This window comes from Bactrocera dorsalis, chromosome 2, assembly GCF_023373825.1.
Source record: "Bactrocera dorsalis isolate Fly_Bdor chromosome 2, ASM2337382v1, whole genome shotgun sequence".
Classification (NCBI taxonomy): domain Eukaryota; kingdom Metazoa; phylum Arthropoda; class Insecta; order Diptera; family Tephritidae; genus Bactrocera; species Bactrocera dorsalis.
The window spans coordinates 59449346-59737703 of record NC_064304.1 but is presented as its reverse complement, the minus strand read 5'-3'; the positions used below and the strand labels follow the sequence as shown (position 1 = coordinate 59737703).

Below are 288358 nucleotides of genomic sequence, written 5' to 3'. Positions count from 1 at the left end.
TCAAAATCGTGCTTGGCGACTTCAACGCCAGGGTGGGCAAAGAAGGTATCTTTGGCACTACGGTCGGTAAATTCAGCCTCCACGAGGAAACATCCCCAAATGGGTTGAGGCTGATCGACTTCGCCGGGGCCCGAAATATGGTTATCTGTAGTACTAGATTCCAACATAAGAAGATACATCAAGCTACCTGGCTGTCTCCGGATCGAAAAAACACCAACCAGATCGATCATGTTGTGATAGACGGAAGACACGTCTCCAGTGTTTTAGATGTGCGTGCGCTCCGAGGTCCTAACATCGACTCGGACCACTATATTGTTACAGCCAAAATTCGCACCCGCCTCTGTGCAGCAAAAAACGCACGCCAACAAACACAAGGAAGGTTCGACGTCGAGGAACTGCAATCACAACAGACAGCCGAAAGATTTGATACTCGGCTTGCACTCCTGCTCTCTGAGAGCACTCGTCAACAACTCGGTATAAGGGATCTGTGGGACGGCATTTCAAACTCCTTACGTACAGCTGCAACCAAAACCATTGGTTTTCGGAAAGTGCAAAAGAACAGCTGGTACGACGAGTAGTGCCGTGTCGCAGCGGAGAGAAAACAGGCTGCCTACCTCGCAACGTTACGATCGACCACAACACGTGCGGGATGGGATAGATGCCGAGAGTTGTAGAGGGAAGCGAGGCGCATTTGTAGACAGAAAAAGAAAGAGGCCGAAATGCGTGAGTACGAAGAGCTTGATAAGCTGGCCGACAGGGGTAATGCTCGAAAATTCTACGAAAAGATGCGGCGACTTACAGAAGGTTTCAAGGTCGGAGCATACTCTTGTAGAACCCCCAAAGGTGATCTAGCCACTGATGCCCAAGCATACACTTCTCCAGCCTGCTGAATGGCAGTGAACACATAATACCAGGAGAAGGCGAACCCGATTCCCCAATCGATGGCGATGGAGCAGACGTTCCATTACCCGGCCATGAAGAAGTTCGAATAGCAGTTGCTCGCCTGAAGAACAACAAAGCGGCAGGGGCCGACGGATTGCCGGCGGAGCTATTCAAACACGGCGGCGAAGAACTGATAAGGAGCATGCATCAGCTTCTATGGTCGGACGAAAGCATGCCCAACGATTGGAATCTAAGTGTGCTCTGCCCAATCCATAAAAAAGGAGACCCCACAATCTGCGCCAACTACCGTGGGATAAGCCTCCTCAACGTCGCGTACAAGGTTCTATCGAGCGTATTGTGTGAAAGATTAAAGCCCACCGTCAACAAACTGATTGGACCTTATCAGTGTGCCTTTAGACCTGGTAAATCAACAACCGACCAGATATTCACCATGCGCCAAATCTTGGAAAAGACCCGTGAAAGGAAAATCGACACACACCACCTATTCGTCGATTTCAAAGCTGCTTTCGACAGCACGGAAAGGAGCTGCCTTTATGCCGCGATGTCTGAATTTGGTATCCCCGCAAAACTAATACGGCTGTGTAAACTGACGTTGAGCAACACGAAAAGCTCCGTCAGGATCGGGAAGGACCTCTCCGAGCCGTTCGATACCAAACGAGGTTTCAGACAAAGCGACTCCCTATCGTGCGGCTTTTTCAATCTGCTGCTGGAGAAAATAGTTTGAGCTGCAGAACTCAACAGAGAAGGTACTATCTTCTATAAGAGTGTACAACTGCTGGCGTATGCCGATGATATTGATATCATCGGTCTCAACACCCACGCCGTTAGTTCTGCTTTCTCCAGACTGAATAAGGAAGCAAAACAAATGGGTCTGGCAGTGAACGAGGGCAAGACGAAATATCTCCTGTCATCAAACAAACAGTCGTCGCCCTCGCGACTTGGCACACACGTCACTACTGACAGTCATAACTTTGAAGTTGTAGATAATTTTGTATACTTAGGAACCAGCATTAACACCACCAACAATGTCAGCCTGGAAATCCAACGCAGGATTGCTGTTGGCAACAGGTGCTACTTCGGGCTGAGTAGGCAATTGAATAGTGAAGTCCTCTCTCGACGAACAAAAGCCAAACTCTATAAGTCGCTCATAATTCCCGTCCTGCTATATGGTGCAGAGGCTTGGACGATGACAACAACCGATGAGTCGACGTTGCGAGTTTTTGAGAGAAAAGTTCTGCGAAAGATTTATGGTCCTTTGCACGTTGGCCACGGCGAATATCGCATTCGATGGAACGATGAGCTGTACGAGACATTGACATAGTTCAACGAATTAAAAGACAGCGGCTACGCTGGCTAGGTCATGTTGTCCGGATGGATGAAAACACTCCAGCTCTGAAAGTATTCGACGCAGTACCCGCCGCGGGAAGCAGAGGAAGAGGAAGACCTCCACTCCGGTGGAAGGACCAAGTGGAGAAGGACCTGGCCTCGCTTGGAATATCCGATTGGCGCCACGTAGCGAAGAGAAGAAACGACTGGCGCGCTGTTGTTGACTCGGCTATAATCGCGTAAGCGGTGTCTACGCCAGTAAAGAAGAAGAAGTGATGACACATAAAAACTAATATGTGATCAGTGCTCTATCCAAGGAAGTCCAGATGAAAGCAGTAAAAACCTTTATCGCAGGACTAAGGAGCTCAACCACAAAAAATGCGCTGTACAAACCTGATGGAAGCCTACGGCATAGCCAGAACTATGCAACACGATTTACACTACCGTCAACTAGAATACATACCCAGGGTGCCACAACTTAGTCAACAGCAGTGGCAAAACCCACAAAACCAACAAAGATTCCAGCCAAACTACATGCAACCTCAACAAGTAATGCAATCAGTAGAATTTATGGAGATAGACCCTTCATCTACAAGATTCAGAAGACAACCTTATAATCCTGCACCGCAACATACATACAACAGGAACCAAGGCAGACACCAAACCCATTCAGAACAGCAATACAGAGAATTGGTAATCAGTTTAAACGGGATAGAAACGAAACCTCTAATGCACACCAAAGGAAGACATTACGCGTGAACCAGATAAACGACGCACAGGAAAATGATGCAGAATCATTCTATAACGAAATAAACTATACGATAGGAGACAAAACTTATGAAAAAGAAATTAAGGAGTTAATGGAGAATAACTATAATAATGAAATGTTACCCTTTACGACCACAATACAAGCAGAGATCAGGACTGAAACCAGAGAACCTGTTTGGGTACGACAATATCCCTATCCATATGCAGATCAAGAGTTTGTCGTGAAGGAAATACAAAAACTTTTAAAGAATTAAATAATTAGGGAAAGTGAAAGCCCATATAATTCACCAATATGGACAGTGTCAAAAAAGGGCCATATTATAAATAATGGTAGAATAACAGTAGACCCAGGGAAAATAGATGCAATTGATAGATATAAAACCCCAGAGACTCTGAAAGATTTAAGGTCATTTTTAGGATTAGCCTCCTACTACAGGAAATTCGTGAAGAACTTCGCACATATATGCAAGCCATTAACGATTTACTTAAGGGGAGAAAACGGTAGTATATCGAAAAATAAAAGCACAAATGTGAAAATTAACTTAGACAAAGAAGCACTAGGAGCAATTGAAGAAATAAAAAATAAATTAAAGGAAAAATAGAACTTTATCAACGAGACTTTGAGAAAGGATTTGATTTAACTACAGATGTCAGTAACTATGCAATAGGAGCAGTACCAAGCCAGGGAAAAAAACCAGTATCTTTTATATCTAGAACATTAACGACAACCAAGCAAAATTACTCCACTAACGAAAAGGAGATATTAGCCATAATTTGGGCATTACAAAAATTAAGGAACTATTTATACGGTATAGCAGACTTAACCATCTATACAGATCACCAATCTCTAATATTTTCAATATCGGAAAAAAATCCGAATACTAAACTAAAGAGATGGAAAAATCTAATAGAGGAATACGGCGCGAAACTAAAGTATAAACCAGGACACGGGAACGTAGTAGCTGACGCATTATCACGCCAAGTAAATACAATGTCCGACACGTCAATTCACTCAGCCGAATCCTCAGCATTAAGAAACATAAAAATGGTAGCGAAACCATTAAATTTTTTTAGAACACAAATAATTTTAACACCAGCACAGATAAATGAAAAAACCGTGACAACCATATTTTCGCGACAGGAATGCTTTAAAATAAATTATAATACTGAAGAATATATGATACAAACGTTAAAACAAATAATGAAACCAAAAATAGTGACAGCGTTTCACACAAACCTAGAAACGTGGCATAATATAAAAGAAAAAATAGCTAACATATTTTCCACCTACTTCAAAGTATTCACACAAACTAAACTGCATGACATCACTGAACAAATAGATAGAGAGAACATTTTAGACTTTATGCACAAAAGGGCACATAAAAACGCGCTCCATAGCTATAAAGAGATATTAGAAACATGCTATTGGCCAACACTCAAGAAAGGTACAGAAAACGTAGTAAAGAATTGCACTAACTGTACAGAGAATAAATACGAAAGACATCCAGTAAAACAATTGTTAGGTAAAACACCAACACCGCAGGCACCAGGTATATCTAACGCGCAAGTTGAACGGTTACACTCTACCATTCGGAAGAACAAATCTTTCCCGCCATCAAGGAATATAACCAAACCATACACTCAGTGACACAAAGGCAGCCAGTCGATCTTCTTTTCAACAAGGACACTAGTGAAACAGTGAAAAGTAATATTGAACAAAAACAGCAACAAATGCTAGAATACGATAACAAGAAAAGAACTCTAAAAGAATTTAAACCGAGACAAACAATCTACGAAAAAACTAGTAGACGTGGAAAATATAATAAAAGATACATTAAACACATCGTTAAAGAAGACAAAGAAAATACAGTGTTAACTACAAAGAATAAAATAATACACAAAAACAACATTAGAAATGTATCGCACGATTGTAATAATGATCCTCCTAAAGGAAGCAACAGCGCTACAAGTGACCAATGTGGAAAATAAAAAATACTTGCTAACAGAAACGTATCTCAGTTACATCTACGAAAAATCAGATTACCTATTTCACATGATTAATTTAACCAAAATCTTATCATACTACGACTCACTTTATGACTCAATGCAAAGCACTGCAGGATTAGCAAAGGAAACTGCATTAATTAATAGACTTGATATACTAAAAAACCAACTCTTAATCAGGAGAAAGCCTAGAAGTTTAAATATTTTAGGATCAGCATTTAGTTTTGTTACAGGAGTACCAGACCATTACGACATGGTAGACATTAAAAAAAAATTAACGACATTATAGAAAATAATAACAAACAAAGATTGATCAACACCAATTTTGAGAAACTGTTAGAAACATTCAACTATAAAACAAGTACCCAACACACAATGTTGCAGGAAATTCACAAAGAATTAGAGGACTTAGCTCTAACAATTAATTTCGCAAAAAATAAAAACTTGTATTCACCATCAATAAATATTAATGATATTGAAAGAATAATTAAATCAGAAAATACAGAAATTCCGGTAATCAATATTATGGAATATTTTGATATACATGTATGTAGAACTAGCTGACCCCGCAGCCGTTTTCCTGCGTAAAATTACATATGTGTTTTGAAATGAAAAGAAAGTTAAATTTATCATTTCTTTTTTTCAATGTAACGCAGCTTGATAAACAACATTTTTTGGCTTCTGTTTCGGTGCGTAAATGTACAGAAAAGATAGTTTTCCAACTCGCCGCCACGTATTTTTGGCCATGTAAAAAATATAGCGGCTCGAAATTTATACCATACATTTCTTGACGATTGTCATCTCAAATGCAATTTTTACTGGAAACGGAATCCATTTGAACTGAAATGGCAAATAGATAGAACTCAAAGGAATTCGTAGAATCAAGCATTCTACACCCTTGTATCCGATAGGTGCGTCACAATCAGTCGGGTTCCATTACACAGTTTCGGCGCTTGTAAATTGCGAAACATAATAACGACAGATCAAACTTTGAGGCGCAAATGATGCGGTGGCATACCAAACCTCTACAAAGTATTTAGAAATTCCACTGGATCGATCGATTTGTATGAGCGCAAGTCTCCCGGAATTTGACTTTGAATCTTCCAGTTTAAGTCATCAACATCGGTATTTTTGGCAGCTATCATTGCACGTGCACTCAAGGAATTGTAGTTACGATAATTTGACCAATGTTCGGATAAACATTCGTGTTGAGTTCATCTTTTGTGAATCGATAACCGGCAGATGGAATTGATATCAAACCAGCGAAAGTATCAACTGGAATTGATCCCTTTCCAATTTTTAGCGAAAACAATGTAAAATGTCTTCGACAATGTCATTTTTGTTCGTATTCCATAATAGACGCGGATTTGAAGGCTGATATGTCAAAATGATTATCGCGAAAAATATGTGAACTTCACTTGCATTCCAGTGATTATCACTTTCCCGAATTTGTCATTGCTGGCTTACTTCTCAAAAACATGCACACACCTTATCATTCACAGTACGCAATGACTCAAATGAAGTTGAACCGCGTACATTTATCAATAGCAACCGAAGGTAGAAACAATCGTCGTTCAGTCGTCGGGTGGATTGTGTAAATTCGTGCTAATAAATTAGTTAAGAACACTCCTGGATGTGCTGGATCTACTGGTTGGCCTTGCTTTCTGCGTAACCATTTCTTCGACGATGCATTCCAAGTCTAAAATCAAAGCATTTCCGGATAGAGCAACGTTCTCGCAAATGGATCATGAATTGCAAAATTAAATATCCTACAAAGCGCTTTATTGCAGTTCACGTATCGACCGTATCGTTCAAGATCAATAACTGCCATGTTGCTTCCTTTGGTGACTTATTTACAAACGTATTTTATCGATTACACCAAACTACAATACTCAACATTGATATGAGTTTTGAATGTGAATTAGACAATAATGGTGAATATAGTACGATCCACGTGTTGTCAACTTCGATATTCACTCTTCCAAATTTAATGCTGAATGTTCTGCCATTGTCGTCTGGTGAGCAACGAATATAGAGTGGATATCCATCATTTCTAGTTTGTGTTTCCGAAAGAAAAGCACGTGGATACTGTTTCGTGCATTTATTGTGAGACATACAAACCGAAGTGGGATTGTGATGTCCGCAAGGTCCATTAACCTTATTGGTTTTTATAATACTGGTTCTTTCTTTGCATCAGGAATTTCCGCATGATTAAATGATTTCATCAACTTGATCTGGTGTAACCACCATCCACAATCCAAAGAAGAATGTATGCGTGCGATAAACCTTTCTTTTGTCACTAAAGAGAGTACATATAGTATCTAACAGCACCATATATATGTACGTTACTTCTAGATAAAGTCCATTGAAACTGTTGCTTGAAAAGTCTTGCTGTGACATCGTGACGATCGCTTGCTGATTGACCGCGATCCATAATACCAAACGTATGTCATCGCATCCTGGGAGTACTCGGTCATGTATGTTGATGCCAAAAAGAATGCCGACGGATATTAGCGCGACCTCTTCATGGCATCGTAACAAATTTCAATCTGTAATTGATCACTTTGTGTGCAACACACAACATTTTCACTGAACAATTTTCAAAAATTTTTTAAGCAAACGACAAATTTGAACGATTCAAATAATTGAAAAGCAAAACAAAAAAATTTAAAAGAAAAATTGAATTGAAAAAATTTACTTTTTGGAATTATCCAATTATCCGACTTTTCCTCACGAAAAGCTTACAGTGTTTTTTTATTTCTACCCCTTCCCGATTCACACAGAACATTCTGTGAAAATTTCATTAAGATTGGTTCAGTCGTTCCCTTAGCGTTACTAATAAACAAACATTCATTCGTTTGTATGGGAAAAAGAAAAAGGCTGTTTTTAGGTGTTTTCCGGCAATTATTCGAATTTGTCTTCCCGTAAAAACCATCCTTGAGCCTCAACAAACATCTTAAAAAAAGAATTGGCAAAATTTGTCCAGGCGTTTTTGAGTTATGCGTTTACCAACACATTTTGCAATTCATTTTTATATATAAGATTAATGAAACATTTATTGTAGTATATAAACACCCAATTATAAAAGAAAAATGCGAGACATTCGATGTAACACCTATATCATATAAACATGGAAAATTAGTTCCAGACAATAAAATATCTAGATGTGCAAGTGGAATCAAAAGAATCGACAAATGTAAAAATATTTTATCCGAATATATATGTAAAAAAACAAAATTGATAAGTGTACAATCCCTATATTTTTAAGTTTACAAGCTCAATGTAAAACGGTAGAAGAAAATAACGAAGAAATTAAAGAAATCAGTGAAGGTAATGTACTAATTAGTGGAATAAATCGAGTAAATAACGAAACTTACGAGGGAACATACTTGATACAATTTACAAATGAAACAAAAATTAATAATGAAATATTTTATAATCAAAATGAAGAAATAAAACAATATATCCCAGCACAAGGACAAGAAAATATTGAAATCTTAGAAACTTTAGCAACAGATACTAAATATAAATTTAATAATATGCAGAAACTTCATAAGTTATTAATTCCTTATGAAGAACACCCAATAAGAAACACTCTAATAACAATAGCAGTAATTATTTTATTAGGAATAATTTTATATCTAGGATTTAAGTTATATTATGCAATTATGTAATGTAAAACACTCAAACTATGTACAAGAAAGACACCAGAAACAATACGAGAAAATATTAAAACAACAAGGTATGGAACATCTCATCAAAACGGACGCCACAACTAGCGTATGAAAAGATCAGGAGATCAGGGGGGAGTTAACACCTGGCCATACATACATATATGACCGACAACAACAAGCCAATACCACATCACGCATGTGCAACGTGATCAACACACAGACACATGGAGGGGCATCATCATACAAGAATGTACAGCCACCACGGGACCAACAACAACAAGCATGACATTATCCAAGATGCCACGCCACCGAAATTAGCCAATCGGAAGCCGACACGAGTTGACTGCACTGCTATAAAAGAGTGACGCGCATACAACTCTTGTCTTCAGTTTGAATAGAGATTTAGACACAATCAGTTATAATATTTTGTATATACAAATATTAAAGGAACCTTCGAGGAATCGAAGGAAAATATATTTTTTTAAAGAATAACTAAAGACCATTCTTAATTAGTTCCCATATGCATTACCGCACGTACTTACCTTCTTTATTTACGGAGTGGCTTTGATTGAAACTACACTTATCGTTACCCCTCACAAAGTTTTCAGGTAATGCAACGAATTATTACAGTTATACAAACGCTTGCAGAACGTGGTTTGGCCTTTAGGGGACATGATGAGTCTTTTGGATCTATACATAATGGGAATTTTTTGGGTTTACTTGAACTTGTGGCTCAATTTGATCCATTTTTAGCAAGCCATATTGCAAGGTATGGAAGTAAAGGGAAAGGCAACCCACCATATCTATCGAAAGCAGTATGCGACGAACTTATCGATTTAATGAATGTTAAAGTTCACAAAGTGATTGTCGTGAACTCCACGCCTGACCTATCACATACGGAGCAACTAAGTATTATTTTGAGATACGTATCGCCGTCTGAAGGTATGCCCGTGGAATGATTTCTGACGTTTTTAAATTTAAAAAGTCATACCGGAGAAGAGATGGCATATATAGTACTCAGTTATCTAGAGGGTTGCAAAATAGATATTGGAAAGTGCAGAGGACAATCATTTGACAATGCTGTTAATATGTCAGGACGATACAAAGGGATGCAGCAAAAAATTTAGAGCATAATAAATATGCTGTATTTATATCATGCGCTGCACATACTCTAAACTTGATTGGTCGTAGTGTTGTTGATTGTTGTGCGATCGAAGTGAATTTTTTTTCAATTGTGCAATTGTTATAAAGGGTGATTTTTTAAGAGCTTGATAACTTTTTTAAAAAAAAAACGCATAAAATTTGCAAAATCTCATCGGTTCTTTATTTGAAACGTTAGATTGGTTCATGACATTTACTTTTTGAAGATAATTTCATTTAAATGTTGACCGCGGCTGCGTCTTAGGTGGTCCATTCGGAAAGTCCAATTTTGGGCAACTTTTTCGAGCATTTCGGCCGGAATAGCCCGAATTTCTTCGGAAATGTTGTCTTCCAAAGCTGGAATAGTTGCTGGCTTATTTCTGTAGACTTTAGACTTGACGTAGCCCCACAAAAAATAGTCTAAAGGCGTTAAATCGCATGATCTTGGTGGCCAACTTACGGGTCCATTTCTTGAGATGAATTGTTGTCCGAAGTTTTCCCTCAAAATGGCCATAGAATCGCGAGCTGTGTGGCATGTAGCGCCATCTTGTTGAAACCACATGTCAACCAAGTTCAGTTCTTCCATTTTTGGCAACAAAAAGTTTGTTAGCATCGAACGAAAGCGATCGCCATTCACCGTAACGTTGCGTCCAACAGCATCTTTGAAAAAATACGGTCCAATGATTCCACCAGCGTACAAACCACACCAAACAGTGCATTTTTCGGGATGCATGGGCAGTTCTTGAACGGCTTCTGGTTGCTCTTCACCCCAAATGCGGCAATTTTAATTTTACTCATCGTTGGGCAGTTTTAAAAGAATTAGTAGGCAACGATAGCGTTCTGAAGTTGCTGTCGGAGACACGTTGGGAAGCTCACGCTCTAACTACGAGTGCAATATTACAATCCTATCCGAAAATTTTCGATGCTTTAGATGACATTGTTGAGGACACAAACCAAAAAGGTGAGAACAGGTTGGAATCACAAAACATTTCAAAGAAAATGCAAGATTTGGAGTTTATATTTATGCTCACTTTGTGGAATGACATTCTACAAGTTTTTCATCGCACCAGTAAAGGACTCCAGGAAGAAGGATTAGATATTAAAACGTGTTCAAATTTGTATCATGATATTGATATCATCGGCCTCAACACCTGCGCCGTTAGTTCTGATTTCTCCAGACTGCACAAGGAAGCAAAAAAAATGGGTCTGGCAGCGAAGGAGGGCAAGACGAAATATCTCCTGTCATCAAACAAGCAGTCGTCGCACTCTCGACATGGCACTCACTGTGCAGAGGCTTGGACGATGTCAACAACGGATGAGTCGACGTTGTGAGTTTTCGAGAGAAAAGTTCTGCGAAAGATTCATGGTCCTGAGCGCGTTGGCCACGGCGAATATCGCATTCTATGGAACGATGAGCTGTACGAGATATACGACGACATTCAAATAGTTTAGCGAATTAAAAGACAGCGGCTACGCTAGGTCATGTTGTCCGGATGGACGAAAACACTCCAGCTCTGAAAGTATCCGACGCAGTACGCACCGGGGGAAGCAGAGGAAGAGGAAGACCTCCACTCCGTTGGAAGGACCAAGGAGAAGGACCTGGCTTCGCTTGAATTAACCAATTGGCGCCACGTAGCGAAAAGAAGAAACGACTGGCGCGATGTTGTTAACTCGGCTATAATACAGGGTAGGCCATTTAAAGTTGACCCATTTGTTTCTAAAAAAAAAGAACAAAAGAAAACAATGTTTTTTGTTCATTTCAAAAATAATTTATTTTGGTCCAAGGGGATTTGTTTCAGCTAATATTTAAAAATTAGATCGCGTAAATGGGCACCTTTAGCTTTGACAGCTAAATGCACTCTTTTTTCGACATTTTCCATGACTTTGGCCAATGTTTCGGATGATATGGCGGCTGTTTCACGTCGAATGTTGGCTTTCAGTTGAGCTAAGGTCTTTGGCTTATTAGCGTATACCTTGGATTTCAAATAACCCCACAAATAAAAGTCTGGTGGCGTCAAATCTGGTGATCTCGGTGGCCAGTCAACATCACCATTTTTCGTTTTCAGCCATTTCGATGGCCCATTTGCCAAAATTAAGGCGTCGCGGATAATCAGCTGGGTTTAGTTTTTGTGCCATTTGAATTTTATATGGAAACATCTTCAAATCTTTATGAATTATGCGTCGGAGAGTGGTGCGAGAGATGTCTAATTCCTGAGAGCGGCGATAACTCGATGTCGATGGAGTCTCCTCAATACTGGCTCGTACAGCTTCGATATTTTCATCAGAACGTCTTGTGCGTTGTCTGGATGCATGACTGGCATTACTGAGATTACCGGTGTTCACAAATTTTGCGTATAAAGACTTAATTGTGTTCTTAACTGGAGCACTTTTCACTTTATTTTTTTGCGAAACGCACGTTGAGTTAACACAATTGAAAAGTTATTTTGAATATAAAGCTGAACAATTTCAGCGCGTTCTTTTGGAGTGTACTGTTCCATGGTATAAATTGTCTTCGAATGACGCTTCTAACGCGGTACGACATTAGCCGATTTGTCAGCGCTGTTAAAAGTTACAGCGTTGCCAGATGGGTCAACTTTAAATGGCCTACCCTGTAGTGTAAGCGGTGTCTACGCCAATTAAGAAGAAGAAGCTAACTAGAAACAGTTGTTTCTTCTTCTTCTTTGTTGGCGTAGGAACCAGAGGCAATTCGTTACACACAATTCGCAAATCACTTTTCGAGTCTATACTGGGTCGCGTCACACTACCTTTTGCTTCGACTTACAGCGATCCAACACATTGGACATTAATTTGATACTCTGGTTTTTTCATTTTAAACACTCGCGCGAGTGTGTTTGCAAATTGAAACATCTACCTTTATGCGTAGTAACTTTCTAAGTGTAGCACGTATATCAATTGTTCTTGGGCGGTCCAAATTCTCTGATATTTTTATATTTTTTTTCTGTACTGTTCAAAAGTTTCTTTACTTCCTTGTTTACTAGCATTCATCGCATCTTCGATGTCAGTATCAACCGTATTTTCTTCGAAACTCATGCTTAAGGCCTGACACAGAGAGCGCCACAAAACGCGATGAACGGATCTACGACCAATATTTTAGAACCGTTAAATTTGTTACCCCAACTGGAAATTAGCTGTGAGTCTTTTCTTGCCTGTGCTAGAGTACATAAACGTGTCGCTTAACTTGAAATTGTTATCTCTAGGTTTTATGGTCGCATAATTGGGAAACTCCTCCGTATTCCATGTTGTATTGTCGCCAATCCCAATAAGGATTATATAAGGAAATATTTATTCGACATAGAGCTCCATATAATTAATTTTCAAGTTTATTCTCCATTATCGTGTTATCCTAGCTTCTAAATCTTACCCGACAGCAGTATGTCTGTCAAAAATTAATTGCTACCAATTGTGCCTTCATTAAAATTAAATGCATTTTCTTCAGCTGGACGTACGAATATAGTTTAAGCTTCTGGGCCTGAAGCCGTGGATTATGTTCTTGTTATTGTCGAGCGCTACTATTTTCACTAGACTTTGCTAAAGCCTCTTTGTTTATACTCTCGCTTTGCATCATGGTTTGTGATCTTGTTCTAATTCTGTTTAGTTTGATGTTAAAAAATAAACCAGAACTAACTTTAATATCACATGACGGAGTGACAGATTTTGTGTCAACCAATTAAGTAAACAATGACGGTGAAATAATTGACTGCAAGCTGTTCATAATATTTTCTGATTTGTTTTTTTCCTATCGTAAACTTCACATTAAAAAAATCTACCATATTCGTAAATTTTCCCAATCGTAAATGTTTTTTTTACGAGAATCAATAAAATTTGTTCACGAAGATGTTAATTGGGAACAACTGTCAATTAAATATTAGCATTTGTTAAAAACTGTTTACTTGGTCTTAAAAAACATTTTTATATGAACAAAGGCCTATTAACAAAATAGAGTTGACATTTTTGGTCAGCAGTAAAGCCGAAAATACTGATAAAGGAAAAGGTTTAAAAAAATAAAACAACGAGAAAGTCTATAATTAGCTTTATAAGTTAGCAAAGTTTTTTCAATGCCACTAAAGCAAAGCAAAACCATACTTATGTGCAGCTTGCCAAACGTTTCACACGAGATTCATGATAGGAATTTTTCGTTGACATCGTGACATATCCAAATGTTGCATTGGAGACTTTTGCCTTTATTCAGCAAAATCATCGAAACATCATTGCCAACGTGTTCAATTCAGCATTTTCGCCATTGAAAGCGGTCCCGTATAATAAGCGACACCGTTTGTTCAATCGCTTTTGTCACCGGACATTCATATTTCATCATCCTTCTAGAAAAGCTGTGGTTCATTGTCGCGCTTGGTCGACTTCACCTTTTTTGCTTGACGCGTATCGATTAATTAAATAAATATAGTATTCATTTTTAATGTATGAATAGCATTGAAATATTACTGTAGGATGAACACAAATTTTACTCACATATATACATATAAATTTGTAAGGTCTGGTTTCTTTGTTTTGTTTCTTTTCTTTTGTGTAATAGCTCCTGACTATTTTCGTGCACATATTATAGTTTTCATACCGCTTTACCAAGGTACTGATGCTTTCGAAAAACTCACTTTCTGTTGTTGCATATCTTCCTCGATAACTGGTTCTTTAACTTCAACGTCAGAAACTTCGAAATGTTCATCATCTTCCATATTTTCGATGTCTTCACTGCTGACGTCAGCACCACCCACCTTGGACAATGACGAAACGTGTTATCGTGAGAACTATTTGATCTAATCAATGTTAGCACTGGAATTTCATCTTCGCTGTCGCATTGATCATTGTCCCGCTGATTTATGAAACCAGCGGAAGAATGGCTCCGAATTCATCCAAGACTATTGCGAGTTAGTGTATACCACTTGAGTAACGGGGGTTTGAGGATTTACCAATTATCAATGGATTCAACTTATGCGAACCATCTGCGTTCGCACACAACATAAATGTGATTCTATTCTTAGCTATTTTTAGGCCAGGTGCCGCCTTTTCGTTGGCAGCAACAAATGTTTTATCGGGCAGAAAACGATAAAATAAACAAGATATTTGCATATCATAATCCAACTTAAGTATATTGGGTTGTCAAAAAAGCCTTGCGGTATTTTTATTGAATCAATTCGTGTGGCACCCATACATCGAGCTTCTTAGTGACTCCAAGCTTCTTCAAATGGTTTATAACGGTTTGATGACTACTATGCAGGTCTCTTTCGACCAATTCAGCGATTTTATCGCAATTTTCGACGACAGGCCTTCCGGAGCGTGGCGCATTTTCGACCACCTCTACACCAGAACGAAAACGTTGAAACCATAGTTGTGCGGTGGAAATGGAAACTGTATCGGGTCCATAAACTGCACAAATTTTATTGGCGGCTTGAGATGCATTTTTACCTTTATCGTAGTAGTACTGTAAAATATGCCTTATTTTCTCTTTATTTTGCTCCATGTTTGCGAAGCTATAACTCACAAACGACTTAAAAGAAACGACAATCAATTAGCGTGTTAGCGCGTGAAATGAGCTTTCCAAAAAGGTATATTATGACCCGATGCGACGAATAAAACTAGAACTACGCGCGTAATTATGGCCCTATGCCATAAAAATAAAAATAAAATAAAAATAAAAACTCAAAATTATTTAAGATTTGAGTGCGTCTTTATTTGTTAGATGGTGACTTAAGACTGAATTTACATTTTATCATCCGCAAGAATGAACTTAAATTCTTTCTGTTGAAATATAAACCAAAACTGCAAACAAAGCAGTTTTGCCATAGTTATCTAAATTATTTCTGTTGAAATGTTATTGTGAGTGTTGTTTTACCATAGCCGCACTCAGAGCACTTGAACATTAAGATCAAAATGCTGTAAACAAATTTTTTTACCAAAACTGCACACAAAGCAGTTTTGGTATAGCCACACTCAGGGCACTTAAAGCATTAAGATCGAAATACTGTAAACAACTTTTATAAATAGGGTGTGTATGGCAGAATATGTCACTGCCCTTCCCTTAAAGAGAAGCCTATACTTGGGCTGGGAAAGATGGGTACAATGTGGGCAATGGTGCCTCTTCTAATTCAATTTCGTGCGGCATATTCTGATTTTGTTTTCTTAATTTTGCATATAGCTTTATAAATGGATTTTGAGTAACATATTTTGAGTATAAGAATAATAAAATAACAGCAGTGGTTATAATAATTATTAATATATAAATAAAGTGTAGTGTTGTTTTGTGAAATGAGTTCGACAATATCGTTGTGTTGTACAGTTTTGATTTTAGTTATGTTTATCGGCGTATATAATGGGGTTAAGTCTATTTCTGGACTTAAAAGGTTTTCACTTAGGATTATGTTATTAATTTCTATTTTGCATTGCGTCACCCTTATCATTTTGTTTCCTTCTATTTCTGTATTATTGTTTGAATTTTGACAGTTTTGTTTGAGACTGGTTTTGGTCAAATTCCAAGTAATGATTATATTAGGCTCTATGTAACGGGTGATTTTTTTGAGGTTAGGATTTTCATGCATTAGTATTTGACAGATCACGTGGGATTTCAGACATGGTGTCAAAGAGAAAGATGCTCAGTATGCTTTGACATTTCATCATGAATAGACTTACTAACGAGCAACGCTTGCAAATCATTGAATTTTATTACCAAAATCAGTGTTCGGTTCGAAATGTGTTTATCGACAATTTTTGTTCAGCGATGAGGCTCATTTCTGGTTGAATGGCTACGTAAATAAGCAAAATTGCCGCATTTGGGGTGAAGAGCAACCAGAAGCCGTTCAAGAACTGCCCATGCATCCCGAAAAATGCACTGTTTGGTGTGGTTTGTACGCTGGTGGAATCATTGGACCGTATTTTTTCGAAGATGCTGTTGGACGCAACGTTACGGTGAATGGCGATCGCTATCGTTCGATGCTAACAAACTTTTTGTTGCCAAAAATGGAAGAACTGAACTTGGTTGACATGTGGTTTCAACAAGATGGCGCTACATGCCACACAGCTCGCGATTCTATGGCCATTTTGAGGGAAAACTTCGGACAACAATTCATCTCAAGAAATGGACCCGTAAGTTGGCCACCAAGATCATGCGATTTAACGCCTTTAGACTATTTTTTGTGGGGCTACGTCAAGTCTAAAGTCTACAGAAATAAGCCAGCAACTATTCCAGCTTTGGAAGACAACATTTCCGAAGAAATTCGGGCTATTCCGGCCGAAATGCTCGAAAAAGTTGCCCAAAATTGGACTTTCCGAATGGACCACCTAAGACGCAGCCGCGGTCAACATTTAAATGAAATTATCTTCAAAAAGTAAATGTCATGAACCAATCTAACGTTTCAAATAAAGAACCGATGAGATTTTGCAAATTTTATGCGTTTTTTTTTTTAAAAAAAGTTATCAAGCTCTTAAAAAATCACCCTTTATTTTATTATATCTCTTGTGTTTACTGGCTTGAAGTTACAAATTGGATTTAAACGTTTGATAATATTGGTGACGTATTCATTGTTTATTTCTTTGTTTTCATTATTATAGACTTTATTCATTCTTTCCAAATAGGATTGTGTCTGTATATTCTAGCTGATGGCCATTGCGGTCTGGGTAAGGGATTATTTTAAGTGTGTTTGTTAGTAAATAGTTAGTAAGTATGTGCGATATAATTAATAATTGATTATCATTGTAATATATCCAAGTGGATGTTTTAATACTTAAAATATTTTGGCTATCAACGTTTTCGAGTTTGTCGTAATTCAATAGTTTGGGGTTAAACAGTCCTAGTCTAGAGAGTTGCATTCCCATTTCTATGTCTTCTATGTATTCCAAAAATTGCATTAGTTCGTATAAAAGAGCGTTAATTCGGTTCTGAATGTTTATAGCAGTGTTTCCCAAAGTGGGCGATAACGCCCCCTTGTGTGCGCTGCAGGTGTCAAGGGGGGCGGTAAGAGACCCAGAAAGAAAATGGGGGCGTTGTGTAGAGGCCTGGGGGGTTATTTGTAATTTTATTTAGCTAGGAGGCCTCTTAGACAACGACTAGCTCTCGACTCTCAACAACAACTTGTGAACATCAACTAATATGAATTAAAAGATTGCTCAAACTCGGTTCTATATTTCTCGCCGCGTGGTTCATATATCTGTCCTATTTTATTGAATATAGAAAAAATGGAAATCATGTCAATCGGTAGCTCCGTTTCATAACGGGGCATCTCGACAGGATAGAATTTATAGAATACTAACTGTCAAACGTATTGTTATTGCTATTGCCAAGTCTGTATGTGGGCATTTGCTATCATAATATAATCATTTGCGCAAAGGTGTAGGGTAGGTAGGTTCGAGCTGATGTAGCGCATGCTTTGAGCTCATGAAAAATTTATTTTATCACTTGCGAAATGACGTCGGGTACGTAGCTGATGTAGCGAAGGTTTGAGCTTTTGAACTAAATATCCGAAAAATTCCTTTGAGTAATAATTCAGTGCAAAGACGAATTGATTAAATGGCTGAAAACATTGAAGAATCATTGTGGGATCACCTGGGGACAAGCCAATTCTCAATTCAACTCGATGAGTCCACTTTAGCAACTAATGAAGCATTGTTGTTGTTTTATGTGAGGTTTATTAAAGATGAGAAAATATGTGAAGAACTATTATTTGCTAGAAATTTAGAGACCGATACGAAAGGCGAAACCATATTCAATATATTGGAAAAGTTTTACAATGAGAAAGAGATTCCTTTGAAAAATATTATTTCAATTGCTACGGATTGCGCTCCGGCTATGATAGGGTGCCATAAAGGCTTAATAGCGCACTTAAAAAATAAAATTCCTGATGTCCTTGTTGTACATTGCGTTATTCATAGACAACATTTAGTTGCTAGAAACTTAAGTGAAAAACTATTTCAATCACTGCAATATGTCATCAAAGCAGTCAATAAAATCCGCAACAGCTCTTTGAATGATAGATTATTTCATTAGCTTTGTGTTACTAATGACGAGGATTTCAATCGTTTGTAGTTTCATACTGAAGTTCGTTGGCTATCAAGAGGCAATTGTCTGACTCTATTCTACAACCTGTTTGACTCTGTTATAGGGTTCTCGGAAGCTAAATATACAGAATTTCAAGACAAGCTCATAATATCAAAGAATGATATAGCTTACATGACAGACCTGTATAAATTGTTCAACGACATGAATCTTCAACTGCAAGGCGATAAACTAAATTTAATTAAAACAAAAAACGTCGTTGCTGCTTTCGCAGCCAAACTGCTTCTACACCAAAAAAATCTGGGCAGACATGAATTTCACAATTTTCCGAATTTATCAGTATCATGCAGTAACGACGAATTGTTTGCCTACTGCCAACATTTGGAAAACCTCCACATTGACTTCACCGAACGATACCAGGACATTTTGAACTTGGAAATACTAGACTGGGTGTTGGATCCATTTTCAAATGTCAACACAGCAATGTCACCTCAGCTGGAAGAAGAACTTATAGAATTGACAACAAACGAGGAAATAAAAATCAAGTTCAGAAGTGGTTTCCACGAATTTTGGCTACAAAAACCGATCTCGGAATTGTACCCTGGATTGTGGTCAATCGTTCAACGATTCTTGATAGCATTCCCATCGTCATATTTGTGTAAACGTGGATTTAGTGCTGTGACAAGACTGCTTTCTAAAAATAGAAATCGTTTGCTTGTTACCGAACGTGGCGACTTCCGACTGTTTTTGAGTAAATTGGAACCTGATATTAACAAACTTATTAAACAGCATCAGATTCATCCTTCACATTACTTTTTATATATGGATCGATTATTTTAATTTTATTTTTAATAAAAGATTCTCTGTTTTAATACTATAAAGTTGTGTTTCAATAATCATTCTTATTGGCAGGTGGAGCCCGTAAGAGTTAACTTGAGACCTAAGCGCCGTTGTATGTTACCTACTGCGCTCAGGTTTCAAGTTGCTGGTTATAGTAAAAGTTTCGTTTAGAATTCTCCGTTAATATACATATATAGGTCACAATAATTAATTTGAAGTTACAGTGGTTTTTAAATAGGTGAAAAAATGGGGGCGCTAAAAAAATATTTATTCTCAAAGTGGGCGGTAGACAAAATAAGTTTGGGAACCACTGGTTTATAGTGTTTTCCATGTTTATTAGTTGTATGGCGTCGTTTAGTTCGTGTACCCTCACCGAGTCGTGTGTCCTTGCCTCTAATTTTTTTTGGATTTCTGAGCGATCGTTATCGTCAAGTGTTCCAAAAAGGTATCTCAAGGACGAGCCCACAATGTTAAAAAGTCCACGTTTCTACCTGCTCCTGTGGTGTAAGGTTATCCCATTCAACTCTCTTCTTAGTTTATTGTATAAAAATTTGATTTGTGGTGCGTGGTAACCACCACGCAGCTTTTCTTCAAAGTAATTTGTTACCTGGTTTATTTTTGTAAAGTTGATTATTAAGCAATGATGTTCAAAGGATGATGGTATCTGGATTGGTTTATCCGAAAACAGAAGATATCCGTAGTCTGTGGTAATGTCATTTATTTAGATTTGTTGTGTGTGGCCTGTGCCAGTCAAAATGAGCAGTAATGCTACTGTGCACCAAGTACCTGTGGAGTTGGGATTTGATTAATTTTCTTACGTTTTTTAAATTGTGTTTTGTAATAATGGGTAACTCTGTTTCTGTTAGTGATCTTGTAATGATCAGCGTCTGTTTGTTCTACAATTTTGTTTGGTTTAAATGGATTTTCTAATTTGCCTTTCTGTAGGGGGCCCTTTCTGTATCTGGTGTCATCTTCATATTCTTGTCTGTCAATGTTAATTTTGTTTATCTTATTTTCTTTGTTTTCCTGGGTGTCAAGTATTGGGTGTCCAGCGTAGAGAAATATCTGTGCCGGAGTTCGTCCAGTGGTGTCATGTTTGGTTTTGTGATTGTATATTTAAAGAATTGTTTCCATCTTGCTCAACTTGGCCTCGTCATAGTCAGATGTATTAATGTCTGCTATCCCTGTCTTTGTGGTGTTGAGCTGTAAATCAACCTCCTCACTCTCAAGCCAACGCTTAAGTGCCAGGCTGTAGAATGCCCTGTCTCTGTCTGCCTTCAAAAGTCCAGGCTTGCCCAGTTGGTTAAATATGCGCATAAGTGCACTTTCCATCCAGTCATTCGTCCTTATCTGCTCCAACGTAGCGAACTTCGAATAAATGTCCATGCAGCTCAAATAATGTTTGCCTTCGGATGAATACATATCTATCATGAATTTATCGCGAAAATGTTCTGGTTTAGGTGTAGTTTTCATTGGCATGTTTGTGTTACGGTGTTCTGTTTTTGCCAAATTGCAAATGTGGCATTCATTTATAATGTTTTGGATAAGTAATTGGTTGTTAGGGAAATAGAAGGTTTCACCGAAAAGTTTAGTGGTTTTCGGTAGAAGTTTTTCATGAGTAGTCAGGACCAGCTCCTTGAATTCTGCGTAAGTAGGTACGTTTTTCAACAAAATCAGGCTGCGAAGAATTTTTGTATAGTTCTTGTTTATGATCTCCTTGTGTGCGGTTTGAATGATTTCGAAATTTGCGTCGCTTTCAATATACAACGCGCTATTTTTGCCACAAAAATGGTTGACCAAATACTCTTTAGCTTTTTCTTCGGTCATAGTGTCATAAAAGATTTGAGTTATGTGTTTTTTGAAATATTTTGTAGTTTTAATGTTTGGTGAGCCTTTAGAAAATATTACTTGTCTGTTGAAGGTTTTTCTGTTATAAAAATCAAGTCACCGTTGTCTTCTTCTGCACTGTGCTGCGTCTGTTCACTAAAATATGTCTCCTCCAATTTTACTCGAGACAAAGCGTCCGTGGTTTTCTTTTCCTTTTATGTACTTGATGTCAAAATCGTACTCGGACAGTTTGACCCTCCATCGAGTTAGCTTTGAATTTGGCTCTTTCATGCGGTATAATCAGCTTAGAGGCTGGTGATCACTAGATATTTCAAAATGTCTACCCAGTAGGTAGTGACGAAAAATTTTTGTGGCCCATACAATTGCCAATAGTTCTTTTTCAATTGTGCTGTAATTGATTTCATGTTGGTTAAGGGTTCGACTAATGTAGCTGATTGGATGACCGTCTTGTGAGAGCACTGCTCCCAAAGCAAGATTACTTGCGTCTGCGGTTAAAATGATTTTTTTTGAAAAATCGGGTACCTTAAGGAGGGGATCCTCTGAAATTAGGCATTTTAAGTTTTTAGATGCAGAAACATATTCCGGGTTGGAAATGTCGAGCTTTGTGTCTTTTTTTCAAACACCTAGTTATGGATTTGGCTATGTCTGCAAAATTTGGAATGAATTTGCGGTAATACCCTGTAAGTCCTAGGAAAGCTTTTATTTCCTTTGGTTTAGTGGGGATTTGGTATCTTTGTATGGCTTTAATTTTCTCGGGGTTAGGTTTTATGCCGTTTGGTGTCAGAATGTGTCCCAAAAATTTTGTTTCTTGTTTTAAAAACTCACATTTGTCGAGTTGTAGCTTCAAGTTAGCTTTGGCCAGTTTTTCAAAAACCAACTCGAGTGACCTCAAGTGTTCGACGAGTGATGCTAAAAACACTATCATGTCGTCTAGGTATACGAGACAGTGTTTATTTAAAAGTGGGCGTAAAATATCATTCATGCAACGTTGAAAGGTGGATGGCGCATTTTTAAGTCCGAATGGCATACGCAAAACCTCGTAATGACCGTGTTTAGTTGAAAAGACTGTTTTTGAAATAGATTCCGGGTTCATCTAAATTTGGTGGAAACCCTTGGCCAAATCGATAGTGGTGAAATAATTGCATCTTCCCAACTTTCCCAAGATTTCATCCATGTTTGATATTGGATGTCTGTCACTAACTGTTATTTCGTTTAATTTTCGGTAGTGTATTACAATTCTATATTTTTGTTTGCCTGACGCGTCTTGTTTTTTGGGACTACCCAGATGGGGCTACTATAGGACGAGTTACTTGTGCGTATTATTCCCTGATTCAACATGTCCTTTACCTGACTCTCAACCTCTTGTTCGAAGGCTTGAGGATAACTGTATGATTTAGAATAAATGGGTAAATTGTGTTTGGTATTGACAGTATGCTTGGTTTGATTGGTAAATGTCAACTTGTCGCCTTCATGATATTGTATATGATGGTACCTCTGCAAAAGAGAGCACAGTTTTTGTTTTTCCTCGAAATTAAGATGTTCCAGTCTGAATGGGCTTGGTTTTGCGAATTGTGCATCATGCCCTAAGAAATTTAAAGTTGGCGTATTATTGTCCCGTTGGTTTAGTATATTGTCACTTGTGTGCTGAAAGTGGTTTTGTTCCGGTATTGTGTTGTGGTTTATCAATGGATATTTGTTATTGTAAAGAGTCACCTGTTGCTTAAGATAATTTATCACGGCCTCTGCCCGTGCTAGCAACTTTCTTCACAGCAAAAGATCTCAGAAAAAGGGTGCAGTAAAAATTCCTCTGGGGTTGAGAACAAAAATTTTGATGGTATGGTTATGCTTTTATTTAAGATAAGTGGTCCGTTGCTGGTGTGAATCAGACATGTTGTATTCTGAACTGGTAAATTGAATATGTTGTGGGATATCATGTTGATCGTGGAACCGGTGTCAATAAGGCACTTTAAAGTTGTGTCTTTGTATTGTATTATTATATATTGGGGGCTTCCGGGGCTGGTAGCCGAAAATTTTCTGCTCCTAGGTAACTGGTTCTTGTGTGTCCTCATTTGTCCCTTTTATATCGGTCTGTTGGAATTGTGGTAAGTTCTGATTGCTGTTGTCTGTTTGGTCATGGTGTTCCGGATAATAACTCGAATAGTCATAAGTCGGATAGTAAAGTGATATTTGTTGCTGATAAGCAGCTTCCTCCTGATGTCTTAACTCTTCAATACACATCCTACTCTGATCGCTATTGGATGGTCTCACTCGCTTAGTAGGTTGATTGGGTACAACAGAATTTGAATATGATGGATGTTGATTTTGGTATTGGAACTGTTGTCCAAAACGCTTCTGGTCAAATGTAGCTTGTCGATTGTTGATTAGGTTAGTTAGGTTGTTGGCTTATTTGAGGATTATAATTTGGATAAGGTTGGGAATTTGGATTAGGGTAGTTGGGTATTGGGTGTTGATATGATTGTTGATAAAATTGTGGCATTCGCCAAGTAGGGTATGATATTGGTGAATGATAAATTGGTTGGAAAGGTGTTGGATATTTTTGGGTGTTATAATTGGTCTGATTAGCGTTATGGTTTTGAAATTTTTTCGGCTTAGCAGGAGAGTTTTGTTTCTGAAAATTTGTATTTGAATAATTAGACTGTTCATAAATGCCTTTTTCCTGTAAGAGATTTATAAGTGTTCGCACATCTGGTATGTTATGATTGCTGATTTTTAAATAAATGTGCGGAATAGCAATTTATTTTCAAGATGTAACGGCGATTTATATACGAGTAGCCAATACAGTTCTTTGGTTTTTATTTTTAATTGCTTATTTTTAGCTTGTATGGGCTGTTTCCATGTTAACCGTTTGTCCAAGTGTATGCCGCGGTATTTAACGCCATCACTTTTATGTATAGCATTGCCATTTAAAAGCAAGGGAGGGCTATCGCTTCGCCTTAATGTAAAAAAAGGTGCGTGGAGTCCCTACGCGTGGAAGAAGTTATACTTCTTAGTGATATGCAGAAGCAAAATGCGAATCAACCATACATACATATATTATGTCGTTTGCACATTTGTCTGTATGTTTGCGAAAGCAAATGTTCTACAAAAGCATATTTCTATACTTAAACAAAATTATTAGAACCATCGTATGTTTCTTACATGCATAACCAAACCATACTTAAGTCAGCGCAACCTAAGTGTCAATGGTGGTGTTGGTGGTAAGCGCTTGGAAAGTCAAGATGCTGGCTAACACAGGTTCGAATCTCGACAGAATAAATTTTTAATTTTTTGCTTTTAACATCGTATACTATACAAATAAATATTTTTCTTACTAATAAAAATTAAATTTATCACAGCAATATTATTTATATTGTTACAAAAGTAGTATTAAGTTGTACTTGTATTGCTATATGCATCCCTTATTATGAACAACAGCTGTAGGTATATAGGATAGCATTTGTCTTGTTGTAGACATCTGGCGCCGCGTCTGTCTGCTTGTCGAAGCAATAGACAACTGGCGCCGCAGATGTCTGCTTAAACAATTGCTGAGTCTGGCGCCGCGGTTGTCTGCTTAGCTGCATTTGGCGCCGTATAGAATTATGTTCTTGTATTCTAGAAGGACACGTCGGCATCAGCGTGGAGTGCATGGCTATATAAGCCGTGGCAGCGCCAACGTAATCAATCAGTGCTAAGAGTAAACCGTTATACTCGTAGTGTAGACGAGTTGTAAAATAAAGAGTTGTTGAATTGAATTAAACAGTTTTTGGTTTTATTCGTCAATCCAGAGATACGAACCTAGCAAGGTAAACTTCTTCTTCTTCTTTACTGGCGTAGACACCGCTTACGGGATTATAGCCGAGTCAACAACAGCGCGCCAGTCGTTTCTTCTCTTCGCTACGTAGCGCCAATTGGATATTCCAAGCGAAGCCAGGTCCTTCTCCACTTGGTCCTTCCAACAGAGTGGAGGTCTTCCTCTTCCTCTGCTTCCCCCGGCGGGTACAGCGTCGAATACTTTCAGAGCTGGAGTATTTTCATCCATTCGGACAACATGACCTAGCCAGCGTAACCGCTGTCTTTTAACTCGCTGAACTAAGTCAATGTCGTCGTATATCTCGTACAGGTCATCGTTCCATCGAATGCGATATTCGCCGTGGCCAACGCGCAAAGGACCATAAATCTTTCGCAGAACTTTTCTCTCGAAAACTCGCAACGTCGACTCATCAGATGTTGTCATCGTCCAAGCCTCTGCACCATATAGCAGGACGGGTATTATGAGTGACTTATAGAGTTTGGTTTTTGTTCGTCAAGAGAGGACTTTGCTTCTCAATTGCCTACTCAGTCCGAAGTAGCACCTGTTGGCAAGAGTTATCCTGCGTTGGATTTCTAGGCTGATATTGTTGGTGGAATTTACGCTGGTTCCAAGATAGGCGAAATTATCTACAACTTCAAAGTTATGACTGTCAACAGTGACGTGAGTGCCAAGTCGCGAGTGCGACGACTGTTTGTTTGATGACAGGAGATATTTCGTCTTGCCCTCGTTCACTGCCAGACCCATTTGTTTTGCTTCCTTATTCAGTCTGGAGAAAGCAGAACTAACGGCGCGGGTGTTGAGACCGATGATATCAATATCATCGGCATACGCCAGCAGCTGTACACTCTTATAAAAGATTGTACCTGCTCGATTAAGTTCTGCAGCTCGAACTATTTTCTCCAGAAGCAGATTGAAGAAATCGCACGATAGGGCGTCGCCTTGTCTGAAACCTCGTTTGGTATCGAACGGCTCGGAGAGGTCCTTCCCGATCCTGCCGGAGCTTTTCGTGTTGCTTAACGTCAGTTTACACAGCCGAATTAGTTTTGCGGGGATACCAAATTTAGACATTGCGGCATAAAGGCAGCTCCTTTTGGTACTGTCGAAAGCAGCTTTGAAATCGACGAATAGGTGATGTGTGTCGATTTTCCTTTCACGGGTCTTTTCCAATATTTGGCGCATGGTGAATATCTGGTCAGTTGTTGATTTACCAGGTCTAAAGCCACACTGATAAGGTCCAATCAGTTTGTTGACGGTGGGCTTTAATCTTTCACACAATACGCTCGATAGAACCTTATACGCGATATTAAGGAGGCTAATCGCACGGTAGTTGGCGCAGATTGTGGGGTCTCCTTTTTTATGGATTGGGCATAGCACACTTAAATTCCAATCGTTGGGCTTTCGTCCGACCATATTTTACAAAGAAGCTGATGCATGCTCCTTATCAGTTCTTCGCCGCAGTGTTTGAATAGCTCGGCTGGCAATCCATCCGCCCCCGCCGCTTTGTTGTTGTTCAGGCGGGTAATTGCTATTCGAACTTCTTCTTGGTCGGGCAATGGAACGTCTTCTCCATCGTCATCGATTGGGGAATCGGGTTCGTCTTCTCCTAGCGTTGTGTGTTCACTGCCATTCAGCAGGCTGGAGAAGTGTTCCCTCCATAATTTAAGTATGCTGTGGGCATCGGTGACTAGATCACCTTGGGGGGTTCTACATGAGTATGCTCCGGTCTTGAAACCTTCTGTAAGCCGGCGCATCTTTTCGTAGAATTTTCGAGCATTACCCCTGTCGGCCAGCTTATCAAGCTCTTCGTACTCACGCATTTCGGCCTCTTTCTCTTTTTGTCTAAAAATGCGTCTCGCTTCCCTCTTCAACTCTCGGTATCTATCCCATCTCGCACGTGTTGTGGTCGATCGTAACGTTGCGAGGTAGGCAGTCTGTTTTCTCTCCGCTGCGACACGGCACTCCTCGTCGTACCAGCTGTTCTTTTGCACTTTTCGAAAACCAATGGTTTCGGTTGCAGCTGTACGTAAGGAGTTTGAAATGCCGTCCCACAGTTCCCTTATACCGAGTTGTTGACGAGTGCTCTCAGAGAGCAGGAGTGCAAGCCGAATAGTAAATCGTTCGGCTGTCTGTTGTAATTGCAGCTTCTCGATCGTGAACCTTCCTTGCACATCTAAAACACTGGAGACGTGTCTTCTGTCTATCACAACATGATCGATCTGATTAGTGGTTTTTCGATCCGGAGACAGCCAGGTAGCTTGATAAATCTTCTTATGCTGGAATCTAGTACTACAAATAACCATATTTCGGGCCCCGGCGAAGTCGATCAGCCTCAACCCATTTGGGGATGTTTCGTCGTGGAGGCTGAATTTACCGACCGTAGTGCCAAAGATACCTTCTTTGCCCACCCTGGCGTTGAAGTCGCCAAGCACGATTTTGACATCGTGGCTGTGGCACCTCTCATAAAAGTCATCTTTGGTCACATCGTCCTTCTCTTCCGTCGGGGCGTGGGCGCAAATCAGCGATATGTTGAAGAACCTCGCTTTGATGCGGATTGTGGCTAGACGTTCATTCACCGGAGTGAATGATAGTACTCGGCGACGGAGTCTCTCTCCCACCACGAATCCCACACCAAACTTGCGCTCCTTTATAAGGCCACTCTAGTAAATTCCACAAGGACCTACTCGTTTTTGTCCTTGTCCCGTCCATCGCATTTCATGGACGGGGATGATGTCAGCCTTTATTTTCACGAGGACATCAACCAGCTGGGCAGCGGCACCTTCCCAATTAAGGGACCGGACATTCCAGGTGCATGCCCTCAATTCGTAGTCCTTATTTCGTTTTCCATGGTCTTCATCAAAAGGGGGGTGTCTCATCCGATGCTGGTTGTTGCTATTCGCTGGGGTTGTTTTTTTACGTGGCGGGTCCCAAACCCAGCGCACAATCCTATGTAGGGGATATTTCGCCTTCTCACTTTAGCTCGCCTTCAAACGGATGTTCTTAGGCTACCCAGAGGATACTTGGTCAAAGACCGGAAGTCGTGGGCTGCTTGAGTCATATGTAAAAGAATCGTTTCTGGCCACTCTCAAGTGAATGGCGATCAGAGTCTACTCATCTACTCCATCCTCCGCAAGGTAAACTAGCAAGCAGTAAAATCGTAACAATTGGTGTCAGAAGTGGGATTGTCAAATAATCCAAATTCAAGATGGTTAAATTCGGAGAATTGAGAATTCAGCAATTAAAAAAGGAACTGGAGGAGCGTAATTTGCCGATAAGCGGGCAAAAGGCGGATCTGCAGGCACGATTACGTGAAGCAATGGAAGCGGATGGAATTATTGTGGACGAGTTCGAATTTGTTGAGCCAGAAACTTCTACAAAGGTAGAAGAAAAAGTAGAAGAACAACGAACATCATCAAGTGTAGACATGAACTTGCTGTTAGTGGCTATTAAGCAAATAGAAAATCGTCTGGCACAGCAAATAGCTGAAAATACAGAAAATGCCGTGCAAACAGAAAATCGTCTGGCACAGCAAATAGCAGAAAATACATCACAGTTAAAGTCTTGCCTTACACAACAAATTACTAAAAATAATACGCAGTTAGAAAAGCGTTTGGTACAATAGATTACAGAAAATAATACACAAGTGCAAGAGAAATTTTCAAAATTTGAAGACGAATTAAGCACTTTAAAAAATGACGAAGAGAATTTAAATTCAATTAAGTAATCGTGTGCGAGAACTGCAACTACATGGCCCTGCACCATCAACAAATAATCAAAGATTGAAGGCACCCACATTCGATGGAAGTATTCCATTTCAAATTTTCAAACTTCAGTTTGAAAAGACAGCAATGGCCAATAACTGGAACGCAGCGGACAACGTGGCGTCCTTGTTTGTATCATTGAAAGAACCTGCGGCAGAAATCCTTCAGACTATTCCAGACTGTGAACGGGACAACTATGAGGCATTGATGAGTGCGATAGAAAGACGATATGGTAGTGAGTACCGGAAACAAATATACCAGATCGAACTGCAAAATAGGGGTCAGAAGATGAATGAGTCATTGCAAGAGTTCGCAACTGAATTAGAACGACTGGCTCATTTGGCAAATGCAGATGCACCTGTGGATTACATTGAGAGGGTAAAAATTAAAAGTTTCATAAATGGAATTCGTGATGTGGACACCAAACGCGCCACATATGCATTGCCAAAAAGAACGTTTGCTGAAACGATTTCGCACGCCCTCACACAGGAAACAGCTTCCCTCCTAAGTAAACCAGCACACAAAGTACAAAGGGTTGAAATGGAACAACCGGCGCTGATGGAAGAAATATTGAAGACTCTGAAGACAATTGCTGCACCGCGCGCAAATACAACAGGAAGATGTTTCAACTGTGGAAAAGCGGGTCACTTTGCCCGAAATTGCAATATAAAAGTAAACCCATCAAAACGGAAACAACCAACAGATAACGAGGACGGAGCATTCACATCTCACAAGTCGTTAAACTAAAACAAAACAGTTCAAAGGGGCGTGAGCTGGTTCCCACAACTATTTGCCCCGCCATCTCGATATCACAAATAGGTCGCCATGACAACAATCTTACTATCAACGGCATCGTAAATGGACGACTGTCAACGCTTACTTTGGATACTGGTGCCACACATTCAATTATCCGACCGGATGTGGTAAGAGGAACGGTTGAACCATTAGTCGGTTGCAAGCTTCGAACGGCCACCGGGGAGGAAGCAGCTGTCGCGGGAAAAGTGTTTTGCGAAGTGATGATTGGTACCCTGGAAGTTAATCACACCTTCATCGTAGCAGAAATCACGGATGAAATTATAATGGGAGTAGATTTCATGATTGATCACGGGGTTACTTTGGATTTAAACAAGCAAATGTTGTTTTGCCAGAACATGGAGATGCGTATCAACACTGGATATGTGACCAACGCTGAAAGTAAGAGGGTGATTGTTGATGATAATCAGAGTATTCCACCAAATTCTGAGGCGATTGTTTGGGCTAAAGTGAATAGAGGAGGTGGGACTGAAGAATTGTGGATTGTGGAACCAACAAAAATAGATACACCCATATTGGTAGGAAGAACGCTTGTGAAAACTAGAGAAGACGCCACCATTCCGGTCAGAGTTGTGAATGAATTCAACACGCCTATAAGTCTGAAGAAAGGAGCAGTAATTGGACAGTGCCAGAATATATGTAAGTGCAATAGCACGGTGCGAACGGTCACAACCGAAACCTACTATTGAGCCACAGCAGATAAGTCCTACACTCCTAACCAATTTGCTGAACGAACTGCATGGAAATGAAAAATTAAAAGCAGAAAAACTATTAGAAAAATACGCATCCATATTTGCAAACGAAGGAAACAACACAGGAAGAACCGGCATTGTCAAACATCGCATAAATACCGGAGACGCTAAACCAATCCGACAAGCTTCGCGTAGCAAAACGTGAGGATGCTAACAAAATTATTGAAGACATGCACAAAAACGGTGTAATCGAACCTTCAATAAGTCCATGGAGCTCACCTATCGTCTTAGTTAAAAAGAAAGATGGTAGCACCCGTTTCTGCGTAGATTATAGGAAGTTGAATGATGTCACAAAGAAAGACAGTTATCCTCTACCGAGAATCGACGATACATTAGACACCTTGTCTGGAGCGAAATGGTTTTCTACATTAGATCTACAAAGTGGATATTGGCAAGTCGAGATTGATGAACGCGACCGTGAAAAGACCGCTTTCCGTATGGGCGACCGGCTATGGGAATTCTCTGTGATGCCATTTGGGTTATGTAATGCGCCTGCAACGTTCGAGAGACTGATGGAACATGTGTTAAAAGGACTCAACTGGAGGACATGTTTGGTGTATCTTGATGACATTATCATCATGGGAAAAAGTTTCGATGATCATCTGAAAAATCTAGAGGAAGTCTTTCAGCGAATAGCATCAGCCGGATTACGCTTTAATCCCAAAAGGTTTTCATTATGGAAGAAGCAGGTCACATATCTCGGACATAAAGTGTCAACTGAGGGGATTCACACCGAGGAAAGAAAAATAACAGCAGTCAAAGATTGGCCTCGACCCACCAACATACATGAACTCCGCAGCTTCCTTGGCTTATGCACGTATTACCGCCGTTTTGTACCTGGATTTGCGAACGTGGCTAGAAGTTTACATGATTTAACAAAGAAGAATCGCCCGTTTGTATGGCAGTTGGAACAAGAAAAAGCGTTTGAGCAGCTTAAAGAACTACTTTGTACGGCGCCGATGTTAGCTTATCCAATACCTGGAAAGAAATTCATCCTGGATACAGATGCGAGCGCTTATGGAATTGGAGGTGTCCTGTCTCAGCTCATCGACGGACAAGAATGAGTAATTGGGTATTACAGCAGAGTGCTCGGGAAACCAGAGAAAAACTACTGTGTGACGCGAAAAGAACTACTAGCTGTGGTGGAATGTGTAAAACATTTCCACAAGTATTTGTATGGACAACGATTCTTGCTGAGGACTGATCATGCAGCATTAAAATGGTTACAGTTTAAGAATCCGTAGGGCCAAATTGCACGATGGATCGAAAGATTACAGAATTACGACTTCGAAACGGAACATCGAAAGGGGGTTCACCACAAAAATGCGGATGCATTATCACGTCGCCCTTGTCCACTGGAATGTAAACATTGCTCCAAATCAGAAGGAAAAGAAGGTATAATCGACGTGCGATTACTGAATATAGAACCTGAAGATGATTGGACTCCTCACCGCATCAGAATCAATCAGCTGGAGGACCCTGATCTTGCAAAGCTGGTAATGGCCAAAGAAAATGGGGTACGACCACCAAAGGAACAAACAAGTAGCGAGAGTCCAACTGCAAAAGCATATTGGGCCCAATGGAACAGCATAAACCTCGTTAATGGATACCTTCATCGTACCTGGGAAAGCGAAGATGGCAAACATTCTCGTCTGCTGATCATAGTACCGAAGTCCATGATCCCGAAAGTATTGAAAGAATATCACAATGGACCTAGTGGAGGGCACCTTGAGATTACAAAAACTATAGAGAAGATTAAACAACGGTTCTACTGGATCGGTTGTCGAGATTCCATAGCAGAATGGGTAAGTAATTGCGTAGAGTGCATGGCAGCTAAAGGCCCTAAAGCCAAAAGTCGCGGAAGGCTACAACAGTACAACGTGGGATCACCATTTGAACGAGTCGCAATGGATGTTGCAGTTCCGTTCCCAACCAGTACGGCCGGAAACAAATATCTACTGGTTGTCATGGACTATTTCAGTAAATGGCCAGAAGTATATGCCTTACCAAGCCAAGAAGCGAAGACAATAGCCGAAGCGTTTGTAGAAAATTGGATAACAAGGTTCGGAGTGCCCGTCGAATTACACTCAGATCAAGGGAGGAATTTCGAATCTTCCATTTTTCAAGAAGTCTGTACATTATTGGGCATCCACAAGACACGGACAACAGCGTTACATCCACAATCAGATGGAATGGTGGAGAGATTCAACCGAACGCTCGAAGAACATCTGCGGAAAATCGTTGATAAAGATCAACGGAATTGGGACAAGTGCATCCAGATGTTCCTGCTGGCGTATCGTTCAGCGAAGCACGAGACAACTGGTTACACGCCAGCAAAGATTATTTTCGGATCTGATCTGCGACTCCCTGCTGATCTTAAGTTTGGAACGAATCCTACAGCTGTAAGAAATGATGGAGATTATTGTTCTACCTTAAAGGAAGAAATGAATGAATTGCATCTAATGGTAAGACAGCATACGCATCTGATGAGCAATAAGATGAAGGACCGGTTCGATCAAGCGGCAAATTCAAAAGGTTTTGAAGAAAGTGATCTGGTCCTATTGTACAATCCACTTCGAAAGAAAGGCTTGTCCCCGAAACTGCAGACAGCCTGGGAAGGACCCTATATGGTGATGAAACGACTTAATGACGTGGTATACCGCATACAAAGAAATGGGAAAGCACGATGTAAAATGAAAGTAGTACATTTGGAGAGGCTCGCCCCATTTGGTTCAAGAGGATTTGTGCCTAATCGGGACGATTAGGCTTTAGTGGAGGGCAGTGTTACAAAAGTAGTATTAAGTTGTATTTGTATTGCTATATGCATCCCTTATTATGAACAACAGCTGTAGGTATATGGGATAGCATTTGTCTTGTTGTAGACATTTGGCGCCGCGGCTGTCTGCTTGTCGAAGCAATAGACATCTGGCGCCGCAGTGTCTGCTTGTCTACTTAAACAATTGCTGGGTCTGGCGCCGCGGTTGTCTGCTTAGCTGCATTTGGCGCCGTATAGCATTATGTTCTTGTAATTTCCAGACGCAATATTCTAGAAGGACACGTCGGCATCAGCGTGGAGTGCATGGCTATATAAGCCGTGGCAGCGCCAACGTAATCAATCAGTGCTAAGAGTAAATCGTTATACTCGTAGTGTAGACGAGTTGTAAAATAAAGAGTTGTTGAATTGAATTAAACAGTTTTTGGTTTTATTCGTCAATCCAGAGATACGAACCTAGCAAAGTAAACTAGCAAGCAGTAAAATCGTAACAATATGTATATTATATATATTGCTGTGACCAATTTAATTTCTATTAGTAAGAAAAATATTTATTTGTATAGTATGCGATGTTAAAAGGCATACATCTTCTATCCTATCTTGTGTATGAGTGTATGTATACGCATGTGCGCGCATTGACTTGCATGTTCATACATTCATATATACTTACTTATATGTTACATATATTTGCAGAATCGAGTTTTCTTGTAAAATAATCGATTTCTCGAGTAGAATCGGAATCGAGTTTACCATCCCTACTGGCCGCCGTCGCGTGCACATTAAAACCTCCGCACAATAACCACCACAAAAAAAAATGATTTTTTTTCCATGTAATTTATATGGAAAACAGAAAATTTTAAATAGCCACCTCTTAATATTAATGCTAAGAGCTCATCTTTTGAGTGACTTTTTTTTACACATTTTCTAAAGTTTTGAGCCTGTTTTTCAGTTGAAAAAAAAAGGTTGCCCCAGCACACCTTAGTATACATATTTACGCATTGTGAGAACTAAATATCTATACAGAATTTAGTCCACACAACCCATAAAGGCACACCCTATTGTTCACAAGCATGCATACGCAGCGGTAAAACCACGCCACTTATACGAACACAAGAAGATGGAGAAACCAGACATGCAGATAAAATGACAAAAAGAATGCATACGCAGCGGTAAAAACACGCCACGCAAACAATTCAACAATAACAAGCATGCATACGCAGCGGTAAAACCACGCCACCGCCAGCAACATACGCAGTCCCAGCAACACACGCCATCCCAACGCAACATGTTGCGAATGTGCTAGCACGCAGCACAGGCTTGGTGGGGAGTTAGATGGGGGATGATCAGTGAGTCAGCACGGGACTGTGACAGCGTACGCACGTGTGGCATCAGACTACGCAGCGAGTTTATCCTCTGGCTAGTCTTGGTACCCTGACTTGTGAACACCGTCTGTTAAGGGTGAGCTCGGTAGTGAGTTTATCCTCTGACCAACTCAACCTTTAACATCGCGGTCGCTAACGCAGTCTTCCGTTATCCGGGATCTTTACGCGGCAAAAGTGATTAAAAGGACCTCTCTAGCGTAGCAGAGGAACGTAAACATGTACACCAGTACAGCGTTATTTAGGCCTACACGAGCGTCGGCAGAAGTAGCCGAGCGTAGTCGTCGTAGCACGCGAGCGTCAACGTTTACGCCAGGACATCGTCATCGAAGTTTACAGGAGCGCTGGCAGAAATAGCCGGGCGCAGTCGTCGTAACAGAGGAGTGTAAACGTGTACGCCAGGACACCCTTATTGAAGGCTACACGAGCGCCGGCAGAAATAGTCGAGCATGGTCGTCGTAGCACGGGAGCGTCAACGTACGCCAAAGGATAGTGTCAGCGAAGCCAACGCAAGCGCCGGCAGAAGTAGCCGAGAGTGATCATCGTGGTACAGAGCAGCAAGTCGTCTAGCACCCAGGAGCGCAACAGGGCGGGAAACGGTATTGCCCTAACGGGCCACACAGAGCCGTTACCCTGACAGCGTCGTCCTCGGGCGAAGACAGTACAACGCAGGGGTCAATTTTGTAACATAAATTAATATATACATATTATATATTACATATTTATATAAGTTGAATGAAATAAAGTACGATTCGCAGAAGAGCCCCAATATTTACAAATTTATTGTAACGAACCCTGGACACGGCGAGTATACCTCAGCAATTTATACTTGTAAGAAGCAGGTTACAGCATGTTTGTAGGCGAAGCTGCTACAGCGGCAAGGGGTAACAATCGGCGGCCATTACTTTACTTATGCCATAGAAATTCTATTGCTACGAATATGGAAATGACAACGAAATAATGCAAATATGCATATTTCTAAAGGTCATTATTTTTTTTGAAGAAATGAAAGGAATGAATGATCCTGAGAAGTATAGTCTTAACTTTTCAACGGCCAACGCAGAGCATTTCAACCAAAAGGAATTTATTCATTAAAATCACCACTCAGAAGTCGTTTTATCCGTTGTAAGCGAACGATTTTCGAAGAAACATCATTTCTAATATGCCACAAGTCAGAATTAGAAATCAACTTCTTAAACCTTACGCTGTCAGATAAAATGATATACCTCGTCATCGCGGATCGATTTCCAAAAAATGTAAATGAAGACTAACTACAGAAATGATCCTGTAAAGTATAGCCTTAATTTTTCAACGGCCAACGCAGAGTATTTCAACCAAAAGATACGCAAAATAGTTGAGAAATGAAAGACAAACGAAAGAAAAAGAAGTATAACTTCAATAATGCACAAGCATACAAACATACATATGCGCACACATGTGAATATGTCACCAACCAAAAATTGAAACATTGTTCTACAAAAACAACAACAGCATAAGCAAGGCAACATTGTGTTGTTGGTAGAAAAGCCGAGCTTTTTTTTTTTGTTTGTTTCCGAAGGGGGAATCTTCTAAAGATACTACCAGGGTGGGACTGGTAGCATGCACGATTCATATTTTCCGCTAGGGTGCACCTCCTTCGGGACCAAGCCCAGACAGTAATAATTACCTATTCTGGACTTGCGAGACAATATGCCTACGTACTAAACCCTTAACTCCGGCTGCTGTAGCTTGTAGTCGGACCTGCGGGACCGCCGTTAGGCACTACTTCGCAGGACCAAGCTGGGCGATAACTGCCCCTTCACGACCTACCGCTCGGGTTATTCATGTGGTCTTACGCTTCTTCGCTGCCTCTCTTTTGTTCTAAGTTCTAGGAGCGCTATTGCGGTCCACTCTTTCATTTTAGCCCACACTAGCTGTGATCGCAGCATGTGACTCACTATGTTATCGGGCGTTATGCTTTCATATGTCAGCTTTTCTATGGTCTCTCTCTCTGCTACATACCTGGAGCAGGTGAAAAAGACGTGCTCTGCGTTTTCTGCGGCATTTCCGCAGAAGGAACATTGTGTTTCGTCATCGTGGCCAAATTTGTGTAGGTATTCCCTGAAACAGCCATGGCCCGATAAGAACTGCGTTAAGTAGAAATCTGTCTCCCCGTGTTGTCTGTCAATCCAGGCTGATACATTTTTAATTAATCTATGGGTCCATCTTCCTTTATCTGCCGCATCCCATTGCTTTTGCCACTCATCGAGACTTGCCTTCCTCTCCTTTTTACGCTCGTCGACCGTTAGGCGCCTATTCATTTCTTTTGTTTTGCGGTAGACTCTGCTTAACTCAGAGGCCATTATATCCGGTGGCATAAGACCAGATATGATAGCACTCGCCTCGTGCGACACCATTCTAAACGCACAGGCAACTCTCAGGGCACATAACCTGGACGCAGTTTTTGCCATATTTACACAGGTTTTTTGACGCAGGGCTGTCCCCCATATGGGAGCTGCGTACATAAGCATTGACTGACTAACTTTGGCCAACAGAGTTCTCCTTCTTTGGCTTGGGCCACCAATGTTTGCCATGATCCTCGACAGAGCCGCAGTCACTTTAGCCGCCTTACCAAAGGCCTTTTCAATATGCGCCTTGAAATTGAGCCTCGTATCGATCATAACGCCAAGGTACCTCAAAGAATTTTGCGTTACAACGTTATACCCATCAATGTTCAATGTGACCGTTTCTAGCCTTTTTCTGCTCGTGATGAGCACTGCCTCTGTTTTTTCGCCCGCAAGCTGCAGCTTGTTACTCGTAAGCCAGTCTTTGATTTTCGACACGGTCTCATTGCATATGTTCTGTATTTGCAAGAGTTCTTTAGCTACGATCGTTACAGCAATATCGTCTGCATAGCCAATTATCTGTGCTTCTTTTGGCAGCGGTAATCGTAACACCCCGTCGTACAGCACATTCCAAAGTAATGGACCTAGTACGGAGCCTTGTGGTACTCCACCTGTCACCGTGTAGGTTTTTGCACCTGCATCGGTATCGTACAACAGTAGCCTGTCAGACAGATAGCTGCTAATTGTCCTCAGAAGATACCCCGAGGTGTTTCTTGCCTCTAATGCTCTCAGTATATGTGGCCAGTATGCCGAGATAAAAGCGTTTTTCACGTCCAGCGTAACAACTGCGCAGTATCTTTTATTACCAAACATCCATCTGGTGCCCTCTATGGCTTTGGCCGCAATGTCCGTCACTTTTCCAACTGCGTCTAAAGTGGACCGATGCCTTCTGAATCCAAATTGGTTTTCAGATAACCCAGGAGACTCTTCTTCTAGGTGGCGTTCTAGTCGTGTTCAGATCAATCTTTCTGGTATTTTTGCCATCGTGTCGATCATGCAGAGTGGGCGATACGCACTCAGCTCTCCAGCCGGTTTGTTCGGCTTTTGTAGCAGAACCAGCCGCTGTTTCTTCCATACCTTCGGGAAAATTCCTTCATTCAGACTTCGTGTGTAAAGTTCGGCGAATGCCCTCTTTTTATGGCTGATGGCAATTTTCAGTGCCTTGTTCGGGATGCCATCAAGTCCTGGAGCCTTTGCGTTGCCAAATTCTCTGTCACTTCCATTACCTCCTTCTCGCTTACAATTGCAGATTCCATCATGGTCGTTATCGTTCTACTCGATTGTGGTTCTTGCGTTGGGAAAAGTGTTTTCACCACTTTTTCTAGGAGGATCGGACAGGTTGGTGCTTGACTTTTTCCCCCTCTGATTTTCGCCATCACTATTTTATAAGCATCACCCCACGGATTCTCGTCCACCTTTTCACATAGCTCTTTAAAACTCGAAGACTTACTTCTTTTGATCGCCTTCTTGAGCTCTTTGCGTTTTCTTTTAAAGCTTTCTCTCAATCTTGAATGGTGTGGCGTACCTTGGCTCCTTTGGCAGAGGCGTCTCGCTTTATGGCATTCGCTTCTCAATGTGCTGATCTCCTCGTTCCACCAGTATGCGGGCCGTTGGGTTATGTTGTGCCTTTTCCTACACATAGCAGCATCACAGGCTTTGCTTATGTGCTTCACCAGTTTTTCAGCCTGTCGGTCAACGTTGATCGCACCATCTATGTTCCCATCCAACATAAGTTTGAAGATTTCCTCATCGAACGTTTCCACCTTCCATCCTTTTTTCCGCAATTTTTTTCCGCTGGATCGAATTTGTGTTTGTTCGCGGATTTCCAGCAAGATGGCCAGGTGATCGCTATGCGTGTAGAAGTCGCACACCTTCCAATTTGCAGATCGAACCAGCGTGCTGCTGGCGAAAATGATGTCTATTATCGATCCCCGTCCATTCTTTTCGAAAGTATTTCTACTGCCGGTATTGAGCAGCACGGCGTCTAACACAGAAAATGCTTTGAGTAGAGCATTACCCCGTCTGTTTGTGGAGCTACTACCCCATTCAATTGCCCATGCGTTGAAATCGCCTGCTATCACGTTTGGCGTGGTAGTGAGGGCGTCTCGTACTAGCTCATCGAGAATTCTTTCATAGTCTCCTTGCTGCACACTCGGGGGAATATAGCAGCTGTAGAAATAGATGCCACCTATTTTCGCTCGTACATAGTAAGATCTTCCCAGAAGTGGCTTATCTTGGAAGGCGTTGCCCCCACAGGCCCATATGGCAACTTTCTTTTCCTTGTCGGAGATCCACGTGCCAGCGTTTATGTTTTTATACTGCTCACACACTATCGCCACGTCTATCTTTTTTTCGAATATTGTTTTTTTCAGCAGCTCTTGAGCCGCTTCGCAGTGGTTTAGGTTGATTTGGACAAATCTCATTTTGTCTTTTTACAGGCCGCTTGATATAGTGGACACTTCCAGCTTCCGATCCGGTGTCCGGTCTCTTTTTCCCCGCTGCTTTTGCATGCTGCACACGATGGGCTTTTGTCACATTCCTTTGCGAAATGTCCCTTTTCACCACATTTGGCACAACATGTGCTTCGATCTTCCTCACTCTTGCATGCCCTCGCCAGATGACCGTATTCCAGGCACCTGAAACACTTTCTGAGGTTCGGCTTTTCCCTTATTCTACAGACCACCCATCCAATCTTGAGCTTATGAGCGTCAAGCAGCCGTTTTGAGTCCGCTGCGGGAAGGCTGATGACTGCCGTCTGCGTGCCCGCGTATGCCTGTCTGATGGTTTTGATGGCATTTACATCAATGGAACTCAGCTCTTTAATTTGTGAGCGTATTGCCACCGCTATGTCCTCTTTGGTGGTGATTTCGTCCAGGTCTCTGATCTCCACTGATACCTCGTGGGTTAGGGTTCTTATTTTCGCCTGGTCGCCTAGGACTTTGCCTATCTCCCTTTCATATGCTCCCCTGTTTTCCATCTGGGCTTTCTTCATTTCAAGCAATATTTCGCCTTTTGCCGTTTTCCGAATCCGCGACACGTTCTCGCCAAGCTCTTTCAGAGCATCTTCCTTTTTGACGGCTCTAAGCATATCGCTGTATGACGTGTTTCCCGTGCGCGCAATGATAATTGCATCGGGCCTCGGACGTGGAGCAAAAACGGCCTTTTTAATCGGGTTTTGTGTTTTTCGTTTCACCTGCTTCCATTCATCTGCCTTTTCCTCTTCCTTCCGTTCTTTTATAGGAATGATTTCTTCATTCCTCTTACACGCGGTGCTCCTCTTTTGGACTTCCTCTTGGCTGGCTATTTTTTTATGCGGGGTCTTTCGCGTCAGCTGCTCATCCTCGCGGGGTCTTTTCGGCGTTGAGTCTGTTCCTGTAAGCCTTAGGGGGGCATTTCGTCTGCTTTCCTTGACTCTGTTGTACTCGCTTTGGGCGCGTGCGTGGAGTCTTGTGACCGAAGTAAGTAGATCACGGATCTGGTTATTAATCGTTCTTTGAGGCGGTTTCATTGCTTCTGTTAGCCTTTTGATCATTTCTCCTAGTTCCGACATAGTGTCACCCTTCGGTTGCGTTGGTTCCAGTTGAGGCGTGCTGTCTTGCAGCGCAGGTGGTGACGACCTCGCTCTTACAGGTTTTTCAACAACTAGTGCCTGTTTTGGTGAACGCATCAATCTTGGTGCACGTTTGAATGGATCCGCTTCGCTAGATCCGCTAATCGTCGACGTTTCCCTGGATAAATCAGTTTCTAAAAACATGCTGCCAAGGCTCTGAGTGCCGTTGCTCATCGTGCAGTCAAGTACACTGCTGCTATTGGTTTTGGTGTATTTTCTCAAATTATTCTCCATTGGTTTGTTTTTTACAGCGCATCGTGTGTAGGGGGGCGGGCCGAAATAGACAGGAACGGGTGTACCCTCGGAGACTATGCTCCTACCCCAGTTCCCTGAGGCCTGTCCTTCGCTTTACCAGTCCCGGAAAACACGGACGGACCGGCGCTCGCCCGGGGCAACGCATGCTACTACTCCTGCGCCCAATGCACACTCCCTGACCAGGGACCGAAGTGGCTGTTTACTGATACACCACGCGGCTAACACCTCGGCAGAGCAAGCTCACATCACCCTTTTTATCCTAACAGCGGAGACATCGCTGCTAAGTTATCCAGGGACTCCCAGTGCGCCGCGCTGTGTACCGGTCACGTTGTAATATCAGCCGCACCTAACATGGTGAACAGACGCTGACCAGGAAGCCGCCCATTATGGGTCCGTCGCGCCTGGATTTTTTTTTTATTACACAACATGCCCTTGCATGTTGTGGGGGACACATACTTCAAGGGGCGGTGTCGATTCGCCCACTGTCGCAGGAGTTTCAACGGTCTTGCTGGCTTTTATACCGCAACCTGCACTCCCGCCGCTTCTCGTCGGGGATTGCTTATTCGTTTAAACTTATTTCGCAACTAACCTGCTACTACAGGCGGTCCGGCTATCCGCGACCTGCCGACCCCCCCGGTCGCTTAAAGCTCAGCGACGGTGACTATTCCCATTGGAAATTGAAGCCCCCAGCCGAGCTGTGCCGAAAGAAACCAACAAACGAACGCCGATTGTCACCGCTTCGCTTGCTGCTCGAACATCCTCGCACACAAGGTTGCGTTAGATTCATATTGAGCAAGGTTGCGCAACCTGAATCTATCGCAACCTTTTGCGAACTCGTATAAGAAGTATAACTTCAATAAAACATGCATTGATTTATTCACGTTTACTTTCATTCTGTAGCAATCTAACCAAGATTGTATCTTATTCAATTCTTCTTGCACCAAATTAGTTGCTTCAACAGGAGACTGATTTGACGACAATAGAGTAGTGTCGTCAGCATAAGTAGCAATTAATACATTTTCAGTTTCAGGTATGTCAGAGGTAAAAATGGTGTAAAATACAGGACCAAGCACACTACCCTTTGGTACTACACGTTATAACCGTCTTTGATAGGTACATTTCTCTTTTTAGGCCTTTTTAGATATTTTGTAGCATTCCAGATCTTATGATCTTCATTATTTCTATAATTTAAACTCTCAATATAATCAGAAATCGATTTATTTTTGAAATCTTTTAATCTTTCTTTTAGCTCTTTTGTGGTTTTATTTAGAGTAGTTTTGTCAATTGGATTTCTACTGATTTGCCACTTTTTTCGTAAACGTCTTTTACTCTGAATTAATGATCTAATCTCTGCAGATACATGAATCAGCTTATTATAAATTAATTCCTTTTTTGCCGAGTGGCAGCAAAAGCTGCGTCGTGAATTAGGTTTGTAAAACCTTCGACTGCATCCTCCAGTTCAACTTGAGATTTAATATAAGTGTTAAGTATTATATTTTCCGATATCTAATCTTGAAAAACTCCAATTTCACTTTTATTGCTTAAGGCAAAATATTTCTTTGCTTAACATTAACTGAAGGGTTGTAACTGACTATGATAGGCGAGTGGTCAGAGCTTAGTTCATCAGAGGAACAGCATCTATGTTAACAGTTGAGTTGGTATGCCTTTGTATACAGCAAAATCTAGAAGATTAGGAATTTTTAATGGATCACTCGGCCAGTAGGTAGGCTCACCGCTTGACAAAGTTCGTAAATTATTCTTTACAATGCAGTTTGTAGTACGTGAGCCCCACCAGGGATGCTTAGCGTTCTTCTTTGACCGAGAGAGCTGAAGAAACTGTGATATTACGTGGTTATTATACTATGTCTTGGTGGTGAGTACAAAGCATAAATGTGTAAATCATTATTGTTAGACTTTATTTTTATTCCGGCTGCTTGTATAGATGGCATTTGAAGTGATTCAAGTGCGTCATATTTGATACAAGACTTAATTAAGATTGCACAGCCAGCACGAGCCCTGTTACTTGGATGATTAGAGGCGACTATATCATAATTCTTTATTTGTAAGAATGTTTTATTTGTGAAGCGGTGTATTTAAACAACTCAATTCAGTACTTGCTCACAAAAAGATGAATAATTATTAGAATGAACATTACTTTTGATTTGTACTTCAAAGACAAAAATATTGAGCGCTAAGCTGAAGTTATGCTCATAAGAAAAAGGCAGCCAGTAGTTGTATGTAGTTAGAATAATTTTAACTTTGGGCTGGCGCAGAGTGCGATATCTATGGTTGTTAAGAAGATTTCACATATTATGAACACCAGTTTTGTGCGTAGTGAGTAAAACAAAAATAACTGAAGATGAAGCAATTGTTTTTAATTTTTTGCTTCCAAACTGAAGCTTCTGCGGTCTAGTTTAGGGATTTTATTCCACAAGTTCAACAAATGTTTGACCTTTCTATGTATTTATACAAAATAACTGATTAAAAGAGTTTAAAAATTGAAATAAAATATTGTATACTCATTTTCTGTTTTCTATTAATATTTTGACTAAATAAAGACAATAATGTTCAACTACAGCTACTTGGTAGTGTTAAAATGAAGTTGGGTTGAAAACCGTAATGGGGCCATAATTATTAAAAAAATAGTATAATTAACAGTACAAGAAAAAATATAGTTATTTAAATATTATGTGCCCATTATTTGGAAAAAGCAGACACAACTGCTTTATTGCTAAACGCAATCGATAATGTTGCCAACCCGGTCGGTATTGCCGGAAATAAATTTTGAACGATATATATCATATCATTTGAAGATATATAATTCAAAACGCAGAGAAATATCCCGTGAATCCACTGTGACTTAATAATGAACTCTGTTTTCTCAAGCAAACTGGTGCCATTTCTGATCGAAAGTATATACTATACTATACTATACTATACTATTTTGTGTGCAAATCAATTAAATACCAAAAAGAAATCAATAGGTGCTAACATGAAAGAATAATAATATTTCTGTTGTTTTTCTTATAATTTGCGAAAATATAAATCCCCTGCATAGGGTTGTGCGCTGGGTTTGGGACCCGCCACGTAAAAAAACACCCCCAATGAAAAGGAACAACGAGCCTCGGATGAGTGACCCCCTTTTGATGACGACCATGGCAAACGAAATAAGGACTACGAATTGAGGGCACGCACCTGGAATGTCCGGTCCCTTAATTGGGAAGGTGCCGCTGCCCAGCAGGATGATGTCCTCGTGAAAATAAAGGCTGATATCACCGCCGTCCAAGAAATGCGATGGACGGGACAAGGACAGAGACAAGTAGGTCCTTGTGACATTTACTACAGTGGCCATATAAAGGAGCGCAAGTTTGGTGTTGGATTCGTGGTGGGAGAGAGACTCCGTCGCCGAGTACTATAATTCACTGCGGTGAATGAACGTCTAGCCACAATTCGCATTAAAGCGAGGTTCTATAACATATCGCTGATTTGCGCCCACGCCCCGACGGAAGAGAAGGACGATGTGACCAAAGATGCTTTTATGAGTGCTTGGACCGCACTTATGAGAGATGCCCCCGCCACGATGTCAAAATCGTGCTTGGCGACTTTAACGCCAGGGTGGGCAAAGAAGGTATCTTTGGCACTACGGTCGGTAAATTCAGCCTCCACGACGAAACATCCCCAAATGGGTTGAGGCTGATCGACTTCGCCGGGACCCGAAATATGGATATCTGTAGTACTAGATTCCAGCATAAGAAGATACGTCAAGCTACCTGGCTGTCTCCGGATCGAAAAACCACCAACCAGATCGAACATGTTGTGATAGGCGGAAGACACGTCTCCAGTGTTTTAGATGTGCGTGCGCTCCGAGGTCCTAACATCGACTCGGACCACTATATTGTTGCAGCCAAAATTCGCACCCGCCTCTGTGCAGCAAAAAACGCACGCCAACAAACACAAGGAAGGTTCGACGTCGAGAAGCTGCATTCACAACAGACAGCCGAACGTTTTTCTACTCGGCTTGCACTCCTGCTCTCTGAGAGCACTCATCAACAATTCGGTATAAGGGAACTGTGGGACGGCATTTCAAACTCCTTACGTACAGCTGCAACCGAAACCATTGGTTTTCGGAAAGTGCAAAAGAACAGCTGGTACGACGAGGAGTGCCGTGTCGCAGCGGAGAGAAAACAGGCTGCCTACCTCGCAACGTTACGATCGACCACAACACGTGCAGGATGGGATAGATACCGAGAGTTGAAGAGGGAAGCGAGACGCATTTGTAGACAGAAGAAGAAAGAGGCCAAATGCGTGAGTACGAACAGCTCGATAAGCTGGCCGACAGGGGTAATGCTCGAAAATTCTACGAAAAGATGCGGCGGCTTACAGAAGGTTTCAAGACCGGAGCATACTCTTGTAGAACCCCCAAAGGTGATCTAGTTACTGATGCCCAGAGCATAGTTAAATTATGGAGGGAACACTTCTCCAGCCTGCTGAATGGCAGTGAACGCACAACACCGGGAGAAGGCAAACCCGATTCCCCAATCGATGACGATGGAGCAGACGTTCCATTACCCGACCATGAAGAAATTCGAATAGCAATCACCCGCCTGAAGAACAACAAAGCGGCAGGGGCCGATGGATTGCCGGCCGAGCTATTCAAACACTGCGGCGAAGAACTGATAAGGAGCATGCATCAGCTTCTTTGTAAAATATGGTCGGACGAAAGCATGCCCAACGATTGGAATTTAAGTGTGCTATGCCCAATCCATAAAAAAGGAGACCCCACAATCTGCGCCAACTACCGTGGGATTAGCCTCCTCAACATCGCATATAAGGTTCTATCGAGCGTATTGTGTGAAAGATTAAAGCCCACCGTCAACAAGCTGATTGGACCTTATCAGTGTGGCTTCAGACCTGGTAAATCAACAACCGACCAGATATTCACCATGCGCCAAATCTTGGAAAAGACCCGTGAAAGGAGAATCGACACACACCACCTCTTCGTCGATTTCAAAGCTGCTTTCGACAGCACGAAAAGGAGCTGCCTTTATGCCGCGATGTCTGAATTTGGTATCCCCGCAAAACTGATACGGCTGTGTAAACTGACGTTGAGCGGCACCAAAAGCTCCGTCAGGATCGGGAAGGACCTCTCCGAGCCGTTCGATACCAAACGAGGTTTCAGACAAGGCGACTCCCTATCGTGCGACTTTTTCAATCTGCTGCTGGAGAAAATAGTCCGAGCTGCAGAACTTAATCGAGCAGGTACAATCTTCTATAAGAGTGTACAGCTGCTGGCGTATGCCGATGATATTGATATCATCGGCCTCAACACCCGCGCCGTTAGTTCTGCTTTCTCCAGGCTGGACAAGGAAGCAAAACGAATGGGTCTGCCAGTGAACGAGGGCAAGACGAAATATCTCCTGTCATCAAACAAACAGTCGTCGCACTCGCGACTTGGCTCACTGCTGACAGTCATAACTTTGAAGTTGTAGATAATTTCGTCTATCTTGGAACCAGCGTAAACACCACCAACAATGTCAGCCTAGAAATCCAACGCAGCATAACTCTTGCCAACAGGTGCTACTTCGGACTGAGTAGGCAATTGAGAAGCAAAGTCCTCTCTCGACAGACAAAAACCAAACTCTATAAGTCTCTCATAATTCCCGTCCTGCTATAGGGTGCAAAGGCTTGGACGATGTCAACAACCGATGAGTCGACGTTGCGAGTTTTCGAGAGAAAAGTTCTGCGAAAGATTTATGGTCCTTTGCGCGTTGGCCACGGCGAATATCGCATTCGATGGAACGATGAGCTGTACGAGATATACGACGACATTGACATAGTTCAGCGAATTAAAAGACAGCGGCTACGCTGGCTAGGTCATGTTGTCCGGATGGATGAAAACACTCCAGCTCTGAAAGTATTCGACGCAGTACCCGCCGGGGGAAGCAGAGGAAGAGGAAGACCTCCACTCCGTTGGAAGGACCAAGTGGAGAAGGACCTGGCTTCGCTTGGAATATCCAATTGGCGCCACGTAGCGAAAAGAAGAAACGACTGGCGCGCGGTTGTTAACTCGGCTATAATCGCGTAAGCGGTGTCTACGCCAATTAAGAAGAAGAAAATATAAAGCTATGACTCTTATATTCATATACATAAATATTTCATTATATAAACTCAGAACATTCGAACCACAGCACGGGAATCCGTGAAAATTTGCAATAACGATCTATTTTATTTTATTCGATGAAATAAAAATACTATACATGTCAAAATTGAAATTTTTTTTTGTCGACAACCAACGAAATTATATCGTCACCTGAAATGCAATATAACGTATCATCAAAAAATTCAAAATTAAGTTTTTTACTGATTACGATTCACCACATCATTTTACATATGTGTCACAAATTTTAAACTTCTGAGATCAAAAATACCCAAGCTATATTAAAAATTCAAAAAAACGTATCATCATGTGCTTGATTTTGTTAAACAAAATAACGTATCATCACTCTTGTATGTAAATATAACACAGTGTTTGTTTTTTTTATCGAAGTTAGCCTTCATTTATTGTTTATGTTTATTTTCAGTGATTAAGTTCAATGTGCTTTGGTTAGTTTAGGCTACATGGTTGATCGGAAGTGGACTACTATATACATATATGTATGTAGCTCTTTGTGAGGCCATAGAAAAGAAGAACCCCTGTGTTCGAACTTATAAATGATCAAAACGCTTCCCGCCAGTTCGGTGGGATATCTGAAGGTATGCGCCTCCAAGTGATTAAGTCTTGACCTCCCTAACGCAAGACAGCCAAGAAGGAAGTGTTGAGTTGTTTCCACCTAATCTTCTTCCATACAGCTTCTGCAGATGACGTCTGGTAGGACAGCGTGTGTAAAAATTGTGGCCCAGCGCTGACCAAGCTTTCGCGACGCCCAGCTATTCAGTAATAGAATAAGATACGGGAGCACAGATCCGCTCCCATTCTACCGATAGCGGTTCTAGGGTGCCTCTTCTAGCTAGCTCATATTTCCTGCGATTCCACTGTGTTCTGGCGCTCATATCATTCATATCACAAAGACACTCGATGCTATTGATAGCGAGATTAGATCTTCGATCAGCTCTGAATTCTCTCATTGTTAATGAGTTCAAGGCTGGAATCACCGCCCTGCTATCTGAATCCATGGTCACTTTTCTGAAGGAGGCTGCACTCCGGGGTAGTAAATCTACTGGACTTGATAGAGAGCTCCTGACAGCAGACCCCTCCACCTGGGGTAGAGAAGGAGCCGCCAGAGGTCGGTTTAGCGACTCCATGATCCAAGTGATCAGACCCGTGCTTTTTTAGGAATTCAGCAGCCTAGAAGCTTTAATTCCAGCAGACTGTTGTTACTTTTATGATAATATACCTTTTGAATAATTAGTTATTTAATAAATAATAATTACGTTATTTTGTTTCAGAAATAAAAATTCAAAATAACGTAAGACACCTACTATAAAATTTGCTTAATTTTTTCTTTATTTTTTTTCTAAAATATACTTATAGTTTCATGTTAATTCAGATTTGAAAACTTTGTTTCAATATTCTTTATTTTTTTTCTAAAGTATACTTATAGTTTCATGGTAATTCAGATTAGAAAATTTTGCTTCAATATCTCAAGTGGTTTTCTTTTTATACGGTTTTTTGCTTCTCCTGTAAACCTACGAAAAGTGATGTTACGTTATTTTGCATTTCAGGTGACGATATGTATATTGTGAGCTCACAATACATTTGTAGTATGTATTTTTTTCTTACACTTGAGTGGATATATGAACATACATATATGTATATCAATACATATAGGGGTATCACATAGTCTTATAAAGTTATAAGTTGTAACGATCTGAAAACATAGCGGTCAGAGTTGTATTTGCGTAAACTTATTTTAGTATGCAATCCAACAATTTTTTTAAAATAGTATAAAAATTTATGATTTATTGATTTTGCGATGCTTTATGACACGTTGGGAGTACCCCAATAGCAAGAATGATAGAAACAAAGATTGCGCAATGGCGAGTTCAAATTTTGTTCGTTCTGCGCATCTACGTCACGGTTGACATACGTACAACCAGCTGATTTTCAGTTGTTTGTTTTTCTTTGCAATACATAGCAATTTTGTGTTGCAGGCATACAAAAACATGAATACATATCATCAAAAGTTAACATCAATATAAGTGAATATTAATAAAAGATATCAATATAAGTGAATATTTTATAGTGAACATTTACCTACATATTCATTTAATTAAATTTTCATTGTATTATTTAATTTTGTCTCTTTGCTGTGTTTGTTTCAACCATATACATTTATGTAAACAAAAAGATTGAATATTTTGTAACCAAGTATCAATTTATTATCTTATTTAATTTTCTTTTTTTTTGCTATACATATGTTCAATTAAATTTTTATTTAAGGAACGAATCCTAAAATATATTCTAGCTCTGAAAAACAATTATTTTACGTTCTACTTTTACTTAGCTCAGGCACGTAGCCAGGGGGGGGGCTAGAGGGCTGAAGCCCCCCCCGAAATAAGGAAATTTTTTAAATAAATCGCAAATAAAAAAGATTTATCACTGACTGAATCTTTTGAAACTCTTATACACAACTCAGCTCAAACCTATAACAGTCGTACGCAACTACACTAGACGGTGACTGAAAACTTATCAAAAGTCATACTTAAGCGTTGTACAGATCTCCATCTTGATATGGCGAAGTTGGTTGGACAGGGATATGACGGAGCAGCAAACATGTCAGGGCATTTAAGTGGAGTGCAAACCAGGATAAGACAACTGTATCCAAAAGCACGATATGTTCATTGCGCTAGTCACCGATTGAACCTTGCGCTTTCTAATACTATGTCATTACCTTCAATACGGAACTGCCTTGGTATTGTCAATGAAATAGGAAATTTATTTAAAAACCATTCAAATGCAAACACAACTTTCCAGGACGTTATACAGAAGCACGCACCAGAAAGCAAAAAAAGACGACTTGTTCGCCTTTGTGAAACAAGGTTTATAGAAAGGCATGAAAGCATTATAAGCTTTGTGGAGATTTTCAAATTCATTGTACTAAGTTTGGAAATAATTTCGAGTAAGACATGGTCCATTTCGTCTAAAGCATCAGCCTTCTTAGCAGCGGTAGAGAAAAGCGATTTTTTGCTTAGTCTATTCGTCTGTGAGCAATTGTTCAGCTTAACGCTACCACTGTCTGTGCAACTCCAAGAAAAATCTATGGATTTTGTATCAGCAATGAACCGAGCCAAAGAATTAATAAGAACTCTGCACCAGATAAGAGAAACAGCGGATGGTTTTTTCAACGATATTTTCCAAACAGCATCACAAATGTCTAAAGATCTTTTTGACATAGATCTTGTAGTGCCTAGAGTGACTTCGCGTCAAACTACTCGTGCTAATCCACCTTACACAACCCCCGAAAGCCACTTCAGAGTTACAATATTTATTCCATGCGTTGATGCTCTGATTCAAAACATGACAGAACGTTTATTAGTGAATGAGGATATACTCTCGTCATTTCAAATTCTACTCCCATGTTTTGCTGCAATTGATAATGCCGAAGAATTAAAAAATTTAACTATTTACTTCGAGGAGCAAATATCAATGACAGCATTAAAATCAGAGTATCGATTGAGGTGTGCCAGCTTATCAACAATAGATCCAACCATAGAAGTGTTGAAATTACTGCAACATTGCGATGCAACGTATTTTAAAAATATTCACTACCTGCTTACAATTTTACCAACTCTTCCAGTGACGACCGCTTCCTTCGAAAGAACTTCTTCAACCTTAAAAAGAATAAAAACTTTACCACGCAGTGTGATGGGCAATGAGCGGCTGAGTGCACTTGCTGTTATTGCAGTGCACTGGGATATTAAAATAGATCCAGATGAAGTAATTAATGATATGGCAAGCAAGAAGAAAAGAAAAATATTACTTATTTAAGTTACAACTACCAAATAATTTAAGTAATATGTATATGAATTTATATTGTTTTTTTTTAATAAACAGAAAATTTAAAATTTATATATGTTTTTACTTCAGCCCCCCCCCCGAAATGAAAAGCTGGCTACGGGCCTGACTTAGCTACGTCAATTTTCTTTGAACACCATTGCAGAGTGCGCACACCTGGCAGAGGAAAGTTGTTTCTCCTTAAAAGTTTGTACGCTTTCGGGCTCGTTGAATATTGAATCGACTTAGCTATGTCTTCTTCTTTGCAGCTAAGTTTTTGCTCAAAATTATTTCTGTGGAATTCCGCGGTTTTAATGGAAATCCTAAGGCGATTAATTTCTGCTAACTGCTCGTTTTTGCACTTTTTCAAAGTTCTAACAACACTATTCAGCCTTTGTCTAAAAATAATAAGAAAACACATACTTATGTAAGAAAAAGATACTTCATCAATATCAATTAGGACTAACATTTATGTTTCCAAATGCAGTATTTTCTCGTCTTTCTCATCGATGATCTCCTCTCCTGCAGTTTGAGGTGCCTCTCCAACCTCGTCTTTTTACTATACTTCAACAGGGGCGGTATTCTTCAACATTCTTATTAACATCTCTTTTTTGGAACGAGACTGCATCTTTTTCTGCCGTTCATTAGCATCTGCAGCAGGAATGGTTAACGTGGGAAAAGCGCTAGGTAGCAACTTAGTTAAATTCGACGAAATTAAACCTGCAAGAGTGTTTGGTTATAAAAGTAAAATTATTGTAATCAAAATGCTATAATTACCCATTTCAAACTGCAAGTTTCTTTAAAAGGCTTCTGGTGCGAAGTGCACATCACAAATGCATGCATTTTTTAACATTAATTTTGTCCGTACAACGACAAATATGAATCCATTGATTTAGTACTGTTTTATCTTTAGGGAAATGGAAAAATCTCCATTTCGTAGCACAATTTTTACCATTATTACTATTGAATCCGAACACTGCGCAATGCATTTTAAAAAATATGAAATTTCACGATTAATACAATACTTGAAAACACAATTCGAATTCACTATCAAAAGCGCGGGCGAATAATAAGTCAACCGTGACGTCAGCAAGAACAGCTGACAGAAAGCAAACATTCGCATTGCATAATCTCTTTTTCTATCATTCTTGCCCCAATAGTATGAAAGTTATGAAAGTAGATTTTTAAAGAGGAAGGTTTATATGTATAAAAACATCCATTAAATAGTGAAGAAATACTGTTTTTAATGTGATGTCGTAAACAATTAAATTTTTTCCGCTTACGTTGCAAACGCAGGCTGAACCCTACGAGATTTATCAAAATAATGTATTAAGTATTATACACATTGAAATGGTCCACAGAAAACTTCGCGATGTATATGTCTATCTCTTATGGATATCCCACAATAACATTTTTTTTATCATTTACGTTTAATGATAAATAATGGCTAAGCGATTTTATTAATACAATATGAATATTTTTAAGGTGCTACAGATTTAAAAATTGCGAAAGTACCCGCCGGCCAGTGCGGCGGGAGCATGCCTATAAATAGCGCGTCAGAGGACGCGGTTCTCCTTATAGCACTTTGAATTTAGTAGCGATCGGACGTGTTTATTATATTTTTAGCGAGGAATATTTAAATGGAAACGTTGAAGTATATGCGCACTATTTCAAACTGATCCTTTCTCTAAAACAAGTAAGGAAGGGCTAAGTTCGGGTGTCACCGAACATTTTATACTCTCGCATGATAAAGTGATAATCGAGATTTCATTATCCGTCATTTACATATTTTTCTATTTTTCTGTAAAATTATTTAGATTAGTAATTCCTGCGATATGGTTTTTGGTCCATAAGTGGGCGACGCCATGCCCATTTTCAATTAAAAAAAAAAACCTGGGTGCAGCTTCCTTCTGCCATTTCTTCCATAAAATTTAGTGTTTCTGACGTTTTTGTTAGTCGGTTAACGCACTTTTAGTGATTTTCAACATAACCTTTGTATGGAAGGTGGGCGTGGTTATTATCCGATTTCTTCCATTTTTGAACTGTATATGGAAATGTCTGAAGGAAACGACTCTATAGAGTTTGGTTGACATGGCTGTAGTAGTTTCCGAGATATCTGCAAAAAACTTAGTAGGGGGCGGGGCCAAATTCGACTTTAATATTTTTATTTATGGCTTAGTTATGACACTTTATAGGTTTTCGGTTTTCGCCATTTTGTGGGCGTGGCAGTGGGCCGATTTTGCCCATCTTCCAACTTAACCTTCTTATGAAGCCAAGAAATACGTGTACCAAGTTTCATCATGATGTCTCAATTTTTACTCAAGTTACAGCTTGCACGGACGGACGGACAGACAGACATCCGGATTTCAACTCTACTCGTCACCCTGATCACTTTGGTATATATAACCCTATATCCGACTCTTTTAGTTTTAGGACTTACAAACAACCGTTATGTGAACAAAACTATAATACTCTCCTTAGCAACTTTGTTGCGAGAGTATAATAATACAATTGCTAAATATTTGGAATAGTAGATAGACCAAATGCACAGTGAAATGGGTTATATCTGGCTCAGTAATTTGTAGAATATTATACCACGTGCATCCCAAAAGACTGATGTCATAACCTTACCAGACAAGTTTTTCGTCTTTCCACGCTTGAAGAGCGGTTCCTCATGTGCAGTCCACGTAATGTCGTTCGATTGGACTCCAGTGTGAAATGATGGAACCGTCTTTCTTGTCACACGTCGACGCAAAAATTCGGTTTTATTACGATTAAAGAGGACTCAAACACTCCTCAGAATCAGCAATTCTTTGTTGTTGCTAGATAGAGTATGAACTTGCGAGGCACCCACTTTGGACAGAGTCTCGCCTCTTTAGGGCGTCCACTACCTTCATTATTATCGGTGGTCATTTCGCCTCTTTCCAAATTAGTAAATCTCTTTTTAATGGTTGATTTCCCATGCCCAAATTCAACAGTATTTTCCCCCAAAAAACAATGCTTTATTAGCATACTAAATACTTTTATTATCCATTTTTTGTAAACTGTAGTAATAGTTATAATCTAACTGCGTGACAGAAATCATATAAAAGGTAGTAGTAGTATTATCTATGGGTCACCCACAGTAATCGCCAAAATAAAATCGCTATTAAAATTCCCATGATGAAAGCCATCTAAGTCCATACATTGTGGAGTTGTGTTCATTTGACAAGGGCCCGCTCATACCGTAGGCAAGGGGTGAGAATAATTTAAAACTATAGGCTAGTCCCGATATCATTCCACCGAGTAGTGTATGTTGCACCCATTTCGGCAAGTAGCTTGATACATACTTAAACATAACACCTGTAAGTAGTGAGAAAAGTGTTAATAAATATCAGTGTGTATATATGAACGTTACTATAGTCGTAATTAAAGCAAATATATATTAAATCAACATATTAAAAAACACAAAACAACGCATTATAAAAAAATTCGGTATTAATTTTTTTCACAATATAATACTTATAGTAGGGGAGCCCGGAATGCTAAATTTGCAGTTACTGGAGCGTCATGGAGACTTACTAGATTGTCAAGATAACGTTTAAAAAAAAGAAAGTCTAGGTGAAGTTTTCCATTTTAGTGGGGAGAAGAGCGGGTAATTGGTTTCAAAAATGTAAAAAAAAAACAGTCACATGAAAATACTCAAGCGCGTCAGTCATTTATGGTATATAAATTTTTTGTTATTATTGCTTTATTGATCAGACCATCCTGTCTGATGAGTTCTCTGTTTAAAACTAAACTTACATTATAAATGTCTTAAACCTGCACCTTGTCTCAGTTTTTGTTATTGCAGCGGATACGACGCCGACGCTTGCGTTGGCAGTTTGCCGCTACCGCTGTGCCTTACCTGTCAGCGTGGGAATGTGAATTCGCTGACTCAGGCCACGCGCGGACTTTGTTGTTGACAAAGTGCTGCTTATGTTGACTGCTAGCTGCCAGCGTGAGAATGTAGATTCGCTGACTCAGGCCACGCGCGGACTTTATCGTTGACAAAGGGCAGCTTATGTTAACTCCTCCCCTTCTAAATGAAGGCCGTCCACGGACTTCTTAAGATTGTTTATGACGTTCTGAAGATTCTGGTATTTGAGTCTTCTTTTTCGCTCTCGGTATAGTTTGATTAGACCGTAACAGGTAATTAGTATGACAATGCTAGTGAGACCTGATATCGTTGGTCCCATCATAGTCCTCCCTTCGATTTTCCCGATAAAACGCAGGTTTTCCATACTTATCTTGTGAAGGTATGGAAGACTCAAAATCTTTTGATGACTGGTGATATTAAGGAGCGCCGTCGTTGCTGATCCTGGTAATTTTTTAAACATGCCGTTTAGGTTTTGGAAGTAGGATCCATTAATTTTAATCTCATTTTCGAAGGAAAGTAAATAAGTTCCCTTTATGGTCTTCTCGGTGTCTGCGGTAGTCTTGACTAAAGCGGTATTATCGTTAATGATGATTATGCCATCATCGACCACCATAATTGGTTCAAGGTGGCTAGGGCGAGTGCTGCATTGGGCAACATTACCAGAATGAAGCTGCTGCGCGCACGTTGGATGTTGTAATTTTTTGCAAAACGTTGATGTGAGCGTTGCGCTGCAATTTCCAATCGCCAAAATTTGATTATGACAATCGGCAACATTGTTGTCATTCCCAAGGTGCAGGATTGTTCCATTGTGTTGGACAGGAAAAATAATAATTCTCTTACAGACTAGTACTGGCTTGGGATATTTGATAATAAAATGTAGAAGATTACCGTCTAATAGAACCTTAATATATGATACCTCCATTAAATCAGTGATAGTTGTGTTTGTAGAGGGCATTTCAATAATGTTTTTTATATCATTTGAGTTTAACAACATGGGATTTATTATCCCTATCTTTGCAAGGGTAGTAGTTGAAATTAAAGTTTCAATTTCATTTATAATGATCCTATTTCTTGCAAGCAACATTTCATACAAGTGACCAGTGTCGATCTGTCCAGCTTTTGAGTTTTTAATGATGTGGTTAACCGTTTCCGTCAGTTCATTTATCTTTTCTTGTATCCTTGTGTTTACTTCTACCTGATGTCGCTCTGAGTCTACGAGTTCCTGTTGTCGGAACTTTAAGTTTTCGAAATCGCCAAAGTCAGGCGTACCTGCGATAACCTTTAGGGCAGTACCCAAAACGTTAATGCTCCTAGCCTGCCTGTGATGGATGTCCAGTGTTGTCAGAAGCACCTTTATATGTGCAATGCCTGCGTCCAGTAACATTCTCATATGGGATAGAGGGAATTGCGTTGTTAAGCCTTTGGTTTCCTCAACTATTCCCTTGTATACTGTAAGATTAGTTGTATGCCTTAGATAGCCAAATTCCTCCCAAATCGTCGCGTCACCATCCTGAATCGGTATGTAGTCGGAAGTCGAATAGTCGGTCAATTTTGCCGTCGTCGTTTGAATAAGAAGTATCGCAATCAGTATCCTGAAAGATAGTGTGAAAGAAGCTTAAATAATTTACCCCATGCTATTTAAAGAATTCTAAAATATGCTAAGAATTTTCCCTTACTTTAGGTTGTCCTTGTGGACCACCCTCCCTTTTATGAGAACCGTGGTTCCCAAGTCTGCTTCAACTTCCTCATCAACATATAAAGGGGTTAATTTATTTCCGAGTCGTATGTTAGTCTTTACCAATACTCTTTCCCCCACGTCGAATACTCTATTCCGTCAGAAGGGGTTATTCCTATCCATTTGTACTTGTTGAGCTTTCATTATTTTCATGGTTATCTCATTCCTCAGTTCGGGTGGGTTGGCGTGAAGTATTTCGATTGGTTTCATATTGGTCACCGAGTGAATCGTTCGATTGTATTTAGTTGTTGCCATTAATATGAGGTCTGTCGTCTCGTTAATTTTTCTGTCCAGTTTCAAACATCTGGCTATCTCCAAAAGTGTACTATGGAGGCGTTTAACCTGCCCGTTCGAGGTGCTATGAAGGGGTGGTGCGTTTACGATGTCCACACCAAAACTATTCCTCAACAATGTGGTTATCGTTTCAGAATTTAGAGAAGCTTCATTATCACAATAAATTGTTTTTGTGTTTGGAAATATATTCATTAACTGAATGATTGGGACCTTTACATCCACAATTGTTCGAGAAGGTGTAGGCTGCACCACCGCAAATTTTGAGAATTTGTCCAGACAGGTAAGAAAGTACTTTTTATCTGTCGAAAAGATATCAATGTGCAACATTTCCCCGGTATAGGAGGGGATTGGAGTTACACCATGTTCCTGCTTACGTGGGTGTCTGTCGTATTTGGCCTTACCACAGATCCTACAATTCGCGACAACTTCATTCGCCAAATTTGTCATCTTTGGGAAATAGTAATCGCAGAGGATTTGTTTAATATTCTCCTGGGCTGCTCTGTGAGCTCGATTGTGCTCAGCAACAACAATCTCCCTCTGCTCGTTTTTGTTGACAATATCAGACACCATGTTTTTGCAGTGCCAAAACTTTGTTGACGGAAAACTCCTTACCAATTCATGTGGTATGCTGCCCAATATTGGTAGATCGCAATGTACGGCATTTACCACATTTGGGTTTATAGCTATTTTTATCTCCTCAATAAGGTGCTTCCTATTTGTAAATTGAATTATATGACGAGTTTTATTGCCAAAGTATATGAAATTCCGTCTTAAAATAATGTCTGCTTCTTCTAAAACGATTTGGTTTCGGAAGCAATTTAATGGTTTTTCAGTTCCTTCTATCGTACAGACATTTCGCTGTGGACTGTAGCCAAATCTGATTGGGCATCCTCCTCTAGAGCGTGGATGTTCTGTCGTGATAGCGCGTCAGCAACATGATTTTCCTTGCCCGGTTTGTAAAAAATTTTAGTGTTGTGCTCGTCGATAAACGCTTTCCAGTGTTTAATTTTAGCATTTGGGTTTCGGTCTGAAACCGCAAACGTAAGTGGCTGATGGTCTATAAAAATGTTTAAATTTTTAACGCCATAGAGATAGATTCTAAGGCTTTTTAGGGCCCAGACTATGGCAAGTAACTCGCGTTCGTTAGTTGCAAAGTTTTTCTCACGATCTTTCAAAGTCCTTGAAATAAAGGTGATTGGCCTATTGTCTTGTGACAGTACTGCCCCTATACCCAAATATGAAGCGTCTGTCGTTAGATCAAATGGCTTCCTGAAGTCTGGGTAGAGTAACATAACATCCTCCGATGTAAGGACTTCCTTCAATTTGTTAAAAGCAAGTGATTGTTTTTCGTCTAATTCCACTTTAATCTTTTTCGATTGTGTGGCGCTAACCTTGCCGTTTTCTCCTTTCAAAATATCTGTTAAAGGCTTTGCTATTGCCGCAAAGTCCTTAATAAAGCAACGATAGTAGCTTGCTAAACCTAGAAAGGATCTGACATTGAAAAGAGTAGCGGGCTTCTCGTAGTTATGTATAGCATCTACTTTGCTGCGGCTCGTTTTAATGCCTCCCCTAGACACAACAAAGCCTAAGTATTCAACGCTTTCCTTAAAAAATTGTGATTTCTCGCGCGAAATTCTCATATTAGCTTCATGTAACCTCTTTAACACCCACTCGATATGCTCGACATGTTTTTCTTCGGTTTCTGAAAAGATAATAACGTCATCGACGTAAACGTAACAGGACTTTCCTATTTGTTTTCTCAGTACGGCGTCGATAGCCCTTTGAAAAATGCTGGGCGCATTCTTCAATCCAAAAGGAAGCCTGCAGAATTCGTATTTTCCGTTGCCTACCGAGAAAGCGGTCTTTTCCCTATCGGATTCTGCGAGAGTTATTTGGTGGAAGCCCGATTTCAGGTCGAGTGTTGTGAAATACTTGGCCTTTCCTAGATTTGATAGTATTACGGTTACATTGGGGATGGGATATTTGTCATCGATGGTTTTTTCGTTTAATTTTCTGAAGTCTATTACAAGACGTTTCTTCACATTGCCTTGTGCGTCCATTCCTTTTTTATCTACAACCCATATTGGGTTGTTGTATGGTGACCTAGACGGTCGGATAATACCATTTCTTAGTAAATCGCGAATTTCAGTAATCACGAATTCCGCTACACCCATTGGATAAGGGTATAGCTTAGAATACACCGGGTCGTCACTTTCGGTGCGAATAATGGCGACAATATTTGTGTTAAATGGTAGGGCCTCACTAGGATCAGAAAAAACGCGTAATAAATTTTTCACCACTTTCTGAAATTTGCCCTTTACAACCTCGGGGACATCTATGTCCTCTACTCGTGTGAAATTCACATTTGCACACTTTAAAAACTTTATTTCTTCTGAGCCATTATTAGTTATTATTCTTTTTGATTTTAGATCTATTGTTGCGTTTGTTTGCGTTAGCAAATCCAGACCTACTATTCCGTCTAACGTTGAAAGAGACGGGAGAATAAAAAAGGTACTGTTTGTGTCCAAAAGGTTTACCGTGCATTTTTCTTGAATGTGAGTAAAGCCATGGATTGACTTTACCAAGAAAGAATTTTCGGCAGGTGCTATGTGCTTAAGCACTTTTAGAGGCTTTATATAGTTCTTTAATGCCCCCGTATCAATCAATAATTTTAGTTTTCTCCCTGCAACTGTTCTTTCAATGAACGGTAGCAAGGAGTCCTATCTAAACAATTTAACTGGTTAGGTTCAGTAAGGTCGTCTTCGATTGATGAGGCCTCTGAGTTTGCTACCTCATGATACGTCGTATCTTCTTGATTAGAAGTAGAATTTACATTTGGCAGGTAGTTAACCCGTTGTTGTTTTGGTCCTGTGAATTTTGCAGAATCATTACTTGGTCTCTTCACTGTCTGTCCGTATTTTTGATTTTGATTATTAGGATATCGAGATGAGTATCCACTATTTTTCTGTTGTGCTGAAGGTTCTCTGAAGCGTTGCGAGGTATCAACATCCATTGGCTGTACTGGCTCTAGTTTCGGCGGAGTCCTGCTGTTGAAGTCCCGCGTTCTGTTAAAATGGGTATTTTTCGCAAGATACGTGTCATTCGTCTGATATCTACTACTTGTACCTTTTTGCCTAGATTGCTCTAGATTGGATTTGTCTTCCAGGCTCCTGGCATATGTGCTTGCGAACTGGTATCGCTCATGGTTAGATTCCACCTCCTGTGCTAACGCTAGAGCCGAAGGTAGATCTTTAGGCCGGGCTGAGAATAACACATCACTAAGGGGTTTCTTAGTCCCTGAAATAAATACGCGTAATGCATCCATTCTGTATTTTTCGTTCAGTGATGCAGCAATTGATTTTTCGTAAGTCATTATCGTTTTGTTAGTTAAAAGGGTTAACTTTTTCTCTACCTCGTCGTAATATTGTAGTAGTGACAAACTTCCTTGGCGGAGAGTTGACATCTCCTGTTCGATCAAGTAAATTGGTCGTTTGTCGGAATAACTAAAATCGAGTCGATTAATTATGGCCTTAAAATTTAGAACGGTATTAAATGAGGCCAGAACCATGTCGGCCGGGCCTTTAACTTTATTCCTAATGATGGCAACAGCCTGATAATGTTTGCTGCTACCCTCATAATCCTCAAAAACTTTGTAGGCGGTGTGTGCCGCCTGCCGCCACGATACATAATTCTCCTGCTTACCGTCGAAGTCCGGTAAGGACTTTACAATATCGAGTGGCTCCTCACATCTAATCCCGGGCACAATTTCTGTTTCCCTATATGTTTCTATGTTCGGTGTGTCGATTTTAACGTCATTTAGTCGTTGATTAATAATTGCAAGCTTTTGTTCGAAATTTTCTCTTTGAATGGCAAGTGCACTACAAACTGCACTTTCCACTAATGCCCTTAATTGGTCTGGTTCCAGCGCCATTTCTTGTCTTTTGTCTGCCACTCTATATTTTGTCCACCAATTTTCAGTATTATCCCTATTGTTGCACTGTTTTTTACTAACTTCTATTCCGTTAAGTCTCTCAAATATTTTGTCCAGGTCCTGATCACTCATGAGCTTGAAGTAAAACCGATACCAATAAGCTGGCCTGCACAAAATGTATTTCTCAAAAACTCGTGCAAAGATTTACAGTTATATTTAACACAAGTTTTCTTTTTTATCTACTTTTTTTTATTAGAGCAATTCAACATACTATATTTTTTGCACTCTACTTACATATTTTTAAATCTTAATTCTATTGTTTAATTTTTGTAGAAATTTTCTATCCACTTTGGTCCGTGATTCATTTTTTTTTTACGTATACTACTTGATTGTCCGTACAATTATTCCCGAATAGTTTTTTTCCTATTTTTTATCGAGCTTTTTATTTCCGAATAGTTTTTTACTATTTTTATCGAACTTTAATTTTTGTTCCCGAATAGTTTTTACTATTTTTTATTGAACTTTAATTTTCGTTCCGGAATAGTTTTTACTATTTTTTAACGAACTTTAATTACTTTTATTCCCATATAGTTGGGCGCCAATTACAAATAACCGTCTTGTTTTTTGTTATTATTGCTTTATTGATCAGACCATCCTGTCTGATGAGTTCTCTGTTTAAAACTAAACTTACATTCTAAATGTCTTAAACCTGCACCTTGTCTCAGTTGTTGTGGAGTTATTGCAGCGGATACGACGCCGACGCTTGCGTTGGCAGTTTGCCGCTACCGCTGTGCCTTACCTGTCAACGTGGGAATGTGAATTCGCTGACTCAGGCCACGCGCGGACTTTGTTGTTGACAAAGTGCTGCTTATGTTGACTGCTAGCTGCCAGCGTGAGAATGTGGATTCGCTGACTCAGGCCACGCGCGGACTTTATCGTTGACAAAGGGCAGCTTATGTTAACTCCTCCCCTTCTAAATGAAGGCCGTCCACGGACTTCTTAAGATTGTTTATGACGTTCTGAAGATTCTGGTATTTGAGTCTTCTTTTTCGCTCTCGGTATAGTTTGATTAGACCGTAACAGGTAATTAGTATGACAATGCTAGTGAGACCTGATATCGTTGGTCCCATCATAGTCCTCCCTTCGATTTTCCCGATAAAACGCAGGTTTTCCATACTTATCTTGTGAAGGTATGGAAGACTCAAAATCTTTTGATGACTGGTGATATTGAGGAGCGCCGTCGTTGCTGATCCTGGTAATTTTTTAAACATGCCGTTTATGTTTTTGAAGTAGGATCCATTAATTTTAATCTCATTTTCGAAGGAAAGTAAATAAGTTCCCTTTATGGTCTTCTCGGTGTCTGCGGTAGTCTTGACTAAAGCGGTATTATCGTTAATGATGATTATGCCATCATCGACCACCATAATTGGTTCAAGGTGGCTAGGGCGAGTGCTGCATTGGGCAACATTACCAGAATGAAGCTGCTGCGCGCACGTTGGATGTTGTAATTTTTTGCAAAACGTTGATGTGAGCCTTGCGCTGCAATTTCCAATCGCCAAAATTTGATTATGACAATCGGCAACATTGTTGTCATTCCCAAGGTGCAGGATTGTTCCATTGTGTTGGACAGGAAAAATAATAATTCTCTTACAGACTAGTACTGGCTTGGGATATTTGATAATAAAATGTAGAAGATTACCGTCTAATAGAACCTTAATATATGATACCTCCATTAAATCAGTGATAGTTGTGTTTGTAGAGGGCATTTCAATAATGTTTTTTATATCATTTGAGTTTAACAACATGGGATTTATTATCCCTATCTTTGCAAGGGTAGTAGTTGAAATTAAAGTTTCAATTTCATTTATAATGATCCTATTTCTTGCAAGCAACATTTCATACAAGTGACCAGTGTCGATCTGTCCAGCTTTTGAGTTTTTAATGATGTGGTTAACCGTTTCCGTCAGTTCATTTATCTTTTCTTGTATCCTTGTGTTTACTTCTACCTGATGTCGCTCTGAGTCTACGAGTTCCTGTTGTCGGAACTTTAAGTTTTCGAAATCGCCAAAGTCAGGCGTACCTGCGATAACCTTTAGGGCAGTACCCAAAACGTTAATGCTCCTAGCCTGCCTGTGATGGATGTCCAGTGTTGTCAGAAGCACCTTTATATGTGCAATGCCTGCGTCCAGTAACATTCTCATATGGGATAGAGGGAATTGCGTTGTTAAGCCTTTGGTTTCCTCAACTATTCCCTTGTATACTGTAAGATTAGTTGTATGCCTTAGATAGCCAAATTCCTCCCAAATCGTCGCGTCACCATCCTGAATCGGTATGTAGTCGGAAGTCGAATAGTCGGTCAATTTTGCCGTCGTCGTTTGAATAAGAAGTATCGCAATCAGTATCCTGAAAGATAGTGTGAAAGAAGCTTAAATAATTTACCCCATGCTATTTAAAGAATTCTAAAATATGCTAAGAATTTTCCCTTACTTTAGGTTGTCCTTGTGGACCACCCTCCCTTTTATGAGAACCGTGGTTCCCAAGTCTGCTTCAACTTCCTCATCAACATATAAAGGGGTTCATTTATTTCCGAGTCGTATGTTAGTCTTTACCAATACTCTTTCCCCCACGTCGAATACTCTATTCCGTCTGAAGGGGTTATTCCTATCCATTTGTACTTGTTGAGCCTTCATTATTTTCATGGTTATCTCATTCCTCAGTTCGGGTGGGTTGGCGTGAAGTATTTCGATTGGTTTCATATTGGTCACCGAGTGAATCGTTCGATTGTATTTAGTTGTTGCCATTAATATGAGGTCTGTCGTCTCGTTAATTTTTCTGTCCAGTTTCAAACATCTGGCTATCTCCAAAAGTGTACTATGGAGGCGTTCAACCTGCCCGTTCGAGGTGCTATGAAGGGGTGGTGCGTTTACGATGTCGACACCAAAACTATTCCTCAACAATGTGGTTATCGTTTCAGAATTTAGAGAAGCTTCATTATCACAATAAATTGTTTTTGTGTTTGGAAATATATTCATTAACTGAATGATTGGGACCTTTACATCCACAATTGTTCGAGAAGGTATAGGCTGCACCGCCGCAAATTTTGAGAATTTGTCCAGACAGGTAAGAAAGTACTTTTTATCTGTCGAAAAGATATCAATGTGCAACATTTCCCCGGTATAGGAGGGGATTGGAGTTACACCATGTTCCTGCTTACGTGGGTGTCTGTCGTATTTGGCCTTACCACAGATCCTACAATTCGCGACAACTTCATTCGCCAAATTTGTCATCTTTGGGAAATAGTAATCGCAGAGGATTTGTTTAATATTCTCCTGGGCTGCTCTGTGAGCTCGATTGTGCTCAGCAACAACAATCTCCCTCTGCTCGTTTTTGTTGACAATATCAGACACCATGTTTTTGCAGTGCCAAAACTTTGTTGACGGAAAACTCCTTACCAATTCATGTTGTATGCTGCCCAATGTTGGTAGATCGCAATGTACGGCATTTACCACATTTGGGTTTATAGCTATTTTTATCTCCTCAATAAGGTGCTTCCTATTTGTAAATTGAATTATATGACGAGTTTTATTGCCAAAGTATATGAAATTCCGTCTTAAAATAATGTCTGCTTCTTCTAAAACGATTTGGTTTCGGAAGCAATTTAATGGTTTTTCAGTTCCTTCTATCGTACAGACATTTCGCTGTGGACTGTAGCCAAATCTGATTGGGCATCCTCTTCTAGAGCGTGGATGTTCTGTCGTGATAGCGCGTCAGCAACATGATTTTCCTTGCCCGGTTTGTAAAAAATTTTAGTGTTGTGCTCGTCGATAAACGCTTTCCAGTGTTTAATTTTAGCATTTGGGTTTCGGTCTGAAACCGCAAACGTAAGTGGCTGATGGTCTGTAAAAATGTTTAAATTTTTAACGCCATAGAGATAGACTCTAAGGCTTTTTAGGGCCCAGACTATGGCAAGTAACTCGCGTTCGTTAGTTGCAAAGTTTTTCTCACGATCTTTCAAAGTCCTTGAAATAAAGGTGATTGGCCTATTGTCTTGTGACAGTACTGCCCCTATACCCAAATATGAAGCGTCTGTCGTTAGATCAAATGGCTTCCTGAAGTCTGGGTAGAGTAACATAACATCCTCCGATGTAAGGACTTCCTTCAATTTGTTAAAAGCAAGTGATTGTTTTTCGTCTAATTCCACTTTAATCTTTTTCGATTGTGTGGCGCTAACCTTGCCGTTTTCTCCTTTCAAAATATCTGTTAAAGGCTTTGCTATTGCCGCAAAGTCCTTAATAAAGCAACGATAGTAGCTTGCTAAACCTAGAAAGGATCTGACATTGAAAAGAGTAGCGGGCTTCTCGTAGTTATGTATAGCATCTACTTTGCTGCGGCTCGTTTTAATGCCTCCCCTAGACACAACAAAGTCTAAGTATTCAACGCTTTCCTTAAAAAATTGTGATTTCTCGCGCGAAATTCTCATATTAGCTTCATGTAACCTCTTTAACACCCACTCGATATGCTCGACATGTTTTTCTTCGGTTTCTGAAAAGATAATAACGTCATCGACGTAAACGTAACAGGACTTTCCTATTTGTTTTCTCAGTACGGCGTCGATAGCCCTTTGAAAAATGCTGGGCGCATTCTTCAATCCAAAAGGAAGCCTGCAGAATTCGTATTTTCCGTTGCCTACCGAGAAAGCGGTCTTTTCCCTATCGGATTCTGCGAGAGTTATTTGGTGGAAGCCCGATTTCAGGTCGAGTGTTGTGAAATACTTGGCCTTTCCTAGATTTGATAGTATTACGGTTACATTGGGGATGGGATATTTGTCATCGATGGTTTTTTCGTTTAATTTTCTGAAGTCTATTACAAGACGTTTCTTCACATTGCCTTGTGCGTCCATTCCTTTTTTATCTACAACCCATATTGGGTTGTTGTATGGTGACCTAGACGGTCGGATAATACCATTTCTTAGTAAATCGCGAATTTCAGTAATCACGAATTCCGCTACACCCATTGGATAAGGGTATAGCTTAGAATACACCGGGTCGTCACTTTCGGTGCGAATAATGGCGACAATATTTGTGTTAAATGGTAGGGCCTCATTAGGATCAGAAAAAACGCGTAATAAATTTTTCACCACTTTCTGAAATTTGCCCTTTACAACCTCGGGGACATCTATGTCCTCTACTCGTGTGAAATTCACATTTGCACACTTTAAAAACTTTATTTCTTCTGAGCCATTATTAGTTATTATTCTTTTCGATTTTAGATCTATTGTTGCGTTTGTTTGCGTTAGCAAATCCAGACCTACTATTCCGTCTAACGTTGAAAAAGACGGGAGAATAAAAAAGGTACTGTTTGTGTCCAAAAGGTTTACCGTGCATTTTTCTTGAATGTGAGTAAAGCCATGGATTGACTTTACCAAGAAAGAATTTTCGGCAGGTGCTATGTGCTTAAGCACTTTTAGAGGCTTTATATAGTTCTTTAATGCCCCCGTATCAATCAATAATTTTAGTTTTCTCCCTGCAACTGTTCTTTCAATGAACGGTAGCAAGGAGTCCTATCTAAACAATTTAACTGGTTAGGTTCAGTAAGGTCGTCTTCGATTGATGAGGCCTCTGAGTTTGCTACCTCATGATACGTCGTATCTTCTTGATTAGAAGTAGAATTTACATTTGGCAGGTAGTTAACCCGTTGTTGTTTTGGTCCTGTGAATTTTGCAGAATCATTACTTGGTCTCTTCACTGTCTGTCCGTATTTTTGATTTTGATTATTAGGATATCGAGATGAGTATCCACTATTTTTCTGTTGTGCTGAAGGTTCTCTGAAGCGTTGCGAGGTATCAACATCCATTGGCTGTACTGGCTCTAGTTTCGGCGGAGTCCTGCTGTTGAAGTCCCGCGTTCTGTTAAAATGGGTATTTTTCGCAAGATACGTGTCATTCGTCTGATATCTACTACTTGTACCTTTTTGTCTAGATTGCTCTAGATTGGATTTGTCTTCCAGGCTCCTGGCATATGTGCTTGCGAACTGGTATCGCTCATGGTTAGATTCCACCTCCTGTGCTAACGCTAGAGCCGAAGGTAGATCTTTAGGCCGGGCTGAGAATAACACATCACTAAGGGGTTTCTTAGTCCCTGAAATAAATACGCGTAATGCATCCATTCTGTATTTTTCGTTCAGTGATGCAGCAATTGATTTTTCGTAAGTCATTATCGTTTTGTTAGTTAAAAGGGTTAACTTTTTCTCTACCTCGTCGTAATATTGTAGTAGTGACAAACTTCCTTGGCGGAGAGTTGACATCTCCTGTTCGATCAAGTAAATTGGTCGTTTGTCGGAATAACTAAAATCGAGTCGATTAATTATGGCCTTAAAATTTAGAACGGTATTAAATGAGGCCAGAACCATGTCGGCCGGGCCTTTAACTTTATTCCTAATGATGGCAACAGCCTGATAATGTTTGCTGCTACCCTCATAATCCTCAAAAACTTTGTAGGCGGTGTGTGCCGCCTGCCGCCACGATACATAATTCTCCTGCTTACCGTCGAAGTCCGGTAAGGACTTTACAATATCGAGTGGCTCCTCACATCTAATCCCGGGCACAATTTCTGTTTCCCTATATGTTTCTATGTTCGGTGTGTCGATTTTAACGTCATTTAGTCGTTGATTAATAATTGCAAGCTTTTGTTCGAAATTTTCTCTTTGAATGGCAAGTGCACTACAAACTGCACTTTCCACTAATGCCCTTAATTGGTCTGGTTCCAGCGCCATTTCTTGTCTTTTGTCTGCCACTCTATATTTTGTCCACCAATTTTCAGTATTATCCCTATTGTTGCACTGTTTTTTACTAACTTCTATTCCGTTAAGTCTCTCAAATATTTTGTCCAGGTCCTGATCACTCATGAGCTTGAAGTAAAACCGATACCAATAAGCTGGCCTGCACAAAATGTATTTCTCAAAAACTCGTGCAAAGATTTACAGTTATATTTAACACAAGTTTTCTTTTTTATCTACTTTTTTTTATTAGAGCAATTCAACATACTATATTTTTTGCACTCTACTTACATATTTTTAAATCTTAATTCTATTGTTTAATTTTTGTAGAAATTTTCTATCCCCTTTGGTCCGTGATTCCTTTTTTTTGTGACGTCTCCTCCTTGATGGTCCGTACAATTATTCCCGAATAGTTTTTTTCCTATTTTTTATCGAGCTTTTTATTTCCGAATAGTTTTTTTACTATTTTTATCGAACTTTAATTTTTGTTCCCGAATAGTTTTTACTATTTTTTATTGAACTTTAATTTTCGTTCCGGAATAGTTTTTACTATTTTTTAACGAACTTTAATTACTTTTATTCCCATATAGTTGGGCGCCAATTACAAATAACCGTCTTGTTTTTTGTTATTATTGCTTTATTGATCAGACCATCCTGTCTGATGAGTTCTCTGTTTAAAACTAAACTTACATTCTAAATGTCTTAAACCTGCACCTTGTCTCAGTTGTTGTGGAGTTATTGCAGCGGATACGACGCCGACGCTTGCGTTGGCAGTTTGCCGCTACCGCTGTGCCTTACCTGTCAACGTGGGAATGTGAATTCGCTGACTCAGGCCACGCGCGGACTTTGTTGTTGACAAAGTGCTGCTTATGTTGACTGCTAGCTGCCAGCGTGAGAATGTGGATTCGCTGACTCAGGCCACGCGCGGACTTTATCGTTGACTAAGGGCAGCTTATGTTAACTCTTCCCCTTCTAAATGAAGGCCGTCCACGGACTTCTTAAGATTGTTTATGACGTTCTGAAGATTCTGGTATTTGAGTCTTCTTTTTCGCTCTCGGTATAGTTTGATTAGACCGTAACAGGTAATTAGTATGACAATGCTAGTGAGACCTGATATCGTTGGTCCCATCATAGTCCTCCCTTCGATTTTCCCGATAAAACGCAGGTTTTCCATACTTATCTTGTGAAGGTATGGAAGACTCAAAATCTTTTGATGACTGGTGATATTGAGGAGCGCCGTCGTTGCTGATCCTGGTAATTTTTTAAACATGCCGTTTATGTTTTTGAAGTAGGATCCATTAATTTTAATCTCATTTTCGAAGGAAAGTAAATAAGTTCCCTTTATGGTCTTCTCGGTGTCTGCGGTAGTCTTGACTAAAGCGGTATTATCGTTAATGATGATTATGCCATCATCGACCACCATAATTGGTTCAAGGTGGCTAGGGCGAGTGCTGCATTGGGCAACATTACCAGAATGAAGCTGCTGCGCGCACGTTGGATGTTGTAATTTTTTGCAAAACGTTGATGTGAGCCTTGCGCTGCAATTTCCAATCGCCAAAATTTGATTATGACAATCGGCAACATTGTTGTCATTCCCAAGGTGCAGGATTGTTCCATTGTGTTGGACAGGAAAAATAATAATTCTCTTACAGACTAGTACTGGCTTGGGATATTTGATAATAAAATGTAGAAGATTACCGTCTAATAGAACCTTAATATATGATACCTCCATTAAATCAGTGATAGTTGTGTTTGTAGAGGGCATTTCAATAATGTTTTTTATATCATTTGAGTTTAACAACATGGGATTTATTATCCCTATCTTTGCAAGGGTAGTAGTTGAAATTAAAGTTTCAATTTCATTTATAATGATCCTATTTCTTGCAAGCAACATTTCATACAAGTGACCAGTGTCGATCTGTCCAGCTTTTGAGTTTTTAATGATGTGGTTAACCGTTTCCGTCAGTTCATTTATCTTTTCTTGTATCCTTGTGTTTACTTCTACCTGATGTCGCTCTGAGTCTACGAGTTCCTGTTGTCGGAACTTTAAGTTTTCGAAATCGCCAAAGTCAGGCGTACCTGCGATAACCTTTAGGGCAGTACCCAAAACGTTAATGCTCCTAGCCTGCCTGTGATGGATGTCCAGTGTTGTCAGAAGCACCTTTATATGTGCAATGCCTGCGTCCAGTAACATTCTCATATGGGATAGAGGGAATTGCGTTGTTAAGCCTTTGGTTTCCTCAACTATTCCCTTGTATACTGTAAGATTAGTTGTATGCCTTAGATAGCCAAATTCCTCCCAAATCGTCGCGTCACCATCCTGAATCGGTATGTAGTCGGAAGTCGAATAGTCGGTCAATTTTGCCGTCGTCGTTTGAATAAGAAGTATCGCAATCAGTATCCTGAAAGATAGTGTGAAAGAAGCTTAAATAATTTACCCCATGCTATTTAAAGAATTCTAAAATATGCTAAGAATTTTCCCTTACTTTAGGTTGTCCTTGTGGACCACCCTCCCTTTTATGAGAACCGTGGTTCCCAAGTCTGCTTCAACTTCCTCATCAACATATAAAGGGGTTCATTTATTTCCGAGTCGTATGTTAGTCTTTACCAATACTCTTTCCCCCACGTCGAATACTCTATTCCGTCTGAAGGGGTTATTCCTATCCATTTGTACTTGTTGAGCCTTCATTATTTTCATGGTTATCTCATTCCTCAGTTCGGGTGGGTTGGCGTGAAGTATTTCGATTGGTTTCATATTGGTCACCGAGTGAATCGTTCGATTGTATTTAGTTGTTGCCATTAATATGAGGTCTGTCGTCTCGTTAATTTTTCTGTCCAGTTTCAAACATCTGGCTATCTCCAAAAGTGTACTATGGAGGCGTTCAACCTGCCCGTTCGAGGTGCTATGAAGGGGTGGTGCGTTTACGATGTCGACACCAAAACTATTCCTCAACAATGTGGTTATCGTTTCAGAATTTAGAGAAGCTTCATTATCACAATAAATTGTTTTTGTGTTTGGAAATATATTCATTAACTGAATGATTGGGACCTTTACATCCACAATTGTTCGAGAAGGTATAGGCTGCACCGCCGCAAATTTTGAGAATTTGTCCAGACAGGTAAGAAAGTACTTTTTATCTGTCGAAAAGATATCAATGTGCAACATTTCCCCGGTATAGGAGGGGATTGGAGTTACACCATGTTCCTGCTTACGTGGGTGTCTGTCGTATTTGGCCTTACCACAGATCCTACAATTCGCGACAACTTCATTCGCCAAATTTGTCATCTTTGGGAAATAGTAATCGCAGAGGATTTGTTTAATATTCTCCTGGGCTGCTCTGTGAGCTCGATTGTGCTCAGCAACAACAATCTCCCTCTGCTCGTTTTTGTTGACAATATCAGACACCATGTTTTTGCAGTGCCAAAACTTTGTTGACGGAAAACTCCTTACCAATTCATGTTGTATGCTGCCCAATGTTGGTAGATCGCAATGTACGGCATTTACCACATTTGGGTTTATAGCTATTTTTATCTCCTCAATAAGGTGCTTCCTATTTGTAAATTGAATTATATGACGAGTTTTATTGCCAAAGTATATGAAATTCCGTCTTAAAATAATGTCTGCTTCTTCTAAAACGATTTGGTTTCGGAAGCAATTTAATGGTTTTTCAGTTCCTTCTATCGTACAGACATTTCGCTGTGGACTGTAGCCAAATCTGATTGGGCATCCTCTTCTAGAGCGTGGATGTTCTGTCGTGATAGCGCGTCAGCAACATGATTTTCCTTGCCCGGTTTGTAAAAAATTTTAGTGTTGTGCTCGTCGATAAACGCTTTCCAGTGTTTAATTTTAGCATTTGGGTTTCGGTCTGAAACCGCAAACGTAAGTGGCTGATGGTCTGTAAAAATGTTTAAATTTTTAACGCCATAGAGATAGACTCTAAGGCTTTTTAGGGCCCAGACTATGGCAAGTAACTCGCGTTCGTTAGTTGCAAAGTTTTTCTCACGATCTTTCAAAGTCCTTGAAATAAAGGTGATTGGCCTATTGTCTTGTGACAGTACTGCCCCTATACCCAAATATGAAGCGTCTGTCGTTAGATCAAATGGCTTCCTGAAGTCTGGGTAGAGTAACATAACATCCTCCGATGTAAGGACTTCCTTCAATTTGTTAAAAGCAAGTGATTGTTTTTCGTCTAATTCCACTTTAATCTTTTTCGATTGTGTGGCGCTAACCTTGCCGTTTTCTCCTTTCAAAATATCTGTTAAAGGCTTTGCTATTGCCGCAAAGTCCTTAATAAAGCAACGATAGTAGCTTGCTAAACCTAGAAAGGATCTGACATTGAAAAGAGTAGCGGGCTTCTCGTAGTTATGTATAGCATCTACTTTGCTGCGGCTCGTTTTAATGCCTCCCCTAGACACAACAAAGTCTAAATATTCAACGCTTTCCTTAAAAAATTGTGATTTCTCGCGCGAAATTCTCATATTAGCTTCATGTAACCTCTTTAACACCCACTCGATATGCTCGACATGTTTTTCTTCGGTTTCTGAAAAGATAATAACGTCATCGACGTAAACGTAACAGGACTTTCCTATTTGTTTTCTCAGTACGGCGTCGATAGCCCTTTGAAAAATGCTGGGCGCATTCTTCAATCCAAAAGGAAGCCTGCAGAATTCGTATTTTCCGTTGCCTACCGAGAAAGCGGTCTTTTCCCTATCGGATTCTGCGAGAGTTATTTGGTGGAAGCCCGATTTCAGGTCGAGTGTTGTGAAATACTTGGCCTTTCCTAGATTTGATAGTATTACGGTTACATTGGGGATGGGATATTTGTCATCGATGGTTTTTTTCGTTTAATTTTCTGAAGTCTATTACAAGACGTTTCTTCACATTGCCTTGTGCGTCCATTCCTTTTTTATCTACAACCCATATTGGGTTGTTGTATGGTGACCTAGACGGTCGGATAATACCATTTCTTAGTAAATCGCGAATTTCAGTAATCACGAATTCCGCTACACCCATTGGATAAGGGTATAGCTTAGAATACACCGGGTCGTCACTTTCGGTGCGAATAATGGCGACAATATTTGTGTTAAATGGTAGGGCCTCATTAGGATCAGAAAAAACGCGTAATAAATTTTTCACCACTTTCTGAAATTTGCCCTTTACAACCTCGGGGACATCTATGTCCTCTACTCGTGTGAAATTCACATTTGCACACTTTAAAAACTTTATTTCTTCTGAGCCATTATTAGTTATTATTCTTTTTGATTTTAGATCTATTGTTGCGTTTGTTTGCGTTAGCAAATCCAGACCTACTATTCCGTCTAACGTTGAAAAAGACGGGAGAATAAAAAAGGTACTGTTTGTGTCCAAAAGGTTTACCGTGCATTTTTCTTGAATGTGAGTAAAGCCATGGATTGACTTTACCAAGAAAGAATTTTCGGCAGGTGCTATGTGCTTAAGCACTTTTAGAGGCTTTATATAGTTCTTTAATGCCCCCGTATCAATCAATAATTTTAGTTTTCTCCCTGCAACTGTTCTTTCAATGAACGGTAGCAAGGAGTCCTATCTAAACAATTTAACTGGTTAGGTTCAGTAAGGTCGTCTTCGATTGATGAGGCCTCTGAGTTTGCTACCTCATGATACGTCGTATCTTCTTGATTAGAAGTAGAATTTACATTTGGCAGGTAGTTAACCCGTTGTTGTTTTGGTCCTGTGAATTTTGCAGAATCATTACTTGGTCTCTTCACTGTCTGTCCGTATTTTTGATTTTGATTATTAGGATATCGAGATGAGTATCCACTATTTTTCTGTTGTGCTGAAGGTTCTCTGAAGCGTTGCGAGGTATCAACATCCATTGGCTGTACTGGCTCTAGTTTCGGCGGAGTCCTGCTGTTGAAGTCCCGCGTTCTGTTAAAATGGGTATTTTTCGCAAGATACGTGTCATTCGTCTGATATCTACTACTTGTACCTTTTTGCCTAGATTGCTCTAGATTGGATTTGTCTTCCAGGCTCCTGGCATATGTGCTTGCGAACTGGTATCGCTCATGGTTAGATTCCACCTCCTGTGCTAACGCTAGAGCCGAAGGTAGATCTTTAGGGTTTCTTAGTCCCTGAAATAAATACGCGTAATGCATCCATTCTGTATTTTTCGTTCAGTGATGCAGCAATTGATTTTTCGTAAGTCATTATCGTTTTGTTAGTTAAAAGGGTTAACTTTTTCTCTACCTCGTCGTAATATTGTAGTAGTGACAAACTTCCTTGGCGGAGAGTTGACATCTCCTGTTCGATCAAGTAAATTGGTCGTTTGTCGGAATAACTAAAATCGAGTCGATTAATTATGGCCTTAAAATTTAGAACGGTATTAAATGAGGCCAGAACCATGTCGGCCGGGCCTTTAACTTTATTCCTAATGATGGCAACAGCCTGATAATGTTTGCTGCTACCCTCATAATCCTCAAAAACTTTGTAGGCGGTGTGTGCCGCCTGCCGCCACGATACATAATTCTCCTGCTTACCGTCGAAGTCCGGTAAGGACTTTACAATATCGAGTGGCTCCTCACATCTAATCCCGGGCACAATTTCTGTTTCCCTATATGTTTCTATGTTCGGTGTGTCGATTTTAACGTCATTTAGTCGTTGATTAATAATTGCAAGCTTTTGTTCGAAATTTTCTCTTTGAGTGGCAAGTGCACTACAAACTGCACTTTCCACTAATGCCCTTAATTGGTCTGGTTCCAGCGCCATTTCTTGTCTTTTGTCTGCCACTCTATATTTTGTCCACCAATTTTCAGTATTATCCCTATTGTTGCACTGTTTTTTACTAACTTCTATTCCGTTAAGTCTCTCAAATATTTTGTCCAGGTCCTGATCACTCATGAGCTTGAAGTGAAACCGATACCAATAAGCTGGCCTGCACAAAATGTATTTCTCAAAAACTCGTGCAAAGATTTACAGTTATATTTAACACAAGTTTTCTTTTTTATCTACTTTTTTTTATTAGAGCAATTCAACATACTATATTTTTTGCACTCTACTTACATATTTTTAAATCTTAATTCTATTGTTTAATTTTTGTAGAAATTTTCTATCCCCTTTGGTCCGTGATTCCTTTTTTTTGTGACGTCTCCTCCTTGATGGTCCGTACAATTATTCCCGAATAGTTTTTTTCCTATTTTTTATCGAGCTTTTTATTTCCGAATAGTTTTTTACTATTTTTATCGAACTTTAATTTTTGTTCCCGAATAGTTTTTACTATTTTTTATTGAACTTTAATTTTCGTTCCGGAATAGTTTTTACTATTTTTTAACGAACTTTAATTACTTTTATTCCCATATAGTTGGGCGCCAATTACAAATAACCGTCTTGTTTTTTGTTATTATTGCTTTATTGATCAGACCATCCTGTCTGATGAGTTCTCTGTTTAAAACTAAACTTACATTCTAAATGTCTTAAACCTGCACCTTGTCTCAGTTGTTGTGGAGTTATTGCAGCGGATACGACGCCGACGCTTGCGTTGGCAGTTTGCCGCTACCGCTGTGCCTTACCTGTCAACGTGGGAATGTGAATTCGCTGACTCAGGCCATGCGCGGACTTTATCGTTGACAAAGGGCAGCTTATGTTAACTTATACGCGCATTGTATTTCTGATAGTCGATATATATTAATCTGACAATCAAGTCAGGGTTGAAGGCCGTAATAACAGGTTAAAAAAAAAAAAATAAGTTATTCGAGCGTGTCAGATTTTCTAAGCGAATGTTAATGAACCTCTAAAAAGTGTACCGTTCCAATTTCTGACAATTTCGACGTGGACAAAAGTCATTTATTGATTTTAAAACTTGTAAAAAAAAGGTGACCTTGAGATACTTGAGCGCGTCAGATTTTTATACAGGGGGATGAACTTGATGTCAGAGTCTTCCCAAAAGATAATCTAACAATTATATAGAGGCATGTCGTTAATCTGACGATTTAAAAGTGGAAGAATTCTGTTTGGTTCTTGTTTTTGATACAGGATGTAATATGTAAATAAATATATAAATATAGTATAATTTATATATATACTAGCTGACCCGGCGAACTTCGCCCCGCCCAATTTTTATTTTTTTTATGAAGTCATAGACTCGTATAACTTTACCACAAATAATATAAACTTCAAACAACGCATTTTCATTTAATGTTTTTAATGTTTGTAGCGCCATCTACTGTAACATACCGCACTCAATACCGCTGTTAGCGCCACCAACTGGTGGATAGCTCTTTGCTAATAATAAACAAATAATTTGCAATAAATAAATAATGCGACTATAAGGAGAGTTATAAACTATCCTATCTTTCAAGTTGGACCAAACTGCACACAGTGTTAAAAATTTCATTAAAATCGGTTCAGTTGTTTAGGAGTCCATCGCAAACAAACAACGTGACATGTGATTTTTATATATTAAGATATATATATACGTATATATATTTATTTATTTATTTATAATATAATATTTATATATTCTCATATATTTTTTAAATAGAATTATTCAAACGTTAATATAATCAGAACATTTTTTTTATTATAAGAATTGAAAGGAATAATTTTTTTTCAACATCACAATTTAATACAATATAATAAATAATCTATTACATTAACACTTACTCGTCTATTGTATCAACAGCCCCTATTATGAAAGTGCTAGGAGTAGATATCTCTACTAACAACAACCACGCTATGGTGATCAGTACGCTTGACCTTTTGTCGACAATTTACCTGTATCGCCCCACGGAAATTGTCAGATTATATGATTTTCGTGATTCTAACAGAATTACCTTTAAAATGAAAAAAAAAATCTATCGCGCTCGAGTATTTCAAGGTGACGTTTTTTTTACAGATTTGTCACCCTGCTATTTCTCTAAGCCACCCTCAAACTGTCAGAATATTTAAATATACACTCGTCTCCATGCATTTAACTTACCATCTCTTAATCTTACGCGCTCGAGTTTCCCGAAGGATCGATTTTTTTCTCTAATCTGACGAGCCCCCCCCCCAACGCACGCCCCCATATTAGGGGTCATATTTGGTAGGGGTACATAAAAAGGTGCAATGTTTCTCCCCATATAGTTTTCTGACACGCTTAAGTAACTGCAAAAATCCCCTCTTGGGCTCTCCTACTATTACTACATCTTTTTTTGTTATTCATCAGATAAAACCAAAATTCAAGAAAACCTACATCAGTTGCCTAATTTTTTTTAACTTAGTAACACAAGTAACAAGTAAGGAAGGCCTAACTTTTATTTTCGCCATTTGAAAGTTTCAAAGATGTGATGTTTATACAACTTTATATCAAAACAACAATGAAGGATTTAATTCGGTAACTTTGCTAGAGTTAAAGCCGGAGAAACCCATGGAAGGGTTGACAAAACTTCATATTAAAAAATATTGCGAAAGAATTCAATATTCATTATTTAACAAAATCGTGAATGAATTGCAATCAAATTTAGTATTTTTTTAAGCTATGTAGGTCATTGACTCACTTTTATAACTATATTTTACTTCCCGCTAATTATATTGGGTTGTCAAAAAAGTCTTGCGGTATTTTTATTGAATTTTTTTATTTTTATTGAAATTGAAATGAATTTTTGATGACTCATGCCCAGCTCTTAACCGAGCGAGCGAGGCTGCTACTATGCCGGTCTCTTTCGACCAATTCAGCGGTTTTATCGCAATTTTCGACGACAGGGCTTCCGGAGCGTGGCGCATCTTCGATCACCTCTACACCAGAACGAAAACGTTGAAACCATCGTTGTGCGGTGGAAATGGAAACTGTATTGGGTCCATAAACTGCACAAATTTTATTGGCGACTTGAGATGCATTTTTGCCTTTATCGTAGTAGTACTGTAAAATATGCCGTATTTTCTCTTTATTTTGCTCCATGTTTGCGACGCTATAACTCACAAACGACTTGAAAGAAACGACAATCAATTAGCGTGTTAGCGCGTGAAATGAGCTTTCCAAAAAGGTATAGCATGACCCGATGTGGCGAATAAAACTAGAACTACGCGATTTCAGCGCCAAATACCGCAAGACTTCTTTGACAACCTACTATATCAAAAGCACCCTCAAATGAAATACATACTATGTATGTACATATGTATCTGACATAAACTTAACCGAATTTAATATAAGTATATGTAGTATTACGTTGACGTGCAGAACGTCAATCAGAAATAAAAATTCATATGTTAGGGGTTTGGGGTTAATACCTATGTAGATTTAGACAACTCCGTTCATGTTCAGTAAACCATTAATATCTATAATAAGGTTTGCTAGAATAACAGAAATTATTGAATGCTTAGTGCTATATATTTTAACATATTTTATATACATAAAAACAGAACCAATGGTTTTATTCAAAATAGTCTACTTCTACTTCAATACAGCTTTTTGCACGGCTAAAAAGCATGTTGAACGAGTGTTTTAGCTCGTTGGACGGTATGACCGCCAGTATGTCGGTGCACGCCTTTTGAATGGCCTCTACGTCTGCATAACGCTTTCCTTTCATAGGCAAATGCATTTTTCCGAAAGGAAGAAGTCGCACGGTACCATATCATTTATATATTGGAAGTAGTTAATGGTTAAAATGTGATTTATGGTCAAATAATCGGTTACAAGCGTCGATCGATCTGAGCAATTTTTGGTCGTCAGTCAATTTGTGCGGAACAAACCGTGCACACACCTTTCGTAAGCCCAAATATTCGGTCAAAATGCGACAAATTGATGTTTGGAGATGTTCATTTCTATTTCCATGAATTTTAATGATGATTTCGGCTGATTTTTGTCATTTAATACAAACATACTTACTAAAAGGCAATAACTTCAATTCCAATCTATGAATTGTAATGAAATAGCCCCCAGGGGGCGCTAGATTCAAAGAGTCCTGTTTACTTTGGAAAGCACCTCGTATATGTAGAAATGTTAGTCTTTTGAATCAAACCAATCATGCAATAAATTTTCAACTTCTGTGTAAGAATCGAAGTTGTATATGGTAATAGGAAGTGGTCAAGTCTGGTGAATACCCAGTCAAGTATTGTGGTCATATTCTCAACCGATTTTGCTTTGAGTGCAGGTGCACAGTCGTAAAACAAAATTACTTTGCCGTGCCTTCTGGATCATTATGGTCATTTTTCAATGAAAGCATGATTATAATTGATCGTTTGTTATCTGTAGTGATTAATGTGAACAGTTTTACCAGCTTTTACAAGCTCGTGATATACCACACCCCTCTGATCCCATCAAACACTGAACATTGTCTTCTTACCGAACTGATCTGTTCCATTTAGGATTCTTAAAATAAATCCATTTTTCGTCGCCAATAACAATTCCATGCAATATTGATTTTTTCGTGTTTTTGAAGCAAAATTTCTCAAGTGTTTTTTCGGTTTTCAATTTGTTTTTCAGTTAATTCAAGTGACACCCAATTTCCACATTTTTGAATGGGAATGATCTAAACTTGTTTGTTGTGTAACATTTAACATAGCTGCCATTTACTATACCCTGAACAGAGTATAATAAGTTTGTCACGAAGTTTGTAACATGATCAGTATGTCGAGCTGAGTCGATTTAGCCATGTTCGTCTGTCTGTATATATACGAACAAGTCCCTCAGTTTTTAAGATATCCTTTTGAAATTTTGCAAACGTCATTTTCTCCTCAAGAAGCTATTTGTCGGAACTGTCGATATCGGACCACTATAACATATAGCTGCCATATAAACTGAACGATCGGAATCAAGTTCTTTTATGGAAAACTTTCACATTTGGCAAGATATATTAACAAAATTTGGTAAAGATTATTTTCTAAGGCAACAATGTAGTTCAGATCAGTTAACTATAGCATATAGCTGCCATACAAACTGAACGATCGGAATCAAGTTCTGGTATAGAAAATTTTCACATTTAACAAGATATACTCACCAAATTTGGTATAGATTATTTTTTTAAGCAAAAATGTAATCTCCGAAGAAATTGTTCAGATCGGTTAAATATAGCATATAGCTGCCATTCAAACCGATTGATCGGAATCAAGTTCTTGTATGGAAAACTTTCACATTTGACGATATATCTTCACGAAATTCGTTATGAGTTCTTGTTTATAGAAATAATGTAATATCAGAAGAAATTGTGCAGATTGGCTCAATATAACATATAGCTGCCATACAAACCGAAAGATCGGAATCAAGGGCTTGTGTGGAAAACTTTCGCATTTGACGTGGTATCTTCACGAAATTTGGCATGGATTACTGCTAAAGGTAACAATATAATCGCTAAAAAAATTCCTCAGAACGGATTACTATAGCATATAGCTTTCATACAAACTTACCGATTGTAAGTGCAGATAATGTAGTGTCCCTGGCCACCTGCAACTCTGCGTAGACAGTTGATTTGCTGTGTGGCGGAAGCAGCTGATAGCCACTTTAGATGTCCAAAGGAGAATGTTAGCTCGAAAATTCAATGATTATTTTTTTAATTGGGTATCATTTTTTGTTATCGTTTTAAAAATTTATGTTTATGTCATAAATTATTTATGATTTTTAGATATTAATGCATATAATTTGTATTGAATTGATGTGCCACGTGGTGTCACGATGTTAAGGACCTCCGGTGAATCTACCAGCGATTTTCCAAAGCTTGGTTTGCACTACATATATTAATATAAATTGATGAGCACACTTTGACACTTTCACTCATGAAAAAGCAGCACTTTTCTTTAAAATAAAACAAACAAATTTGGCCATTTCCGTTGAATGAGCAGCAAGGAAGAAAACAACGTGTGCAAAATTTCAGATTGATATCACAAAAACTGAGGTACTATTTAGTGGAGGAGACACGGTAATTTATGTGGTTGAAACTTTTATGAAAAATGAGCATAGCCCCGCGCCTAATAGATTAATATACATCCACAATATACGAAAGGTATATTAACTAAACTCGCTGCAATCATTTTCCTCTTGGATTTTATTTTACAGTGTGAAAATAAGTCAAATCGATATATAATTATTAAATAAAGGTATCGATGGTAGAAACGTTTTTTAATCCTATATAAAAATGGATAAGGAAGGTTTTTAAGTGCAATCCTATATGTTAGAACTCATTTCACCATTTTCATTCCAATTTCCTTTGACTGACTGTGCCTTTATGGTATACCATCTTTCGTCTAAAAATTGTCAAAATCGGATAATAACTTAATTAACCCCCAGATAACGAATAAGTGAATCTGAGAACTATTATTAATTTTTTACCGGAAAAAGCAGCCAGTTCGAGAGACCACAACTTTTGCAATCAGTCTGCGATATGTTTTCCTAAACATTATGTGGTTTAGCGGTGAATATGTGTATATATTGGATAGTCGAAAAAGAATTTTCGCATTTTGTCAATAGATCTCGTTGCAGTCGTATATCTCCAGTGCTACCAATCACATTGTATCATACCATATGGTGTTGGAAAGGTGAGATTTTAAGCTTTATTTAACAAAAAAAAAAATATAATAAATTCGGGGAAGTTGAAAGAAAGTAACAATGGTTCGCTGGAATCTGTTCTGGAAATTTCGATTTTCGATTTACACTGATGGAATAGTGATTCTAGCGAAAACATAGCAAAATGTGGTCTACCAAAATGGTACATCTTTGTTTATTTATTTATTAGTATAAATATAAAAATAATAAATTAAAGTTTGATTGGCAATACGAAAAGACTTTTTCGATTACTCAATATCTGGAACAGAGGAACAGATGTAGATGTTGCCTATAAGAGTAGTTACTAATGTTATGAATATGGTAGTAATCCATAAAAAGGCGAAACATACCCTACATAGGGTTGTGCCCTGGGTTTGGGTCCCGCCACGTAAAAACCGCCCGTAAATAACGGTCAAAAAGAATGTCCGGTACCTTAATTGGGAAGGTGCCGCTGCCCAGCTGATTGATGTCCTCGTTAATGTGAAGGCTGACATCACCGCCGTCCAAGAAATGCGATGGACGGGACAAGGATTGAGTCGAGTAGGTTCTTGTGGCATTTACTACAGTGACCATATACAGGAGCGCAAGTTTGGTGTAGGATTCGTGGTGGGAGAGAGATTCCGTTGCCGCATACTATTATTCACTCCGGTGAATGAACGTCTAGCCACAATCCGCATCATAGCGATGTTCTTCCACATATCGCTGATTTGCGACCACGCCCGACATAAGAGAAGGACGATGTGACCAAAGGTGGCTTCTATGAGCGCGTTATGGAACGTATTTCTTATATTAGTAACAAACATAAAAGCAACCTTTTTTTCAGTAAACAGAATGCATCAAAACAAACTTGAGTTGGAACAATTGAAATGCACTATCACTACAGCAAACAATCTTAAACAAACAAGTGTCAAAACAACATTGAGTTTGAATACCACAACAACCTTACAACCTTACTTAACAAAGAAAATGTATCCAAGCAAAAAATATATCTGTAAACTAACCTAAACAAATAGAATCTGTATCTAAACAAACTATCAACTAGTAATAAGTAAACATACTAGTTAGTATTAATAGAAGTAAGTGGATTTATCCCGCACTCACTTTTTAGCTCACCGCAAATTTCCCGTAAATCAAGAAATGAAAAATTGAAAAGATGTACTTGTTTGTTCACGCGTTTTATTAAAGCCTTTAAAGATCACACATTGATAATAATTTTGCGGGACGGTATATACCCAATAGGGTTTGATGAAAAAAAGGAAAATTCCCGAAAATGGAAAAACTTATAAAATTGTTATCTCTGCGGCGTGAGAGATTTGCGAAATGCACCGATCGCAGCTGATGTCGATAACCAACTGAACTGGATCTCCTCGTCGGTTCCCTTTCTCGCTTTGGTATGGGGGCAGTGTGATGGTTGTTGGTTTGTGTACTTGTGTACTCCGGGACTCCTCCAATGGTAATGCCGGCTTTCGCGTTTGCGGTCGCGGGGGCCGTCGGCTGGCAATACGACTGCGAGGGGCATGATGACGCCCGACGTCGGGTTCAGCGGTGCGGTGCAGCATCGTGTGATGGTACCGCATGCATACCTGGCACTGGTACCCGGTCGTGCATTCGCGCGTGAGATGGGTGGCTAGGTGCCAGGCAATTCAGGCAATTGCCGTGTGCCTGTGCGATCTGCTGGAGTTGCAAGGGTGTCACCCCTTGAAGATGTCACAGTGTGACAACCGATGTCGTCGGCGACACAGCACGCCTTCATCATCGACCCTTTTTTTGGTGGGAATTTATTTCTAGTGGATGAGTTTATTATTATATTTTTTCATTTCTTTGTTTATTAGTTGCGGTTACGTTTCGATTGTATCTACGATTGGCAAAAAGCATAATTTAACGAGCGATCTGGTTAGCGTTCCCGATTGTGTACGAAGATCGACTATGCGAATATGACCGTCGGAGCCGTAGTAGAGCTTCTCTATGCGGCCAAGCCGCCATTCGGAAGGGAAGAGACAATCGTCATTGATTAAGACACAATCTCCAAGCTTAGGCGCATTTTCTGTGATTTTCCATCGGTACCTTCTGTGGAGGTCCTTTAAATAATCATCTATCCATCGGCGACTGAAGTCATGATGGAGAATTTTAATTCTTTCCTAACGGTTTAACAAGGAAAGCGACTCTACGCCTGGCCCAGGTGTGGCCAGAATGGGCGCTCCTTTAAGAAAATGCACTGGCGTGAGGGCCGTACAGTCTGAGGGATCTTGCGAGCGTGCAGCGTAAGACCGTGAGTTAAGAACGGCTTCACTTCTAGTTAAGAGTGTCGTGAACTCTTCATAATTGAATTTATAGTTGCCAGCTAGCTTCTCGAAATGAGTTTTGGAGTTTTTTACAGCTTATTCCCATAAACCGCCCATATAAAGAGCGCTTGGGGCAATGAACTGCCAATTGATAACTTGCGGAGCGTATTTTTAGACATTGTCAGGTGAGACTTGTTTCATGAAATCTACAAACTGTTTTTCTGTAGATCGTTGTGCTCCGATAAATGTTCATTATCGTTTATTATTTTTGATGGAAAGCCACGTCGTCCGACAAAGAGAGCAAAAGCCGCGAAAAAAGCCTCCGTCGTCAGATTCGTACGTAGCTCAAGGTGTACTGCTTTTGTCGTGAAACAGACAAAAACAGCCACATAGCCTTTCATGAGGGTAGGAGACCTTAGCATGGATGCCTTTATCATAAAAGGCCCAGCAAAGTCGTGGTGTAGTGGTGAAAGACAGCGCAAAATTGCTACGTTCAGGATGAAGTGCTGTCATAATCTGCGATCGGTGCTTATGCATAGTGCAGATTTTACACATGAAAATGCACTTCTTTATTTGGGGCTTCAGTCGGGTACATACAACTCTTGGCGAACCATATGTTGCATGAGGCGATGTTCGGCATGAAGCATTTGTATGTGGATATATGCGATGAATAAGGTGGCAAACGAACACCTCTTAGGTATAATTATAGGGTGGCCTTCATTATTTGTTAGGCTTGAAGCCGACCATTCGCACGAAGCAGACCTTTCGTGTCTAGAGATAGATTTAATACTAAGAGTGAGCTCTTTTTATTAATCGGCTTCGATTCTCTTAGTAATGCTATATCGCGGCTGAAGTAGCGCGTTTGGGTTAATGCGATACGAGCGACCTTTGCATTTTGTAAGTCTTGGTACGTCAATGCATCGCAATGGAAATAAGTTGCTCCTTTCCCTTTAAGTTTAAGCTGCTCTAAAAACTTGAGCATATAGGGCTCGGGGGAACGATGAAAATCGTTCAAGGATGTCAGTGTCATCCAGTGGTGCATGATAAGTGTCAATTTTTCGAGTTTCTGGGGCAATTATGTTGCGCATGGACGATTGTGGCCAAGAATCAGGAGATTATATTAACCATCGGAGGCCATTCCACCAGAGGGTGGAGGTGGCGAGACGCAGAGGTTTGATTCCTCTTGTACCTAGATCAGCAGGATAGTCAGCGCCTTTTGCTTTTGCCGCTAGCAGGTGACTTGTAGTTGCGACATCGCTTTGTGTACGCACATATATAGTGGGACAACATGCCTTTCCAGAGGCGTCGCAGAAGCCGTGTAGTTCCACTTTGTATTCGGGGGAATAGTTTACCCACCGTGGAATTTGTATCGGCGAGATGTCGTTCAAATTATTAGCTTATCATCTGATCATTCTCCTGTACTAATAAAGTTATACGAACAGCCCATGATATTTGAGCCGAAAGTTTCTCTAACATCACATAAAACTAACTGGTTGAAATATAGATAGTATATCAGCACCCACATCAATATTGATTGCAAAATAAATACAGGAAGAGACATTAATGAAAATATAAGAGAAATTAATGAAGTAATAACTAATGCAGCTGTATTGGCAACACCAAAAAGAAACAACAAACCAGTAGGTTTTAGAAAGATCACCAATAATGAAATAGAGAAACTTGTAAATGAGAAAAGGCGAGCTAGGCGGGAATGGCAGTTAAATCGATCCCCTTCAACTCTGCTTCAACTGAAATCTGCTGTACAAAAGTTAAAAAAGCGCTTAATCGCGAAGAGGAACACAACACTGAAAATTATGTAAAGAAACTGTGTCCAAATTCTCGCAAGCAAAACTCTCTTTGGAGAGCACAAAAGTCTTTCAAGCCACCTGTAGATTCCAACATGCCTCTAAGACAGTTGAATGGTAATTGGGCACGTAGTGATGAGGATAAGGCAAATTGCTTTGCAAATCACCTAGAAAAGGTATTTCAACCCAATTGCCAACCTTGCCCAATACCGCAAACGATTCACATGTGTCTATTAGGACTTCTACTTCTGAAGTTACTAGAATAATAAAAGAACTTAACCCCAAAAAATCACCAGGACATGATAATATTACCCCAAAAATGCTAATTGAGATACCAAATATTGCCGTAAAGGTGCTCTCTTTGCTCTTCAATGTAATTCTTAATCTCGGACACTATCCAAATTCATGGAAAAAGTCGCAGATCATCTTGATAGACAAACCTGGGAAAGACTTAACACAGCCGTCTTCATACAGACCAATCAGTCTTCTACCCTGTCTTTCTAAGATATTTGAAAAATTGTTACTATCAAAGATGACTCCTGTCCTCCACGAAAATAATATAATACCAACGCACCAATTTGGGTTTCGTGAAAAACATGGCACGATTGAGCAAGTAAATAGAATTACTAATGAAATAAGAAAAGCATTTGAGCACAGAGAGTACTGTTCAGCTATATTTCTAGACGTGGCTCAGGCGTTTGATAAGGTATGGCATGAGGGCCTTTTATACAAGGTAAAAAATATTCTACCTTCAGAATTATATAAAACATTGGAATCGTATTTAAAAAATAGAAAATTTATGGTAAAAGTGGGAGATTTCATATCTGATGAACATCAGATAAGGGCTGGTGTACTCCAGGGCAGTGTTTTAGGCCCAACACTATACAGTATATATACAGCAGATCTTCCAACAGCTAAAAATGTAATGTAAATGTAACTTCAACTTTTGCTGACGATACAGCAATAGTGAGCCGTAACAAATGCCACATTTTAGCATCAAGAGTATTAGCGGAGCATTTAAGTTCTGTCGAAGAATGGCTAGCGAACTGGCGTATAAATGTGAATGAACAGAAGTGTAAGCACATTACATTCTCGCTAAGACCAAAGATGTGCCCGGCAGTAAAAATAAACAATATCTTAGTACCCCAAGCGAACGAAGTAACATATCTTGGTATTCACCTATATAGAAGGCTCACGTGGAGAAAACACGTATCTAGTAGAATAATATGTATGAAGATTAGAGCTGCAAGTTTAAGTTGGCTTTTAAATAAAAACTCCAAACTTAGCCTAGACAACAAAGTGGTCTTATATAATGCGGTCATAAAGCCGATTTGGATGTAAGGCATTCAACTGTGGGGTACGACCTGTGCAACTAATATTGATCTAATACAAAGGTTCCAATCAAAAATGCTTAGACTAATCACGTGTTCACCATGGTACATGCGTAACGAAAATATCCATAAAGACCTTGGTATTTCTGTGGTAAGGAAAGAAGTAAAGGGTGATTTTTTTGAGGTTAGGATTTTCATGCATTAGTATTTGACAGATCACGTGGGATTTCAGACATGGTGTCAAAGAGAAAGATGCTCAGTATGCTTTGACATTTCATCATGAATAGACTTACTAACGAGCAACGCTTGCAAATCATTGAATTTTATTACCAAAATCAGTGTTCGGTTCGAAATGTGTTTCGGACAAATTTTGTTCAGCGATGAGGCTCATTTCTGGTTGAATGGCTACGTAAATAAGCAAAATTGCCGCATTTGGGGTGAAGAGCAACCAGAAGCCGTTCAAGAACTGCCCATGCATCCCGAAAAATGCACTGTTTGGTGTGGTTTGTACGCTGGTGGAATCATTGGACCGTATTTTTTCAAAGATGCTGTTGGACGCAACGTTACGGTGAATGGCGATCGCTATCGTTCGATGCTAACAAACTTTTTGTTGCCAAAAATGGAAGAACTGAACTTGGTTGACATGTGGTTTCAACAAGATGGCGCTACATGCCACACAGCTCGCGATTCTATGGCCATTTTGAGGGAAAACTTCGGACAACAATTCATCTCAAGAAATGGACCCGTAAGTTGGCCACCAAGATCATGCGATTTAACGCCTTTAGACTATTTTTTGTGGGGCTACGTCAAGTCTAAAGTCTACAGAAATAAGCCAGCAACTATTCCAGCTTTGGAAGACAACATTTCCGAAGAAATTCGGGCTATTCCGGCCGAAATGCTCGAAAAAGTTGCCCAAAATTGGACTTTCCGAATGGACCACCTAAGACGCAGCCGCGGTCAACATTTAAATGAAATTATCTTCAAAAAGTAAATGTCATGAACCAATCTAACGTTTCAAATAAAGAACCGATGAGATTTTGCAAATTTTATGCGTTTTTTTTTTTTTAAAGTTATCAAGCTCTTAAAAGACAGCAGAATTAAATATATATCTAAACTCCGTGATCACCCAAACCCTTTGGCTAATGTGGTACATTCCTGCCATCAAACACGCCTTAAAAGAAGAGATATGCCCGCGTACTGAGGAGCAATGTATCACCAAAACAGCTCAATCACTTGCTTGAGCGTGTCTAGTTTTTAAATAGGTTTAAGATTTTATTACTTATTGTAAGGCTTTCAAAACAAAAAGGAGATTCAATAAATAAAAAAGATATTGAAACAAAAAAAAAAAAAAAAAAAAATTATTAGCGAACTGGGACCATTTTGCTAAGCGAAAATGTTTCACTTGTTCGTCCCAGTCAATTCCGTCTAGCCATAATTCTTTTGTCAGAATTTTCGCTTGTATCACAATTGGCGAAAGCCATCCTGCGGCATCGAAAAGTTTTGCCATCGAGGATAAAATTTGTCTCTTTGTTAGGGCGGATAATGCGGATATTGACTCTGTAGTATATGAAAACTTGTCAGATATCGCATTTCATTGGATGCCTAGAGTTTTTTTTGTACTTTCCTTTTTGAATATAAGGAAATTAGTATCCAACAAATGGTCTTTTGGAATATTTTTTAAAATATTTGGGTGATTAGCTGTTATCTTTTTTAATGGAAACCCTGCGGTGGTGAGGGCATTTATTTCCTGGCATAATGACTCGTGTGCTTGTGAAAGACTGTGGCTTCCAGACAGGATATCGTCTACATACGTTTGCGTTTTTAAGACTTGTGTTGCCAGAGGAAATTCTGACTTTGTGTCTTCTGCCAGTTCGTGTGGTGTACGAATGGCTAAATATGGGGCACAGTTTACGCCAAAGGTAACTGTTTTCAATTTAAAGTCGCTTAGTGGACTATTGACAGATTTTCGGAAAATAATCCGCTGAAAATCTTGATAATTTTTATGTACGAGCATTTGTCGGTACATCATTTCGACATCCCCATTGAATACGTATTTGTATATACGCCAATTTAATATGAGGAGCATTAAATTTGGTTGGAGTGTGGGTCCCGTAAATAGAATATCATTTAGGGAATCCCCCGAGCTAGTGGATCTTGAGGCATTGAAGATAACTCTAACCTTTGTGGTTTTTTTGTCAGGCTTTACTACTGCATGATGTGGCAAGTAGAATGAGTAATATTTGCCTTTTATGATTTTTTCGCATGGGCTTACTTCCTCCATGTGGTCTAAATAGAGGTATTTTTCTTCGTGGTGTAAAAACCAAGAATTGTCTTTCCACAATTCCGGCCGTTTTAGGCGGATAGCATTACGCAAACGACGCATAACGTTCAAATAATATTCCTTGTTGACTGTTTGACCGGTTGGAAGGAATTTATAATGCACAACACCACGATAATCGAAGAAAACAGTCAACATGACCTTGATTTTTGAGCGACTTTAGCGCGATTTTTTTTGTCTCGGCTCTCTTTTGGCACGATATTCGCTCGATTGATCGGTTGTTTCGGGGTCGTAAGCATAGATCGAAGTCTCATCGCCAGTTATAATGCATTTCATGACACCCTGGTCGTCGGAAAGTATCGCTTCACACACGATGCCTTTTTCCAAAAAATTCAATGTTTTCGGTACCAGTCGAGATTTGACGCGCTTGAGGCCCAAAACATTCTTCAAAATGATATTGGCTGAGCCTTTCGATATGCCAACTTCATCAGCAAGATCTCTAATTGTTAATCGAAGGATTTTCAACACCAAATCTTTAATTTGTTGAACGGGAGCTTTGTCGGTTGAGGTTGATGGTCGCCCTGGATGCTCTTCGTCTTCGACACGTTCACGGCCGGCTTTGAACTCACTATACCACTTGTAAACATTTTTTTAGACATAACCTCATCACCAAAGGCTTTTTGCACCGTCTTCAACGTAACGGGTGATTTTTTTGAGGTTAGGATTTTCATGCATTAGTATTTGACAGATCACGTGGGATTTCAGACATGGTGTCAAAGAGAAAGATGCTCAGTATGCTTTGACATTTCATCATGAATAGACTTACTAACGAGCAACGCTTGCAAATCATTGAATTTTATTACCAAAATCAGTGTTCGGTTTTTTTTTTTTTTCGGACAAATTTTGTTCAGCGATGAGGCTCATTTCTGGTTGAATGGCTACGTAAATAAGCAAAATTGCCGCATTTGGGGTGAAGAGCAACCAGAAGCCGTTCAAGAACTGCCCATGCATCCCGAAAAATGCACTGTTTGGTGTGGTTTGTACGCTGGTGGAATCATTGGACCGTATTTTTTCAAAGATGCTGTTGGACGCAACGTTACGGTGAATGGCGATCGCTATCGTTCGATGCTAACAAACTTTTTGTTGCCAAAAATGGAAGAACTGAACTTGGTTGACATGTGGTTTCAACAAGATGGCGCTACATGCCACACAGCTCGCGATTCTATGGCCATTTTGAGGGTAAACTTCGGACAACAATTCATCTCAAGAAATGGACCCGTAAGTTGGCCACCAAGATCATGCGATTTAACGCCTTTAGACTATTTTTTGTGGGGCTACGTCAAGTCTAAAGTCTACAGAAATAAGCCAGCAACTATTCCAGCTTTGGAAGACAACATTTCCGAAGAAATTCGGGCTATTCCGGCCGAAATGCTCGAAAAAGTTGCCCAAAATTGGACTTTCCGAATGGACCACCTAAGACGCAGCCGCGGTCAACATTTAAATGAAATCATCTTCAAAAAGTAAATGTCATGAACCAATCTAACGTTTCAAATAAAGAACCGATGAGATTTTGCAAATTTTATGCGTTTTTTTTTTTTAAAAAGTTATCAAGCTCTTAAAAAATCACTCTTTATCTGCAGCAGAAAAATGATTCCCTAAACAAAATCCAATGCAACTTCTTTGCTCAGCAAATTTCGACATCGCAAAAAACGAAAAACTCACTTTTAACAGCTCACAAAACGACACGTATCTCAAAGGCTAATGAATATTTTGACATAAATTTCACTGACAGTACTACCAACCTAAAAAAAATAATTCTCCAAATCCTTCGACGCGCGCAGTTTAAATTCAAATGTCACCTTATTTTTTGGGCACAGTTGTATGTATGTGCGTATAATATGCGTTAACCAAAATACAATATGCGCAATTATGCTTGTTCTTGTTTGACAAGGAACAAGAAAAATGCTTGGAAATCGCCAAATTTGACTTTCAGTAATATGTATGTACGTACAAATATAGTTGGTTTTTGGAACGAAGTTCCTTACGGCAGGCTTGGAGAAGATAGGGATTTTGCTGCGGGACCTAACTGAAAAAAGTGATAGTAAAACCAGAGAACGTATATTTATAGAGAAGGTCCAACAACGGACAAGCGTGTGAACTGTCAAAAGCTAACAAAATGCGATGAGTGCATTTCACCACATCTAGCTAAGAAGGAGAAATTTTAACAGTGGCGCGTAAACAGAGTTGAGCATTCAATGAAAATTATGCTCAGAAACATGCATTGCTATTACAGACGTATGTTGGCCTTTTGCTTATATTTTTATATGCTCACATGCCATCATGTTAATTGATGTGATTATCATTTTGTGTATTTGCATAATTTATATCATTCTAATTAAATTATGTTATTTTCAAAACAATATTTGTAGTTAATGTGCAATTAAGAGTTATTTATTAAAATATTTCTTATGTTTGAGAATATATTATAATATCATATCTATGTGAATATGTTTGTAAATATAATATACATATGTATGTATGTATATGTATATGAGATACTATCATAATATCATAAAAACTTATATCGGTATTCTGCTTGAGACGATTGTCTCATGTCTCTAATTGTCACAATAGTAATTTAGTGATTCTGTTAGTAAGGAGTATCATTTTGGTATTCTGGCAGATGCAGTAAAGTAGTATACTGTATAGTAGTATACTGTATCTGCCAGAATACCAAAATGAGACTCCTGACTAACAGAGTCACTAAATGAAGATTGCGACAATTAGAGACATGAGACAATATGTATGTCATTAAATTTCATACGCATCTATGTACATATCAGTGCATAATTACATATGCACATATGTATGTAAGTACAATTCAAATTCAAATCGTAATATCATTTATCAGTTAAAAGTGTGCGCGTACTGCTCTATATGTACATGCATATGTGTACGACATTGCCGAACAAATAATGTATACCAACCAACATACGAGTACAAATATGAGTACACATGGAAAACACACAAGTTTAGTGTTTGAGTGAGGTGGATGTGTTTTTCTGAGCTCTTGGATTATCTGTGAAATAATCCTAGTTTTTCGTAGTGGAATCACATTTCATTTGACTTAGGACTTACCGGAATTCCGGACGATCCAAGTGGATGCAAAACCTGAAGAAACTGATAACTGATACGGACAAGCAAAAACGAAGAGAAATCACTAAATACTGAATCGTCCAACTACTTTAAAAAGCTGGGTTGCAAAATAAAAGAGTTGGAAAATATGATGGCTGGTCAAAGGCACGTAAACCTGGCTGTGCGCGATTTATTGAGTACCATAATGGGCTTATATAACAACGCCGAGAAACCAGAGAAGAAAACTATGGCTGAGAAAGCAACACAGCTTTCTCATATCCCCAAAGCGCTGAACACCCCAAAGCGGCTGCGAGAAGCATCGGGAGAACTACCCCCCACAAAAAACCAAAAAAAGGCTATGGAAAATGTGCAACGAATGACCAGAGAGGTCAAGAAAGCAGTAGATATTACGGGGCATCCATAATGTATGCGAAAAATGGGTGGATGTAGTTAAAAATAGAAAGCCGATCCAAAAGAAAATAAGAGCGAAACCGGACGCCATCATAATAACGAAAAAGGAAGGTGCATCGTATGCGGATATTCTCCGGAAAATAAAAAGCGACAGCGGTCTTGAAGAGTTGGAATCAAACGTGTCATACATACGAAAAACGATGAAAGGAGACCTGCTGATTGAGCTAAAATCAAGCGGACAAAAGAGCCGAATCATTCCAAACCGTCTTAGAGGGAGCGGTTGGTGAAATGGCGCTGATACATCCAAAAACTCATAGCGACACAATAGTATGTAAGGACTTGGACGAAATTACAGCACCGGAAGAAATCTGCGAGGCACTAAAAAAAGAGTGTGGGTTCCAAGACCTGGAGAAATCAAGCGTCAAAAATATGAGGAAAACCCGAAGTGGCAAGCCAATAGCTCTTATTTGTCTGCGCGCTCAAGACGCTAAAGTTGCACTAAAATTGGGCAAAGTGAAGATAGGGTGGTCTATCTGCCGTCTCAGAGAATACTCACCCATTACCCGATGTTTTAGGTGCTTCCAACTGGGTCACATAGCACACAAATGTGTCAGTCAGACTGATCGGTCAGCCCTCTGTACACGCTGCGGAGCTGCAGGACACGTAGCAAAAGTGTGCAAAAACGCCCCGAGCTGTATGCTCTGCAAAGGAGGGCGCTCCGTCTTAAGTACGACATGTCCGAAGTACGTACAAATGATGAAAACAATAAAAAAATGAGGTTGTTACAGCTAAACTTTAATCAGTGCGCTGCAGCACAAGATCTGATAAAACAAACAGTTCAAGAAGAGAATATAGATGTCGCCTTACTAAGCGAGCCATATAGACTGCGTTCGGAGAGCACTTGGTGTAAAGATAGAAGTGGAAAGGCAGCAATATGGGCATGCAAAGGACAAGCTTTCTCATCCCACTCCAAAGACGTCCATAACGACTTTACATGGTCGAAGATGCAAGGTATATATTTTGTAAGCTGCTATGCTCGTCCTAGCGCAACAATTAGAGAATTTGAAGATTTTCTCCTGGAGCTGTCTCTAGAGGCCAGAAACAAATCGCCAATAATAATAGCGGGTGACTTTAACGCATGGTCTACTGCTTGGGGTAGCAGAATGATAAATCACCGTGGTCGCCTCATTCTACAATTTTTGAGTCAAACAAACCTCACGATTCTAAACAATGGCACAAAAAGTACGTTTCAAAAGGGTAATGAAGGTTCTATAATATACCTAAGATATTTACACAAATAGCGACCATATGGCTATATTCGCTGAAGTGTCGTTCTCCCGAGAAAGGGAACTGTCTCGCAGGAATCCCTCTCGAAAACGTAGTCGGCGTGAAATGGAATTTGATACCGACGTCTTTGAGAGCGTCTGGAGTGCGGCAAAGGCACCAGGCGAAGACGCCACCCACTTAGTATCCGCTGTGCAGAAGTAACTAATTGCAGCATGCGACGCAACTATGCGCAGGACGAGATACAATAACAACCGAAAGCCGGTATACTGGTGGAGCGACGAAATTGCCAAGCTGAGGAAGCTCTGTCACTCAGCTAGACGTCGCGCACAGCGAAACCAGGGAGGGGAAAACGAAATCCGCCTCAGAGAAGCATTTAAATGCCAAAAAAAGCTGCTGAAGTCAGCCATTATCCGTGTAAGAGATCCTGTTTCGAAAAGCTATGTGAAGAAGCGAACATAGACCCCTGGGGATCGGCATACAAAATTTATATGTCGAAATTCAAAAATAAGTCGCAGCAACCTAAGAACGCATCATTTATGAAAAAGGTTGTCGAAGGGTTATTCCCTACACATGCCTCCATTTCTTAAATTAAGCGAAACGAAGCTACGGAGCCACCCCTATTAGTCACAGAAGACGAACTATTGGCTATTGCGAAAAAAATCAAAAACTCTAAAGCGCCCGGAATAGATGGTATACCAAATAGAGCCCTTAAAGAAGCCGTAACTCTTAGACCCAGTTTATTTATTAACATGTACAATGCGTGTATATTAGAAGAAGTGTTCCCCGATCCATGGAAGATACAGCGCCTGGTTCTACTCCCAAAGCCAAAAAAGCCACCAGAAGAACCTTCATCATATCGACCCCTTTGCATGCTCGACACGATTGGGAAAGTGTACGAAAGCATTGTAAGAAACCGCTTGGAACTAGCAATCCAAAAAGCCGGCGGATTATCAGAGAGACAATACGGCTTCATAAAAAAGAGATCCACTATTGACGCACTACGAGAAGTCGTCGATATTGCGAAATGTGCAGTAAGTGGCAAAAGATGGAAAGGTGGCACGAAAAAGTATTGTGCGCTGATAACCTTGGATGTCAAAAATGCGTTCAACTCCGCAAAATGGGCAGACATAATTAAAACCCTGGATGGAATACGGGCCCCTGAATACCTCATAAACATAATAGCGAGCTATTTTAAAAACAGAAAGCTGATTTTTGAGACGGACGAAGGCACCAAGAGCTACTCTATCTCGAGTGGAGTACCACAAGGCTCAGTGTTAGGCCCACTATTATGGAACCTTATGTATGACGGGGTGCTAAGAAGACAGCAACCAACAGACGTGAGACTAGTAGCTTATGCGGACGACCTCATGGTGGTAGCAGTCGCCAAACAATTAGCCATCCTGAGAAATAAATGTAACGAGTGCTTAAATAGTCTACGTCAATGGTTCTTTGCTATGAGTCTGAAACTGGCGGAGGAAAAAACAGAAGTTTTACTTATAAGCACTAGGAAGATAGAAGAACGAATAGAGTTCACCATTGGGGAATGCAAGATTACTTCGCAGCCGCAATTGAAGTACCTGGGAGTAATATTAGATTCCAAATTAAAATTTAAAGAACACTTGGAGTATTCTTCCGCCAAGGCAAACAAAATTTATAATGCCCTATCGAGAATGATGACCAATAGAGGCTGTGTGCGTTCCAGCCGGCGATTCTTAATAGCGAAGGCAATGAGTTCCGTAATACTGTATGCGGCACCAGTATGGATACAGGCAATGGATATAAAAGCGTATGCTAAACAACTAATTGCAGTGCATAGACTTTCTGCAATCCGGGTTATAAATGCTTTCAGGACTATATCAACCGATGCTGCTGAAGTGTTAGCCAGCATGCCGCCCATTGACATCCAGGGAGATGAACTCGAGCGTTTGTATCAATTATCAACGCCTAAAACTGTCTCGGCGAGGACAGAGGAGAGAAACAATAGCATTAAAATGTGGCAGGAGCGGTGGAATTCCTCATCCAAAGGGCGCTGGACCCATCGACTTATACCGGACATCCACTCGTGGATAGACAGACGACATGGGGATTTAGATTTCTATCTGACCCAAATACTTAGTGGGCATGGTTGCTTTAGAAGCTACCTTTTCAGATTCCACAATGACGTTAGTCCGAACTGTCCGACGTGTACAGAGTATATAGAAGACTCTGAACATGTTTTATTTTACTGCCCTCGATTTTCGAATACAAGGGAAAATCTAAAAACCACACTCGGTGGTAGTTTTACGGTCGATAATTTAACGACACTCATGTGTCTGTCGACTGATAAATGGAAAGCTCTCAGCGAAGCGTCAGCGTTCATAATGACCAAACTGAGATCTTTTCAACAGACGAGGCGTCCGTTAGTCCGCGCAATAGAGGAGACTTAAATGTCTAGTCCCTCCCACGAAGTAATACCTAGCCGGTGGTTCCGTGGGAGAGTCCTGAGTTGGGAGTAGGTTAGGTTTAGAGGATTAAAGTTCCGCACTTCGGCTTTCGATGCTTCCCCCTACTTAAAAAAAAAAAAAAAAAAAAAAAAAAAAAAAAAAATGTAAATATGTGCGCATGACATTCCCACACAAATAATGCATACACAACATACATACTTACGTACTGTACGTTCACATGTACATAGATATGTCACCCGCGAAAAGTACAAATATTGTTCTACAAAAACAACAATCGTCTAATATAGCATAAGCAGCGTCATAGTCGATGCACAAATTTGTAGAAAAATACACAACAACAATATTTTCATTCATGAACGCAAGCTCACTTTCAACAGGCAAACTCGCTTCATTCATAAAAGTAGACACCATTACATCTCCCCGAGCATGGGGTTGTTTTTTGATATATGTACATGGAAATTATTGTTTTAGGTACCACTCGCTTAAGTATCCGCACCCGCTTATGTGCCATATTATATTTTTATTTTTAACAAAGTACAAAAATCTGTATCTTTGATTGTGGCACATAACCGGGATTGACTGTATTTGTCAAGGAATGTAAAAAACATTTGTACGCGGCTTGCGAAATTCTGCGTCAATATGTATGCAAGCTCATACAGAAACATACAAATTTACGCTGGTTTGTTCGAGAAGCTGCTACAGCGGCAAGGGAAGCAGTGCCAATTGACGATCGTTCGTTTGTGTTTTCGGCACAGCTCGGATTTTCTACCTACAAAACAATGTTGTGATGCTTTGTTGTCACGCCAGCCCTTCGACACATTGACTCTTTGAAAAAACTTAAGCTTCAGCCATTGGTTGCCCGTGAAACGAAGATTTCGCATGAAGCAATAAGTGTACACATTTACATACAAAGTTGTGGGTAGACAAATTTACAAACATTATGCGTATGTTTCTTTTTGTTTACATACACACATAATTACAAACGTGAATATGTGCGACCGCTTGGTCTTTTAACATGTTATCAAAACTTTTAAAGACCTGACCTGTAAATAAATATGTATGTATATATCTTATCAAGCCTACATTAATTAAAGATTTACATACATAGGTAATAATGCATGTATGACTTTATTATATATTTCCAAAGATTTTAAGGAACTCATCATGAAATAGTTCAATTTGTACGTACATACAAGTTAATACCACCAGTTCATATTACATGAACATATTGTATTTCTGTCATAAATATGTAAAATGACACTTATGACCCATATGGTCCGTATTTAAACATTATATGTACTTTGCTAATACTGTCCGCCTTAGGTGGTCCAAAAATATAAATATATAATTGTAAGATGAATCTTTCCACTTGAAACATATGTCCTACATATGTCCTATCTCAAGTGGATTGTAGATATACTTCCTAGAATGTAAGATTAATATTTGTATCTAGGCTTAAGCAAAATATTGTATTTAAGAAAATGTAATAAAGAAAACGAGGCAGTTGCCCGTGGTTGCCCACGAAACTCAAACCAAACTATTAATTGGCGATCCTGCCAGGAGTATCGCAAAACTCCTGTTGGACCATAATGTGAAAATAAGATTCGGCGGTAACCATTTAAGGGGACAAAAAATCCCCGTGTTACCGTTTGAAAATCAACAAGTATCAGTGAAAACTGAGAAAAGGAAAAACAAAAACGCAAACGCAAGCAAGTATCGCGAACTCGCGAGAAAATAAATACAACAGCAATTAGAAACGCGCTAAGCAATTAACGGCAAAGTAAAAAAGATTGAAAAAATGCTAAGTCCAAAAAGAGACACATAAGCAAAACAAAAAAAATCTCAGCGCCACTTAGAAAAATATTGAAAAAATTTCGAGTGTGTGTTTGTGCCACCAATTGCCAATCGAACGCGCCACGTCTAAACGGATTACGAACAAACAACCAGCAAACGTACGCGTTACAAAAAAAAAACATAAAAATTTTAAAACAAGAAACTATAACAACACATATAAAGTGATTTCAAAGATTGGATTGAAAAAAAACTCAAAGTGAACATTTGTGAAAATTTCAAAAAATAAAATAAAAGAAAGTGTGATCCACACTACAAACTACAACAGTTTCACAAATAAAGTGATTTTAAAATGTGAATTGAAAAACCAAAAACTGAAAGTGAAAATTTTTGAAAATTTCAAACAAATAGAAGAAAGTGCGTGGATCTATAAACTATCCACATAAAAACAAATAAATAAAAAAAATTTCTGTAAATCAGAAATTTCACAAAAAAAAAAACTTCTTTAATCTAAACCTCGCACACGGCCGCCAACGACGACCATTGCACAACCAACCGCCCAAATTCGAGTTAAAAAGCAACAGCAGCAGCAAAGTCAACAATAGCCGCAACAGTAGTAACAGCAGCAACAGCAGCAATAGCAACAGTAACAACAGCAGCAGTAGAAGCAGCAACATAAAATTAGTTGTAAGTAAGGCTTATACATATGTATTTATTAATTAAATTAAGTACAAAAATTGTTTATTGTGAGTATTAATTTGCTTCATGAAACTCACAAATACATATAGTATATAAAAAAGGGCAAACCCGAAAAATAACGATCATAAAAGAGAGGCGATAGGAATAAAGAATTTTTAAGAGATCAAGATAATTTTATAATTTTTCAAAATGGCAATGAATAATTTTACTGTAGACGATATAGCTAGATTAATAGCTACACAAACCGCAAACTTAAGAACTGAGATAGCTCAGTTGAGTAATAGAATTAAAATTCTAACAGATGCGTCACATGTAACTGAGTATGAAACTCAAAGAATTAACGATTCCATAACATGTGACGAAAATTTAGACATAATAAAGTCTTTGCCAGAATTTTCCGGTAAATCTTATGTCAGCTGGAGAGAAGCTGCAAAGAATTCGATGAGCCTATATATTGAAGGTAGTAGAAGGTATTTTGGAGCATTAACTATCCTCCGAAATAAGATTGTAGGTAATGCCAATGATATGTTAACTAATCATGGCACAGCTTTGAATTTAGAAGCAATATTTGCAAGATTAGATTTTGCTTACGCCGACAGACGACCAATTCACGTAATTGATCAAGAAATGAGCGTTATGAGACAAGGATCGACATCCTTAATTGATTATTATAATGAAGTTAATCAGAAATTGACATTACTAATAAATAAAACTATAATGACGCACGGCACCAATTCCGATATTACAAAACAATTAAATATCAAGAATCGAGAAACCGCGTTAAGAACTTTTATAACTGGTTTAAATTACCCTCTAAACCAAATACTATTTGCATTAACACCTACCGATTTGCCAAATGCCCTTGCTAAAGCACAAGAACTTCATTCAAATCAAATACGATCGCAATTTGCTTTGCAATTTACTAAAAACAATCATGACATTGGTTCACGAAACAAGCCTCAAGTTAACCGAAGATATTCGAATTTTCAGAATAACTTAAGGTACCCTCAAACAAATAATAATTCATACCAAATGTTTGCCAATCACCCAGAACCTATGGAAGTGGATCAATCAATCCAATTAACAAATAAACCCAATAACATGCAAAGAAACCAACCACATGTGAGGAGTAACAGATATAATTGGCAGACAAATTATCAGCCAACAAATATACCAAAAAGGTCATTTGAAAGTGCACAAATAAGCACACAACCTCAACCAAAAATTGAAAGAATCAATAATATTGGTGAGAACCATTTTTTAAGGGTAAATTCCGATTTGCCGTATGTTATTAAAACCGATACAAAAACTGGTCAAATCTTTAGAATTCTCATAGATACGGGAGCAACCAGCTCATATATACGGGCCGGAATTTATAATAATAAAAACCTTTTAGTAATTAAGAAGAAGGTTAGAACCATTCATGGTTCGACCATAATAAAATATTTTCATAATATCAATCTGTTTGGTATACAGGAACGTTTTTATGAAATTAACAATTTAGAGAGCGATCTTTTAATTGGAATTAATTTCCTAAATAAAATCGGAGCGACAATTGATATTCCGAATAGAAAATTGATATATGGGAATAATAAAACAGAGAAAATAAATTTTCCCAATGATTCAATTATACTAAACCCCTTGGGACAAAAAAGTCCGGAGGCACCCGTCAATGATAATATTAGCAAAAATGATACTAAGGATAGAAAAATTAATGAAGCAAATGCTCACAACACTTTAAAAATAAATAATGTGGAAATTTCTAATGAAGTTGCTGACGCTTTGTCAAGACAAGTATTAAATAATTTAACTAGTTCATGTGAGTCGAGTGACTCAAGTGATTCACTAATAGAAACCCAACATTCTGCAGAAAGTAGCGATGAGTACCAAATTTATGAAACAAAAAAACCTTTGAATCATTTTAACCAACAGATAGTAATCGATAATGGAGCAAGAATTACTGTCTTAGAGACTATTTCTTCTTTTAATAAAAAACGTTTTTTAATTGAATATGACAGACCAGAAAATATAATTGGTATTTTAAAAGAATATATGAATCCAAAAGTAGTTACAGGAATATTTTGCACACCTGAAGTGCTATATGCAATAAAAAACATTTTGAAGGAGACATTTCCCACGATAAAATTTCTATATACTAAACTATTCCCTAATGATATATGCAATAAAGAAGATCAAGGATCGATAATCGAGCAAACACATAATAGAGCGCATAGAAATTATAGGGAAAATTTGGCACAAATTAGGCAGCAATATTATTGGCCTTTAATGATAAAACAATTTAAACAGTACGCAAAAAATTGTAGCATATGTAATAGTAATAAATATGAAAGACATCCGAAACTAATTCCAATAGGAGAAGCACCAATACCAAACAAAGAGGGAGAACAACTCCATATAGATATTTTTTTCGCACAAAAGCTTAAATTTCTTACATGTATAGATTCATATTCCAAATTTCTAATCGTAAAATATATAGAAAACAAATCAAATTTAGAAGAAAAAGTTTTGGAACTGTTACAAACATTTCCAAATGTTAAAAGTATAGTTATTGATAATGAACCAGGCTTAAGTACGATACAGTTCAAGTCTTTAATGGAAAGGATTAATGTGCAAATTTATTATTGTACACCACGCCACAGCACAAGTAATGGCCAAATAGAAAGAGTTCATTCAACACTGATTGAAATCTCCAGATGTTTAAAGCAAGAACACAACTTAATTAGTAATTTTGAATCAATTATGAGAGCAGTTCAACAGTATAATAAAACAATTCATTCTGTAACAGGTAAACAAACTTGCAACATTTTATTTAATAAAGAGCCTCATGATAATATGAAAAATGTGTTACAAAATGCTCAAGAGAAAATGCTAGAGCATCATAACAAGAAAAGGCTTCAAAAAAGTTATAAAAAAGGAGATATTATATATGAAAAAATTTATGGGGAAAGAAATATGTAAATTGAACCCCAAATACAAAAAACAAGTACCTAGTATTAGAAGATTTAGGAAACACAATTAAAATACAAAACAGAAACAGAATAATTCATAAAGATAACATCAAATCTGAAATCAATATACAAGAAAAATAAATTTTTGGCTAAAAGTTGTCACATTTAAAAAGACTTCAATCAAAAAATAATTAGAAGTCAAAGATAATATAAAATGTATCTAAGAGTCAAATTTAAATAAATTGTACATATAAATTAAGATTTTAAAATGGTACTGTTTAAATAGATAAAATAGTCTATAGCCTCACGTACTATATCCCTTTGAATCGGGACGCTTCAATTTAGAGGTGGGGGAGTTAATACCACCAGTTCATATTACATGAACATATTGTATTTCTGTCATAAATATGTAACATGACACTTATGACCCATATGGTCCGTATTTAAACATTATATGTACTTTGCTAATACTGTCCGCCTTAGGTGGTCCAAAAATATAAATATATAATTGTAAGATGAATCTTTCCACTTGAAACATATGTCCTACATATGTCCTATCTCAAGTGGATTGTAGATATACTTCCTAGAATGTAAGATTAATATTTGTATCTAGGCTTAAGCAAAATATTGTATTTAAGAAAATGTAATAAAGAAAACGAGGCAGTTGCCCGTGGTTGCCCACGAAACTCAAACCAAACTATTAATTTACATGCTTGTTTGCTTTGATATAAAATATATAGAAAATATACATACATATGTATGTATGTATATAAATTATATGCAGTCGTTTGCGCATTGTAAATATACGAATCTGTAAGCGTACATTTCTAAACATTGAAATTAACATATTTTTTCCCATTGGCTCTAAAAACTACTCAGTTCTGTTATTGTCGTGCCCCTGATGTTAAGTGGTGAAATACGCTAATAATTTTCTGTGGTGAAATGCACTCATCCAAAACAGTAAATATCCCAAAATTGAAATATCCCCAAATTTTTGACATCGTGAACCTTCTCTATAAATATACGTTCTCTGGTTTTACTATCACTTTTTTTTCAGTTAGGTCCCGCAGCAAAATCCCTATCTTCTCCAAGCCTGCCGTAAGGAACTTCGTTCCAAAAATTGTCACCAAATGCAATCGAAGCAACAATCATCTCCAATATTTAAAGGCGAGGTTGCATTGATTCCACGAATACCGTTAATAGCCAACGATTTACCGTCCGAATTCAATCGGCTTTAGTTACCTTTGCGTCGACCCTTTGCAATAAAGAACAAATAACAACAAAGCACAAGGTCAATCGTTGACTATTGCCGGCTTAAAAATGAAAATTCACGATTTTTACATGGAAAATTGTATACGGCTAGGTCTCGAATTGGCACTTCGAGGAATTTATACGTATACCATCCAAATAAATAACAATAAATATAGTTTATCCTTGAATGAATGAATTAGTTTGACTGATTTTCCATTCGCCTTATTTTTGTTGTGGTTTTCAACATAAGTTGTTTAATTAACTGAATTAAATGTTATAAATAATTATTCATTAGTAAGGTTACTTCTAAGTGACAGTATACAAAATTTTGTATAGTAACTTATACTAAATTTATGAGTTAAAACAAAAGAGTAAGAGTAATGATTATTATACAGATTATTTATATCTGAAAAAAACATTGTTTCGATTTTGTTAATAATTTCATGCTTAAATTAGTTCAAGAACTATAAATTAGACTAGCAAAGAGACAAATAACAACACTGAGCAGACTTATTCCAATGCATTAAAAGATAATGCCACAATACACGATGAAAAACACTAGCAAAACAAATAGAATTAGCAAACTCATTTTTAAATCATAATTATATTGGGCGTGGCAGTGGTCCGGTCTGCGAACTCGAAATTTGGTTTGTATCAAGGAACCTACATACCAAGTTTCATTTAGATATCTGAATTTTTACTCAAATTACAGCTTGCTCAGACGGACAGACTGACAGTCACCTGGATTTCAACTTTTCTGTCATCCCTATCATTTATCTCGCTTAGTTTTAGGTGATACGTTCGGTGAACAAAACTATAATACCCTGTAGCAACTGATTGCAAGAGTATAAAATTTATGATATATTCGCCTCAATCATCTAAGTAACAGGGCTCATACCGGCTGTGCTGTTCTCACAAAATCTTGTATCAAATATGAAGCCCCTGAATTATTCAAAATGCCTTCAATACAAGCTACCGTAATAAAAATAAGAACAAACAATAACACAGCTCTAACATACACAATTTTTTTGTTGTACTGGATTTCTCAGCAAATTTTGATGTATTCAAGCCTTCAGATGATAAATATGGGCTTGTTAATAATAAAAACTTAGTTTTCCAGTCATTATTAGGGTTCTGCGGAAACATCACGTGATCGGGATTCTTACCGAAAATAGACGTAAAATTATTCGAAACTTTTAAAGGTTTTAATAAAAATAAAAAATAAATCTAGAAATACGGTCAATGAAATGCATTTTTTCACTCAACAAAACAGAGATTAGAGCATTAAGGTGGGAGCCTGATTTAGAAGCTTAAAAAAATAGATTTGTTTGCTTAACTCTCTTTAAAAATAATCTAAAAATGTGTCCTCAAAGTTTTAGATGAGAATTTGAAATATTTTCGAAGCTATTTAGAAGGAAAATAGTGACCGAGCGTCTAGCAGATATATGAGCGATTGGGCAGAAAGCTGAATCTTTGAGCGCGTTTTCTCGGTTTTTTCATTTTTATGATTTTTCTTAATTGGCGGGCAGGATAGGAAAAACTAAACGTCATATGGAATTGGGGCAAAGTTTATTATCTTTTGCATTAAATTATCTTCTAGCTAAACTAAAAAAAAACTAAGAAATGTCAAGTTTCAACATATTTTTAAACAACATAAAGTAAAATTTACTTCGGTCAAAAAACCACTTTTTTCAATATTTAAAAAATTTCTAATTTTAATGATCTAATAATTTTACACTTTTTTTGGAATTTGTTAAGTTATATCGAAGCTAAATTATTAAAAAATATGAATCTCTTTAAATTTTTTGTTTCCGATAGAAATTGCGACCCGCATCCTGCCCGCCGTCCGACAAATGCACATGGAAGTTGCATCGGGCAATTGCTTCCCAAAGGTGGAAGATGAAAGATTTCCTATCTAAAAAATTTGTGAATGATGCTTAAATATGTAACTATAAGCCCTAAAAATTTCGCTTTAATCAATTATTTCTTTTCTTCCCAAAAAAATCCTCAAACAAATCGATTTTGAAGCCTCAAATCCCGGCTCCCTTAATTCAGTGTAAAAGACGTATACGTAAAGTGTCAAAGAAGTAGAAATCTAATTGACAAACCTAATCTTAGTATAGCCAGTAAGAGCTAAAACAAAAATTGGTATACAGTAGATATCGGTTATATGCAAGTGTTATAATGTAACAAAATTTTTGCATATAGGTGGTATTATATGCAAACTACAATATATGCTTATACGCAACCAATTCGATGTCCACCAAAAAATTAATACAAAAAATGGAATATATAAATTTATTATTGTTATTTTTTTCTGGCATTTCTGTTTTTCAGAATTTCCTAAGATCCATTTTTCAATGTCTGCAAAAGCCTCTAAGAAATCTATATTGTTATGGAAAAAATATTCACGCAGCGAGTCTAAGTTAAGCAAGGCCTCTTTCGATGAGTGGCGTTTAATACAAGTATCAGATTGTTCAAACTCTTCGTCATCTTCAATTGAATTTTCATTGACTGCCAATATGTCCGCAACAATATCCTCGTCGGACATGTTTCCAAAGCAGTTCATAATCGATTGAGGCATGAACACGACTCTTTAAAAGATCTAATTCATTTCTCACTACAGCACTTGAACTAAAATGAAACCAAATTCTTGATTGTTTTATTTTTCATTTGAAGCAAAACTATGACTCAGTGGTCGCCTTACAAAATGGCCCACTCGGTATCTTGGTTCCTGTTGTTATTGCTTCAAAAATTTTGTTGCAAGAAATATGACTACTAAAGTTGGATTGGGATAAATCAGTGCCACAGAACATGGAATGGGATTGGAAAAACTTTCTGAACTCCTTATCGGATCTTTCGTCAATTAAGGTGTCTAGGTCTTATTTTTTGACAGATATGGAGTCTCTTCCGATACATGGATTCTGTGACACACCGATTCGTGCATATGGCTGCGCAATATGTAATCGTTTTATCAACAAAATTTGCGCTGCTATTATTTGTTTCCATTGGAGACATGTATCAACTCATTGTAACCCGACAGATGTTGCGTCTAGACGATCTATGGACCATCGTGCACTGAGCCGGGGTTTTTATACGAAAACTCAAATAAATGGTCAAAGGAGAGCTGCAATGATATCGACATGGATGTTGTCGAAAAGGAGAAGCAAAAATCTGCTTTCAAATCAATCGTTAGCACCAATTACATTTTTGAAATCGTGAATCAGCGGAGTAACTCCAGCCTTTGATTAATACCTTGGATGTTCGGGATCTCTTATTAGAAGGTCCATTTGAAATTTTTCCATCATGATATTAAACTGTATAAAAACTACTATATTTAATATATTAATATTCATGTTTCAAGTAAATGTTTATTTCTCCCCTCAAAAACTATTTCTGGGTCCGCCCTGTACAACCTTATATATATTTCGCTTAGTTTTATGTGATATATACAACCGTTAGGTGAGTTAGGTAAGTATACTCTGTAGCAAGAGGTTGCAAAAGTATAAAAACTCTTAAGGGTAAATTTTTAGTTAATTGTGACCCCATATTATTTAATGCCGTTTTTTCTTCTTCAGTATAACATTTTGGCATCAAGTTGTGTCCTTTTAAGTTTTTTCCAAAGAGAAAGAAAAAGGATCCTGCAAATTGGTTAATGGGCCTGTTGATCATAATTTTGCTTGTTCGTTTTCTGCACCTTCCCTTAATTACTTCTGTCTTCAGGTCTACTATCAAACATTTTCATGTATTCGGCCCAAATGAAATATTAATCGTTCATTTTCTTCACGTTTGGATTTTGAGTGAGTGTAATAGTAGCTACGTTAAGAAAATTTACGAATAATATTTAATTTTCGAATCCAATTTCTTTTCCATAATACATAAGATAGAGATTCCGAAAAAACTGCTGTCTTAGGGGGGTGGCGTCTTCCTAACAGTTCATTGCAAACAACGTCCTCATTTAATATTGCTTGATAATATCTATTCTGGACCAACTAATTTAATGTTTGAGCTTGATACTATCTTTTCGCTCCTGTTAAAGCTATTGACGGGTTAGGTTTTAATTTTGCATTTTGTGATTTTACAAAACTCAATAATCTCTTCCTTGAGTTTAAATGGGATAATTTACTTTCCGGATTATATACTGCCGTTAAAAGTATACAACCATATAAGTTGCCTTGGTACGCTAAGGACCTCAAACAGTTAAAAAACCTTTCAAATAAATATTACAGAAAGTTATCTTCAACAAAGGCTTATGCACTACACGTTTCATTCGATTCTCTCATTGTGTCTTCGGAATGCCACAAGAAGGTCCCCTTCTCTGTGTGCTGTTTATCAACGACATTTCCTGTTGTTTCTCATTTTCTAAATTTTTGCTATATGCATATGACTAAAAATTCAGAATACTTAAAAAGTAATTAATAGTAATAATAATTTCAATATTCCTCAGCGTGTTCTGAAATCCATTTCCCCATTTTATTATAAATACTTAATTTTTCTCACTCCAGGGCTTCCCTCATTAACACCCTTAATCCTGTTTTTTATCTGAGTTTTCTATTAGTAATTTTATTATTTTATAATTTTAGTTAAGGCACAATTTTCTTATAGTCTATAAAATTAGTGTTCATAAATAATCTTTAATATACGCTTGGCTTTCTGAAGTACATAAGGTGCACTCGGCGATTTTTACGATGAGCAAGATGTTTCATTAAATGTTGTGTATAGAATCAAATTTTTGATGCCGAACCGTTCAGAATGTTGGAAAAGGTCTTCGGTTGCGAGCAAGTGTTTTTGATTGATGCAATTATTAGGCAATAAAATAAAGGAATTGGTGAAAACTATTTTTAAAGATAATTTGGGCGTCAGAAAAGCACGGTTGGTTCCGTGTTCACTTTGAGTCTTTGATCTATACGTATGATCCGGAGACAGACGATAAATAGGCCGGATATCGCAACAAAGGTGAGCCAAAGCCAAAAAAACACATCAAAACAGGATCTTTTATTTTCATTGGGATAACTCACATATTGGCCGATATATGCGGCACAAAGTCACTCCAAAGTTCGGAAATCTTTATATTAAGTATAAGGGGACTAAGGGAAGTATTGATCCGATGCAACCTATTTTTGACTAGCAGACTTACCATTAAAAGAAAAGGATTTTCCTTTAATTTCAGTTATATATATCACATATTGAACGACAATTTCGATCAAAAGTCAGCTATAGGCAGCGTTTGAAAAACTACGCTACTCCCGTAGCATTTCGTTTAGCTCTTGCTATCGCTGTCACTTTGTCCAGAGCCACAGCATAGCCTTTGCATAACCAATGTAAAAGTATGTGCTCTACTCTGCTCTGAATTTTGTTAGGTAAAAACTATAGCTGTAGCGAGAGCAAAAAATTAAATGTTGCGCATTGCTCTGGCGTAGCGGTAGCAAAAAATTTGGATCGGTAGCAAAGCGGATCTAATGAAAATTTTCATGTGCTCCAGCTCCCACATGTGTTTGTTGTTTTTTTCAAAAAAATGTTATGCAAATTATTTTGGCACTTGTTGCATCAAGTGACTTTATAAATCTAAAATCAAATATTTTAAGAAATTTATTAATAAAGTGAACTAGATAATAATTGAATAAATTATAAAATGTTTTTTTATATTATGTAAAATATTTATCATTTTATCTATTACAAATGTATTACAATACTCAATTACAATGAATTTTCGAGATTAATTTTAACTACATATCGTCACCTGAAATGCAAATTAACGTAACAACATTTTCGAAAATTTACAGTGCCGTGAATGAAACGCGAAATAAAATGGAACAAGAGTGAAAAAAAATTTTAATATTGGTTAAAACTGGCTTATATCTAAGCGCAGAACATGAAAATGTTGAACATACGTAATATTATGTATGTAATTTGAAGTAGTGAAGCGTAATCAACAAGACACTCAATTTCGAATTTTTTGATGATACGTTATTTTGCATTTCAGGTGACGATATACTTTCCCTTTTTTTCGTTTTCTTAACCGGCATCTTTTAAATTCGCTTAGGCAAAGGCACGTTCTTAGTAATTCGTGCAACCCAATTAATTTGTTCGTCCTAAAAAAAACTGCCTGGTTCAGAAGCAAAATCAGTATAACCCATATACTCGTATATATCAATTTTCATAGAGTTTTTAATACATACCATCTATAAAAATTCTATAAAGTCTTACTTAAAAAGCCGAATATCTCGAGAAGTATTAATGACAGCGATTTTGACCTCGAACCTTTTTTATAGCAAATAAAATTTCCTACAAATGTGTCATGTACATTTTTTCTATAGCTCCTGTCATTTACGAGATATACACAAAAAAAAATGCGAAATTCTTGAAAAAATCGGGTTTAGAGCCCCATACTACCTTGCCGGTGTGAGTTACGACTTTGTTGCACTGGGCACTTTTGTAGACTGAACAATTCTAAGAAATATCCGTCTAAAGTCAAAACGATGCCATAAAATACCTCTGATCGGTAGGAATTTAAAGATAAAAACTCACGATTGTAGTGTATTTTCTATGGAAAATTTTTACAGGCCTTGGTCCAGTTCTTAATGTTAATATTAAGGGCTAAAATTTTCAGGCAGCATAGTAGAGCACATATGTACGTATGTATGTACTTTTACATTGTTATGCTAAGGCTATGCTGTGGTTCCTGACAAAGTGAGAGCGGCAGCGATAGCATATCAATAATTCTATAAATTTTGCTGCTACAGAGTAGTAAATGAGAACCCTGACTATAGATACCAGAGTCTAAATATTCGGAACATAGTCACTTAAAGTACTTTTTATTGAAATTAAACAATTTTTGGTCAGAAGTTGGCACACACTAAATACATTGTTCGTTATATCAACTGCTTCTTTATTTGTGTACTGGAAACTGAACGTATCAAGTGGAAGTGCTAATTGGGAAGTAGGCGTAGTTATTGTCCGATTTCATCCATTTTCACAACGTGATATAAGAATTTCAAAAGAATTCTTCGTACTAAATTCGAAAACAGTTGGAGGAGCCGAGATATGGGATTTCATCAAAAAAGTGAGCTGTGCCACGCCCATCGTCCAATTTTCACATCGACTCCCATAAAGCTCTCTCATACCATATCGGTGGTAAAATTTAATGTCCTAGCGAATTTAGTTATTGATTTATTGCGCTATTAATAGTTTTTAAAAGTACCGTTATATAAGGAGTGAGCGGGGTTAACCTCGAATTTCATCGATTATCAAACTGTCGGTAGAAGATCTGATAAGATTTGTTCTCAAAAAATTTGGTTGTTGTAGCTTATGTGGTTTAAGAGATATGTATGTACATTAAACTTGCTAAAGGGTGGGCCAGGCCTACTTAAAAAAAAAATCCCACAAGTGGCCCTTGATACTGAGATGCCCTGTACATAATTACAGCTTTATATCTTATTTCAGTGCTTCGTTATGGCTATTTATATGTTTTCGGATAATGGCGATTTGTGGACCTGTCAGTGGTCCGATTACACCAATCTAGGAATTCGAAACTTTTTTGTACTAAGATGCACAGTTTCATTGAGTTTATCTCAATGTTTACTCAAGTTACAGCTTGCACGGACGGACGGACGGACAGACAGACAGTCAACCGGATTTCAACTTTTCTCGTCATCCTGATCATTTATATATACACAGGTTTGTCGAAAAGAAACACGACTGTTAAAAAAAAAAAAAACAAAAAAAAATTAATGTTTTTCAAAAGTTTTATTTTTTTATTAAAGTAGTTTCCTTGTGCTTCGATACAGCGTTTACCCCGGTCAATTAGCATTTCAAATGAGTGTTTAATGTCATTTTTCGGAATGCTCTTGAGAATATCGGTCGACGCCTTTTGGATAGCTGAAATGTCCTGAAACCAGTGTCCTTTCATGGGCAAATAGGTAAAAATCACAGGGTGCCAGATCAGGTGAGTAGGGTGAGTGATTAATGGTTAATATGGAGTTTTTTGTCAAAAAATCAGTGACAAGCGTCGATCGATAACACGGCGCATTATCGTCCAACAGGCGCCAGGACCCTGCCTCACGGTATTGTGGTCGAGCACGACGAATGCGTGACAAAAGACGCTTCATAACACCAAGGTAAAACACAGCATTAATCGTTTGGACAGGTGGGACGAACTCTCGGTGTGCAATACCCTCGGAATCGTAAAAACAACAAGAGATCAAACTTTTTATTTCATATACCCACTAATAGGTGACGCCACCAGAAACAATTATATTTAAAAAGTTTTCTTTCTTTTGCGACAGACCTTGTATATATAACCCTATATCTATGTCGATTAGTTTTAGGTGATATGTAGAACCGTTAGGTAAACAAAACTACGAGGAGCGTTCCAAATTAAACAGAACTTAAAAAAAGCAGAACAAATGGTTTTTTCGCAAAATTAATTTATTTTTTTTTTTCAAAATAGTCTCTTTCTGCTTAAATACAGCTTTTTGCACGGTCCAAAATAATGCCGAACGAGTGTTTTAACTCGTTGGCCGGAATGGCCGCCAGTATGCCGGTTCAAGCCTTTTGAATGGCCTTTACGTCTGCATAACGCTGGTTTTTGATGAATTCATGCAAAGTTTCGATGGAATTTCTGGTGATCACGGATTTTGATTGACACACATGTTGATCGTCATTTATGTCCTCTGTCCTATGCATACGAGGGCTGCTATATATATTTCTGGCCTAGGCAATCAGGTGCAATCTGACATTTCCATTGGAAAGTTTAACATTTTTTAGCATAACATCACTCAGAACGTTTTGTCATTTAATAGTGAATTGTTTTATTTATAGGGAATTAAAAAATTCATCTCGGCCAAAAAAGTCGTGAATATTTTCGTGCGATCATTTTTCACAACTTTCGACGTGGATTATCACGACAAAAATGCATCGATGAACTAAAATCTTTGTACGGCTATGAAGCACCATCCTATAGCACTGTGAAAAACTGGTACAACGAATTCAATCGTGGCCGATTTTTATAAGTGGTCTTAAACGATGCAACAAATCCCTCCGTTTACATATTTTTTTGGTAAGATTTCAGTCTGGCCATCGCTCGTTTCCAATTGCTAAACGTCAAAACCTCCTCAATCCAGTCAACTGTCAAAGTTGAGGTGGTTTTGACGTTTAGCTATTGTTCTCTCACTTCCAATGAGAGAGGAGTTGGACATCTCATTATCTCTGGCAGAGTGGTTGCGGCAATACTGACATTGTACACAAATTAAAGAGCGGAAGTTTACTTCATATCGGAATTGTACAGTTGTGTGAACAAAAAGAGGTAAACATAATTTGCAGGGTTTAGATTTTCGCATTAAAATTTGTTTTTATTTATCTTTGCATGGTGAGAAATTCTAATCACTGTTAGGAAAAAATATATAAGTTATACTTGTATCTAAAAACAATTTTATTTAATAAGAAAACAGCACATTTTAAAACGTCACAACTTCTATAGTTGTTCCTGTTTTGTTCACACCACTGTACATGTGATAGATCAGTTAATGGTGGTGATGCCAGTTGTAAAAATTCATTTTAGTTACAATTGGGCAAACTTTTCTCAAGTTGTGGGCTTTTATACGTACATATGCATATCTGCAAATTTAAAAAAGAAAAGATACTTGCAGTTCCATTTAATGAAAATGCTTATATAAATATATGAATTGTGATATTTTCAGTTTGGTTGTTTTATCAAAATATTCAAAGAATTGAGGTTTTTTTCTACAATTGTTTTGTTAAATTTTAAAAATCTAAGTTGCCTCTGGAAATGTATTAAAATAATAATATGCGCTATAGAAAGGGAGCACATATTTTCAAAATTATAAGAAATCATCAAATAAAAATATATTTGCGCGGTATAACATTATTGATTGAGAGCGGCAAGCGTTTTGTTCTCGTTTTCATTCGAACAATGCTGTCATTACTCAATACGCATATGCAGTTTTGTACGCATCTAAGTTTTCAATTATAATTTTTCATAATAAAAAATATTAAAACTGAAATCAATCTATTAAAACTAGTTTATATGTTTGTAAATAATAGCATTCGATTCTGAATTTGAGTTATTTTAAGAAAATTTCAAATATATTGAAGACAATTTTTATAATTACTACAGTATTTCGAGCCTGGCAACCCTGCAGTGTGAGAAAGCAATCAGCTGAGTCGTTGGAAATTCTACGATTGGCGGGTGGTAGAAGGGTTGTTGGGTAATTATTTACATTGCGCTCTCTTAAGATTCATTTGGTCATATGTGTTTGAAGAAACAGTGGTTCATAAACTGAAGTTATTATTGAAATTACTTTTTATAAGGAAGTTTAAAGAAATAACCTGGTTTGAAACTTTTTGCTTCGAAAATTATATATAAAATAAGAAGTGAAGTGAAGAAGCAAATGAGATTAAACCAAATTTATATATTTTAAATGCTGATATAAAGATATGTCTAAAAAAATGATGGTAAAGGTTCAGGAGAGCGGCTTTTCCGAAAACGTACACCAATTTTCTCGGGAAAGGTCTTAAAATACTCGTTTTTAGTTCTAATTTACGAATATGTTAGGCGCGTGCCTTTAAAATCAGTATTTTCTTTGTTTTTATCAAAAAACATCGTATTTCCCGAAATCAAAAATTCACTTTTGCACTTTACACGTCTTTGGATGTTGAAATTATACTTTCTATAAGTTATATTCACGTAATTATTGATGTTCTTTCGTTAATCAATAAGATAAATAGGTTTTTTTGTTATTTTTATAAAAATATGAAAAACTTTACAATCACTTCACTTCAACGAAAATGGCAAGGTATGTTCGAAATTATGGCACAGCTGTTGTAATTTCAAATGGCCACTATTGGTTCATGATCGTTTTCGAATTATCGATACTCTCAAAATTTGAGGCTGATCGAGAATTGGTAAAAATGAGAAATACATAATAGGAAAATTTATAATTCATTATTATTGCAGAAAGAAGAAGAATTTGGACACAGAAGAATTTTGAACACCGGGGTTTTGGACCGACCAGGGATATTATTTTTCGAGCGCTCGAAAAATAATATCCCTGGTCGGTCCAAAACCCCGGTGTTCAAAATTCTTCTGTGTCCAAATTCTTCTTCTTTCTGCAATAATAATGAATTATAAATTTTCCTATTATGTATTTCTCATTTTTACCAATTCTCGATCAGCCTCAAATTTTGAGAATATCGATATTTTAATTTATTTATATTTTCCCAATTATTATTATTTTTCTATTGTGTATTTCTCATTTTTACCAATTTTCTTTCAAACTCGAATATTGAGAATATCGATATTTTAATTTATTTTTATTTTTCCAATTAATAATATTTTTCTATTATATATCTCTCATTTTTATCAAATCTTGTTTAGTCTCGAATATCGAGAGTATCGATATTTCGAACCCGATCACTGCTTGTATCACTAGTTCTCAATTGAATTTCGAACAGTGATGCCATTTATAGCGTGAATATTGTGCAAAATCGAAATATTTATTATTGTTTTTATTGCAAAAAAACAGAAAAATAGATAACGCGCCATATATATTCGTAAATTGGAATTAAAAACACGAATTTTAAGACATTTCCCGTGAAAATTGGTGCACGTTTTCGGAAAAGCCGCTCTCCTGAACCTTTACCAAAATGATTATTAAAATCAAATATTTATTGTACTTTTTGTTATTTGTCTTACATTTTATAAATTTATAGTAGTTACAAAGAAACTTAAAATTGTTAGGCAATTTTACAGTTATTACCCACAGTGCAACTTCCCATATATGCGTGCGCTCTCATTTTTAAATATGGTGTGGGAAAATACGTTGCTCTCACTTCCCTCTTCATGTTTGCCCGCGATGATCCCCTCACCTAGCCCTCAAAATGTGCACTAGTGCCCGCACGGGCAAAATGCCACTGAGGGCTAATATGCCCATCCCTGCCGTACGTGAACTGATAATGCAAGACCGTCATGTAACATACCTTCAGATAGAGGCATGCCTATGCATTTCTCCCACCAGCATACATTCGATATTGCATGAACACCTGGCCGAAAAAAAGGTTTGTTCTCGTTAGATCCCGCACAATTTGACAATCACTAAAGAAAAGGCTCGTGTGGATTGGTGTAAAGAAATGCTGAAAAAATACGATCGCGGTGCTTCAAAAGACGTTTATAAAATCCTGGCAGGTGACGAATCATGAGCCCGAAACAAAACAGCAATCGACCCTGTGGGTCTTCCAATTTCCATTTTCGTTGATAAATATATGTATATAGCAGCCCTCGTACTATAAGCGTGGTTAGTACTTATTCTTACTTATTTCGAATTGTTGCCATAATAGAACACAGGTGTCGCTCACTACTGCGATCCTCGATCAATTCAATACTGTATGTAGGTAGTACTATTTTGACTTTCTTATGTCGCATATAACACAATTTTAAACTCCATCTGATTCTTTCACTTTCCAATATACATATTAAGCACTAACGAATGTATGGAATAAATCAAAACTATTCAAGCCTCTTGGTATCAAATATACGGACACTCGTTCCTATTTCCAACTTTATATATATATATATATAATATTCAATCTACCTCTATCTGTCATACACTTAACACAAGATTTTCTAACTTCCATATAAGAATACACTCTAGATTGGGCCGAAAATATGTGATATTGGATTACGAATTACCCAAACCCTCATATACTACATAGGCAGTTTATCTTTTATAATTCGGGATTTGGCAACCCCAGAGCTCCAAAACGGCAACTCACAACTTCATAATAACATTTTGATGGTTTGGTTAAATAATATAAAGGAACCTAATTCAAAATTACAAAGGAGGAAAATAAAACTCAATGAATTTGATTTTGATATTTTATATATTAAAGGTAAAGAAAATGTAAGTGCAGATGGTCTTCTTCTTCTTTACTGGCGTAGACACCGCTTACGCGATTATAGCCGAGTCAACAACAGCGCGCCAGTTGTTTCTTCTCTTCGCTACGTGGCGCCAATTGGATATTCCAAGCGAGGCCAGGTCCTTCTCTACTTGGTCTTTCCACCGAAGTGGAGGTCTTCCTCTTCCTCTGCTTTCCGCGGCGGGTACTGCGTCGAATACTTTCAGACCTGGAGTGTTTTCATCCATCCGGACAACATAACCTAGCCAGCGTAGCCGCTGTCTTTTAATTCGCTGAACTATGTCAATGTCGTCGTATATCTCGTACAGCTCATCGTTCCATCGAATGCGATATTCGCAGTGGCCAACGCGCAAAGGACCATAAATCTTTCGCAGAACTTTTCTCTCGAAAACTCGCAACGTCGACTCATCGGTTGTTGTCATCGCCCAAGTCTCTGCACCATATAGCAGGACGGGAATTATGAGCGACTTATAGAGTTTGGTTTTTGTTCGTCGAGAGAGGACTTTACTTTTCAATTGCCTACTCAGTCCGAAGTAACACCTGTTGGCAAGAGTAATCCTGCATTGGATTTCCAGGCTGACATTGTTGGTGGTGTTTACGCTGATTCCAAGATAGGCGAAATTATCTACAACTTCAAAGTTATGACTGTCAACAGTGACGTGAGAGCCACGATTCAGTTCTGCAGCTCTAATAATTTTCTCCAGCAGCAGATTAAAAGGGTCGCACGATAGGCAGTCGCCTTGTCTGAAACCTCGTTTGGTATCGAACGGCTCGGAGAGGTCCTTCCCGATCCTGATGGAGCTTTTCGTGTTGCTCAACGTCAGTTTACACAGCCGTATTAGTTTTGTGGGGATACCAAATTCAGACATCGCGGCATAAAGGCAGCTCCTTTTCGTGCTGTCGAAAGCAGCTTTGAAATTGACGAATGAGTGTCGATTCTCCTTTCACGGGTCTTTTCCAAGATTTGGCGCATGGTGAATATCTGGTCGGTTGTTGATTTACCAGGTCTGAAGCCACACTGATAAGGTCCAATCAGTTTGTTGACGGTGGGCTTTAATCTTTCACACAATACGCTCGATAGAACCTTGTACGATGTTGAGGAGGCTTATCCCACGGTAGTTGGCGCAGATTGTGAGGTCTCCTTTTTTGTGGATTGGGCATAGCACACTTAAATTCCAATCGTTGGGCATGCTTTCATCCGACCATATTTTGCAAAGAAGCTGATGCATGCTCCTTATCAGTTCTTCGCCGCCGTGTTTGAATAGCTCGGCCGGCAATCCGTCGGCCCCTGCCGCTTTGTTGTTCTGGCAGATGGTCTAAGCAGACTAAATTACGAAAATAATAATATAATAGAATTAAATTTAAATGAAATACTCAACGACGACGACATAGATACTGTACATAGCGCAGAAACGGACAGTACATACTTTATAAATTTAACAGAAAATGCAATCAATATATATATAAACCAACTTTTAATTCAAAACGCGTAAAGGCAATCAATTACAGAGAAAATAATACATCAAAGGAAAATAAGAAACATAATAAACGTAACACTTGAAAAGACATTTTAAAAATAATGCAAGAGAACCTACCCAAAAAAGGATTAATCGTAATTTACTGCCCAGATGACAAATTATTTCTACAAATTCAAGAGTTATATATAAAACTTTTCGCAAATATTGCAAATCTAAAAATAATGAAATCAAACATAATTATAAAAGATATAACAGACAAAGGAGAACTTTTAACTTTGATAGAAGAGAAACACCTGGAAAATAATCACAGGGGAATAAATGAAATATTTGAAGAAAACTACTACCTCAAATTACATACAAAAAGAAATACAGAAATACATCAATAATTGTGAAATATGCAATAAGGCTAAGTTCGACAGAAACCCTATCAGACATAGTTTAATATTACGGAAACTCCTAAAAACCATAATGAAATGGTTCATTTTGATATTGGGTACCCACAAAGAGGCATAATGTACCTCACAAGCATCGACAAATTAACAAAATACGCAACAGCCAAATCATTAAAAGACAGAACTTGGATATCAATTGTAAATGCCATAAAAGAAAGAATTCAATATTTAGGCAAACCGGAAACTTTAGTAACAGACAATGAATTAGATACAGTATCAATAAAACAATTCTTAAAAGATAATAAAATAAACCTACACCTAACGACCACTTATAACAAAACAGGAAATGCAGATGTTGAAAGATTACACTTAACTTTGAATGAACACTTAAGACTTTTTAATGCTGATGCAAATAACAATGATAATCTGAAAGAGAAAGTATTCACGGCAATAACTGCTTATAATAATACCATACATTCTACGACAAAAAAGAGGCCAATTGATTTCATAAATAACTTACTTTCCGAACAAGAACTAAACAAACTCGCGGAAAAATTACAAAAGCAAAAAGAAAATATAATAAATAATATCAATAAAAAAGAAAACAGGGTAAACATACAAGATTTTCAGAATAAATATATAAAGAATCATAGAGTTAAATAAACACAACCAAGATACAAGGGAGTAGACAACTTTAAAGAAGAGGGAAATGACTTAATATCTAAAGATTCAAAATTTAAAAAAGCATACAAGACCCAAGTTAAATTTCAGGATTAATGTGGCGAAAAGTACGATACTTTTAACGATAATAACGGCAATCAATGGACTTCTACAAATAAACAACCTTGAAAACCAATCGGGATACGCTAAAATAAGAATTAGAGAGATAGTGAATCAAACCGCAACGATTAAGCAGATTATAAATAAAATTGAAAATAACTTAGAAAATAATTTCAACCAATATAACAGGAATGATAGGGAAATATTATACGAAGAAATAAAGTCTATTAAAGCAAAAATCAACACATTAATGCCTATAGGAAATAACAGAAAACGCAGAGGACTATTTAATATTGTAGGGACTACATACAAATGGCTCTTCGGAACCATGGACAATGAAGATAGGGAAAACATACTATAACATTTAGAAACAATAGAGAAAAACAATCATAAGATAATAGGAACGGTAAATCATTCCAAAACCAAAAAGTTATTGTAGAAGAAAGATATATTTTCCCTGAAAAAGGATGTATTACAGTTTGAAAAAGTAATACATTTCTCAGAGATAATAATAAAGCAAGACAAAAATATTAACAAATTGGAAGAACTAAAAATACATAAAAATGTAAAATATGCCATAAGCATATTAATAATATTATTATTAGCAATAGGAATATTGATAAAATGTATAGTATATAAGAGAAATAAAAATACGAATTTAAATGTAGAGCTACAAATTCAACCTTTTTCAAATAAGGAAAACACAAGAAAAATAATTGGTCCCATGTCAAGCTCAAAATTATAACTATACTTTTACAATCATAAGCAAGTTTTATAATCACTAGTAATAAAGAAAACTTGGCAGCATTCAATGGAGACCATTGAATCTAGGGGTGGAGGAGTCACATATTGACATACACTCCCTATAAAAGAATAATGAATAAGCAATATTCATTTCAAGATAGACTTCATACACGAACTCTATCTTGAAACGAATCAAATTTACTTACACATTTCTGCTGACCAGGCAAATTCTTCTGGCATGCATGCAGATGTGTGTATGTATGTAAGTATAAGATAAACACATGTATAAGTGCCTGCGCGCACATACAAATTACAATCTACCCTGCCAACCACGGCTACCCGCTTATGACAAATATTCCAATACAACTACACATTTTTTCTCTATACACTAACACCAACGCACATTTTCGGATTATTTTTTGTTTACCTAAATGCGATGAAAAAAAGTTTCTTTCATTTCTTGATTTATTTGAATGAGTGCGAAGGAGAAAACATAATTGTCAATAGTGACAATAGAAAATCTCAAAAAGGGTAATAAAAAAAAACGATTGAAAGACGCATGTCGTTCGTGATCGTACCATCGTAAAGGAGACTCGTACAACAAGAAGGTAAGTAAATGAATTTTATGTGATTTTTTAACAATATTTTGAAAATAATTACTTCATTTATTTTTATAGCATTGGAAATCAGAACTGAATTGGAAGTAGCAGCAGCAGCTATGTATATCATCAGAAGCGGCAAATATCATTTGTTAAGTAATGCTCTGAACACATAACGACGACAGGTCGACAAACGACATCTGTCAAATATTACACACGTTCTTATGGACACTTATTTTGACGACGACACGAAAACACGACTGTAGGCCGACAGTTGTCATTCTCGCTAATTCCTATTTGCCAACGACAGTAGAATGAAGAAGAGAGATGAGGAAGAGTGGTGATGCCACTAATATGTAAAATGTAAAATTGTTCACAGCTCTTACAAACTTGACGTTATTTTACAAATAAAAGCATAAAATAGCTCTATTATATCATTTGTAATAACAATTGATAATTTAAAACAAAAATATATACCTATTTACTTATTTTTTGCATAAAACTAACTTTGAACAAAATATTAAAATTTCATTGAAGTGCAAGATATTAGTATGGCCACAACGTTGTGTACATGCAAAATGAACAGCTGTGTTGTTTTGTTTTCATTTCACTTTCGTACTCTCGTTTGTCGTTTGTCGTCGTTTTGTGTTCAGTAGGTCAGTATGTGAAAAAAGTGTGTTGGACTGCGCAGTCCAAGATAATACGCAAAAATAAATACATACATAAGTACATATGTATTTTATGCGTTTAAGGCGGCCTGCGCAATCCAATAAAATATGTGAAAACTAATGTTTGTTTTATATTTTAAATGATCAAACAATATTTATCTTTTCTTTCCAGATTTTATCACTATTTTTATTTAATTAATCTTTGCTTGCAGAGAAAATTCTATTTGTATTTAATATATTTTATTTTTTCAAATAATATTAATCTTTTCTTTCAGAAATTGTTATCATTTTATACAACTAATCTTTTAGATATTACAAATTCAATGTAATTATGATTTATTTTCAGGTATTTGTCTTTTACAATCTTTTTTCACTCTTTTATTTTCAGGTGTTTGTCTTTTATTTATAATCTTTTTCACTCTTTTAGTTTCAGCTATTAATAATTATTTTCTTTAATTAATCTTTTTTCAGATAAAATTCTGTTTTTAAATTAAAAATATTTTTATTTATGAAATGTTAGCAAAATATTAATTATAATTTTATGTAAATATTTATTAAAATTAATAATTTAAAAATTAAAAAGTTTTCTTTGAAATTTTAATAAATTTTTAAAGTAGGAATCAAAAAAATGCAACCCTGTATCAGCTGTTTAAAATACAACTCTGCATCAGCTGTTTAAAATGCAACCCTGAATCAGCCTTCGATTGGGGATATTAGAGCAGGACAGATATACTTTTTTATATGACACTGCTGAATGAGCGCAACAAAGATGTATGATCACATGTATCTGCCCGGCTTAAGGGTGCCCGCAGAGTGGACGCTTAAAACCGAGCCGAGCGGAAATTCGCGTGTTGCGTAAATGGGAAAATGCGCTCGGCTCGGCTTCAAGCGTTCACTCTGCAGGCACCCTAAGAAACATTCTATATGTTTACCACCACGTTTACTACCATGTTACCCGCTGATTATCTGGTGTTTTACCCGCTCATGGTTGGCAGGGTAAGCAGCACAGTTAGAAAAATAAAGATGAGTAGTAGTTGGAAAATAGACCCAAGCGAAGAAGCTCGTCTTTTTATACTCTCGCAAAAAAGTTGCTAAGGAGAGTATTATAGTTTTGTTCACATAACGGTTGTTTGTAAGTCCTAAAACTAAAAGAGTCAGATATAGGGTTATATATACCAAAGTGATCAGGGTGACGGGTAGAGTTAAAATCCGGATGTCTGTCTGTCCGTCCGTGCAAGCTGTAACGTGAGTAAAAATTGAGATATCATGATGAAACTTGGTACACGTATTTTTTGGCTCCATAAGAAGGTTAAGTTCGAAAATGGGCAAAATCGGCCCACTGCCCCGCCCACAAAATGGCGAAAACCGAAAACCTATAAAGTGACATAACTAAGCCATAAATAAAGATATTAAAGTGAAATTTAGCACAAAGGATCGTATTAGGGAGGGACATATTTGGAAGTAATTTTTTTGGGAAAGTGGGGGTGGCCTCGCCCCCTACTAAGTCTTTTGTACATATCTCGGAAACTACTACAGCCATGTCAACCAAACTCTATAGAGTCGTTTCCTTCAGGAATTTCCATATACAGTTCAAAAATGGAAGAAATCGGATAATAACCACGCCCATCTCCCATACAAAGGTTATGTTGAAAATCACTAAAAGTTCGTTAACCGACTAACAAAAAACGTCAGAAACACTAAATTTTACGAAAGAAATGGCAAAAGGAAGCTGCACCCAGGTTTTTTTCAAAAATTGAGAATGGGTCGCCCACTTATGGACCAAAAACCATATCTCAGGAAATACTCGACCGAAGCGAGCGAGGTTGCGCAACCTTTGCGTTACATTTATATGGAAGGTTGCGTAACCTCGCTCCATCCATATGAATGTAACGCAACCTTGTCTGCATAACCAAATCATACTTAAGTCAGCGCAACCTAAGTGTCAATGGTGGTGTTGGTGGTAAGCGCCTAGAATGTCACGATGTGAACACTGGTTCGAATCTCAACAGAATTTATTTTTAAATTTTTGCTTTTTAACATCGTATACTATACTAATAAATATTTTTTTTTCTTACTAATAGAAAATAAATTTATCACAGCAATATACATATACATAATAAGGGTATTCGTTTAAACGTATAATGTTACCCATCGCATAAATTTATGCAAATACGCAGTGTGTTACATGAACGCACTTCAAATTCCTTGTGTAAATGCCACTTAAATTTGTATTAAACAGCTGTTTGGGTGTCAAAATATTAAAATGCCGAAAGTTAGCGAAAAAGCAAAATTTATTAAACTTTGGGAAAAAGGGTTAGTATTTGATTTGTTAATGTTGGAGCTGTTTGGAAAATATGACGGTAATTGTTTTGCGTCAAGGCTAAATTTTTTAAAGGCGCATATATACATAAATATGAAAATGATTTCAGAAATCCAACGCAAAAAGGGAGATGAAATTATGGAAGACTTTAGCTTTGCATTGGCAGCTGCTGCATATTTTAGATATGGATCTACATTTGTTCATCATTCTGTCCCAAAATCACCCAACTTTTTAATAGATGTATTACCGCATTTGGATGAAAACAGGTTTCGAGAAATTGTGCGAGTCAGCAAAACCACATTTGATTTTATCATTGATCTGATAAAGGATGACGAAGTGTTCAATGGTCCACGTTCGTGTAAACAGTTCCCTATCCAAATGCAATTGGCTGTAGTAATGTACCGCCTGGGTTCATGTGGAGAAGGAGCAACAATTACTAAAATTGCTAGTTTGTTTGGTATTAGCGATGGTGGTGTAATACAGGTGAGCTATTTACATATGTATCGGTTAAGATTTGTGTTTCAACTGTATTTTAAATTTCTCAATAGGTCATGACCAACAGAGTATTTGATGCAATTATTAAAAGGAAAACTCAGTTTCTGTTTTGGCCGGACCCTGTAGAGCGTAGAGCTTTAGTTGTTCAAACACTCAGTGAGCTACCACATTGTGTTGGCTACGTAGATGGAACGGAGATAAAATTGGCGAAAAACCCCACTGTAGATTGTGAAGCATATTTTTCTCGCAAGCATATATATTCACTTAAGGCTCAATGTGTGTGTGACCACAAACTAGTAATTCGTCATATGGTATTGGGGTATCCCGGTAGTGTTCACGACGCTAGGATATACAACAATTGCGAGCTGTCCACAAACGCCACTGAAATGCTAACAGGATCAGAGTGGTTAGCTGCAGACATTGCTTATAAATTAACTTCGAGACTTATTACTCCTTTTAGAATAAACGCAACGGAAGGCACCTTGAATCAACGAATTCTGTTCAACAGAACGTTAGCCAGTACCGAATAAGAATTGAGCATTGCTTTGGTTTATTGAAAGAACGTTTTAATAGCTTGAAAGAACTCAAAATTCAAATAAAGAGTGATAATTCGGTAAAGTTGCATGTCGGTGGATATTAGTTTGTGCGATATTGCACAATATTGTATTAAAAGAAAACGACGGTAGTTTTGATGTTGACGAAGAAAGCATTGGTGAAAACAGTGAAGCCGACGAGCCTGGGGATCAAAACTTACCAACAGTTGAAGGTGCATCTAAGCGCCTTTCATTGTTATCACTAATGGAAACTTAAAAATAAAGTATTGAAACTCATGTTTACATATCTTTAAAATCCATTAATATATGCTTTTATTTACAAGAAAAATAAAAAGTGCTTCTGTGCCTATTTACATTTAGTTACATTCAAATATATGTATTTTGCTATGAGATCTTTTAAATTTGCGAAAAAAGTACCATGTGAAATCTCTTAAAGTTTCACATTTATTTGGATTTTAACTTTAACTCTATTTCAAACATTTTAATGCGTTCTTCAGTTTCAGTTTTTCAATTTCTAGTTTGGTTTCTTTTTCTGATTCAGTTTCAATTCTTTTCATTTCTAATTGATTATTCAGTTCAATTCTTTTCAACTCGACCTCATTCTTTTCTTTTTCTTTTTCTAATTCTATTTTCTTAACTTCTAATTCCAACCTTTTCTCCTGAATAAAAATCAATTTATTGAACGGGGCTTCATCCTTTCTTTTTGGTTTTTTTGTTGAACTTCTAAAGTCCAACAAACTTTGTGGTGTAGAAGTTCCCGCGGCGGCGGCACTGCAATCGCTACTTATAGGTAATATTGGGTCAACTAAATCCTCACAATCGAGCGCACGCAAGTCGTAGGAATCGATGGTATCGTTTAACGAATTATCAGCACAAGGGGAATCAGTCAGTACTTCAATTCTGTCAGTGCTTTCAAAAATTACTCCGGGATTTACATTTTTGCGTTGCCCGAAGATAACTTCCAGTAAGTCAAAGTTGGGACAAGTTTTGTTGACGTGCACTGATACACTTGACTCGTCACCATTAGCGAGTAGCCCAGACCCAGTTTTGGTTTTCCAAGCTGCCGCGGCAACGTACGACGATTTGAGATACCTCATTTTGCTTTTCATAGCTACGCAAAGGACAGATTGAAGTGCCGGTGTATTTTGCTGCAATTTTTCGTAAAACCTTTGGGAGGTCGGTTTCTGGAAGATATGCGTAAATTCGTGTTAAAACAAACATATGTACCTAAACATTTTCACTTTTCTAAAACCCGTACCTCAAAAGATTCTGGACTATCTTTAATTGCGTCGGATACTGCTTGCAACAGCTGCAGGGACTGCGAGTCTGTCCAGCGATGGGACGGTTTCAGCCGTAGGCGCTTTTGCTTTAACTGTTTTATCCTGAAATATAAAACAATTGCAGCAATTAAATAAAATTTATGTTCCGAGTTTCATTCTTACCTTTTCCATTTTAATTTTCACAATAATATTCATCAGCTGGTCGTTCGGAAGGGTTGCTTTTGCAATATCGTAAATTTACAAGCGTTCTTTACACACTGACATTGGTGCGTAATGTGTTTAAATGAATTTCCATATAAGTTGCTACCAGATTTTTACGTGTTCGTAAATATACACGGTTTAAGAGGTTTACGGGGCTTTTACACGTTTAAACGAATACCCTTAATATGTATATACATATACATAATATTGCTGTGATAAATTTAATTTCTATTAGTAAGCAAAAAATTAAAAATAAATTCTGTTGAGATTGTAGCCCGTGTTTTAAAAGGAGGGAAAACAGTACAATATTATCGTGAATACCGAGCACGAAAGAAAGCAGAGCGGGAAAAGGAAAAATTGGAAATGATAGCTGGCAGCCAACCGAGGAAGAGGAAAACATTTGAGGAATATCAGAGAGCGCGTAAAAAGATTCAACGTCTGCTGTTTCATCAATCTCTGCGGGAGCATCTATAACTACTGATGAATCAGCGATCGTCAATTCACCGATAACTGCTGGGCTTTCAACGCGTGTTGATGGATTACAAGAGATATATGGATACGCTGCATATTCCCTTCCGCAACGAAGAGACAGAACTTCTTTCCGAATTAAAATTCCTTCATTTAGACTTTGCTTTATAAAATGTGAATAATAAAATTATAAAATGTGGATTTAAGTTTTCTTTCATAGAAAATGTTATGCATTTCTGAACACCGCTAAGAAGTATAACTTCTTCCGCGCATAGGGACTCCACGCACCTTTTTATTTTACATAGTCCTGAATACAGTTAAAATAAACGAAAATACAATTCAATACTCAAAGTACACAAACTGATCTAATATAATTAATTTTACAGCAAAATAAAAAAAATATGTAAATGACGGATAATGAAATCTCGATTATCACTTTATCATGCGACACTATAAAATGTTCGGCAACACCCGAACTTAGCTCTTTCTTATTTGTTATTTTTAACCCTATTGCGAAAGTATAGAACTAAGCAAAGAAGATTGGTTTCTGTATTATTAACTCTGCAACATACACCTAAAACTATATAAAGGGTGATTTTTTAAGAGCTTGATAACTTTTTTAAAAAAAAAAACGCATAAAATTTGCAAAATCTCATCGGTTCTTTATTTGAAACGTTAGATTGGTTCATGACATTTACTTTTTGAAGATAATTTCATTTAAATGTTGACCGCGGCTGCGTCTTAGGTGGTCCATTCGGAAAGTCCAATTTTGGGCAACTTTTTCGAGCATTTCGGCCGGAATAGCCCGAATTTCTTCGGAAATGTTGTCTTCCAAAGCTGGAATAGTTGCTGGCTTATTTCTGTAGACTTTAGACTTGACGTAGCCCCACAAAAAATAGTCTAAAGGCGTTAAATCGCATGATCTTGGTGGCCAACTTACGGGTCCATTTCTTGAGATGAATTGTTGTCCGAAGTTTTCCCTCAAAATGGCCATAGAATCGCGAGCTGTGTGGCATGTAGCGCCATCTTGTTGAAACCACATGTCAACCAAGTTCAGTTCTTCCATTTTTGGCAACAAAAAGTTTGTTAGCATCGAACGATAGCGATCGCCATTCACCGTAACGTTGCGTCCAACAGCATCTTTGAAAAAATACGGTCCAATGATTCCACCAGCGTACAAACCACACCAAACAGTGCATTTTTCGGGATGCATGGGCAGTTCTTGAACGGCTTCTGGTTGCTCTTCACCCCAAATGCGGCAATTTTGCTTATTTACGTAGCCATTCAACCAGAAATGAGCCTCATCGCTGAACAAAATTTGTCGGACGTAAAGCGCGAAACACATTTCGAACCGAACACTGATTTTGGTAATAAAATTCAATGATTTGCAAGCGTTGCTCGTTAGTAAGTCTATTCATGATGAAATGTCAAAGCATACTGAGCATCTTTCTCTTTGACACCATGTCTGAAATCCCACGTGATCTGTCAAATACTAATGCATGAAAATCCTAACCTCAAAAAAATCACCCGTTACTTGTATAACTATGACCGCATGTATGCCATATGTATGTACAAGTATGTCTAGAAATTTAATTTTGGCGGTACGAATAAACCGAAGAACATAGAAATTGTAATATGCAAATATTTAACAACAGTGACATTTATATAAATGTATCTATATATGTATGTTTATACTCTCTCTCTCTTTGATGTTTGCTTTATAATTTTTATTGCGGCTATTACTTCCTTTGAGCAATCCAGCTTACTGATTTAAGAAGCAGAAGAAGTATTGCTGGAAAATTTACAAGTAAATACTTGAATACTGCGATAATATTATCTTTTTAGTGAGTGGTTGCATAAACGAAGGTAAGTATAATACCAAATTTTGCTCACTTCCTTTTGTTTTTTAATATCGGTTTTTTTAATGTATGTATACCGTATAAAAAAGTATTTGAAATCCGGTTAAATGAAATGTTGCTTAAACGGTTTTGAATGCAACCGTAATTACTAGCAAACATACATGTGTACATATATACATAAAAATTAAAACCAAACAAGTAAGGAAGGGCTAAGTTCGGGTGTCACCGAACATTTTATACTCTCGCATGATAAAGTGATAATCGAGATTTCATTATCCGTCATTTACATATTTTTTTAAACGTGATACCTCAGCTCAAATACCGTATTTGTGTAAAGTTTTATTCCGTTATCATCATTGGTTCCTAATGTATATATTATACAGAGAAGACATCAGAAGGAATTCAAAATAGCGTTATAATGGAAGAAGGCGTGGTTGTGAACCGATTTCACCCATATTTCATATATATCATCAAGGTGCTAAGAAAATATTATATACCGAATTTCATTGAAGTCGGTCGAGTAGTTCCTGCGATATGGTTTTTGGTCCATAAGTGGGCGACGCCACGCCCATTTTCAATTTTTATTAAAAGCGTGAGTGCAGCTTCCTTCTGCCATTTCTTCCGTAAAATTTTGTGTTTCTGACGTTTTTTGTTAGTCGGTTAACGCACTTTTAGTGATTTTTAACATAACCTTTGTACGGGAGGTGGGCGTGGTTATTATCCGATTTCTTCAATTTTTGAACTGTATATGGAGATGTTTGAAGGAAATGACTCTGTAGAGTTTGGTTGACATAGCTATAGTAATTTCCGAGATATGTACAAAAAACTTAGTAGGGGGCGTGGCCATGCCCACTTTTCCAAAAAGATTACTTCCAAATATGCCCCTCCCTAATGCGATTCTTTGTGCCAAATTTCACTTTAATATCTTTATTTATGGCTTAGTTATGACACTTTATAGGATTTCGGTTTCCGCCATTTTGTGGGCGTGGCAGTGGGCCGATTTTGCCCATCTTCGAACTTAACCTTCTTATGGAGCCAAGAAATACGTGTACCAAGTTTCATCATGATATCTCAATTTTTACTCAAGTTACAGCTTGCACGGACGGACGGACGGACGGACAGACAGACATCCGGATTTCAACTCTACTCGTCACCCTGATCACTTCGGTATATATAACCCTATATCTGACTCTTTTAGTTTTAGGACTTACAAACAACCGTTATGTGAACAAAACTATAATACTCTCTTTAGCAACTTTGTTGCGAGAGTATAAAAATGGAAACGATACAACTCACTTTGATTTCCCTTAGGCGGTTTTGGGTTGTAAAAAAAAAGTGAGTGTGAGTGTTGTCCAGTTCCTTCTCTTGGTTGGATGCCAGCTGTTTCTTCCGCCTTTCTCTTATCTGATTTTTTCCTTTTTTGATTCTTGTTAGAACTCGCGCCCGTATAAATTATTGTGTGTTTGTTTTTTAGTTAGTTTTAGTTATTTCAATTTAGTTCGCGCCCGTTTGGTTTTTTTGTTTTTTTTTTTTGTCCCTTAATTTTGTGTAACAAGCACTTCGTACTGTATATATTAATTTTCTATCACTTGTGTAATTGTTTGTATTTGAGCATATCTTCAAGGCCCACAGCAGTGAATGTATTTTATATTTCCACAAGATTTTAAATTTTTAGGATTACTTATTATTATTCTTTTGTTTAAGCTTTCAGTCACTTTCTATGTATGTTAGGCTGATGAAAGCCGCTACCAAAAAAAATTAAAATTTTTTTTCTATTTAATGAATCTGTTTTTTTTTTTTTTTTTTATTTGCAGATTGACTTTTACATTTAACAAAACTGGATAACTGGGACACTGAAACAAGAATTTGGATTGTCCGCCGCTATCACGCACTGGAGTCCGTAGTTTCGGTTCAAAGAGAGTATACGCGCACGTTTGGCGGCAATCCTCCGAGCAGATGGACCATAATGAGACTTGTAAACAATTTTGCCGAGCATGCGACAGTCAACAGAAGACCTTACCATCGAAACCCTTCAGTTCGAACGGAGGAAACAATCGCTGCTGTAGCTGCCGCCATACAAAACAATCCGCGTGTTTCGACAAGAAGCTTATCTGCTTAAATGGGTGTGAGCAGACAGTCATTACAGTCAATTATGCACAAAGATTTGGACTTATTCCCATATAAAATTCAAATGGCCAACAAACTGAACGCTGCAGATTTGCCGATTCGCTTGGAATTTTTCCAGAAGATGCTTCAAATGGTGGAAGAGGATGGAAACATGTTGAACTGTCTTTTCATGTCTGACGAGGCCCATTTCGATTTAAACGGCAACATAAACAAACAAAATTGTCGAATATGAAGTGCTTCCAACCCACAGATACTCCATGAGACGGAATTGCATCTACTTCGTGTGGTGTGCAGTTTCATCACGCTGCATTGTCGGGCCCTACTTCCTCGAAGAAAATGGTCACACCGTTACGGTTACTGGAGATCGTTACTTGAGCATGTTGAGAGAGTTTTTCTATCCAGAATTACGCCGAATGAGAATTTCTTTCCACTCTGTGTGGTTTCAGCAAGATGGTGCAGCTTCTCACATAGCCCAACCTGTTATGACAGAATTACGACGAAAATTTCCCAATAATGCGAGCTCTGGCACATCGAATGAAACAACTGCACTTTTGAGCATTTAAATCAATTTGGTTTATTGGAGATACCTCCATAAATCAGTGTAGTAAAAGTGCTTTCAGATTATGTAGATCCTTATGGATAATATTTTGAAAAACAAAATCAATTTTCGATGATTAATATTTGTTGTTGCTCTCTAATCTCGAAATATAATAGGCAAATATATTAATTTTCGCATATAACATCGCCAATCATATGGAGTACAGTCTGCTGGATGTTTCAAAATTTTGATATTAGTTATATTAGGGCTAGGTGAAGTTTTTACTTAATATAAGATACTCAGGCATAAAGATATACTTTTGTCTGTAAAACACGATCCTTTAATTTATATGACTTATGGTTGGTAAGAAAAGCATTGACCCGATTGAACCCATTTGTGGCACACATATGTACATGCCATTATCAGAAAAGGATTATCCCTGAATTTCAAGTATATATCTGTAGGATCGCCTATTAATTAAAGTTTTCTTACTACATATTTTCCATCCGCTTAAGTAAGAGTGTCGCGGGTAGTGACTGATGACTGTGGTCGTGTCCGTGTTGTCAGAGATCAGACGTCATTAGTAAGTGTGTCGACTACGTGTTGTCCTGATATCGCTTCCCTCAATTGGCCATCCTGTTCTTTCATTCGACCCGAAAGAAAGATTCCATTTTTTCCATGAATTCCGCGAGGGTAGTAGTACTCCCGGGTCCTTCATGATCTCCAACTTTCGCTACTTCGTATCTTCCTTGTTTCAACTGCATAATAATCTTATACCGTCCGAGATATTTTGGTTTTAGCTTCAGCCCAGATCCGTACTGTGTACATTTGATTGTTACCAGTTCGTGGATTTTGTACTCAACTTCAGCTATGCGTCGAGTATTATAGGTTTTGTAATTTTCCTCTTTTAATCGAGCTTGGTTCTTTTTTTCCTGAAGGCTTTTTACGTGCTCTGAATCGATTTCTTCTGTAGCCAAGTTATTTAAAAGCTCTTGCAGATTCGGCATTTTGGGCACTCGCATTTCTAATCTAGTTAATATTTTAAGCGGCTATATTTTTGTGCCACGAGGTTGAGTGTTATTTATCGTCTGTTGTATGCGTTCCATATGTTTATACCATTCACCCGGACTTTCGCTGCGTATCATAAGTATTACGATTTGGTGTATTCTCTCAACCTCTCCGTTCCCCTTGGAACACCCGCGGTAATTGTTTATTGCTGAGTACCTTCTTTCTCACAATACCCTTAGAAAAGGTAAGACTTAAATGCTGAACATCCGTCACTAATAAGACGTCTCGGATTTCCAATCACCGATGGCTGCTTCCTAAGTTTACCAACTACCGCCTCTGCTTATGTGGTCTTTGTTGGATAAAGCCAAACAAGTTTGGAGAATGTGTCGTTAACCACCACTAACAATTATAACATTTCTTCAACATTTCCATGACTCTGTATATGTGCCATACTTATCACTTCCTTCTCCATGAGTGTACCACAATCAATTCCTTGGTGGGTTGTTTGTGTAATATAGCGTATTTCCTAAAGTAATCTTCATATTCGTCCTTTTCCAAAATCTTCCGCACAGCTCTGACCCAATTATCTTCTTCTTGAGCTTGCTTCAGTCGGTGTTGTAAGAAGTCTTCCACGAGTAAACAGGAAACTATCCTTAATGCGTCTACATGCCTCATTTTAGTGCCACTTCGATGCTGTATTTCGTAATCAATATCTTTCAGATGTGTTGTCCAGCGTGAAACTCTCAATGAAAGGTCTCGGTTCTTCATCTTCATGGCAAACGCGTTCTAATCGGATGCTTTTAGGAATTTAATGCCTAACGAAGCTAAGGCTTTGAATTATTACGAGTGTTAAAATTCCTCACATTGTTTCACCTTCCGACTCATATACTGCATCTATTCCCCTGTACTGCAACATATCCGAATTTCGAAGCGTCTGTATGTACATCCGTTACCGCTTCCGGATTATACAATATTAAAACTGGAGCGTTGATTAGTGCTGTTTTTAGTTAGTCTTATTTCAATTGTGGCGTAACTTTCGATGAATCGCCTGAAATATGACGTCAGTCCAAGCAATCGTTGCGTAGCTTTTTTATCACGTGGCAGCGGGAAATGTTTGATGGCGTTCGTCTTCGCTTCGTATACTTTTATGCAGCTATTCTGGAAGATGTAACCCAGAAACTCGAATTTCCTCACCAAAATTGACACATTTTCCAGTTGATTCGCAATCCACCAGCCGCAGCTGTTTTCAACACAATTTCTAAATTCTTGATACCATCGTATTCGTCTTTTAAGGGAATTATCAGGTCATCCATATACGCGATCACGATTCCATCCCTCTCTGAATATGGCTACAATGAATTTTGAAAACACTGCTATTGAATTACAAATTCTAAACAAAAACTCATATTGTCAACTTCCCGTAACTAATGACGTATATTTGTGGACTCGGAACTTACAGATAGGTGAAAAAACCCATACACTAAATCAAGCGTCGTATATAATATGTATATTGGCACCTTGCAAGCACTAGTGGCACTTGCTGCTTTTGAAACTAATGGTGTGCTGCTATGCTGCTCTCTCATCTATTCACTGGTTGCTTTTGCTTTATAAAGTTTTTTTTCACCAAAAGAAAAGGAGAATTTGTAGGATGGACCTTAATCAAACGCACTCGTAAATAAATAATTGTATTATTATTTTAAAGATTTCTTATTACAAATTTTCTGTCCGCTTAAGTAAAGCTCCCAATACACTACACCAGCATGCTGGCGCAATCACCTGATGGTGACAGTTGATTGGTCATGTATGTACTTGTGCTACTCGTATGATTGCACCATCTGCTATGTATATTGGTACCTTGCAAGCACTCAACTACTTCATCTATCAATGGCATAGGAAAATTGTCCGTAATTATCTTTGCACTCAGTCTCCTATAGTCGCAACATATCCTCTTTTCATTGTTCATTTTGGGCACGAGTACAATTGGTGATGTGTATTCCGATGTGCTAGGTTTAATGACCCCTTCTTTTAACCATTGTCCAACTTGTTCATCGACCAAAAACTTATCTGTGTGGTATACCCGCCTCGGCCTCTCATATACTGGCTCTTGGTCTCTCAATATAGTTTTCATCTCCACAGGTAATTCCACGTTCTTTGCTGGTTGATACTCGCTTATTAACTAATTTATCTTCAACACCTTTGTAATGGTGCTTAACTCGCACTAGAAGCGAGATGAATATTTATAAATTCTCCGACCATCTCACCGATGCGATTCTTATTTTGTTCTATACTGTTCTCTATAACGGCCCCATTTATGGCACCATTCAACACCTCTCACAGCACTATCGTGCCCTCCAGCACCACTTGTCTCCGCTAAGTCATACCCATAGCACTCATTATGTGTTCCTTCATAACATCCTTTGACACCTCACCGTGGCCACGCAATTCATCAACTACGTCCACGTGTCCTATGGTACCAACTTCTTCTGCGCTCGCGTCAGATGGAACTTCTATGGTACAAACACCTCTGTCGGTTACCTCTAATTCCTTTGTCTGCTTCGGCTTTTTCTTGCAAATTTTCTTCAGTCATAATCAAATTTACTTGCTTCAGGATATCTTTCCCTATCACGACGTATTTTTTTTTTTTTTTTCCAAAATTATTTTATTTACTGTATCTGCTTTTTCTTAAAGTCTAACAATAAGTAATGAAATCTTAAATCTATTTAAAAACTAGACAGACTCAAGCAAGTGATTGAGCTGTTTTGGTGTTACGTCGCTCTTTAATACGCAGGCATATCTCTTCTTTTAAGTCGTGTTTGATCGCAGGAATGTACCAAAGCATTAGCCAAAGGGTTTGGGTGATCTCGGAGTTTAGATATATATTTAATTCTGCTGTCTTCTACTTCTTTTTTTGCCATAGGAATACCAAGGTCTTTATGGATATTTTCGTTACGCATGTACCATGGTGAACACGTGATTAGTCTAAGCATTTTTGATTGGAACCTTTGTATTAGATCAATATTAGTTGCACAGGTCGTACCCCACAGTTGAATGCCTTACATCCAAATCGGCTTTATGACCGCATTATATAAGAGCACTTTGTTGTCTAGACTAAGTTTGGAGTTTTTATTTAAAAGCCAACTTAAATTTGCAGCTCTAATCTTCATACATGTTATTCTACTAGATACGTGTTTTCTCCACGTGAGCCTTCTATCTAGGTGAATACCAAGATATGTTACTTCGTTCGCTTGGGGTACTAAGATATTGTTTATTTTTACTGCCGGGCACATCTTTGGTCTTAGCGAGAATGTAATGTGCTTACACTTCTGTTCATTCACATTTATACGCCAGTTCGCTAGCCATTCTTCGACAGAACTTAAATGCTCCGCTAATATTCTTGATGCTAAAATGTGGCATTTGTTACGGCTCACTATTGCTGTATCGTCAGCAAAAGTTTAAGTTAATAGATTTTTAGCTGTTGGAAGATCTGCTGTATATATAATGTTTAGTGTTGGGCCTAAAACACTGCCCTGGGGTACACCAGCCCTTATCTGACGTTCATCAGATATGAAATCTCCCACTTTTACCATAAATTTTCTATTTTTTAAATAAGACTCCAATATTTTATACAATTCTAAAGATAGAATTTTTTTAATCTTATATAAAACACCTTCGTGCCACACCTTATCAAACGCCTGAGCTACATCTAGAAATATTGCTGAACAGTACTTCCTGTGCTCAAATGCTTCCCTTATCTCGTTAGTAATTCTATTTACTTGCTCTATTGTGCCATGTTTCGCACGAAATCCGAATTGATGTTATTTTCGTGTAGGAAAGGAGACATCTTTGATAGTAATACTTTTTCAAATACTTTTGAAAGACAGGGTAGAAGACTGATTTGTCTGTATGAAGACGGCTGTGTTAAGTCTTTCCCAGGTTTATCTATCAAGATAATCTGCGACTTTTTCCATGAAATTGGATAGTATCCGAAACTAAGAATTGCATTGAAGAGCAAAGAGAGCACCTCTACAACAATAATTGGTAACTCAATTAGCATTTTTGGGGAAATTTTATCACGTCCCAGCGACTTTTTTGGATTAAGTTCTTTGATGATACCAATGATTTCAGAAGGTGAAGTCATAAGAGGCTCGAGCGACTCTTTAGCTGTGTTGGGTACGATTGACAGCTTAAAGTTGTTCTTTGGCAAGTTGGGTTGAAATACCTTTTCTAGATGATTTGCAAAGCAATTAGCCTTTTCCTCGTCACTTCGAGCCCAATTTCCTCCCAAGTCTCGTATAGGCATGTTGGAGTCAGTTGGTGGCTTCATGGACTTTTGGGCTTTCCAAAGGGAATTTTGCTTGTTTGAATTCGGACACAGCTTCTTTATATACATTTCGGTGTTTAATTCTTCCTCACGTTTAAGCACGTTTTTTAATTTACGTACAGCAGATTTTAATTGAAGCTGAGTTGAAGGGGAAAGATTTATCTGCCATTCACGTCTTGCACGCCTTTTTACATTTACAAGCATTTCTATTTCTCTATTAGAGATTTTTCTGAAACCAAGCGGCTTATAGCCAGAGATAAAGAGAAGTCCATGGAAGTGAGAGAACAATTGCTAAACGTCAAAACCACCTAAACTTTGACAGTTGACTGGATTGAGGAGGTTTTGACGTTTAGCAATTGGAAACGAGCGATGGCCAGATTGAAATCTTACCAAAAAAATATGAAAACGGAGGGATTTGTTGCATCGTTCAAGGCCACTTATAAAAAATGTTAAGCAATGAAAATTAAATAAATTTATGAAATTGAAAGGTATTTGATGAAACGTTTTGTAATGTGATGCATCATAGTATTATATTCAATGGAAATTTATTAATAACATTTATTGATTAAGAGCTAAAAAGCTTAAATCCTTTTATTGGGTATTGAAAGTTCAAAAGTCAATTGTTCTAATATACTTTAAAAAGATTTAAATAGTTTCTCCATATAATAAATAACCACTATATAGTAGTTTTTATTCGTACTAAATGTTGGGTGTTTTAATTAAAAAGGCCCAAAAATTTTTATTTTGTTCGATCTGGCCATAATGGAAAATGTTATAAAAAACGCTTATTTTGAGGCGCTCTCACACTGGAATAAGTTGGGAATCCCATTGTCCCTGTTATAGCTTTTGTTTGGTGTTGCTAAGACAGCTGCGCTGGTTATTATATCATTGACTTCTCTTATACTTTCGTCAATATCTCTTCCTGTATTTATTTTGTACTCAATATTAATGTGGCTACTGACGTATTTTCTATATTTTAGCCAATTTGTTTTATAAGAAGTTAGACCCACTTTTGGATTAACGAATATGGGTTGTTCACATATTTTTATTAGTACCGGAGAGTGATCAGAAGATAGATCAGTACATGTATCTGCTGTTATGTGCGATTTATCTATATTTTTGATTACAGACGTAATAACTTAAATCACACTCATTAACGACTTGAAACTTGATATCCAGAAGTATGTTGTCAATAACCATTGAGATGACAAAACTACGATACAATGATACAATCTGTCCTGCAGTAGGGCTTTTCGTCCACTAGCTACTAACCTCAAACTTTCAAAATTTTGTCTAAGTTCCTCCACCGTCAATGCTAAAATCTGTTCACGGTTCATTGTCTTACAATGCTCTTACAAATTCAATATCAATACAAAATATTATTATTATAATACGAAAAGTTAATTTGATTAAAAGTAAATCAAATTAATGGGATTACAAAATAAATTAAACTTCACTTGAATTATAATATTAAAGTATAATAATTATAAAATTATGCGGCCTCATTTTATTTGCCTCAACTGTACCTTCTAAAATTGTCTTTTTTTGGGGTTACCGCTACAGTACTCTAATAAGATTTTAAGCATTATGGTCCGTATCCAGCTCTTAAGTAACTGCTCAAGAAAAAATGCATTAGGGGTATTCTCTTGCTCTTGCAAAACCTTTGCACGGTGCACGAATTGCAGATTTTTCCACCTAATGCAACGGCACAACAACAAACACACGTAGAAAATAATTTACAAGGGCTGTAAAATATGTCAGACCAAAATTCATGTTAATTTTCTTGAAATGACACGTAAAAAATTAATTGCAACTCTGTGCTAGCTGTCCTTTTATTTAAATACATATTTTGATGTTAAATTGTTGAGGAAAGTAAATTACAAATATATTTTATAATTTCTATTTAAATTATAAAGATTTGTCACAGTTTTTTTGTTAAGAATGAATGCACATGATGGGCCAATTCACAATAGCCATGCACAATAGTCATTTACAATAAATTGACCGAATCAGCCGTTCATATATCACTAGATTCTGCAATGGGTGCTCTCGTGCCCTCGAGCAAGAGAATCCCCCTATAATTTCTTCAAGTAATTTTGACAGCTGGTTACGATTACACATTATAAAAGCAAGAAGAATAAAGAAAGAAAATAAACTTTGTGTGCAATATGTACATATGTACGTACATATGTATATATGTATCTAGTACCATAAATATTTTCAATGCGGTTTAATGAATGTTGTTGATGATTGGTAAATTTTATATAGCATTTCAAAATGAACTATACTATATAATAATGATTTTAACAAATTTAGGATTAATTTAACGATTATTTCCTTCATGAAAAAATCGTTGATTAATTGTTTCTTCGCAAAACCAGGATTGCCAAATACCCATTTTATTGAAAAAATGTATTAAAAATGAGTGCTAGATTTCTTTAGAGCTGCATGATAGCACAGAAAAAAGAGTTAAGCGTTTTTTATATAAAGTTTTTACATTTCTTGAGAGCTGAATCCTAAGCTTTATTGCGGAATCGCATATACCTGTATACAAGTAACTATAACATTATACATATGTGCTAAATAAAAAAGTTCAAACGAAATTTATGTGTTGCCTTAAACGTTGCTATGCATTATTGCTGCTTTTGAAACTAACGGTGTGCTGCTACGCTGCTCTCTGCAACTTACGCTGTGCTGACTTGATGGTCTCTAAAACTTACGGTTTGCTGCTACAGTCACTGCCAGGGATAATGGGATGCCCAACTAATTCCAGTGTGAGAGCGCTTCAAAATAAGCGTTTTTTATAACATTTTCCATTATGGCCAGATCGAACAAAATAAAAATTTTTGGGCATTTTAAATTAAAATACTCAACACTTATTACGATTGCATATTATTATATATTGGACTTTTAATATATGGCGAAACTACTTAATTCCTTTTTTATGATTTTATGGTATATTAAAACAACTGACTTTCGATCTTTCAATACTTAATAAGGTGAATTAAGCCTATTAGTTCTCAATTAATAAATGTTTTTAATCATTTGTAATAGAAAATTAATTCTATTATGCAATAAATTACAAAACGTTTCATGATATATATTTAAATTTCACATTTTATTTGATTTTAATTGTTTTAAATTTTTATTAGCGATCTTGAGCGACGGCAACAAATTCCTCTGTAAAATATACTTAAAATAGTAAAGTGGATAGCATAACACGGCAACACTCTCTTGCCTTTTCAAAGGCATTTTGCCGTTTTAGTAGTAGAATATTAAGGAAACCCTAATGAAGTGCTTGGCGTTTTGCCCTGAGTCTCCGTCATTCTATAACATTCTTAATGTAATTTCTGTCATTCTATAAGCTTTTGCCTGTGTATGTGTGAGTGAAAATTATAGGATTTGTTACTTGTAGGTTTATACAATGTTGATGACTGTGCTCATATTTTGTTAAGTTGGTCGTTATTAGTAAGTGTGTCCACTACGTGTTATCCTATTATCGATTCCCATACATTTTACACATAGACCGAAATTTTTTGTCAAAAGTTCACTATATGTTCTGAGGTCGACATATTCGGTACTTATGGGCTTATACAATTTTTGTTGGATTTGAACAATTTTTGATCATAAGGTGGCATACTCTAAAGAAATCATTTCTGAAAAGTTTTATTCCGTTATTTTGATTACTTCTTGATTTTACTCTGGAAAGTGAAAGAATCAGATGGAATTTAAAGATGTTTTATATGAAAAGTATTCGTGGTTGTAGACTGATTCCGCCCGTTTTCAATCTGTAACATAAAAATTTCAGGGGAATATTAACCCCAACCTAAGCGAGGCCACTGCAGGTTTTTATAATTTTCGGTAGACTTTTTATCAGATAAAAGAATATACTTATATACAACTAATAGAATACTCGTACTGGTCATAATTAATATAAGTTGATAATGACAAAAAATTTATTTTAAACCATTCAGTTCTGTCGAAAAATGAATATTGAATCCTTTCGCACGATTTTTTGAAATAAAATTTTGCCAACACTTGAGGGTATTTCCCAGTTGGACGAATATGAAATGTTCGGTTACACCCGAACTTAACAATTCCTTACTTATTTTGTAGTAGTTTTATGTGGTATGTCAGGTTTAAAAACTTGAGGAACAGTTTTCAATGCACTCATTATTAACATCCGTTAATTTGCCATAAAAGTCGATATGTGTATCATATGGCTAGATACAACGTGTTGTTGTTGTTTTTCTTTTGCAAATATAACAGAACATAACTTTATCAATGTATCTACACCACTTTTACATTTGTTACATGCCAATCCAATATCTTTTGTATCTTTCTGCCTTGACGATAACTTAATATACTTCTAAGGCTAATGCAAACTATTGAGCATAAACACAAGTTTGTTCTTTTTGGGATTCTATATAAGAGGGAGTCTTCGATGTAAAACATAACTTTTAAAAGTATGCAGACCTTCTTTTGAAAGGTTAATTTAAAATTTGACATATCTTCCTTAGAAATTCTTGAAGGAGTATAGCGAGTCACACCTGGTACTATGATGACAACAATTTCCATTAACTTTCTTCAATTTCTATTGTTACAAGGCACCTGTGATTATTTTATTTGTCTATTTTTTATACCGAATCCTCATTTTCACAAACTTTGATATTTATCAATAGAAGATATTTGACTGCAGGTTCAAACTTATTCGGAGGTGTGTCTCTTATATTATACATTTACCTACCCATATACATATTTACTTACCCTATAAACATTAAAAAAATGAAGCCAATAGTTACACATTAGTGTTCAAATTATTAAGCGAAAATTTTTTCAAGGAAATGCAATTTTCTTTCAAAAACTAAATTAATTTGAGCCAAAGGGCTTATAATGATTTATTTAATATATTCGAGCAAAAATATAGGTATAGAATTTTAATTAGAGATAGAATAATCAGAACAAGCACATTGCCTTCCCTTACAAAAGATGATTTTACCTACATACATACCTACAAAATTAAAATAGTCTTAACAATTTTACACTCCGAGCTAACAATAAATTGTTAGAAAGAATCAAGCTGAGTAGAAAATATACGTATTTTAAAGTTAACAAATATTTTCATGATTTTACCTGCCAACATTGAGTTAAATATTACAGCTGGAAAATAGTGATGGAAGTAGAGAATACGGCCCATTGTCCAAAAAGGTACATAATGTGTAATCCATCCGGTGAATAACCAAAAGGCTGCATTTAATATTGTCTGCTGTTTTTCTTGTTTGCCTTTAATAAATAAAAAAAATAACTAACTTGTATTAGAATATTTATCTATCTTTAAAAAGAGGTTCATATTTCCCCTAAAGAAATTGTTGCGAATGAAATGTACTATAGTCGTACTATAGTTCAAAACTGTGTTTGATACATGCCACACTTTTTTTTTAGTTTGACTTGCAGTTAAACTAAAATTTTGTACCCAAATTTCCTTAGGCGTTATTACACTTCTAGTGATTTCAAATATAACTGTATTTTTTTTTACGGTTTGACTTCTTCATACTATGGCATTAAATGGCCGAATGGAATGTTTACACTAAATGTGTTGTTGGGGTTTGTATATCTATTTACAACTTACATCGAGCAGCAATTAGACGATTATAAAAAATCAACCAACCAAATTACTGTAATTGGTATACATACATATGTACCTTTAATAGATTTTGTTATATTCAATAAGTACATAGTATTACACGTATTTCCTACTCGAGAAGGTTACGAAGACGTTGAGTTCATCTCTTTATAACTATATGTATGTAGATTAACCCGATATACTATACATATATAGCCATCTAACGTTTTAAATTTGAATTATCCATATTTCGACATTGGAAACGTCAAATACCATTCGGAAAGCGACAGATATTCAGTAAAAAGTCTAAAATTTACGAAATGGGTCGCTATTCACTATTCTACAGTTCGCAGATTGGGCAGAGATCGGTTGCCCGAGGATGGTCAATTTTACCACCTCAATGGTTACTTTAACAAGCAGAATTATCGCATTTGCGGCACAGAAAACCCGCACGTAATCGTCGAGAAGCCAATGCACCCAGAATCACTGGATGGTGCGGATTTTGGTCTTGTGGAATCATCGGCCCATTTTTCTTCGAAAATGAAGAAGGAACCGTAACCATCAATGGTGAGCGATATCGCGCAATGTTAACTTCAAGCAAATTAAAGAGGAAGACTTGGACAACATTTGGTTGTGGCCCACCCTATAGAACCTCATATCGATATTGCGTAAAGATAGAATAGTTTTATTACATTTAGTATTGTTATGACTTTAATTGAAATACTCTCCCAACATGTTGCTATAGAGTAGTATACTTTTGTTTCCCCTAATGGTAGTTTGTAACATCTAAAAATAATTCAGTTAGATATAGAGTTATAAATATATACATACATATATGTACTATATAAATGATCACAAATGATGACAAGGCGAGATGAATTCCGAGTGACTGTTTGTCCCTTTTCGTCCGTCCATCTGTCGGTTTGTGTAAGCGATAACCTAAGCAAATATTAACTTATCCTGATGATATTTAGTACACGTGATCCGTGGCACCTATTCCAGATAGACGGAAGCAGTCCATAGCCACTCCCAAAGAGGTCTTTTAAGCGAAATTAACCTTACACCGTGAGCTGGGCACTCAGTGCCCATTCTTAATTTTGATTATGAATTTCGGTGGTTTGGGTAGTTTGACCGATTTTCAGCATAGTGATAAGCTATAAATTTTGTTATAAGTTGACAAAATTTCAGGTATGTATACAGCTCTTATAATAAGGAAGTAACGACGTTTTATAAGATTAGTAGCTATACGTGACTTAGGGCACTCAGTGCCCATATTATTCCTTCATATATTTTGAATAAAGAAACGTAATTTTATAACGGTTTTGGTGATTATTGTGCATTTCTAGGATGTTCAAGTGAACAGTTCATTTTAGTTATGACAAATATAATTTTTTGAAATTAGTGAAGAATTGGCGGTTTATTTGGCAAACTTACGGCATGAATAGACGGAAGAAGAAGATCAGAATATTTCAAATTATTTCAATGCTAATGATAGCGCTGATGATGATGATCGAAGATAATCTAAATTTGGTGACCACGAATCGATACCGAGTGGCCAATCGGACTTCGGAGATGATAATGCTCAGCCCAAATACAGCTATTGATAGTAATCGCACAGAAAAATTTATGGTTAAGGAAGGAACAATCAAACTGTATTGTGGTCAAAACCTGAAAAACGGCTATCGGAACTGCCATTATTAGGTCATGCTAAGAATCTTTTTGACAAAACGAGTATGTCTTTTTATAGAGTAGTGATGTCACTACATCGGTTTGAGCCATTTTATACGCTTTGACGATTCCCGGGCTCGCGCTGAGGGACTACGATACCATATGTCCCAGGTAAGGAAATGCCAGTTGATGATCAGTTACTTTCAACATAAAACCGATGAAGTTTCCGCCAAAACATTCCCGGAAACTAAGTAACCGATATTTGGAGAGGGGTGTGAATATTACGATGGACAACTTTTTCACAAGCTATGACTTGGCGGAAGATTTGCTTTTGCGGAAAACCACCTTGATGGGCACAATAAGAGTCAATAAGGCGCAACTGCCAAAACTATTTACAACCCCGTGCTAATGCTTTCAACCAGGGTTCTCATTTACTACTCCGTAGCAGCAAAATTTCTAGAATTATTGCTATGCTATCGCTACCGCTATCACTTTTCCGGGAGCCACAGCATAGTCGTAGCAAGTGCTCTACTCTGCTCCGAGTTTTGTTAGGTAAAAAACTATAGGTGGAGCGGGAGCAAAAAATTAAATTCTGCGCTATGCTCTGGCGTAGCGGTAGCAAAAAATTGGGAGCGGTAGCACAGCAGAGCTAATGAAAATTTTCATGTGCTACAACTCCCGAATGTGTTTGTTGTTTTTTTCTTTTTTTGCTATTTTCTGTCATAATATTTGAATTAATTGAATAATTCAAACAAAAAAATGTTATGCAAATCATTTTGGCACTTGTTGCGTCAAGTGACTTTATAAATCTAAAATCAAATATTTTAAGAAATATATTAATAAAGTCAATTAGATAATAATTGAATAAATTATATACGAGTGTATTTTTTTTATGTAAAATATTTACCATTTTTATATTTTTACCTAACAAAACTCGGAGCAGAGTAGAGCACTTCTTTTACATTGTTATGCTAAGGCTATGCTGTGGCTCCCGACAAAGTGAGAGCGGTAGCAAGAGTAAAATGAAATGCTATGGGAGTAGCGTAGTTTTTCAAACGCTGCTTTCAACTGCTCATGTCAGCGAAGATATAAATCCTGTAGCAAAAAAACCACATGTCATACAAGATTACAATGAGTATAATACTTGAGAAAATGCTATGTGGATTTTTTGGATTGCTGGACTTACAATGCTTTTGTTCTTAGTCACCCTATGTGTAACACCAATAAGTCTAAAAAGCGCAAAATAGCGCAATTACAAAACCCATGCAAAACAAAAATGAATTCAACAACTAAAACCGCAATGGACATGATAAATTTTGACGGATTCTGCATTGGCAGTTCATAATGGTCAACAACAGCAGTTTGTGACCATTGATTTATTCCGACATACACCAAACACTATATAAGGACATGTGAAAAGTACCACTTTGCAAAATATTATACAATGTCGAAGCTGATACGGGCTCAGGCAATGATTAAGATGCGAAAAATACTCCCACCACTTTTAAACCCAATCAAAATGCAACAAGTAGACGGCGAGAAATTTCACGCCATTGAACAGTTCGTAATTAAAACTTTATTTGATTTTTCAATAAAAACGCTTTGTTTACAAGTTTCATTAAATTATTTGCATAAACAAGCGAAAATCTTTATATAAGGTATATAGGAGCTCAGGAACGTATTGGTCCAATGCCACCAATTTTTGGCATACAGACATACCATTGTCAGAGAAGGATTACCCCTGAATTTTAATCACATATCTCACACATTGACCAACATTTTCGTTCAAAAGTCAAGTACAGACACTGGGGTCCACATATTCCGTACCTAGGGTCTTCTACAGTTTTGGGTGGGTTAGTTACTTTAAGGGAATTATTACTGTATAATTTATTCCGTTATATTAATTACTTCTTAATTTGTGCACTGGGACGTGAAAGAATCAAATGGAATTTTAAATTGTGTTGTATGGGAAGAAGGCATGACTGTAGTCCGATTTCGTCTATTTTCACACTGTAACATAGGAATATTAAAAAAATTATACATACCAAATTTAGTCCAAATCAGTTAGTCGGGTTCCGAGATATAGAATGCTTTGTACTAAATATAGTCCAAATCGGTGCGTGGGGTTTTTAGATATGGGATTTCTCCAAAATATGGGCAGTGCCAGGTCCATCGTCCAATTTTCACACCAGTTCTCATAAAGCCTCCTCATACCATTTTGGAGGTAAAACTTAGTGTCTCTGGGCGTAATTAGTTATGGATTTATTGCGCTTCGTAGTAGTTTCGAACTGTACCGTTATATGGGGAGTGAGGGTGGTTATCTTCCACTTTCCTCCATTTTCAAACTGTAGGTTCTGTAGTTCTTATAAAATGGCGATTTGTAGGCGTGGCAGTGGTCCGATTACGCCCATTTACAAACTTTTTGCACACCAAGTTTCGTTAAGATATCTTAATTTTTACTCAAGTTAATACTTGCACGGACAGACGTAAAGAACGACAGTTACGCAGATTTCAACTTTCATGATTATTTAGATACATATATAACCCTATATCTATCTCGCTTAATTGTAAGTGAACGTACAGCTGTTAGGTGAAGAAAACTATAAGCTCTGTAGCAACTGGTTGCAAGAGAATAAGAAGGGAGATAACTATGCTTGAATTTGAGTTACAAAATGTTTTTTTTTGCTACAGGGTGCTGAAACTTTAATGAGTTTCTCAAAAATGCGCAATACCCATAAACCAATTACATTGGAAACTAATGGGCCTGACTCTGCACCTCTTTGGGTAAAATTATATGTTTCAGAAGCTACATAACCGATTTCAACCAAAATTTGTACAAGCTATTATTAAGATTTTCTTATCTTAAATGGGCGAAATGTAACTATCGCCTCGACTACTTCACATATATCCACAATTTTAAATTTCATAGGTTTCTCTCAAGCTAATCTCTATCTGTGTTACACCAAAATGAAAGTCAAAAGTATACTGAAAACAGTATGACTTTTTGTAAAAACATCGGTTCCTTGCTTCATCTAGCTCACATGTACCTAAAATAAAGATCTTCAAAATTCCATTGACTGTGTACTTTATATATACATACAAGTATATTGGTCAATATGTGAAGTCTATTACGGAAACTCAGATTACCTTTTTCCAGTAATGGTATGTCGTAATGCCCAAGATAGATAGAATCAGGTAGATATTTCTACTAGGCCAAATACATCTGATATAAAGATGTCTGCTTCATATGTTGATTTTTAACTCATATACCCAATAAAATAATAAAAATATATGTAATTTAAGTTAAATGTGTTAATTTTAATTCAATCTCTCGGATACATATTTTCATAAAACTTGGTTAGCGGGTTCTTAGTACCAAAAAAATTACGAGTTCGTAGATAGGCGTAATCGGGCCATTGCCACACCCAGAAATCGATTATATTAACCGAAAACCTATGAAGTCCCTTATCTAATTGCTAAACTAAGATATACAAGGTGCATTCCAAGATAAATAGGACTTTTTGAATCTAGCGTCCCCTGGTGGCGCCATCTATATGTCAATTGGTGCATTAGAATCTGCTATCCTTATCGATTGTCCAGTGATTTCATAACATTTCATGGATTAGAAGTGAAGTTATTGCGCTTTAAGTGTCAGTATGAGAAAATGAGCTTCGAAAAAAGAGACAGCATTAAATTTTGTTTTAAAATTGGTAAAACTTTTACCGAAACGTTTCAATTGATGAAACAACATCTCCAAAACATCGAGTCATTTTAACCGGACATTTGGGCATACGAAAGGGGTGTGCACGGTTTGTTCAACATTCAAAGGACATCATTAAAGAGGTCAAAAAGGACAAAAACTTCCAATACAATATTGCGACAGGTGACGAAACGTGGTGTTTTCCTAATTATCCCGAAATGAAACGCCAGAGTGCTGAATGGAAGGCACCGGACGAGCCGAAAGCCAAAAAATCGCGCATGGAGAAGTCAAAATTGAAGACAATGCTGATTTGTTTTTATGATTCCAAGGGTATTATTCACAAAGAATGTGTTCCACCCAGCAAAAACGTTAATTCGGTACTCTACCTTGGAGTTTTGAAGCGTTTGGTGCACCGTGTTCGACGTGTTAGGGGCCATCCATAAATTACGTCACACGAATTTAAGGACTTTTTAACCCCTCCCCCCTCCTTGTCACAAGTTGTCACATTTTGACCCACTCCTTTATATCATTTATTGCTGGTTAATCAGGCACTTCATTTTCGTTCTGAATTCGGAGGACAGGAACATTTTTCGTATCAACATCGTCTTCTTCCATCCATAAAGCATCGCCATCATTCATTAAACAGAGAATCTCTCGGGCACGTCTAACCGCAATTCTTTGAGGACGAATTTTCGCGATAGATAACAGCTCTTGTTTTTATGTGATTGTTTGTGTTGATTGGTAGCTTAATATGAAGAAAAATATAGGCCACATATGCTACACGATCTTTTAAATAAGTATGACTTGACACTAGGGCAATAACTATCATATGGAACTTGTTTCAGATGGGATGATGCTTGGAGATTTAATAATATCTGGAGTAATAATGGAGCAAACATAGCGTCGTTGTGATCACTCCCTGTGACTCCATATCCTTCTGATGTCTGTTTAATTAACACAGGTGGTGGTAAAAATCCTTATTTTAATAATTTCCAACGACTACAACGTCATTACAATGCAATAGTTTCACATTTAACTATTTCTAAAAAATATTGTGACTCACGTACATTAGCTTACCAAGTAGCATTATTTTTCAACATCATGGCCTGTTCAATATCTAGTCCAGTAACAGTTGGTGCAACACATTAAACAACGACTGGAAAATTATCAATGACTAACTTGCCACAAAGGTCAGCCAACACATTGCCCGCACTTTCGAAGCTTCGTTTTTCTATATCTAAGTCAGTAGTTCGATTACTGGAATCAAGATGTGACCCAAAATCATCATTATTTAATAGTACACCAGTAAGTTCGCGACTGAGAGGTACCATGCGTGGGGCATTTGTAGCTATATAAATTGCATCTAAATGAAAATATTTAAAATGTTGTAAAGCTGAAACTATAACGCGGGAGACAATTTTGTAACTTTGATTAAGATTATAATATCAAATAAAATAAAGTACGATTCGCAGAAGAGCCCCAATGTTTACAAATTTATTGTAACGAACCCTGGACACGACGAGTATACCTCAGCAAGTTATACTTGTAAGAAGTAGGGGCAGTAAAAAGCTTCGTTACAACTTAAGTTTTAAAAAACAAAGATGGTGTTTATAAATGTTTAATATTTTTTGTTTACCTATAAATTTCACGTTTGTACATCACAAATTTTGAAATGTGATGTCACAAAGCTTTTGAGCCCTCCCTGCCCCTTGTCAGACAATGTCACTTCTGAATGATACCCTCCCCCCCCTTCAAGGTGTGACGTAATTTATGGATGGCCCCTTAGGCCCGAATATCGCGAAGATGAAATTTGGCGTTTGTTGCACGATAATGCGCCGTCTCATCGATCGACGCTTGTGACCGATTATTTGACCAAAAATCATATTTTAAACATTAACCACTTCCCGTATTCAACTGATATGGCACCGTGCGACTTCTTCCTTCTCAGAAAAATGCATTTGCCCATGAAAAGAAAACGTTACGAGGGCTGCTATATATATTTCTGGCCTAATAATGAAAATAGGCATATTTATCAACAAAAATGTTTTTTTTTTTTGTTTTTTTTTGTTGGATTTGGCTCGTCTTGAAAGACTCGGTCGATTGCTGTTTTGTTTCGGGCTCATACGCATAGATCACCTGTGACGATCTTATAAACGTCTTTTGAAGCACCGAGATCGTATTTTTTCAGCATTTCTTTACACCAATCCACACGAGCCTTTTTTTGAGCGATTGTTAAATTGTGCGGGATCCAACAAGAACAAACCTTTTTTACGGCCAGGTGTTCATGCAATATCGAATGTATGCTTGCGGGAGAAATGCATAGGCATGCCTCTATCTGAAGGTATGTTACATGTTATCAGTTCACGTACGGCATCGATGTTTTCTGGCACAACGGCCGGCTGTTTTTGGACGACCTTCACGGAATTCGTCTTTGAGCGAGCGTCGGCTACGATTGAATTCGTTGTACCAGTTTTTCACAATGCTATAGAATGGTGCTTCATAGCCATTCAAAGATTTTAGTCCATCGATGCACTCTAGTCGTGATAATCTACGTCGAAAGATGTGAAAAATGATCGCACGAAAATGTTCACGAGTTAATTCCATTTTTTGGCCGAGATGAATTTTTTAATTCCCTGTAAATAAAACAATTCACGATTAAATGACAAAACGTTCTGAGTGATGTTATGGTAAAAAATGTCAAACTTTCCAATGGAAATATCAGATTGCACCAGGCAACACTTAGTGTTTCCTAGTCCTGAAATACATATAGCAGTCTATGTATGCAGTCGAAGAGGGCATTCAAAAGGCTTGCACCGGCACACTGGCGGCCATACCGTCCAACGAGCTAAAGCACTTATTCGACATGCTTTGATTTTGCCGAAAAACCATTTGTTCTGTTTTTTTTTTTTTGTTTAAAGTCCTGTTTACTTTGGAAAGCACCTTATATGCATAATATCACAATTTGTGAATATACGGCTGACTCTATATGATTATACTCTTGCAGCCAGTTGCTATAGAGTGTTTTAGTTTTGTGCACCTAACGTTTGTAATCTGACAACTGAAATCGCCATACGAGCACGTTTTCTAAAAAGTTTAATGTACATATCTCCTCAACCACTTAAGCTACAACAACCGCATTTGCTGAGTATTTGCTCATATAAGAATTTCTATTGACATTGTGAAAGTGGATAAAATCGGGGAATACCCCACTCACTCGCCACATAACGGTACTGTTAAAGATTATTAAAAGCGCAATAAGTCAATAACTTAATAGGACAGAGACATTAAACTTTACTACCGAGATGTCATGAGAGAGCTTTATGGGAGCTGGTGTGAATATTGGACGATGGGAGTAGCACCGCCTATTTTTTGGTAAAATTCCATATCTCGGAACCCGACAAAGCAATTTCTACAAAATGCAGAACGTGGCACTTTTCTTACATTCTTATTTCACATTGTGAAAATGGACGAAGTCTGACAGCAACCACGCCTACTTCCCATATAGCCCATTTTAAATTCCACTTGATTCGTTCAGTACTCACATCAAGAAACAATTGATATAACGGTATACAATTTTGGACGAATAATATCTTTAGTGTGTGCCACCTTATGATCAAAATTGTTTAAATCCAACAAAATCTGTTCAAGCTCCTAGGTACCAAATATTTGGCCCCCAATACCAATAGTTGATTTTTAACCTAAAATATGTGATATATGTATATAACTGATGTTAAAGGATAATCCTTTTCTAGTAATGGTATATATATATATGTATATTAGTATGTAAAAAAAAAAAAGATTTTCGAACTTCTGGGTGACTTTGTACCGCATATATCTGCCAATATGTGAGATATCCTATTGAAAATAAGACAGCGTGTTTTACTCATAACAGTGTATATTTGTGCCTAAAACATATAAATTTGAGCAAAAGCTTGGCCTGATTCCTATAAAACTATAAAGACTTTCGAACATCCGGGTGACTTTACTCTATATGATTGGTTTTACACCTTAAAGTATTTCCTGACTTTGATTGCAAGAGTATAAAATGTCCGGTTGCACCTGGACTTAGCCCTTTCTTCGGTTGCACCCGAGCTTAATCCTTCCTTACTTTTTTAATACAAAATTTTGAGAGCAGCTCAAGGAATTTCGTCGTCTTTGATTCCTGCAAATTGCAAAAGTACTGTTACTTGTTAGTATAAAGTTTTGCCAACAACTGAAATTATTTCCTGGGCTGACATTCTTGAAAACTGAGAGAGTATAAAATGTTCGGTTATATTCGTGGAAACGGAATAGGTAAGGATCTATGCCGGCCAAGTACTTTCAGATGTTAATGATACACCTTAAACGCCCAATTCACATACAGTAAAATGGAAGAAACAGATGGAATTTAAATAAGGGTTAGCCCAATTCAGATCATTTTCGCACTGTAACATAGGACAATATTGAAATTGGTGGATTCCTAAAACCACCTTAAGGTGATTTCTTATTATATACCACATAACAATTTTGTGTGCCAAGGAAAAAGTATAGCTAGTTTCATCACGATATCTCAATATTTATTCAAGTTATCGCTTGCAAGGACAAACGAATAGTCGACAGCCACTCGGGGGTTTGACTTGTCTCATATACCTGATTATTTATATGTACATACATATATTTTTATTTATATATCTTCTTCTTTACTGGCGTAGACACCGCTTACGCGATTATAGCCGAGTCAACAACAGCGCGCCAGTCGCTTCTTCTCTTCGCTACGTGGCGCCAATTGGATATACCAAGCGAAGAAAGGTCCTTCTCCACTTGGTCCTTCCAACGGAGTGGAGGTCTTCCTCTTCCTCTGCTTCCCGCGGCGGGTACTGCGTCGAATACTTTCAAAGCTGGAGTGTTTTCATCCATCCGGACAACATGACCTAGCCAGCGTAGCCGCTGTCTTTTAATTCGCTGAACTATGTCAATGCGATATTCGCCGTGGCCAACGCGCAAAGGACCATAAACCTTTCGCAGAACTTTTCTCTCGAAAACTCGCAACGTCGACTCATCGGTTGTTCTCATCGTCCAAGCATCTGCACCATATAGCAGGACGGGAATTATGAGCGACTTATAGAGTTTAGTTTTTGTTCGTCGAGAGAGGACTTTACTTTTCAATTGCCTACTCAGTCCGAAGTAGCACCTGTTTGCAAGAGTATTTATATATACATATATCATTATCTTGTTTACATTTATGTTACACCACGGTCGGTCCGTCCATATAACTTTATCAATTGAAAATAAAATGTCTCAAACTCTTAACAATAAAACAGTTGTGTCAGATTTTTCTTAATTAAAGGTATGAAAATAGCATTATATCCCCTATTATGGATTCAAACCTAACTGGATTTGGTTTAAGTTTTGAAACGTGGTATTATTGATATTAACGCGACCTGTTCAAAAATGTCGGCTGAAATGTTGTAAAATTTTAAATTTTTGTATTATTATGAGGTGCTGTGCTCTATTGGCGTAGTAGTAGCAAAAAATTAGAAGCGGTATTAGACCAGAGCGCATTAAAATTGTCATGTACTCTGCCATACTTTTACATTGTTTTGCTATGTCGCTGCTATCGCTCTCGTCAAAGTGAGAGTGGTAGCTATAGCATAGCAATAATCTAGATATTTTGCTGCTACGGAGTAGTAAATGAAAACCCTGGTCTTCACTCCTATGTCAGTGGGGTGGACTAAAATATCAAAAAATTTCAATTACTACCAAGTAGGTGTAGTTGGACATTACTGGGCTTGTTTAGGAAAAATATTATTTGGAAACAAAAAACGGGCCAAAAAAATTATTTATATTTATTTATTCATAAAAATAATAAATTTTCGGTTGGAAGGAATTTGGAGTGCACCAAATCTCAATATTCAAAGGAAACTGTTAACATAACCTACCGGGTCAAAAACATAGATCCAAACTCATCAGCATACGTTTCGTGATATTCTGGTTGACGTGTTGATCGTCATTTGATGTTGGACGTGGATCGTCGTCAACGCGTTCTGGACCATCTTTGAATAAAATGTACCAATCAAAAACACTTGCTTGTGACAAACAATAATCACCCAAGGCCCTTATCGACATTCTGAACCTTTCGGCACCAGAAATTTCTTTCCTAACAAAAGAATTTAATGGAACTTTTTTCCATATTTTTCTTATAGAATAATTTCATTTATAATAAAAATCGCCGAATGTACTTTAAATATCTCAGAAACTAGTACTAGAGTATACTAAACACTTATGATTATTTTGATGACAAAGATGTCAGTGACAGGCATACCAACATAGAAAAAAAATTCAACGAAAGGGTTTTCGCGCGATGTTTAAATTTAAAAGTCTTACTAATTTTTACCCACAGTAGTATGGTAGCTATATGGGAGCTTGGGTCATTATTTGTAATTTATTCTCATTAGAAACGAAGTTGTAACGCCATGTATGATTTAGATTAATAACATTTAGTAGGCAATGGTTTGATTCAGTCCATCTACATACAATACGAACATCCCTGGGGAGCCAAGGAACTCGTGTACCAAGTTTCATTATGATATATGATTTTCCTTGCAAGTTATCGCTTGCACCACCATCCATAGGAAAATGAGATGGGAAAAGTTCAGGAAGATCACGTAGAGTCCTCGGGCGATTTTGGAAGTATAGAACAAGGTGAGTGGCTTTTGTGGTCTGAGCTTGCAGACAGACTCTCAAAACTTTATACTGGGACCGAGCTCTTGAACGACCTTCAGAAAGATGCAGATAAAACAATTGTTAATGCGAGTTGGTACGAGACAGCAAGGCCTCAAAGCGTATGACAATACTTGGAAGCGACTAAAACGCATGTCACAAAAAAGGGGGTAGGTAGCCCTGTCGATATCATTGGCTTCAACAACCGTGGCCAATTTGTATTATATCAATATTACCAAGGTAAGTTACTTGGTTCGCTTGAGACACTAAAATATTGTTTATTTTTACTGCCGGGCACATTTTTGGTCTTAACAAAAATGTTACATGCTTACACTTTTGTTTATTCACATTTATACGACAGTTCGCTAGCCATTCTTCGACAGAACTTAAGTGCTTCGCTAATATACTTGATGCTATAATGTGGCATTTGTTACAGCTCACTAAAGCTGTGTCATCCGTAAAAGTTGAAGTCAATACTTATATTATATTATATATAAAAGGCTTTCATGCCACACCTTATCAACAGCCTGAGTCACGTTCAGAAATACTATATAGCTAAGCAGTTCTCTCTGTGCTCAAATGCTTTTCTATATATTTCTAGATACGAGTATTTGCCCTATCGTGCTATGTTTTTCACGATCATTATTAGCAAGATAATCTGCGACTATGAAAATGGATAGTATTTGAAACTCATAATTGCATTGAGGAGCAAAGACAGCACCTATGTATACTGCAATATCTGGTAACTCAATTAACATTTTTGGGATATGTCATGTCCTGACCAGCGTTTGAAAAACTACGCTACTCCCATAGCATTTCATTTTACTCTTGCTACCGCTCTCACTTTGTCGGGAGCCACAGCATAGTCGTAGCATAACAATGTAAAAGAAGTGCTCTACTCTGCTCCGAGTTTTGTTAGGTAAAAAACTATAGCTGGAGCGGGAGCAAAAAATTAAATTCTGCGCTATGCTCTGGCGTAGCGGTAGCAAAAAATTGGGAGCGGTAGCACAGCAGAGCTAATGAAAATTTTCATGTGCTACAACTCCCGCATGTGTTTGTTGTTTTTTTCTTTTTTTGCTATTTTCTGTCATAATATTTGAATTAATTGAATAATTCAAACAAAAAAATGTTATGCAAATCATTTTGGCACTTGTTGCGTCAAGTGACTTTATAAATCTAAAATCAAATATTTTAAGAAATATATTAATAAAGTCAATTAGATAATAATTGAATAAATTATACATATATATTTTTTTATTATGTAAAATATTTACCATTTATTTACCTTGGAAATGCCATACAAAAACTTCCTTGAAATATTTAGCCCTAAATATTAACATTAAAAACTGGACCAAGGAATGTAAAAATTGTCCATAGAAAATACACGACAATCCTGATTTCTTATCTTTAAATTCCTACAGATCAGAGGTATTTTAAGGCATCGCTTGACTTTAGACACATGTTTCTCAGAATTGTTCACTCTACAAAAGTGCCCACAGCAACAAAGTCGAAACTCACACCGGCGAGGTATTACGGGGCTCTAAACTAGATTTTTCCAAGAAATTCGCATTCGCACGAAATGTGAAGAAGAAGAGTGATCAATTCTGAGAAACATGCGTCTAAAGTCAAGCGATGCCTTAAAATAACGGGTGATTTTTTTGAGGTTAGGATTTTCATGCATTAGTATTTGACAGATCACGTGGGATTTCAGACATGGTATCAAAGAGAAAGATGCTCAGTATGCTTTGACATTTCATCATGAATAGACTTACTAACGAGCAACGCTTGCAAATCATTGAATTTTATTACCAAAATCAGTGTTCGGTGTTTTTTTTTTTTTCGGACAAATTTTGTTCAGCGATGAGGCTCATTTCTGGTTGAATGGCTACGTAAATAAGCAAAATTGCCGCATTTGGGGTGAAGAGCAACCAGAAGCCGTTCAAGAACTGCCCATGCATCCCGAAAAATGCACTGTTTGGTGTGGTTTGTACGCTGGTGGAATCATTGGACCGTATTTTTTCAAAGATGCTGTTGGACGCAACGTTACGGTGAATGGCGATCGCTATCGTTCGATGCTAACAAACTTTTTGTTGCCAAAAATGGAAGAACTGAACTTGGTTGACATGTGGTTTCAACAAGATGGCGCTACATGCCACACAGCTCGCGATTCTATGGCCATTTTGAGGGAAAACTTCGGACAACAATTCATCTCAAGAAATGGACCCGTAAGTTGGCCACCAAGATCATGCGATTTAACGCCTTTAGACTATTTTTTGTGGGGCTACGTCAAGTCTAAAGTCTACAGAAATAAGCCAGCAACTATTCCAGCTTTGGAAGACAACATTTCCGAAGAAATTCGGGCTATTCCGGCCGAAATGCTCGAAAAAGTTGCCCAAAATTGGACTTTCCGAATGGACCACCTAAGACGCAGCCGCGGTCAACATTTAAATGAAATTATCTTCAAAAAGTAAATGTCATGAACCAATCTAACGTTTCAAATAAAGAACCGATGAGATTTTGCAAATTTTATGCGTTTTTTTTTTAAAAAAAGTTATCAAGCTCTTAAAAAATCACCCTTTAATTGGTTGTATTTGAGCTAGATCTTTAAATCTTTTGTTGTAATTTTCTAAAATGCGGGATATAATTTGGCTATAGTATTCTAATTTATTTGTGATTGAAAATTCCTCTGCAAGTGATGATAGGTTTGGCATACTTATTAAATTGTTATTGTTGATTTGATGGGATAAATTCTTTAATATTTCATGAAATGTTGTTATTGTTTTATGTAAATTGAAAATTAGTTTATTGTTGCCCTGCAATGTCAGATTTAATTGATTAAGTATTTTTGTTATGTCGCACAGAAAACCTAGATCCGTTATAAATTCTTCATTATTCAATGATGAAACCAGCGATTTTCCTAACTCTGAATTATCATCTTCTAGAAATATTTTGACCTCTGTTCTTAGTTCGAAAAGCCTTTGCAAACATTTGCCTCTACTTAGCCAACGAACTTCGGTGTGTAAAAGTAAATCGTTATGTTCAGCGTCGATTTCTTCTAAGAAAGTTTTAAATTTTCGATGGCTAAGCGCATTATGACCCTCCTTGATTTTATTTATGATTTTAATTGCTGTTTCCATTGCTTGTACACAACCCAGTTCTTTTGAAAAAAGCACTTGTTGGTGAATGCAACAATGAAATGTGGGAACCTTAATGTTATTCATAGATAACTGCCCAACCAAACCAATTTTTTTGCCCACCATGAGCTTCGCACCATCTGTACACACTGCGCTCAATTTATTGGTGTTCGCTATAGAGAAAACATGCTCTTGTAAAGTATCAAATAGAGTTTTCCCGGTGACGTTACCAAAGAAAGCAACAGTAGTAACAATTTCTTCAAAAGTCTCAAATCTATCATTGACAGTTTTTGCACAAATAACTAATTGGCATATGTTGTTACTATCTGTGCTTTCATCTAAGCATATTGAATAATATCTACAGTTTAACAATCTTTGTTTGGTACAGGACTGTATATATGCACTGAGAACCTCAGTTCTACGTGGTATAGTTTGGTGGGATAATGGAATGGTTTTCAAAATTTCCTGCATTTCTTTTCCTTCATCAAAGCATTGCAAAACCTTGTCGCATAAGTTTCTGAAAAACTCGCCATCGGTGAAAGGTCTGCCTTGCTTTGCTAATGCAAGTGCAACTAAAGGGTGATTTTTTAAGAGCTTGATAACTTTTTTTAAAAAAAAAACGCATAAAATTTGCAAAATCTCATCGGTTCTTTATTTGAAACGTTAGATTGGTTCATGACATTTACTTTTTGAAGATAATTTCATTTAAATGTTGACCGCGGCTGCGTCTTAGGTGGTCCATTCGGAAAGTCCAATTTTGGGCAACTTTTTCGAGCATTTCGGCCGGAATAGCCCGAATTTCTTCGGAAATGTTGTCTTCCAAAGCTGGAATAGTTGCTGGCTTATTTCTGTAGACTTTAGACTTGACGTAGCCCCACAAAAAATAGTCTAAAGGCGTTAAATCGCATGATCTTGGTGGCCAACTTACGGGTCCATTTCTTGAGATGAATTGTTGTCCGAAGTTTTCCCTCAAAATGGCCATAGAATCGCGAGCTGTGTGGCATGTAGCGCCATCTTGTTGAAACCACATGTCAACCAAGTTCAGTTCTTCCATTTTTGGCAACAAAAAGTTTGTTAGCATCGAACGATAGCGATCGCCATTCACCGTAACGTTGCGTCCAACAGCATCTTTGAAAAAATACGGTCCAATGATTCCACCAGCGTACAAACCACACCAAACAGTGCATTTTTCGGGATGCATGGGCAGTTCTTGAACGGCTTCTGGTTGCTCTTCACCCCAAATGCGGCAATTTTGCTTATTTACGTAGCCATTCAACCAGAAATGAGCCTCATCGCTGAACAAAATTTGTCGATAACACATTTCGAACCGAACACTGATTTTGGTAATAAAATTCAATGATTTGCAAGCGTTGCTCGTTAGTAAGTCTATTCATGATGAAATGTCAAAGCATACTGAGCATCTTTCTCTTTGACACCATGTCTGAAATCCCACGTGATCTGTCAAATACTAATGCATGAAAATCCTAACCTCAAAAAAATCACCCGTTACAAAAGATGCCTTTTTCACGTGGGCATACTTTTTTGTTTGCCATAGGCTGAGAATTTAATTGTAAATAAAATTTTGTTTTGTAATTATCAAGAAGACTTTTTCGGGCGTCTCCCTCGATATTTACAAGATTTTTGTGACAACCTTCATAATGTCTTTTTATGTCATGTTTGCTACAACGCTTTATTTTTTTATAACAAATTAAGCATTCTGCATGCTTTTCATTGTTAGGGCTAAATATTTCAAGGAAGTTTTTGTATGGTATTTCTAAGGTAAATAAATGGTAAATATTTTACATAATAAAAAAATATATATGTATAATTTATTCAATTATTATCTAATTGACTTTATTAATATATTTCTTAAAATATTTGATTTTAGATTTATAAAGTCACTTGACGCAACAAGTGCCAAAATGATTTGCATAACATTTTTTTGTTTGAATTATTCAATTAATTCAAATATTATGACAGAAAATAGCAAAATGAAAATTTTCATTAGCTCTGCTGTGCTACCGCTCCCAATTTTTTGCTACCGCTACGCCAGAGCATAGCGCAGAATTTAATTTTTTGCTCCCGCTCCAGCTATAGTTTTTTACCTAACAAAACTCGGAGCAGAGTAGAGCACTTCTTTTACATTGTTATGCTACGACTATGCTGTGGCTCCCGGAAAAGTGATAGCGGTAGCGATAGCATAGCAATAATTCTAGAAATTTTGCTGCTACGGAGTAGTAAATGAGAACCCTGGTCCTGACGAATTTTTTGTATTAAGTTCTTTTATGATGCTAATAATTTCAGAAGGTGAAGTCTTAAAAGACTCAGCGACTCATTAGCTTTGTTGGGTAGGATTGATGTTGTTTGGACAACTAAGTTGAAATACCTTTTCTAGGTGATTTGCAAAAAAATTAGCATTTTCTTCGTCATTTCGGGCCCAATTTTCACTCAAATCTCGAGTAGGTATGTCGGAGTTGACTGGTAGTTTATGGACTTTGGGCTTGCTAGAATTTGGACATTTTATACACATTTCAGTGTTGACTTCTTCCTCGAGTTTAAGCGCTTTTTTTAAATTACTTACAGAAAATTTCAATTGAAGCTGAGTGGAAGACGCCTTTTTTCGTTTACAAGATTTTCACTATTAGTGATTATTAGTGTTTTTCCTGAAACCATGCGGCTTATAGCTTTTGTTTGGTGTTGCTAAGACAGCTGGATTAATTATTACATCATTGAGTTCTAGTGTGTACTCAACATTAATGTGGCTATTCACATATTTTTTATATTTTAATCAGTTTTATAATATGTTAAACCCACTTTTGGATCAACGAATATGGGTTGTTCACTTATTTTTATAAGTACAGGAGAGTGATCAGAAGATAGGGCAGTAGTACGTGTATCAACTGTTATGTGTATTAACTGTCGAAAGATCTGCTGTATATATGATGTATAAAGTTGAGACTAAAACACTTTCCTGTGGTACCCTAGCCTAATCGGTTGTTCATCAGATATGAAATTTTATACAAATCTAAAGGTGAATATTTTTAATCATATATAGTATAATAGGCCTTCATACCATACCTTATCAAACGCCTGAGCTACGTATAGATGATTGTCACATGATTTTCTTATTTCGTTAGCAAATCTATTTACTAGTTCTGTGGTACTATGTTTTTTAAGAATACCGGATTCGTGCGTTGGTATTTTATTATGTTCGTGGAAGAAAGGATACACCTTTGATAGTCATACTTTTTCAAATATTTTAGAAACACAGGGTAGAAAACTGACTGGTCTGTATGAAGACGACTGTGTTAAGTCTTTTCTAGGTTTATCTATCTAGATAATCTGCGACTTTTTCTATGAAACTGGATAGTATCCAAAATTAAGAATTGCATTGAAAATCAAAGAGAGCACCTCTACCGCAATATTTGGTCACTCAAATAGCATTTCTGCGGTAATATTATCCGGTATTGGCGACCATTAAGTTCTTTTAAGAATCTAATAATTTCGGAGAGTGTAATCGTTACAGACACAATTAGGTTGAAATACCTTTTCTAGGTAATTTGCAAATCAATTTTCAAATTTTCTTCATCATTTAAGGCTCAGTTTCTACCTAAGTCTCGTACGGGCATGTTGGAGTCAGTTGTTGGCTTCATGGACTTTTGGGATTTCCAAAGAGAATGTCGTTTGGATTTGGATACAGATTCTTTATATACGTTTCGGTGTTGAATTTTTCCTTTCATTTAGCGCTTTTTAAAGTTACGTACAGCAGATTGGCATTCATTCGGTTCATACTACTTGAATCCCGTCTGTCGTCTCAAACGCCGGCGTATGTCACTCGGAAGAATGCTCCTTTGTCTCCAGATTTTACTCAAAGATCCATGACTCGTCACCTGTGAATACGTTATTCAAAAATTGGGGGCCATTCCACATATGTTCAAATTTTCTTGGAACACTTCTGTTCGGGACAATTTCTGGTCGTCAGTGAGCACTTTTGGAACCATCTTCACGAACACCCTGCGCATGTTCAAGTTCTCCGTCACAATGACATGAACCATAGATTTTGATAAATTTAATATCTGCGAAATTAAGCGAATACTTAGGCGACTGTCTGAGTTCAAAACTTTGCGCACACGAGTCACATTGTTAGTGTTGGTCGAAGTTGCACGTTTCCCAACACCGTCTTCATCAGCGACCTCTTCCCGGGCCTCCAAAAAGGCTTAGCGCCACCGAAACGCACCTCTTCTTACTAAAGCCACATCTCGGTAAGCGTGCTCGATCATATCAAATGTCTCTGTCGCAGATTTACTGAGTTTCACACAGAATTTAATCGCGTAGGTCTGCTGCAACGAACACTGCATTCTCGGCTTGCACCAATCACAGAAACACGTACCGCGAGAATGTTTGTCCTGCCTCCACACGAGCTCGGGGACAACTGAGCAGCCGCTCGTTCTTTAGCTGGGAACGCTCTTTACCGAATACAGTCGGTGCGCGCACGCTCCGAAGTACAGTCGCGGCGGAAGAAAATCTGTCCTACGCTATTCGTTTTATAAGATATTAGACCCAATTTGGATCAACGAATATGGGTTGTTCACATATTTTTATTAGTACAGGAAATTGATCAGTTCATAGGTCTGTACCTGTATCAATAGTTATGTGCGATTTTTCTATATTTTTGATTACACGATCACTAGACCTCTGCGAATGGTAGGCACCTTGCCGTGGTGCAGGGGCTTAAGTCGCAAGGCATACTCGGCACCCCTCAACCGGTGTGGGTGGTGTCAGTTGGCACTGCCCACGCAGGATGTCGGGTGCCGCATGCGTGCGGCAACCAAGATCTACCACCTCCTAATCCAGGATGTTATGCGACTCCCGTGTCCATTGGATGGTTTGCAGCCAGGAGGAAAATTCGGCTGTATTTTAACGGAGCCTTCCCAACACAGGGCCGAATTGGGAAGTAACGGTGGCCCTACCGCGGCATGGGGCTCTGGCGCGGCGGACCTTTGAATTCCCCTATTAAAACATAGACCCGACAGCCCACCTCGTGGAGCCAAGGGTCGCAAGTAAAAAAGATGAACGAAACAACAACAACAACCACTAATACAACGGCAACTACGACAAGGCAACAACCAACGCAGACGTCAATGGACAACGACAACAACAGCGGTACTGCTGCAGGCAAGGAAGGCTCAGGAGCTAGACGTAAGTTCAGCTTCCTGGACATCCTATCGCCTGAGGAGCGTGCGCTGTTTGAGGAGCATGCGAGAGGCGATGATGATGATATGCCCTCATGCAGCGGCACTCAACAGGTGGCATCCACTGCACGCGCTAACAATGCGGCGGACCACTCCGCAACTCCTCAAAACAGGACCAGCCCAGAGGAGTCGCGTCCATCTTGCGCAGGGGAATACTGCCCCCTCTACCACCATTAGGTAGTTCGGGTGGGAACGATGACCCCCGTAGGAGGAGTATGAGTGATGCCAGCTTAAAATGGTACCTTAGGCACCTCCAGGAGGGGAAAACTCCTGAGGTAGCCGAAAAACTAGCGAAAAACAGGGTCAGAGGCAACAGTGCCTCCCCTGCCTTGAAGGTGCGTAAAGGCGCAAACACCGCATCCAACGTAAAGAGGAGCAGCGGGAGTCGGGACAGTGGTCGTGTTAATACAAATCCAACCGCTAGGACTAGTAGCGTTAAGACGGCAGCCAAACGCAAGAGCAGCCAAATTACGCCACAGGAGCCACCGAATTCCAAGAGACAACGGGACAACTACGCCCAGGAGGCTGGTGGTCAACTCTCCGCACCGAATCTACCGCGGGCAGCTGAGGGACAGCGCAGATATGCGGATGCCTTAAAGGGCATACGGACGGCTGTGCTGCCTCTGAACTACTCCGCAGAGACTCTGAAAGCGGCGGAGCTCACCGATCTACAGAATCTCCTAATGGAAGAGGTGTACAGGTCCTACAAATTCATCCGGAAGGAGGGCTTCCGTCTGAGCTACCGTTTTAGCACGGCAGTCTTGAGGCCCTACAAACCGAAGACAACCGGAAAGGAAATCGAGAAGATGCAGGTGGACGAGGAGGCTACTCGTCCCAGCATCATGTCAGCCGAGCAGTATGCAACGGCGATAAATACAGTGGAACTCCCAGCAGTAAAGGCGACCGCGGAGGAGGGAGTGCTACCCTATACGCAGGAGCTGCTGGAGGGACTTGAAGACATTGTTGGAACTGCGGGGGACGGGGCAGATAAGGACCAGTTCCTTATCGAACCGATCCTATAGTGAGCGCAAGTATGGGAGTAGCCCAGGTGAATCTGCATCACGCAGCGGCAGCATCCGCTGTAATCGCGGCCAGGTTCTCGGCGGATAACCTGGGCATCCTGTTAACACAGGAGCCATGGGTCCACAGAGGAGAAGTCAGAGGCCTCAATGTGTACAACAACAAGGTAATCTGGGATCTTTCTAGTGAGAGACCCCGAGCATATATTGCAATTAGAAGGAATGTTGACGTATTATGTATTTCAGAATTCCTAACGCAGGACCTAGTTGCGGTGCAGGTCAGAGATGAGGAGGGAGCGGACTTCATTTTGGCAACGGCCTGTCTGCCTGGAGACACATCTACTGCGCCCCCTGAAGCGGTGCAGGGCCTGGTGGACTATTGAAGGAGGAACAAGCTGCCCCTGGTCCTGGGGTGTGACGCGAATGCGCACCACACAGAATGGGGAAGTACTGAGTGTAATGCACGAGGTGAGTCTCTCCCAGAATTTATCAATAACAATAAATTAAATTTGAAAATGTAGGGTGTGAACCCACATTTGTCACGAGCAATAGGAGGGAAGTATTGGACATTACCCTGAGCAACGAGCTCATGTCAGGGGTGGTCTCGCAGTGGAGGGTGTCGTCAGAAACCTCACTGTCAGACCACAGGATCTTGAGATTCGGACTACGGTGGAGGTCATGACAATTCCCCCCAAACGTATTCCCAAGAACACTAATTGGACCGTTTATCGGGATACGTTAGAACGAAATCTGTTGGGGGACGGGAAGTCGGGCAGAGGAACATCGGCCCTGGGATTGGAGTGCAAGATATCTGCGTTGAATGAGGCCATCACAAAAGCTTACCACTGCAGCTGCCCCCTAAAGACGATCACCAAAGGGCGCAACTGCCCGTGGTGGTCCAGAAAACTCTCAGATCTTCGATCTAAGGTGCCTAAGCTTTTCAATAAATCCAAATGTACTGGGAACTGGGAGGATTACAAAAGCAGCCTAATTGCCTATAATAAGGAGATTTGGTCTGCAAAACAAGAGAATTTCAGGAATTTCTGTGAGAACGTCTCCTCAGCGACAGAAGCAGCTAAAATGCACACAGCTCTGTCCAAGGGTAAGACGAACACTGTACTAGCGATTCAAAGAGGCGATGGTACTTATACGACAAGTGCGGAGGAGAGAGCTACGGTACTCCTACGTGCGCATTTTCCGGAGACGGTTGAGGTGGACCGGTGCCTACCTGTCGTAGAGCACAAGCCGTCTCGCCTGGACTGGGTGCTTGCAAGGAAACTGTTTACTGCGGACTCAGTCAGGTGAGCCACGGCCTTGTTCGCCAAATTCAAGTCTCCGGGCGTGGACGGCATCTTTCCGGCTCTTCTACAACAAGGTGAGCAGATCCTACTGCCACACCTTGTACTGCTGATGAGAGATAGCCTGGCGCTGGCGTATATCCCTGAACCCTGGACAGCAAAGGTGATCTTTATACCGAAAGTGGGTAGGAAAGACTATTCGCTTGCTAAGTCCTTTAGACCGAAAGTATGGAAAAGATCTTAAACCAGGAAATAAGGTAGAAGGCTCTTGTAACTGCACCCCTGCATGCAAACCAGCATACGTACAGAGCAGGCAGATCGACGAACACTGCTCTGTACTAGCTAACCTCGGAGATACAGAGCTCAGTGAACACGGGGGAGGTGACGTTATGTGCCTTCCTAGCCATCGAAGGTGCCTTTGACAACGCATCCCACGGCAAGCGTGGCAAGGGCACTGGAGAAAAGAAATGTGGCACCTACAGTGCGCAGGACTAGAGGCTGTACTGGGCACTAGAATAGCTGAAACCACAGCAGGAGGCACCACAAAGGGCTGCCCACAGGGAGGAGTGCTATCCCCCCTGTTGTGGAGCCTAGTCGTAGACGAACTACTTGTGCTGCTAACAAACAATTGGTCAAGTCGCCAAGCATACTCTGCTTCAAATAACAGCAGAGGGAAAGTTTAAGAATTTTAAGATCGGCAGCAAGGCCGAGTGGAGCGACTCCGCTCTCGAGCTACTACTTAGGGATAGCTCGATCAGGTGGTACACCGACGGCACGAAAACGTCGGAGGGAATTGGCGCAGAGGTCGCGAGACCACGCACAAAACTCTCCATACCTATGGGTAAGTTTCCGAGCATATTCCAAGCGGAGGTAATGAATGGTTTTAACCTCAAAAGATTTAAATTTATAATCAATCTCCCAAGAGATAAAGTCAGGCTACTGGTCGCCTTCTACACCGGCCATTGCAAACTCAGGAAGCACTTATTCAACATGGGCCTAGCTTCTAGTGCAAATTGCCGGTTCTGCGAGTTGGCACCCGAAACTCCGGAACACCTACTAATGGATTGCACAGCAATCTGTAGGCGCAGGACTAAGGCCCTTGGATCCATGTTTCTAAATAGGGATCACATCGCCTCACTAGCACCTAGCAGTATACTGGAATTCATCCATTTGCTGGGGCTGGTTGAGACTCTGTGAGTAGGGAGAGGGCACAATAGACCCTAGGTCTCTCTCTAAAGCTCTTTAAATTGGATGCCTGTAATTGTAAACCGAGGTGGACAGTATTTAGCCGTCAGGTTTAAGTCCCCACAGCGATTTTGTATAGATATTGTTGTAGCTTGTAACTGCGCTGTAGCATGAGATTCTAATGCGTGGTGATTTATTCGTTTTCTAACCAACATTGCTGTTCCACCATGTGCCTTTCCATCTGGGTGATTTGTAACATAGATTCTAAATCCCGGTATAAAGAAATTGTTTTTATTCGTAGGATGAGTTCTGACAAAAGCAGAAATCTAATAAGCTCCAAATTATGTTGGTTAACTTCGTTGGCATTTCAGACACTGGAAGGATACAATAAGATTTCGTGTGTCCATACTCTTGATAGTTTGTGCATTGTACTGGACAATTTTTTGAGTGGGTCCTCAACGAAAATTCTGCGATAGAGCAGATATTAAAGGTTGTAAATGGGATGTGTTTCATTTTTCATAAGTTGGCTAGAATTTGGCATTAATACTATTTTTAACATTGGTTGTGCGACTTTGTTCCTGTTAAAAATGTGTACCAGTGATTTAATACTAAAACCAACTTCTTTCAATGCTTCTTTAACATCATTAGAGTTTACCGAAGACTATACTATAGTACGCCTTTTGAGCTCTTCAGTTGGCATTCTTATTATTATTTGACAAAAATTTTACAATATCCATGAAACTTTTTTCAGTGTATGTTTAATTTTTGTTTCATCTATGTATGCCACCTTTTTTCAAGGGCACTATGTGAAAATTGTTTGTGCCTATTACAGTCGAAACTCTCTATAACGAACTCCTATACAACGAAGTTTTCTTTGGGTCTAGTTTGAGTGTAAAATAATCTCCATATAACTAATTTCCCTATAGCGAAGCATTTTTTGCGACCGTAACTTCAAGATTTAAGCGTTTTCAATCTCCATATAACGAATTTATTCAAATAATTGTTCGTTTTTATTTACATACATACATCGGTGATAGGCAAAACCGAACGCACGAGCACAAAAAATAAATCGACGTCGCTTAAGCGCCAAATACACGACACGAACATTTGCGCGAACATTCCGCAATCTTGTTCGCAGCTTTGGCCATACACCATACGAACTTTTGGGCGAACATTAGTTCTCTTTCAGACAGCGATGAATACGGACAACAATTGTGCTGCAGCAATATTGCTCGCTGTGGCAATTAAGCGTAGAAATTATTTATTTATTAATTATTATTATCAATTATTTTTTTTATGACTGTATCCTTTGTGGGATCTACTCCTTTTAATTTTTCGATTAAAGTCGCATAATCATTATTTTTTTTTAATTCTGTTACAATAATCTTTGTTTTTTACTTGCCACAATGATGGCAAAGATTTATAAATTTCAATAAATTCACTTAGAAATTTTTTATTATCCATTTTACTTTTCCGCGCACGTCTGTTCCGTTCAGAAATTACTACGATTATGAGCTATTTCGCCATACACGCACGAACATCAAAACATTTTAATTTTTGGCGAACATTTGCGCGAACTGGCAAACACCACCATACACGACAGAAAAGTTCGCAGAAACATGACATAACGGGAATGTTCGCGCAATGTTCGTGTCGTGTATTTGGCGCTTTAGTTGTGTGTTATTGGTGCTGTTATTCTTGCTCTGTGTGTACTTTGTTGCTTTCACAACGCACAAGCAGAAACTGATGCTTTGAACCGTTTTTTTTCATAAAATTGAAAGTGTATTTCGGGGAACCACCGAACTATGCAAGTGCCAACTGAAACCATTACCATCTCTCATATTTTCTGCAGTCGCCTTTGCATATTGCGATAGTATGCATCTGCGCATAAGTATTACTGTGAAAAACAGCATTGATCATAAAAGAAGTTGAAAAAGAAAAAGTTTCAAAAAATGCATTGCTCAGAAATTTTGAATTCCTTCCAGTAGCTTATCTACGATTTAAAAAAACATGGATAAGTTTGTAACCAGTGTCACAGATAACGCATCCAGTATTAAACGGAAGAACGCGGCATATGGTAGGAATCTTCCTCTATCCGCACTAATACTGAGAGAAAAAGCAAAACAGTTTGTTGAAGCATTGGGCCACGGAGAATTTTAACCAAGGCTGTAGGCTGGCATGAAAAAATTAAAAATCGTACCGGGATTATTCAAAAAAACATCCAAACTCCAGATGAATGGGTAACGAATGTCTTGCCAAAATTGTTAGAAAAATATGACGAAAACGATATCTTTAACGCCGATGAGACGGGTTTGTTTTTTAAGTGCTTACCAAATAAACGATTGCGTTTAAAAATGAGAAGTGCTTTTGGGGGGAAAAACAGGAAAGAGAGGATTACTGTTATGGTGGCCTGCAATATATACGGTTTGAAAAAAGTTAAATTGCTTTGTATATGAAAGGCCAAAAAAAAACCGGAATCAAATCTGCAGGCGTAGATTATGAATTTAATACGAAAGCATCGATGACAAGCATGATTTTCTTGAAATGGCTTTTGAAATTGAGCCGAAAGTTTGCTTCTCAATAAAGAAATTTTCTGCTTTTTGTTGACAACTGCGCTGCACACCCTAGGGATGTAAATGAGCAATTGAAAAATATTGAAATTTCATATTTTCCACCCAACATGGCTTCGTGACTTCAGCCAATGGATCAGAGCATAATTTGTAACATTAAAACGCAGGATTTGTAAAAGTTGGCACCACAACGAACAACAGTATGCCTTGGCACGAAGAAAATTATATTCCACTATTCCATTAAGTCTTTTTAGAGTCTTTATTTTAAACAGTTGCTAATATTAATGCAACATTTAAAGACTACAACAATGTTGATTGTGTTGTCATTACCACAGACAACCCTTCCGACGAAGATATGGAGCACAGGTAAAGAAACGATTATAAAGAAAATCGATGGCTAATAATTTTGTGATGTGCATTATTATTTCTCTTTTAGCAGATTCAGATGAATGCACCTATGGACAACTTTCTTCATTCGTTGAAGGTTTCGGTACCTATTTGGAAATGAAAACCAACGCCAAATATTGTGTTTACTTCTTTAAATGTATTAGAAAACTAAAATAACTGACTACTACAAATAACAAATATTTTTTCTTTTCTATATAGCGAATGTTCTTTATAGCAAAGTTAATATCCAGTCCCTTGGAATTCGTTATAGAGAGTTTCGACCGTATATTACTTAGTTTTGCTTGGTACATTCTCACCTTGCAAATTGCTTTCTTTTGCCATAGATAAAATGATACGAAACTCTATAATTGGCTCTCGTTTTGCTCTCAAACGCGTTCCCTGATTGGGTTTGTAGCGATGGAGATCAGGAAATTTTGAACAGCTGATATCAGAAAAAGCGGGATGCCAGAAATAAACCCCTGTGATTTTAAAATTATTATACGCATTTTCAAAGTGTTTAGTAGTATTTTAGTTAAGTAGTATGTTTAGTTTAGTATTTTGTATAGTTTAGCGAAAATGTCGCAATAAGGAAGTGTGTGGTCGGATGCGAGGCGGGCAGCATTTTTTCAACTTTCCGTGAAAGAAAAAGGATAGACAGGTTAGTCCAAAATTTAAAATATACGAATATTAGTAAATTGTATTTTTTTAATTTAAATTTTGTTTAAGTTTTAATATGAATAAAAATATTATATGTATAATAAATATTTAACAGAGGTCATATAGTAGTTTTTAAAAATATGTTATTTACTAATCTAAGTACATATTATAATACAGTAGATATCGGTTATATGACGAACCGCTTGTATGCAAATCGTTTATAAGCAAATATCGCATTTATGCAAAAAATTTCAGCAAAATTGAATCGTTACGTACAAATTTTAATCTGTTTTAAGCAAATTTTCCAACACTGAAACACTAAATTTATTCTATCGATTTATCGATTGTCAAACATATGATTTTGTGTTACACTTGTTACAATGTCCCGTCGTGTTGTGTTAACAGCGAAACAAAAAATTGGTGTGTTTGATTGTTGATAATGCTCCTTGCCACAATACAGATGAGAAATTCTCAAACATTACGATTGAATTTTTGCCACCAAATACAACTGCCCTTATACAGCCATTTGAACAAGCTATCATCCACTCCTTTAAAATGGAATATCGACAAATCCTAATAAAAAAAACAAATTTGTGCGTTCGAGAAGGGCTTATCTATAGTTGAATTCCTGCAATTGCTCACTATTTTGGATGGTATCAAATATGCAAATCGCGCTTTGAACCTTGTTAAGCAGCATACAATTAGTAATTGTTTCAAAAAGGTAGATTTCGTGTTCAAGATGGTACAAATTTAAAATAAAATTGTTCATTTCAGGCAGGCATTGACAACATTCAATTCATTACAGATGAGATTGCAGCCACTGAAGCCGAAAACTATGAATGGTGCACACTTGATAATGAATACATTCAATGCGATAATGAGCTTGTCTGCTTTGGAACCATGTCGGACGAGGATATTGTTGCGGACGTATTGGCCGTCAATGAAAATTCTACTGAAGATGAGGAAGTGTTCGCGCAATCTGATGCTTGTATTAAACACCCCTCAACGAAAAATGCCTTGCTAAGCTTAGAGTCACTGCGTGACTATTTTTTCCATAACAATATAGATTGCTTTTGAAGGCATTGAAAATTTAATCCTAGAGAGTTCTGAAAAACAGAAATGCCAGAAGAAAATAACAGATTTTTTTAAGTAAATTTTAATAATTTTCAAATATCGCATTTATGCGATGAATATGAATTGACTGAAGTGAAACATAATTTTTATTAAAACTGAATAAATTTATATATTCTATTTCATGTGTGCTATTTTTTGTTTACATCGAATTAATTGTGCATATGTATATATTTTGCATATAAGCGAATACCGTTTGTTTGCAATTACCGCCTGTATGCAAAATTTTTTTTTTACATTATAACAATTGCATATAACCGATATCTACTGTAATATGTTTTCAATTAACCGCTAAATAGAAATAAATATTTCCCTATATCAATACATTGATTGTAATACTTTGTGTAGAAATAATTTAAAATTACAATATGTTGGTAGGAAAATTGTAATTCGAACAGTATATGTTACTTGTAGTAATTAAAAAAAATAATAGTTTTATTAATAGGAAAGCGTAGCTATAATATTTGCTTAAGTTAAAAAAAAATGGGTGTAAGGCGTACGGTTTCATTATTTGTACTTATATTAAATATTTAATTTGGCTGAGTTGTTTGGGTGTGAGACAAACCAAAATAAAATATCTGTTTGCCTGTGATTGTCACTTTTCCTTAAAAATGAAGAGGGGAAAAAAGCAAAAGAATAGCTGGTACGACGAGGAGTGCCGTGTTGCAGCGGAGAGCAAACAGACTGCCTACCTCGAAATGTTACGATCGACAACAACACGTGCGGAATGGGATAGATACCGAGAGCTGAAGATGGAAGCGAAAAACATTTGCAGACAGAAAAAGAAAGAGGCCGAAATGCGCGAGTATGAATAGCTTGATAAGCTGGCCGACAGGGGTAATGCTCGAAAATTCCACGAAAAGATGCGTCGGCTAACTGAAGGTTTCAAGACCGGATCATACTCTTGTAGAACCCCCAAAAGTGATCTAGTCACCGATGAGCAGAGCATACTTAATCTATGGAGGGAACACTTCTCCAGCCCGCTGAATGGCAGTGAGGGCACAACGCCAGGCGAAGGCTAACCCGATTCCCCAACCGATGGCAATGGAGAAGACATTCCATTGCCCGACCATGAAGAAGTTCGAAAAGCAATTACCCTTCTGAAGAACAACAAAGCAGAGGGGGCAGATGGATTACCAGCCGAGATATTCAAACACGGCGGCGAAGAACTGATAAGGAGCATGCATCAGCTTCTTTGCAAAATATGGTCGGACGAAAGCATACTCAACTATTGGAATGTAAGTGTGCTCTGCCCAATCCACAAAAAGGAAGACCCCACAATCTGCACCAACTACCACGAGATAAGTCTCCTTAACATTGTTTATAGTGTGAAAGATTAAAGCTCACAGTAAACAAACTGATTGGACCTTAACAGTGTGGCTTTAGTCCTGGCAAAACAACAACCGACCAGATATTCACCATGCGCCAAATTTTGGAAAAGACCCGCGAAAGGAGAATCGAAACTCACGTCGATGTATGAATTTGGTATCCCCGCAAAACTAATACGGCGGTGTAAACTGACATTGAGCAATACCAAAAGCTCCGTCAGGATCGGGAAGAACCTCTCCGAGCCGTTCGATACTGACGAGGTTTCAGACAAGGCGACTCCCTATCGTGTGACTTCTGGAGAAAATAATTCGATCTGCAGAACATAGTCCAGCAGGTACAATCTTTTATAAGAGCGTACAGTTCCTGGCGTAAGCCGATGATATTGATATCATCCGCCTCAACACCCGCACCATTAATTCTGTTTTCTCCAGACTGGACAAGGAAGCAAGACAAATAGGTCTGGCAGTGAACGAGGGCACTCGCGACTTGGCTCTCACGTCCCTGTTGACTGTCATAACTTTGAAGTCGTAGATAATTTCGTCTATTTTGGAACCACTACCAACACCACAAACAATGTCAGACTGAAAATCCAACGCAGGACTCTTGACAACAGGTGCTACTTCGGACCGAGTAGGCAGTTGAGAAGTAAAGTCCTCTCTCGACGAACAAAAACCAAAGTCTAAAGATTTATGGTCCTTTGCGCGTTGGTCATGTCGAATATCGCATTCGATGGAACGATGAGCTGTATGGGATATACGACGACATTGACATAGTTCAGCGGCTACGCTGACTAGATCATGTCGTCCGAATGGAAGAAAACACTTCATCTCTGAAAGTTTTCGACGCAGTACCCGCTGGCGGAAGCAGAGGAAGATCCCACTCCGTTGTAACGACCAGGGGGAGAAGTATATGTAACTCTATATATATCTCGATTAGATATTCAGTCGTGGCCACGCAACGCTTAGCACTATATTTCTTAATTTTTTTTTTGGACTTTTTCCTTCGTTCCGGATTTTCTTCAATAAATATATTATATAAAATATATTATCTATGTATCTGTTATAATTATAGTTTTTAATTATTACGTTTAATGAGTAAAACACAAACTAGCTTTTCTGTACTTATACAAAAGCGGCCGATTTTAATATTTTTAAAGTACATAATATCGCGATTAAACTTCGTGTTACAATTAAAAAAAATAAAATAAAACATTAATTTCAATTTTAATATAAATTAAATTAAATTTAAAAAAGAAAAAATATCATTTTTCCATCGAATGGCAGTCTCTTACATTTCGAGCTCATTTTGTATAGCTCACTAACTTTCAAATGATTTTGTCTGTAGCTAAATGAGTTTTGTTTTTAATTTTTAATATTTTTGATAAATAAAATGTCATAAACTTAATTCTAAATAAAAAATGTCTATACCGCAAAAAGTACCGCTTTAAAGTGTTAATAAATACATATGCACAACACTTGAAAATTTTGAGAGGTAAACTTCGCGTGGCCAAGAGTGTAGGAGTTACAACCAGCTATTAGGTGAAAACAATTATACTTTCTAGCAACATATTGAAACGGTATAAAATAGGATGGACATACTTATTTAGCTTGTTGGTATATTTTAAATGTTGGATCTAAATTTTTAAAACTTAATTCGAAACTAATGTTTAAAATAAATAAATAACAAGTAAATAAGATCTAGTTCGGGTCACTTGGCACTTGATGGTCAAAACCGGGGAAATACCTTCATTTGTTGACAACACTACTATTGCAATCAAATTGCAAGGTGCATTTTTAATTTATACTTCGCGTGCTTTTCGAATCGGTAAATTATTTTTTCTATAAGTTGGTAGTACTGTTAGTGACATCTATGCTAAATTTGCCGTCAAAATATTTATTAGTTGAGCAAGATGCTCGAAGCACATTCTTTCCAGAACGTGAATTTTCGTAATAAAGTTCGTAATTAAGTTGTAGACGTTGTACAGGTGTAAGTCTTTCTATGATGAAATGATAAACAATATTGAGCAAAAGTAACATGACAGTTTGACATGACTCAGGGGTAAACTGCCAAAAAGAGACTATTAAAAAAAGTACCTCTACTTGGACCATCCGTTATAAATCATTTCGGATATTCTCGGCATTAAAGTAAAGTATCTACACAGTAACCGATATAGACGGTCTAAAGCCAACCGGAGGTACTGAAACGATCTTAAAAATTTTTTGTATTACCTTATATTATTAACAGACAAAGATGCTCTCTGCATTTCATTAAGGTACCTAGCATACCTTAACCAATATATAAGGTTTAAAGTAAGGTAAACATATTGAGTACCTAGCTGCTTGAATTGTTTTCGTTTGAATTGTGTTTAGTTTTTTAGACAAGTTTTGGTTATAAGGTGGCACACTTCAAAGGCAGTGTTCGTGAAAAGTTTTATTCCGTTATACTCATTGTGCTTGATTTTTACAAGTACACTGGAAAGTGAAGTAATGTAGTCCGATTTAGCCCATTTTAGGACTGAAACATAAGAATGCCAGGACAATATTACTATATATACTAAATTTGGTCGAGATGGGGTTAGTAGGTTCTAATATATGGATTTTCACTGAAATCGGCTCCTACAAAGTCCTTTTGTGCCTTCCTAGGTGTAAAATTTAATGTCTCTGATGAATTTAATTAATTAATCATCGCACTTTTAGTAGCTTTTAACCGGACCGTTATACAAAATTATTATATTCGGTAGCATCAATTAAAAATAAGTAATAAACAGTTATAATATATTTTTTAGTTTTTATAGTACCTATATTTTGTCCATGAATGAAAAAAAATTATTACCATTATTTGAATATGTCTCTTCAGCGCAGTTTCGCTCTACGAACCGTCGGCCATCTAAGCGTCGTTGTTTGATAATAGTGACAGAAGAAACGAGCACAAATAATATTAGAAAAGCCAGATTACTCCACCAAATTATAGGATTTCCAAGCAGATAGATACGATAAGAGCTTCCAGAGAAATATTGCCCCTGCGAAATTCAAATGAAATGTAATTACAAAAATAAAACCGATTCGATTAGATATACAAAATTAATTAAAAGTATATTTGTTTAAATAAAATATAACTATTTGTACTTATTGTAAAAGGTTATAAATAAAATATAATATTGACATTTCCTCTCCATCAGTCGGTGTTTTGAGGATAATGTACCTAATTGAGGTACAATTTTAACAATATTTTGCTTATGACATAATATCACATTTCCAGAAAGGAGCATTTTCTATATGAAGTTTTACAGAATTTTTGTGACAACTCTTATCCAAAATTATTATCTCCTAATGTGTTCGAGATAGAGGAATTTCGCAAAAATGGATGGGAACGATTGGGGTTCTGGATTGGGATTTCCAGGCTGATATTGTTGGTGGTGCTTACGCTGGTTCCCAGATAACCGAAATTTTTTTACGTCTAACAGGTTATAACAGTGAACAGGACAAACAGTATATCAATAAAGTTCACAAACACCTTATTCTATAAATCTACACTTTTTTGTTTTAAAATTATATTTAGTATTTAATATTTTTTAGCGTAATATTTATTTTTACACAAATGAAGAAAAACAAGTACAAAAACTTTAAATGCGCTTAATTCATATCAAAACAGTTTACAAACATTCTTCGTCTTCTTAATTGGCGTAAACACCGCTTACGCGATTATTGCCGAGTTAGCAACCGCGCGCCAGTCGTTTCTTCTTTTCGCTACGTGGCGCCAATTGGATATCCCAAGCGAAGCAAGGTCTTTCTCCACTTGATCCTTCCAACGGAGTGGAGGTCTTCCCCCGGCGGGTACTGTGTCGAATACTTTCAGAGCTGGAATGTTTTCGTCCATCCGGACAACATGACCTAGCCAGCGTAGCCGCTGTCTTTTAATTCGCTGAACTATGTCAAAGTCGTCGCATATCTCGTACAGCTCATCGTTCCATCTAATGCGATATTCGCCGTGGCCAACGCGCAAAGGACCATAAATCTTTCGCAGAACTTTTCTCTCGAAAACTCGCAACGTCGATTCAAACGTTGTTGACATCGTCCAAGCCTCTGCACCATATAGCAAGACGGGAATTATAAGTGACTTATAGAGTTTGGATTTTGTTCGTCGAGAGAGGACTTTGCTTCTCAATTGCCTACTCAGTCCGAAGTAGCACCTGTTGGCAAGAGTTATCCTGTGTTAGATTTCTAGGCTGACATTGTTGGTGGTGTTTACGCTAGTTCCAAGATAGACGAAATTATCCACAACTTCAAAGTTATGGCTGTCCACAGTGACGTGAGTGCCAAGTCGCGAGTGCGACGACTGTTTGTTTGATGTCAGGAGATATTTCGTCTTGCCCTCGTTCACTGCCAGACCCATTCGTTTTGCTTCCTTGTCCAGCCTGGAGAAAGCAGAACTAACGGCGCGGGGGTTGAGGCCGATGATATCAATATCATCGGCATACGCCAGCAGCTGTACACTCTTATAGAAGATTGTACCTGCTCGATTAAGTTCTGCGGCTCGAACTATTTTCTCCAGAAGCAGGTTGAAAAAGCCGCACGATAGGGAATCGCCTTGTCTGAAACCTCGTTTGGTTTCGAACGGCTCGGAGAGGTCCTTCCCGATTCTGACGGAGCTTGTCGTGTTCCTCAACGTCAGCTTACACAGCCGTATTAGTTTTGCGGGGATACCAAATTCAGACATCGCGGCATAAAGGCAGCTCCTTTTCGTGCTGTCGAAAGCAGCTTTGAAATCGACGGAGAGGTCGCACGATAGTTGACGCACCTTTTTTATGGATTGGGCAGAGCACACTTAAATTGCAATCGTTAGGCATGCTTTCGTCTGACCATATTTTACAAAGAAGAGGCCCCGCCGCTTTGTTGTACTTCAAGCGGGTAATTGCTATTCGAACTTCTTCATGGTTGGGCAATGGAACGTCTGCTCCATCATCATCGATTGGGGAATCGGGTTAGCCTTCTCCTAGTATTGTGCGTTCACTGCCATTCAGCATGCTGGAGATGTGTTCCCTCCATAATTTAAGTATGCTCTGGGCATCAGTGACTAGATCACCTTTGGGGGTTCTACAAGAGTATGCTCCGGCCTTGAAACCTTCAGTTAGACGTCGCATCTTTTCGTGGAATTTTCGAGCATTACTCCTGTCGGCCAACTTATAAAGCTCTTCGTACTCACGCATTTCGGCCTATTTCGGTTTCTGTCTGCAAATGCGTCTCGCTTCCCTCTTCAACTCTCGGTATCTATCCCATCCCGCACGTGTTGTGGTCGTTCGTAATGGTGCGAGGTAGGCAGTCTGTTTTCTCTCCGCTGCGACACGGCACTCCTCGTCGTACCTTACTGTTCTTTCGCATTTTCCGAAAACCAATGTTTACGGTTTCAGCTGTACGTATGTTTGAAATGCCGTCCCACAGTTCCCCTATACCGAGTTGTTGACGAGTGCTCTCAGAGAGCAGGAGTGCAAGCCGAGTAGAAAATCGTTCGGCTGTCTGTTGTGATTGCAGCTTCTCGACGTCGAACCTTCCTTGTGTTTGTTGGCGTGCAACAAGATAGTGGAGCAGCACTCGTAATAGGCATCTTTGGTAACAACGTCCTTCTCTTCCGTCGGGGCTTGGGCGCAAATCAGCGATATGTTGGAGAACATCGCTTTGATGCGGATTGTGGCAAGACGTTCATTCACCGCAGTGAATGATAGTACTCGACGACGGATTCTCTCTTCCACCACGAATCCCACACCAAACTTACGCTCCTTTATATGGCCACTGTAGTATATGCCACAAGGTCCTACTCGTCTCTTGTCCTTGTCCGAGGTTGTTTTTGCTTTTTCATTGGGGTGTTTTTTTACGTGGCGGGTCACAAACGCAGCGCACAACCCTATGCAGGGTGTTGTTTCGCCTTCAAACGGATGTTCTTAGGCTACCCAGAGGATACTTGATCAAAAACCGGAAGTCGTGAGCTGCTTGAGTCATATTACAAACATTAGTGATTATTAATTTACATGAAAACTAATTACAATAGGTTTACATATATTAAGTATTTTGTAGGCCCTCCTTTTGCTATAATAATTGCCCGCAGACGTTGACGCATACTCCTTATTAAATTTCTGGTATGTTTCCCGTGTATTTTGACCCACTCAGTCGATAAGGCAACATTTAGGGATTCTTTTGCTTTTCGCTGTATACGCTTTTCTTATAAGTCTCAGGTATGTTCAATGGGGTTAATGTCTGGTAATTGCGGGGCCGTATGGAGTTGTTTACAATTGCATAACAACCGGTCGTGAAAAAGACAAGACGTATGCTTTTAGTCGTGTTCCTGTTGAATGTAACGGGTGATTTTTTTGAGGTTAGGATTTTCATGCATTAGTATTTGACAGATCACGTGGGATTTCAGACATGGTGTCAAAGAGAAAGATGCTCAGTATGCTTTGACATTTCATCATGAATAGACTTACTAACGAGCAACGCTTGCAAATCATTGAATTTTATTACCAAAATCAGTGTTCGGTTCGAAATGTGTTTCGCGCGCGTGTTTTGTTCAGCGATGAGGCTCATTTCTGGTTGAATGGCTACGTAAATAAGCAAAATTGCCGCATTTGGGGTGAAGAGCAACCAGAAGCCGTTCAAGAACTGCCCATGCATCCCGAAAAATGCACTGTTTGGTGTGGTTTGTACGCTGGTGGAATCATTGGACCGTATTTTTTCAAAGATGCTGTTGGACGCAACGTTACGGTGAATGGCGATCGCTATCGTTCGATGCTAACAAACTTTTTGTTGCCAAAAATGGAAGAACTGAACTTGGTTGACATGTGGTTTCAACAAGATGGCGCTACATGCCACACAGCTCGCGATTCTATGGCCATTTTGAGGGAAAACTTCGGACAACAATTCATCTCAAGAAATGGACCCGTAAGTTGGCCACCAAGATCATGCGATTTAACGCCTTTAGACTATTTTTTGTGGGGCTACGTCAAGTCTAAAGTCTACAGAAATAAGCCAGCAACTATTCCAGCTTTGGAAGACAACATTTCCGAAGAAATTCGGGCTATTCCGGCCGAAATGCTCGAAAAAGTTGCCCAAAATTGGACTTTCCGAATGGACCACCTAAGACGCAGCCGCGGTCAACATTTAAATGAAATTATCTTCAAAAAGTAAATGTCATGAACCAATCTAACGTTTCAAATAAAGAACCGATAAGATTTTGCAAATTTTATGCGTTTTTTTTTTTTAAAAAGTTATCAAGCTCTTAAAAAATCACCCTTTAGAAGTGGGTGCTATTAAGACCAAATTTAAGCACCCTTGGACGTAAATAGTTTTATATTTTTATTGTTCAAATACATATGATTATTAATTTTTTTAGCAATATATTCTAAGTGTTCAATACCAGAAGCAACCATACATCGCCATTAGATTACCCCCACCTTGCATTACTTTTGGTAATAAATGTTTGTCTTAAAGGTCCTCATTGGCCTTTCTCCACAATTTTCGTGCCCCATCACACAATATTTTCCCAGAACGAATACGATTTGTTTAAACGTTGTTTAGCTTCTTCTTATTAACCTTGCTTGTGTATGGCTTACGACGTGCGACTTGCCCATGAAAACCAGCACTATTCAACACATTTCTTATGGCTTAGGGATTTTTTTTTTGTATATACGTTGCGTGAATTTCACTGCTAAAATTCTTGGATTTTGACTGACGACTACAATGTTATTGCGTTCTTCACCGCCGTAAAAATTTTTGTCTTCCAAATTGTAGCTTTGAATAAAAATTGTTGAAAAACAACAATTATAGGAAGGCTGTACTTTTTAGATTGATTTTTATTGTTTTTCTCTTTCGCAGCGACAATAACAGTTTTGCGGGGATACCAAATTCAAACATAGCGGCATAAAGGCAGACCCTTTTCGTGCTGTCAAAAGTAGCTTACACTCTTTTCATTGGCCTTTTCTAAGAATTGGCGCATGGTGAATATCTGGTCAGTTGTTGATTTTGCAGACCTGAAGCCACACGGATAAAGTCCAATCAGTTTGTTGACAACGTGGTTTAATCTTTAACACAGTAAGTTTAATAGAACCTTATAAGCGATGTTGAGGAGCCTTATGTCACGGAAGTTGACGCAGAATGCGGGATCCCTTCTTGTGAATTGCGCACAGCACACTTAATTTCAATCGTCAGGCAAACTTTCGTCAGACCGTATTCTACAAAGAGGCTGATGCATACTTCTGAACAGTTCTTCGCCACAGTATTTTAAAAGAATACAATCATACTTTCATTAGTAAAGCATTTTCTCCGAATTTCTATAACATATCTCACATACATATTGAGTAATATTTTCGATAAAAGTTCGCAATTTTAACTTTGATCCACTTATTCGATATTTGGAGACTGAAACAGTTTTGGCCCGATTTAGACAGATATTGGTCACAAGGTTTGCTACTTTAAGCGCTCTATTCTGCCAAGGTACTTACTTTGCTTCCTGGAAAGTAAAACAGTCAGATGGAATATTCAATTGGGTTATATGAAATGGAGGCATTATTGTTGCCCTCGTGTGTTTTCGGAAGTACCTTTTAACAGAACCTCAATATGGGGAGTGGACAGGGTTATTATCAGATTTCGACAATTTTTACACAGTCAGTAAAGGTGATTAAGGGATATGTCCTGAGCAAATTTAGTTGTTTTATCTTAAGTTGTTTAGGAGATATGTACATTATACTTCAGAGAAGGTTAGGCCACGCATTTTTTAGTCTTAAGCTCAGCAAAAGGGTATGATTAGAAAAACTTACGCATGAAAATCGTGTTTAAATCCTCCAATTTAGCGTCTATCGGAAATTGGCAAAATTCAACTTCAACCGCTCGCTATACTCTATCTGGGCCTTTTTTTATTTTTCAAATGAATAATTGAATCAGTTTAATAATTTGATGCTTGTGGTAATCGACTTCCAAACAAAAGTCATAACCTTTACAAAACCTATATATTTCTTTAATTAGCGTATGAGGTCGATCAGATATAACATCTTTAAATGTTTATGGAAAGGTTCCAGTAGAACCATCAATTACGACGCAAACAATTTGATTTACGTAAGCGAATACAGCTCCACTTATAGACTCCAGCAAGAAGTTCATGGCGACCCAAAACATTCGACCCAGACCTCTTCGAAGAAGCCTTTGGACCCACTTCTCTGCCTGACAACTTGCGGTCAGTTAACCAGGCGACTTCATTGATTATGAGCCGCCTTAAGAGTGCATGCGACATATCAATCTCGAAGCTTCCACGGCGCAATCATCATCCCCCCGTTTACTGGTGGAACGACTCAATTGCTAAACTACGAAAAGAATGTCAAAAAGTAAGACGCTTATACCAAAGGTCTCGCGGTACCTACTAATACAACGCTCTACACGCAAGTTTTAAGGCCAGAGAAAGCTCCTGAAACAGCCTATCAAAAAAAGTAAACAGGAATGTTTTCTCACACTATGTGACGATGCTGAAAACAACGTTTGGGAGCTTGCATACAAGACCGTAATGGGGAAACTACGCATTCGAGGTCAAATACCAACTTCTTCTACAACCCTTGACAGAATTTTTTCAGTCCTTTTCCCGACCCGACCCCAACTACCTCGAGAGATCGCGGTGGTGCAACAAAAAGAGTTGGTACCAGAAGTAACGAACGAAGAGGTTATAGAGGCATGCGACCGGCTCGACCCATGTAAAGCCTCAGGGCCAGATGGCATCCCAAATATAGCTCTTAAAACAGCGATTGTTAAGAACATAGACCCATTTAGAGCACTTTTCAATTTATGCATGCAGGATGGCTGTTTCCCAACAATCTGGAAAAGGCAACACATAATATTGCTGCCAAAACCCAACAAACCTCAGACAGACCCGTCCCACTACCGACCACTCTGCATGTTGGACTCTGTGGGAAAAATTCTTGAGCGGATCATTTATCAACGCTTAAGTAAGGCCATTGACGACGCCGGCGGTTTATCTCCAAACCAATTTAGATTTAGGAAGGCAAGGTCAACAATCGCAGCGGTGACCCTAGTGAAAACACTGGCAGAAAATGCCATCAGTGGGAAAAGATGGAAAGGTGGCACCATCAAATACTGTATGGTTGCAACCCTCGATGTTAAAAATGCAACACATAAAAAGTGCGTTCGGTGTAGAGCCAACTCCTGATAACTTGGTAAACCAAATGGTCGAATCAGCAGAGAAGTGGAAAGCGGCTTGCGAAGTGGCAGCCAGTTATGAAATCCCAACGTGCTAGCGAACAGCGGCGGAGAAGAGAGGTGTTAAATATAACGAACAACCACGACCCAAACACACTAACATTGACGTGACGGGAAGGGTTGGCGACGAACAATGTACAAGGGGGGTTATTAGACCAACAGTGGTGGGGCCAAGTAAATGCAACTTGTAACTGAATGCATTTGACCATTACGTATGCATGAGTGCCACTCAACCTTCTTCCCGACGGAGTACTTGCCGGTGGTACACTAACATGAGGTCCAGGCTTTCGATGCTTCCTCCTCATAAAACAAAAAAAAAAAACAAAAAAGAAAAAAAAATACGTAAGCGAACTGGTAAGCGAAATGGAACAGTGCACTGCGCTACATTAATTAATTAATTAATTAATATTTAGTAACATAACTTTTTGCGGTTAAAACGGCTTCGAAACGTCTTGGCATAGATTCTATTCATATTTCCCTTGACAAATATTAAGTTTTGCACTCCTGCACTGGACATACTGGAAATTTTGAGACATGAAATATAAATAAGAAGACGGACGACATCCTTCCCCCACTGCTGTAACAGGGAAAGCAAATCCTTTTGCCTTACCTTGTCAAGGTGGTGAGAGGTAGCCTTACGCTACCGTAAATTGACGCTAACCCTTGGCGGCAGAGAGTAAAGACTTCGAACGCATAAGGTCTTCGGGGGACTTTAATGAAATCAAAAGGGCTCTTCATTAATGTGGTTACGACAATAAAACGTTTGTAAATATTATCAGTATAAATAAAGTACCATACCCGATGTTTAAAATAACTTCTAAATCGTAGAGTTGAACTAACTGCCGGGGATATTATATTGCTTCGTCCGCAGTGTTTAAGTAGTATTTGGTGATTTACATCCTAAGTTTAAATGCAAACTTAAGGATAATAACGTAACCAAAAACTTACAGGGGTTGCCTGTATATAAAGTCTTAAAATTCATAGACATCGTAACCAATAGCTAAATATTTCGCGCAGCGAAATTATTGAAATCAGTTACCAGTGTTCAAAACCTGGAATTGTTAAGAATAATGTGTCCTTAGACCAGTTATGCACATGTAGTGACCAACCCTTTCCGGACTACTCGTGGGACCAAATATGAACGAAAACAATAACGCAACAACAAAACTACAACAACCAAATTGACGACAACAGCGACGACTAAGGACATGAACTATGGGAATCCTATTACGGAATCCAAAGAAGACGAACTACTTGCCTCCAGCCAGTAGACGAGTAACAGTACTACCGGACATACCAACCCAAGTATACCGGTAGATACAGCAGTGAAAACCTCAGATATAAGGGAGGAAGCGTCAACCTCCAAGGCTGCCATGAGCACCAACCAAAGTACACTGGCGGCTGAAGGAGAGAGCAAAAAGAAGCGCAAGAAATCCCAGAATCAGCTGAGGAAAAACCGGTACCAGAGGGCAGTCTTCATTCTAGAGAAGATAGCGAAAGACCAGGCAGCCGATACCCCAGTTGATGAGGCTGAAACAAAGCGCTTCAAATCTTTCGCAGAGGAATATGAAAGCTACCTGAAAAGGAAGCAATCACAACCTCAAGAAGAGAGCAAACGAGAGAGCACTTCTCAGAAAAGAAATCGCTCTACCACAGAAGTACCCGGAACTCAGCCCAAAAAACTGAGGCGGAGTGAAAGTGAACACAGCAGCACAACAACGGCAAAGAAATTCTGCGACGTAGCCAGGGATAGCCTGCAGGTGGCCACTATAGATGGAAATTCCTCCTCTCCGAGCACTATACAGGAGAGATGGGTGGAGATCGCCGTCAGATTGTCGAGTATGGTGCTAAGCTAGCACCTTCAGGGGCTACCGGGTCATCAAATGCGCGGACCAGGCAAAACGCACTCGAAGAGCGCTACAGCGAATCTGAAAACCCTCGTGAAGGAGGGGGGCATCGACATCAGTCTAGTACAGGAGCCCTGGGTCAATGAAGATTCCATTAAAGGGCTAAACAGCAGCAACTATAACCTGTTTTACACAGGGAACAGAGGTAAACCTAGGGAATGCATTCTTATCAATAAAAGTATAAATGTATTTCTTTGTCCTAATTACAGCATATCTGCTGTGCACAGTGGTAAAGGTGGAACAAAGGAAAAGCCCTTCTTCTTGGCCTCGGCCTACTTGGCTCATGACGAAAACATAACACTTCCAGGTGAGGATACCATCTAGACGAGAATGGAGAAGAGGTTCAATAATAGAGGAGGATACCACCTCAGTCTATACCGACGGGTTCAAAATGGACTGCGGAGTAGGCACGGGGGTATTCTCCGCTGATCTAGGCATATCTCTCTCTATACGTCTACCGAACTCGGCTTGCATCTTCCAAGCAGAAGTACTAGGCATAGAAAAAGCCTGCGAAATTCTATTAGAAAACCACGGGAATATACATAAAGCAATTATATTTACGGATAGCCAGGCGGCCGTCCTGGCATTGTCCTCACCCATGACAAATTCTAGTATAGTACACAACTGCAAGAGAGCATTAAGCTCCATAAAAGACAAGCTCCAACTAAACTTGATCTGGGTTCCCGGCCACAGGAACATTTTCGGTAACGAAAAAGCAGACGAGTTGGCAAAGGCAGGAGCTTTCCTCAATGAATCCGAGCCCGCTAGGATCGATCAAAGGAGAGATCAATAGACAATTTCAACAAATTGCAAACAATAGGTGGAAAAACATTACAAAATGCGTCATAACCAAACAATTATGGCCAACATATGGCAGGAAAAGAACCAACGACTTATTAAATAGGTCAAGAAAAAGTATATACAGAATAACAGCTACCACAACAGGGCACTATCCATTTGGGGAACATGCGTCCAAAATGGGTACGCCCTACAACGACATCGGCCGTGGCTGCGGAGTAGCAATGAACAAAGAAACAATCTTCCACTTTCTCTGCGAATGTTCTACGAATAGTGTATCAAAATGGACATAAAGTGCTAATTGAGCCCGATAGGGCTGCCCTCCTACCTACCTACCTAGGATTTAGACAGGAGAATGCAGATGGTCGAACAGCAGTGTTTGTTAGAAAACGAATAATACACCATACTTTAGAATCGAATGTGACAACACAGTAAACAAGTAAGGAAGTAACCGGACATTTCATACTATTGTAATTTGCAAGATTCACAGCGAGCTAAATTCATACCTTCAAGTGTTGGCAATATTGGAAAATGTAGCGAAAGTTGAAATTCATTTTTGGATAGAATCGTGAATAGATTACAATTAAAGTGAAAATTATACTAAATCATCCTCAATCGATTCTATCTATTTTAGTCAATACCATGTACTATTAACATGCTACATTCGAATTAAATGCTCTCTTGGTTTCTTTAAGGTCAGCCGCATCTTCGAAAATTCTATTTTAAGATATATAGGGCCTAGACCAAGTTTTCACTCGATTTTATTTCTCATTTTCATTTAACTCACATATTGGCCGATAAAATAAAGTCATCCCGAAGTTCGAAAATATTTATAAAGGGTGATTTTTTAACAGCTTGATAACTTTTTAAAAAAAAAAAACGCATAAAGTTTGCAAAATCTCATCGGTTCTTTATTTGAAACGTTAGATTGGTTCATGACATTTACTTTTTGAAGATAATTTCATTTAAATGTTGACCGCGGCTGCGTCTTAGGTGGTCCATTCGGAAAGTCCAATTTTGGGCAACTTTTTCGAGCATTTCGGCCGGAATAGCCCGAATTTCTTCGGAAATGTTGTCTTCCAAAGCTGGAATAGTTGCTGGCTTATTTCTGTAGACTTTAGACTTGACGTAGCCCCACAAAAAATAGTCTAAAGGCGTTAAATCGCATGATCTTGGTGGCCAACTTACGGGTCCATTTCTTGAGATGAATTGTTGTCCGAAGTTTTCCCTCAAAATGGCCATAGAATCGCGAGCTGTGTGGCATGTAGCGCCATCTTGTTGAAACCACATGTCAACCAAGTTCAGTTCTTCCATTTTTGGCAACAAAAAGTTTGTTAGCATCGAACGATAGCGATCGCCATTCACCGTAACGTTGCGTCCAACAGCATCTTTGAAAAAATACGGTCCAATGATTCCACCAGCGTACAAACCACACCAAACAGTGCATTTTTCGGGATGCATGGGCAGTTCTTGAACGGCTTCTGGTTGCTCTTCACCCCAAATGCGGCAATTTTGCTTATTTACGTAGCCATTCAACCAGAAATGAGCCTCATCGCTGAACAAAATTTGTCGATAAACACATTTCGAACCGAACACTGATTTTGGTAATAAAATTCAATGATTTGCAAGCGTTGCTCGTTAGTAAGTCTATTCATGATGAAATGTCAAAGCATACTGAGCATCTTTCTCTTTGACACCATGTCTGAAATCCCACGTGATCTGTCAAATACTAATGCATGAAAATCCTAACCTCAAAAAAATCACCCGTTATTAGGTGTATGGGTGCTATGGAAGTATTGACACAATTCAATAAATTTTGGACAATCAGACATACTATTTTAAAGAAAGGATTCTCTCCAAATTTCAATTATAAATTTCACACATTGACCGATATGCTCGATTTGGAAAATTTGAGGTCATTAGATGGCATACAAGGTGTGTTCAAAAAGTATCGCGAATTTTGTGTTTTTTCAAAAATTATTTATTTATTCATGAATATCTATTTTGTCTCCTTCAAAGTAATCCCCATGAGATATTATACACTTGTGCCAACGGTTTTTCCAATCTTCGAAACACTTCAAAAAATCATTTTTTTATCTTCTTCAGCTCCTCCTTCGATGCCGTCTTTATCTCGTCAAGAGAAGCGTAACGTCGTCCTTTTCAGTTTAGGGAACAAGAAAAAGCCACAGGGGGCCAGATTTGGGGAATACGGTGGTTGCGGCATCATTAGTGTGTTTTTTTTTGGCCAAAAAGTCGCGCACAAGCAACGATGTGTGATTATCGTGGTGCAAAAGTCAATTTTTGTTCTTCCACAAATCCGGGCGTTTCTGGCGGATTGGTTCGCGCAAATTGCGCATAACTTGCAGGTAATATTCCTTATTGACCGTTCTTCTCTGTGGCAAGAACTCATGATGCACCACGCCCCTGCAATCGAAGTAAACTGTCAGTTACGATTCGCGATACTTTTTGAACACACCTCATACTTCAAAGGCACTACCATACAAATATATTAATTGGTGCTTTATTTGCATACAGAACGTGAAAGAATCAGATGAAATTACAATTTTTTTAACTGTCACAGAGAATTATCAAACCGAATTGTGTTAATATCGGTCGAGGGGGTCCCGAATTATGGATTTTCACCTAAATTAGAGTAGAGTCACACCCATCGTCCAAATTTGATATTGGTTCCCGTAAAGCCTTTATATTGTATATTATTTATTGAATTATCTTTAATATTTTTATACTAACTGTAAGCATTACAAGCAATGATGCAATTGGGTCAATAATATTTTCAGTCCCGACCGGCGTCGATAATTGCCTGGCATTTCCGAGTCATGCTTTCTACTAATTTGGCGGCGTATTCTAGTGGCAAAGATCTCCAGATCCGACGAATTTCGTGAGACAACTGCTTCAAAGTGTATGTGCGTCTTCCATGAAACTTCTATTTAGTATATATGCCCATTTTCAATAGGGTTTGCATCGGGCAACTGCGATGGCCAATCCAATGTAACGATGCCAGATTGAGTTTTCCACTGAGTACAGAGCTTGCTGCGGTGTTTAGGATCGTTGTCCTCCTGCAGAATCCAATCTTCATTTTTTCTGATGAACCATCGTTTGGAAGATAGCAATAAAGCCTTTTTGTAGATTTTTTATCACTTTCTCGGCATTTAGATTGTCAGTAAAGAGATACGAAATGCCGAATCTTGGCGTTTAACTGACAGACAGTCAATAACAAAACAATTATACTATCTAGCACCATGGTGAATGAGTATGAATTTTGCGGTATTGACTTAAACCTGACGGCTATGTACTGCAAACCTCGTTTTAAAATTACAAAGTACCAATTTGAGCACTTTTCTGGAGCCATAGGAAATAGATTTCTAGCCGGTGGTTATTACAATCCAAAACATACAACGTTTGTCAGGAAAGTAATAAAACTGAGTCGATTTAAAAAAATTTATTGAACCAATCGTTACAATTCTTTAAGAACTTTCAAAATAGGTTCTTTCTGCGTCGCAACCAGCGCGATTTCAAAGCATTAAAGGCGTCACGGAAGACATTCTCCAGAATAGCATTGAGAGGGGAGTTGCATGCGTCTCCTGAGGACAAAAAAATAAAGAGGATATGGCAAAATATCGTTTTACTCATATTTGGAATTCGTTTGGAACAAATTTAGTTGTTCTATTGTGCACAGATGGCCCAGAACTACACTTTCCAGGAGTGTATGTAGACTTTATTGGGCGACTATATACATACATATCGTCACCTGAAATGCAAATTAACGTAACAACATTTTAAGAAATTTACAGTGGCATGAATGAAACACGGAATAAAATGGAACATGAGTGAAACAAAATATTAATATTGGTTAAAACTGGTTTATATATGACCGCAGAACCAGAAAATGTTGAACATATTTAAAATTATGTATATAATTTGAAGTAGTGAAGCGTAATCAATAAGACACTCAATTCCGAATTTTTTGATGATACGTTATTTTGCATTTCAGGTGACGATATACTATATATAACTCATACACTGACTGACATTTTCGGCGTAAGGCTTGTTAGAAAATCATTATGTGCAGTATATTGGAGTTACGGTAGTATCGACAGGATTTTATCAATTAAGGGTTCGTTTCAGTGTAACCCAGGGAAAAATCTCTGGTTTTCTCGAAATTTTTTTTAATGTTGAAATTTACTAATTAATCCGAATTTTTTTATAAATAAATACATTCATGACGAATACAAAATGATTTTTTTATGTCTATTTATTGTATGTAAATATGCGTAAAATAACACGTATAAAAAAGGTTCTGTACGATGTCCGCGATTGCGGGCGCAGAAAAGGTTATTCATTTATAAGAAAATCGATATAGCGCTATGGAAGCTTATTTGGTTTTTTTTAATTTGACAAAATGGCGGCCGTTTGAACAAAAAGTATCAAATTTTGCCTTTTTTTGACAGTTTTCATACAAAAAATAAGAAGATTCACAAATTCGATGTTCTTCAACATATCGCTGATTTGCGCCCACGCCCCGACGGAAAAGAAGAACGATGTGACCAAAGATCTATGATCTATGAGCGCTTAGGACGCACTTATGAGAGCTGCCCCGCCAAGTTGTTAAGGCTGATCGACTTCCCACCCGCCACGATGTCAAAATCGTGCTTGGCGACTTTAACGCCAAGGTAGGTAAAGAAGGTACCTTTGGCACTACGGTCGATAAATTCAGCCTACACTACGAAACATTCCCAAACGGGTTGAGGCTGATCCGCTTCGCCGGGGCCCGAAATATGGTTATCTGTAGTACTAGATTCCAGCACAAGTAAATACATCAAGCTACCTGGCTGTCTCCGGATCAAAAAGCCACCAGATCGATCGTGTTGTGATAGACGGAAGACACGTCTCCAGTTTTCTAAACGTGCGTACACTCCTGGGTCCTAACATCGACTCGGACCACTATCTTGTTGTAGCCAAGACTCGCACCCGCCTCTGTGCAGCAAAAAACGCATGCTAACAAACACAAAGAAGACTCGACGTCGAGAAGTTGCAATCACAAGAGAAGCCGAACGATTTTCTACTCGGCTTGCACCCTTCTCACTGAGAGCACTCGTCAACAACTCGATATAAGGCAACAGTGGGACGACATTTCAAACTCCTTACGCACGGCTGCAACCGAAACCATTGGTGCTCGGAAAACGCAAAAGAACAGCTGGTACGACGAGAAGTGAAGTGTCGCAGCGGAGAGAAAACAGACTGCCCACCTCGCAACGTTACGATCGAACACAATACGTGCGGAATGGGATAAATACCGAGAGTTGAAGAGGGAAGCGAAACGCATTTGCAGACAGAAAAAGAAAGAAGCCGAAATGCGTGAGTACGAAGAGCTTGATAAGCTGGACGACAGAGGTAATGCTCGAAAATTCTACGAAAAGATGCGACGTCTAACTGAAGGTTTCAAGACTGGAGCATACTCTTGTAGAACCCCCAAGGATGATTTAGTTACCGATGCTCAGAGCATACTAAAATTATTGAGGGAACACTTTTCCAGCCTGCTGAATGCCAGTGAACGCACAACACCAGGAGAAGGCTAACCCGATTCCCCCGTACTGGCCTCAGGCTAATGGCGAAGTAGGAAATATGAACAGGTCCCTAGTGAAACGTTTAAAGATAGCTCATGCAAACAACGACAACTACAAGAAGGAAATTCAGAAGTTCGTTTTGATGTACAATGTTACTCCGCATGGTACCACGGGCGCTCCACCGACAGAACTAATGTTTAACAGAGTTATAAGAGACAAAATTCCCTTCATTCAGCACCTTGTGGGGGAAATGGCAGACTCAGAAGAGAAAAATAAGGATATGCGAGAAAAAGATAAAGGGAAACAGTTGACTGACAAGGCCAGGAGTGCGGGAAATGTTGACATTCATGTTGGAGATACAGTACTCTTAAAGAATGTAATATTTCCACATAAGTTGACACCCACATTTGATACTACCACGTATAAGGTAGTAAAGCGAGAAGGAAATGTTGTGCAGATTTCCGCTGGTGGTAAAACATACACCAGGGATGTTGGTCATTTGAAAAAGGTTGTAACCACAAACCCATTGCGTCCTGCAGCGCCAGTTTTCTTCGATGCCGAGTCTTTTTCCCGAACTACCTCAACATCTGAGGATCAGCAGAAGCTAAGCGAGAACCTCAAACTACGTCTGGAGAAGAAGGAAGGAATGTGGAGATCTGTACCTGTTAAAGAAAGTGACAATACGCTCCCATAATTTAGCAACAAGGAAAGCGTTGATGTAACGTGTCTGTAAATATGACATTTGATATTAGATACATATTGGACGCCGACCGTGCCGGACGGGAAGGCCGATAGTTATTAATATAATATTATAATTGTTAGTTATTTATATAAATTATAATAAATCGTGAAATCGCAGAATAATACAGATATGACAATGTTGACTTATTTTTTTATATTTTTGAATTACTAAAATTTTCAAATGATTCTTACATAAGTTTATGACAGAAAATAGCAAAAAAGAAAAAAAACAACAAACACATGCGGGAGCTGTAGCACATGAAACTTTTTATTCGCTCCGCTCTGCTACCTCTTCGCCAGAGCAGAGCAAAGCACTTCATTTTTTGTTCTCGCTACAGCTATAGTTTTATACCTAACTAAACTCGGAGCAGAGCTGAGCACATAATTTTATATTTTATATTATTTTATAGTTATGCTATGGCTCCCGACAAAGTGAGAACGGTAGCGATAGCATAGCAATAATTCTAGAAATTTTGCAGCTACGGAGTAGTAAATGGAAACCCTGAAGCCAACAACAATAGCATCATCAGTAGCATCAATAGAAACAACAACAACAAAATAGTTGTAAGTAATTCTTATATTCATTAATTGCATGGGAAATAATTCCTCTGGTATTAAATACGAAATTTTTTATTGCTGTGAGTATTATAATTATTATTCCACTCATAAAAGTCCGTGTTTAAGAAAATTAAAACAATATTAATTCTTATCACAACAAGATACATTGTATTAGTAAATCAAATACATATATACACAAAAAGAAATAGAGAATCTACAATTTTCAAAAATGGCCGTTAATAAATTTACTATAGACGATCTAGCTAGATTAATAGCAACACAAACCACAAACTTAAGAGCTGAAAGAGCTCAGCTAAATAACGGGATAAAAAACATAACAACTGTTACGTAGGTGACGGAATACGAAATACAGACAATTAACGACTCAATTATATGCAATGAAAATTAAGAAATTATAAAATCTTCACCGGAGTTCTCGGGAAGGTCATATGTCAGCTAGAGAGAAGCTGCGAAAAATTCAATGAGTCTTTATATAGAGGGAAGTAGGAGATATTTTGGAGTCCTTACAATACTGAGAAACAAGACTGTTGGCAGTGCCAACGACATTTTGTACAGTTTAAATTTAGAGGCCATATTTAGCAGGTTAGATTTTGCGTAAGTGGCAGAAGACGTAATTGACCAAAAAATGAGCATACTCAGACAAAGATCGCGATTCCTAATAGATTGTTACAATGAGGTCAATAAGAAATTGACATTGTTAATTAATAAAACTATACGGAACAAATCCCGAAATAACAAAACAATTAAACATTAAAAATTGTTTACAATTGTAACCAGTATATCATAATTAAAATAAAAGTCAATTTTGTTTGCTTTTTCACAATATCATTTAATAAACGAAATAATAAATGATCACGTTAATTACATTAAATGTGGGCGGCGAGAAAACAATACGGTGGTCGGCACTGGCGATATATTTTCCGCAGGATCGTGGTCGAATGTATAATCGCGGTAGAGGAGTGTAGATGTCGACCCGGCGCAGTGTTTTTTCGAATTTCTCAAAACGAATGTTGATGGACGAATTCCTGACGTGCGAATTATATATATCGAATTGTATGTGACGAAGTTAATTAGCGTAGAGTGCTAACACGGCGCAGTGCACAAGCGAATGTTGATGTGTGATGAGTTTTGAACGAATTGTGAGAGTCGAATTGTGTCCGCTTTCCCTTTTTTTCTATCCCTTTTGATGAGTGGGTTGATGTACAGCTGTAGTGAGATGTGTTGGTGTTGTGTTGTGGTGTCATCAGCTGTGGTGAATTGCGTGGTCGTATTAGGGTGCGCCAGTTTTTTCGGGTAAAGTAGGCGGATGCTTAACTCATTTAAACATCCTGGACCCCCTAGGCGAATATTTTGCCTAGTCTTGTGTACGTACATATATGCGATGGAATGTATATCGGTGTACTACTAGTAGAGTACCCGAGGGCTCAGAATAAATGCTGAAAATGGCTTTGGTTTTAAACATATGTATGTATTTGTTTTTACGTTCATACGATGTGAAACTATATGATGCGCATTTACGAGTTTGTAACTGCTTTTCGTAGTAATTATATAAAGCGGTTGTTTCTTTGATAGTTATTATGCTAATCATTTATTACTTGATTCCCCTGTATTATTGGCAATTGTTGCAATATTTTTATGATATTTAATTTACGATCGGCTTATGAAGTATAGTAACTCCACGTCTGGCTCAGATACGGCCATATGGAAGACACAATCGAACTTTCAACCTATACGGACGTGTTTTTCATGCGCTCCGTAGAAACTTTCGAAAAAAACCAAAAATAAAACAAAATAAAAAAATATTAAAAAAAGTGCATTCAGTGCAAACGTTAGGCAATAACGCCGAAAGTGCAAATCAAAACATAAAAAACCATAAACTGTTTATAAACAAAAAAACATAACAAAATATCAAATAATAAGTGTGAAATAAAACAAAAAAAAATACAAAGGCATGAGCGCAGCGCAGCCCCACCAACAAGGCCGTAGGCATTCTCTGAATGCCTACTTCAGCTTTGTCGAGCCTGCGAGTTCAGCTCCTACCAACAAACAAGGCAACGGTGAGAAGGATGAGTCATCGCAGCGACCAACTGAGCAGCAAACTAAGCAGAGCTTACAAAAAACTAAAGCAGGAGAGAACGGTCAGCAGCAAACATGATCACACCAACTAAACAAAGGGTACCACCACAGTCGTTAATGCCAAACCACCTCCAATATATTTGCGCGAACGTAGCAGTAATGCTCTCGTTGCTGAAATAAGTAAAATTGTAGGTACTAACAATTTCCATATAGTGCCTTTGAAAAAAGGCAATATAGATGAAACAAAAATTCAGTCCTACACTGAAAAAAGTTTTATGGACATAGTTAAATTTTTGTCAAATAAAATCAAAAATTATTACTCGTATCAACTGAAGAGCTCCAAGGGCCTAGTTGTTGTAATCAAGGGTATAGAGTCCGCCGTAGAAGTCTAGTGAAGTCAAAGAAGCATTGGAAGAATGTGGTTTTGGAATTAAAACAGTTGTAAATATATTTAATAGAAACAAAATACCACAGCCAATGTTTAAAATTGAATTGTTGCCGAATTCGAATCAACTTAAAAAAAATGAGACCCATCCCATTTATAATTTGAAATATTTGCTGCATCGTAGAGTAACTGTGGAAGAACCACATAAAAGAAACGGTCCGGTACAATGTACTAACTGCCAAGAATATGGGCATACTAAATCGTACTGCACTCTACGCAGTGTTGGTGTGGTATGTGGTGATTTAAATCCCACTTCTAAATGCACCCTTAAGAAAAAAGAGTTAAATAAAAAATGCAGCAATTGCGGAGAGAATCACACTGCTAACTACAGAGGTTGCCCTGTATATAAAGATCTGAAATCTAAGTTGTCACAGGGAATTCAAGCACGTCGTAACCAAATGTTACAAACGCCCCGTAATGAAATTATAGCAACCTCAGAAAAAAGTACAAATCCTATTACTTCTAACAATAATAATATGCAAGGAAGCTATGCAAATGTGGTAAAAGGCAACACTGTGCAAATGCAACTCCCGCAAAATCCTCCAAATGGAGGTATTGAAACTATGATTATAAATCTTACACAGTGTATGACACAATTTATGTCTACCATGCAAAACATGATCCAAGATTTAATAAAATCACAAAATCAAATGCTGCAAAATTTATTAAGTAAAAAATGAGCTTACTAAATATCTGTATATGGAATGTTAACGGTGTTAACCAATATAAATTAGAGATTATCAGATTTCTGTCTGAAAAGAATATAGATGTAATGCTTATTTCAGGAACTCATCTAACAAATAAAAATAATTTCAACATATCGAGATTTAGACTATATGTTACAAATCATCCGGATGGAAAAGCGCATGGTGGCACGGCAGTGTTGATTAGAAATCGTTTAAACCACTATGCTCTAGAATCTTATGCTACTCCACAGTTACAAGCTACAACAATATCACTAAAAAATCGGGGTTGTGACTTAAACCTTACGGCTATATACTGTCCACCTCGTTTAAAAATTACAGAAATCGAATTTAAAGACTTTTTTGGAACACTAGGTCAAAGATTTCTAACAGGTGGAGATTACAACGCAAAACACACGTACTGGGGCTCACGTCTTATTAATCCGAAAGGACGACAGCTGTATCAAACTGTTATAAATAGGCACAATAACCTTGAAATAATATCTCCTGGTAAGCCGACATATTGGCCTAGTGATCGGAAGAAAATACCAGATTTAATTGATTTTGCTGTAATAAAAAATATAGATAAATCGCACATAACAGCATATACATGTACTGATCTCTCTTCTGATCACTCTCCGGTACTAATGAAATTATGTGACAACCCATACTCGTTAATCCAAAAGTGGGTCTAACTTCTTATAAAACAAATTGGCTAAAATATAGAAAATACGTCAGTAGCCACATTAATATTTAGTACAAAATAAATACAGGAAGAGACATTGACGAAAGTATAAGAGAAGTCCATAATAACCAGCGCAGCTGTCTTAGCAACACCAAACAAAAGCTATAAGCCGCTTGGTTTCAGAAAAATCTCTAATAGAGAAATAGAAATGCTTGTAAATGTAAAAAGGCGTGCAAGACGTGAATGGCAGATAAATCGTTCCCCTTCCACTCAGCTTCAATTAAAATCTGCTGTACGTAAATTAAAAAACGCGCTTAAACGTGAGGAAGAATTAAACACCGAAATGTATATAAAGAAGCTGTGTCCGAATTCAAACAAGCAAAATTCCCTTTGGAAAGCCCAAAAGTCCATGAAGCCACCAACTGACTCCAACATGCCTATACGAGACTTGGGAGGAAATTGGGCTCGAAGTGACGAGGAAAAGGCTAATTGCTTTGCAAATCATCTAGAAAAGGTATTTCAACCCAACTTGCCAAAGAACAACTTTAAGCTGTCAATCGTACCCAACACAGCTAAAGAGTCGCTCGAGCCTCTTATGACTTCACCTTCTGAAATCATTGGTATCATCAAAGAACTTAATCCAAAAAAGTCGCCGGGACGTGATAAAATTTCCCCAAAAATGCTAATTGAGTTACCAATTATTGTTGTAGAGGTGCTCTCTTTGCTCTTCAATGCAATTCTTAGTTTCGGATACTATCCAATTTGATGGAAAAAGTCGCAGATTATCTTGATAGATAAACCTGGGAAAGACTTAACACAGCCGTCTTCATACAGACCAATCAGTCTTCTACCCTGTCTTTCAAAAGTATTTGAAAAAGTATTACTATCAAAGATGTCTCCTTTCCTCCACGAAAATAACACAATACCAATGCATCAATTCGGATTTCGTGCGAAACATGGCACAATAGAGCAAGTAAATAGAATTACTAACGAGGCATTTGAGCACAGGGAGTACTGTTCAGCAATATTTCTAGATGTAGCTCAGGCGTTTGATAAGGTGTGGCACGAAGGCCTTTTATATAAGATTAAAAAAATTCTACCTTTGGAATTGTATAGAACCTTGGAGTCTTATTTAAAAAATAGAAAATTTATGGTAAAAGTGGGCGATTTCATATCTGATGAACGTCAGATAAGGGCTGGTGTACCCCAGGGCAGTGTTTTAGGCTCAACACTATACATCATATATACAGCAGATCTTCCAACAGCTAACAATCTATTAACTTCAACTTTTGCGGACGATACAGCAATAGTGAGCCGTAACAAATGCCACATTTTAGCATCAAGAATATTAGCGGAGCATTTAAGTTCTGTCGAAGAATGGCTAGCGAACTGGCGTATAAATGTGAATGAACAGAAGTGTAAGCACATTACATTCTCTAAGACCAAAGATGTGCCCGGCAGTAAAAATAAACAATATCTTAGTACCCCAAGCGAACGAAGTAACATATCTTGGTATTCACCTAGATAGAAGGCTCACGTGGAGAAAACACGTATCTAGTAGAATAACATGTATGAAGATTAGAGCTGCAAATTTAAGTTGGCTTTTAAATAAAAACTCCAAACTAAGCCTAGACAACAAAGTGCTCTTATATAATGCGGTCATAAAGCCGATTTGGATGTATGGCATTCAACTGTGGGGTACGACCTGTGCAACTAATATTGATCTAATACAAAGGTCCCAATCAGAAATGCTTAGAACAATCACGTGTTCACCATGGTACATGCGTAACGAAAATATCCATAAAGACCTTGGTATTCCTATGGTAAAAAAAGAAGTAGAAGACAGCAGAATTAAATATATATCTAAACTCCGAGATCACCCAAACCCTTTGGCTAATGCTTTGGTACATTCCTGCGATCAAACACGACTTAAAAGAAGAGGTATGCCTGCGTATTAAAGAGCGACGTAACACCAAAACAGCTTAATCACTTGCTTGAGTCTGTCTAGTTTTTAAATAGATTTAAGATTTCATTACTTATTGTTAGACTTTAAGAAAAAGCAGATACAATAAATAAAATAATTTTGAAAAAAAAAAAATAACTTTGAAGTTGTAGATAATTTCGTCTATCTTGGAACCGGTGTAAACACGACCAATAATGTCAGCCTGGAAATCCAACGCAGGATAGCTCTTGCCAACAGGTTTTACTTCGGACTGAGTAGGCAATTGAGAAGCAAAGACCTCTCTCGACGAACAAAACCCAAACTCTATATGTCACTCATAATTCCCGTCCTGCTCTGTGGTGCAGAGGCTTGGACGATGACAACAACTGCGAAAGATGTATGGTCCTTTGCGAGTTGATCACGGCGAATATCGCATTAGATGGAACGATGAGCTGTATGAGATATACGACGACATCGGCATAGTTCAGCGGCTACGCTGGCTAGATCATGTTGTCCGAATGGACGAAAACACTCCAGCTCTGAAAGTATTCGACGCAGTACCCGCCGGGAGAAGCAGAGGAAGAGGAAGACCTCCACTCCGTTGGAAGGACCAAGTGAGGAAGGACTTGGCTTCGCTTGGAATATCCAATTGGCGCCACATAGCAAAAAAAAAAAACGACTAGCGCGCTGTTGCTAACTCGGCTATAATGGCGTAAACGGTGTCTACGCCAGTAAAGAAGAATTCAGAAGTCCTTACAAAACTGATCTTCTACAGTTTTATTTAATATAGGGGGAAGTTTTCCTATCTCTTTTTATTTCCTTAATTGTGAATTAATGTATTGATTTAAATTTTCCACTTAGTGTCCCACCAAAAATGTGTTGGAAACATTTTCAACACCTGCAAGTAATATTTGAAGTATAAGGCCGCTCACTAATATTATGTGTCTATTGGAGCGGGGGTGTTGCAGTTCGTATGTGCTTACTTAAGGTTCGAAACCTATTTCAAGTGCTTGCTATTTGTGTGATAGCTTGGAAGCATGTTAGTAAGTTGCTATAGTCCTACTATAGCTTCAACTTTCACTTATCCGCTTGGGGAGAAATTAAGGCAATGGGTCAGATTTTATTTGAGGATTACTCTTGGGCCCATTTCCGTAATTTAAAATTAGTAACTTTGCTGGCAGTTTTAGCCTCTTTTGTGCCTTAGACGCTATGAGTGATCGTTGTGATTTTTGTTTTATTAACGCTCTGAGTTTAAACAGTTCTCCTCGGTATTCGATGGAGACGACTGCAGTGGGATTTCGCTATTTAACGTCTAAGTTTTTGGTGCTTTTGAGCAGTATGGTGTCTCTTCGCGATTTTTGGGAGTTGCCGTTGCGACTTAACCTGTGGATCTGCTTGTGGCTTCTATGTGGCGAGGATATGTGCTGTAATGAAGCAATGAACTGCCTGGTGTCTTTTGTGACAATATAAGCAATTAAATCTAAATTTCTATTCGTTATACTATATGTATGTGCATGTGACAAGCAATTTGTGCAAAGGGTTTTTATCTGAAAATTTATTTCGTTCCTTGGCTTTTATGTCAAACATCTGTTTGATTTGGTTCTAGTTTAGGGTCTACTAAAGCTTGTATTGAGGTCATAATGAAAATTCTTTGTTTTATTTAGTTTTTTGTCTACCCTTTTAGAGCTCGTTAAAGAGTTCAATTCGTTGTTTTGTACGCAATTCTTCTTAATTTAATATAATTTCGGGTGCAACCGAACACTTTATACTTTTACAACTTACAAGAATCAAAGCCAGGGAAATACTTTATGATGTAAAACGTCAACTTCACTATCGAAATCCAAGCAATGTTATATAGGCTCGTATGAAAAACGGAAAACATTATACAATATAAATACATATATGGCAGTTGGGGTAATATCGACCACATTGTCTTTATTTTCCCAATCCCACATATGTATGTACTTTTAACATGTCACATGCTAAAAATCTAATCATATAGAGTAAAGTCAGTCGGACGTTTGAAAATCCTGATATTTGTTATTTAGAGGCTAGGCCAAGTTTTTGCTCAAATTTATCTATTTTAGGCACAAAGATACACTATTATGCATAAAACACGCTCTTCTATTTTCATCGGGATAACTCACATTTTATTTGATATATGCGGTACAAAGTCTCCGCGAAGTTCGAAAATTTTTTTATTAGGTATATGGGGGCTATGGAAGTGTTGGTCGAATTCAACCCATTTTTTGAAATACAGACATACCATTATAAGAGAAGGATTATTTCTTAATTTCAGTTATATACAAGTTGTATATCACACATTCACCGACATTCGATCAGAAGTCAAGTATAGGTATTGGGGTCCAAATATTCGTTACCTAGGAGCTTGAACAGTTTTTATTGGATTTAAACAATTTTTGGTTTTAAGGTGACACACACTAAAGATGTTACTCGTGCAAAGTTTTATCCCGTTATATTGGTTTCCTCTTGATTTGTGTACTGGAAACTGAACAAACCGAGTGGTATTTAAAACTGTGCTATATGGGAAGTAGGTGTTCGATTTCGACCATTTTCACAATGCCACATAAGAATGTAAATAAAATGCCTTGTAGTAAATTTTGTCGAAATCGGTTGGTCGGGTCCCGAGATAAGGAATTTCACCAAAAAGTGGGCGGTGCTACGCTCATGGTCCAATTTTCACGGCGGTTCCCATAAAGCTATCTTATACCATATAGGTGGTAAAATTCAATGTGTTTACCGTATTTTGTTATTGATTTATCGTTCCTTTTGTAGTTTTTAGTAGTACCGTTATATGGGGAGTGGGCGGAGTTGTATTCCATTTACATCGATCGCACTGTTGGTAGAAGTTTTTATAAAATTTGTATTCAGCAAATTTTGTTGTTGTAACTTAAGCGGGTTGGGAGATATATATGTACATACATTAAACTTGTTAGAGGGCGGGGCCACGCCCACTTTCTCAAAAAATCTTGCCCACAGGTGCCTCTTGCTACTTTGATCCTCTGCATCAGCTCAATACCATAATTAAGTGCTTAATTTTGGCACCTTATATGTTTTCGGTTAAGGGCGATTTGTGGACGTGGCAGTGGTTCAGTTATTGCAACCGACATTTTTTTTTCAAGATGTAAGTTTCATCAAGACTTCTCAATTTTTACTCAAGGACAGTCACCCGGATTTCAACTTTTCTCGTCCTCTTGACCATTTATATGTCTATAGTATATAAAACCTTACATCTCGTTAGGTGAACAAAACTATAATATAGTATAATGATAATAATAATAATAATAATATAATATAATGGAGTATAATAATTTTGACACGTTGGTGGATCGTATATTTCCATGATGAAATGGTAAATCTTACTGAAGAAAAATGTTAAAAGAGGGAGGAAAAATATTGCGCCGTTTGCTGTCCCTATTGGTCTACTTTTGTAGCTCCACACTGAAAACCCCGTTATACTTGTATATGTTCATACGTAAATAAATATGCACTCTCATGTAATTTTTATTATGTAGAACCGCTGCCTGATATGTTTTATAGATATAAATACGTACATATATTTATGTATGGCGCTTGACAATTATACATGTTTGTATGTATATTATATAAATAATGAGCGGACACTGAAATACGTATATATTTTCAAATATTTCTAAATTTGCTTACTTGTTGCATGCGGACGTGCCTATTGCTTTATTAGGCATAAGGGAAACTGCCAAAATTTCGTCGCAAGTAAATACTTAAAATTTTCTTCGATTTTGATAATTTGGTATTTAGAGACTTTTATATATATTGTGATATATGTATACATATATGCGGTAATTCGGGTTTAACAGTATTGAATAAAATTTTATTAGCAGTGAAAACGGCAATTATAGACGAGTTAATAACAGCGCGCCATTCGCTTCGTTTTTCGAAACGTGGCGCCAAAGGGTAATGCCAAGCGAAGACAGGTCCCTCTTCACCAGGTCTTTCCAACGGAGTGGAGGTCTTCCTCTTCCCCTGGCGGGTATTGTGTCGAATACTTTCAGAGCTGGAGTGTTTTCGTCCATTCGGTCGATATGAGAGCGCAGTCGCTGTTATATGTAAGCATATGTGCTTCTTGTAATATTCCTGTGCTCCTTTCCGAAACGTTTCTAGCTGGTATGCCTTGTAATGTTGTTTGGGTTTACGTATTTGGTTTCATTTTTAATATTCTTGCTTTTTTTTTATTTTTAATACCACTTGCTACACAGTATTATAGAGTTATTCACCTAACGACTGACCGTATCATCAAAAAGTAAGCGAAATAGACATTTATATTGTATAAATGATAAGGATGACGAGAAAAGTTGAAATCCAGTTGGCTGTCTGTCAGTCCATCCGTTCTGGACCATCGAAATTTGAATAAAAACGTGAGTAAAAAACAAGAAAAAACGTCAACTTCGGCTGCACCGAAGCTAATATACCCTTCACAGGGACATTTCTTTTAGTAACTTTCTGTTCAGTTTATATGAAAGCTATATGCTATAGTGAGCCGATCTGAATAATTTCTTCTGATAATACATTATTTCTATGAACAATAACTCATACCAAATTTCGGGAAGATATATCGTCAAATGTGAAAGTTTTCAACACAAGAACTTGATTCCGATCGTTCAGTTTGTATGGCAGCTATATGCTATAGTTAACCGATCTGAACAATTTCTTCGGAGATTTAATTGTTGCCTTAAGGACTAATCCATGCCAAATTTCGTGAAAATAGTACGTTAAATACGAAAGTTTTCCATACAAGCCCTTGACTCCGTTCGCTCAGTTTGTATGGTAGTTATATGCTATAGTTAACCGATCTAAACAATTTTCTCGGAGATTACATTTTTGCCCTAGAAAAAAAATCTATACCAAATTTGGTGAGTATATCTTGTTAAATGTGAATGTTTTCCATTTAAGAACTTGATCCCGATCGTTCAGTTTATATGGCAGCTATATGTTATAGTGGTCCGATATCAGCCGTTCCGACAAATGATCAGCTTCTTGAAGAGAAAATGACGTTTGCAAAATTTCAAAACGATATCTTAAAAACTGAGGGACTAGTTCGTATATGTATTACCATTAACCAAAAACATATAAAGTGCCATAACTTAGCATTAAATTAAGATATAAAGCTGTAAATTGGAACAAAGGATCGCTGTTGCAGGGGGCACTTGTACGCAATTTTTTTTTAATAAGTGGACCCTGGTACCCATCGTGGACTTTTGATCGAAAATCTCGGTCAAAGTGTGATATATATAGTCTGTCTGTAAAAAACGGGTTTGATCGGACCAATACTACCCTTAGCCCCCATGTACTCAAGATCAAAATTTTCGAACTTACGGGAGCCTTTGTACCGCATATATCAACCAATATGTGAGTTATCCCATTGAAAATATAAGAGCGTGTTTTTTTTCATAATAGTGTATCTATGTGTCTAAAACAGATAAATTTGAGCGAAAACTTGTCCTAGCCTCTAAATAACAAATATCTTCTTCTTCTTCTTTACTGGCGTAGACACCGCTTACGCGATTATAGCCGAGTCAACAACAGCGCGCCAGTCGTTTCTTCTCTTCGCTACGTGGCGCCAATTGGATATTCCAAGCGAGGCCAGGTCCTTCTCCACTTGGTCCTTCCAACGGAGTGGAGGTCTTCCTCTTCCTCTGCTTCCCGCGGCGGGTACTGCGTCGAATACTTTCAGAGCTGGAGTGTTTTCATCCATCCGGACAACATGACCTAGCCAGCGTAGCCGCTGTCTTTTAATTCGCTGAACTATGTCAATGTCGTCGTATATCTCGTACAGCTCATCGTTCCATCGAATGCGATATTCGCCGTGGCCAACGCGCAAAGGACCATAAATCTTTCGCAGAACTTTTCTCTCGAAAACTCGCAACGTCGACTCATCGGTTGTCGTCATCGTCCAAGCCTCTGCACCATATAGCAGGACGGGAATTATGAGCGTCTTATAGAGTTTGGCTTTTGTTCGTCGAGAGAGGACTTTACTTTTCAATTGCCTACTCAGTCCGAAGTAGCACCTGTTGGCAAGAGTAATCCTGCGTTGGATTTCAAGGCTGACATTGTTGGTGGTGTTAACGCTGGTTCCTAAATAGACGAAATTATCTACAACTTCAAAGTTATGACTGTCAACAGTGACGTGGGGGCCAAGTCGCGAGTGCGACGACTGTTTGTTTGATGACAGGAGATATTTCGTCTTGCCCTCGTTCACTGCCAGACCCATTTGCGTTGCTTCCTTGTTCAGTCTGGAGAAAGCAGAACTAACGGCGCGGGTGTTAAGACCGATGATATCAATATCATCGGCATACGCCAGCAGCTGTACACTCTTATAAAAGATTGTACCTGCTCGATTCAGTTCTGCAGCTCGAATAATTTTCTCCAGCAGCAGATTGAAGAAGTCGCACGATAGGGAGTCGCCTTGTCTGAAACCTCGTTTGGTATCGAACGGCTCGGAGAGGTCCTTCCCGATTCTGACGGAGCTTTTGGTGTTGCTCAACGTCAGCTTACATAGCCGTATCAGTTTTGCGGGGATACCAAATTCAGACATCGCGGCATAAAGGCAGCTCCTTTTCGTGCTGTCGAAAGCAGCTTTGAAATCGACGAATAGGTGGTGAGTGTCGATTCTCCTTTCACGGGTCTTTTCCAAGATTTGGCGCATGGTGAATATCTGGTCGGTTGTTGATTTACCAGGTCTGAAGCCACACTGATAAGGTCCAATCAGTTTGTTGACGGTGGGCTTTAATCTTTCACACAATACGCTCGATAGAACCTTATATGCAATGTTGAGGAGGCTAATCCCACGGTAGTTGGCGCAGATTGTGGGGTCTCCTTTTTTATGGATTGGGCAGAGCACACTTAGATTCCAATCGTTGGGCATGCTTTCGTCCGACCATATTTTACAAAGGAGGATGGAGTCATGTGTAGAAGTTCACGCAAGTGAGGAAAGTTCTCTGATCGCCATTCACTTGGGAGTGGCCAGAAACGATTCTTTTACATATGACTCAAGCAGCTCACGACTTCCGGTCTTTGACCAAGTATCCTCTGGGTAGCCTAAGAACATCCGTTTGAAGGCGAGCTAAAGTGAGAAGGCGAAAAATCCCCTGCATAGGGTTGTGCGCTGGGTTTGGGACCCGCCACGTAAAAAACACCCCCCAATGAAAAGAAAAATAACAAATATCAGGATTAGATATTTAGCATGTGGCATGTTAAAAGCAGGTGACATTAGAAAAATAAAGACAAAGTGGTCGATATTACCCCAACTTCCATATATGTACTTCATATAATGGTTTTCGGTTTTCTAACAAAGCTTATGTGTCTGTTAGTTTAGGAGTTATATATAGTATATGTATATATAACATTGGTTGGATTTCGATCATGGAGTTGATGTTTTACACCATAAATAATTTCCCTGGCTTTGATTCTTGAAAGTTGCAAGAGTATAAAATGTTCGGGTGCATCCGAACTTAGCCTTTCCTTACTTATTATATTTTGTGCTTAAGCGTGCGTGAAGCATTTGTTGGTTGATTGTGGTTTCGTAATTTAAGGTTTGCGGCAGTTTTTGAGTAGACCAACTCCAAAAGCTCCGTCAGGATCGGGAAGGACCTCTCCGAGCCGTTCGATACCAAACGAGGCTTCAGACAAGGCGACTCCCTATCGTGTGACTTCTTCAATCTGGTGCTGGAGAAAAAAATTCAAGCTGCAGAACTTAATCGAGCAGGTACAATATTTTATGAGAGTGTACAGCTGCTGGCGTATGCCGATGATATTGATATCATCGGCCTCAACACCCGCGCCGTTAGTTCTGCTTTCTCTAAACTCGATAAGGAAGCAAAGCACATGGGTGTGGCAGTGAACGAGAGCAGTACGAAATATCTCCTGTCATCAAACCAACAGTCATCGCACTCGGGACTAGGCTCCCACGTTACTGTTGACAGTTTTAGATAATTTCGTCTATCTTGGAACCAGCATTAACAGCAACAACAATTTCAGCCTCGAAATCCATTGCAGAATAACCCTCGCTAAGAGGTGCTACTTCGGACTGAGTATGTAATTGAGAATTAAAGTCTCCTCTCGACGAACAAACACGAAACTCTATAAGTCACTCATTATTCGCGTCCTGCTATATAGTGCAGAGGCATGGACTATCACAACTTCTGATTTGTTTTCGAGAGAAAGATTTTTGGTTCTTTGCGCGTTGGCCACGGCGAATATCTCATTCGATGGAACGCTGAGCTGTATGAGATATACGACGACATTGGCATAGTTCAGCGAATGAAAAGACAACGGTCATGGCTGGTTCGTGTCGTTTGTATGGACGGAAACACTTCAGCTCTTAAAGTATTCTACTTAATACCTGCCTGGGAAAGCAGAGGAAGAGGAAGACCTCCATTCTGTCGGAAAGACCAGGTAGAGAAGGACCTGGCTTCGCTAGGATTAGCCAATTGGCGCCGCATAGCAAAGAGAAGAAACGACTGGGGCGCTGTTTTTAACTAGCTATAATCGCCAGTAAAGGTATTGCAATTGTTTTCTACTGCAGGTTTCTTCACCTCACTGTTATATAGTATGTAATGGGTATGTTATATTTTTTGGTTTATTTGTTAGGATCACTGCTCTGTTTTTACGAGTATACTCTCGCAACAAAGTTTCTAAGTAGAGTATTATAGTTTTGTTCACATAACGGTTGTTTGTAAGTCCTAAAACTAAAAGAGTCAGATATAGGGTTATATATACCAAAGTGATCAGGGTGACGAGTATAGTTGAAATCCGGATGTATGTCTGTCCATCCGTCCGTGCAAGCTGTAACTTGAGTAAAAATTGAGATATCATGATGAAACTGGGTACACGTATTTCTTGGCTCCATAATAAGGTTAAGTTCGAAGATGGGCAAAATCGGCCACGCCCACAAAATGGCGAAAACCGAAAACCTGTAAAGTGTCATAACTAAGCCATAAATAAAGATATTAAAGTAAAATTTGGCACGAAGGATCACATTAGGTAGGGGCATATTTGGACGTAATTTTTTTGGAAAAGAGGGCGTGGCCCCGCCCCCTAGTAAGTTTTGTGTACATATCTCGGAAACTACTACAGCCATATCAACCAAACTCTATAGAGTCGTTTCCTTCAGGAATTTCCATATACACTTCAAAAATGGAAGAAATCGGATAAAAACCACGCCCACCTCCCATACAAAGGTTATGTTGAAAATCACTAAAAGTGCGTTAACCGACTAACAAAAAACGTCATAAACACTAAATTTTACGGAAGAAATGGCAGAAGGAAGCTGCACCCAGGTTTTTTTTTTTAATTGAAAATGGGCGTGGCATCGCCCACTTATGGACCAAAAACTATATCTCAGGAACTACTAAAAAATAAAAAAATATGTAAATGACGGATAATGAAATCTCGATTATCACTTTATCATGCGAGAGTATAAAATGTTCGGTGACACCCGAACTTAGCCCTTCCTTACTTGTTGTTGTTTATTTTGTTCTCCTCATGAGTACATGTATATTTATATGTTTACTAGCTGACCCCGCAGGCGTTGTCTTGAATGAAATTATGTGTTTTGAAATGAAAAGTTGAATGTACTATATTTTGTGTTTAAATCATTTATTTGCGATTTTTCTAGATTTTTTTTCAATGTAGTGCAGCTTGGTAAACAACATTTGTTGGTTTCGGTGCGTAAATGTATAGAGAAGATGCGTTTCGAACTTATGAACACGCCACGTATAGCAGGCCATGTGGAAAACATGTCATTTCCAGATTTATGCCACACACTTTTAGCGACTATCCTTGTGTCCTGTTGATTGTCATTTCAAATGCAATTTTCTCTGGAAACTGTATACGTTTGAACTGAAATGGCAAATCGTTGGAACTCAAAGGAATTCGTAGAATCAAGCATTCGGCCCCCTTGTATTCGATAGCTGCTGGGTTCCATTATACAGTTTAGGCGCATGAAGATTGCGAAACATAATAATGACAGATCAAGTTTTGAGACGCAAATGATGCGGTGGCATACCAATCCTCTCCAAAGAATTTAGAAACTCCACTGGATAATTAACGGCTTCGTCTTCATTGTCTAGACGATCGGAATTTGCCCATTTCCAATTCTTAGCGAATACGATGTACAATGTCTTCGGCAATGTAACTTGTGTTCGTATCCCATAACTGACGCAGATTTGAAGGCTGATATGTTGAAAAGTGTTCAAACTTCAGTGTTTGATTCCAACGATTACCAGTTTCCAGCAATTGAAATTGCTGGCATGCTTTTCACAAAGTTGCACACACCGTACCATCCACAATACGCAATGACACAAATGAAGTTGAACCGCGTACATTAATAAATAGCAACCGAAGGTAGAAGCAATCGTCGTTTTTCGGGAGGATTGTGTAAATTCATCCTAATGCATTAGTTGAGAACACACCTGAATGTCCATCTACTGGTTGGCCTTGTTTTCAGTGTAAATATTTCTTCGACGATGCATTCTAATAGATCAATTTTCTCGCAAACGGATCACTAACGTAAGTCGAGAAAATACTCGTCAATGTCAATTATGTTGTTGGCTGTGTTTCCGATGGCTGTACTGTATTCTCTGGGTTGAAATACACACTTTGGCCTTCTCCGAATGAACTGCGAGATGCACAACTGTAGGAAAAGGTTTATGAATTGCAAAAGTAAATATCCTACAAAACGCTTCATTGCAGTTTTGATATTTTCTCGTTCAAGGCCAATAACCGCCATGTTGCTTTCTTTGCTGAAGTACTTGCAAACGTATTTGATCGATCCTTCGTGGCTTCATGGCAAATTTCAATCTGTAATTGATCACTTAGTGTGAATAATTGAAAAATTGACGACGACAGTAGGGAAGATGCCACTAATATGTAAAATGTAAAATTATTCAAAGCTCTACCAAACTTGAACTTATTTTACAAAGAGAAGCATTAAATTACCGTGTTATATCATTTTAAATAACAATTGATAATTTAAAACAAATAAATTTACCTATTTACTTATTTTTTAAATTTCATTGAAGTGAAAGGTATTAGTATGGCAACAACGAAATTGCGTATATACAAATTGGACAGTTGTGCTGTTTTGTGTACATGCGGGTCATTGTTATGTCGCTGCCTTCTTACAAATGTTCATTAAGCGGCCTTCACGAAGCCATTTACAGTTCACTGTCGTGCAGTCATGTCGTGTCGCTCTCTATGTGTTCAGCACATGTGGTGTCGTCGGGTGCTGACATCTTGCTGATTGTGCTCAAGTATGGTGTGTTGTACAAGGATGTGCCAGTCTTTCAGAATAGAGAAGTGTAGTAGAGGGAGATTTAGCTCATTTAAACAACTTATTATTAATCGATTATCACTTTTAAACCGGTGAATACTAATTTCAACTTTCATTAGTTTTTTTTAGCAATATTAGCATTTCCTCTCTGAGATTCCATTTTTTAATGCCCCACCAAATTTCGTAACTCAATGGCGACCCATCTTGAAGTTAAGTACTAAACAATTTTATTAATAGATTAGCACGTGCCCATCTCAACGCAAAAAGTTTTTGTATTTGTAATTTATATAAAGTAAATTCATCAAACCAAAACTTTTGTTATTAATATTAATTACGTAAATTTATTTCCTACTAAAATATTTCAGTTACAGGTGGACCATTTTCATTGTGTAATAGTATTGAGACAAACTCTCACTAGACAACTTGCTTTTTTTGTTGGTCGACATTTATTTGTACAATAAATATTTGCTTATTCAGCATAATAAATAGAAAATACATTTTCGACGGTTTTTAAAATTCGAAAGCTTTTCAATCCGATCCGATATCGCTTATGTTCAATACAATTCTGAGTGCAAAAATTTCGAGTTATTGCTATTAATATTTTTTTTATTCCGATCCGATATCGCTTATATTCAATACAATTATGAGTGTAAATGTCCTCTTTCATTTAATATTACTAATTCTTACAAAATATATTAATAATTGTTGAATTTTTGTTCAAAAACTCGTTCACAATGATCGCTTTATGCGCATTATCGTGGTCCAAATCCAACTGTTGTTCCGCCACAAATCTGGTCTTTTGCGACGAACATTCTCTCTCAAACGCTTCATATCGCAAAGATAATATTCTTTATTGACGGTTTTGGCCTCCGGTAAGAATTTCGAATGAACAACACCACGAATATCGAAGAAAACAGTCAGCATCACCTTGATTTTCGATTTGCTTAGTCGCGGTTTTTTCGGTTTCGGCTCATTTTTGTCGCGCCATTCCGATTATTGTTGACTTGTTTGCATGCCGTACTCGAAAACCCATGTCTCGTCACCAGTTATGATGCGTTCGATGAACGTTAGATCGGAATTTATGCGTTCAAGCATGTCTTCAGCCACATTACTGCGATTCACTTTTTGAAGAAAATTCATATCTTTTGGCACTAATCGCGCTGCGACTTTCCGCATACCCAAAACATCAACCAAAATATGACAAGCGGTCTCATAAGGCATGCCCATTATTTGGGCTATCTCTCGCAAACTATAATGACGATTTTCGAGCACCACTTCCTTTATTTTGTCGACCTTTTCTTCAGTTGAAGAGGTCGAACGGAACGTGGCAAATCGTTCACTTCTTCTCGCCCCTCTTTGAACGATTTATACCAATCGTAAACTTGAGTTTTCGACATGGTTGAATCAACCAATGTTTTTTTCAAAGTTTTGGCACAAGAAATTTCGTTTGAAACACAAAATTTCACACAAACTCTTTGTTCAATGTTTTCATCCACTGAAAAAAATCACAAAGCACACAAAAGGTTGACTTGTTCCTAATGACGCCCTGAACAAACTAAATCACACATAGCAATAAAAATTTACTGAATAGTGGCTGACAATTGTGCCAACCTAGGAAAAAAAACTTCAAATATTCTCAGCGGGAAAATTTATAATGAGAATTTTCGGGTACTTATTTGACAGAATGTATGCAAATAACTTCTCACCCGGTAGTTTATAGGCCATTGCCAAGGTTTGCTTGTTAATTCTCCTTCCTTCGGCTTAAGACCAGCGTTTCCTTGAAACATTACTGCATGAGATTCCATAAATGTTGACAAAAAACTGGGCGCGTACATGTTAAGGTTGACAGTTGGTACTAGAGTTGAAGAAAAAAATATCGTATGTACCATTAGTAAGCGTAAATAAATGCTATAAATAAATGTTTGTCAAACTGATTCATAATATACCAAACTTCAATTTCTTTATAGAACTGTCCTTTCATTTTAAAAGAAGAGACCAAAAAATAGTAAGACTTTTTGATGGGAAACATCTATAGGCGCGGGTAAACATGATTGTCCCCGTGGCGATACAAGCCGATCGCCACGCGTCTATATGAAGCATATACATATATACATATACTTATATAGTATATGTATATTTTTACGCGGCTTGCAAAAATCTGTGTCGATATGTATGCAAGCTCATAAATAAACATACATATTTACACTGGTTTGTGGGAGAAGCTGTTACAGCGGCAATGGAAGCAGTAGCAATTGGCGATTCGTTTGTGTTTCCGGCACAGCTGGGATTTTCTACCAACAACACAATGTTGTGACGCTTTGTCGTCGCGCCAGTTCTTCGACACATTGACTCTTCGACAAAACGTAAGCTTAAGCCATTGGTTACCCGTGACAACGGAGATTTCCCATGAAGCAATAAGTGTATACATTTACACACCAAGTTGTGTGTAGACAAATTTACAAATATTTACGTATGGTCTGTCATATTTGCTTACATGCACAGATAATTACATACATATGTATGTACGTGAATATGCGCGACCGCTTGGTCTTTTAATATGTCATCGAACATATAATGCCCAGCAAATAAATAAGTATGTATGTAAATATATAACTTATTAAACCTACATTAATTAAATATTTAGGTAATAATGCATGCATGACTTTATTATATACATACAGTGGACCAATAAAGTTTCCATACACCTAGTTCTATTAAATTTCGACGCGTTTATTTGTTTTAAAATGAATACATTTTGTGATCTTTACTATGCATTTAATATAGCATATAAAAATATTTTTTTGTTTCTCTGTTTGTAATGTCAATTGCAAAATTTTCCGTATATACGAATTTATTAGTAAATGTTTCTCTTATTTTCGCTTGTATTTCGTACAGATCCTCTATTGAGCAATGTATTGCAGTAACTATATTTGGTTTGATGTATTCCTTTAATATTCTGATTAAATTATCAACAGTATCATATTCAATTAAATATCTTATTTTTCCAAACTCTTGAATTTGCTCATGTATTGTAAATTTATTTTTACTTAGTAAAATTTGTTGTTTAAATTGGTTTAATGGTTTTTTTGTCGCGGGTATCTGAGTATGATCACTACTTTCAGCTGAATGTTGAGTTGCTGTGGTTGACGATTCGTCGGATAAATTATTAATAAATTGTCGTGATAGAGCATCTGCTACCACATTTGTTTTACCTGGCTTATATATAATTTTTGCTCCACATTCTCCAATTAAAGCGTGCCATCTTTTCATTTTGGTATTTGGATTTCTAGGTGAGACTGCGAATGTTAGTGGTTGGTGATCGGTATGAATCTCCAAATCTGAAACTCCGTATAAATAATTTCGTAGATTTTTTAATGCCCATACGATAGCGTATAGTTCTTTTTCATTAGTCGCGTAATTTTTTTTTTGTTGAATTTAACGTTTTAGATATAAATGTAATAGGTTTGCCCCTTTGCTTAAGACTTCACTAATGACTTCATTTGATGCGTCTGTTGTTAACATAAATGTTTTATTAAAATTTGGTTGAATTAATTCAACTTGATCTACTAATATAGACTTCAATTTCTCAATTGCCAAAAGTCCTTCTTGTTCCAGTCTAATTTTAATTTTTTAAGACATATGTTGTGAAACTCTTCCGTTTTCACCTGATAAATGTATTGTTAATAGTTTTGCTATTTTAGCATAATTTTTAATAAACTCTCTGTAATATCCAATCATTCCTAGGAAACTTCGTAACTGTCGTAGAGTTGTTGGAACCGAAAAATTTAAAATTGTTTCAACTTTTTTTGGATCTGTCTTTATAACATTATTTGCAACAATATCTCCCAAAAATTCTACTTCTGCTTGGTAGATTTTAAATTTTTGTAATGAAATTTTCATATTTGCGTTTTTTAGTACTTCTATTATTATACCTAAATGTTTTTTATGTTCCTCGAAGCCTTTTGAAAATACGATTATATCGTCAATATAAACATGAGAAAATTTTCCAATAAATTCCCTTAAAACATTATCCATCGCCCTTTGAAATATACTAGGCGCGTTTTTTAAACCAACTGGCATTCTTAAAAATTCTTATTTTCTGTTATTTACTGAAAATGCAGTTTTTTCGATATCGTGTTCTTTAATAAAGATCTGGTGAAAACCTGATTTCAGATCTATCGTGCAAAAATATTTTGAGCTTCCTAAATTTGAAAGTAATATATTGTTATCCGGAATTGGATATTTATCTGATTTGGTACTTCATTTAATTTTTTATAATCGATTACCATTCGCAATTTCGGCGTACCGTCTTCATTTACACCTTTTTTTGGTACAACTCAAATTGGTGAATTATATGCGCTCTTGCTTGGCCTTATTATTTTACCTACAATCATTTTTTTTTACCTCTTCGTTTATGAAGGAATTAGCAGAAATAGGATATGGGTATTGCTTACTCCATATAGGAGTTTCAACAATTGTCATTATTTCCGCTTTTATATCCGTTCGAAACGGTAAATGCATATTTATTGAAGAATGTATTTGATATAATAATAATAATACCCAACGATTACCCTTCTCCCGCCCAACCGACGCGAGGGGCGCAATCCGCGAACGAGCGGAATTAGCCGAGTCATAAAAGGCAAGAGAGTTTTAAGCGTTGCGACCTTAATTTCAACAGCTAAAATTAAGAATTAAATTAAAGTTTATAATATTTAAATGTTACTTGTTAAGAGTGGATAAAATAATTTTTTTAATGGTAAAGAGTGAGTCTGTTAGATCAAATGTGCTGGAATGAGAATTGAAATCATGACATATACGGCGGAATGGTTCGTTTAACTCAAAATTTGTTCCAGAAAATTTTGAAAGTAAGGGTCTAAACTGCCTGGTAGAGCGAGCGGGAATGTTAAAATTAATATCAGATAAGAGAGATGGGCTACAGACTGAACCATTTATGATTTTTACAAGAAATATTAAACCAAGCATCTCCCTACGACTAGCGAGTGTCGGGAAATTTATAAGTTTTAAACGGTTAGTGTAAGGGGGAAGATGCGTGAAGATTAAAATATATTTCATTTCTGATTTCTTCTCTCAAATTTTCAATTTCATCTTCGTTTATGTCGGTATTTCCTTCAACTAGAGCTTTAGAGAATTCCTCTAAAGTAAAATTGTTTACATAGTTTTCATTTTCTATATTGCCGGTAAATATATCGACTGGCGTTGTAGAGTTTTTGAGTTTTTCTTACATAAATTTGTTGTTTTATGTTAAATAATTAATTCTTGTAGTTCATTGTGATTATAATAAATATTAAAATAAAACTGTATCAATACATTTTTCAAAAAAACATTTTGTATTCTCATATCAATGAAAATAGGGGGTGTATGTAGACTTTTGTCGGCCGCTGGGTATACTATATGTCATTAATATCGTTCCTCCAAGAAGAATTTCAGTTGAAAATAAACAACAATCCGAGAGAATGTACTACAAGATATGGAACAAAAATAGATGCTGTATTTATTAGATATCTTGATAATGTGATGTCTAATACTTTTGTAATATACTTCAGTTCTCATCGATCAATTGTCACAGTCATACCGTCAGAGGCAACTTCGAATGTAACTATTACGGAAGTCACTGATGAAAATAATTGAGTTGACGTGATTTTAAACAAATATTTAGATAAAATTTTGTATATAAAGTAAATAAATGTTTATTAAATAAACTATCTGTCATCATTTCATGGAAAAAATTCATAATATTGTATTCTTTCATTGTGTACCATATTTATTTAGTTCCTGCCATAATCTGCCCTCTTTAACCTATTACTCGCACTTGTATAAAATAATTTCGATGTTTCACATCTGCCAGCTGACAGCTCACTCTCTATTTTTGTTTTTGGTCTTAAATCACATTATTTTACAAAAGTAGTAATATGGCAATATTATAGAATGTGTTGACTTGAAGTCACGAAAATTTCAAAAAAAAAAAAATTTATTTTCAAAGTTATAGCTGTTTGTGTTGACCCAGTTTCAAAAAAAGGTAGTTGCGGTGACAACCATAAGTCCTTGTAGAGTTATCCTAAATCAATCGGATAAAAAAATTAGTTATGTAAATAGATAATCCCGTGCCTGATCGAAGGATTTAGTTTTTTTTCAAAAATTAACAAAATGGCGGCCTCAGGAAATTTTTTTCTAAATTTTTGGGAAAAAATCAACAGTTAATTAGTCTTAAAAAATCGAAATTAAAAAAAAAAGAATTCTTCGATCAGGCGTTATATGTATTCTAAAAGCTGTATAAATTTCATTAAAACCTACTAAGCGGTTTTCGAGTTACAGTTGTCACCCGTTCAGAAAACATACTTTTGAGAAAAATGGGTTTAAAGTTTGTCTATTCGCTTTGAAGTGTCCGAGCTCTCTTTGTTGTTTGTCGAATAACTCAAAAACTAATTATCGGATGGACGTGACTACACTTACAACGTATTACACTTAACGAAAAATTAATTTATTGAAAATTCTAACCATCTCTAACCCCTTAAGTGACAGTATTTTCCGATACAAATATGTCATTGCGACTACCTTCGAAAATAACGTTAGCGCCAAAAATATGATATGTTTTTACTCAAAGAAACCATAAGACCGATATTTTAATTACATGGATATTATGTAAAATATTTCAGTTTCACTGAAAACCCTCGATCAACAACGATGTTATCGTTATACGTTTTTATAACTTACGCTTGTAAAATTTGATTTTTGCTGGCGGCTAAGGCTGATACACAATTTTATTTTAGTCATCATATTTTCTTGAAGTTTTTATTCTCAGTGTTTATAGGCCGTATCAGCCTATCTAAAATGCCATAATAACTTAGCTAGAATTCAAAATATATACCGTTTACATGGGGCAGACATACTCTCAATTAATAGGCTGTTCACGATAAGGTGGTTATCGGGTTATGTGATTATTAGATTAAAAATTACCTCTATGCTCCGTGAGCACTCTATGTTGTATGGTTATTTGCTTATTTTTACACAAACAGCTGTTCATTGTTTACAATTTTAGTTCAATGAAATTCCAACTTATAAAATGCCTAAACAAAGTTTAAAAAGCAAAATAATCCAATTTAAAATAAGTTCTGCTATTCAGGAAATGGACTTTATTGAAGTTATGTGCTTATTAAATAATCCGAATTTTAAGGGTTCAAAAGATTCCTTGTATAAAATTTGCAGACATCTTGCATAATTTGCTGATTGTAAACAAAAAACAGCTGTTAATAGCAGATTTTCCAATAAGAAAATCTAGATGGAAATGCCATTCGCTTAGTTTTATTTATTTTTTGTGCTGCCATTTAGTAAAATTCCAACGACTTTCTAACACTGGAAATAAGCAAACAACCACATAATCTGTAAACAAGGGCCTAGGTTGGTCAACTTTGGTTATATTGTCATAACGCATTTTGTTGTTGTTTACTTAATCACATACCCACATAACCCGATAACCACCTTATCGTGAACAGCCTATAAGTAAATTCGTTTTCCAATAAACTTTGTAGAGGACTTGACCTCATGCGAAGTATATTTTATTTAATACATTGTTATTGTCTGTTTTTTAAGTAAACTTACATTTTTCGTTCCGATTATCTTCCACATTCCAAAATGCATTTTTATCTCTCAAGTTAGGATTGCAAGAAACTTCTTGTTGCTCAAATCCCCATTTCGGAAGTTGCTGTCCGCTGGTAGTCAGCGCACAATTTTGGAGATAGTGTATTAGCAAAAACTTTGTTGTAACAGTTTTAACACTGGTGTTTTGCTTACCATCAACCAATAGAACCTGCCAAATATCATTTGCATCACCTTGCCCATCCTAAAGTAGAGATTGAAAAAGCATAAGGCAGCTGAATTAATCATATACACATATAGTATGAATTTATATAATCACTACCTCTCCGTATCCTGTTATTTGTAAATGCCTTTTAGTGAGTGGTGCTGGTTCACCATGTGAGTGTAAATTACGCCTGGTAGCAACATGCTCTAGTCTTATTAAAGCGCCATGCGAAATATATTTTAAGTTATCAATTGAATCCTTGTTGTATGGTTTTATAAGCCATTTATTGTTATCATCCTTGTGCGTATATGTAGTTACCTGCATATTAAAATAAATGGTTTGTGCCAGCATTTCTTTATTTAAGGTTGGTACGCAGCTCTCAAGTAATTGCTCAAGAACAAAAATACATTATTTCTGAAGTAATTTTGACAGCTGGTTACGCATTGTGAATGATCCACATTAGAAGAGCAAGAGAGAATAAACAAAGTAAACAAACTTTGTGCGTATGTATGTATGTATGTATGTGTATGGTAACACAAATATTTTCATTGAGATTTAAGGAATGTTGTTGACGATTGGTTGGTTTTATACAACATTTCAAAATGGAACATACTTTATAATAATGATTTCAACTAATTTAGGATGAATTTGACGATTACTTCGAATTTCCTGCAAGAAACAATTGTTGATTTGATGTTTCTTCGCAAAACCAGGTTTGCCATATTCACATTTTATTGAAAAAAAGTATTGAAAATTAGTACTAGCTTTCTTAAGAGCTGCGTACTAGCACAAGTAACTCTATCGCAGGAACGTTTCTGGACCGTTTCTTAAGCGTTTTTTTATATGAAGTTTTTACGTTTCTTGAGAGCTGCGTACTAAGCTTTAAGAGAATCAAACTCAAGAAACCCTCAGGAATTCCATTTAGACAGACTAGCTAAAATACTGCATATGGAATTGGCGAAGTTTTGTTAACGTATACTAATAATATATTTCAAATGTACCCAGAGCTGAGCAAAAGCAAAATCGGAAATTTTGTATGTTCCCATTCCAAGAATGAATGATCTTATTTTAAAACTCTATGGTAACTCTAAAAATTCTATGAAAATTTTTTTTTCTTCAATTGCTATAAAGCCACTTATACCGACCAGTGCTATTTAGAGTTATAAATTAATTTTATGAAATTGTGTTAGCTAATCGGCGAACGCCGCGAAAAAATACACTTGACGATAAAGAAAAAGGAGTTATAGACTCTCTGAATGATGAGGGTTTGACCATTCTCGCTATTGCTCGGAATTTGGGAACGTCGTAACAGTGGAGCATAATTATCTGAATCCGAAAGAAAATTATGGCCTGAGAACTGACTCTGATAAAAAAAATATTAAGGCGCGATAGGAAAACGAAATTGATGCACAGTTATTAAACAAAACGGCGTCAATACGGAAAGTGAAAAGAGAGAACCTAATTTCTGCATCTATTTCAACAATTTGGCATGCGGTGAAATCCTAAAATTGCAGAAAGCGCCTCTCTTAAAACCACACCACATAGTCTCTCGTCTCTTTGAGCTGAAAACAGCTATTTTGGATACCGAACATTTGTTGACCCCTGAAATACTTTCTTATTACACCAATGCCAAATTGAATACTCGCACTTATTAGTAATAAAGAAAACACAATAAATTATTAGGAAAAGAAATTTGTATTTAATTTTTTTCTTGGTGAAACCCCATTTTCAGTGCATTCCGCTTACTACCTACAATAGTAGAAAAAGAACCGTTAGGAAAAAAATGTTTTTATACAATTTTTACTATTTTCTTCAAATCATTAATGTTTCCGTCTTTTCTTGACGTACTCGCGCTCGCTTTCCGTCCTTCACATTTTGTCGACCCTCTCAAATATTTTCTACCATCGCTAAATTTTGCTTTTGTCAAAAGTAGCTTGACCATATAATTGTCAAAGTATGATACAGTATTTACGAATTGTGTGGAGATATTTTCTTAAGAACAGTGTACGTTGGTATTGAAAATAGATTATTTGAATGTAATTATTATATAATAATACCGCCTTTCTTATTTTATGTCAATGATTACTACGAAAACCATTCAATTTGCCCAGTCTAACCATTTAAGTTATTCCAGCGGAAATAATATAACTCAGTGCTTACGTGGTGTATATCACAAGACATTATGATACGAAAAATGAGATATTGGTTTCCAATTGTGTCTAAAAACGGTTAATAGGTACTTTATGCCTTCCTATCAGATAATGATTTGATTCGCCTATTCGTTGTTTGTAACATCTAAAACTTATCGAGATTTATATATTCTATATTTACAAATCATTAGAATAATGAGAATAATTCTATTGAGGGTGATTGTTGTCATCTATCCATGAAAGCGATAATTTGAATGCGATTTAAAACTAGAGAATAACGGGAATGGAAATGCTTTTAAATGCGTAAGTACATAAGATTCTACGCTTTGTGTACACTTGATTATTATAGTATATTTACCTGTTGTTGTCTGGCTCCAATACCTTTCGGGTATAAATGATAGTGGGAATGTAGATAACCTCCTCCAGTCTTATGATTTTTAATAGTAACGATTGCACCATATGTCACATCTCGCGGCATACTGACATTATATAAAGAATTACCAATTAAACGCGATTGGAAAGCAGAACTGTAGAAGCCATCCCCGGTTCCGCTCCGATTCAATACAATCAAGTGAATGTAAAAGAAATACATGTACAAAATAATTGGCCACAGAATTAATGCGATTGTTCGACACGCGATTTGTTTGACAGTCTCCGTCTTTATTAATTTACATAAAGAGTAAAAATGTCATTAGTTAATATAATATACAAATATTAATATTCTTCTTTCTTTACAATTGGTTTTCTCATATCTCCAAAAATTATCCAAAGTTGCTGGATTGTGTGCAAACCCACGAGCATAACAACAAAGAGACCTACAAATTTGGTACTTGTTGTACAAGCTAACATAGTACCGGTAAAAAATAGCCAAACCCACCAAGAAAGTGTATAAGAATTTCCAGTTTCAGTAAGGTTCGATGCCTTGGTCATTCCCCAAACGGATGCAGTTAAGAAAAAAAGCAGAATCGGGTCAAGCAAAATATATTGATTTAGGGTTACGAGACCCACATCTGCTTGACATACATAATATTAAATTTGTAAGTAATTTATTATTTATTTTAACTAAAAATTTACTAACCAAATATTAAATAAAGTGAAGATATCACAGCTGCTTCGGTTGATTGCGTCAACTCATAGACTGTGTCAAAAGCCATGGGCATTATGAGTGCACCTAAGGTTGTACAAAACTAAAAATACGTTGAATTAAAAACGATAAAACAATAAAATGTTATTGAAATATAGACTTACATAACGCATTCCTTCATAGCGTGAACCGTTGTATTTATCTCCTGGTTTTTCAAAGGGATAAGTACCATTATATCCAGTTACGTACCCAGAGAGTCCTATAAGCATCTTTGAGATTAAAGTTAATATACATGTACATTAGAGTGTGCCATTCTGAGGCAACCTTTTTTTTCAACTGAAAAACAGGCTCAAAACTTTCGAAAATGTGTAAAAAAAAGTCACTTAAAAGATGAGCTCTTAATATTAATATTAAGAGGTGGCTATTTCAAATTTTCTGTTTTCCATAAAATTACATGGAAAAAAATCATTTTTTTTTGTGGTGGTTATTGTGCGGAGGTTTTATATGTGCCCCGATGGCTGCCAGTAGGGATGGTAAACTCGATCCCGATTCTACTCGAGAACCGAGTTTTCTTGTAAAATAATCGACTACTGAAAATCGATTATTTTACGAGAAAACTCGATTTTCGAGTAGAATCTGAATCGAGTTTACCATCCCTACTGGCAGCTATCGAGGCACATATAAAACCTCCGCACAATAACCACCACAAAAAAAATTATTTTTTTTCCATGTAATTTATATGGAAAACAGAAAATTTGAAATAGCCACCTCTTAATATTAATATTAAGAGCTCATCTTTTGAGTGACTTTTTTTTACACATTTTCGAAAGTTTTTAGCCTGTTTTTCAGTTGAAAAAAAAGGTTGCCTCAGAATGACACACCCTAATATACATATATTTTGTTAAATTTCATATAAAGAGAAAGTAATATTTTCAAATAGAAAAAAGAATTACGCGAAAAAACAAACAAAGAAAAATCGTTTAAAATCCTACATATTTGCTGTTTACGATGTGGCAACGCCAAGTCATTTTTAAATTAATAAATATAGGTAAAATATAACAAAATAAAAGTGAAATGTGAACTTATTTCAATGTTTAGAGTATATATTTAAATACACAGAGGGAAAAACGTAAAAAAATTTGGTAAAACATAGAGAAATACTATGTGTGTTTAGTGCAAATTTTTGAACTTTTAATCGTGAATATTTAAAAGAATATAAGTTATTTTTATATTATTTTTGGATATTCCTCCTCTGGAGAAGCTCATCTATCCGCACATACCCCATTTATACGGAAATTCGGTTCTTTTTACCCCTCCGCCAAAGTAAGCGGAATTGTGACGGCGTCTGTTCTACATAGCTCTAAATCTGAGTAAGTTGTGTGTGGTGATCTATTCATTAGAATGATGTGTAACCCATCCCAGTCCGAAATAAAATAAGAGTTGATGGCCGGTTAAAATCATGGATCAACCTGACATTATCGCTCGAGTTTTTCGTTTAAAGGTACACAAGATTGTTCTCTTCTTCGGTAACATACCATGTTTTATGCACTGTTTTGAATGGCAAATATGGGGCAGCCGCAAGAATGATAGAAAAGAGATTACGCATTGCGCAGGTCCGTTATTCTAAACATACAATTCTGACGTCACACGGCGCAGTAAAAAATTTGACAGCTATAAACTATACTACTCTAACATTCTTGTTAACAAGCAATGTTTACTTGCTACTCAAGCTATTTCACGAAATTTATGAGCCGTGTGACGTAGATGCGCAGAACGAACAAAATTTGAACTCGTCATTGCGCAATCTTGTTTCTATCATTCTTGGGGCAGCCGCTTATCTGTGGGTGTTGTGGATGAAATAAACACACGTATCCACTAAAACTATTTATTTGTTTAATAATTGTTCAGAAATATTGTAGATTATCCATACAGCTATGGTTTGCAATCGTTATACCGCAGGTAGTTTGAGAAATGTGTTTTGTGAAAATGATTACGGCTTCTGATGCTAAATTCAACTCCCAGAGATGAAATATAAAAAAAATAAGCAATCATCAGAATCTATGACGCGTTCAATATTTTTATATTAACCGCGATCCCGAATGGCAATATTTATTGAACGTTTATTATGCAATATTGACGTATTGTATTGCCACAGTGGCTGAATAATAATTAAGTCACGGAAAAAATTAAAAATTAATAACTAATTGTCGATGAAAGAAACGCATCGTTTAGGTTTGTTGACGGTTCTTCCGATTCTCGTTGACCATGGTTGTTCGCTTTGGATTTGAGTGTAGTTGGTTTAATTTTTGCTTGATGTTAATACGATTGTGTCTGGTGGTATGATTGCGTTTGATGCTGATGATGGCGGTTCGCCGAATGTTAAAAATGCTGCTTTGACTCTATCTATGCTAACGCGAACTTTGCGACCTTTGACGAGAATTTCAAATGTCTTGCCGTTTCGGCTCAACATTTCGTATGGACCGTCATATGGTGTTTTAAGCGGTGGTCGAACATCATAATCTCTCAAGAAAACGTGTGTGCAAGTTTGCAAATCCTTTTAAAGAATATCCTGTTGTTAGCGTGATTCGACGCAGGAACGGGTTGAATTTTCCACATCAATTCGCGTAATTCGGTGAACGAAGGTGTTTTGTTCTAAATATACGCGTTAATTCGTTGAATAGTTTTGCTTCGAATTGCTTGCCTTGATCTGTGGTGATTTTAGCTGGCACACCGTAGAAAGTTATCCAAACGTTGATTAAAGCCTTGGCGACGGTATCGATGTGAGTGTCTTCAATTGGAATAGCGATTGGCCAACGAGTGTATCTATCGATGCAAGTAAGACAATAGCATTTGAAACTGGCAATGGTCCGACCAAATTGATATGAATCTATTCGAAACGTTTACTTGGTGTGGAAAAACTCTGAAGTGCTGTTCAGTTCTGTTGCGCAATCTGGGATTTTTGGCATGAAATACAAGCGTGTACCATTTCGGTAATGTCCTTTTTAAAGCGCTCGCTGATTATTTTGATTGTTGACTTTTTACTGAGATGAGCCATATTGTGAACAGAGTTGAATACTTGTTGACGAAAATCCGTTGAAATGTCATAAAAAATGGCTTTGATTGCCTTCGGGATATTAACTAATTTTATTTATAAACGTGTTGCTCTTCAAAAAATCATTCAATTCTTGATCAATGTTTTGACCTACTCTTCAATGATTGCTGATTGCTTTACAGGTTTATAAACTCTCGATGCGTGAGAAAAAATCGGCTACGATGTTGTCTTTCCCGGGAATGTAACAGACATCAGTGGTGTACTGACCGATGAAATCCAAATGAATCAATTGTCGTGGCGATGCCTTCTCGGGATTTTGTAAAAATGTGAATGTTATTGGTTTATGATCGGTGATAATTGTGCAGCGCCTACCTTCAATCATGTGTTTAAAATTTGACTGATTGGCTAATAACTCGCTGCATGTGCAGCAGCGCTTCTGGCCAGCGCTTCTGGTCGGTCATTCGTTTTGAATAAAATCCGAGTGACTCAAATTTCTCTTCGTTGACTTGATGAAGAGCTGCTCCGACCGAAAAATTGCTAGCGTCGACGTGAAGTGCCAGTGTAGCGTTTGGCAATGGATGTGCTAATGTAACTGCGTCGATCAATGCTTGCTTACATTCTTCGAAAGTCCTTTCGGCGTCTTCGGTCCGAATAACTGGCGGTTTGTAATTTTTATTTATGCCTTTGATTAGAACGCGTATTCGGAATAAAATCGCGAAAAAAGTTAATCATTCCTAGGAACTTACGAAGTTTCTTGGCTATTTCTGGTTTTGGATAATATGCGATAGCGTCTACTTTATCGGTTGGTGGTCAAATGCCGTCTTTACTGACTCGATGACCCAAAAATAACACCTCTTCTTCCGTGAATTCGCATTTAGGGGGCATTGATTTTGAAGCCGTGTTGCGTGTATGCGAATATGTTGAAAACGCTTATAGATGTGGCAGAATACAAAGTCCAAACCGAATAATACCTGATCCATGAATCGTTGAAATATTTGAGTTGCGTTGAATTCTAACAGCCCTAACGGTGTGATTATGGCTGTCTTTTCAAATCAAGAACAGAAAAAATTGCCTTTCCTATTGATTATGCGTGAAATCGCAAAAGTGTTTGACTGGATAGCGATAACGACTGGCTTATTCACTTTGTAACGGTTGACAGATTTAAACAACGAGCGCGTGAATAAACTGGTTGCCCATTGGTGATGATTTGCTGACGAACAGCTGTTTTCGTTGCTTTTGTCTTATCGTAACAAGTCGGTGTCGGGAGATCTTTAAATTCAGTTAGCAGCTTTTTACATACGTTGTCGCTGTTGATTGAAAATACCGGCTCATAAGTGATAAAATTAGAAACGCATTTACCGTATGTGTTGATGATTGATCCGTTGGCGGCGAATAGCGAATAACTCGATGCTTTCAGTTTCTCTTTAATTGATGATTTGAATGATTGATTGAATTGAAAAATCTGCTCCTGTATCGACTAAAAATTTAAGATGAGTCTTACGATCGGTGATAAAGAGACGGCGTGATGTTAGACTGCTCGCTTCGCTGACCGTCGGAGACGAAGTGGTCTTTAATTTCCCTCCTTCTTGAATGCGCACGGTTGTAAACACTTCTTGTCATCAGCGCCGAATTGGTGATGATAATAACAATTCGTGAACTTGCTAACCTGGCTTTGTAAACGACTATGAGAACGTTGTTTGTTGTCGCGTGCTGGTGTTTGACTGCGGCCACGTTGATTGCTGGAAGAATTTACTTTGATTTCGTTGGAGAGCGTCAATCGTCTGCTTCAAAGCGGTGAAACCGTCCGCTTATTTGTTTAACTTAGACTGTTGACCTTGAACCATTGAAACTGAACTGGAATTGCCAATTTCCTTCATTTGGTCGGCTTGTTGAGCATACCGATCTAAACCTCCTTCGGCAATTGACGCCACTGCGCGCACATTTTCAGGCACTTTATCGAGTCAAAATGTTTTGACTGCATTGCCGGACAAAACGCGCATTTGTCAAAGTATTTGAGATGGTTTTTGATCACCCAAGTCGCACTCTTTAACCATTCGATTCAGCTTTTATTTTCTGAATCAGTGAATCTTTTAATTGAGTCGTATCTGACTGTTGCTTGTGGTGCACGCACAATATCGGCTACATTTGTGAGTGTTTCAACGTCTTTTGCTAAAAACAGGTGGTTTTATCCCGGTTTTATACACTCCTCTGGGGACTCGAGGTGCGCTGTTAGCCGTGGAGTAAATGATACTGTTGCTGCCATTGTTTGCCGTAGTATTGGTTGTGACTGTTTTTGTAGTTAGAGTTCCCGTTTTTGTGGTCATGTTTTTGATGTGAATCGTTGTTTCGGTCTGCTGAGTAAAATTTTGACTGCACGATATATCTTTCGAGAATATTCGTCGTCGTTTGCTCTATGACCGGGTGTTCGGTTTTTATTTTACAACACCTTGCCGCACACTATGTTCGTTGAACGAGTTCGTAGAATCGCCTGATTGTTTTAAAACGGGGATTGAAAAAGGGGGATTGAAACGCAAGAAACAAATAAGCAATCATCAGATTCTAGGACGCTGGCTACACGTTCAATATTTTTATATAAACCGCGATCCTGAATCTTCGTCTTCTTTACTGGCGTTGACACCGCTTACGCGATTATAGCCGAGTTAACAACAGCGCGCCAGTCATTTCTTCTTTTCGCTACGTGGCGCCAATTGGATATCCCAAGCGAAGCCAGGTCCTTCTCCACATGGTCTTTCCAACGGAGTGGAGGTCTTCTTCTTCCTCTGCTTCCCCCGGCGGGTACTGCGTCGAATACTTTCAGAGCTGGAGTGTTTTCATCCATCCGGACAACATGACCTAGCCAGCGTAGCCGCTGTCTTTTAATTCACTGAACTATGTCAATGTCGTCGTATATCTCGTACAGCTCATCGTTCCATCGAATGCGATGTTCGCCGTTGCCAACGCGCAAAGGATCTTAAATCTTTCGCAGAACTTTTCCCTCGAAAACTCGCAACGTCGACTCATCGGTTGTTGTCATCGTCCAAGCTTCTGCACCAAGACGGGAATTATGAGCGACTTATAGAGTTTGACTTTTGTTCGTCGAGAGAGGACTTTACTGTTCAATTGCCTACACAGTCCGAAGTAGCACTTGTTGGCAAGAGTAATCCTGCGTTGGATTTCCGGGCTGACATTGTTGGTGGTGTTAATGCTGGTTCCCAAATAGACGAAATTATCTACAACTTCAAAGTTATGACTGTCAACAGTGCGTGGGAGCCAAGTCGCGAGTGCGACGACTGTTTGTTTGATGACAGGAGATATTTCGTCTTGCCCTCGTTCACTGCCAGACCCATTTGCGTTGCTTCCTTGTTCAGTCTGGAGAAAGCAGAACTTTTCATGCTGTCGAAAGCAGCTTTGAAATCGACGAAAAGGTGGTGTGTGTCGATTCTCCTTTCACGGGTCTTTTCCAAGATTTGGCGCATAGTGAATATCTGGTCGGTTGTTGATTTACCAGGTCTAAAGCCACACTGATAAGGTCCAATCAGTTTGTTGACGGTGGGCTTTAATCTTTCACACAATACGCTCGACAGAACCTTATATGCGATGTTGAGGAGGCTAATCCTACGGTAGTTGGCGCAGATTGTGGGGTCTCCTTATTTATGGATTGGGCATAGCACACTTAAATTCCAATCATTGGGCATGCTTTCGTCCGACTATACTTTACAAAGAAGCTGATGTATGGTCCTTATCAGCTCATCGCCGCCGTGTTTTAATAGCTCGGCCGGCAATCCATCGGCCACCGCCGCTTTGTTGTTCTTCAGGAGGGTAATTGCTTTTCGAACTTCTTCATGGTCGGGCAATAGAATGCTCCTCTATTGCCAGCGATTGGGGAATCGTGTTAGCCTTCTGCTGGCGTTGAACGTTCACTGCCATTCAGCAGGCTGGAGAAGTGGAGAAGGGCATCGGTGACTAGATCACTGTTGGGTGTTCTACAAGAGTATGCTCCGGTCTTGAAACCTTGTGTAAGCCGCCGCATTTTTTCGTACAATCTTCGAGCATCACCCCTGTCGGCCAGCTTATCAATCTCTTCATACTAACGCATTTCGGCCTCTTTCTTTTTTTTGTCTGCAAATGCGTCTCGCTTCTCTGATCAACTCTCGGTATCTATCCCATCCCGCACGTGTTGTGGTCGATCGTAGCGTTGCGAGGTAGGCAGTCTGTTTTCTCTCCGCTGCGACACGGCACTCTTCGTCGTACCAGCTGTTCTTTTGCATTGTTCGGTTGCAGCTGTACGTAAGGAGTTTGAAATGCCGTCACACAGTTCCGAGTTATTGACGAGTGCTCTCAGAGAGCAGGAGTGCAAGCCGAGTAGAAAATCGTTCAGCTGCCTGTTGTGATTGCAGCTTCTCGCCGTCGAACCTTCCTTGTGTTTGTTGACCTGCGTTTTTTGCCACACAGAGGCCGAGTCGATGTTAGGACCTCGGAGCGTAAGCACATCTAGAATACTGGAGACGTGTCTTCCGTCTATCACAACATGATCGATCTGGTTGGTGTTTTTCGATCCGGAGAGAGCCAGGTAGCTTGATGTATTTTCTTCTGCTGGAATCTAGTACCACAGATAACCATATTTCGGGCCCCGGCGAAGTCGATCAGCCTCAACCCATTTGGGGATGTTTCGTAGTGGAGGCTGAATTTACCTACCGTAGTGCCAGAGATATCTTCATTGCCCATCCTGGTGTTAAAGTGGCCAAGCACGATTTTGACATCATGGCGGGGCAGCTCTCATAAGTGCGCTCCAAGTGCTCATAGAAGGCATCTTTGGTCACATCGTCCTTTTCTTCCGCTGGGGCGTGGGCGCAAATCAGCGATCTGTTGAAGAACCTCGCTTTGATGCGGATTGTGGCTAGACGTTCATTCGCAGGAGTGAATGATAGTACTCGGCGACGGAGTCTCTCTCCCACCACGAATCCCACACCAAACTTGCGCACTTTTATATGGCCACTGTAGTAAATGCCACAAGGGAATACTCGTCTCTGTCCTTCTCCCGTCTACCGGGACCGGACATTACTGGTGCATTCCCTCAATTCGTAGTCCTTATTTCGTTTGCCATGGTCGTCATCAAAAGGGGGGTCACTCATCCGAGGCTTGTTGTTTTTTTTCATTGGTATATTTTTTTACGTGGCGGGTCCCAAACCCAGCGCACAACCCTATGTAGGGGATATTTCGCCTTCTCACTTTAGCTCGCCCTCAAACGGATGTTCTTAGGCTACTCAGAGGATACTTGGTGAAAGACCGGAAGTCGTGAGCTTTTTGAGTCATCGTTTCTGGCCACTCCCAAATGAATGGTGATCAGAGAACTTTCCTCACTTGCGTGAACTTCCACACATGACTCCATCCTCCATGGCCGATGGCAATATTTATTAAACGTTTGCTTTGCAAAATTGACCTATTGTGGCTTTTCGATATTGTCGCGAATTTTAAAATTGAAAATGAAATGAAATTAAAATTGCAAAATAAATTTAAATTGGATCTAACCGCCACATATCCATTTATTAGACTGGCTAATGCGAAATTGCGCCCAGCCAAATTGGCGAAGTTGTGAGTGAAAATGGTTGCCAATACTATAGGCGTAGTTCGCCCCAGGAAGGCGACGTACTGTTAATATTGATATGAGAGACACCGCGGAAAATTTGTATGTGGGCGTTAGCTGAAAGTTACCATATTCAACGCTGCTTTCCATAGTTTTTAAATTCCATAAAAATGTGAAGTTTTGCAATCGGTATAGACAGTCAAATATTTATACATAATTAAATAAAAAAAATTTGTGTTCCACTTTTGATTGTGTTGCCGTTGACAGAAATGGATAAAATTATACCGTTGGAAGTGCACAATGTTATTTCGCATGTAACTGGTTTTTGAATAAGAGCGCTACAAAATTTTGTAAAAACCGTTTAGGATACCAATGGAACTCTTTATTACTGTGTACCGCTCTCATTGAAAAACCATCTCTGGAAGTTTAGATATCTTTCCATGATGAAATGGCAAATATTACTAAAGGGAACTTCAAAAGAACGGGAAAAAACGTGGCGCCGTTTGCTACATCAAGGCGAACACAGATAAAAATACATTGGTGCAAATTCAGCGACCACAACAACTACAAGCAGGGTGGCACATTTTCAGTGGTCAATGCTTTTTCTCTTTTGCGCGCCACCTAACAAAGTCGTATACAGAAATGCATTGTGGAATAGTTAATTGTTTGAAAGATTTTTCCAAGGTCAATTTTATGTAGTTGTATGAATTGATAATATCAAAAACAATAACGAAATAGAAAGTGATTGAATTGTTTTCTGCTTGTTGCGACTTTTAACGACAGTTGAATTAACAACGCTCATTTTATTATTTGAATTAGATATTTTGAGGTAAATCTCCCAGGTTAATTAGTTGGTTCAATCAACATCGACATAGTGAAATAATTTCTTCCCGTGCTTTGACGATATTCCATTACTTCCTCAATTTTTGGTGAGTTTATTATACTCTTGCAACACGTTACTACAGAGCGCAATAGTTTCGTTGTTTTTTGGGACTTTTAACGAAAATTTAACTCACAATGTTCATTTTATTTTGGTGATTTATATATTTTTAGGCAAATTTAAAGAAACATGTTTTTCCTATGTTATTTTGTCAATGAACACCAACAGCATTTCAATTCTGTGTTTTCATGATATCCCATTACTTTCTTAATTTATTAATCCCTTGCAACAAGTTGTTAAAGAGTATAATAGTTTTGTTGAACTAACGGTTGTATGTTACACCTAAAACTAATCAAGATAGACATACAGCGGGTTTCACGAAACTGATTTAAGTGAAAATTAATTTATTTCAGTTTCACCATTTGACTTAATTTGTATTTAAATGGTCACCCTTTGCCATTTAAATATTAATTAAATACTGTCATATGCAACTATGTTAACGTTTTCCAATCAGCTGATTTGCAAGTATCAGAAGATAAATACTCATATTGTAAAAAATGGAATCTGACGACGAAAGTGATATGGAGTGCGAGGTTTTAATAAATATATTTATAAATCGTCGCTCTCGTATAATGAGGGAAAGAAAAATACTGATAAGGCACATTTACATATACATATGTGCAAAAATACATAAGCTATTCGAGCTACACTCTCCATTTTTATTAATCAGTACAATTTATTTGTTTACATAAATCAGCTGTTATTCTTACTAACATCCCTGCTTTGTCTTTTTTGGGTTGCCAATTATGAATAATGGTGAAACGCTGCAAACTTAAGTGCAAAGTTAAATAAAAATCAAAATTAAAATTAAATGAAACTTAATTTTCAATTAGAAAATTTCGTGAAACCGGCTGATAGTCTCATATCTATATAAACGATCACGATTATGAAACGTGCAGAAATCCGTGCAAGCTGCACTTGAGTAAAAATTGAGTTATCTTTACGAAACTTCGTATGCGCCTTCCCAAAAAAGTAAAATGGACTTCGTAGACGAGCGTATTAAGAGCACTACAAATCGCCATTAACCGATAACGTATATCAGCACTAATTTAAAATATTGTTACAAAAGTAGTATTAAGTTCGGTACCATACGTGTTTGTCTTGCTATATGCCTCCCTTATTATAAACGTTTGGCGCCGCGGTTGTTTGTTTGTCTACTTAAACAATAGCTGTATGTACATGGAATGTATAGCATTATTATATGTGTTGGTCTTGCTATATGCATCCCTTATTATAAACATTTGGCGCCGCGGTTGTATGGTTGTCTACTTGTAGCATAAACATTAACTGTATATGGAACGTATAGCATTATAAATTGCCAAACGCAATATTCTAGAAGGACACGTCGGCATCAGCGAGGAGTGCGTGGCTATATAAGCCGTGGCAGCGCCAACGTAATCATCCAGTGCTAAGAGTAAACTGCTATAGTGTAGACAAATTTCGAAATAAAGAGATTTTGTTGAATTAAACGGTTTTTGGTTTTATTTGTCAATCCAGAGGTACGAACCTAGTAAATAAAACTAGTAAGCAGAAAATTCGTAACAATTGGTGTTGGCGGATCTGCAGGCATGATAACGTGAAGCAATGGAAGCGGATGGAATTAATGTGGATGAATTAGAATTTGATGGCCCACAAACTTCTACAAAGGTAGAAGAAAAAGTAGAAGAACGACGAACATCATCAAGTGTAGACATGAACATGCTCTTAGTGACTATTAAGCAAATGGCAGAAAATTCAGTGCAAACAGAAAATCGTCTGGCACAGCAAATGACGCAAATAGCTGAAAATACATTACAGTTAGAGTCTCGCCTTACACAACAAATGACTGAAAAAAAAGAGAGTGTGCTTATGACCGCACGACTGAAGTAAAACTTCTTTCTCTCTATGTACATATATGTTCATATATGAATGTGTGTGTGCAATATATACATGTATGCACATATACATATATTTATTTCGTACAAATATTTAAGTTTATTTTTTGTTTTCATTAGTAAATTAATATTTTTGCATAGATCTTTTATTTTTTTGCATTGTTTTATTCGTTATTTTCATTATTGGGTACATCAGTAATTACTGTGGTTGATTGCAAAACCGAGACAATAGGCTTATGATACGAGAAATACGATACATATATTTTAGAATTAAAATTAGACAGAAATCTAGAAAAAACTGCATCGATTGTTGTTCCATGTCTTGTAGTTGGCTCATTACGGTCATTATTCATTTGTAATTCTAATTTATCTCGTAGAAAGTTTCTCAAGAGTTGTCTATCTTCGGATGCGAAATTGATATTGAAATCTCTTGCTAAGATTAGTGGCAACGTATGATAGTTTTCTCCTAGTTCTTCAGAACCTACTCGACCATAAATCATAAATCTTCTGTATATAAACTTTATGATATTATTAACTGTGTTATTGGGCGACATGTAAACAACTACCATTATGATGTTTGTTCCATCGTCCAAAACACGGGAAAAATTATTCTAATTTTATTTCTCTTTATTTTTATTTAAATAAAGTAATATTTCAAATAAATTATTAGGCTGTTCACGATAAGGTGGTTATCGGGTTATGTGGATATGTGATTAAGTAAACAACAACATAATGCGTTATGACAAAATAACCAAAGTTGACCAACCCAGGCCCTTGTTTACAGATTATGTGGTTGTTTGCTTATTTCCAGTGTTAGAAAGTCGTTGGAATTTTACTAAATGGCAGCACAAAAAATAAATAAAACTAAGCGAATGGCATTTCCATTTAGATTTTCTTATTGGAAAATCTGCTATTAACAGCTGTTTTTTGTTTACAATCAGCAAATTATGCAAGATGTCTGCAAATTTTATACAAAGCATATTTTGAACCCTTAAAATTCGGATTATTTAATAAGCACATACCTTCAATAAAGTCTATTTCCTGAATAGCAGAACTTATTTTAAATTGGATTATTTTGCTTTTTAAACTTTGTTTAGACATTTTATAAGTTGGAATTTCATTGAACTAAAATTGTAAACAATGAACAGCTGTTTGTGTAAAAATAAGCAAATAACCATACAACATAGGGTGCTCACGGAGCATAGAGGTTATATTTAATCAAATAATCACATAACCCGATAACCACCTTACCATGAACAGCCTATATATTTATTTTCACTATTACAAAGTGAACTTCATTTCTTCAAAGAAAATTGATGACCTTCATGAAATGTGCATATTCGCATTATTTCGTTATCATTTCCATATTTGTACCAATAGAATTTCTATGGCATATACATACATACATATGTATATTATTTCTGTGGCACATTTGTCTGTATGTTACGAAAACAAATGCGAGCCACATACATATGTACATACATTCATAATAACAAGTGTCGCACGCATCCTTCGCATCTCCGTTGTCACGGACAATCAATGGCCGAAACTCAAAGAGTCACGCCCGGAACACATAGAGCGGGGCAGGCTGCAAGCGACATTTGTCAAATATTAAAATACACACGTTCTTATGGACACAGTTATGTAGTTGTGCAGCTGGCTAAATAACTGTGTCCTTAAGAATGTGTGTATTTCAATATCAGATTCAGATGGCGCTTGCAGTCTGTCGCGTTCTATGTGTTCAGCACATCAATCTGCCGAAGCATTGACGCGACGAGACGCGAAAGAAACTAACAAACGATCGCCGATTGTTACCGCTTCCCTTGCCGCTGTAACAGCTTCGCCATCCAACGTGCGTAAATATGTATGCAAATGTATATGTGTATGCATATGTATGAACTTCATATTCATATTCATGCATACATATATTTATGTCTCTTCATATTCTTGCGTATGTGAGACAGAGAACATAATGAATTTTGTACACATTTTCGGTGTCAAAATGAAACAAAATATAAACAAGCAAAACGAAAGTCTTCGTTGGGGGTCTCTTCATATTCTTTTCTTCGGCATACATGCCTTGTTATTATATGCCGTAAATACATATATTTCTGTCTCTTCATATTCTCGGTTAGAATATGTGAGAGAATTGTAAACAATATTAAAATTGCGAGGCGAATTCCGACCTTACATACAATGTTAACAAATTTTATGTTCTCTGCCTATACTTTTAACTTCTCTGGTTCTTGCAAATTTGTTTACATGCACACATAATTACATATGTATGTACGTGAACATGCGCGACCGCTTAGTATTTTAATATGTACATATGTTAAATGAAATGTCGTAAATTTGGCAACGCGGTGAGCCTTCTCTATATTATACGTTCTCTGCGTTCGCCTCGCCTGATCACACTTTTCGTTACGCGTTCGTCAGCTTACTCCCCAAGCCAAGCGCGCCTAAAGAAGTTTTACTTCAATAATACGCAGTTTGAAAATCGTTTGGTATGACAGATTACAGAAAATACTACACAAGTTCAAAAACAAGTGCAAGAGAAATTTTAAAAATTTGAAGACGAATTAAGCACGTTAAAAAATGACGTAGAAAATTTAAAATCAGAAGTTCTTCAATTGAGTAGTCGTATACGAGAACTGCAACTGCATGGCCCTGCACCATCAACAAATAATCCAAGATTGAAGGCACGCACATTCGATGGAAGTATTCCATTTCAAATTTTCAAACTTCAGTTTGAAAAGAAAGCAATGGCCAATAACTGGAAGGCAGCGAACAAAGTGGCGTCCTTGTTTGTATCATTGAAAGGACCTGCGGCAGAACTCCTTCAGACTATTCCAGATTGTGAACGGGACAACTATGAGGCATTGATGGGTGCGATAGAAAGACGATATGGTAGTGAGCACCGGAAACAAATATACCAGATCGAACTGCAAAATAGGGAGAATAGAAGATGAACGAGTCATTGCAAGAGTTCGCAACTGAAATAGAACGACTAGCTCATTTGGCATATACAGATGCACCTGTGGATTACATTGAGAGGGTAAAAATTAAAAGTTTCATAAATGGAAATCGTGATGTGGACACCAAACGCGCCACATATGCATTGCCAAAAAAAACGTTTGCTGAAACGGTTTCGCACGCCCTCACACAGGAAACAGCTTCTCTACTAAGTAAACCAGCACACAAAGTACAAAGAGTTAAAATGGAACAACCGGCGCTGATGCAAGAAATATTGAAGACTCTGAAGACAATTGCTGCACCGCGAGTAAATACATCAGGCAGATGTTTCAACTGTAGAAAAGCGGGTCACTTTGCCCGAAATTGCAATATAAAAGTAAACCCATTAAAACGGAAACAACCAACAGACAACGAGGACAGAGTATCCACTTCTCACAAGTCGTTAAACTAAAACGGAACAGTTCAAAGGGGCGTGAACTGGTTCCCACAACTATTTGCCCCGCCATCTCGATATCACAAATAGGTCGCCATGTCAACAATCTTACTATCAACGGTATCGTAAATGGACGACTGTCAATGCTTACTTTGGATACTGGTGCCACACATTCGATTAACCGACCGGATGTGATAAGAGGAACGGTTGAACCATTAGTCGGTTGGAAGTGATGATTGGTACCCTGGTAGTTAATCACACCTTCATCGTAGCAGAAATCACGGATGAAATTATAATGGGAGTAGATTTCATGACTGTTCATTTAAACAAGCAAATGCTGTTTTGCCAGAACATGGAGATGTCTATAAACACTGGATATGTGACCAACGTTGAAAGTAAGAGGGAGATTGTTGATGATAGTCAGAGTATTCCACCAAAATCGGAGGCGATTGTATGGGCTAAAGTGAATGGAGGAGGTGGGACTGAGGAATCGTGGACTGTGGAACCAACAAAAATAGATACACCCATATTGGTAGGAAAAACACTTGTGAAAACTAGAGGAGACGCTACCATTCCGGTCAGAGTAGTGAATGAATTCAACACGCCTATAAGTCTGAAAAAAGGAGCAGTAATTGGACAGTGCCAGAATATAAGTGCAATAGCACGATGCGAACGGTCACGACAGAAGCCTACTATTGAGCCACACCAGATAAGTCTTTCACTCCAAAACAATTTGCTGAACGAGGTGGATGGAAATGAAAAATTAAAAGCAGAAAAACTATTAGAAAAATACGCATCCATATTTGCAAACGAAGGAAACAACACAGGAAGAACCAGCATTGTCAAACATCGCATAAATACCGGAGACGCTAAACCAATCCGACAAGCCCCGCGTAGGGTTCCACTAGCAAAACGTGAGGATGCTAACAAAATTATTGAGGACATGCACAAAAACGGTGTAATCGAAACTTCAATAGGTCCATGGAGCTCACCTATCGTCTTAGTAAAAAAGAAAGATGGTAGCACCCGTTTCTGCGTAGATTATAGGAAGTTGAATGATGTCACAAAGAAAGATAGTTATCCTCTACCGAGAATCGACGATACATTAGACACCTTATCTGGAGCGAAATGGCTTTCTACATTAGATCTACAAAGTGGATATTGGCAAGTCGGCTTATGCACGTATTACCGCCGTTTTGTACCTGGATTTGCGAACGTGGCTAGAAGTTTACACGATTTAACAAAGAAGAATCGCCCGTTTGTATGGTAGTTGGAACAAGGAAAAGCGTTTGAGCAGCTTAAAGAACTACTTTGTACAGCGCCGATGTTAGCTTATCCAATACCTGGAAAGAAATTCATCCTGGATACAGATGCGATCGCTTATGGAATTGGAGTTGTCCTGTCCCAGCCTGACGGGCAAGAAAGAGTAATTGGGTATTACAGCAGAGTGCTCGGGAAACCAGAGAAAATCTAATGTGTGACGCGAAAAGAACTACTAGCCGTGGTCGTCGATAAAGATCAACGGAATTGGGACAAGTGCATCCAGATGTTCCTACTGGCGTATCGTTCAGCGAAGCACGAGACAACTGGTTACACGCCAGCAAAGATTATTTTCGGATCTGATCTGCGACTCCCTGCTGATCTTAAGTTTGGAACGAATCCTGCAGCTGTAAGAAATGATGGAGATTATTGCTCTGCCTTAAAGGAAGAAATGAATGAATTGCATCTAATGGTAAGGCAGCACACGCATCTAATGAGCAATAAGATGAAGGACTGGTTTGATCAAGCGGCAAATTCAAAAGGTTTTGAAGAAAGTGATCTGGTCCTGTTGTACAATCCACTTCGAGAGAAAGGCTTGTCCCCGAAATTACAGACAGCCTGGGAAGGACCCTATATGGTGATGAAACGACTTAATGATGTGGTATACCGCATACAAAGAAATGGAAAAGCACGATGTAAAATGAAAGTAGTACATTTGGAGAGGCTCGCCCCATTTGGTTCAAGAGGATTTGTGCCTAATCGGGACGATTAGGCTTAAGTGGAGGGCAGTGTTACAAAAGTAGTGTTAAGTTCGGTACCATATGTGTTTGGCTTGCTATATGCATCCCTTATTATAAACATTTGGCGCCGCGGTTGTCTGTTTGTCTACTTAAACAATAGCTGTATGTATATGGAATGTATAGCATTATTATATGTGTTTGTCTTGCTATATGCATCCCTTATTATAAACATTTGGCGCCGCGGTTGTCTGTTTGTCTACTTAAACAATAGCTGTATGTATATGGAATATATAGCATTATTATATGTGTTTGTCTTGCTATATGCATCCCTTATTATAAACATTTGGCGCCGCGGTTGTCTGCTTGTCTACTTAAAGAATAGCTACATTTGGCGCCGCAGTTGTCTGGTTGTCTACTTGTAGCATAAAACTTAACTGTATATGGAACGTATAGCATTATAAATTGCCAAACGCAATATTCTAGAAGGACACGTCGGCATCAGCGAGGAGTGCGTGGCTATATAAGCCGTGGCAGCGCCAACGTAATCATTCAGTGCTAAGAGTAAACTGCTATAGTGTAGACAAATTTCGAAATAAAGAGATTTTGTTGAATTAAACGGTTTTTGGTTTTATTTGTCAATCCAGAGGTACGAACCTAGTAAAGTAAACTAGTAAGCAGCAAATTCACAACAATATGTAACAGTAATTTGGCACAACGAATCGCAGTAGCAAAGGGCACATGGAGACGAAAAATTTGGAAAAAGTGAGCGTGGCCCTTTATCTGGTTTAACGTAGATATCTCCTTAATTACTCAAGCTATAATAATCAAATTCGCTCAAGACAAATCCCCTAAGCACCCCTACCGACATTCTAAAAATGGATGAGACCGGATGATAAGTCCGTCCACTGGCCATATAACATTTAAAAACTATTACAAGGGCAATAAATCAATAACTAAATATGTCAGATGCATAAAATTTACATCCGAAATGATATGAGAGGGTTTTAGAGGAGTTGGGTAAAAATTGATCGATGGGCGTAGCATCGCTTTAGATTAAATCACATATCTCGAGACTTGGCCTACCGATTTCAAACAAATTTTGTATGTGACATTCCTCCGACATTCTTAAATAACAGCGTAAAAATGTGCAAAATAGTATTACATTCACGCGTACTTCCCATATTAAATTCCATTTGATTCTTTCACTTTCCAGTACACAAGCAAGAAGTAGTTAATATAACGGAAAAACTATGCACGAATTGTGCCTGTTCCAGACCGAATATGAGTATGTGGTCCCCAGTACCTACAGTGGCGGACAAAAGTCTACATACACCCCCTATTTTCATTGTAATGGGAGTACAAAAAGTTTTTAGAAAAATGTATTTATACAGTTTTATTCTAATATTTATTATAATAACAATTAACTAAAAAAATTCATTATTTAAGATAAAGCAACAAATTTATGGAAGAAAAACTCAAAAATTGCTTTGACAAAAGTCTACATACAGTTCAAATCTCATACTTTGTACATTGTTATATTAACAGTAAGGTAAAGTTAGCCTTTTTCTTTTATTTCGATGTGTTTATTGTTTGATATTTATTGAATTTAGTTGTGGTTTAAACACTTCAATGGCTATAATTGCTCCGCGAAATGAAATATCAATTGATGTAAGAAATTTGGTGATAAAAGAAAGAAAAGAAAAAAAATCATATGGTGAAATTTCTAAAATTTTAAACTTGAGTCGAGCAACAGTACAGACAATTCTAAAAAACTTTAAAAATAATGGTTCCAACGAAAATAAACCGCGCAGTGGACGCCCAAAAAAACAATCTCGTAGATACGTCAGCCTGATTCTCAACGAAGTAGGCCAAAATCCAAAAGTAAATGCTCCAAATTTAGCCGAACCTTGCTATGCGTCACAAATGAGTATCCAACCAAAAGCAATAAAAAAAACTTTAAACGATAACGGATTCCACAGTACAACACCACGGAATAAACCTTTTATTTCTGAAAAAACCGGAAACTTCGTTTAAAGTTCGCCAAAAAACACAAAGAAAAAGAAATGGATTTTTGGAAAAAAGTTTCATTTACAGATGATTCTAAATTCACCCTTTCCGGTAGTGATGAAAGGGCTAAAATTTGAAGGAAAACTAACTCCACGCTTGAACCGAAGAACGTAGTATCAATTGTGAAGCTCGGTGGCGGCAGCGTAATGGTTTGGGGAGCTGTTGCGGCCTCTGGAGTTAGAAAGTTGGACTTTATTGAAGATGAAATGGACGGTTATAAGTATAAGTCTCTGTTGGAACATAATTTGAAGCCTTTGGTGGATAATTATGGGCTCGGTTCCGGTTGGATATTTCAACAAGATAACGATCCGATACATGCGGCGCAAATTGTTAAGGACTGGTTGCTTTATTATACTCCAAGGCAATTAAATACACCACCTCAAAGTCCAATTATGAATATTATTGAACATGTCTAGGAGATTTTGGAGCGTAGAATTAGAAAAAGCTCCGCTATACTCTAAGAGCGCATATTGGAACCTTGGAACAGCATTACATCTGCAGCGTTGACAAATTTAGCAGAATCAATGCCACGACGTCTTCAAGCAATTATAGATACCAATGGGGACCCAACTAAATACTAAAACGTCTTAATAACTACGATTTTGTAAAGTTTTTCGCACTGAACTAAGATATTTTTATACTGTATGTAGACTTTTGTCAACACATTATTTGAGTTTTTATTCCATAAATTTGTAGTTTTATATTAATTAATGGATTTTTTAAGTTTGTTGTTATTAGAAAGAAGATTAGAATAAAACTGTATCAACACATTTTTTATATTAATTAATGGATTTTTTAAGTTTGTTGTTATTAGAAAGAAGATTAGAATAAAACTGTATCAACACATTTTTCTAAAAAGATTTTGTACTCTCACATCGAAGAAAATAGGGGGTGTATGTAGACTTTTATCCGCAACTGTATAGTTGACTTTTGACCGAAAATATCGATCAATGCAAGGGATATAGCTTTGAAATTCTCTTTGAATCTTCTCATGATAATAGCATCTCTGTGTATCTAAAAATATTATTGACACAAAATTCTACCCTGAGCCCCCATATACCTAATGTAAAGATATTTGAACTTCCGAGTAACTTTATACCGAATATGTCGGCCAATATGTGAATTATCACGATGCCAATGAGAAAGCGTGTTCACAACAGTATATCTTTGTGTCTAAAATAAATAAAATTAGACGATATCTTGACCTAGATCCCATAAAACTAAAATCAGTATTTTCGAACACCCGGTTGACTTTACTCCACCTAAATGGTGATTGTATGTCAGATACTTTATGAAACCCTGGGTAAATTTTTTTAGAATGTAGTATATTAATAATAGGTGGGTTGTGGAAAGTTGCAACCGTACATTTTATACACTTGCAACTTTCAGGAATCAAATCCAGGGAAATACCATAAGGCATACAACGTCAACCACAGGATCGGAATCCAAGCAATTATACACATACATATTCTACAATATAACGGGTGATTTTTTTGAGGTTAGGATTTTCATGCATTAGTATTTGACAGATCACGTGGGATTTCAGACATGGTGTCAAAGAGAAAGATGCTCAGTATGCTTTGACATTTCATCATGAATAGACTTACTAACGAGCAATGCTTGCAAATCATTGAATTTTATTACCAAAATCAGTGTTCGGTTCGAAATGTGTTTCGCGCGCGTGTTTTGTTCAGCGATGAGGCTCATTTCTGGTTGAATGGCTACGTAAATAAGCAAAATTGCCGCATTTGGGGTGAAGAGCAACCAGAAGCCGTTCAAGAACTGCCCATGCATCCCGAAAAATGCACTGTTTGGTGTGGTTTGTACGCTGGTGGAATCATTGGACCGTATTTTTTCAAAGATGCTGTTGGACGCAACGTTACGGTGAATGGCGATCGCTATCGTTCGATGCTAACAAACTTTTTGTTGCCAAAAATGGAAGAACTGAACTTGGTTGACATGTGGTTTCAACAAGATGGCGCTACATGCCACACAGCTCGCGATTCTATGGCCATTTTGAGGGAAAACTTCGGACAACAATTCATCTCAAGAAATGGACCCGTAAGTTGGCCACCAAGATCATGCGATTTAACGCCTTTAGACTATTTTTTGTGGGGCTACGTCAAGTCTAAAGTCTACAGAAATAAGCCAGCAACTATTCCAGCTTTGGAAGACAACATTTCCGAAGAAATTCGGGCTATTCCGGCCGAAATGCTCGAAAAAGTTGCCCAAAATTGGACTTTCCGAATGGACCACCTAAGACGCAGCCGCGGTCAACATTTAAATGAAATTATCTTCAAAAAGTAAATGTCATGAACCAATCTAACGTTTCAAATAAAGAACCGATGAGATTTTGCAAATTTTATGCGTTTTTTTTTTAAAAAAAGTTATCAAGCTCTTAAAAAATCACCCTTTATAACTCATAGACCTACTGACAAATTTGGAATAAGATTTGTTAGAAAAACGAGAATCAATATACGTAGTAAATATTAAGGAATTGAGGTATTACCGACCCGATTTTATTTATTTACTATTATCATGCCGCATACTAAAAAATTTTCCCTGGTTTTCATTAAGGTACATATGAGTTATATGGGAGCTAGGTCAAGTTTTCGCCCAACTCTATCTAGTTTAGGCACACAGCTAAACTGTTTTGACTAAAACACGCACTGTAATTTTGGTGAGATAACTCAAATATTGGCCGGTATATTCAGTATAAAGTCACCTAGAAGTTCGAAAATATTTACATTAGATTTATGGAGCTCAGGGAAGTATTTTTTTTTACTGAAAAGAGAAAGAATCGAAGGGAATTTTAAATTATGTTATATGGGATGTAGGCGTGGTTGTAGTCCGATTTCGGCAATTTTCACACTGTGACATAAGAATAAGAGAAAAAATCGATAAGTCCGATTCTGTGATATGTGATTTCACCACATAGCCTCCTTTGAAGCTGTCTCATACCATCTCGGAGGCAAAATTTAACATCTGCACCATAATTAGTTATTGATTTATTGCGCTTTTAGTAACAGAACCGTTAAATGAGTACTGAGCGGGGTCATCTTTTATTTTCATCCCTTTTCACAATGTAAGCAGGAGTTCTTCTAATATTTGCCCTCAGCAAATTTGGTTGTTGTAGCTTTAGTAGTTTATGAGATATGCACATACATTAAACATACTACATAAAGGGCGGAGCCACGCGCACCTTTTCAAAATTGTTTGCTCACAGATGCCCCTTTCTACTGCGATTCCATGTGCCAAATTACAGTTTTATATTTTAACTAAGTGCTTAGTTATAGTACTTTACATGTTTTCGGTTAATGACGATTTGTGGACGTGGCGCCAGTCCGATTACGCCCATCTATGAACTCGTAATTTTGTTTTTGTACTAAGAAAACCGTATACCAAGTTTCATCAAGATGTCTAAATTTTTACTCAAATTAAAGCTTGCACGGATGGACAGACAGTCACCTGATCATTTATATATACATTAGGTAGGAGATCACCACTCTACACTAATTATAATAATTACTCCTAATTTTTATTTGTACTGTACATAATAGTTATTCGTACTATACTTCTTAAGTTTGCCATTTTACATATGTAATTTATCCTAAAACTTAACGAATGTAAGAATGTTAGATCAAAAGCACAAAATTGAAATACAGTTCGTCAGCGACCATCAAAGTGTGAACAACGATTCTCCTAGTACCGCATCACCACCAAATATACATTAGGTTGTGTTATTCTGAAGCAACCTTTTTTTCAACTCGAAAAACAGGCTAAAAACTTTCGAAAATGTGAAAAAAGTCACTCAAAAGATGAGCTCTTAATATTAATATTAAGAGGTGCCTCTTTCAAATTTTCTATTTTCCATTTAAATAACATGGAAAAAATTATTTTTGGTTGACATTCGACTTCACTATTATATAAGTGACTAGTTTCAAGTTATACAGACTACATACGAGCACAAGAAAACTCGCGGTAAAAAGTCATATAAAATCATTAATTTATTCATTGTTTGATATTTATTAGTACATATTAATTCTTGACGATAACTTCGACATCGACTACTGAAGATCGATTCCGAAAAATCGATTCTCGAGTACAATCGGAATCGAGTTTACCATCCCTATTGGCAGCCATCGCGTGCACATACAATATAATAACCTCCGCACCATAACCACCACAAAAAAAAATGATTTTTTTTCCATGTTATTTAAATGGAAAAGAGAAAATTTGAAAGAGGCACCTCTTAATATTAAGAGCTCATCTTTTGAGTGACTTTTTTTTAACATTTTCGAAAGTTTTTAGGTTGTTTTTCAGGTGAAAAAAAAGGTTGCCTCAGAATGACACACCCTAATATACATATTACCCTATATCTATCTCCCTTAGTTTTAGGCGCTACGTACAACCGTTAAATTAACAACAGGTTGCGAGAATATAAAAATCTGGTCTATACGAATGTCTTAAATCTATCAGTATGGATGATGGAATGGAGGTTTTGGCTGGCACGTTAATATTCTCATTAGGTGCCACATAATTCTAACAGTAGGCAGTTTCGAAATAAGGTTCGCATATTACGATGGTTTATCGATCATTTTCCAAAAACTAGCACCTGTTGGCAAGAGTAATCCTGCGTTGGATTTCCAGGCTAACATTGTTGGTGGTGTTAATGCTGGTTCCCAAATAGACGAAATTATCTACAACTTCAAAGTTATGACCGTCAACAGTGACGTGAGAGCCAAGTCGCGAGTGCGACGACTGTTTGTTTGATGACAGGAGATATTTCGTCTTGCCCTCGTTCACCGCCAGACCAATTTGTGTTGCTTCCTTGTTCAGTCTGGAGAAAGCATAACTAACGGCGCGAGTGTTGTACCTGCTCGATTAATTTCTGCAGCTCGAATAGTTTTCTCCAGCAGCAGATTGAAGAAGTCACACGATAGGGAGTCGCATTGTCTGAAACCTCGCTTGGTAACGAACGGCTCGGAGAGGTCCTTCCCGACCCTGACGGAGCTTTTGGTGCTGCTCAACGTCAGTTTACACAGCCGTATTAGTTTTGAGGGGATACCAAATTCAGACATCGCGGCATAAAGGCAGCTCCTTTTCGTGCTGTCGAAAGCAGCTTTGAAATCGACGAAGAGGTGGTGTGTGTCGATTCTCCTTTCACGGGTCTTTTCCAAGATTTGGCGCATGGTGAATATCTAGTCGGTTGTTGATTTACTAGGTCTAAAGCCACACTGATAAGGTCCAATCAGTTTGTTGACGGTGGGCTTTAATCTTTCACACAATACGCTCGACAGAACCTTATAGGCAATGTTGAGGAGGCTTATCCCACGGTAGTTGGCGCAGATTGTGGGGTCTCTTTTTTTATGGATTGGGCATAGCACACTTAAATTCCAATCGTTGGGCATACTTTCCTTATCAGCTCTTCGCCGCCGTGTTTGAATAGCTCGGCCGGCAATCCCTCGGCCCCCGCCGCTTTGTTGTTCTTCAGGAGGGTAATTGCTGTTTGAACTTCTTCATGGTCGGGCAATGGAACGTCTGCTCCATCGTCATCGATTGGGTATCGGGTTCGCCTTCTCCTGGTGTTGTGCGTTCACTGCCATTCAGCAGGCAGGGGAAGTGTTCCCTCCATAATTCAAGTATGCTCTGGGCATCGGTGGCTAGATCACCTTGGGGGGTTCTACAAGTGTATGCTCCGATCTTATAACCTTCTGTAAGTCGCCGCATCTTTTCGTAGAATTTTCGAGCATTACCTTTATCGGCCAGCTTATCAAGCTCTTCGTACTCACGCATTTCGGCCTCTTTCGTTTTCTGTCTACAATTGCGACTCGCTTCCCTCTTCAACTCTCGGTATCTATCCCATCCCGCACGTCTTGTGGTCGATCGTAACGTTGCGAGGTAGGCAGCCTGTTTTCTCTCCGCTGCGACACGGCACTCCTCGTCGTACCAGCTGTTCTTTTGCACTTTCCGAAAACCAATGGTTTCGGTTGCAGCTGTACGTAAGGAGTTTGAAATGCCGTCCCACAGATCCCTTATACCGAGTTGTTGACGAGTGCTCTCAGAGAGCAGGAGTGCAAGCCGAGTAGAAAATCGTTCGGCTGTCTGTTGTGATTGCAGCTTCTCGACGTCGAACCTTCCTTGTGTTTGTTGGCGTGCGTTTTTTGCTGCACAGAGGCGGGTGCGAATTGTGGCTGCAACAATATAGTGGTCCGAGTCGATGTTAAGACCTCGGAGCGCACGCACATCTAAAACACTGGAGACGTGTCTTCCGCCTATCACAACATGTTCGATCTGGTTGGTGGTTTTTCGATCCGGAGACAGCCAGGTAGCTTGATGTATTTTCTTGTGCTGGAATCTAGTACTACAGATAACCATATTTCGGGCCCCGGCGAAGTCGATCAGCCTCAACCCGTTCGGGGATGTTTCCTCGTGGAGGCTGAATTTACCGACCGTAGTGCCAAAGATACCTTCTTTGCCCACCCTGGCGTTGAAGTCGCCAAGCACGATTTTGACATCATGGCGGGAAATCTCTCATAAGTGCGCTCCATGCTCTCATAAAAGGCATCTTTGGTCACATCGTCCTTCTCTTCCGTCGGGGCGTGGGCGCAAATCAGCGATATGTTGAAGAACCTCGCTTTGATGCGGATTGTGGCTAGACGTTCATTCATAGGAGTGAATGATAGTACTCGGCGACGGAGTCTCTCTCCCACCACAAATCCAACACCAAACTTGCGTTCCTTTATATGGCCACTGTAGTAAATGTCACAAGGACTTACTCGTCTCTGTCCTTGTCCCGGCCATCGCATTTCTTGGACGGCGGTGATGTCAGCCTTTGTTTTCACGAGGACATCAACCAGCTGGGCAGCGGCACCTTCCCAATTAAGGGACCGGACATTCCAGGTGCATGCCCTCAATTCGTAGTCCTTATATCGTTTGCAATGGTCGTCATCAAAAGGGGGGTCTCTCATCCGAGGCTGATTGTTGATTTTCATTGGTAAGATTTTTTACGTGCCGGGTCCCAAACCCAGCGGACAACCCTGCGGAGGGGATATTTCGCCTTCTCACTTTAGCTCGCCTTCAAACGGATGTTCTTAGGCTACCCAGAGGATACTTGGTCAAAGACCGGAAGTCGTGGGCTGCTTGAGTCATATGTAAAAGAATCGTTTCTGGCCACTCCCAAGTGAATGGCGATCAGAGAACTTTCCCCACTTGCGTGAACTTCTACACATGACTCCATCCTCCTGACCCTACACTTACTAGAGCTAAAATTCTTTTGCATAAGATGGGGAGGGACAAGCTCAATTGGGATGGCAACTTATTATCTTCTATATGCGAAGCATGGTCAGCATTTTAAAAAGATTTTTTTGATGACGCTACAGTTTAAATATTATGTATGTATTTTGTGGAACCTGGAAGCATATGGCGTTTGTGCTTACGTTCGCTTAATTTAGGGTGACGACATTAAAGTCCACTTGTAGTACCCCAAGGATCGTGAAGTTATAACAACTAACTCAAAGCGTGCAGTGGCGTCACATTCCTACCTCCATGAATTCAAATGACATCCTATCAAAGGGCGCTACACCAAGAGAGCTCCTAAGGTAAAATCTTTGGACGATTCTCAATTTTCCTAAAACGTTGAGTCTGCCTAGCCGCAGATATATCTCTACCAAAAACTCGTCAAAAGGTCTTGCATATGATAGACCCGACATATATTTTTCATTTAAATATCCATCGTAGAACTCAGTTGCTCATACGGCTAGTTAAAAGAGCACAGTTTTGGCCAGAAATCGTCACTTTGAAGAAGAAGAACTTTGTACATGTATCAAGTAAAATTGCTTTGTTATCGCCACTTTTGTATGATTTTGGTATCATACGAGTTGGTTGTCTTTTAAAGAACATTGTGGCGCGTCATCCATTTAAATATTTTTGTACTTCTTCAATCACCACATTTTCGTGGTTTGTGGGGGGCAGATGCAAAAATTGCAAAAAAGCACTTACATCGCTCTTTTGGTTCATCGCTTCCCGGTTTTTAAGAATTACGTATCTTACTAACTCAAACTAACAGAACTAATTAATTCAGGATCTCTTGCGTCTCAGAAGATCTTGGTGTATTGACGCCCGGATATTTTCTTATAAGTTATACTCTTATCGCTATTTCTCAACCAAACCTCGCGCATCTAAACCGCAATCGTTTAGATCGATGGCAGCAGTTACTTATTTATATTCAACAGATATTTTGAAAGCGAAGGTGTGAAGAATATCTCACTATGCTACAACAATGATCGAAATGACGTATACAAAAAAAAAACAAACCTTGCTCCATTATCCCAAATACTAATATCGTCGTATGCATTAAAGACGAAAATCAGGATCTCCCAAATGGCCAATGCCTTGTGCTTCAGAAATTGTCCCTGGGGCAGACGGTGTTGAAAGAGTAGCCAGCATACGTCTACCAGCATCGCGCGTCGAGCTATCAACAACCTGTCCGTTCTACCTGTCAATGATTCTTTCGGCAGTCAGACCTTTCGACGAGTGGAGGATGTTCGGAGCAGCTCCTCCCACGATGGACCTACCAATAATGTGTAGCATCAATCTTAAAGTATTACTTATACTTAATTTAACTAAATTTACACATTGCCAATATTTCCGAATGTACTCGTACGTCAATCGGCCGTTAGGACTATTGTCCCTAGATATCCCTCCCTCTCCACATCATTGATGGAAATCCAGTCATTCCGCAGCAATGATATACCCAAGCCCTTCTTAACCTGAATGCAACAGCACGCTGTATGACAATCAGGTCAAGAGGGGGTGCACCTAACAAAACCTGCATCGCGTCGTTGAGACGGTGCGACATACAGGCAAACAAGCAAGCATCATACTACGCTGAATTGAGAGGAGACACAGGTCACAAACAAACCACGATATGTGCATAAGGTTCCAAATATATGGACCACAGATGGAACCCTGCGAACAGCCACGAACTACTTCAATCTCCACACTCCCCTTCATGCCGACAAGGAAGGCCTCTCTGTCCGAAAAATAGATCCGCCAAATTTCCGGACAGCCAAGCTCCTCCAGCCGTTGCACCACTCAATCCCAACTTAGGTAATCAAACGCCCTCTTGAATGCAATAAGTATGCCAAGAACATACTTGTCGACATTCTCCGTAACGACATTCTGAACATAAAACCATGCATCCTCTATACTGCGTCCTTTCCTGAACCCAAACTGCCTATCCGACCACATACCCCACGTTAACTCCTGAAGCCGTTCCACCCTGACCTTTTCCAACACTTTTCCAAATACGGGACTTCAAGAGAGGAACAACTCTAGCACTTTTCCACTCGCGTTTAAAGTATCCCACCCAGACGCACTTATTATAAATTGCCTCCAGATATTCCGGAATGAACTTACACAAGCTTTTACACATCTCTTCGTTCAAACCATCAAAACCTGGAAACCGTTTAGACCTAACCAGACCAAAGGCGCATCGCAACTCCCCATCATCTAATGGAGGGACAGGCACCTCTTGTGCTTGAGGTACCTGCAGCTCCGACCTGGGAAAGAACGCACCTAACAGAACCCAGCGACTTGTACAGTGAGATGCGACGCACTGCAGGGCCCGCGCTTAGCGAAAGGGTGAGCTGACTTCCACATTACACCCAGGTAGCTAACATCGCCACTAACGTCCCAATCAGTGAGAAGGTAAAAATTTCGGATTCCATCATCGAATGTATGACATTGAAAGACAACCACGTGTGCGGCATTAGCTCTGAAACTCAGCCATGGGGTGAAATTTCTGAACTACTTGCTGAAATCGTCACCTTATCAAAGCAAGTCGCTTTACTTTTGGGTAACGACAGCTCCAGAGGCCGACTTCATTCCAGAGCTACGTCGCGCAAAAAATTCGTCAAACGAAATCCACACAGCCTTTGCCGGTACCAAGCTAAATTTGGTAGCAACGTCACAAAGTGCCGACAGTTGTGAAGTTAAATCTGAATTTACATCGTCTCACATACCATATTAGGCGCCGACTTCATCGGACACCATGGTCTAGTTGCAGACTTTCAAGGGAGGCGTCTTGTCGATCACACCACCCTGCTAAATACATCTTCAAAGAGTTTGCTGAAATTACCTGTCCGACACCACTTGGTATTCGAACTAACACATCTGTGGTTCTTCGTATCATCATGACCGATTATCGCCGCAAAAGTTAGTAGTTGTAGTAACTGGGCGGGTCCATTATACTTAGTGCGCAAGGCTGAGGGATCGTGGAGGCCGTGCCGCGACTATAGAGCGCTGAACGCCGTAACAGTACCGGACCAATACCCGCTGCCGTTCCTGCAGAAATTTTCTACAATCTTAGCAAGTAAAATTGTTTTTTTAAATTGATCTTTAAAAAGCCTTTCATCAAGTGCCAATACATCACGCTGAGACATTAACACAGATTCCACTTCCGACTATTTACATATTCTGAACTTTTATCGCCGAATCTCGCCAAACGAAAAACGCTGGGACATCAAGGACCACTTTTCGCCATGATCTTGGGTAACAGGAAAAACGAGAATAGAAGGTACAATAAACCATTCTCTTAAGCTAAAGAAAATGGCTTTACCTTTCAGTTCCAAGAGTGACTTTTGCGATGTCTCTACACGTAATCTTCGTCCATTTGTAACATTGAAGATTCGATCAGCATTCCTTCAAGCAACACACATCCTGGCAAACGCGCTACTGTAAAGCTAATGGTCAAGCGATTTATTTGGCCCAGACCAGAGTCTACTATAGCGACGTGATCTTCCCAACCAGCACTTCGGGTACTTACACATCGTCATAGTGGGCATGTTTCCGTTATCGGACGGTAATAGGTATTGTCTTACGATAGTTGATAGACTCACCCGTTGACCAGAGGCTTTAATAATAAACCGCTAATTGAGCCATGACACCGAACATTAAAATCTTCGATTTTATGCCACAGTGTAGATCAGTGGACATCCTATCTTCCAATTATTTTAATGGGGTTATGTGCAACTTTTGAGGAGAATATGGAATGTACGCTTTCTGAGCTCATTTAGGACACACGCTTCGCCTGCCTTCGGGTTTCATCATCGAATGCAAAAGTAAGCCAAACGTGGTAGAGACAGTAAAATATTAACTACGTGGCATCATGCAAGAACTGCGACCCATCGATACTTCTTGGCATACCGCAACAAAACCGTTCGTTCACAGCAAGCTGGTATCAAGCCACTACGTCTTCATTCGAGATGACTTCGTTCGCTCATCATTATCGGCAGGTCAAAGTTTCCATCGTTCGCCTGAAGCTTGCCTTCATGGCACCATCTACTCCAGGAAAGACTGTGGCGAAGTCACCCTATGCGCAGTGCAGCTTTGAAAATGCTTAAAATTGCAACTCTGAGAAATTATTAAAAATGCAACTCAAATATTATTAATTATTCGTACTGGAAACCCTTATTTTACTAATTCTTTTTTACAAAGCTAATAAACGTTCCTTCTGGTGCTAACCACCAAATACATATATTCCCAAGCATTAATCATGGTTAGAAGAAAAATTGCGACAAAAGCTGCACAGATCCTGATAATTAATAATAAAAAATTAAATTGCTATGACAATGTTGACGCCGCCCCGCCACGTCTGTATCGGCAGAGTAATCTTTTCTTTTTCTCTTTTTCGAAGTTTCTTCGAAGTTTTAATTCGCGCGCAACTAAACACTAACTAAAAAGTTGCGCGCTCTCTTCTTTTGCGCTGCGATACAGACGTGGTAAGTGTGTTTCCAATTTTTTATAATTAAATATTTGTGTTATATGAAACCTTTTGTTTTATTTAACATTTTGTGGAATATAGTGCGCCAACCGTTTCCCCACGGCCAATCACATCTTTGGAACGAGCAAGCACCGTGCTCCACCACCCGAATTATCAGACATAATAGATAGACTAGATGACTTTTATACCGACTAGCAACCACTATACGTATTGGAAGAGGACATGATGCGAATCCAAAAAAAAAAATATTTGCCACTACACGTATATTTCGAGCAATTGAATCATACACTAAGCGTTAACCTGTCAAAATTAGAAAAGACACACAAAAACGAGTATGTAATCGAAGTCTTAAAAAAGGAATTCCAATATAAGGCTATCAGGACATATATTTCTGGACTCCGTAGTGTAGCAATAAAGAATGCGCAAGCTGTGGAAACAAAAAAACCCACAGACGGAGAAAATGTTTAAGCATATATGTTAAGTAGAAAGTAGTAGTTTACTAGGAAAAATAAGTCATAGTTCGACCTCGCCCGACACTATAACACATGACTTATTTTTCCTAGTAAACTACTACTTTCTACTTAACATATAAGCTTAAACATTTTCTCCGTCTGTGGGACGAGAATAGATAAAATCTGGTCGGCACTACCCCCTTCTCAAATATATGCAATATAAAACTTTCGGTTGCACCCGAACTTAGTCCTTCCTTACTTGTTTTATTTTAATATATTGCTAATTTCTAAAAAATTAAAAAAAAATTAGTTTTTTTAATGATTCATTGTTTTCCCAAAAAAAAAAAAACATAATATTAACTAAATTAATTTTTATATCATTAATATTAAATACATACCATATTGTCTTGAATTCATAATAAATATAGTTTAAAAAACTAAAAAACACGCTTTTAAAGCATATCAAACTAAAAAGTGAAAAATAATTCTTTGCATAAACTAACAATAATAATGAAGGAGAAATTCCTGCAATATTGTGAGAAAAGCGTGGAATGCTCGATACATGAAAAATATGTCACAAAGCACCTCACGGTTTCCCACAATAATGCAGGAATTTTTCCTTCATTATTATTGTTAGTTTTTACAAAGAATTATTTTTCACTTTTTAGTTTGATATGCTTGTAAGCGTGTTTTTTAGTTTTTTTAAACTATATTTATTTTTATTTTTTTAGTTTGATGTGAGAAACCCCAAATTTGTTAAAATATGAACTATGTCATGTAGTATTGGTTAATTAAATCGATAATTAGGCAGCATTTAATATCTACTCGTAACCTTTCATTGACTAATTGTTACATTTGTTACTATTGATGACTTTACGAATTATTACTTCTTAATCAAATCATTTCTTCTAAAGCTTCACTCGTACATGGGGTTTTACCTGTCAACTTTGAACAGTCTAGTTCTTCAATTCGAATACCGTCCAAAGATCTATAACGACTAAGTGCTACATAAGCTTGTCCAGCAGCAAACAGTCGAGAGCCCAGATAAATTACTGCATGTTCTACTGTACAACCTTGCATCTTATGAACGATCGACGCCCAACTCAATATGCTATTTAAATGTCACCAAAACTAGTTTTATATAGATGTTGCATACTTTTAAGTGCATCTTTTTGGTGAGCTATTTAAACTTACTACAGAGAATATAGAACATAGAGAAGGTTCAATTGCGGACATACATGTGAACTGTCAAGAGCTAACAAAATCCTATTGGTGGATTTCACCACTTTTGGCTCGAAAGGAGAAATTTTAACAGAAATGAGTGAACAGAGCTGAGCATTTAATGAAAATTATGCTCAGAAATATACATACATTGCTATTGCAGACGTATGTTGCTCTTTTGCTTATATTTTTATACGTTTACATGCAATCATATCAATTGATATGAATATAATTTTGCAAATTTTTGTGAATTCATGCAAAAATGATAATATTGTAATGAAATTGTGCTATTTTCAAGGTCATATTTGTAGTTAACGTGCAAATAAAAGCTACTTCTTAAATATTTCTTATCTTTGACAATATAATATAATTTCATATATGTATATGTATATATGCTATATATATGATATATTGTATTATCGTAATATCCTAAAAACATAACATTTTACAATACATAATAATATATGTAAATCAGACCTCTCATCATTTAAAACTTTCATACACATCTCTCCTGCAGATATGTATGCAAGTACAAATTAATTTCAAATCAAGATATTATCATTTATCAGTGATATAAAAAGCGCGCGCTTCTCTATATTTACGTACCCATATGTATGTCTGTATGTGCGTATGACATTCTCACACAAATAATATATGCATACGCATGTAAATCAAAAAATACAAACATTCTTCTGGAAAAAAACAATAGTCTCAAAAATCATCATACATACATATGTATGTACTTACAATATGAGTACACACGTAAATAAGTGCGTATGACATTCCCACACAAACAATGCATACACAGCATATGTACATACTTACATGCGTTCACATGTGGATATGTCACCCGCAAAAATTACAAATATTGTTCTACAAAAACAACAATCGTTTGAAAAAGCATCAAAAATCAATATAGCAGCCAAATTGCCGACGTCAAAATTTATAGTAAATTACACAACAAAAAAAATTTCATTCATGAACGAGAACGTACTTTCAAAAAACATATTAGATTCATTCATAAAAGCAGACGCCATTACATCTCCCCGAGCATTTCTTGCCTACAAGCGTCTTTCGCGACGATTTCAAAAGCTGAAATTCTTAAATTGAATATATTTCTGAAATTTTAATGAAAAAAAGTGACAACCCCGCAAATATATATCTAGAATAAAATCGACAACATAGTTTATTTGTCGATTTTCATTTCAAGAAATGTTTCAAATATATAATATTCAATATTCCTCTGATTCATGTGTACAGTCAATCCCGGCTAAGTAGTTCTCCGCTTAAATGAAAATCAAATCCCTCCCTCATCACTCTTAACAACCTATATTATATCTTGCTGCATCTCACGATTTGTTTTTTGAAATACATACCTAGAAATTATTGTTTTAAGTACCACTCGCTTAAGTATCCGCACTCGCTTATGTACCATATTATATTTTTATTTTTAACTAATTACAAATATCTGGATCTTTGATTGTGGCACATAACCGGGATTGACTGTATTTGTCAAGGAATGTAGAAAATATTTTGTAATTCTGAAATATTTTTACGCAGCTGCGTTGATATGTATGCAAGGTCACACACAAACATAAATATTTGCGCTGATTTGTAGGCAAAGCTGTACAGCGGCAAGGGAAGCGGTTTCGGTACAGCTCTGATTTTTTACCATTGACTTTTTGACAAAGTTTGGTTGTACGTGACAACGGAGTTTTTGTATGAAACAATGGGTGTATACATATATGTACATATTTACATACAAAGTTGTTTGTTGACAAATTTACAAACATAATGCGAGTGATTCTTTCAAATTTGTTTACATGAACACAAAATTACATACATATGAGAATATGTGAGAATTATGCGTATGGTTTTTTAAAATCTGTTTACATGTAAATATAATTATATGCATATGACTTTTAAGATTTTATCAAAACTTCAAATGCCTAATGTAAATAAATACATACATATGTATGTATATAAGTATATAACTTAAAAAACATATATTAGTTATAATTATATTATTTAAATATTTAAGTAATAATACAAATATGACTTCATTATACATTTCAACAGATTTACTGGAATTCATCATTAAATGGGTCAAATTGCACTTACATACATACATATATATATTTGAGCTTTGTTCAAATATATGGAGAATATCTATAAATGATATCCATAACCGTTTGCGCATTGTAAATATGCGAATCTGTAAGCGTACATTGAAATTAGCATCACTTTTCTCATTTAACACTAAAAATGCTCAATTCTGCTATTTTCGGCGCTCCTGTTAAGTATTGGTGAAATCCGCTTATAGAAAAGAGTACCCCTCCTTATGCGGTGAAATCCACTAATAGAAAAGAGTACCCCTCCAAAAAATTAAATATCCCAAGTTTAGCAACGCGGTGAACCTTCTCTATATTCTACATTCTCTGCTTACTATCGCCTTCCTACAGTGTCGCTCCAACAGAGAACATAAAAGCATAGAGAAGGTGCAGGTTCGACAGCGAACATTCGTTAGATTTATAGTAGGCAATTCACCTCACAAGCAAAGAATTCGCGCTGTGAAATGTTAACATTTTTAACAGTTCTTCACATACTCAACAGAGAAGATGAAGAGAAATAAATATTTGTATTTTCGGCATATGATGCCATAGCATGTATGCCCAAGCAGAGAATATGAAGAAACTCCCAATGAAGAATTTCGGTTTGCTTGTTTATATTTTGTTTCATTTTTGACAGCGGAAAATGTGTACAAAACATATTATGTTCTCTGTCTCACATGCCCAAGAATATGAAGAGACATAAATACATATATGTATGCATGCTCCTTATGATACTCCCAACAACAGCATTGTGATATTTTCATGCTTCACTTTTTGCTTTCAACTTGGGAATCGCAATGTATGCAAATATGTATGCTTTTGCGTTATTCCGTCAGCATTTCCATATTGGCACATGTGAATATGTCACCAACAAAAAATTGAAGCATTGTTCTACAAAAACAACAACTGCTCAAATAGCATAAGCATGGCAAATCAATATGGCAGCGGAATTGGCGAAGCCCAAATGTAGTAAATTTTACAACAAAAACGATTTCATTCATAAACACAGGCGTAAATTCCACAAGCGACCTCGCTTCATTCATATAAACAGACGCCGTAACATCTCCCCGAGCATGCCTTTGCATCGTCTTTTCGCGACGATGGCAAAAGCTAAAAACCATAAATTGAAAACTTTCTGCTGATTCTTCATAGAAATAAGTGAGAAAAGTGGCAATATAGCTCTTGTCGATTTATAACATTTGTCAATATGTCAGTATTTTTCCGTGGCTCGCAAAAATTTGTGTTGATGTGTATGAAAGCTCATACATATGCATACATAATTACGCCACCTTGTGGTAACAATCGGCGATGCAATATATATTTCTTTCATGCATAACCAAACCATAATTAGGACAACGCAATTGAAGTGTCAATGGTGGTGTTGGTGGTAAGCGCTGGAGAAGTTACGATGAGCACGTACTTAGGTTCGAACCTCTACAGAATTTATTTTTAATTTTTGCCTTTTATTTTATGGCAAAAGCTAAAGATCATAAATTGAACATCTTTTGGTGTTTGTTCTAAGAAAGAAGTGAGTAAAGTGGCAACGTAAGAGTTGTCGATTTATAATATTTGTCTAAAATATTTTCCGTGACAAAAATCTGCGTCGATATGTATTCATGCTCCTACGTATACATACATACATATTTACGCACGTTGGAAGGCGAAGCTGCTACAGGGGCAAGGGAAGCGGTGACAATGAGCGGCCATTCCTTTATTTTTTTCGGTACAGCTTGGATTTTTTACCAATGTTGTGACAAAGGAGATGCGAAAAGATGCGTGCGGCACTTGTTAATATGAATGTATGTATGTACATATGTACGTGGCTCGCATTTGCTTTCGTAAACATATAAATGCGCCAAAGAAATAATTCTATTGGTACAAATATGGAAATGATAACGAAATAATGCGAATATGCATATTTCATGAAGGTCATCAATTTTCTTTGAAGAAATGAAAATCATTTTGCACATCTTCACTTTGTAATAGTCGAAATAAATATTAATTTATTTAAAAATTAAAAAATAAAAATAAAGAGAAATAAAATTAAAATAACTTTTCCCGATTTTGTAAAAAAATTAAAATTTTTACCATTTTTCGTCAAAAAATGGTTCATTTGATACAAAATAATTGCGCATATGTGACAATGGTTCATATAATACAATATAAGCATGCATACATGTGTCAGTCAGAGAATGTAAAAAAACCTTCTTTGTATATTTTTCTACAAAGCAATTCTCTTTATTTATTCTCAGTCATTTTACATATATTTCTGCCAGAGAACGGGCTTAATTCTGCTAAATAGCAGCGAATATGGTGAATTCCCTACTATGATTCTATCAGCTCTGTTAGCCGCGCAATTGAACTGTCACACAGTGGGGTAAATGGTGCTCAAAATGGAGATTAATTCCCACAAGTCTTCTAGTTATGGAAAAGTTATTTTTTTTAGTTAATTAATCATAAAGAAGTAAGAAAATAATGCAATTCGGGTTTTTTTTTATTGTTTTTTTATATATCTTAAAAAACCAATATATGCTGAACATCGGTTTTCTAAATTTTTAATTTTTTTAAGCTTCAAATTTTATTTAAAATATATAAACTGTTTCTTCATCACTATAATCATATTCATGATCATTGTCGTCTTCGCTTGAATTTTTATCATCGCCTTCATCATCATCATCGTCATCATCAACTTCATTATTATTGCCACTCTCTATCACGATCAACTCTAGTGCTTCTTCGGGTAAATCTTATACTTTTTTTTTTGGTAATTTTCTTGTGGTTGATATAACGGGGTCAGAACTGATTAAAAGTCTGTTAAATATGTCTTCATTTGCTTTTTTTCTGCTGCATTTGCGAGAAAAATGTTCTCTAAAATTCTTAAAATCTTTGTTTCGAGCTTCCTGAGCTTCTTCTGATAATTGTCCGATTGGCAACATAGCGTGCGATATTATCCATGGATAAAATATTTGTGAAGTGTTGGAGGCATGTTATACCAAGGATAACATTCAACGAAATATTTTGCTGTATTTAAAGCGTAGTCACGAAACTTCTGTACCTCAATATCGTGCCCACTAGAAACAACTACGAATATTGTATGCATCTTTTTAATTAAATTTATGTAAACTTTAGTAATTGCTGTTGACATCTCGGCATTTTGAAAGAAACGCCTAGCTGTATTGCCATCGTTAGAATTCCCAAAGCCAAGTTTCGGTTGGTCAACAATCAGACCAATTTTATCTTTAAATCCTGTTTGAATACGTGTTTTATCCATCTATGAAGTATTGAAAGCCCAAATTGTAAATTTTCTGTTTTTACAACTTTCTTCACCATTTCATCAATTTTATTAAAATCTTTCGAGCTAGCTCCACATAAATAACATTTTTGTGTAGATGTTGTTTCTGTTAATGCGTTGCATACTTTTCCATCAACCATAGATAAAATTAAATTGTGTTTAACTTGCAAAAATATTTATTTCCATAAGGTATAAGCGAATTAACAAGATTTCGTATTTCTATACCAACTCTTTCGTTTTCAGTTCTAGAAACAGTTGTGGACTCTTTTACAAATTCAATTTTTAAAGGCCTGCAGGACCTGGTAGAAGCTGGGCGCGGATTTTGCCACATAATTTTGCTTCCACAAATCAACCTGATTGGAACAATACATGTGATGAAAACGGATGAATCATTTGCACCCGGATTATGGTACGCTTGCTTATATGAGCTGTGTCCAGAGCTTCCATCGAATCCCCACTTAGTGTACAAGCATAAATTCGTCATTTCCTCATCGTTCAATGTTTTAATTACGTTATTTTGGGCTAAAGTTATACGCTCAGTGGTATGGTCTAAAAAGGCTTGCAAGCTTACTTGTACTGAAATCTCACAAAAATGCATGCTCTCACGTCTAGCATAACAATCCTTTTGTGCTGATTGGACATATGAATAGCAAGGAAACCTATCTGGGGCAGATTGCCTTATAACATTGTACTGTTGTCGAGATAACTTTGCTTCCACCAAAACAAATAAAGGGTCTGTGGACATTTGCTGTGAAAATGATGATTTGGCAATACTTTTATGAAATTTTTTCGCTCTCGATGGTGAACTTGCTACCTCTTAAAAATTTACTTTCTTTTTGCTTCGTTTTCTCATTTGATTCTTCAAATGAAAGTTCTTTGCGGCCACGTTTCATTCCTTGTGAATGGGTGAAACCTATCGAAGAATCCAGCCAACTTTGGTTTATTCTAAGGAAACGCTCTTCATGCCTATTGGCTCTGCTCCAACGAATTTTAAGTTGACTAATAAAGGTTTTTATCCTGTCATCAAACTCTTTTATAAATTCATCAGATAGCTCAATTGCTCTTTTAAAAATTCAAATTTTTCATTAAATTTATCACAGCCAGAGTTTTTCATTATGTCATAAAGACTTTGACGAGGAACCCAAATTACATGACATACAAACATTAGTAATAAAAATTGCGCGGGAAAAAACAATGTCGGTTTTCATGATTTTACATATACCCTAAACCTTAGATAAGAACCTTATGCCATATTAATTAATTATTATAAAATGTAAGAAATCAAAATTTTATTTCAAAAAGTGTATGTGTATATGTAAGAAAAACGCGAATTTTAGACTATTCTGGAATATGTTCTTATGCATTTAAACTGCCGCTTATCGTAACGTAGGGTGTGAACAAAGCAAACAGGCATCCACTGAACAACAAAAACAATAACAAACCTTTTTTTACAATTGCTGTATTTGTTCTTCTTCTGCCTTGAGAAATTCGTGTATATTTGACCAGACAGTTCGCATAAAGAAATGCATATACTGAGAACGTGCGCAGTATTGGCGTAACTTTTTTTACAAAAAGAAACTAAAACAGCCATAGATTACAGGAATGAAACAAGATTTGCTTTACCCCGCTTAACTCACAATTATATGTCTGCATATAAGGTCGAAATCCCAATATTTTAAGGCTTTCTCCCAAAATGAAATCTTTTTGTATTTACTAAATTTCCTGAACAAGAAGGCTCCATTACAATTTTCTCAAGATTTCTCCAGTTAAAGAAAATAAAAAACTTTGAAAAATGAAAAAAATCACGTATATCACTGTGCGCATACAAAAAGAAATAAACTTGCAATTTTCAGAGAATATTACAAGAAAACTGTAAATTTTTTGCAAAATATTTGTTCAGTTAGTGATGTAGAATTTTATCTACTTTTGTTTGATACCAAAAATTTACTTGTACCTTGAATTTTGATTTTTGAATTAATCTCCAAAATCGAGACATTTTACCCCAATGTGCGTCACACAGAATTCAATTTGCACCTTCTCTATGCTTTTCTGTTCTCTGGCTCAAATATTCTAGGTTTCAGTACCACCAGAGAACGTAAAATAATAGCAGAGAACGTTTATCATAGAGAAGGTTCACGGCGCGGAGATCGTAAAAAATATTTTGGCTAATAGGCTAGTTAGTGAACAACGCAGAATCGTGGGTCGTGTCAGCTGGCACGACCTATCTTATGGGCGCGCAATGTAACTGAACAGTGAAAAACGCTACTCCCTTCTCTCTGACGTGACGATGACGTGAGAATCTGCGACATTTGGATTTTTGCCGTCGCAAACGTCTCAGCTGATTGCTCTCTCACAACGCAGGGTTGCCAATATCGATATACTGCAGTAATTATCAACTTTTATAATTCAATCTGTTCAATATGTTTGAAATTTTCTTAAAATAACTCAAAATCAGAGTCGAATGCTATTATTTATAAATATATAAACTATTTTTAATAGTTTGTTTTTAGTTTTGATATTTTATATTGTAAAAAATTGTAATTGAAAACAAAGATGTGCTCAAAACTATATAGGCGTATTGGGCAATGGCAACATTGTTCAAATGAAAACAAAGCAAAGATGGCTGATTTCTGCGTTTTTACCACGTTTTTGACTGTGCACACATTTTGCCGATAAGGAAGGAAAAGGAAGGAAGGGAGTAGCGTTTTTGACTGGCTAGCCTTTAACTTGGCAGAGATGGAAGAGTTTCACCACTGCCAGCTCGGCAGGAGAAATTTTAACATTTTCGCTTGAACAGAGCTGAGCATTGAATACAAATTATGCTCAGAACTATATATAGGGTGATTTTTTAAGAGCTTGATAACTTTTTTTTTAAAAAAAACGCATAAAATTTGCAAAATCTCATCGGTTCTTTATTTGAAACGTTAGATTGGTTCATGACATTTACTTTTTGAAGATAATTTCATTTAAATGTTGACCGCGGCTGCGTCTTAGGTGGTCCATTCGGAAAGTCCAATTTTGGGCAACTTTTTCGAGCATTTCGGCCGGAATAGCCCGAATTTCTTCGGAAATGTTGTCTTCCAAAGCTGGAATAGTTGCTGGCTTATTTCTGTAGACTTTAGACTTGACGTAGCCCCACAAAAAATAGTCTAAAGGCGTTAAATCGCATGATCTTGGTGGCCAACTTACGGGTCCATTTCTTGAGATGAATTGTTGTCCGAAGTTTTCCCTCAAAATGGCCATAGAATCGCGAGCTGTGTGGCATGTAGCGCCATCTTGTTGAAACCACATGTCAACCAAGTTCAGTTCTTCCATTTTTGGCAACAAAAAGTTTGTTAGCATCGAACGATAGCGATCGCCATTCACCGTAACGTTGCGTCCAACAGCATCTTTGAAAAAATACGGTCCAATGATTCCACCAGCGTACAAACCACACCAAACAGTGCATTTTTCGGGATGCATGGGCAGTTCTTGAACGGCTTCTGGTTGCTCTTCACCCCAAATGCGGCAATTTTGCTTATTTACGTAGCCATTCAACCAGAAATGAGCCTCATCGCTGAACAAAATTTGTCGATAAACACATTTCGAACCGAACACTGATTTTGGTAATAAAATTCAATGATTTGCAAGCGTTGCTCGTTAGTAAGTCTATTCATGATGAAATGTCAAAGCATACTGAGCATCTTTCTCTTTGACACCATGTCTGAAATCCCACGTGATCTGTCAAATACTAATGCATGAAAATCCTAACCTCAAAAAAATCACCCGTTATTGCTGTTACATACGTATGTTAGCTCTTTTGCTTACGTTTTTATACGTTTATATGCAAGCATGTGTATTCGTATGAATTCTTTTTTTGCATGTTAATGAATACATGTGCAATTGAATACATTTGAATTAAATTACTTTTTCAAAGCAATATTCGTAGTTAAAGTGAAAATAAAGCCTACTTTTCCAATTATTTCTTGTATTTGGTATATTTATGCTTGTTTGTATACTTCATTATATACATATATGTGTACATATGTATGTATATAACAGACTATCATAATATATTAAAAAAATTTATACATATATTACAATAGTGATAAATGTACATTAATCGTACATTTTATTATTCAAAACTTATATTCACATGTATCATGACCATATGTGTTTATGTTCGCTTCGCGAGTTCAAATCATATTATCACTAATAAGATGTGCGAATACCACCAGTTTATATTACATGAACATATTCTTTATCTGTCATAAAAATGTAACATGACACTTACGACCCATATGGTCCGTATTTAAACATTATACATACATATGTACTTTGCTAATACTGTCCGCCTTAGGTGGTCCAAAAATATAATTCATTTAACACTTTAAGATGAATCTTTCCACATCTAGACTTAAGCAAAATATTGTATATAAGAAAATATAATAAAGAAAACGAGGCAGTTGACCACACGGAGTTGCCCACGGGGGTTGCTCACGGGCAGTTGCCCGTGGTTGCCCACGAAACTGAAAACAAATTATTAATTTGCGCGCTGCTCATATGTATGTACATAGACACATAAATATTGTATGTGCGTATGACATTGACACACAAATAACGCATATACAACATACATACTTATATGCGTACTCATGTAAATATGTACGTATTCCCACACAAATAATCCATACACAACATATATACTTATATGCGTTCACATGTAGATATGTCACCCGCAAAAATTACAAATATTGTTCTACGAAAACAAGAATCGTTTGAAATAGCATCAGCAGCGTCACAAGTCAATATGGCAGCCAAATAGTCGATGCCCAAATGTGTAGAAAAACTCCTAACAACAATATTTTCATTCATGAACGCAAGCGCACTTTCAACAGGCAAACTCGCTTCATTCATAAAAGTAGACACCATCATATCTTCCCGAACATGCCTTTGCCTACAAGTGTCTTTTCGCGACGATGGCCAAAGCTAAAAATTATAAATTGAATATATATCTGAAATGTATGAGAAGGAAAAAGTGACAGTACCACAAATATATATATAGAATAAAATTGACAACGTAGTTTATTGGTCGAGTCAAGAAATGCATCAAAGAAAATATACAATATTCCTATGATTTACGTGTACAGTGAGTCCCGGTTAAGTAGTACTCTGCTTAAATGAAAATCATCCCTCTTAACTCCATATATCTTGCTACATCTCACGGTTGTTTTTTATGAAATACATAGAAATTAATGTTTTAAGTACCACTCGCTTAAGTATTCGCACTCGCTTGTGTACTATATTAAATTCAGTGGCGTAGCTAGGGGAGGGCGGCAGGGCCGGCCCCTAACCCCCTAACCGGGTGACACCCGAGCCCGACTATGACAATCAGTTCTACCTATAAAAAATCGTAAATCTGTGGCAGAGAGCAAAACCGCCACTAATCAAATAATCTAGGTAACTATAATATCGTACCACGAGCATAATAAATTGATATTTAAAACAAAACAATGTGCACACTGTCAATCGATCAGGGATCCAAAAATTTAATACCCCGTTCACGCACAACCAACGCTAGTCAGGGGATTCCCTTGATATAGAGCTTGTCACTTGCATTGTGGATTGGGCAATTTCTTTTGTTTCCGACCGCATTTATTTCAATATTCTTTTATGTGAACGTGTGAAAGTTTAGTGCTGAGTGTTTGTTAATTATTAGATATTAAAAAAAAAAAACAATTTTTGTATAAAACCGAGTTAGTAGTCCATTCTTGAAGAAAATAAGCAAGGTAAGTAAAGTATTTTTGCTATTATTTTCTAGTCATACCTACTTAAATACGAAAAATTACTAACCAGTTTATAAAAATCAACAACTGTATAGCAAATTGTGTTATATGCATTTTAAATAATAATAGAATATCATTACAATTATTAGTATTTTGTTTAACAAATACTCAAAACCTCTTTTACGAAAATTTATATTCTTGTATAGTAAAAATTACTAACAGCGGATAGTAATTGAAATACAACTTAGAGACATATGTACGTCATCGGTGTAGTTTAATACCTTGTTTTAAAATTTTCTTGTGGAAGCATACCGAAGAGTGTTTTGATATTTGTTTTTATTTGATTATGCGTATGCTACGGACGCAGCGTGTGAGTAGCTTCTTATTTCAGATAAATAAAAATGAAGAACAAGATATTGTTCTACATTCCAAAACAATTCGTCTTACGGTGTTTGCAGGTTGACCTATCACTACCGTTGACATAAGTACATATGCTCCGCAATGGAACATGGCGTACCACGGACATTGCTAGATTGACTTATAAAATTATTTTATAATAATTCAGTTTTGAGAGATTTTTCCAATTTGGCCGAATTATACTAGAAATCGAAATTACAAAAAAAATTACAGTATTGTTTATAAAGATATTAGAATATATTATATAACAAATGCTGAACTCAAATTAAATTTTACAAACTGTATAACAAAATTTCGAGTTTGTATATTATTCTTTTCATTAGAATAGATATCAATCTTTATACATCAGAAAATAAAAATATTTAGACAAACAAGAAAGTATTTTTTACTATACTTATACTAATTTTTAATATATGTATAGTAAAAAATACTATAGATAGTATTTGTAATATTTGTAAAGAGAATAGCAATTATTTATAAATTGTGTACTTATTATTATAATCGATTAAAAAGAAGTATTACTATATTAGTTAGTAAAAATTTCAATGCTGACATAGCACTTATTGTATTACAGTTCATAGAATTTCTTTTTATACTTTTAAAATTCTCGTAATCAAATGGTAATAAATTAAATCGAGTCAGTACTTTTTGATGTTATGAATATAATTATTTAATATGCTGTAAAATTTACTATCTCAGTTATTAATTTATTATATCAGCTTTTAATATTTGATAAAAAAAAATATAATTTTTAAGAAGAGATATTATTTTTTTGTATTTAGATTTTAAAATTTATTAATTTTTTCACCGCTGTTTTCTCCGTGTAGGTGTTTATTTACTGCTACAATTTCTTTATGAAATCAACGTATCACTGACTAAATAAAAATATATTTAGGATACCCAGAACGAAATATGCCGCAGAGAATTCATACTTCGAAAAGACAAAGCGGGCTTCAGCAGAGGAAAGCCAAAAAGTCTAAAATGGATGAAATTCAGAGTATGTCTGAATCTCTTTTCAAATATGCACAAAAGCAGATAGCGGCCAAAGTTCAAGTAAAGTACCCGAGTCTCCTGCTGACGAAAGTAATAATTCACATCTTAAAGAATCACATTCAGATAGCAAAATCGACAATACAGAATCAATGAAGACGACCGATCAAGTGCAACACTTGAGAGATGTTTCACATTGGTTCCCAATAATGTTCGCATTGACATAGTAAAAAAGGGCAGTGAACATTTCCAGAACAAAGAAGGACCGTTTTCCGCTGTATCTCGTCATGGTTCAAAGATTAAAGGCGACTCTCGTCATCTTTCACAGGAATGGTTTTATAAAGACATGCCTAGTGGTGAAAAAATTCTACGATCATGGATGGTATTTTCTCCTATCAAATAACCTGTACTGTTTTTGTTGTCGTTTATATGCTGTCAGTAACATACAAAGAACATTTACAACTGGATTTCAGAAGTGGTGGAAACTAAATCCTAAAGTATTGGACCATGAAACTTCATGTGAACATTTAGAAAATTTCGCTGGACTATTTGAAATTCATTGTGGAATGGGATTTTACAGCATCTCTTCCGAATCTAACGGTCGCACTAAAGTTATTTATGACAATATATGCATCAGTCGCTTCATATGAGAGAAGTTTCAGCAAATTAAAATTAATTAAAAATTACTTGCGGTCTACAATGACTGAAACCAGACTAAACAATCTTGGTATTTTAACGATAGAACATGAAGCAACACAAAATATAAATTTTGAAAACGTGATTTCGGAGTTTGCAAGTGTCAAAGCTAGAAGGAAGAAATTTTAATTTTTTCACATAATATACTAATATTTTTAATACTAGTGTTTTAATAAAATGTAAATGATTATTACTTTTTTATTTTAAAAGTTTTGATTGAGTTTTAAGTGAGTTTTGACACCTTCAAAATCCGCCCCGGGTGTCACCTATGCTATCTACGCCACTAGGCACATAACAGGGATTGACTGTATTTGTCAACGAATGTAAAAAATATTTTTACGCGGCTTGCAAAAATCTGCGTCGATTTGTATGTAAGCTCACATATCTACGCTGGTTTGTATGCGAAGCTGTTTCACCGGCAAGAGAAGCAGTGGCAATTGGCGATCGTTCGTTTGTGTTTTCGGCACAGCTCGGATTTTCTACCAACAACACAATGATTGGACGCTTTGTCGTCACGTCAGTTCTTCGACACATTGACTCTTTGACATTAAAGCAAAAAATGTGAGCTGCGAGTGTACATATTTGCATACATCCATATGTCGCATGTAGACGAATTTACAAACATTATGCGTATGGTCTGTCATATTTGTTTACATGCACACATCGTTATATATGTATGAGCACATGTGCGACCGCTATGTCTTTTAAGATGATATCAAAACTATCAATCTAAAGCAAATAAATACATACATACATACATATTTATGTAAATAAATATATGCCTTATCAAACCTATACAAATGCATATTTAGGTAGTAATATAAATCTTGCTGTATTATATACTTATATTTAAAGTTTTATGGAATTCATCATAAAATAGGTCAATTTTAAGATATACATATGTATGTATACTCATGTGCTCTGATATCAAATATATACATACATACATATGTACCGATCATCTACAAATTGTATGCAAAGACGTTTGCGCATAGTAAATATGCGAATCTGTAGGCGTAAATTTGTTTACATTGGAATTAGCATTATTTTTCTCATTTAACACTGAAAATGTTCAATTCTGCTATTTTCGTGGTGAAACACGCTTATAATTTGTCTGTGGTGAAACTCTTCCCTCTCTGCCGAGTTAGCCAAAAATATTTTTACGATCTCCGCGCCGTGAACCTTCTCTATGATAAACATTCTCTGCTATTCTCTGCAAACATACATACATACAAGTGAAGCTAATAAAAGCGTATTAAAAAATATTTTCAAGAATTCCGTTCTCGCAATAAAAAACAACACTTTCAATTTCGAAAACAATGGAGAGTTCCGCGAATAAGCACGTGCGTTCTGAACGAAGTCTAGGTTCCGACTACTTGTGTGTGGCAATATAGCGGCCTGAAGGTCATTTATTTAATCGGTTCATTTTAGAACGGTTATTTAGGTACCAAAAAAAATCTATTTTGAGTGGCATCACTAAAGTTTGTAATTTTAATTTTTGTCCGGTTTTTGAGGGTAAATGCTCCTATGTGCGACGCGACAAAACCACAAGCACCAACCAAATAAGCGAAGACTTGCAAAACAAACAATAGCTATACAGCGAGTCACCAAGCGAATGTACTGAGCAGAAACATTTTTTATGAGAAGACAAAGGCTACCTACTTTACAAAGTACAGCACCAGACGGTAAATCCGTGTACATAATGTTACACACAGGTGCACCCAGTAGCTACATAAGAAAATAGAAGAAAGAGAATATTGTTGGAGAAACCGATAAAAACGAACACCTTGCACGGTAGTTCTATAATAACTCAAAAAAAAAAGAAATAAATTTAGTAGGACACGACCTGAAGTTCAATGAAGTAGATAAAGTAGAAGATTTCGATATTAAATTATTAAAAGATTCCCTACGGAAAATGAAAGCTGTAATAAATTTATTTGAATACTCCGTCAAATCCGCTAAAGTGTCGAATCACTGAAAAAGCGAAAAGTTGAATTATAAGATGAAGATGAGAAATCCAAGGAACAAATATATACTTAGATAATTTAATGAAAACAACTACAAAAACGAACATTTACCATACACCACAACATTTTAGGCAGAAATTAAAACTGAAAGCAATAATCCAGTTTGTGTTAGGCAGTATCCCTCTCCATATGCAGATCAAGATTTTGTTCAGAAAGAAATACAGAAATTATTAGAAAATGAAATAACAAAAGAAAGTAAAAGCCATTACAGCGCACCAATATGAACAGTTTCGAAACAAGGATCAGATGAAGAAGGAAATAATGGTTATAGATTAGAGAAGTTAAAAAAAATAACAATACCTGATAGATATCCAATACCAGATACAACCATGATTTTATAAAATCTAGGATTTGGGTTCTATCAGATAATAGATAAAGAAGAAGATAGAGAAAAAACTGCTTTTTCGGTTAACGGAGCAAAATATGAATTTCGCGATCATTTCGCCACATTTTCAACAAATATCGTGCCGTATCCCCGCATTTGCCTGACTAACCTTCGTGTAACTTCCGGCTATTCAGCAAATTCACATCACCACACCGAGGCCCCTGATGGCCATCATGACGGAGGATTTTTCCAAATTCGTTGGCATAAGTGTATTGCAGCGGGAGGAGATTACTTTGAAGGAGATGAAATGGATAAAATACACTTTTCAATTTGATCACAGTAGGACCTCCGATATCTTAACACTCCAGTAGTCGCGCGTACTACAATAGTAGACCACTTGTGTATATACTTTTACGTTTTACGAATAACTATTCGCAAGAAGTCTGATTTTAAGTTCCTAATATGTTTAAAATGAATATTTTTTGGTTGATTTGGTTTTATAATAAACTGTTACTTATTATTATTAAAACAAATTTTTTTATTTACAAATATTTCGTTTCAAACCCTTATGTCTAAAATGTTCTACACATGTAGTACGCGCGACTACTAACGGCACAAAAAGGGGCGCGACCACTGGAGTGTTAATGCACTCGGCGGAATCAGCCGATATTAGGAATATAAAAAACGTAAAATCATTCTTTAATTCCTTCAAATTGCTACAATTTACTCACAATAGAGCATAGAACTGCAAAAAACAACTACAAAGAAATAACAAAAATCTATTGTTGGCAGACATAAAGGAAAGGCGCCGAAAAACTCTACACTATTAGATATGTATGTACTCGTATATGTAGCTCGTAATATAACAACAGACAAGGAGAGTTCACCAGAAAAATAAATATTACAGGCAGTCAAAAATACAACAAAACGATTCATTCAGGCAGTGAAGAAAAACCTGTAATTATATTTTTAACCGTGAAAAGTGTCCTGAAATCGAGGAAAGAATAAAAAATAAATAAAGTTATATTTTAGAATACCATAATAGAAACGCAATAAATCGAGATTTTATGCCAGGACCATATTCGATCCGATAGAAGTGACATATTCAGTAAAAGATACGTAAAACACGTAGTAGTAAAAGAAAACAGTGAGAACACAGTCATAAAAATCGAGGGATCCATAAAGATAACATTAGAAATGTTCAAAGAAATAATAATAATACCCTCAAGTACTAGGGCTAACAGTGACTAATTTAGAAGGAAAGAAATTCGTTCTAACACAAACAGATTCTGTAAACACATACAAGGAAGAAAATTATTTATTGCATACGATTAAGTTAACAATAATATTAAAACGATCAAACAGTCGCAGACACCGGATTCTTAGATGACATAGCATTAATTAGTAGGATTGCAGTCCTCAGGGATTAACTCTTAGCGCATAGAACTAAAAGAGCATTAGATTTTGTAGGACCCATATTTAGCTTTATAACCCGATGCCGATATGATTGAGATAAAACAAAAGATTAACGGTATAGTGATAAATAACAACAAACAAAATGTAATCAACACACATTTTGAAAAATTATTACAACAAGTAAATTTTAAATTGTTAAAACAAAACATGATACTACAAGAAGTACATCGTGAATTACTAGACTTAACAATTTTACTAAAAACTAAAAACTTACTTCAAAAAATAGTAGACAGTGAACAAAGAGATATTCCTATCATATATTTATTGGAGTATTCAGATATGTCTATTGGCAGAATTTCTGATACATTTGTAATAATGCAATATATAAATATCCTGTCATTATTAAAAAACGTAAAACGTTTAATGTTACACCAGTAACATTTAATTATTGAAAATTAATATCATACCCATTAATAGCTAGTTGTGATAATCAATTTATACCAATAAATAAATGTATCAATAATATGACTAAATATATATGGAAACAAACTAGCCCAGATAATTGTAAAATACCCACACTAGAAAGGAAAGAAGTAAAACAAAAACAAATAATGAACCAATTAAACAAATAAGTGAAGGTAACATAATTATAGAAGGAACACATGTAATAAATAATAAAACTTACGAACAAACAAACCTGAAATTTTGGGTAGTTTTTTGAATTTTATTAAAAAAAAACCAAAAATATTTTTACATCCTGGTGACATTGATCCTGACTCTACTGGTGGTCAGAAAAAAAAACAAAAGAATCAAATTCTTAATCAATAAGGATGCTGTTATAGTCCCTACCTCAGGGACCACGAAAAAAAAAATTGAAAAATGGCGACTGCCTGAAAATAAAAATAATTTTTTATGCTTTTTTTTGAAATTCCTGAATTTTCGGTTGTATAGAACTTGAGATAATGCCGGTACCGTGTGGAAAAAAGTAGTTTCGAGAAAAACGCGTTTAAAAAAGTGAGTCTACCTACCTACCGGGCTAGGTACTGCGTCACTAAAGTAACTATAGCTCTTAAAATAATTTTAATTTTTAAAAATCCTTCGGAGGATATCTTCTTAAGGGTCTAAACCAGTGGTGCACGCCTCAAAACTACTACATTTTACGTTTGCGCTGCACAAACTTTGCCAAAGATTTTCGCTGCCATGTACGCTGAACAAATTTCTACTGTATTTTTTTTTTATTTACATCCACGGAAAAAAATTATTAAATTTGGAAAAAATATCAGAAATGTTTATTGAATTCTTTTGGTGTAATACTTGAAAATTTATAAAGTCGTTGACTAAATGGCTCGTTTCGATAATACATCATCAATATTGATTTCCCCTTTATACTCCTTAATGCGTAGAAGATCGGTAAGATGTTGGTCAGAAAGCGTGTTTCTTTGCTTATTTTGAATTAATTTGAAAGTGGAAAATGCACTTTCACAATTATAAGTCGATCTCATCATCGAAATTTCTAGTTCTTTCTGAAGTTCGGGTTTTTGATCCTCTATTTCACATAGTTATAAGAGGATTATAATGAATTTCTATTATTTTAGTTAAAATGTTGAAATCTTCGAAACGAGCATTATAATTTTTTAATAAGTTTTCAACTATTTTTTTGAATACCTCTATTTTTGCAAAAATCATTACTTTCACTAAACACTTCTGATGTTATTTCCAAACTTGACAAATCATTTTTGTTCAACTGATTATTAATATTTGCAATTTTCTGCCAAAAAACTTAAAAGTCGAAACAAACTCAAATATTTTTTTATTTTTACCCAGAAGAGCAAAGTTAAGTTCATTCAAAATTTTCGTTATGTCGCACAAAAAAGCGAAATCAAGAATAAAATCATAATTTTTGAGACATAAAATTAACTTTTCAATTTCTGGCTTGAAATTGAGTTCAAAAAACATAATGACCTCTTTCCTCAAATTTAAGAGTCTTTCGAGGCTTTTTCCGCGACTAAGCCTTCGTACTTCAGTATACATAAGCAAGTCGCCGTAATCTACCTCTACGTTTTCAAGCAGTGTCTTAAACTTCCGATGGCTAAGGGCGTTATGTCCCCCTTTAATTTTGTTAATAATTTTAACTGCCGTATTCATAATTTTTACCATACCCAATTCTTTAGAAAAAAGAGCTTGTTGGTGAATAATGCAGTGGTAAGATGGCACATTTATACCATTTTTGTTTAGCCAACCAACAAGACCTTTATTCTTTTCAATCATAACATGTGCACCGTCTGTACAAATTGCACTTAATTTCTCTTTTCCGAACAAAGCTAATACATTATCATTAACGGCCTCATATAGAGTTTCTCCTTTTACATTGCCAGGCATGGTTATTAATGTGAGTACTTCCTCAAAACATTCTAATTTTTCATTGACTGTTTTGACACATATAATGAGCTGGCTTAAATTGTTCAAATCTGTAGTTTCATCTAAACTTATTGAATAATTTTTACATTTCATAATTCGGTTTCTGGTGCAAGAATAGATGTACTCGCTAAGTTTCTCTGTGCGACGAGTGATTGTCGATCGGGACAAAGGAATATTATCAATAATTTCACTAAGCTCTTTTCCCTTTTCACCGAAACAATTACAAACTTCTTTCTCTAAGGTTTTGAAAAATATGCCATCCTCAAATGGGCGGCACTGTTTTGCTAAATGTAAAGCAACTATATACGACGCCCTTTCAACAGCAAGGGGTCAACATTATCAACAACCATAGGGTCAGCAATATCAATACGGTCAGCAGTTTCAATAGGATAGTAATATATTAAAAAATATTTTGCTTTCAATTCAAGAAGAAGATTTCTTCTATTATTGCCTTGAATTGCAAGGTATACATTATGAACAGTAGTGTAATGACGTTCCACACTACATTTATTGCAACGACTTAATGTTTTGTAACACAATAAGCATTGCGCTTCCCCTTCATCAGTTTCAATAAAAAAATAATTTTCTTGCCATTCGCTTGAAAACATTTTAAAAATTCGAGGTGTTTCTGTCAGTGTATTTAAAAAAATGCGCTATGCGATGTTGCTTGCTCAACAGAAACTAAATGCCGATTCTTTGTGTTGACCTAGCGTACGTGTTCAGCCGCTTTCGTGTGCGTGTGATATTTTTCGCATTAGCAGAATTATCAGTCAAACACGCGTGTTTGGATTTTTATTGCGTTTTTATTAAATGAGCGCCACTGGTCTAAACTTTAAATATAGGGTTGTCAAAAAAGTCTTGCGGTATTTTCGATAGTTAGCGCTGTAAGCGCGTAGTTCTAGTTTTATTCGTCGCATCGGGTCATGCTATACCTTTTTGGAAAGCTCATTTCACGCGCCAATACGTGTTTGATTGATTGTCGTTTCTTTAAAGTCGTTCGTGAGTTATAGCGTCGCAAACATGGAGCAAAATAAAGAGAAAATACGGCATATTTTACAGTACTACTACGATAAAGGCAAAAATGCATCTCAAACCGCCAATAAAATTTGTGCAGTTTATGGACCCGACACAGTTTCCATTTCCACCGCACAATGATGGTTTCAACGTTTTCGTTGTGGTATAGAGGTGGTCGAAGATGCGCCACGCTCCGGAACGCCCTCGTCGAAAATTGCGATAAAATCGCTGAATTGGTCGAAAGAGACCGGCATAGTAGTCATCAAACCGTTATAAACCATTTGAGGAAGCTTGGAGTCACTAAGAAGCTCGATGTTTTTTTTGACAACCCAATATATGAAAAAAAATCGAATTTTTCAAAATTCTAGAGTTGAATAGCCCATCCAAACTATATAAATAGGTATTGATGTATACCATAATCAAAAAGAAGAAATTGATGAATTTGTAAAGCTACACACACAGAAGAAAGAATAAAGATATTAAAAATTTTAGAAAGTAGCTTGGAATAAAAATTTAGCAATATACAAAATTTACATACTTTTATAATACCCTTTGATGAACACCCTGTAAGAAGTACATTTATAACTATTGTCGTCATTTGTATATTAGCAATATCTACATATATAACTATATTTATATTCTTTAAATTATATTATGCCACAGTAAAATGTAAAAAATTAAAGCTGCAAGAAAAAACACAAAATAGAAACGAACAGATCTTTAGAGAAAATGTATAAATTAGCAGCTTTATTTCTCAAAGGAGAGGAGTGAAGGGACGCCCTACGCATTCTTCATATCAAACTAATCAGCACAGCAACAAGCGACGACATCATGTTGTATCACCCCTCTTCACTTTTCCATTGGCGGAACTACAAAACTACAGCCAACAATCTAATCTTATTGTAGCTTTAATCATGTACAAATGGAAATGGAGACAATCCTCGCCTCGTCTTAAGTTATTAGCTAAACAAGTTTAAATAAAGAGCGCTCCGCTTTGGTAGAGCTAAAAATATTGTTTTTTGTTCCGAGACCCGGACGACGATTGGCCTAGTGTGAAAGCCTCAGACGCCTTGGATAAAATTCATACCGTGCAAATAACACACTTTGAGGGTAATTGTGTTTTTTTGCTGCTAACTTGAATCCGAGGCCCTACCAGTCTTTAAGGGCCGATGGGTCTGCTTGAAGACCACGGCCACTGTGACCCAACTATGGACAACGCCCTATTGTGCCAGGACCAGAGGGCACGGCCAAAACTTTTTTTACTGAATTTGCTGCTGGTATAGTTGCAGAAACGCCCAGTTGCAACATCCGCAAATGTATTAATCGCGGTGATCTATTGCAATGTGTAAATATATCGAGCAGAACGAATGCACAAGCGAAAAATTGAAGCACCTGATCGCAGCTGGCATGATATTCAGGATAATCGAATCTTGATGAGTGAAGTGGTCGTATTGCTAGCAGGAGATTACCGGCAGATCAGGGTTCTGGACCTATCGCACAAGCGTATTGTGGAGGTGATAGCCTATTTAGCAATGTTGTTATCTCGAAAGATACCTACTAAGGTATCTCTGAGTTTACAAGAAACCCTGGCAAACGAGGCGTGGTTGTGCCAAAGAGCTTTCATCTCGCCCAAAAACAAATTGGTGGCAAAAATCAATTAAAAAATGTTAGAGCATGTTCTATGCAACGTCCGCTTACATCTGAGTATTAACGGTGACAACAACTGGCGGCACAACTACATATATACATTGTAGAACTCTTAAATTCCCTCGACCTGTCAGGGAGCCCTCTTTCAAGTTGAAACTCAAAGTTCTGTCCCTGTTGCACTGATTCGTAACCTGGACTCGCCCAGACTGTGCAACGGCACTATGTTACGTACTACAAAGCTGAGACGGGACATAGTCCAGACCACCATTCTTACTGATGGAGAGCCGTATTGGTTCCTTAAATGCCTACATCAGCTTTGTCGAGCCTGCAAAAACAACGCCTGGCAAAAAACATGTAACGGCGATGATGAGTCATCGCAACGATCAGCAGTACGAGGTGTGTTCAAAAAGTATCGCGAATCGTAACTGACGGTTTTCTTCGCTTGCAGGGGCGTGGTGCATCATGAGTTCTTGCCACAGGGAAGAACGGTCAATAAGGAATATTACCTGCAAGTTATGCGCAATTTGCGAGAAGCAATCCGCCAGAAACGCCCGGATTTGTGGAAGAACAAAAATTAGCTTTTGCACCACGATAACGCCCCTGCTCACACACATCGTTGCTTGTGCGCGACTTTTTGGCCAAAAACAACACTCTAATGATGCCGCAGCCACCGTATTCCCCAGATCTGGCCCCCTGTGACTTTTTCTTGTTCCCTAAACTGAAGAGGCCCATGAAAGGACGACTCTTGACGAGATAAATACGGCATCGAAGGAGGAGCTGAAGAAGATAAAAAAATGATTTTTTGAAGTGCTTCGAAGATTGGAAAAATCATTGGCACAAGTGTATAATATCTCATGGGGAATACTTTAAAGGGGACAAAATAGATATTCATGAATAAACAAATAATTTTTGAAAAAACAGAATATTCGCGATACTTTTTGAACACACCTCGTAACAGCAATCGGGCAACGACAAATGCATTGACAGCAATCAGTATGTAGGTACCAGCAAGTACCAGAATAGCGAAGGAAAACAAAATACCAAGCAGAGTTCAGACCGGTATTGATCGCAACATTAACGTAAAAAGGAAACTAAGTCCAGCTAAATCAGCGGTCAATACCAAAAAATTTCTACCAGGCACGCCAAATAATAAAAAGGAAGAAATCTTAAATGGCAACAGATTTGTCTTCCTGAGCAAAGAGCCTAACGATCATTGTACAAACCAACAAGTAACAAATCCTATCATTTTCACTCATACCTTTACAGGCGAAATCTTGTAAAATGACAGAAATTACATTAATAGCGGATTCTGTAACCAGTCTCTAGTCTCTATTTGAGACATTTTGAGGCAAAGTCTCAATTTGAGACTAGTTACTATTCACTAAACAGTCTCTAGCGTTAGTCTCAAAATATTGAGACTTGGTAGTTAGCAGGTCACAAAACTAAAAAGAGCTCGTGTCTGCCATTTTGAATATACTGAATAGAGATCATCATAGACATTAATCGAATGTCGTTTCTTTATATTTTGTAAGCCACTCAAACACGAAAAGATGAGAAATAAATCAATTTTACATAAATTTCGTATATGTATATTATGAAACAAAGTCAAAATATATTTTTATTTTTATTGATAATTATGTTTTTTGACTATGTTATAGGAAATTTAATATTTGTTATCGACATATTTATTTTCATTCAAGTGTAAAAACATCTCTGAATAATGAAATGTAATAGATTTTGAGACTGTCACTTACAGAATAGCAATATCATCTCAAGTCTCAAAAATTGTCTCTAACTTAAAATCTCAAATTTAGAGACTTGAGACTGTCCCAAGTTACAGAATCGCACGGTAAGATGGAATAGAATGAGGGAAGACTAAGGGCAAAAGCCCCGGCAGTTCGTTAGGGTTTCCCAAATATTCTACTACTAAAACGGCCAAATGTCTTAGAAAAGGCAGGAGTGTGTTGCCGTGTTATGCTACCCAATTTATTATTTTGAATACGTGTTTGTTAAATTTTGAAATATATTTCGATTATTAAAATTCATAAAGATTAAATTTACCTAGTTTTGATCACAATTTTATTTATTGTGTCAAAATATTGGTAAATCTTTTCTATTTTATTAAACATATTTGAAGAATCTGATTGTATATTTTATATGTGTGAAAATAGGCCTCTTAATGAAAACCCAAAAAATATTGCTAACTCGCCTATACTGCAACTTCTTTACTATTTTTAAGTCTGTTCAGTTGATTTCTCGGCACAGAGAATATTTCGATCAGATGATCTCAGCTGTTGACGACCATATGATTCTTTTGTTACTTTTATGTTTCTACAATGCTAACGACTATGCAAAGGGTACCACCACAGTCGTGAATGCCAAACTCCCTCCAATTTACTTGCGCGAGCGGAGCTCAAATGCGCTTCTCTCAAAATTAAGCAATATAATAGGCACAAGTAATTTTCACACAGTGCCTTTGAAAAAAGGTAACATAGATGAAACAAAAATTCAAACATTCACTGAAAAAATTCTCATGTCACAATAACAAAAATTACTACTCTTGCCAACTAAAGAGCTCAAAAGGCATAGTTGTTGTCATGAAAGACATAGAGTTTTCGGTAAACTCTAATGATGTTAAAGAAACATTTAAAGAAGGTGGTTTTAGTATTAAATCAGTGGTAAACATTTTTAGCAGGAATAAAGTCGCACAACCAATGTTCAAAATAGAATTGATGCCAAATTCTAGCCAACTTAAGAAAAACGAAACACATCCCATTAACAACCTAAAATATTTGCTCCATCGCAGTACAATGCACAAACTATCAACAGTATGGACACACGAAATCATATTGCACCCTACTTAGTGTCTGATGTGTGGTGATTTACATCCCATATCCAAATGTACTCTAAAGAAAGAGGATTTAAATAAAAAATGTAGTAATTGTGGGGGAAATCACACTGCGAACTACAGGGGTTGCCCTGTTTATAAAGATTAAAAACGAAATTGTATGTTGGAATTCAAGCATGTCGTAATCAAATTATACATATTCTTCTTAGCGAAAATATTGAAATCCTTGTCCATGGTTCAAAACCGGGTACTATTAAAAATAATGCTACACAAAGGAGCTATGCAAATGTGGTGAAAGGCAACACTGAACAAATGCAATTGCTCCAAAACCAACCAAATGGAAGTGTTGAAACTATGATTTTCTTTATACCGGGATTTAGAATCTATGTTACAAATCACCCAGATGGAAAGGCACATGGTGGAACCGCAGTGTTGGTTAGAAAACGATTAAATCACCACGCATTAGAATCTCATGCTACAGTGCAGTTACAAGCTACAACAATATCTATACAAAATCGCTGTAGAGACTTACACCTGAGGGCTAAATACTATTCACCTCGGTTTAAAATTTCAGGTATCCAATTTAAAGAGCTTTTTGAATCGCTAGGTGATAGATTTCTGGCAGGTGGAGATTACAATACAAAACACATGTATTGGTGCTTACGACTAATTAAACGGAAAGGACGACAGCTGTATCAAACTGTTATAAATAGGCACAGTAACCTTGAAATAATATCTTTTGGCAAGCCGACATATTGGCTTAGTGTTCGTATCAAAATACCAGATTTAATTGATTTTGCTGTAATCAAAAATATACAAAACAGCTGATACATGTACTGATCTATCTTCTGATCACTCTCCCGTACTAATAAAGTTATGTGAACAACCCATATTCATTGATCCAAAAGTGGGTCTAACTTCTTATAAAACGAGTTGGCTAAACTATAAAAAATAAGTGAGTAGTCACTGTTGAGTACAAAATAAATACAGGAAGAGATATTGACGAAAGCATAAGATAACTCAATGATATAATAACTACCGCAGCTATTTTAGCAACACCAAATAAAAACTGTAAGCCGCTTGGTCCCAGAAAAATCACTAATAGAGAAATAGAAAAGCTTGTTAATGAAAAAAGGCGTGCCAGACGAGAATGGCAGATAAATCGTTCCCCTTCCACTCAGCTTCAATTAAAATCTGCTGTGCGTAAATTAAAAAAAGCGCTTAAACGTAAGGAAGATTTGTACACCGAAATGTATATAAAGAAGCTGTGTCCAAATTCAAACCAGCAAAATTCTCTTTGGAAAGCCCAAAAGTCCATGAAGCCAACAACTGACTCCAACATGCCTATGTGAGACTTGGGTGGAAATTGGTACAACTTTAAGCTGTTAATCTTACCCAACTCAGCCAAAGAGTCGCTCGAGTCTTTTAAGACTGTACCTTCTGAAATTATTGGAATCCTAAAATAATTTAATGCAAAAAAGTCGCCGGATAACATTACCTCAAAAATGCTAATTGAGTTACTAGTTATTGCTGTAGAGGTGCTAACTTTGCTCCTCAATGCAATTCTTAGTTTCGGATACTATCAAATTTCATGGAAAAAGTCGTAGATTATCTTGATAGATAAACCTAAGAAAGATTTAACTCAGCCGTCTTCATATAGACCAATCAGTCTTCTACCCTGTCTTTATAAACTATTTGAAAAAGTATTACCATCAAAGTTGTCTCCTTTCCTCCAAGAAAATAATACAATACCAACGCATGAATTCAGATTTCGTGCGAAACATGGCACAATAGAGCAAGTAAATAGAATTACTAACGAAATAAGAAAAGCATTTGAGCACAGGGCGTGCTGTACTGCAATATTTCTAGATGTAGCTCAGGCGTTTGATAGGGTGTAGCATGAAGGTGTTTTATATAAGATTAAAAAAATTCTATCTTTAAAATTGTATAAAATATTGGAGTCTTATTTAAATAATATACAATTTATAGTGAAAGTAGGAGATTTCATATCTGATGAACGAGAGATAAGGGCTGGTGTACCACAGGGCAGTGTTTTAGGCCCAACACTATACATCATATATGCATCAAATCTTCCAACCTAACAATGTATTAACTTCAACTTTTGCGGATGACACAGCTAATGTGAATGAACAGAATTGTAACCATGTTACATTTTCGCTTAGACCAAAAATGTGCCCGGCAGTAAAAATAAACAGTATTTTAGTACCCCAAGCGAAGAATGTAACATATCTTGGTCTTCAGCTAGATAGAAGACTCACGTGGAGAAAACGTATCTCTCTGCAAATTTATCGCTGCAAATTTAAATTGACTCTTAACTTAGCCTAGACAACAAAGTTCTTTAATATAATGTGATCATAAAGACGATTTGAGAGTATGACAATCAACTGTGGGGTAAGACCTGTGCAACTAATATTGATATAATACAAAGGTCCCAATCGAAAATGCTTAGAACAATCATGTGTTCACCATGGTAGATGCGTAATGAAAATATCCATAAAGACCTTGGTATTCCTATGGTAAAAAAAGAAGTAGAAGATAGTAGAATTAAATATATATCTAAACTCTGAGATCACCCAAACGCTTTTGCTAATGCTTGGTACATTCCTGCGATCAAACATTCGGTTGCGCCAAAGCTTTTCTTTAACAAACACAAAAAATTCTCTTTAAGAACTTGATTCCGATTGCTCGGTTTGTATGGCTATATTTATCCAATCTGAACAATTTCTTTAGAGATTGTATTACTGCCTTAGGCAGTAACTCTTGCCAAGTTTCGTGAGATCTCGTCTAATAAAAAAGTTGTCAATGCAAGTGCTCGATTCTCATCGTTCAGGCAAAGAAAATAATGTGATTTACTCATATCTTAAAAACTGACGAATTAGTTCGCGTACATACGTCAGACGGACAAACTGACAGACAGACCGACATGGATAAATCGACTCAGTTAGTACCGCCGATCGTTTAGATATATGTTTCTCCGACATTCCTCTCTAGGTGTTACAAACATTATGGCAAATTTAATGTACCATATTCAGGGTATAAAAAATAAAAAATTACACCTTTTAGTTATTTAATAAATATTAACGCTTTCCCTTCCTAATAATTTTTATACTCTCGAAACAAAAATGCTAAGGAGAGTATTATAGTTTTGTTCACATTACGGTTGTTTTTAAGTCCTAACACTAAAAGAGTCAGATATACGGTTATATATACCAAAGTGATCAGGGTGACGAGTAGAGTTGAAACCGGATGTCTATCTGTCCGTCCTTCCGTACAAGCTGTAACTTGAGTAAAAATTGAGATATCATGATGAAACTTGGTACACATATTTCTTGGCTCCATAAGAAGGTTAAGTTAGAATATGGGCAAAATCGGCCACGCCCACAAAATGGCGGAAACCGAAAACCTATAAAGTGTCATAACTAAGCCATAAATAAAGATATTAAAGTGAAATTTGACAAAAAGGATTGCATTAGGGAGGGGAATATTTGGACGTAATTTTTTTGGAAAAGTGGGCGTGGCCCCGCCCCCTACTAATTTTTGTACATATCTCGGAAACTACTATAGCTACATATGTCAACCAAACTCTATAGAGTCGTTTCTTTCAGGCATATCCATATACAGTTCAAATATGGAGGAAATCGGATAAAATCCACGCCCACCTCCCATACAATGGTTATGTTGAAAATCACTAAAAGTGCGTTAACCGACTAACAAAAAACGTCAGAAGCACTAAATTATACGGAAGAAATGGCAGAAGGAAGCTGCCCTCAGGCTTTTTTTTTTAAATTGAAAATGGGCGTGGCGTCGCCCACTTATGGACCAAAAACCATATCTCAGGAACTATTCAACTGATTTCAATGAAATTCGGTATATAATATTTCCTTAACACCCTGATGACATGTACGAAATATAGGTGAAATCGGTTCACAACCACGCCTTCTTCCAATATAACGCTATTTTGAATTCCATCTGTTGCCTTCTCTGTATAATATATATGTACATTCGGAACCAATGATGATAGCGGAATAAAACTTTACACAAATACGGTATTTGAGCTGAGGTATCCCTTGTGGAAAAATTGTCGTGATCGGACTATAACTTTTCAAGGTCCCTGATATCGAACATGAAGAACTCAGTGCCTAATCTAACCTAACCTAATTTTTCACCGAAAATATTGGTAAATCTCTCAGAATCTCGGTTATCACTTTATCATGCGAGAGTATAAAATGTTCGGTGACACCCGAACTTAGCCCTTCCACACTTGTTTTGATACATGTAAATATATGTAGTACATATCTACATATATAGCGTAAACTTTCTGATCCGCGTTGCAAAATTATAAAAATTAACAATAAAGATATATAACAAGCAGAATACCTTTCCTAATGGTGGATGAACGTCAAAGAAAAATGTTCTATTAATATACCAGCTACCCATCTTTCCAAAATGTGTTTCATCCCAGCTAGAGAAGAAGAAAATTTGGTTTAAAGTGGTTAAAGTAACTGCAGTTGTATAATATTGTTATTACTTACCAAACGTGGTCTGGTTCTGTCACCTTGTAGTAACGCGTGCAAATAGTCAAAATTATAATTGTTCCAAATGTTATCCATTTGTTTCTGAAGAAAAAACCCAAATTTGCATAAAAAAGATATTTGAATTTATAAGTAGATAAGTGTATAAATATACTCTAGTAACTTGTCCGCCTACTATAGAGCAAAATCATTCTTCTGTAATATGTAACAGCATCATCATTCCTACGATTCGCCGTGTCACATCCACATATAAGAATATTATTGTCCGTAATGATACATGGATGTTGGCAAAAAGTATATTTTTAATTTTCTCTATTTATGTAGGATTTAAGACTGACACTCTTCTGTCCATATTTATTATTAATTTTAGCAACTTTTTAAAAACTACTAAGACAATTAAAAAAAAAATCAGGTCCAATGAGTTGGTATGACATTGTTAATTTTTATGCTCTTTCCACATGTTGCTACAGAGAAATCCAGCAGACTGTCTGTCTGTTCGTCCGTCTGTTCTTATAAGCTATAACTTGAGTAAAAATTCTTGATGAAACTTCGTAAGCGCATTCCTTGGAAAAAAGTAGCTATTAATGGGCGCAACAGAACCGCAGCCATGCTCACAAAATGCCATTAATCGAAATAGCATGAAAACTGGGCACTAAATTAAGATCTAAAACTTTGATTTGCCACAAAGGATAGCGGTAGCAAGGGACACCTGTGGGCAAAATTTTACGAAAAGGTGGGCCCCGCCCTCTAATAAGTTTAATGTACATATCTCATAAACTATTTAAGCTACAGTACTTGTCCAATAAATTACGAACGAAGTAAAAAATAGTTCTAACTTTAATCATTAATAAAAACATAAATATTTGACTAATTTTAGAAAAAAATTATTTTTTATATGCTATATACATTAAACTTAAATTATTATATTTTTGTATTGAATCATATTCAATATTTTGTCGCCATATATATATATATATATTTTTGTTTTTTTGCTCTCGTTCGTAATTTATTGGACAAGTACTGTACAACAATCAAATTTGTCTAGCGCAAATATTATATAATTTTCTATCGACGATGTGAAAATGGATTAAATCGTTATCTTCGCTCACTCCCCACATAATGATACTCTTAAAAACTTTCAATAGCACGATAAATCAATAATTAAATACGCCAGAGAAATTAAATTTTAACCTCGAGATGGTTTTATACGAGTCGTTAACAAAAGTAGATTATGAGCGTGGCGCCACCCACTTTTAGGTAAAAAGACATATCTGGAGACCCGCTCGACCGATTTCAACCACATTTGCTAAGTAGAATTCCTATGACATTTTTCTATTCTACTAGGAAATTGGGCGAAATCGGACTGCGGCCACGCTTACTCTTTATATTGTTTAACACACTGTAAAACTTCATTTTAAACTCTCACTTTTCAGTGTATAAATCAACAATCAATTAATATATCAGAATAAAACTTTGCACAAATAGTCCCCTTGAGGTGTGCCACCGTATGATTAAAAATTGCGCAAATAAAACCAAAGCTGTTCAAACCCCTGGGTATTGAATATGGGTCCACATATTATTTGGAAATTCAGAGTGAACCCTTCCTGATAGTAGTATATCTGTGTGTTACAAATGGGTAAAATCGTGTTAATACTTCCCTAAGCCCACATATACCCAATATACTCGTAAAGATTTTTAAACTTCCGGGTGACCTTATACCAAATATGTATATCGGCTAATATGTGAGTTATATCATATCTTAGTAAAATTGAAATAACCTGTTTTTCGTACAAAGGTGAATCTTCCTTACTTATTTTAATAAAGATTTTTGAAATCTGTACTGTTCAAAAAATGCTTGAACAACATAAGTTTCCGAATAGTTTTTAAAAGATGAGCGGTAATTAAGCACTTCGGATGTATTAATTTTTTTAAAGCTTTTTGATATTTCCAATAGCAATAATTTTAGAGATATTTTGTCAACAAAAAATTTTGGGGTAAAATGAATAAGCAAAGTTTTTAGTTGATGCAGTGCGAATTCTAAAGACAATTAAGGTTGAAGTAAAAAACGAATTATATTAAAAACTGAATTTTAAATATTATATTAGTAGTTAAAGACGTTTCTTACGATTTTTGTCAGGCTGCAATAAGGTGCAAACGAGTAAAATTTGGTCGGACAATTTAGAACTCTATTTCGGACATATTAGAAGAAGAAAAGGAAGAAGTATAAGGATATCATCTTACAAGCATAAAACCTATTGAAGCCCCTAAGTACCGAATATTTAGATCCCAGTACCTATAGTTGACACGGGCAATGTGTGATAATACGAGTATAACCGAAATTAAAATCCTTCTTTTATAATGGTATATCTGTATGTCAAAAATGGGTTTGAATCGGACCTATACTTCCTTAGCTCCCATATATAATATTAAGGTTTTCGAACTTTCGGGTGACTTTGTCTGTATATATCGGCCACTGTGCGAGTTATCCCAATGAAAGTAACAGGAGTCGTTTTACTCATAACAGTGTATCTTTGTACCTCAAATAGATAAATTAGAGCGCAAACGTGACCTTCGCCCTATACGAGTATAACTAATTTTAGGATTTCGAGCATAGTAATATTTTTAGTAAGTGACAGGTTAATACTTGTAGTATATTGTATTGGAGTTGATTGATTGGAGCATGGCTCAAGCAGCTCACGACTTCCGGTCTTTGACCAAATATCCTCTGGGTAGCCTAAGAACATCCGTTTGAAGGCGAGCTAAGCGAGAAGGCGAAACATCCCCTGCATAGGGTTGTGTACGGGGTTTGGGACCGCCACGTAAAAAAAAACACCCCCAATGATAAATAACAATTAACCTCGGATGAGACACCCTCCTTTTGATGACGACCATGGCAAAGAGAAATAAGGACTATGAATGGAGGGCATGCACCTGGAATGTCCAGTCCCTTAATTGGGAAGGTGCCGCTGCCCAGCTTGTTAATGTCTTCACGAAAATAAAGGCTGACATCAGCGCCGTCCAAGAAATGCAATGGACGGGACAGAGACGAGTAGGTCCATGTGGCATTTACTACACGGTCGATAAATTCAGCCTCCACGACGAAACATCCCCAAATGGATTGAGGCTGATCGACTTCGCTGGGGCTCGAAATATGGTTATCTGTGGTACTAGATTCCAGCACAAGAAAATACATCAAGCTACCTGGCTTCTACGAAAAAATTCGGCGGCTTACAGAAGGTTTCACGACCGGAGCAAACTCTTGTACAAACCCCAAACTTAAATTATGGAGGGAACACTTCTCCAGCCCGCTGAATGGCAGTGAACGCACAACACCAGGTGAAGGCGAACCCGATTCCCCAATCGATGACGATGGGGCAGACGTTCCATTGCCCCACCATGAAGAAGTTCGAATAGCAATTACCCGCCTGAAGAACAACAAAGCAGTGGAATATCCAATTGGCGCCACGTAGCGAATAGAAGAAACGACTGGCGCGCTGTTGTTAACTCGGCAATAATCGCGTAAGCGGTGTCTATGTATGTATGGCTGTATAATCGCTTCGTTTTTCTAACAAACCTTATGAGTCTGTCAGTATAGGAGTTGTGTATAGTATATGTATATTAGACTGTTTTTCTTTTTGAACAATTCATTTTTTCAATCTCATTATGAAATTTCCGTGAAAATACCTTAAAAAAATTCCTTGAAAACCTTAATATTAACATTAAGGACTGGACCAAGGCATGACAAATTTTCCATTGAAGATACACGGCAATCGTAATTTTTTGCCTTTAAAATTCTTTAGCTCAGAGGTATTTTATGGCATCGCTTAGACTTTAAACTTTATTCCTCTGAATTGAACACTCTACAAAATTGCCTATTGCGAAAAAATCGAAACTCACACCGGCGAGGTAGTACGGAGCTCTAAACCTGATTTTTCCACGAAATTCGCATTTTTTTTTTATACAAGTATCTCGTAAATAACAAGAGGTGTGAAAAAATGTACATGACAAGGTTGTAGGAAATTTTATTTGCTACAAAAAAGTCCGAGCGCAAAATCGCTATCATTAAAACTTCACAAGATATTCGCCTTTTTAAGTAAGGCTTATCCATATCTATATATATAAAAATTTAAAGATAAAAAAAAGTAAGAAATCACGATTTTCATGTATTTTCAATGGAAAATGTTTACCATTTTTCCCAGTCCTTAATGTTAATAATAAGGGCTCTAATTTTCATGGATTTTTTGTTTGGGTATTTTTAAGGAAATTTCATGATGGAGTTGAAGAAATGAATAGTTCAAAAAAACATCCTAATGTATGTATGTATATAATCGGTTGGATTCCGATCCTGAGGTTGACAATTTACTGTTTAAGGTATTTCCCTGGCATTGATTTCTCCAAGATGCAAGAGTATGAAATGTTCGTATGCACCCGAACTTAGCCCTTCTTACTTGTTTTATTTTATTATTGTTATTTCTGAATTTCTTTAAATTAGTTGCCATTTAATTTCGAATGTATTTGGGTGCTATAGTATTATGGGAAACTATACCTCAGTAGTCTGTCCTTCTTTAATTTGACACATTAGGTAGTTTTGTACAGAACCTTTATATAGGTGGTGATAGAAACCATTCTATTTCAATCAACTGTATCAAGAATGGTAAAAAATTGTTTCCACAAATTGTGATAGATAGCATTAGAAGTTTAGAAGAAAACACATCGACATTTTCGTAGGGCAACACATTATTTTAACTGCAGATGGGATTTTGTATAGTGCCCACTAAAGTTTTATAACTTAATTATTTTTTAACATTTTGAAATTAAAAAGTTATTATACTAAATGAAACACTGTCACACGTTCCAACTTCGTAGAACTATATTTTGTAAATAGGTGGACGCGAAAATTCACTTTTAATTTTAGTTTTTAATGACATAAATAAATGTTTAAGGTTTATTTTTTAATATAATGTATCACGTCTTAAATCAGTTTAAGGCACTAAAATTACAAAAAGCAAAGCATAAACTAATATGTGTTATTTACACGTCACATAGACGGCGTGTCATTGAGTGAACTAACCTCTTCTGCCTATAAGAAATTAATATCGTAGAATGAAGAACAGTCTTATTATTATTTTCAATTCTATTGCAAATATAACATGTATCATCACTTTGGATGTTATTGATAGTGGATCGCTTAATTTTTGAAGGAAAACTTATACATAAGTATACATGGTATTCTTGGAAATGCATAATAATACATAAACGTGTATATGCAGCTTTAAACTTGACATAGTGTATAACAATATATGTATATTTATTTTAAATTGAACGCGTTCTTGGTTCTAAATTTTTCCATCATCCAACAAACATCCAAATGTAGGCGAGAGTGCAAGTTTGCTCTTGTTTCTAAACTCTTTTGTATATAATGACACGGAACGAAATTCCCTATATATTTATATGGTAAAGATAAATATACATATATAGTATACAGACACAGAAGCAGTCAAATCGTCTTACACTTTATCTTTTTTTGTCGGTTTAATTTTTTCAGCATTGTTCTTTAACTTGAATTTAATTCGATCAGATGTTTTCATTGTATTAACCACTTTTTTATAAAATATATTGCAAATCAATTTTTTTATTGCAGATATATAAATTATATTACGTGCCACTAAAGCCTTTGCAGCCACTTCAATACTTTCTGTATAATTCTTTCACTTGTTTATTTGTAGTTTACTCCAAGAACTGGTTTTAAAAGTAGGTTCGTACACAAAAAAAAAATATCGAGTAAATTAATGCCGAAAGATACACTTTTATTCCACTCTAACGAATTCACCACATTATTACCGCAGGTAACATACATTTGTATACATACATATGTAGTACGTATGAACTAGACGTGGAAGTACAATAAGCGAGTTTCAACTAGTTAAAAAAAAATTGTATCTTTTGTTCGTTATACCGTGTAGTATGATGTGAACCATATTTACTATTCTCAATTAGTAGGATTGAACGTGTTCAAATGATTTTCGTTAATTTGCCCTCCACTTTTTAAGGTTTGTGGTAACCAAACTATCTTATGAACCTCCGTTTTTGCTATTAAACCTTAAAACATTTGAAAATTAACAGTACGTTTTCTGCATTTCATTTGTTTTCTTAGGAAAAATTAATTTTATCATTAATTTGAATCTTTTTATACTCTTGCAACCAGTTGTTATAGAGTCTTATGATTTTGTTCACCTAACGGTTGTATGTACATATCACCTAAAACTAACAGAGATAGATATAAGGTTATATATATAGATATATACATATTTATGATCGGGATGACGAGAAAAGTTGAAATCCGGTTGACTGTCTGTCCGTGCTTGATGTAAATTGAGTAAAAATTGAGATATCTTGATGAAACTTGGTATGTAGGTTCCTACAAAAAAATTTCAGTTCTTAGATGGGCGTAATCGCACTATTGCCACATATCGCCATTAGCCGAAAACATATAAAGTGCTTAAACTATGTAAGCACTAAATTAAGATGTAAAGCTCTAATTTGGTACATTTTGTAAATCACGGTGGCAAGGGGCATCTGTGTGCAAACTTTTATTAAAAAGTGAGCGTGGCCCCGCTCTTTAACAAATTTAATGTACATGTCTCCTAAACCACCTAAGCTACAACAACTAAATTTTCTGAGTACGAGTCTCATAAGAACTTTTACCGACAGTGTGCAAATGGATAAAATCGGCTTCCCCATATAGCTTAAAAACTGCTAAAAGCACGATACGTCAATAACTAAATATGCCAGAAAAGGAAAAGACCCGTGAAAGGAGAATCGGAACACACCATCTCTTCGTCGATTTCACAGCTGCTTTTCACAGTGTCCCCTCAAAACTAATACGGCTGTGTAAACTGACGCTGAGCAAACAACGAGGTTTCAGACAAGGCTACTCCCTATCGTGCGACTTCTTCAATCTGCAGCTGGAGAAAATAATTCGAGCTGCAGAACTTAATCGAGCAGATACAATCTTTTATAAGAGTGTACAGCTGCTGGTACACGCCGATGATATTTATAATCAACACCCGCGCCGTTAGTTCTGCTTTATCCAGACTGGACAGGGAAGCAAAGCAAAT

General features: G+C 37.5%; 1 protein-coding gene and 1 pseudogene across 11 annotated transcripts; both read right to left on the bottom strand.

Moving 5' to 3' along the window:
• Positions 1–35907: 35907 nt before the first annotated feature.
• LOC125776954 (small nucleolar RNA U3) lies at positions 35908–36110 on the bottom strand (annotated as a pseudogene).
• A 17942-nt stretch (positions 36111–54052) lies between these two features.
• Positions 54053–287395, bottom strand: LOC105227653 (protein O-mannosyl-transferase 2). 11 transcript variants are annotated; one of them, XM_049449965.1, is made up of 14 exons: positions 286752–287382; positions 286312–286679; positions 281241–281324; positions 281086–281170; positions 219505–219609; positions 219335–219443; positions 218992–219266; positions 218615–218914; positions 216224–216424; positions 215905–216145; positions 209994–210142; positions 174103–174289; positions 140752–140901; positions 54481–56541 (listed from the first exon to the last, which is right to left on the bottom strand). In XM_049449965.1, exons 2-14 carry the CDS (start codon positions 286482–286484, stop codon positions 56534–56536), a joined length of 2067 nt encoding a protein of 688 aa, XP_049305922.1. In that variant the 5' UTR covers positions 286485–286679; positions 286752–287382; the 3' UTR covers positions 54481–56533. The 11 variants fall into 11 exon arrangements, 7 of the variants coding, with proteins under 7 accessions (XP_049305919.1, XP_049305918.1, XP_049305923.1 ...); XM_049449964.1 differs by lacking the exon at positions 54481–56541 and adding an exon at positions 61333–63312; XM_049449963.1 differs by lacking the exon at positions 54481–56541 and adding an exon at positions 68182–70085.
• Positions 287396–288358: the final 963 nt, after the last annotated feature.

What these genes read in the sequence shown, in the direction of transcription:
- LOC105227653 (XM_049449961.1), bottom strand. Translation starts at nt 286,484, where the DNA reads ATGCATTTCCAAGAATACCATGTATACTTATGTATAAGTTTTCCTTCA. An exon ending in GAGATATGAGAAAACCAATT is followed by an intron (nt 218,915 to 218,991) that starts GTAAAGAAAGAA and finishes AAATTAATAAAG; the next exon opens with ACGGAGACTGTCAAACAAAT. An exon ending in AGATAATCGGAACGAAAAAT is followed by an intron (nt 210,143 to 215,904) that starts GTAAGTTTACTT and finishes CTTCAACTCTAG; the next exon opens with TACCAACTGTCAACCTTAAC.